At 44.0% G+C, this 259,648-nt stretch overlaps 2 protein-coding genes across 3 annotated transcripts; both read left to right on the top strand.

Annotated features, from left to right (window-relative positions):
- Window positions 1–34,634: 34,634 nt before the first annotated feature.
- On the top strand, window positions 34,635–164,516 carry WWC3 (WWC family member 3). Its single transcript, XM_049873116.1, has 23 exons — window positions 34,635–34,918; window positions 73,384–73,493; window positions 77,190–77,393; window positions 86,283–86,359; window positions 88,154–88,233; window positions 104,308–104,437; window positions 107,258–107,407; window positions 112,410–112,483; window positions 130,174–130,416; window positions 133,822–133,911; window positions 134,898–135,463; window positions 141,321–141,441; window positions 142,273–142,347; window positions 143,192–143,278; window positions 146,325–146,517; window positions 147,681–147,848; window positions 149,002–149,153; window positions 150,722–150,887; window positions 153,597–153,761; window positions 156,456–156,548; window positions 159,393–159,620; window positions 160,146–160,273; window positions 161,724–164,516. Exons 1-23 carry the CDS (start codon window positions 34,650–34,652, stop codon window positions 161,788–161,790), a joined length of 3,636 nt encoding a protein of 1,211 aa, XP_049729073.1. The 5' UTR covers window positions 34,635–34,649; the 3' UTR covers window positions 161,791–164,516.
- Window positions 164,517–178,520: 14,004 nt separating this feature from the next.
- On the top strand, window positions 178,521–252,754 carry CLCN4 (chloride voltage-gated channel 4). Of its 2 annotated transcripts, XR_007515975.1 has the most exons (14): window positions 178,521–178,697; window positions 180,351–180,611; window positions 204,296–204,450; window positions 206,328–206,427; window positions 210,193–210,380; window positions 213,504–213,626; window positions 218,127–218,333; window positions 218,434–218,514; window positions 219,937–220,482; window positions 224,082–224,268; window positions 225,801–226,199; window positions 232,398–232,614; window positions 243,477–250,056; window positions 250,930–252,754. XR_007515975.1 is itself a non-coding variant. In XM_049873122.1 (13 exons), the coding sequence occupies exons 3-13, from the start codon at window positions 204,307–204,309 to the stop codon at window positions 243,565–243,567; spliced, it is 2,283 nt and encodes a 760-aa protein (XP_049729079.1). In that variant the 5' UTR covers window positions 178,521–178,697; window positions 180,351–180,611; window positions 204,296–204,306; the 3' UTR covers window positions 243,568–252,754. The 2 variants fall into 2 exon arrangements, 1 of the variants encoding a protein (XP_049729079.1); XM_049873122.1 differs by having other exon boundaries at window positions 243,477–252,754.
- Window positions 252,755–259,648: the final 6,894 nt, after the last annotated feature.

Raw genomic sequence — 259,648 nt, 5'->3', positions numbered from 1 at the left:
CGAACATCTGCCTGCAGTTCCTTCCTTCCTCCCCCTGCCCAGGAGAAGGTGGAGGTAGAGTGACTGCACGAACATCCACCCACTGTCCTGCCTTTACTATCCATACTTCCCCCCAACCAGCAAGAGGCGAAGAGCACACCCCCACTTGCCCGCTACACCCATCACATCGGCTGCTTTCCCTGCGTGGAGAGCACCATTCCCCACTCCTGTGCCACAGAACCAAAGACAAACAGAGGCCAAAGCCTGACCAACGCATCCTCAGCTACCCCACAACACCAGTAAATAGAGACCTGAGCTCTTACACCTACCTACCACTCCACTCGCCCAAAGACAGGTAGGGAGTGTTCCAGCATGGCCAGTCTAAGAACCAGAGCACCACTCCAGCCACTCCTTCCAGGAGTCATCAAAACAAAACAAAAAAACAGGGCACAGCAAACAATTACACAAATAAAAAATAAATGCAGTAACCCCTCAAAGTCCCAGAGACAATAGCAAACCACCTGAAGAAGGAGAGCAAGTAGCCCCAGCAAGTGATCAGAATAAAGAACCAGAAATCCTCCCTGAGGAAGAAAAGGTAATGGAGCTTCCTGGTAAGGAATTAAAAAGGGTCCCAGAGGAATCCAGGAAAACACAGACAAAACACTAGAAGGATTCAGGAAAACAATACAAGAACAAAATGACAAAATAAATTCACAGTTAGAAACCATACAGAAATAGCAACTAGAAATACAGAATCTTAACAATAAAATTTCAGAAATTGACAATTGAATAGAAAATCATAGGAGTGGAATTGAAACAATGGAAGACAGTTTCAGTGGAATAGAAGACCAATCCCTTGATACTAATCTGTTTGAGGAACAATAAAAAAAAAAACAATGAAGACTAAGAGTTATATGGGACACCATCAAGAGGAATAACTTCCATGTGATCAGAATCCCAGAAGGAGAGGAGTCAACAAAAACTACAGAGAAATGTTGAGGATATGCTGACAGAAAACTTCCCTAGTACCATGAAGATGAGAAGATAACCATACAAGAAACACAATGAACCCCATACAGGATAGACCCAAAAAGAAGAGCACCGAGGCATGTCATAATCAAACACTACAAAACCAAAGAAGACAAAGAAAGAACCCTGAAAGCAGATTGGGAAAAACAAAAGATCACCTACAAAGGGGCACTGATAACACTAAGTTCTGATTACTGGGCAGAAACCCTACAGGCAAGAAGGCAATGGGATAACATACATAAAACAATGAAAGAAAAAAAAACTGCCAACCAAGAATTATATATCAGTAGAATTATCCCTCAAATATGATGATGAAATTAGGACATTTCCAGATAAACAGAAATAAAAGGAATTTATAAAAACCAGACTAACTTTACAAGTAATATTACAGGAAGTCCTTCAGACAGAAAACTAACAACACACCAGACAACAACCTGAGACTAAAGCACATGACAACATCAGATAGATTTCAACACAGATGAAGAACTCTCAAAAATAAAGCTAAAAGGCAGAAAACAGGGAACCACAGACGTCAATCTGTAACTGATGACCACTTCAAAACATAAAGGGGGAATAAAGAGTATAGGTTTACAACTTCCATATGGAGAGGAAGTCAAGGTGGAAGATAAATTTCAGGGTAACCACAAAGAAAGTTAACGAACCTACTCATCGGAATATAACGGAAGAAAATCATAAAGATTCAGTACGCACAAAACCAAAAACAAAGGAAATGAAAAGATAAGTCATAAAAAAAAATGACAGCAATAAACTCATACCAATTGATAATCACACTGAATGTAAATGGCATAAATGCACCAGTAAAGAGACAGAGAGTGGCAAAATGGATAAAAAAAACACAACCCATCAATATCTTGTCTGCAAGAGACACACTTTAGAAACAAAGATATAAATAAACTAAAACTTAAAGGACTTAAAAAGATACATCAAGCAAACAATAACCAAAAAAAGAGCATGAGTGGCAATATTAATCTCTGATAAAATAGAGTTTAAAGCAAAATCCACTATAAAAGACAAGTAAGGACATTATATAATCATTAGAAAGTCAATCCACCTAGAGGACGTAACCATAATAAATATATACACACACAACAACAGAGCTCCAAAATACATAAAACAAACTCTTACAGCTCTGAAAAGAGAAATAGACACTTCCACAATAATACTGGGAGACTTTAACACACCACTGTCGGTGAAGAACAGAATAACGAAAGAAACTCAACAAGAACACCAAAACCAAAAAAAATCCATGGTTGTTGAGTCGATTCTGACTCATAGTGACCTTATAAGGTCACTATCAGTTGGATGATAGCAAAGATACAGAAGGCCTAAACACCACAATCAACCAACTTGACCTCATAGACATATACAGAGCACTTCACAACAGCGACAAAGTACACATTCTTCTCCAATGCTCATGGATCATTCTCTAGAATAGACAACATTTTAGAACACAAAGCAAGACTCAATAAATTAAAAAAATCAAAATAATACAAAGCATCTTCTCTCATCATAATGCTTTAAAAGTAGAAATCAGTAACAGGAAGAGCAAGGGAAAAAAATCTAATAAATGGAAACTGAATGACACCCTGCTTAAAAACTACTGGGCAATAGAAGAAATCAAAGATAGAATTAAAAATTTCTTAGAATCAAATGAGAATGAAAACACAACATACCAAAACTTTTAGGACACAGCAAAAGCAGTGCTCAGAGGTCAATTTATAAAAATAAATGCACACACCAAAAAAAGAAGAAAGGACAAAAATCAAGATATTATCCCTACAACTCCAACAGTTAGAAAGAGAGCAGGAAAAGATGCCCAGTCACCACAAGAAATGAAATACTAAAAATTAGAGCAGAGATAAGTGAAATAGAGAACAGAAAAACAATAGAGTCAACAAGACTAAACGATGAAAATAACCCAAATAAGAAATGAGGATGGGTGACGTTACAACAGAACCAACTGAAACAAAAAGGATCACAACAGAAGAACACTATGAAAAATTGTACTCCAACAAATTTGAAAACCTAGAGGAAACGAACAAATTTCTAGAAACACACCACCTACCTAAACTAACACAAACTGAGGTAGAAAGTTTGAACAGATCCATAACAAAAGAAGAAATTGAAGGGGTTGTAAAAAAATTCCCAACAACAACAACAACAAAAAAACCCGGCCCGGATGGCTTCAATGAAGAAGTCTACCAAACATTCAAAGATGAGCTGACACCGATTTTACTCAAACTATTCCAGAACATAGAAAAGGAAAAATACTACCAAATTCATTCTATGAAGCAAGTGTAACCCTAATACCAAAGCCAGGCAAAGACATTGCTAAAAAACAAAAAACAAAACTACAGACCAATATCCCTCAGGAATAAACATGCAAAATTCTTCAACAAAATTCTAAGCAATACAATTCCACAGCAAATCAAAAAAAAAAAAACAACATCATGACCAAGTGAGATTCATACCAGGCATGCAAGCCTGGTTCAACAGAAGATCAACGTAATCCACCAGGTAAATAAAACAAAGGAAAAAAATCACATGATCATATCAATTGATGCACAAAAGGCATTTAATAAAGTCCAACAGCCATTCCTGATAAAAGTTCTCAGCAAAATAGGAATAGAAGAGAAATTCCTCAACATAATAAATGGAATTCATACAAAACCAACAGCCAACATATTACCCTCAACAGAGATAATCTGAAAGCATTCCCCTTGAGAACAGGAACCAGACAAAGACGCCCTTTATCACCACTTATTCAACATTGTATTGGAAGTCCTAGTGAGAGCAATAAGGCAAGAAAAGGAAATAAGGGGCACCCACATTGGTAAGGAAGAAGTAGAACTATCTCTATTTGCAGATGTTATGATCCTGTTGTTAGGTGCCATTGAGTTGATTCCGAGCCATAGCGACCCTATGTAAAGTAGAATGAAACACTGCCTGGTCCCGCACATCCTCACAATCCTTTCTATGTTTGAGCCCATTGTTGCAGCCATTGTGTCAGTCCATCTCATTGAGGGTCTTACTCTCTTTCAATGACCCTCAAATTTACCAAGCATGATGTCCTTCTCTAGGGACTGGTCCCTCCTGATAACATGTCGAAAATATGTAAGACGAAGTCTCTCCATCCAAGCTTCTAAGGAACATTCTGGCTGTACTTCTTCCAAGACAGATTTGTTCATTCTTGGCAATCCATGGTATATTCAATATTCTTCTCCAACACTACAATTCAAAGGCGTCAACTCTTCTTCGGTCTTCCTTATTCCTTGTCCAGCTTTCACATGCATATGATGCAATTGAAAACACCATGGCTTGGGTCAGGTGCACCTTAGTCTTTAATGTGACATCTCTGCTTTTCAACACTTTAAAGAGGTTTTTTTGCAGCATATTTGCCCGATGCAACGCATCTTTTGATTTGTTGACTGCTGCTTCCCTGGCTGTTGATTGTGGATCCAAGTAAAATGAAATCCTTGACAACTTCAATCTTTTCTCCACTTATCATGATGTTGCTCATTGGTCCAGTTGTGAGGATTTTTGTTTTCTTTATGTTGAGGTACAATCCATACTGAAGGCTGTGGTCTTTGATCTTCATTAGTAAGTGCTTCAAGTCCTCTTCACTTTCAGCAAGCAAGGTTGTGTCATCTGCATAATGCAGGCTATTAATGATTCTTCCTCCAATCCTGATGCCACGTTCTTCTTTATATAGTCCAGCTTCTCAGATTATTTGCTCAGCATACAGATTGAATAGGTATGGTGAAAGGATACAACCCTGACGCACACCTTTCCTGAGTTTAAGCCACGCAGTATTCCCTTCTTCTGTTCAAACAACTGCCTCTTGATCTATGTACAGGTTCCTCATGACCACAATTAAGTGTTCTGGAATTCCCAGTCTTTGCAATGTTATCCATAATTTGTTATAATCCACACAGTTAAATGCCTTTACATAGTCAATAAAATACAGGTAAACATCTTTCTGGTCGTCTCTGCTTTCAGCCAGGATCCATCTGACATAGCAATGATATTCCTGGTTCCACGTCCTCTTCTAAATCCAGCTTGAATTTCTGGCAGGTCCCAGTCTATGTACAGCTGCAACCAATGTGAATGATCTTCAACAGAATTTTTCTTGAGTGTGATATTAATGATATTGTTTGATAATTTCCACATTCTTTTGGATCATTCTTTGGAATGGGTACAAATACGGATCTCTTTCAGCTGGTTGGCCTGGGAGCTGTCATCCAAATTTCTTGGCATAGACGAGCAAGCACCTGCAGTTCTGCATCTGTTTGTTGAAACATCTCAATTGGTATTCCATCAATTCCTGGAGCCTTGTTTTTCGCCAGTGTCTTCAGTGCAGCTTGGACTTCTTCCTTTAATACCACCGGTTCTTGGTCATATGCTACCTCCTGAAATAGTTGAACGTCGACCAATTCTTTTTGGTACAGTTACTCTGTATTCCTTCTGTGCTCTTTTCATGCTTCCTGCTTTGTTCAATATTTTGCCCACAGAACCCTTCAGTATTGAAACTTGAGGCTTGAATTTTTTCTTCAGTTCTTTCAGCTTGAGAAATGCCGAGCATGTTCTTCTCTTTTGATTTTCTTATTCCAGGTCTTTGCACATTTCATTATAACACTTTACTTTTGTCTTCTCAAGCCATTCTTTGAAATCTTCTGATTAGTTCTTTTACTTCATCATTTCTTCTTTTCACTTTAGTTGCTGTACATTCAAGAGCAAGTTTCAGATTCTCTTCTGACATCCATTTTGAATCTTCCTGTCTTTTTAATGACCTTTTGCTTTCTTTACGTATCATGTCATTGATGTCATTTCACAACTTGTCTGGTCTTCACTCATTAGTGTTCAATGCATCAAATCTATTCTTGAAATGGTCTCTAAATTCAGGTGGGATATACTCAAGGTCGCACTTTGACTCTCATGGACTTGTTCTCATTTTCTTCAACTTCAACTTGCATATGAGCAATTGATGGTCTGTTCCACAGTCAGCCCCTGGTCTTGTTCTGACTGATGATATTGAGCTTTTCCATCATCTGTTTCCACAGATGTAGTCAATTTGATTCGTGTTTATTCCATTTGGTGAGATCCACGTGTACAGTCGCCATTTATGTTGTTGAAAAAGGGTATTTGCGATGAAGAAGTCCCTGGTCTTGCAAAATTCTATCATGTGATCTCCGGGATCATTTCTATCTCCAAGGCCATGTTTTCCAACTACCGACCCTTCTTTGTTTCCAACTTTTGCATTCCAATCACCAGTAATTGTCAATGCATCTTGATTGCATGTTTGATCAATTTCAGACTGCAGAAGTTGGTAAAAATCTTCAGTTTCTTCATCTTTGGCCTTAGTGGTTGGTGCATAAATTTGAATAATAGTCATATTAACTGGTCTTAGTTGTAGGTGTATGAATATTATCCTATCACTGACAGCGTTGTATTTCAAGATAGATCTTGAAATGTTCTTTTTGACGATAAATGCAATGCCATTCATCTTCTATTTGTCATTCCCAGCATAAAAATGTCCAATTCAAAATGGACAATACTACTCCATTTCAGCTCACTAATGCCTAGAATATTGATTGTTATGCATTCCATTTCATTTTTAATGATTTCCAGTTTTCCTAGCTTCATACCTTTTAGATTCCATGTTCCTATTATTAATGGATTTTTGCAGCGTTTCTTCTCATTATGATTGCTGGCTCATCAGCAACTAAAGATCTTGAAAGCTTGACTCCATCCGAGTCATTAAGGTCGACTCTACTTAAGGAGGCAGCTCTTCCTCAGTAGTATTTTGAGTGCTTTCCAACCTGAGGAACTCATCTTCTGGCACTTTATCAGAAAATGCTCTGCTTCTATTCATTAGGTTTTAACTGGCTTTTTTTTTTTTTTTCAGAATTAGACCACCAGGTCCTTCTTCTAGTCTATCTTAGTCTGGAAGTTCAGCTGAAACCTGTCCACTGTGGGTGACCCTGCTGGTATTTGGAAATACCACTGGCACAGCTTCCAGCATCACAGCTACATGCAAGCCACCAAAGTACAACAAACTGACAGACGCGTAGGGAGATCAGTCAAATATAGGAGATCAAATGAGCAATACCTCCCCCAAAACAAAAACAAACGTTAGGGGACCCTAGAGGCTGAAGACACCTAATTAATTAGCACTCCACCAGTTATCAGGCTACTTTAGTCACCTCCCCAACCATGTCACTGACTTCCCTCAAATCATTTTGCAGACTCTCTAGAGAGCCCCAGATGAATTCAGATCTAATCGGCTTAGAATGGTTAGACATGCACAGAACAGAAAGAGATGTCTGGCAGAAGACCCTGGGCTGCCACGCAAGCTCAATAATGCAAGAGAACTTATGTTAAGGAACCAAAAGACTCATGCCAAGGAGCCAGAGTCACCAGAAATACCTCACTGGCAGTAGTTGAGCCCATTTCAAAAGTGGAGGGTCCATCAGCTACTTCCATGCCAAGTTTTAGCCCCACCTCAAGATAAATAATCAGTAGAAACTATGAATAGTTAAAACTTCCTGATCCTGCCTACTGTTTTCCTCCACCCTTAAATGAGTATAAGTATAAATTGTAAATTGCTCTTGCAGACTGGGGAACACAATCTGAGGTTGATACCTCTGAGTTCCTACTTGCTAGCCTGTGAAATTAACTCTTCCTCTCAAAACCAGTGTCTGAGAGTTTGGCTTCTTGCACACTGGACATGGACCCATTGGTCTGGTTTCACAAGAAGGTGGGAAGGGACAGGAAAACTAGAAGAATGGAACCTGGGAACCCAGGGTGGACAGGGAAAGGGGGAGAGTGCTGACACAATATGGGGATTGCAACCAATGTCATAAAACAATTTATGTATAAATTTTTGAATGTGAAACAAATTTGTGCTGTAAGCTTTTACCTATAGCACAATCGAAAAAAAAAAAAAAAGAAACCAATAATGTTTACCAGTATTGAATCGAAAAATTAACAACAGACATCTTACTTTGATTTTAAGGCTTATCCATGAAACCAAATATTAACCATAAAAAATCTAACCCAAAATGCAAAGCCTGCCAGAAACTGCTCTATAGCAATGTAAATTTGTCTTATCCTGCTAGAAAAGAATAGTGAACAAACCATTACATCCCAATTTAAACCTCAAAAAAAGTCTCTTGGCTGCTGGTGGGTGGAGGGCCAAATTATGAGCAGCCAGGCCAGAAGTAACCTCATATCAGTGGATCTCAGCAAAGAGAGGAAGGCAGGATTCAATCAATCACATTAAGGTTATCCAGTGCTTGCCCTTCTATATTTCTCCCTCTTCTCTTTATAAGCTCCATTATACCTAGCTTCTTCCAGCCATTTGCTTTTTCTGGAATTCAAATGGCCTCTGTACATGCATATGGAATAACTGCTTAGAGTAAATTTTATGTTCAAATTCCAGTGTTTTGATTATTTTTAACACCAGATAAAATCCACCCAAGCTCAGGAACCCTGCTCAGCCATCCATAGTCAGTTTAGAGCCTATAAGGCAATATGATTTAAATTGTGTTCTTCCAGAAGACTTGGGTTTCTGTTCTTGCATAACCTGAGTCACATTTTCTGCCCTTGTCACATTCTCTCCCATTTACAGGATTGTGTGCGTGTGCGTTGTACCTGCATGTGAGTGTGATTTTACTCTTTGCACTAGACTACAAATCAAAAGGTTGGTGGTTGGAACCCACCAGTGGTGTAACAGAAGAAGGGCCTGGTGATCTGCTTCTTTGATAATTAAAGACATCAAAACACTATGGAGCATAGTTCAACTATGTAACACATGGGGGCCCCATGAGTCGGAATCAACTCAACGGGAAAGCGCCAACTGAGTTACATTCCTTATAAGAGACAAGCTTAAGTCTATGCCAATTTAGGTAGGGAGCATTGATGGCGAGTCTAAACAACCCCATCCGTGGGCACTAGGTGTGGAGGAAGTGCTGAGCTCTGATTGGTTGAACTCCACTGTGGTTGCCTTGTGCCCAATGTTAGTGGGAGGCACACATTCTCTGGGCCCCATGGAGCAGTACTGTCAGCATTGGCGTTTAAAACGGGGAATCTCTGGGCTTACCCCCAACCTACTGAATCCAAATCTGCTTTTTAACAAGCTCCCCAGGTGAGCCCTATGCACATGCAATTTAATTGGTCTAGTGCTTTTTCTACCATAATTTTATTCTTGATTATTTACTTCAGCTGGAGTTAATTTTAGTGCAATCGCTTTTCTGGAACAGGAAAACAAAATATTCCTTCTTTATGACTGCTGTGTGTGGGGGGAGATAAATCACAAGTTTTATGTAGTGTAGTAAAGTTCTATGGGGGGGGAAAAAAAGACATATTGGCCCAGACAAGAGAGCAGGTCACAGCAATCACTGTGGCTCTGATGTGGTATTGCTCGAGTTTAACGTTCAACAGGAAGCATGGTAGCATTTGTTTTCAATAAGAAGTTGATGATTTCCAATTCAATTAAGTAGATAAATTGTCTCTGTTGTTATTGGGTGCCATCGAGTCAATTTCAACTCATAGTAAACTCATGTGACAGAGTAGTCCTGCTCTGGTTTTCTGGTGAGACAGAACCCCCATAGTGCTGTATTCTTTACCTGGCTTCCTCCCCTCCAGTGTTGTATTGCAAAATCATTTCCTTTGCTGCCAGCCTCCCCCAGCCCCAGCTTTGCATTTGAATGTGCTTTTGCTTGGAGGTTATATGTAAACCCCATTGCACCTGCCTAGTATGATTAAGAATGTTGCTGACACAATGGCAACTGGACTAAATCAAAAGCAAAGAAGTTTCCTGAATACAACCGAATACTTTGAAGGCCAGAGTAGCTGGGACAGGAGTCTGGGGACCATAGTTTCAGGAGACATCTAGGTCAATTGACATAAGAAAATGTATCATGAAAACATTCTGCCTGCCACTTTGGTGAGTGGCGCCTGGGGTCTTAAACGCCAGCAAGGGGCCATCTAAGCTGCATCAATTGGTCTCAACTCACCCGGAGCAAAGGAGAATGAAGAACGCCAAAGATAAAAGGTAAATATGACCTCAAGAGACAGAAAGGGCCACATAAACCAGAAAATATATCAGACTGAGACCAGAAGAACTAGATGGTGCCTGGCTACCACCAATGACTGCCCTGAAAACACAACAGTGAATCCCTGATGCAGCAGGAGAACAGTGGGATCCAGAGCTCAAATTCTCATAAAAAGACCAGACTGAATGGTCTGACTGAGACTGGAGGGACCCTGGAAGACATGGCCCCCGGAATCTCTCTTAACCCAGAAGTAAAACCATTCCCGAAGCCAAGTCTTCAGACAAAGATTAGACTGGACTACAAGACATAAAATGAAGAGTTTGCTTCTTGGTTCAAGTAGATACATGAGACTAAATGGGCTGCTCCTCTCCGAAGGTGAGATAGGAAAGCAGAAAGGGACAGGAGCTGGTTGAAAGAAATCTGGGGTGGAAAGGAGGAGTGTGCTGTCACTTTATAGAGAAAGCAACCAGGGTCACATAACAATGTGTGTACAAATTTTTGCATGAGAAACTAACTTGAGCTGTAAACTTTCACTTAAAGCACAATAAAAAAAAAAAAGTACCTTAGGGCAATTAAAAAAAATGTTGCTGATGTAACTTATATGAACTCTCTACTTGTAAACCCCTTTGAAAGTAACCTGCCTGCCTGAGCTTGGCCAGCAACCTTGGCAGCAGTGAGCACTGACTGACTCAATTTCCTTGTACAATGAAATAAAGGTGCCATTTTGTTCTCCCGCTTCGGTCTTTTGTTTATTGGCCAATATGAGTCATGCCGAGTAAGAACCTTGAGTTTCCACCCGGCAACAGAGGCACTGGTTTGGGGTTCATATTTAAAAACACTATAACTGAGTGTACAGGAAGTAATTTGGAATTTCAGTGACTACTTTGGGAAAATGAACTTTCATTTGTGTTGTCTCTTCTTTGGGGAACTTTGCCAGATATTTGTCAAAAAGTCTAATATTCCTCCATCTGAGGCTTTGGCAAGTTAATAAGTTTTATCTAGAAACTTTTTTTTTTTCCTGTTGAATTGAGTCAATCTTACCAAAAATTGCTGTATACATATCCTTGTTTTGTGTGGTATTGTTCAGTGAGTTTATGTGATCATTCTGTTTCCTTTTGTTCTGAGAGGTTGCTTCTGGTCTAGAGCGTTGTTTCTAAGTTTCTGTCTTGTGTCAGGTCGGAGGCTATGGCTGAAAATTGCTGTTTTTTTTTTTTTTTTTGTAAGGCTTAAGCTAGACATTATATGAAATGTGTTTTATTTAAAGAAAAAGGATAATTTTGTCTTAAAAACTAACACTTCGAGAGTATGAAAAAAAATTGTTAAAGGGCTTTGTTATTTACTGGGTAGATAAAAGGTTGTGATAAAGAGAAAGCAAAACTGCTTTCCAAGGGAATAATAAAAGAGAAAGAAATTAGTTATCTTTTGCCTTTCAAAATCCCTAGATCCATTTAAGCATATGTAAATAAATTGGGATGAACCCCCCCCACCCCTAGCCAAGAATTGATGGATTCTTATACAAAATTGCTAAAGAGCTTTGATATTTACTGGGTTGATGTTGTTGTCATTATGCCCTCGAGTCCGTTCCAACTCATAGCGACCCTATGCACAAAGGAACGAAACACTGCCCAGTCCTGCGCCTTCCTTACAATCGTTGTTATGCTTGAGCTCATTGTTGCAGCCACGGTGTCAATCCACCTCCTTGGTCTTCCTCTTTTCCGCTGACCCTGTACTCTGCCAAGCATGATGTCCTTCTCCAGGGACTGATCCCTCCTGACAACATGTCCAAAGTATGTAAGACACAGTCTCGCCATCCTTGCCTCTAAGGAGCATTCTGGCTGTACTTCTTCTAAGACAGATTTGTTCGTTCTTTTGGCAGTCCATGGTATATTCAATATTCTTCGCCAGTGCCACAATTCAAAGGCATCAACTCTTCTTCGGTCTTCCTTATTCATTGTCCAGCTTTCGCATGCATATTATGCGATTGAAAATACCATGGCTTGGGTCAGGTGCACCTTAGTCTTCAAGGTGATATCTTTGCTCTTCAACACTTTAAAGAGGTCCTTTGCAGCAAATGTACCCAATGCAATGCGTCTTTTGATTTCTTGACTGCTGCTTCCATGGGTGTTGATTGTGGATCCAAGTAAAATGAAACCCTTGACAACTTCAATCTTTTCTCCATTTATCATGATGTTGCTCATCTGTCCAGTTGTGAGGATTTTTGTTTTCTTCATGTTGAGGTGCAATCCGTACTGAAGGCTCTTGTTTTTGATCTTCATTAGTAAGTGCTTCAAGTCCTCTTCACTTTCAGCAAGCAAGGTTGTGCCATCTGCATAATGCAGGTTGTTGAGCCTTCCTCCAATCCTGATGCCCCATTCTTCTTCATATGGGCCAGCTTCTCGGATTATTTCCTCAGCATACAGATTGAATACCTGTTGCAGTATGGTGAAAGAATATAACCCTGGTGGACACCTTTCCTGACTTTAAACCAATCAGTATCCCCTTGTTCTGTCCGAACAGCTGCCTCTTGATCTATGTAAAGGTTCCTCATGAGCACAATTAAGTGTTCTGGAATTCCCATTATTTGCATTGTTATCCATAATTTGTTATGATCCACACCGTTGAATGCCTTTTGAGTGTCTTCCAACCTGGGGGCTCACCTTCCTGCACTATATTAGACAATGTTCTGCTGCTATTCATAAGGTTTTCACTGGCTGATGCTTTTCAGAAGTAGACTGCCGGGTCCTTCTTCCTAGTCTGTCTTAGTCTGGAAGCTCAGCTGAAACCTGTCCACCATGGGTGACCCTGCTGGTATCCGAACACCAGTGGCATAGCTTCCAGCATCACAGCAACACAGCATGTCTGTCTGAACTGACAGACATGTGGCAGACTGGGTTGACAGCCTTTCAAGATACCTTGATTAATTTAAACATATGTAAATGAATCAGAATGGCCTAATCTTGTCTTCTATATCCATACCAAGGGACTGGTCAGTTGAACAGGAACTTTGTGATTTCTAAAGCCAGTTGACAAAATCTTTAAGGGTTAAAATTAGATTGGGAAAATATGAGAAATAGTAAAAGTTGAGTGAAGACTTAGAATGTTTAACAGACTTTCAACAACAGTTGTATGTTTTATGGTATATAGGCTTAAAATAATTTCTAAGACCTTTTAGGCAACTTATTGATGTTAAATTGAGTTAGTAGATAATTGTCGTAATTTAAGCTTATGTATTTTTGCTTTTTATGCCACAAGAGAAAGGAGATATATCTGTGTATATTTGGGTCTGCTAATGAGTATGTTCATTTTTGCCATTTAAAGGGATGCAACATAAGATGTATGCAACAAACACAATGCTGAAGAGGTTTATTAAAAAGAAATTTCTTTGATATGGTCAAAAGTTATATCTGTCTGACTAAAGTTTCATGGCTTAATTTATGAGATTTTTTAAAGCTTTAACATTAAATAAAATATAAAACAGAGAATTGGGTTTCTCGCTGTTAAAATAACAAAATTTTCTTTGATTTCTGAGTTGAAGGGTTAATCTTTGTGTAAACTGCCTCGAAGGCAGAAGTTCGGCCTCTCATTAGAATAAGATTCCTGAGCCAAAAACCAAGCCAAATGGGTTTTAGAAAAAAAGCCAAGTTTTTTTTACTTTACCGTTATAGGTCACTCTGAAGCAAAAGTTAAAAGTTTAACTTTTGTCTCAGAGTGACCTATAATAAAATCCTGCCAACTCTGAAACTTCACGGAAAGCTACACACACACAATTTTTTTATAAAGGAAAAGCGCTAAAAAGTTCTATATAATAAATGACATGGAAAAAAGTTCTATATAATAAATGACATGGAAGGTGTTGTCAAAATCAAGAAAAATGCCTGATTCTCTTTGGGTTAAGATTTATATGTTAGTATTTCCTCTTGTGTTTTTGCCTAATATTAGACAGCAAACAGATAATATTATGTCATAATTTTATTATTATTTCTTGATTGCTAACTTGGTTGCAACTTTATCAAAGCCAATGGTTTGATTGAGAATTCACATCATTTACCTTTAAATTTTTCTTTTTTTAAATTTTTATTGTGTTTTAAGTGAAAGTTTACAAATCAAGTCAGTCTCTCATATAAAAATTTATGTACACCTTGCTATATACTCCTAGTTTCTCTCCCCTTAGTGAGACAGCACTCTCCTTCTCTCCACCCTCTATTTCAGTGTCCATTCATCCAGCTTCTGTCCCTCTTCTGGTTTCTCATCTCCCCTCCAGACAGGAGCTGCCCACATAGTCTCATGTGTCTACTTGATCTGAGACGCCCACTCCTCACCAGTATCATTTTCTATCTTATAGTCCAGTACAATCCCTGTCTGAAGAGTTGGCTTTGGCAATGGTTCCAGTCTTGGGTTAACAGAAGGTCTGGGGACCCTGACCTCTGGGGTCCTTCTAGTCTCAGTCAGACCATTAAATCTGGTCTTTTTACAAGAATTTGAAGTCTGCATCCCACTGCTCTCCTGCTCCTTCAGGGGTTCTCTGTTGTGTACCCTTTCAGGACAGTCATCGGTTGTTGCCGGGCACCATCTAGTTCTTCTGGTGTCTGGCTGATGTAGTCTCTGATTTTTGTGGCCCTTTCTGTCTCTTGGGCTCATAATTACCTTGTGTCCCTGGTGTTCTTCATTCTCCTTTGGTCTATGTGGGTTGAGACCAATTGATGCATCTTAGGTGGCTGCTTGCTAGCATTTAAGAGCCCAGACGCCACTCTCCAAAGTGGGATGCAGAATGTTTTTTCAATAGATTGTATTATGCCAATTGCCCTAGATGTCTCCTGAAACCATGGTCCCCAGCTCCCCCCCCCGCCCCGGCCTTTGAAGGGTTCAGTTTATTCAGGAAACTTCTTTGCTTGTGGTTTAGTCCAGTTGTGCTGACCTCTCCTGTATTGTGTTGTGTTTCCCTTCACCTAAAATAGTCCGTGTCTACGATCTAATTAGTGAATATCCCTCTCCCTCCCTCCCTCCCTCCTCACTCTTGTAACCATCAAAGAATATTTTCTTCTCTGTTTAAACTATTTCTTGAGTTCTCATACTAGTGGTCTCATGCAATATTTGTCCTTTTGCAACTGACTAATTTCACTCAGCATAATGCCTTCCAGGGAAACCACGGTGGCGAAGTGGTTAAGTGCTACGGCTGCTAACCAACAGGTCAGAAGTTCAAATCTACCAGGCTCTCCTTGGAAACTCTATGGGGCAGTTCTACTCTGTCCTATAGGGTCACTATGAGTCGGAATCGACTCGACAGCAGTGGGTTTGGTTTTTGGTTTTAATGCCTTCCAGATTCCTCCATGTTATGAAATGTTTCACAGATTCATCATTGTTCTTTACCGATGTGTAGTATTCCATTGTGTGAATATACCATAATTTATCCATTCATCCGTTGACGGGCATCTTGGTTGCTTCCATCTTTTACTATTGTAAACACTGCTGCAAGGAACATGAGTGTGCATAGATCTATTTGTGTAAAGGCTCTTATTTCTCTAGGATATATTCCAAGGAGTAGGATTGCTGGATCGTATGGTAGTTCTATTTCTAGCTTTTTAAGGAAGCGCCAAATCGATTTCCAAAGTGGTTGTACCATTTTACATTCCCACCAGCAGTGTATAAGTGTTCCAGTCTCTCCACAACCTCTCCAACATTTATTATTTTGTGTTTTTTGGATTAATGTCAGCCTTGTTGGAGTGAGATGGAATCTCCTTGTAGTTTTGATTTGCATTTCTCAAATGGCTAATGGTCGTGAACATTTCTTCATGTATCTGTTCGCCACCTGAATGTCTTCTTTAGTGAAGTGCCTGTTCTTATCCTTTGCACGTTTTTTAATTGGGTTATTTGTCTTTTTGCAGTTGAGTTTTTGCAGTATCATATAGATTTTAGAGATCAGGCGCTGATCGGAAATGTCATAGCTAGAAACTTTTTCCCAATCTGTAGGTAATGTTTTTACTCTTTTGGTGAAGTCTTTGGATGAACATAGGTATTTGATTTTTAGGAGCTCCCAGTTATCTGGTTTTTCTTCTGCATTATTAGTAATGTTTTGCATACTGTTTATGCCATGTATTAGGACTCTTAACGTTGTTCTTTATTTTTTCTTCCATGATCTCTATTGTTTCAGATTTTATATTTAGGTCTTTGATCCATTTTGAGTTCGTTTTTGTGCATGGTGTGAGGTATGGGTCTTGTTTCATTTTTTTGCAGATGGATATCCAGTTATGCCAGTTTAACCATTTGTTAGAGACTGTTTTTTCCCCTTTTAACTGACTTTGGGCTTTTTAAAATTTTCTTTTATTACTATTCACATATTTAAAGATTTGATATAAAAAAAAAAGATTTGATAGTCTTGGTATATTCTTGGTATACCCTGACTTGGTATATCCTGGTATTATGTCTCAAGATTATTATGTATTATATCTGAAGCTCTTTAAAAATAGTTAGTGGTTATACTTAGAGATATTTTTATCTAAAGTTTTTGTTTGTTTTTTAGCTGATTTTATTTGGCCTTTATGTTATGCTTGTAATTAATTTCTATCAGGTCTTTCACTATTAAAAGTATTATTTTCATAAATTAATCATGGCTGTATTAAGTTTTCTCATCTGCAGATAAGTTTTTACTTTGCTGATTTTCTGAAAACATTTGACCAGAATATCTCAACAAAAAAGGTGGACTATATTAGACTTATGAAAAGGACTGTGACTAGAGGCAATCAAGATTTCCACAACTCTTACGCAGAAGCTGGCTGTGGCTGATTCAAAATCATGTGAAACAGAAATTAACTACAGTAAGTGCTGACTGACTCCATTTCCTTGTACAATGAAATAAAGCTGCCTTTTCTTCCACCTCGGTCTCTGGTTTATTGGCCAATACCAGTCATGCTGAGTAAAGAACCTGAGGTTTCCACCTGGTAATATTTTGGTGTAATCTTTATGGAAGCAGATAGCCAGGTCTTTCTCCAGCAGAGCTGCTAGTTATGTTTGAACCTTCAACATTAGGTTATCAGCCAAGTGCTTAAACATTGCTCCATTATCTTTAATTATCAATATGTAAAAAGCAATCTGGATTTTAGAAATGGCTCTTCTCCAATCATGACACGTTCTCCTTTTTGTCCGCAAGAAGGCAGCATAAGCCCATGTATTAGCAAAAATCACTGGAAAGTATTGTGTTTGAAGTTGTGCTGCCATCTTGTGGAGAAATAGGAGAATGCTTCATGAGTGGAGATGAACTCTGTGATTTTCTGTTCAAGGTGCCTGGTGGTGCAGTGGTTAAGTGGGTGGTTCCAACTCACCAGCTGCTCCTCAGGAGGGAGGACCTGGTGATCTGCTCCCTCAAAGATTACAGCCCTCTGGAGCAGTTCTTCTTTGTCACGTTGGGTCATTATGAGTTGAAATTGACTCATTGGCACACAACAGCAGCCAACAATTGATTGCTCACTTTATTTTGAGTTACTTGCACAAATGAATTATTCATTACATGATTTACTTCTCTGATAAAAATGACTATATATTCATTATAAAAATTGGTATAGAGGAGAAAACGCAAGTCGCCTATGGTCACACCACTCAGAGGCAGATGAGGTTACCAAGTTGGTGTTTATGTTCACTTTTCTAGATGATAGGTATGGGAAAGAGGAGGAATCTCCATATTTTAAAAGAAAATATGTCCCCACTATAAATTGTTTTCTCATCTCCCTTTCACATCAAATTGGAACAGGCTGCTCAGCCATATCTTGAATAGAACCTGCACCATTTTTCCCTTCCCTCGTCTGTCTCTAAAAGTTAAAAATTAACCAGTGTTCCCCTTAGGACCATGGAAAAACAAGTGGTATCGATCTAATTCCATCAGACCAGGCAATGCACCCATCTTGTGAACAGGAGCCAGGATGGTGCCAGTCACCCCCTGGGCTGATGAGATAATGACAGAAAAAGTCAACATGTCTGAGACGTGACCACCGTGACCACATAGAAGGAGAACAGACATTCCACAAGTCCCTAAAACCCATGTCCCCTTTCCTATAAAACCTCCAGCTGGCCTCCAGTTTGGGGAGGCAGGTTTAGGAAGAGATTATTCCCCTCTGTTTCATATATATCGATATATAATAAAGCTCTTGCTACCCACCTCACCCCTGTCTCAAGAATTGGCTGTTTGCAGCAGGTGACTGTAACTCATGAAACTGCGGTAACAAAATTATCTTGAGCATTTTCCCCGTATCCCTACACATTCTTTGATATTATGAGTTTTGAAGGCTACATGGTGTTCCATCCTGTGGACACATTATAACTTGTTTAGCAGGTATGAATTGGTCATTTACACTGTTTTACCTGTCTTTAAATCATAATGATTTCACATATAAAAACTCTACAGACAAAAAATAAATCAGACTCCCAATTAATTACTACTCAACTTTGATACATGTTAATTTTTTATCATCTTTGCTTCAGTTCTGTTTGTGAAATAAAAGTTTACATGGAAATTTGAAGTACCTATCTACAATTTTTTTTTATCTACAATTAATTGCTATCCTTTTATCCCAAAGGCAAGCTTAAATCTGAACTTGGTGTTATTCTTCCTATCCTTGATCTCACACTTTAACTACAAAAAGATGTATTCATAAACAGCACAGTATTGTTCTGTGGTTTTAAATTCTAGACATAAATGTAACCACAAGTGCATATCCTTTATTCACTTAATGTTATCATTTTGGGATTTACCCATGTTGCTATAGCTATGGTTTGTTTTAAAGGCTGTAAGATATCATACTTTATAAATGTAACCTAATGTGACTGGTGATTCATACTGCCAACGTTTTGATTAGCAGCCGAATGCTTAACCACTGTGCCACCAGGGCTCCCACCACCTCTAATCCCACTGGAAATTGGGTCAGAACCCCTAGAGAGATTCCTTGGAGTCTAGAGGTCTTTGTCAGCAGATAGAAGGGTCATTTACATAACTTAGGAGTCCTGCAAGTGCAAAGGCCCTTAGAGCTGGAGATGACAGTACTCTCAAGAGAGTAAAAGAAATGAGAAATGCAGTCAAGTGGTCAATGTTTTCATCCACTTCAGTCCCACAAATGTTCACTGTGCATCCAAGAATCAATAATGTGTACAACTTAAAGCTCAGCATCAGGGGCCTCAAGACCTTCTCCCATGAATTATGGAGTCCTGGGACAGCAATTGTTAGTAGAGTTCAAGTGTGCCACCAGGGTCACTGACAAGAACCAAATCAGGTTCCCCCCAAATCTTGGGTGGAGAAGACAGCTTGGTTGCCGAGAAGGTAACCATCATTTGTGATAGGGATGCAACTTTCAACTCCAGGAGGATTTAGCCAAAGCACAAAAGCCTTACAGAGAACCAAAATGGAAGTATTCATATTTTGGGTGAAGAAGGAATGTATGCATGTTTGATATTTTGTACATAAGCAAAGTTGAAAAGAATTTGACTGCTAAGAATAATAGCTTTGAAAATCACTGTAAAATGTGTAAAATGTAAAATGTGTAACTGAGTAATTTTATGATTTATTTAGTAAGTTTATGATTTTTGTGGAAAATTTATTTTATGTACAGTATTAGAACATTTCGAGAGAACTTAAGTTTTACTATATTGGTGAGTTTCATTTATTAGACCTGGAAGAGTTATTTACGTACCTGGGAAGGTGCTTGTTAAGTCAGACCACTGAAGTGATTCAAACAGGAACTTAGTACAGTACGCCAAGAGATTTAATGGTCTTTAGAGTGTACGATGGGGTTTCATTAATAAGATTTGCAAATGGGAGCAAGTACTTTCCACCAAACTCACTGCCTTCTAGTCGATTCTGACTCATAGCAACCCCATAAGACAGAGTGGAACTGCCCCATAGGGTTTCCAAAGCTATGATCTTTATGGAAGCTGACTGCCACATCTTTCTCCTGTGGAGTAGCTGGTGGTTTTGAACCGCTGACCTTTCAGATAGCAGCTGAAATCTTTAACCACTTCATAACCAGGGCTCCTTACCCAGCCCTTAAAAAAAAATAATCAACAGTTTGAAGGACTGTATAATGTCCAAATAAGCATGCTTACACACACACACACACACACAGACACACAGACACACACACATCACAAATCTATCTGTACAACCCTACGTCAATGTTGTTGTTAAGTGTCGTCTAGTCAGTTCTGACTCTTAGGGACACTATGTACAACAGAACAAAACACTGCTTGGTCCTGTGCCATCCTCACAATCCTTGCTATGTTTGAGCCCATTGTTGCAGCCACTGTGTCAATCCATCTCATTGAGGGTCTTCCACTTTTTCCCTGACTTTACCAAGCATGATGTCCTTCTATAGGGACTGGTCCCTCCTGACAACATGTTCAACGTATGTGAGATGAAGTCTTGCCATCCTTGCTTCTAAGGAACATTCTGGCTGTACTTCCAAGACAGATTTGTTCGTTCTTCTGGCAGTCCATGATATATTCAATATTCTTAGCCAACACCATAATTCAAATGTGTCAGTTCTTCTTCAGTCTTCCTTATTCATTGTCCAGCTTTCACATGTATATGAGGCGATTGAAAACACCATGGCTTGGGTTAGGAGCACCTTAGTCCTTAATGTGACATCTTTGCTTTTTAACACTTTAAAGAGGTCTTTTGCAGCAGTTCTGCCCAGTGCAATACATCGTTTGATTTCTTGACCACTGCTTCCATGAGCGTTAATTGTGGATCCAAGTAAAATGAAACCCTTGACAACTTCAATATTTTCTCCGTTTATCATGATGTTGCTCATTGGTCCAGTTGTGAGGATTTTTGTTTTCTTCATGTTGTGGTGCAATCCATACTGAAGGCTGTGGTCTTTGATCTTCATTAGTAAGTGCTTCAAGTCCTCTTCACTTTCAGCAAGCAAGGTTGTGTCATCTGCATAACCCAGGTTGTTAATGAATCTTCCACCAATCCTGATGCCATGTTCTTCTTCATGTAGTCCAGCTTCTCAAATTATTTGCTCAGCATATCGACTGAATAAGTATGGTGAAAAGATACAACCCCTAACAAACACCTTTCATGATTTCAAACCACGCAGTATCCCCTTGTTCTGTTTGAATAATTGCCTCTCAGTCTATGTACAGGCTTCTCATGAGCACAATTAAATGTTCTGGAATTCCCTTTCTTTGCAATGTTATCCATAATTTGTTATGATCCACACAGTTGAATACTTTTTCATAGTCAATAAAATGCAGGTAAACATCTTTCTGGTATTCTCTACTTTCAGCCAAGATCCATCTGACGTCAGCTATGATACCCCTGGTTTCTCATCCTCTTCTGAATCCAGCCTGTTTTCTGGCAGTTCCCTGTCGATGTACTGCTGCAACCGCTTTTGAATGAGCTTCAGCAAAATTTTACTTGCGTGTGATATTAATGATATTGTTCAATGATTTCCACATTCTGTTGTGTCACCTTTTTTTAGAATGGGCACAAATATGGATCTCTTCTAGTCAGTTGTCCAGGTAGCAGTCTTCCAAATTTCTTGGCATAGACGAGGCAGAGTTACCAAGTATTGCATCCATGTGTTGAAACATCTCAATTAGTATTCTATAAATTCCCAGAGCCTTGTTTTTTGCCAATGCCTTCAGTGCATCTTAGACTTCTTCCTTCAGTACCATCGGTTCTTCATAATATGCTGCCTCCTAAAATGGTTGAACACCTACCAATTCCTTTTGATACTGTGAATCTGTGCATTCCTTCCATCTTCTTTTGAAGTTTCCTGCGTCGTTCAATATTTTGCCCATAAACAACAACAAAAAAAGCTGTTGCCATTGAGTTGATTCCGACTCATATTTTGCTCATAGAATTCTTTAATATTGCAACTTGAGGCTTGAACTTTTTCTTCAGTTCTCTCACCTGAGAAATGTGGAGCGTGTTCTTCTCTTTTGGTTTTTCTATCTCTGGGTCTTTGCACATTTCATTATAATACTTCGTCTTCTCGAGTCACCCTTTGATAGCTTCTTTTCAGCTCTTTTATTTCATCATTTCTTCCATTTGCTTTAGCTACTCTATGTTCAAGAGCAAATTTCAGAAAAGACCGTTTTGGTCTTTTTTCTCTTTCCTGTCTTTTTAAAGACCTTTTGTTTTCTTCAGGTATGATGTCCTTGATGTCATCAAACAACTCATCTGGTCTTTGATCGTTAGTGGTCAATGCATCAAATCTATTCTTGAGATGGTCTCTAAATTCAGGTGGAATATACTCAAGGTCATAATTTGGCTCTCGTGGACTTGTTTTGATTTTCTTCAGCTTCAATTTGAACTTGTGTATGAGCAATTGATGGTCTGTTCCACAGTCGGCCCCTGGCCTTGTTCTGACTGATGGTACTGAGCTTCTCCAATGTCTCTTTCTACACATGTAGTCAATTTGATTCCTGTGTATTCCATCTGACAAGGTCCATGCGTATAGTTGCCGTTTATATTGTTGAAAAAGTGTATTTGCAATGAAGAAGTTGTTGCTCTTATGAAATTCTATCATGTGATCTCTGGTGTCGTTTCTATCACTAAGGCCACATTTTCCAACTACTGATCCTTCTTTGTTTCCAACTTTTGCATTCCAATCACCAGTAATTATCAATGCATCTTGATTGCATGCTTGATCATTTTCTGACTGCAGAAGTTGGTAAAAATTTTCAATTTCCTCTTCTTTGGCATTAGTGGTTGATGGGTAAATCTGAATAATAGTCGTATTAACTGGTCTTCCCTGTAGGAGTATGGGTATTATCTTATCATTGACAGTGTCGTACTTCAGGATAGATCTTGAAGTGTTCTTTTTGATGATGAGTGCAATGCCATTCCTCTTCTATTTGTCATGCCTGGCATAGCAGACCATATGATTATCTGATTCAAAATAGCAAATACCAGTCCATTTCATCTCACTAATGCCTAGGATATTGATCTTTATGTATTCCATTTCATTTTTGTCAACTTCTAATTTTCCTAGGTTCATACTTTGTACATTCCACATTCCGATTGTGAGTTTTGCCACATCAGCAAATGAAGGTCTCGAAAGCTCGACTCCATCCGTGTCATTAAGTTCAACTCTACTTTGAGGAGGCAGCTTTTCCTTAATCATGTTTTGAGTCCCTTCCAACCTGAGGGGCTTATTTTCCAGCAGTATAACATACAACATTCCTTGCTATTCATAAGCTTTTCACTGACCAATTTTTTTAGAAGTAGGTTGTCATGCCCTTCTTCCTAGTCTGTCTTAGCCTGGAAGCTCTGCTGAAACCTGTCCACCATGGGTAACCCTGCTGGTATTCGAGATACAACCCTATGTCAATAATATGATCGAATACCAGTAATGTTTACCAGATGAATTCCACCAAAACTCAGGAACCCTGCTCAGTCTTCCAGAGCCTGCTGAGAGCTGATAAGTTCTGGTAGGATTCAAATTGCGTTCCTCAAAAGACTTGTTCCTGTTCTTGCATAACTGAATCAAAATTTCTGCCCTTGTCACCTTCTCTCCCATTTACGGATTTGTGTGCGCACCAGTTTACCCACACACGTGTGTGATTGGTTGCCATCTTTGCACTTGACTACTAACCTAAATGTTGGCAGTTCCAACTCACCCAACAACACACCATGAGAAAGGCCTGTCAATCTACTTCCATAAAGATTACGGCCAAGAAAACTTTGTGAAGCAGAGTTTTATTCTGTATCACATGGGGTCTCTATGAGTTGGAATTGACAGCAGAGTTAACCAACTGATTTAGATTCCTTATAAAAGACAATCTTAAGGCTATGCCAATTTAGGTAGGGAGCATTAATGGTAGGTTCAGTATGTGGGCAAGAAGTACTGAGTTCTGATTGTTTGAATTCCACGGTGGTTGCCCTGGGACCAACGTTAGTAGGAGGCACGCATTTTCTGGGCCCCACGGAGCAGTACCAACAGCATCAGCATTCAACATGGGAATCTCCGGGCTTACCCCCGACCTACAGAATCCAAATCTGCTTTTTAACAAGCTCCCCGGGTGAGTCCTATGCACATGCAATTTAAGAAGCATTGGTCTAGTGGTTTTTCTACCATAATTTTATGCTTGATTATTTACTTCAGCTGGAGTTCATTTTAGTGCAATCACTTTTCTTGAGCAGGGAAAACAAAATATTCCTTCTTTATTAGCCCATGCATGTAGTAAGACAAATCATAAGTTTTTATGTAGTGCGGTAAAGTTTTGTGAAAAAAACAGAAGACACATTGGTGCGGACAAGAGTGCAGGTCACAGCAATGGCGGTGGCTCTGATGTGCTGTTGCTTGAGTTTAATGTTCAACAGGGATCATGGCAGCATTTATTTGTTTTCAATAAAAAGTTGACAATTTCCAATTCAATTACGTTGATAAATTGTCTCTGTTGTTGTCGTTCTGTGCCATCGAGTCAATTTCAACTCAGAGTGATGCCATGTGACATAGCAGAACTGCTCCATAGGGTTTCCTAGACTATAATCTTTACAGAAGGAGCCCTGATGGTGCCGTGGTTAAGTGCTCAGCTGCTAACCGAGCCTGTTCAAGCCCACCAGCTGTTTCTCGGGAGAAAGATGTGACATTCCGCTTTTCTAAGGATTTACAGCCTTGGAAACCCTAAGGGTCAGTTCTACTCTGTCCTTACTGGGTTGCTGTGAGTTGGAATCCACTCCAGGGCAATGGGTTTAAGTTTTTTGGTTTAACCTTTAGGGAAGCAGAACTCCAGGTCTTTCCCCCATGAAGCTGCTAGGTAGATTCGAACTGCCGACCTTTCTTTTAGCAGCCTGTCGCTTACCCATTGTGCCACCATTTTAATTATCAATAGGTAAAATACACGTTTTTAAATAAATTACTCCTCTCCATTCATGAGCCATTCTCCCATTTCCTCACCAGAGGGCAGCATAAGCACGTATAATAGCAAAAAACTCCACTGCCGTCGAGTCTATTCCAACCCATAGCGACCCTACAGGACAGAGTGGAACTGCACCGTAGAGTTTCCAAGGAGCGCCTGGTGGATTCGAACCGCCGACCTCTTGGTTAGCCGTAGCACTTAACCACTACGACACCAGGGTTTCCGGCATAATAGCAAATGTAGCCTCATTTTGTCTGAAATTATGATGCCATCCTTTAGAGAAAAAGGAGAATGCTTCACGAATGGAGACGAACGCTGCTATTTTCTGCTCATGAAGCCCTGGTGGTGCAATGGTTAAGTGGGCGTTTCCAACCCACCAGATGCACTGAAGGAGAAAAGACCTGGATTTCTGTTCTTCTCTACGGTTGCTGGAAACTCTGGTGGTGTAGTGGTTAAGAGTTATGGCTGCTAACCAAAAAGGTCGGCAGTTCAAATCTGCCAGGCACTACTTGAAAACCATGTGGGGCAGTTCTTACTCTGTTCTATAGGGTGGCTATAGAATTGACTCGACGACAACGCATTTGGTTTTTTGGTTTATAGGGTGTTGTTGTGGTTAGGTGCTGTTTAGTCTATTCCAAGTCATAGCAATCCCACGTACACCAGAAGGAAACACTGCCTGGTCCTCCACCATCCTCACCATCATTGCTATGATTGAGCTCATTGTTGCAGCCACTGTGTCTACCCATCTTGCTTAGAGTTTTCCTCTTTTTCGTTGACCCTCTGCTTTACCAAGCATAATGTCATTTTCCGGGGACTGGTCCCTCCTGATAACATGTTCAAAGTACGTGAGACAAAGTCTCGCCATCCTTGCTTCTAAGGACCATTCTGGCTGTACTTCTTTCAAGACAGATTTGTTTATTCTTCTGGTGGTCCATGTTATATTCAATATTCTTCGTCAACACCATAATTCAAAGGCATCAATTCTTCAATCTTCCTGATTCATTGTCCAGCTTTTGCATGTATATGAGGTGTATAGTCACCATTTATGTTGTTGAGAAAAGGTATTTGCAATGCAGAAGTCATTGGTCTTGCAAAATTCTGTCATGTGACCTCTGGGGTCATTTCTACCACCAAGGCGACATTTTCCAACTACTGACACTTCTTCTTTGTTTCCAACTTTCGCATTCCAATCGCCAGTAATTATCAATGAGCCTTCATTTCATGTTTGATCGATTTCAGACTGCAGCAGCTGGTAAAAGCTTCTATTTCTTCATCTTTGGCCCTAGTGGTTGGTGCGTAAATTTGAATTATAGTTGTATTAACTGGTCTTCCTTGTAGGCGTATGGATATTATCCTATCACTGACAGCATTGTACTGCAGGATAGATCTTGAAACGTTCTTTTTGGTGATGAATGCAACACCATTCCTCTTCGAGTTGTCACTCCCAGCACAGTAGACTATATGATTGTCCGATTCAAAATGGCCAATATCAGTCCATTTCAGCTCACTAATGCCTAGGATATGGATGTTTATGCGTTCCATTTCATATTTGACAATTTCCAATTTTCCTAGATTCATACTTCGTACATTCCAGGTTCCAATTATTAATGGGTGTTTGCAGCTGTTTCTTCTCATTTTGAGTCATGCCACATCAGCAAACGAAGGTCCCGAAAGCTTTACTCCATCCATGTCATTAAGGTCGATGCTACTTCGAGGAGGCAGCTCTTCTCTAGTCATCTTTTGAGTACCTTCCAACCTGGGGAGCTCATCTTCATAAGGTTTTCACTGGCTAATTTTTTTCAGAAGTAGACTGCCAGGTCCTTCTTCCTAGTCTGTCTTAGCCTGGAAGCTCCGCTGAAACGTGTCCACCAAGGGTGACCCTGCTGGTGTTTGAGATACAGGTGGCAAAGCTTCCAATATCACAGCAACACGTAAGCCACTGCAGTATGACAGACTGACAGACACATGGTAGAGTGTAGGAGTTTGCAACTCTTAAATGATGAACAAACCTCCCTTGATTGGGAGGTTAGGTAAGGAAAACACTACCCAGACAGCTCTTTGAATCAATATTGTAGGTTTTTTTTTTTTTTAAGAAGCCGAAAAACAAAAAAACCCTTTGCTGTCAAGTTGAGTCTGACTCATAATGACCCTATAGGACAGAGTAGACCTGCCTCATAGGGTTTCCAAAGAACGCTTGGTGGATTCAAACTGTTGACCTTTTGGTTAGCAGCTGTACCTCTTAATCACTATGCCACTAGGATTTCCTTAAAAGCCTACACACACACCCCCCCATATCTTCCTTTCTCCGTAGTGTAATACAGTGCTTCTCAAACAAATGTGTCTGTGCCAGGGCATTCCAGTAAGATCTCGAGGGATGTTGCTGATGTTACTGGTAACCCGGCCACACTTTAAGCAGCAAGAGTGGTAGAAATAGACAAGTTGGAAAGTCAGGTGGGTTGGCTGGGTTTCAATCTCAGGGCTGATGCTGGTTAGCACTGGCAGGATCACACAGGGCAATAACGTAAATGATCTGAGCCTTGTTTCCCCACTGTAAAGTATGCTGTTGTTGTGTGATGACGAGGCCACTCCGACTCATAGTGACCCCACGTGACAGAGTGACAGAGTAGAACTGTCTCCTAGGGTTTCCTAGTCCATAGTCTTTGCAGGAGCAGATCGCCAGGTCTTTTCTCCTGTGTAGTGGCTGGTGGGTTCAAACCACCAACCTTTCAGTTAGCAGTTGAACACTTAACCATTTTGCCACCAGAGATACTTCATAAAGCCTACGTAGTGTGAATGTTATCATAAGTTACATGTACATTACAGGTTTTCTGAGCCTTGGTTCTGTTGACATTTGGGGCTAGATCATTCTTTGGCGGGGGGGGGGGGGGCTGTCCTGTGCATTGTAGGATGTATAGTGGCATCCCTGGTCTCTACCTACTAGATGCTAATAGCCCGTCTCCCGTCTGTAGCTGTGACAGCTAGAACGGTCTCCAGACATGGGCAAATGTCTCCTGGGGGGACACAATGGCTCTGTTTGAGAACCACTGATATATAACAGCCATCTCAGTGTAGTTGCTTCAGGATCAAATGAGGAAGGCCACCTGTGTTCAGAAACTGTTCCACTGATGTTACAAAAAAGACATTTATCATGCTAGTGTCACCAAATGAAACAGCAACTCTTAATGACCCAACAAACAAACAAAAAAACCCAAACCTGTTGCCATTGAGTTGACTCTGACTCATGGCAACTCCACGTGACAGAGTAGAACTGGCCTCCATGGGGTTTTCTTGGCTGTAATCTTTACAGAAGCTTATTTATCACCAGGCCTTTCTTCCACAGTGCTGTTGGGTGGGTTCGAACCACCAACTTTTTCATTAGTAGTTGAGCGCAAACCGTTTGTGCCACTCAGGGACGTTCTCACTGACCCGGAGACTGCTTGCTTCTGTGTCTGATAAGTTGTCCTTCTTGGTTCTGGAAGCCTGAGACTTCCCAGCTGCTCTGCCTGGCTCATGTAAGAGTCTGTTTTTCCAAATACACAAGGGACCAGACTCGTAATCCTGAACAGGCGAGAATTCAGCAATGAGGAAGTGTCTCGTAGAATGCTGGCTCACAGCACATGCATCTTCCTCAAATTATGGTTTGCCTGGAATACATTTTAAATTGGCTTGTTAGCGTTTTTTTTTTTTTTTTTTTTTAACATAATCCATGGGTTGGGAAGGAAAAGAAATCAAAATGTAGGGTTGGGAGGGGCAGCCCGGAGAGGAAGGAAGTGGGTGGCTACGAAAGTTCTAAGTTTGGGTGAGAAATAGGTCTAAAATTAAAAAAAAAATTCTGGGTTTTAATAACCTATTCTCCCAAGTTGAAATGGAGTCAGCCTAAAGCACATCTGGCATGAAGGGACTCTAAGGCTGCTGCTTGGTGATGATCTCCCCCACAACAAGCAGAATAAAGCACCACAAAGGAATCGAACCCAGACTGCCTGGTTTATCCACAGAGTGGACTATTCCGGAATACCCTGCGTCTCTTTGGAGTGAAAGGTTAGGAAAAGAGGAGAGAAAAACCATCTCAAACTGGACTCATCTACACAAACCATGGAAATCCCATGTCCACAAAGCCCTCCCAGGCTACTGTCCACACGCAAAGCCTCAACAACGACTTTCCTGGTTACAAGTCAAGTAAGTGTCTAAAACCACATACACAAAGCCATGAAATAAAACATCAATAAATCACCCTGCACCTTCTACATTCCAATACTTGCCAGAGGTCTTCACTTAGGGGCCTTTGCAATCCCCCTTCCTTGGCTGTACCTAAACCAGCAAGACAGGAATTAACAAGAACACCATCTTCTAAACTCCTTGTGGATTTGCATTATTTAAATGTCTGGGAAGCACCCACAATTGAAGAATGATTCCAGCATTTAAAGCCCGCCAGACAATGAACCATTTCTTATCCAGCCCCAGTGCGGCCCATTTCCGGTTTCCTCCAAGCACAATGTGTAGAATTACCCAATGTGTCACTTCCTAGAACATTCGATTGTTTATAAGAGGTAGGCAAGACTTCTCAGGCAGTATTTATTTTTCTCATTTTAGACACGATGATTGCAGCCTTCACAGTGTTCACTTTTCCAGAAGCTTCTCAAATATCGAATATGTGTGGACTCAATTGTGTCCCTTCCTTTTTCAAAGTTATGCTCTGGGGGAAGGGGGCGGAAAGAGCAAGACAATGTACAAATCATCAAACTCTTTGCTTGATAGTCTGGTGTGCAATACAAGAAGTGTGTTCGCTTCCTCCCTAATGATCATTCTGAAGAAAATATTCTGCAAGTTGCTTTTTAAAAGCTTGGGGAAAGGGGATTTCCCCGGGGGGCTGAGAGGAGGAGAACAAAAGTATCAGCATCTCCTTTACTCGGAGTTGAAGTGGATTTTTCCTGAGCTGTTTTTCCATCCCAAATCTTGGTGGGAGGATGGGTCGCTGCAAATGCTGGGACTTTTATTGTTGGCAGGGCTGCGGTTTGAATCCAGAGGGGATAAAGAAGGCATAATTGTCCATTCAGTTAAGACTAAAAACGCTGGACCCTGCAGGGTTTTGTGTGTGCACGTGGTTTTTATTCCACTGCGGAAAGCCCCCACTGTAAGAAAGGCTGGCCTTCTACTCCTTGACAATTCACAAACACAGACATGACTTCCCGGATGGATGGCCAAGAGGGGAGTCTGAGGCCCTTCACCGCCCTGCCAACTTGTTTTCATCCCAACTCCATCAGAGGGTCCTTCAGGACAACCCACAGATGCCTGGGGCAAATGTTCCACGTTAAAAAAGGACGAATGGTGGAATAAACAGCCTCGGTGACCCCAGCTCTGCCTACTTCCTCTTCTGGGTCTGCTCACTTTACGCAGACAAATGCAACGAGGCTGCTTCTATGTTCTGAGTCAGAGTCATCCAGAGGCAGGTGGGTGGGCATGAAGATAAAGCTTTTGCAGTGAGGGGCTCCAATCTGTCTTTACTGGCATGCCATCCCTCACTCATTTCTCCTCTATTAATGTGCAAATGGAGGCAGTTATGGTCCAGTGGTAGAATTCTCACCTTCCATACAGGAGACACCGTTCAAGTCCCAGCCAACGTGCTCCATGCACAGCCACCACCAGTCTGTCAGCGGAGGCTTGTGTATTGCTGTGATGCTGAACACGTTTCAGGGGGGCTTCCAGTCTAAGACAGACTAGGAAGAAAGGCCTAGATATCTACTTCTGAAAATCAGCCAGTGAAAACCCTATGGATCACAATGGTCTAATCCACAAGTGATCATGAGGATGGCACAGGACCAGGCAGCGTGTCATTCCATTGTGCATGGGGTTGCCATGAGTGGGAGGCCGCCTCAATGGCAGCTAACAACAACAACAACGACTAAATGAAATTCTCGGAATACCTGTAAATGCTGTTCGGATGACTGAATGAGTATTTGCTAAGTGCTCTGAACAAGAGTCTGACATGTGGGGACTATCTTAGGTCAGGTGCCCCAGACACAGAGCCCGAGATGGAGATTCTCACAGAAACGATTGACTGGGACCTGCTTACAGGAGTCTGGGAGGTGGGCTAGGGCAGCGGTGCCGTCAAGTCTATTCCAACTCATAGCGACCCCATGTGACAGAGTAGAACTGCCCCATAGGGTTTTCTTGGCTGTAATCTTTATGCAAGCAGTCCAGCCCCACCTGATTCCACGGGGAGCTCTGAAGCTGAAGTCAAACCAGAGTCTGTTCCACCCCAGCAACTAGGCTGGGCAGAATCCGTCATGGGGATTGGTGCCTTCTCTCAGATTTCTCCTGTCGCCTAAGGGTAATCTTTGGGGAGAGCTGCTCAGCAGGCAAGTGGATCTGGGTGGGGCCTGTCGACGTCGGCTCGATCTACCAGCATTGATGACAGCAGCAGCACCTGGCTGGTAGTAAGACTCAGAACTCAGCTTCCTCCCCCAAGTCCGTCCCTTTGGTCTCAGAAAGCTCTCCTGAGTTCCAAACTTGAGTGACTCATATACAAATCACTGTTGTATTAGAATTGCCTATGTTTTGTTTGTCCCCAGATGGGGGGCACAGACTCTCTCCTGCTCGTTATAGCATCACAGCACTGCATACAGTAGGTCCTTCACCATAGATGCTGCTGTCAGTCTAAATAGGTAGACCAGATGTTCTGTCTTCCTCAGTAAGAGGCCAAAGCTTATCTCTAGTTTCTATTGGCTGATGTAGCTTTCCTCATTCCTTACTTTTTTTTCCCTTCAATTTGCTATTTGGAGCCCAGGTGGTGTACAGGCTTAGAGACTGGCTTGCTAACTAAAAGGTCGGCAGTTCAAATCCGCCAGCGGCTCCTTGGAAACCCTATGGGGCAGCTCCACCCTGCCTGTAGGGTCACTATGAGTTAGAATTGACTCGACGGCAACGGGTTCGTTTTTGTATGGTAAAAAATATATATCATAAAATTTGACATTTTAACCATTTTTAAGTGAGTAATTCAGTGGCATTAATTGTATTCACAATGCTGTGTAACTATTACCACTAGTTATTTCCAAAACCTTTTCATCACCCCAAACAGAAACTCTTATCCCTTAAGCAATAACTTTCCCCCTCCCCCTCCCCCGTCCCTGGTAACACTAGTTTCTGTCTCTATGCTATTTGCCTGTTTGAGATATTTCTTATAAGTGAGATCATACAATATTTGTCCTTTTGTGTCTGACATCTTTCACTCAGTATAGTATTTCTAGGTTCATCCATGTCGTACCATGTATTAGGACTTCATTTCTCTTTATAGCTGAGTAGTGTTCCATTGTGTGCATATACCATGTTATCTGTGGATGGACATGGTTGTTTCCACCTTTTTGCTATTGTGAATAATGCTGCAATGACCATTGGTGTACATCTACTATATCTGTTTGACTACCCCATACTGTTTGTGTGTGTGTGTGTGTTTTTTCTTTATCTTGCCTTCTCCTTCTATGGGAGTCCATTGGTGGTGCAAACGGTTAACGTGCTCAGCTGCTAACCGAAAGGTAGGTTCAAGTCCACCCAGAGGTGCTTTAGAAGAAAGGCCTGGCCATCTACTTCTGAAAAATCAGCCATTGAAAACCCCGTGAAGCACAGTTCTACTCTGACACACATAGGACCACCATGAGTTGGACTGACTTGATGGCAACAGGTATAGGGTTCTCCTTCTCCAAGTGTGTGTGTGTTTTCTCTCTGTCCACCTGTATCTTCTGTTAAAAAACAAACAAACAAACAAACAAAAAAGCCCTCAAGCCACTGCCGTGGAGTCGATTCTGACTCATAGCGACTCTATAGAAGAGAGTAGAACTGCCCCATAGGGTTTGCAAGGCTGTCATCTTTACAGAAGCAGGGAGAGCAGCTGGTGAGTTCCAACTGCTGACCTTTGGGTTAGCAGCTGAGCGCTTAACCACTGTACCACCAGGGCTCCTGTCAGTGTTCAACTAACAGGATTTCACTGGTGGAATTTCTGGCATAAAACATCTGGGTGGAGGCACATACTTTGAAAGCAAGGAAGTTTCTCTGTTGTGGTGGGAGGTGGAAGAGGAAAGACCTCGAAGTCTCTATACCTTCACGTTTTTCTTTTTAAAACTTTTCCCCTTATAAAACTATTATCATTTTACAAAAAAAACTGGAAGGTAAAAAATTAAAAGAAAAAATAATCCCACCAGAGGAATGCAAACTCCTGTGACCATTTTGCGACATTTTTTTTTCCGAGTCTTTCCCGTATGTACATGGCTTTGAGCCACTGTTGCAGTTTTTACTGGATATTTTTGTGTCGGTGGTCCAGTGGTTAAGTGCTAAGTATTTCTAAAAAAAAGCCTCCCTGATACCTTCCTGCATTTCCTGGCATAAGTCTTGCAGCTGGGGGTCTGGAGCCACAAGTAGCTGGGGAATTTGGAGTAGACAGAGTTCAGTCCTTGGCGTCTTCAGTCTCCTTAGCGCTGAGATGCAAGCGGAAAGTCAATTACCATCAAGGTTTGATATTTTAGGAGTCGATCTGGCTTCCTCCCAGCAGTCTCTGCTCAAACTGCGGGATCCTACGGATTGGGAGATGGAAGAGCTCAGGAAGGGTCGGGGGGCCTGGGCCAAGGTGGGTTAAGCCCTTCGGGGACTCTCCTGGCGGGGACGCTAGGTGGCCACCGGCCCGGCTCCCCGCTGCCAGGTGTGTCCTCCCTGGCGCACCCGAGAGGAGTGGCTGCGGGTTCCTCCTTCAGCTTCCGAACCCCGCCCCTCCACCCCTCTGAGAATTTCCCCTTCTTCTTGGGACCAGTTGGGGTACCCGGGAGTCCCAGGGCGCAGCCCCGGCCCGGGTGGGCAGAGGGGCGGACCTCAGGCTTCTAGGGCCGAAGTGAGCTCCCCCACCCCGGGCATTGTTTGGGCCCCCGGAGTCAGCCCCAGGCCGGCTGCGCTGCAGCCAGGGTGGGGCGCCATCCTCCCAGTCCTCCTTCCTCTGCGCGACGGACGCGTCGGCGCCCATCCTGGCCCCCGAGCGAGAGGCCTGCGGAGGTGGTGCCGCAGGAGGGGAGAGGAAGGAGCGCGCGGGGGAGGAGGAAAAGAGAAGGCGGAGCGCGCGGGGGAGGAGGGCAGGAGGAGGAGGAGCAGCGGGCGGAGGAGGAGCGGGAGGAGGAAAAAGGTGCCGGGGTGGAGGAGCAGCGGGCGGTGGGAGGAGAAGCAGTGCTCGGAAGATGGGAAGGAAGGGTAGCAGCGGGAAGAGGGAGGAGCGCGCGTGGGAGGAGGAGGGGCAGCGCGGGGCAGGGGGCGGGGCGGCGGGGGGCGGGAGGAGGAGCTGGCGGAGGGAGGAGGAGCCGTCGCGGGGCAGGGGGCGGGGTGGGGCGGGGCGGGGCGGGGCCCGCTCCAGCCCCCGCCCCCGCCGCGGCTAGGAGGGAAGATGGCCGGGCGCGCCGCGGGCACTGAGAGGCCGCCGGCTGTGGCAGCGGCGGTGGCAGCGGCTTCGGGGCTGTGACTCAAGTGGCAGCGGCAGCGGCAGCGGCGGCGGCGGCAGCGGCGACGACCCGGGAGGAGCGGCGAGCGGGCAGGCGGCGGCGCCGGTGCGCGGCGCCGGGCGGAGGATGCGCCGGGCGCGGCGGGCGGCTCCCCGCGGCCGCCCCCGCGCCCCGGGCGCAGAGCCTTAGGCTGGCGGAGGAGGCGGCGGGCGCGGGGCGGTCGGGCGGCGGGGCGCGGGCGGTCATGCCGTGGCTGACCGGCCAGCGGCGGCGGTGGCGCGGCCCGCGTCCGCGCGCGGCCACCCGGGATCCGCCCCCGCGCGAGTCGCAGCAGCCCGCGTCCCCCGCTGCCGCGCCCGCTGTGCCCCCCGCGTCCCCGCCGCCGCCCCGGGGCCGGGACAGCGCTGAGCTGCCGTTGCCGGCCGGCTGGGAGGAGGCGCGCGACTACGACGGCCGCGTCTTCTACATCGACCACAACACGCGCCAGACGTCGTGGATCGATCCCCGCGACCGGTAAGGGCCACCACACTGGGAGCCAGGGCGAGAGTCCGACGCCCCTCCTGGGCCGGGACTTGCCAGGACTCTCCTGAGTCCGGGCAACGACGAGCTTCTCTCTCGCAGCCGGGACTCTCCAGGGGCCACCCGAGTAGGGGCGCGGATGGGGGCGCCCCATCACCTGGGCCCAGAGAGAGGGTCGAGGACCCCAGGAGGCGACCCGCCCCCGGGGTCCATGGCCTTGAGCCCCCGGGTCGCGGAGCAGCGGCCTCCTCCCTCTGACTCGGTTCCCTCACGTCACCCGCTGTCCGGCGCCGGGGAGCTGGGCGCCTGGAATTTCCTCCGCCGGGCTGACGGATGGCTCGCTTTTCCTCTTTCTGTGGGGCCTCGCCCATCCCTGCCCCGGGCCTCTGTGGCCCGCTGGCCCGGCAGGCGACCCCAGCCGCTAAGCTGCCACCTGGGAGCACAGACGTCGCGCCCCGCATCGGGATGTGGGTTCCTTGTCGGGCAGGGTCAGCCTTTTCCATCCAGAGCTTGACGCCAGACGAGGCACTTCAGGGATTCCCACCCATTTGGAGTTGGGAGAGCCTGTTCCCAAACTCTGCGGAGTTGCTGTTCAGCTCCTTAAAAATCAAGCGAGTTCACATGCCGTTTGAAATACCCCGGCGGACGGCGGCCAGCATGGGAGATGATTAGACCCAGATGGTTTCGGAAGAAACGAAAAACAAAAGTGGTCTTTCAGGTCTCTTTTTGTGGCAGATATGCATAGGGCACGAAGTTGCCTGATTATTCGTATAAGTAAATCCAATCGCGGAAACACTATTAGATTTCACTTAAGTTCGTTCAGTGAAGTTTTCTCTTCATTTTTTGCTCAGTTGTCCACTGGTTTCAAGGGTTCGTCTACATTCTTTGTGGAATTGTGTTGAACCCCAGTGTTTCCACTGGTCATCTGATATCTTGTCCTATCTAGAGTAACTTCACCCTGGGCCTGAGTGCCAAAAAGGAAACGCTGCCGGCTTTCCAGTGATTTCGACTTCTGAAAGGGCCCAGTGTGGTGACATTGTGCCTGCTTCCTCCTGCCCACGCAGGAAAGGCAGCGCCACATGGCACGGGTGTTTTAAAATAAACGTTTGAGGAGGGAAACTGCTGAATTGTTTGATGATTTCTCTGGGCTCAGCTAGGGGAAAAACCAAACCAAACCAAAGGATCGTGATTTCCTAACATTCTCTCTGAACATGGCTGAGCTCTGGGCTCAGAAACATCTCTAAATCGTAATACACTTTTATGGGTTCAAAAAATGCTTAGTGTCAAGTTATTTTGAAAATCAGGTGAGATCATATTGTAATTTTAACCAAAAGTTAGCCCCACAGCTGTTTGATCAAGCCTGGGATAGTTCTGGACTTGGTAGAGCTATTCAGAATCGGGGGCCCTTCGTGCTGTCTGTATGTTACAGACCCAACAACTGGAAAATGAACCAATTAAAAGACTGTTTTGCTTAAAAAAGGCTAAAGCTTGTTTTATGAGGGTAATAGAAAACAGTTGTGGTCATATTGGAGCGGGGATACCGAATGAAAAAAAGAAACGTAAGAATTTCTGTTTCGAGGTACAACCAGTGACCTAGGTGAACAGATACTAGAGAGATCAAGTTGTAGAAACATCGTTCCCCTGTAGTTCTTCCACAGTTCCTATGTTCCTCTTTCCCCAAATCTGCTTGTGTTATTCAACGTTTTTTGCTTTCTGCAGACATCTCTTACAGGTTTTTAAAAAGCACCATTTCTAATGCTAAACATGTCGATGGAGTGGGCAAAAGTGAATGTTTTACATTTTTTGTAAAGTAAAAACATGTGTATACTTTCAGAGACAATGTTTTTATAGTGAGTGAAAATTCAGCAGGGGACAGCTTGAACTTCAGCTCCCAGAATACCTTGCCCGAAATATGTATGGAATGTTCAGCAAGCCACAAACATTTCAGTGGAGTTGGCTGAAGGCTGTAATAGTCGTCTCTGCAGCTCCATCACAACAGAACATTGCCGATTTTTATGGGTGACCAGTTATTCTTTAAGGTTGTTATTAGTTTTTATTACGTGGGCAGAGCTGTGCTTCCAAGCACAATGTTTTCTCCCGTGTGCATCTGATACTCTTAAAACCTTTTTTGACTCATGTTCAGTTCTCACAACCAGGAACTGGTGTTCAAGAAATGAGCCAGTGGACCCCTGAAACTATTGCCCTGAGATAATCTTTAAACCTTAAACCAAAAATATCCCGCGAAGCCTTCTTTAAACCAAGCAGTAGTTTAGCTTAACTAGTAAAAAAATGTTTGCCTTGAGCATTATGCTCTTTTAAGGTCTATGTGGGATCAAATTGACAAAAGCAACTTGAAAGATTAGATAGGAGACTTAAGAGGTGGTGAGTTTATGTTAATGGGGGAGGAACAACTCAGGAAAGGAGGGTAAGAATGGTTGTACAACCTGAAGAATGTACTCAGCGTCACTGAGTCGTATATGTAGAAACTGTTGAATTGGTGTATGTCCTGCTGTGTATGTTCTCAGCAACAACAAAATAAGTGAAAAAAAAGAAATGAAAAGATGGGAAAGAAGGCCAGTAAATAATAGCTTTTCTTAAGTACTATAAATGAAATTGTGGAGGAATAAGTAAATGCAGTAAGTTAGGTGGAAATTGTTGTGGATTAGATATATCATTTCCTATGTGAGTTAAGGAAACCCTGGTGGTGTAGTGGTTAAGTGCTGCAGCTGCTAACCAATTCGAATCCACCAGGCACTCCTTGAAAACCCTATGGGGCAGTTCTACTCTGTCCTATAGTGTTTCTATGAGTTGGTATTGACTCGATGGCAGCAGGTTTTTTTTTTTTTTTTGGTAGGTGACTTAACAAAAACTCTAAGAGCATTAAAATATGCTCTGTGAGCAGAGTAAGTGAGGGCCAAGGATTGTAAACAAAATCTCTTGGAAGTTTTATAGTAATTCCATTCAGTGTTGTGTTTAACAACATTCAATATTGCCAGCTCAGGGAGGGCTGGTGATTTATTGCGACTAGTTTCTTTTTAAAGTTATAGCAAATAGCATGCAAGCCTAAGGATACATCTTTACAGCTGTGGCTAAAATCTCAGTATTTTGGAAACAGAATTTTAAATTTTGATTACAAGCCCACCTTAGGTTTAAATTCAGTGTTTCTCTAAACCAGTACTGTGCATATAAATTTCATAGTTCATTTGCTGGGAATCATACCCGAAAACTTTGCTAAAAAATATAAAGTGAATTTATCATTTCTATGGTAACTCAGAGGACAATCACCACCTTACAGAATTTTACCCAAAATTATTTACCATTTGGGCAGAAAATTTGGGAAAAGCATTTTTCCCTCTTTGGAAGAATTTAAGGAGCCCTAGTGGTGCAGTGGTGCAGTGGTTAAAGCACTCGGCTGCTAACCAGAAAGATAGGTGATTTGAACCCACCAGCCACCTCCTGGTAGAAAGATGTGGCAGTCTGCTTCCATAATGATTAAACCAGACCAACCAATCCAGCTGCCATCAAGTGGATTCGGACTCATAGCGACCCTATAGGACAGGGAGAACTGCCCCAATAGGATTTCCAAGGAGTGGCTGGTGAATTCGAACTGCTAACCTTTTGGTTAGCAGCCAAGTGCTTAACTGCTGCACCACCAGGGCAGCCTTGTAAACCCTATGGGGCAGTTCTGCTCTGTCCTGTAGGGCCCCTATGAGTCAGAATCAACCCTGAGGGAAGAATTTGGTATTTATATGTACACTTCCTGCAGAGTGGTTTTGGTATTATTCTGTAGATTGACCTAGTGGTTGAAACTTAATGTTGGCTGATATCACATTTGAGATCAAAGCAGTGTGTAGATAATCATGCTGATGGTAGAAGACCAAGATTATATCATAGTATATGTTTTTAAGAGACATATTTGTATACAAGACAGGATTTGACCTGTGCTACCTGGAGGAGTCTGTGGTATATTAAGTCCTTTGAACAGGCTTTCACTTTAAGGAGAAAACAATCCATGGTTCTGGAATTTGCCAGGTTAGAGCCCCACGTACAGAATCAGATGGCATCATCCCTACCTTTTTGGAGCCTTTATTATTAATTTATAGGAGGATTTCTATATTTATCCCACAGACTATTTCTGGATTATATAAACTGCCCTGGCTGGGCTTTCTGATAAGCAAATAACAGCCTCTCCATTTTTTAGCCTTTCAGTTTGTAGATAGTGTTTGTATGAGCATGGGGAAGCATCTTGCTTTTAAGGCCCTATGTGGCCAGCTCCTGGAAGAATCATCTCTTGCTTCCATTTAGATTGTCAACAACCACTTCTTGTCTAATATCTTTTTTTTTTTTTTTAAAGAAAAGTGAATGGAAAAGTCATTTAGTTCCAAAAATAGTTCCCGGATGTTTGGAAACTTCTAAGTTCCTTTTTCTCCCCTTTCACTCTGGTTTTGGAAGGGGAAATAATGTGTATTACCTTCTCTGGTAGCTTCGACTTCAGGAACCCTTGGGTCAAGTGACATGTTCAAGGTCACCTGGTGAGCCTGGCATGGGCTTCTTGACCTCTAGCTTAGGTCTTTTTTCCAATGTCGACTGCCTTTCCAGTAAATTCAGTAAAATTAATCAGATAGAATAAAAGTGAAGTTAAATTCTGCTGAGTTCAGTTATCTACATTTAAATCAAATAAAGCAAAGAAATATTTACGGAGACTCTTGGCCTCCTGTGTGTTGGGACAGTGTATGGAGACCACGAACTATGTAAAACCATTTGCCTGGGAGATGGGACACAGTATATATAAAAAGAAGACAGTGATAGTCTCAAGGTATCCCACGATTCATTCAGTTCCTCAGGTGGTGTTTGCGTCTGAGAAAAGGGTGAGGGGCTCACTTGAGGCTGGGGTGCTCTTTATCTTTGTCCACCTTTCTCCCAGGTTGAGGGTTTCTTGTGCTTTTCCAGTGCTGGTGACTAAAGGGGACAAGTGCCTGGAGGTGGAGAAGAAGAAGGTGAGAAAAATGCTGGACATGAGGACGTGCTGGGTGGGTTCGGAACAAATCAGGAATTGGTCAATGTAACTGACCCAGAGTTGTCACGTAAAGGGCGTAAGACTTGGGCCAGACCATGCATAACTTAAAGACCTCCGCAAGCTTTGGAGTTAGAGGAGCTAGCGTTGTCTTGTTCAAACTCCTCATTTGGCACTTGAGGGCCACAGCCAAGGGACTTGAGCTGGAGTACCCCCAGTAGGTGGAAGGGCAGGCACATGAGCTGGGTCCTTCTGACCCCCAATCCAGTGCTCTTTCTGGCACATCACCCAACTGCCCAATCCCCACCCATTTTTAAACATCCTACATCTTTTCGTTCATTCAACAACTGGTTATTTGTTGTGCAACTGGGAGGACTTAAGCACTCTTCCAGGGCTTGGCGCTCCAGTGATGAGCAAAACCAAACAGGCCCCTGGCTCCATGGGGCTGACACCTGTGCTCTCAGAGGCCTTCTTCCCTGAGGCCTTGCCATGCCACCCCTGTCCACCGGTTTCTCCCTCCTAGGGTCCCCTTGGTTCTATGATTCTTGTTGTTAGTTGCTGTCGAGTCAAGTCATGGTGACCCCATGTGTGCAGAGTAGAACTGCTCCATAGGGTTTTCAAGGCTGTGACCTTCCGGAAGCAGATTGCCAGTCCTGTCTCCTGAGGTGCCTCTGGGTAGGTTTGAACCACCAGCCTTTTGGCTAGTAGTTGAGCGCATAATCAGTTGCACCACCCATGGACTTCTGTGATTATAGCAGGAGTTGTTATTTAGGTATTTGTGTGATACTTTCATCAAAAGCCCACAAAAGTTATACAGAGTGTAGGCGGAAGGGTGATGAAACTGATGCTAAGGGAAATTGACTTAGTTGCCTCAGTTCACCCAGCAAATGAGGGGCAGAATCTGTCTGACTCCAGTGCTGGAGCCCCTGTTCACTACCTTGGCTAGGTGACTGTGTTTTTCCCTTTGCACTTTGTGGGACTCAGGCAGCTGTGTTTTCTCCACTCCTCTGAAGATGTCGGTGTACAGCCACAGGTGAGACCCATTTTGTGCAGAGGCTAGCAGAAAAGTGGCACAGGAGGTGCTGGTGTTTTACCACATTGGAGCCGGAAATTTTAACATTGATAGATGATGTCTGTGCATTCATTTCTCTCTGCACATTGAGCAATGACCACCGTTTGTCTTTTCTAAGAAGTAGACCCTGCTCTTGTCCTGTGGACCAGCTGGATAGACCTGTGGTAGGAACCTGGCTGCCATGTAGCTAGCTGTGCATCCTTGGGCAAGTTTCCTAACCTCTCTGAGCGTCAGTTTCCTTGCATGTAAACAGGGAACAGTAAGGGGCTGCAGTGATGGTTCAGTGAAGTAAAGGAGGCACAGTGTGGGGTCTGTGTTCGGCGTGTCACCAGCACCAGGCAAAATGAAGCTTATAATTCTTTACTATTATAAGCATCGCAGTGGAGTGTGGTTGGAAAGCTGCTGGTCAGGAAGAGAGAAGCGGAAGCTCAGTGGGCTGGCCGTCCACACTCATGTGCAAGTGTAGAATAGGACGGGCATGCTTGCCTATGGAGTACAGGCATAACCTTTTGTGTAACAAGCCAGGAGAGGAGAAGTATGTTGCAGTTTGTCTAGATGCATAAAATTCCTGGAGCCCTGGTAGTGCAATGGTTAAGCACTTGGGTGCTAACTGAAAAGTTGGCAGTTTGAACTCACCCAGTAGTTCCGCAGGAGAAAGACCTGGTGATCTGTTTCTGTAAAGATTACAGCCTAGAAAACCCTACGGGGCATTTCTACTCTGTTACTTAGGGTCGCTATGAGTTGGAATCTACTCGATGGCATCCAACAACAGTGAAGTTCCTTAAAGATACATATGAAACTAGTAACAATGGCTACTTGTCTTGGGGTGGTGGGGGTAGGAACTATGAAGATGGGGTCACAGGCGTGGGAGAGACTTTTCACTTCATATCATCTTATCCCTTTTGCTTTAAAAAAATTATGGTGGTTAAATATATAGATAAAAATTTGCCATTTTAACCATTTTCAAATACGCAATTCAGTGACATTAATTACATTCACCATGTTGTGCTGCCATTACCACCATCTGTTTCCAAAAGTTTTACATCACCCTAAACAAAGCCACAATACCCCTTCCTTTGGTTTTTTGAACCAGGTGTATATATTGACTTATCACAGAATTAAATGGAAAAAATTAAGCATAGAATCAGAGGATAGGATTATAGATATGAATTTAAGAACCCCTTCCTCGTCTTCCGTCTTCTCCCACTCCTCCCTTCTCATTTCCCCTCCGCCATCATTCCCTGTGTGTAGATTTATATGGCAAATTTATGTTTGCCTAACTTGAACCAAAAAAAAAAAAAAAAAAAAAAAAAAAAAAAAAATTTTTTTTTTTTTTTTTTTTTTTAACTTGAACCCAGCACATTAAGGTCTCGGTTACACTCCTGTTGATCACAATGATCCAACTCAATAAACTGTAACAATGTTGATATTAGGTGGATATTTTCGGCTCTCTGTAACTTTTGGAATTTCAACATTGTCCTAAATAGCTGTTTTATTCTCAAAAAAAAAAAAAAAGAACCCAAACCTGTTGCCATCCAGTCCATTCCAACTCATAGCGACCCTTTCAGACAGAGTAGAACTGCCCCATAGGGTGTCTGAGGTTGTAAACCTTTACTGAAGCAGACTACCTCATCTTTCTCCCACGGAGCGGCTGGTGGGTTCGAACTGCCAAACTTTCGGTTAGCAGCCCAGTGCTTAACCACTGCACCACCAAGGCTCCTTATTTTATTGCATAAAAATAAAAAAAAAATTTTTTGACTGCCTACAAATTGCTCATCCTGTCTTTTTTGAAAATTATCTCTTATCCTTTTTTCCTGGGCCTCTGTTAATTTTTGAGAAGCATCAGTTATGTAGGAACAGATGGTTATTCTTAGCTGGCTTGTGTGAACCCCATGAGGGTTTGACGTGGGGAAGTTTAGAGCTGTTTGGCCCAGGATGACTGGCACACTGTGCCCTGAAGGTCAGGGAAGAGGCCAGGGTCATGTCCCTCTGGGGACATTGCCTGGCATTCAGAGACTAATACATGGATGCCTTTGGTTATACCCCAACCTCCTTTATCACGTTCTCTCTGCTTCTGTCCTGAAATACTTACTTTTCCTTGCCTCTCATGCAAACTGACCTGTTTCTAAGAGCAAATGAACGTGCTTAAAGAGGAGGTGATGCTGTGCTGATGTTGGGTCCCTCTGATGCCAGTAATCCTCATTGATGGGGCCTAACCATGCACTTCATGTGATGGACCAACCAACTGATGTGGCCAAAGCAGGAAGGACTTATTAAAAAGTGATTGTTCAGAAGTACTAGATAGTGTCCGGGTACCATTGCTGATATTTTGATCAGAGATTCTATAGAAGAATCCTGGTCAAAGGTAGGAAGAATGCAGAACAGAATTTCATACTCTCAATGGAATCCAGACTTTCTGGAGCCGTTGAGGCTCGATGAATCACTGAAACTATTGCCCTGACATAATCTTTAAACCAAAACTATCCCCCGAAGTCTTCTTGAATGAAAAAACAGTTTAACTTAATAAGTAAGGTCTGTCTGCCTCAAGCATTGTTCTTTTAAAGAATTTTCTATGTGAGATCACATTGACAAAAGCAACTTGAAAGGTTAGATAAGAAGCTTAGGGGCAGTGAGTTTCAGCCAATGATAGTGAAGCAATTTGGAGAAGGATGATGAGAATGTTTGCTCAACTTGAAGAATGTAACCCATGTCACTGAGTTGTACATGTAGAAATTATTGAAATGGTGTTATGACTGTGTATATTTTCACCCCCCAAAAATTAATTCTTTGATGTCCTGTGATCCAAGAGCTTGCTGATTGAGTTGTCTCTTTGCATTCCACAAAACATCCAAAAAGATATCTTAAAAAAATGTGTTTTATTGACTATGCAAAGGCATTTGACTGTGTGGATTGTAACAAATTATGGATAACATTGGGAAGAATGGGAATTCCGAGACACTTAATTGTGCTCATGAGGAACCTGTACATAGACCAAGAGGCAGTTGTTCAGACAGAACAAGGGGATACTGTATGGTTTAAAGTCAGGAAACATGTGCGTCAGGGTTCTATCCTTTCACCATACTCATTCAATCTGTATGCTGAGCAAACAAGCTGAGAAGCTGGACTATATGAAGAAGAGCGGGGCATCGGGATTGGAGGAAGACTCATTAACAACCTGCGTTATGCCGATGACACAACCTTGCTTGCTGAAAGTGACGAGGACTTGAAGCACTTACTGATGAAGATCAAAGACCACATCCTTCAGAATGGATTGCACCTCAACATAAAGAAAACCAAAATTCTCACGATTGGACCAGTGAGCAACATGATAAATAGAGAAAAGATTGAAATTGTCAAGGATTTCATTTTACTTAGATCCACAATCAACAGCCGTGGAAGCAGAAGTCAGGAAATGAAAAGGTGTATTGCATTGGGCAAATCTGGTGCAAAAGACCTCTTTAAAGTGTTAAAAAGCAAAGATGTCACTTTGAGAACTAAGGTATGCCTGACGCAAGCCGTGGTATTTTCATTTGCCTCGTATGCATGCGAAAGCTGGACAGTGAATAAGGAAGACTGAAGAAATATTGATGCCTTTGTCCCACTTTGGTGAGTGGTGTCTGGGGTCTTAAAAGCTTGTGAGTGACCACCTAAGATGCATCAGTTGGTCCCATCTCACTTGGAGCAAAGGAGAATGAAGGAAAGCAAAGACGCAAGAAAAATATTAGCCCGAGAGACTAAAGGACCACATAAACCAGAAACTGCACCAGCCGGAGACCAGAAGAACTAGATGGTGCCCAGCTACCACCAGTGACTGCACTGACAGGGAGCACAACAAAGAGTCCTGGACAGAGCGGAAGAAGAGTGTGGAGCAGAGCTCAAATTCACATAAAAAGGCCAGACTTAATGGTCTGACAGAGACTGGAGGAACCGTTGAAACTATGGCGCCCAGACGCTCTGTTATCCCAGAACTGAAGCCATTCCCGAAGCCCGCTCTTCAAAGATTAGACGGGACTATAAAACAAAAAATAATACACGTGAGGAGTGTGCTTCTTAGTTCAATCAGATTCACGAAACCAAATGGGCAGCTCCTGTCCAGAGGCAGGAAGGAACAGGAGCTGGTTGAATGGACACAGGGAACTTGAGGTGGAAAGGGGGGGGGGGAGTGTGCTGTTACATTGTGGGGATTGCAACTAATGGCATGAAACAATATGTGTATAAATTTTTGTGTGAGAAATTGAGCTATAAACTTTCACCTAAAGCCCGATAAAAAAAATTGATGCCTTTGAATTAATGGTGTTGGCGAAGAATATTGAACTGCCAGAATACCATGAACTGGCAGAAGAACAAACAAATCTGTCTTGGAAGAAGTACAGTCAGAAAGCTCCTTAGAAGCGAGAGTGGTGACTTCGTCTTGCGTACTTTGCACATGTTATCAGGAGGGACTAGTCCCTGGAGAAGGACACCATGCTTAATAGAGGCTCAGTGAAAAAGAGGAAGACACAGTGGCTGTAACAGTGGGCTCAAGCATGACAGTGACTGTGAGGATAACGCAGGACCAGGCAGCGTTTCGTTTTGTTGTACATAGTGTCTGTCGCTATGAGTCGGAACTGAGTTGACGGCACCTAACAACCAAACAAGTCTGCTTTATGTAAGAAGGCAGGGAAATGTCCACTTTTAGAAAGGTTTTCATTAAGAAATACACAGTTTGAAGGCTGAAGATTTGAGGTACAAAAATGTTTAACTCTTGGGAAAATTGAGTAATTGAGACTCTCCCATTCTTCTGTGCCACCAGGTTAGTGAGGCCCCAGTAGTTAGTTATGCAAGATGGAACCGTTGGTGGAGGCAGGTGAAGGGTGCCTGGACCCCCCTGTACGTGTCTTTATAACTTCCTGTAAATCTATAATTTTATAATTTCAAAATTAAAAGTTTAATAAAAAAGGAAGGAAGAGTATAAAGTTATTTACAGTTAAAATGAAATTAACCTTCTTCCCTATAACTCACTAGTGAACTATATCAGCATGCAGTACCCAAGATATTGGCTCTCAGCTATGGGTGGGTGGGGGTGTTGGTGTGATTTGCCCCCAAGGGACATTTGGTGATGTCTGGAGACATTTTGGGTTATCAAAATTGGTTTTCTGGAGACATTTTTGTTGTCAACTCAAAAGTCAGTAGAAATGGGGCTTGGAGGCCCGGGCTGCTGCCAAACATCCTACAATGCACTGGCCAACCCCTACCACAGAGAATGGCCCATTCCCAGTAGTGCTAAGGTTGAGCCACTGTGTCTCAGCCAGTCATAGAGTATCGAGCCTGCAATTGGCTGAGGTTGGAGCACGTTGCCCAGGCATGTCCATGAGCTGTGAGGGGAGACCTGAGACAGGCATGGCTCCTTGCGCTGAAAGACCTCCCTGGAAGGAACTCCCCCTTTCTCTAGTTGATGTCCTGTCTCCTTGTAAACCTGGAGCTGGGCAGCCATGCTGCTGTTGCAAAAACCACAAGGGAGCTGGCTGAGAAGCTGACTGCGGCAGAGAGGAAAGAAAGACCCTGTGTCCGACCCAGTGGGTGGATGGATGAATTTAGGCTCTGGAGCTGGCTGCCCTCAGCACTTTTTCTTCTGTGAAACAGTAACACCTCCTTGTCCTTTAAAAGAGTCCCTGGGTGGTGGTGCAAATGGTGAACACACCTGGCTGCTAACTAGAGGCTGGAGGTTTGAGTCTGTCCAGAGGTGCCTTGGAAGAAAGGCTTGGCAATCTACTTCCAAAAAATCAGTCATTGAAGACCCTATGAGACACAGTTGTACTTGGACACACATGGGGTCACCAGGAGTTGGGAGTTGACTCGATGCCCACTGGTTTGTCCCTTAAAAGTCAGTTGATTTGCTACTTGCAGCCAGCAACGCCATCCTCACTCATTTCTTTTATCCCATGTTGCCCGGTAGTTTTCATAATTGGCATTCCTATTAGAGATGAAAACTTCCACTGAGTGGCTCTACCGTTGTTTCTGAAATAGTTCCTTATTTTGGACCATTTAGGTTGCCTCCGGGTGTTTATGATCATAAATACTATAATTATAATACTGTTTACGTGTAATTATCTTCTCTATAGCAGTTTTTTCACCTTTGCCTTAGGAGATATTTCTAGGCAGGGGATGAATGCAACCCAAGGGCGAGCATTTGTTTGTTTTAAAAAACTTTTACTTTGGAATAGTTTTGGAGTTACAGAAAAGTTGCAAAGATAGAACAGTTTCCCCTGTTCTCACCATCTTATGTCATCTCAGTATGTTTGTCAAAACTAAGAGACCTGCTTTGATACATTGCGTTTCATTGAACTCCAGACTTTCTTTAGATTTCATGTTTTTTTTTCCCACTAATGTTCTTTTTCTTATCCAGTGGTTTTAGAACTATTACATAAATTGCTGATATTTGTATGCTTCAACTTAATATTCATACGTTTTTCCTACATCTTTATTTTGGGGGTATTTATTTATTCTTACATTTGACAAACTTCTAAGACTTTGTCTGAGGCCTCGTGTAATACAGTGCTGTGATTCAAACACATTTTGGAATCATGAATCCTAAGAAAATCTGATACGAGGTAGGAATTCTGTGTTCAGGAAAATGCACAAGCTCATGGAAGCTTGCATTTGCTTTCCAGAGGTTTATAGACCTCTTGGAGCTTATTTACGCCTCCTAGAATAACGGGGACTTGGTTTGAAATGGGCAGACACTCCAGAGATGCATGCCACACATGCTGTAAGTATGGGCAAACGAATGAATAATGGGTGCATGCTTATACGTTTGCTGTAACTACCCTAGGTACAGCGTGTAGCATCCACTGAACAGTGATTCATGGAGAACCTTCCATGCTTCCTCTAACTCTTCTCCAGCCTCATAGCCAACCCAGCATTAAACTGTGATGTGCAGTCACGTGATACAATCTCATGTACTGGGTAGATCTCACATGAAAAGTAAAGCTATGCCAGCTGCCATTACTGAACATTTTGATTGAAGAGTCTATAGAAGAATCCTCACCAAAATGGGGAACATGTGGAACAGAATTTCAAATTTGCATGAAATCCAGACTTTCAGGAGCCAGTGAGACTGAATGAACCCTGAAATGACTGACCTGAGATAATCTTTAAACCTTAAACTAAAAATATCCCCTGAAGTTTTTTTTAAAGCAAACAATAGTTTAGATTAATTAGTAATGTCTGCCTTGAGCATTGTGCTCTTTTAAAGAGCTTTCTATATGGCATCAAATTGACAAAAGCAATTTGAAAGGTCTGATACGAACCTCAGGGGGCAGTGAATTTATGTTAATGGGGGAGGAACAATTCGGAAAAGGAGGGCGAGAATGGTTGCACAACTTGACTATAATCAGTGTAACTGAATTGTACATGTAGAAAATCTTGAATTGGTGTGTGTTCTGCTCTGTATATTTTTAACAACAACAAAAAATTATATAAAAAAGTGAAACTATATGAACCTCAGAAACACAGTGCTAATAGAGAAAAGCAGACATAAAAGACCACCAGTTTTATAATTCAGTTTATACAAAATGCTCAGAACAGGTACATTTTTAGAGACAGTTGATATTAGTGATTACCTGGGGCTAAAGGTGGGAACGAGGAGTGACTGTTAATGGGATAAGGGAACTTATTGAGGTGCTGGAAATGTTGTAAAACTGGATTGTGGTAATGGCTGCTGAGCTCGGTAAATTTACTAAAAATCATTGAATCATACACTTACCCACAATTGGTGACCTTTAGTGTGTATAGATTCTACCTCAAATAAAGTTGTTAAATTAAGAAAAAAAAAACATAAAGCTGCTTTTAAATTCAACAGTTACCTTGACTTTATAGTTGAAGAGAACAGGCTGTTTAGATTAGCCTTGGCAGCCTCTAACCCGGCAGAAGGCCTTTGGGCTTCTCGAAAAGTCCATACAATTGCCAGGAAAACTTGCCAAGAAGCCACATGTTGCATTGCCCAAGAGCTTGGCCAATTGAAAGGGGAGATTACTACCGGGTAACAACCTGGTAATCATTACTAGATTCAAAATATAGTTGATTTTCACTAAGGCAACTAATTTTTCATTTGGAGTAATATACCTCTTAGGATGACTCACTAGTATTGCTGTTTGTTGTAGTAAAGTTGAACTAATATCTGGTTAGTCTTTTAGTTTCTGGTTGGATTCTTCCCTGCTCTTGAGTCCTGTCCCCAGAGTCCTTGCAGGATTGGGGCTGTTACGGATTCAATTGTGTCCCCCCAAAATATGTGATGTAAATCCTGATCCCTATACCTGCTATACCTGCAGTTATAATCTCATTTGGGAATGGGTTTTTTGTTACGTTAATGAGATAGTATTCATATAGGGTATGTTGTAAATCAATCTCTTTTGAGATATACAAGGGATTAAACAAGCAAGCAGAGATGGGGGAAGACAGATGCCATGCCACGTGAAGATTGCCGAGGAGCCAAGAAATAAGCTGAAGAGGAAAGGACCTTCCCTCAGAACTGACAGAGAAAGAAAGCCTTCCCCAAGAGCCGGTACCCTGAATTCGGACTTCTAGACTCCTAAACTGTGAGAAAATAAATTTTTGTTTGTTAAAGCCATATACTTGTGGTATTTCTGTTATAGCAGCACCAGATAACGAAGACAAGGCCTAAACAGTTCTGCCAAAATGGCTGTCACCAGTGCAGTGTTTGAATCAGCACAGATGAGCTGAGGTCCCTCGTGTTCTGTTTCACAGCTTTGCTGATTCCATGGAACAGGAAGTGCAGTGCCGTGGATGTTTCATTCTTGCTGTTTAAGCACTTGGGCGGCATACTTACAGACCACAGCTTTAGAGAACATTGATTCATGCCTTTTTTAAAAATTGTGGTAAATGTAGGGTGCATTGGTTCAGTGGTGGAATTCTTGACTTCCATGTGTGAGACCCAGGTTCGATTCCCGGCCAGTGCACCTCGTGCACAGCCACTACCTGTCTGTCAGTGGAGGCTTGCGTGTGGCCATGATGCTGAACAGGTTTCAGCAGAGCTTCTAGACTAAGAGTAGGAAGAAAGCTCTGGCAATCTGCTCCCAAAAACCAACAAGTGACAACCCCGTGGATCACAACAGCCCGATCTGCAGCTGATCGCAGGGATGGTGTAGGACCCGGCCGTAGTCCGTGCTGTTGTTCAGGGGTTGACATCAGTTGAGGGCTGACTTGATGTCAGCTAACAATAACAACAACAACAAATATAGCAAAACATTCGCCATTTCAACATTTTTTTTATTAAAACATTTTTATTCATTATTTTTTAAAATAATTTTTATTGCGCTTGAAGTGAAAGTTTACAAATCAAGTCAGTCTCTCACATACAAACTTATATACATCTTACTCCGTACTCCCATTTACTTTCCCCCTGATGAGTCAGCTCGCTCCCTCCTTCCAGTCTCTCCTTTCATGACCATTTTGCCAGTTTCTAACCCCCTCTACCCTCCCATCTCCCCTCTAGACAGGAGATGCCAACACAGTCTCAAGTGTCCACCTGATACAAGTAGCTCACTCTTCATCAGCATCTCTCTCAAACCCATTGTCCAGTCCCTTCCATGTCTGATGAGTTCGCTTCGGGAATGGTTCCTTTCCTGGGCCAACAGAAGGTTTGGGGACCATGACCGCCGGGAGTCCTCTAGTCTCAGTCAGACCATTAAGTCTGGTCTTTTTATGAGAATTTGGGGTCTGCATCCCACTGATCTCCTGCTCCCTCAGGGGTTCTCTATTGTGCTCCCTGTCAGGGCAGTCATCAGTTGTGGCCGGGCACCATCTAGTTCTTCTGGTCTCAGGATGATGTAAGTCTCTAGTTCATGGGGCCCTTTCTGTCTCTTGGGCTCATAATTACCTTGTGACCTTGGTGTTCTTCATTCTTCTTTGATCCAGGTGGGTTGAGACCAATTGATGCATCTTAGATGGCCGCTTGTTAGCATTTAAGACCCCAGATGCCACACTTCAAAGTGGGATGCAGAATGTTTTCTTAATAGAATTTACTTTGCCAATTGACTTAGATGTCCCCTGAAGCCATGGTCCCCAAACCCCCGCCCTTGCTTCGCTGACCTTTGAAGCATTCAGTTTATCTGGGAAACTTCTTTGCTTTTGGTCCAGTCCAGTTGAGCTGACCTTCCCTGTATTGAGTATTGTCCTTCCCTTCACCTAAAGTAGTTCTTATCTATTATCTAATCAGTAAATAACCCTCTCCCACCCTCCTTCCTTCCCCTCTCTCGTAACCGCAAAAGAATGTGTTCTTCTCAGTTTAAACTATTTCTCAAGATCTTATAATAGTGGTCTTATACAACATTTGTCCTTTTGCCTCTGACTGATTTCACTCAGCATAATGCCTTCCAGGTTCCTCCGTGTTGTGAAATGTTTCACAGGTTCATCATTGTTCTTTATCGATGCATAGTATTCCATTGTGTGAATATACCATAATTTATTTATCCATTCATCTGTTGATGGACACCTTGGTTGCTTCCACCTTTTTGCTATTGCAAACAGTGCTGCAATAAACATGGGTGTGCATATATCTGTTCGTGTAAAGGCTCTTATTTCTCTAGGATGTGTTCCGAAGAGTGAGATTTCTGGGTTGTATGGTAGTTCTATTTATAACTTTTTAAGGCGATGCCAGATCGATTTCCAAAGTGGTTGTACCATTTTACGTTCCTACCAGCAGTGTATAAGAGTTTGAATCTCTCCACAGCCTCTCCAACATTTATTATTTTGTGTTTTTTGGATTAATGCCAGCCTTGTTGGAGTGAGATGGAATCTCATCTTAGTTTTAATTTGCATTTCTGTAATGGCTAATGATCGAGAGCATTTTCTCATGTATCTGTTAGCCACCTGAATATCTTCTTTAGTGAAGTGCATGTTCATATCCTTTGTCCAATTTTTAATTGGGTTATTTGTCTTTTTGTGGTTGAGTTTTAACAGAATCATATAGATTTTAGAGATCAGGTGCTGGTCGGAGATGTCATAGCTGAAAATTTTTTCCCAGTCTGTAGGTGGTCTTTTTACTCTTTTGGTGAAGTCTTTAGATGAGCCTAGGTGTTTGATTTTTAGGAGCTCCAAGTTATCTAGTTTTTCTTCTGCGTTCGTTATCATGTTTTCTATACTGTTTATGCCATGTATTAGGGCTCCTAAGGTTGTCCCTATTTTTTCTTCCATGATCTTTATCGTTTTAGTCTTTATGTTTAGGTCATTGATCCATCTGGAGTTAGTTTTTGTGCATGGTGTGAGGTATGGGTCCTGTTTCATTTTTTTGCAAATGGATATCCAGTTATGCCAGCACCATTTGTTAAAAAGACTGTCTTTTCCCCAGTTAACTGACACTGGGCGTTTGTCAAATATCAGCTGCTCATATGTAGATGGATTTATATCTGGGTTCTCAATTCTGTTCCATTGGTCTATGTGCCTGCTGCATTTCAACATTTTTTACATGTACAATCTGGTGATGTTAATTACGTGCAGTATGTTATGCAACCATCACCACTATCCATTTCCAGATTTTCCCATCATCCTTAAAGATTGATAGATGCTTTTTGAATGCCCATGTAATGCTATAGATTCTTGTGTTTAGAAACTGATATCTTATTATTACTTTTTTTTATAGAGAGTGGCGAGTAATTGTTTCCTCATGGGTTAGTAGTTTGGGATCTAAAATGATAGGGCTCAAGCCCATGGTGGCCAGCTCTATAGAGCTTGTGCATTTTCCTTCCAGGAGAACGTTATGAGTCTTCTTCAGAAGCACTCTGGTACCATTGTGTTTGCCTTAGAGATAGTGATTCTGAAAGCATTCCCACTAAATCATTCTGTGATTTATCTAGCCTAGGCTGGCCCAAGATTGTCATCTTGTTAATGTCAGTATCAAAAGCCAAGACACCAGAAACCACTCCCCCCATATCATAAACCTCCAAAATGTCCCCATAAATGGCATATTGAGAAAAATGTCAAGGATTAACAAGAATATCATCTTGCCTTTAGAAGTAGTTATGGGAGGACAGAGTAACATTTGCATTTTATGTGCCACCATCTTGCCCAGAACCAAGGATTCCTGTTTGAACAGCTCCCAGCACTCAGCTCTGCCTTGGGGCTTTAGACATAATTACTTTCAATTTTTAAACAAGAACACAAGTACTTATTATGCTTTTAAAGTTATTAGTAGAGAGAATTGTTTTTGTTATGGCATTTACCACCTAGCCACTTTTAAAATATGGATCGCTATAAAGTTTTATGTAAACATATAACTGATAAAACACTTGTTTCTCATGACTCATTGTGAATGTCACAGCGCTAAAGTTAGGGCCAGCTCAGTAAATATTTGAAAGAATCCAAAGTCTGCATTTCCTTCAGATGGACCCATGTAAAGTAGAGAAAAATGATCACTTTCTTTTCATCTATTTTAAGGGTGGTTGGTAGTGTCCTGGAGCCCTGATGATGCAGCGGTTAAGAACTATGGCTGCTGACGAAAAGGTCAGCAGTTCGAACTCACCAGCCACTCCTTTTAAACCCTCTGGAGCAGCTCTGCTCTGTCCTATAGGGTTGCTATGAGTCAGAATTGATTTTTGTTCTAACCAGTGAGCAGTCCTATCTGGCCAGTCCTCAGCTTGCCTGCCCTCCTCCCCCCTTCCCCACCCCAGGGCTTGGGAGGACTTAGGTTTGTGCAGTGGCAGGAGCATCAGCAGAAAGAAGGGACGCAGGGCTCAGCCATGGGTGCTCCCTTCCCTGTTTGCAAGGTTCAACAGATGATGCCAGGGGCTTCCTAATGGTGGTGGTTTTTTTTTTTAATTATGGTTAAAAAAATATATATATCTCAATCATAAAATTTACAGTTGTAACCATTTTTAGGTGTACAGTTCAGTGATTAAAATTATAATCACCGTGTTGTACAACCATCTCCAGTATTTATTTCTAAAACTATTTCATCCCCACAAACAGAAACTCAATACTCCTTCAGCAATAACTCTCCATTCCCTCCTCCCGCTACCCCGTGGTGACCACTAATATATTTTCGTCTCTATGCGCTTTCCTGTTCCAGATATTTCGTATTAGTGGGGTCTTAAAATATTTGTCTTTTCGTGTCTGAGTTATTTCACTCAGCATAATGTTTTCAAGGTCCATCCATGTTGTAGCATGTATCAAGACTTCATTTCTCTTCATGGCTGAGTAATAGTCCACTGTATGTCTGCGGAGTCCCTGGCTGATGCAAACGGTTGAGGTTAACTTGCTTCGCTGCTAACCAAAAGGCTGGAGAATTGAGTCCACCCAGAGGTACCTCAGAAGAAAAGCCTGTAGATCTACATCCGAAAAATTAGCCACTGAAAACCCTGTGGAGCACAGTTCTACTCTGACACACATAGATAGGGTTGCCCCGGGTCAGAATTGATTTGGTGGCAACTGGTTTTGCATGGATGTACCACATTTTAAGTTTATCCATTCATCTGCTGATGGACACCAGGGTTTATCCCGCCTTTTGACTATCGCGAATAGTAGTGCAGTGAACATTGGTGCACAAATATCTGTCTTAGTCCCAGCTTTCAGTTCTTTTGGATATATACCCAGGAGTAGAGTTGCTGGGTCCTATGGTAATTCTATGTTTAGCCTTTTGAGGAACTGCCAAACTGTTTTCCACAGCAGCTGCACCAGTTTACGTTCCCACTAGCAATGCACGAAGGATCCAATTTCTCCACTTCCTCATCAACACTTATTATCTTCCATGTTTTTGATTATAGCCTTTTTTTTAGTGGGTGTGAAGTGGCATCTCATTGTGGTTTTGATTTGCATCTCCCTGGTGACTAATGATGTTGAGCATCTTTTCATGTGCTTGTTTCTGAATGGTGGTTTTCAAGATTGGAGGAACCTTTGGAGAGGGGCCCGAGTGTGTCCTCCGAAGAACTAATGATAATCTACCATGAACAACTGACCTTGGGTGCATTTGGCTCCAGATGTTGGCCAGATTAAGAATTTGCTGAGCTCCCTGGGGCCTGCACGTACGTCTCAGTCCGAGTTCTTGAGAGGGTTGCTCTAGACAATTATAGCCTTCCAGATGCCTTCAGGGTCCAGAAAGTGCAGTCCAAGTGGTGGGGGCATGAGAGGAGGGAATACTGGAGGTCGTGTGCTTAGGGCGATGTGCACTGGCTTGCTTCCACGAAGTATAGAATGTCAAAGAATTGTTAATGTTGCAGAAATTTATTATGCTCCTTCAGGTAGGAAACTTTAGCTTGTTTCCAGTTCTAAAGGAGAATTTAAAGGAGCATTTTAATCTGATTAGCTTTTATCTCTGCTAGAACTTGCCCAGGTAGATCCTTAGCCACAGTGCTGGCACATAGTAGGTACTCAGTAAGTTATACCAGTTGCCATCGAGTTGACTTCAGCTCATGGCGACCCCATGTGTACAGAGTAGAACTGTGTTCCATAGGGTTTTCATTGGCAGATTTTTCGCAAGTAGGTCTCCAGGCCTTTCTTCTGAGGTATCTCTCAGTGGACTTGAACCTCTAGCCTTTTGATTAGCAGCTGAGCCCGTTAACCATTTACACCACCCAGGGATTATAGTAATTACACCAAATGAAACCAAACCCGTTGCCGTCAAGTCAGTTCCAACTCATAGGGACCCTGGGCCAACACATTTTATTCTCAGGTGGACACAGAATTAAAAAAAAAAAATTAAAGCGTGTTTTTTGTTCTGGTTTGTAATCACTTGTTTGGTTGTGTTTGAGTATTTTTTTTATCGTGGTAGAAATATATATAACACAGCATTCGCCAAATCAACATTTTTTATATGTACAGTTCAGTGAGACTGATTACATTAATCATGGTTGTACAGCCATCAAGTGTGGTTGTTTTTTAAATTAAACTTTTTTTTTTGAGTGATTGTGGATTCACATGCAGTTGTAAGAAATACTACAGAGAGGTCCCAGGTACCCTTCACCCAGTTTCCCCCAGTGGAATCATCTTGGACGGGTATAGCAACAATGTCACAACTACTTGTCTGTTCTACATTTGTATAATTTGTCATTTCAAGAGTGTTACATAAATGGACACATACAGTATGAACCTTTTGAAAAGGCTTTTCCACTGAGCATAATTCCCAGAGAGCTATCCAAATTCTTGTCAATGTCAGTAGATTGTTCCTTCTTATTGTTGAGTAGTAGTCCACGGTATGGATGTACCACAGTTTGTCTAACCATTCACCTGTTGAAGGGCATTTGTGTTTTTCTGCTTTTTGTCTGTTACAGAAAAGCCACTAAGAACAATCAAGTACTGGCTTTTGTATGAACGTAAGTCTTCATATCTTTGGGATAAATGCCCAAGACTGCAATTGCTGGATCATGTGTGGTAGTTGCATGTTCAGTTTTACGAGAAACTGCCACTTTTCTAGAACGGGCATACCACCTTATATTCCACCAGCAATGGATGAGTGATCCGGTTTCCCTCATCCTTGCCAGAATTTGGTGTTGTCATTATTTTTTTTTATTTTAGCCATTCTGCTGTATAGTGATGTCTCATTGTGGTTTTAATTTACATCTCCCTCATAGCTAATGAAGGAAACCCTGGTGTGGCGTAGTGGGAGTTTGAATCCACCAGGTGCTCCTTGGAAACCCTATGGGCCGTTCTACTTTGTTCTATAGAGACTATGGCAATGGGTTTTTTTTTTTTTGAATAGCTAGTGAAAGGAGCTCCGGTGGCCCAACAGTTAAGTATGCTCAGCTGCTTACCAAAAGGTTGCCAGTTCAAACCTACCCAGCAGTTCCACGGGAGAAAGACCTGGCAATCTGCTTCTGTAAAGATTCCCACCCCCACTGCTGATGAGTCGATTCTGACTCATAGCGACCCCATAGGATTTCCAAGGCAGTAGATCTTTATGGGAGCAGACTGCCACATCTTTCTCCCACGGAGCCGCTGGTGGTTTTGAATCATTGACCTTTCGATTTGCAGTCAATTGCTTTAACCTCTGGGCTACCAGGGCTCCTATCCACAGAGATTATAGCTTAGAAAACTCTAGGGGACCGTCCTACTCTGTCACCTGGGGTCTCTATGAGTTAGAAGTCAACTTGATGGCACCTGACAACAATAACAATAGCTGATGGTATTGAACATCTTCAAATGTGCTTATTTGCGACCTGTATATCCTCTTCCGTAAAATGCCTCTTCCTGTCTTTTGCCCATTTTCCAATTGGATTGTTCTTTTTTTGTTTATTGTTGAGTTTTGAGAATTCTTTATATATCCTCCATACTAGTCCTCTGTTGGATGTGGTTTGCATATATATTCTCCTAGTCCTTAGTGTTTCATCCTCTTACCAGGGTCTTTTACAGAGCAAAAAACCTAAATGCTGATCATGCCCAATTTATCATCCTGCTTTTGGTGTCAAGTTTAAGGATAATTTGCTTAGCCGTCAATCCTGCAGATTTTCTCCTGTGTTCTTTTTTAAAGGTTTGCTAGGTTTGTGTTTTACATTGAAGTCCATGATCCATTTTGGGTTATTTTTGGATGAGGTGTGAGACTTAGGTCAGGGTTCATTTTGGGGGCAGTGGATGTCCAATTGCTCCAGCACCATTTGTTGCAAAACAATCCTTTCCTCCACTGAGTTGCTTTTGCACCTTTGCCAAAAATCAGTTGGGCATATTTCTGGGTGTATAATTTACTTTGAAGAGAAGGGGAAGTGTTTTTTGTAAAAGCATGAATTGGAAAGGCAAACCCTGGGTTCAGTGAGCCCAATAGCTGGGTGCTCTTGGGCAAATCACTTACCCTCTTTGACCTCAATTTTCTTTTTGTTAAAATGAGATGAATAGAGTCTTTCTGAGATACCTTTGGAGTCCCTGGGTGATGCAAACAGTAAAGCACTCGACTACTAGCTGAAAGGTTGGTGGTTCAGACCCACCCAGGGGCGCCTTGGAAGACAGGCCTGGCGATCTGTTTTTGAAAGGTCACACACAGCCTTAAAACCCTGTGGAGCAGTTCTCTGCATATATGGGGTTGCTGTGAGTCAGAATCATCTTGATGGCAACTGACAACAACAATAACAAGATCCCTTCAGTTCCAGCCCCTCAACTGTTAGCAAGGAGCTCCTGGGCCCATGCGGGGCTGGCAGCATGGGCGGCAGGAGGCTTGCTGCTGAGCTGGCTCTTGGGCTACGGACCGCTCTGTCTTCCAGCTGTTTTGAATCAAATGTCCTTGCCCACCCTCCTGCTCTGAAGACTTTTTAATGATTCTGTGACTTGATATTAGGCACAACGACAGAGTCCCTGTATCAGTGGCCATTATTTGGGGGTGACTTCCTCCATTACAGGCAGTCCTGGGTTCTGCCTGCTACCTGTTCCCACACCAGTGTGCCGGCCCCTGCCAGGGAGGCTGTGGTCAAGGCACCAGGTGACCTGTCTCCTGCTTCCTTAGAGAGTAGTGTGGGCACCCAGCAGGATAGGAATGGGTGCACCCGGAAGAACCCACAGTCAGCGCCTTCTAATATCACTTAGAAGGGGAACTCTCAGGGGACTAGAAATGAGCTGAGATGATTCAAAGTGGTCACTCATATTCCTGGTACTGTTTTGATAAGTATGCACCTGAGATGCTGTGTGTCACCTCCCTCTCGGCAGTGTCTTGGGGAATGTATTCCTAAGGATGTCAAGGAATTGGTCCTGGTCCTGCTCCCTCGCCCAGCACTAGTTCAGACCTCACTGCATCCCACCCGCCCTTGGTCAGTGGCCACCCTCCCGCCATCCCCTCTGCTCACTCTCCCTGCTGTTCACTTTCTCTGCAGCCAGAGGGATCTTTCAAAAAAGCAAATCTGATGGCGGCATGCCAGCTTTGCATTCCTTGGTGGCTTCGTGCCACCTGCACACCACTGGTACACCTTGGTTCTTGATCATATGGCCCTTCCCCTTCCCCTTCGGTCACGCCCATTCTCCCGTCCATGACCGGGCGAGGGCAGGTCTCCAGGCCATCTGGGACCGGCCCGTCTCTGCCCAGGTGCCCTCCGCTCCTGCCCTTTCCTCCCCAGCCAGGCTAGAAGCCTCTGTCCACGGTGCTCCTCGGGGGTCCTGGGTCCACTGCTGTTGAGACCAGCGCTTGCTGCCCCGAGCTGTGGGCATCCACCTGGACTTTCTTTCCGCGGGTGCTGAGCTTTGGGAACCAGGTTCCTGAAAGTGAAGCTCCTGAACTAGCAGCATTTGACATCTGTCTGAGGGCAGCATTTTCTAAGGAGGAGATGGATAGCTTGTTTCAGATTGTCAAGGAGTTCCAAGACCTGCAAAGAACTGCTATCCTTGAGAATTTACTCTTCCCTGCACCCTTTGCTTTCCTGGCCATATTTAGTTTATGTTTTTTTGGTGACTGAATGTTTCAGATGTTTTGACATTTCTCCCTTGTGCATTTGTTCCTGGGTTCAGCTGGTGATATATTCAAAGATGCTGACTGAAAGGTTGGAGGTTGATATCCACCTAGAGGCGCCTCGGAAGAAAGGCCTGGTGACCTACTTCCCCCAAATCAGCCATTAAAAACCCTTTGCGGGGGAACCCTTCGGAGCGCAGTTTTACTCTGAAACACATGGGTCTACTCGGTGGCAACTGGTAATTAATGCAAAAAATTTTGGATGCGTGATAAAATCTGTTTGCATTTTCTCTTAGAAGACTGTGGAGGATTCTCTAAACTGAACCACAATAGAAAGGGGAGAACTTGAACTTGGCAGTGTTTGCAAAGCTGAAATCGAGAGGGTGGGACCCAGAGGACCGCTGTGTGCCTCTCGAGGTCTGAATGGACAGTGGAGAGTGGTCCCGAGGCCCTGTGGGCGCAGGCTGCATCTCCCTCTGTGCTGCCATTTCTAAAGAATGTTATCGTCCTGCCTCTTCTCTCCTAGGCCGGCGCGCTTTCCCTCTCCCATTCTAGTCAAGGCTTTTTCCGTCAATTGTTACTATTTCTTTTTCTTTTCCAAATCCTTCCTTAAAACCTCCTTTTTTAATTTGGAAATGTTCCTTTGTGCCTGTTATATTTAGTGGTAAATTAGGAACTGAAATGTTATAACATGGAATTTGATTTTGATTTTTAACAGACTGCGTTAAGACCTTCACGTAGCACTTTGGCAATGTTAAAAGTAAAAAGCTGGATGATAACTTTCCTAGCTGTATTCTCAGCAGAGTAGTCATCAACAGATTTGCTAGGAAGGTATGGGAGGTAAACAAGAGTTCGTAAGTGGAGCAGGGTGTTTATTACGCTCATCCTTCCAGCGGTAACAGAGTATCTTTATTTCTAGTGTTTTTCTCAGGGGTTGCGGGTCCTCAGATTCAGATCTTGGACCCTTTTGTTTTTGCTTTGAATCCCTTTGTCGAGTGCAGTGGGGAAGTGGAGGGAGCTATGGTTATGAGTGGAGGTGTCACAGTCTTGAATCCTGGCACCTGCGTCCTGATTTTGCTACTTCTTACATGTGTGTCCCTGAACACGGTTTCCTCCTATGTAAAGCTGTGTGATAATTAAATGAGATGCTCCCTGTTTGACTGAGTGAAATGCCTGGCTTTACTGTGGGTCTGGTGAGTCAGCCATACACTTAGTTGATCTCACTCGTCACCCCTAAGCATTAAGCTCTTTTGTGCCTATGTGATGGGATGCATCCATGTGTAGCTGTGTCCTGGGGCATTACCTTCCGAGTACTGCTGGTTGTTACCAAAGTAAGGAAGTTATTTTACATCAGACGCACAACCCAAACAAGAGCTTCATGGTATAGCAGTTACCACACTAGCCTTACAAGGTGCAATCTGCTCTAATATTTTCTATTAAAAAAAAATGAGGGACCAACTCAGTCGATTTCACTCCTCACTAATGGATTGTGACTATAGTATGTTGTCGTTGTGAGTTGCTGTTGAGCCCACTCCAACTCCTGGCGACCCCATGTACAACAGAATGAGATATTGCCTGATTCTGTGCTATCTTCATGATCGTTGATGTGCTCAAGTCCATTGTGGCGGCCCCTGTATATTCCGAGTGCCTTCAGCCTCGGGGACTCATCTCCCAGCACTATACCAGACAGTGTTCTGTTATGATCCGTAGGATTTTCATTGGCTAATTTTTGGAACTAGATCACCAGGCCTTTTTTTCTAGTCTTACTCTGCAAGTTCTGCTGAAACCACCATGAATGACCCTGCTGGTATTTGAAATACTGATGGCATAGCTTCCAGCATCATAGCAACACACAAGTCACCGCAGTAGGATGACCTGACAGATGGTTGGTGGAATGCATCTAACAGCTTTATATGAGCTAGAGAGCAGGGAAGGTAGCGATAGCACCTGCGTCCTCTAATTTTTTTTCTTCTCTGTGGTATCTTATATGATTTGAGTCCTGAAACTGTTTCTTCCCACTGTGAATGAAGTACTTAGTAGAGTCTCAGTATGCACGTATATATTTTTAAACAGCTTTATTGAGGTATAATTTATATACCATAAAGTTCTGCACACATTGATAAAATGTACCAAAAAAAAAAAAAAAACACCCAAAGCCCATGCCGTCGAGTCGATTCCGACTCATAGCAACCCTATAGGACAGAGTAGAACTGCCCCATAGAGTTTCCAAGGAGTGCCTGGCGGATTTGAACTGCCGACCCTTAGGTTAGCAGCCGTAGCACGTAACCACCATGCCACCAGGGTTTCCGATAAAATGTACAGGTTGATGAATTTTAGTAAATGTCTACAGTTGTGCAGCCTTCACCACAGTTCACTTTTAGAGCATTTCCATTGCTCCCCACCGTTCCCTGTCCCACTCCAACCCCTGATGACCACTGGCCTGCCTTCTGTCTCTGTGAGTATTTCGAAATGCCCGCATTTTTGGTTCTTCTGGGAAAAGGCATGTTTCAGAAATCAGACTCTCCCTGGTGTTGTCATGTCCCCCCCTCCCCCCGGGATGAATGAACTGCAGTGGCTGGAGTTCCTCCTGCTGGCCCCTCAGCTAGGCCTGGAGCCAGTGAGGAGGATCCATTGGGAGGGGCTGGGTCCTGGGGGCTGATCTGCATGTATGTGGGGTGGGGTAGGGGTTTGCAAGGCAGCTGCACAAGGGAGGCCCAGAGCTGACTCGGGGTCTCCAGTTGGGGCCCCTAGCCTGCCCTGGCTCCCATCCCTTAGTGCTGCGCAGCCAGGATGTCATTCCTAGGCGACAAGCCCCTGTTTCCGATGGCATTGGTAACCGATCCTGAGCACCTGTTCCCCTGGCCCCTGAGGAGAAAGTGCTGCATCCGGCACCTCGCAGGCAGCCTGTGCCTGTCACTCGCCCATCCAGGCACTCAAGCGCAAACCCGCACACCTGCCCACCAGCCTCCTCAGTCGGGATCAGCCCTGTGTACCAAAGGCTCGCTAGCCACGAGACCTGTGTCTGGGTGGCAGGTGCCATCCCTCATTGGCCAAGGGAGGTGGGTGTGCCCCGGCTGCGCAGCGGAGCACCTTGTGGGGCATGTAGCTCCGTGGGGTCAGGGCAGAGTTGGATGAGGTGGTGTTCTTTCCCTGAAGGAACAAACACCAGGGCAGATGCCACACGGACAAATAACCGCGTTCCACCTGTAGTTTTAGTAAATGTTGCAGGAGAAGGTGTTGAGGCTGGCTACAGAAAAGAAAGCTTCTTGCTTCCTGCTGAGATAGTTGGGGCTGGACAGGAGGAATCTGGATAACATTTTGGAAAGAAGGTCAGGGTCTGAGCAGGAAGGGGGTGGGTGGGAAGCGTGGCAGAAGGAAGAAGAATCCAAATTTGGGAATGGCAGTTCCCGCAGCTGGGGTGGGGGTGCTAACGGTTCCCACATGAGGTATTGTGGTCTTAGAAACCTGCTTCTTTCAAAATCCCACCGAGGGCTTGTGGAGGACGGCTCCTCAGGCCAGATGTTTCTAAAGGGGCCTCAGCCTCTGCCGGGTGGCTCTGGCAGTGATCACTCATAGAATCAAATGATGACAGACCCAGATGAGACCCCAGTGCTATGCCATGCCCTGCAGTAGCCACAGCCACATGGGATGATGGACGATGGAGCCAGAAGTGTAAATAAAACAAACCTCGGCTTTCAAAGACTTCCTACCAAACAAAAGAATGTAAAATATCTTGTTTCTAATTTGTTATGTTTATTACAGTTGAAATGATAATGTTTTGGAGATATGGGGTTAAATAAAATATATTATTCAAATTAATATCACCTACTTGTTTTTTTTACTTTTTTAAGTGTGGTGACTAGAGGATTTAGAATGATGTATGGGCGCTCATGGTATTTCTGTTGACCAGCGCTGCCCTAGGGAATTCTTTGGACCAGCTAGGCTAAAGTCTGTGTATTACTCTAAATTTTATCGCTAGAGCATATATATGGAGGTGAAGAAAGTATTTTCGTGTCCTCTCAAGACTCTGCACTGGATGGACTTGATGAGAAATTCCTTTTCTGGGTGGCTTTCAGATCAGGGGACCCTTGCTGGGTGGTGGTGTTTCAGATGGGTAAAGGCCCCTGGGCACCCCACTAGTTGTGGTTTCCTTTGGGTGATAGACTTGCACTGGGCCTGAGGTTTGCTTTCTTAACTTTGTGTTCTAGCACCTGAATCGCTGGCTTTTAAACTGTTTCTTTTGTACAGTATTATGCTGCTAAATTTGAAAAATAATGATATTCTCCCTGTGTTTAGGAAAAAAAAAATAACGTGGAAGGAAAACACGCATTTATGGGATATGTAGTAAGTTCCAGAAGCCTTTAATTGGTCACAGCGTTACTCCTCATCATCTCCATAGTAAAGATGAGAAAACTGAGGCACAGCAAGGCTGAGTCAGTAGCCCAAGCGCACCCTCACTGCTTGTTGTGGTTAGCTGCTGTCAAGTCAGTCCCCAACTCATGGTGGCCTCATGTACAACAGAACGAAACACTGCCATGATGGGCTGCAGATCAGACCCTTGTGATCAATGGGGTTTTCATTGGCTGATTTTCAGAAATAGATCACCAGGCTTCTCTTCCTAGTCCTTCTTAGTCTGGAAACTCCACTGAAACCTGTTCAGCATCCTAGCAACGTGCAGGCCTCCACTGACAAGACGGGTGGTGGCTGCACATGAGGTGCATTGGCTGGGAATCGAACCCAGGTCTCCTGCATGGGAGGTGGGAATTCTCCCACTGACACACGAATGCCTCATGCATCTTCACTAATAAGTACTTAAAGTGTAGTTCCCCAATTTTGTGTTTTTCCCGTAGGAGTTGTAAAAGTTATTGCTATCTATGCCTGTTGTCAGTATGATTCAACAAAAATGGATACTGAGGGACTATAGATGTATTAATTATGAAATCACTTGTTTGTGGTGTGTTTTGGGTACTCTGACTACTGTTGCACCAGTGCCTGAACAAGTTTGAGAACCGCTAGAATTATGAGGGAAGTCAAGCCCTGGGAAGGTTGCCGGTCTTCTTAAATGCCTCCTGGAACTGGTTTGTCTTAGGATAGTTTCTTCTTTACGGAGAATAGAATATCTTGCCAAGATCTTGCTTGCCTCTTTGTCTGCGGTGGACACTCCCTTCCTGGTGGACGGGCCCAAGTCAGGAAGTCACGTTTCGGATCAGAAGTTGGTGTGGCCAGTAGAGAATCGGAACGAAAGGATAGGGGAGGTCTTCACAGCTGTTTCATCAAGCTTGTCTGACGAATCGCCTTTCTCCTTCTAAGGATATGTGGTTCAAAAAACGGAGCGTCCTGTAGCGCCCTGGCCTCCCCAATCCTATTTTTCTTAAAATCTAGACCTTGTTGATCTCAGTTGAATTTGAAAGGCCCTTTTCCTTCTCCATTCTGTCCTTTTCCAATGTTTTCTTGACTTAATTGGTTCCATTCTGGTTTTTATATGATATCAGTTTCTGAAATTGGCCTGATAAATTTATCAAACACTTCAGTGGAGGCCTGTTGTGCTCTAGAGCCCTGGCTTAAAAAGATGAGTTAGAGGCAACAGCATTCTTTCTTTCAAGGCACTCAGGCTAATAGGGGAGGTAGCCATGTAAAATAATAATTATGCTACAAAGCGATAAGGGCTGTCCAAAATAGAAATATGGGCAATGGTCCTTCTAACCCCTTTCTTCTAACACTCCATGGTGGGGAACTCAAACCATCCAGCCCTTTCCAATTAAACATGCAATCTAAGTAAAAATAGTGTGGCAACTGACCACGCCCTTCCAATCAGATTGACCCATGCTAATCCATTCTCTACACGGAGATTCATTTTTACAGTATGCGATATGGCTCAGATGGTATCTGATCCTTCTCATTGTTCATCACAGAGCCCACTGGACTTTGCGTTGTCTTGGCTGTTGTATGCGTTTGGCTAACTTGATATGACTCAGTAAAGACACTCAAATCATTAAATGGGATGGAAATAATCAGACTTTTCATGGCTTCCAGTCATTTCCCACTTTGTCCGGATCTCCAAGTGTGCTAGCTAGCTAACTGCTGTAACAGCTCCAAAATCTGAGTAGCTTGACAGAATAGAGGTTTCTCATTCATGTCAGTTCAATATGGGTCATGGGGGTGGGGGAGGGGCTTCTAAGACACTCAATCCACATAGTCATTCAAGGACTCAGGCTCCTTCTAAGGTGTGATTTGCCCAACTTCTAGGACTTTGTAGTCCTCCACTGAATCCTCTGCTTTAGGCCAACAGGCAAGGGAAGAGAGAAGGCCTGGAGGAGCCTGCAAGAAGTTTACGAGACAGGCCTGGAAGTGGTGTATGTTCCTTCTGCCCACTTTCCACTGGCTAGAACCCAGTCACGATGCCCCACCCAACTGCAGGGAGGCTGAGAAGTGTGATCTTTTCATGTGTCCAAGAGGCAAATGAAGCAGGGGTTTGGTGGACACATAACATCGTTACTGTTCCTGGGAGGGACACAGTAAGTTCGAAAAGTCTCAGTAAGATATGGACCTGATTGAGGAAAACAGGAGAGAGGTAAAACTTGTTGATACTGAAGCAGCAAGACTGACCAAGTGGTGTGCCTCTGGTTTTTTCAGACTGAAGACTTTGAGACTGGAGTGAACCTCTATTGCCAAGGTTCCTGCAAATGCAGTTTTGTGCTACTTGGGGAAAGGAGTTCATCCGCGTCTGATTCTCTCTGGTTGTTTGTCTTGTGGACTTACTGCTGTTAAGAAAACCTCTTTCTTTCTTTGCAGTGTGTTTGAAGAGCCGTTTCCGCTTCAGATTAGTCTGGGAATTTGTCCGTGAACTGCGACGGTTAGCTTTGTGTTGGAGACAATGAAAAGACTGATAATGTATAATTTTTTTCTTTTTTATTCTGAAGAAGACAGCATTTTAATGCAGAAATCCCAAATGTTATTTAAGAATGATTGATTCTAAGGCTTGATCCCTAATGATCGAGCCACACACGTGATGTTAATACATGGAAATGCCAGTTACGATGGTTATTAGCCCCAGTTCTAGGTGTGATTGATTATTCTTGACCCAGAACTCCAGAATTGGGACTTGATGCAAATGCCACCTCAATTTGTATGTGTATTCTAAATATCCAAGGACGCTGTGTACATTTTCTTTTTATTTATTTTTAAATTTTAATTATTTTGCTGTTGTTGAGAATATACACAGCAAAACATACACCTGTTAAACAGTTTCTACATGTACCATTTATTGACATTGATTATATTCTTTGATTTATGCATCTATTCTCACCTCCTTTTCTGAGTTGTTGTTCCTCTATTAACATAAATTCACTGCCCCCTAAAGTTTCTATCTAATCTGTTGAGTTGCTGTTGTCAGTTTGATCCCATATAGGTAGTTCTTAAAAGAGCACAATGCTCAAGGCAGACATTTTTAGTAGTTAAGCGAAACTGTTGTTTGGTTTTAAGAAGACTTCAGGGGATATTTTTGGTTTAAGGTTTAAAGATTATCTCAGGGCAATAGTTTCGGGGGTTCATGCAGCCTGAATGGATTCAAAATGTCTGGAGTCCATGAGAATTTGAAATTCTGTTCTGTATTTCCCCCCTTTTGATCAGGGTTCTACTACAGAATCTTTGAGGAAAACATTCAGTCATGGTAGCCAGGCACCATCCCGTTCTTCTGGTCTCATGGCAAAGGAGGCATTTGTTTATGGAGGCAATTAGCCACATACTCCATTTACTCCTCTTATCCCTGGCTGTTGTAAAGAATTTCATTTTACTTGGATTCACAATTAATGCCCGTGGAAGCAGCAGTCAAGAAATCAAATGACATATTGCTTTGGGCAAATCTACTGCAAAAGATCTCTTTAAAGTGTTAAAAAGCAAAGATGTCACTTTGAGGGCTAAGGTGTGCCTGACCCAAGCCATGGTGTTTTCAGTTGCCTCGTATGCATGTGAAAGCCGGACAATGAGTAAGGAAAACAGAAGAATTGATGCCTTTGAATTATGGTGTTGGCGAGGAATATTGAATATACCATGGACTGCCAGAAGATTGAAGAAGTACAGCCAGAATGGTCATTAGAAGCAAGGATGGCAAGACTTCGCTTTGGATATGTTATCAAGAGGGACCAGTCCCTGCAGAAGGACATCATGTTTGGTATAAAGTAGAGGGTCAGTGAAAAAGAGGAAGACCCTTGATGAGATGGATTGACACAGTGACTGCAACAATGGGCTCAAGCATAAAAACGATTGTGAGGATGGTGCAGGACCAGGCAGTGTTTTCATTCTCTTGTACATAGGGTCACTGTGAGTTGGAACCAACCCGACAGTACCTAACAACAACAACAACAGCAACATGTCTGGCTGTACTTCTTTGTTGCAGTGTACATTTTCAGTGATTATTCAGAGTGACTTTTTGAGACTAATGTGGCAGTTTTGTGGTACATTTACTAGTATTCTAAACTTTGACAGAGAAATGAGGGATCTGTCTAAAAGAGCTTGTCAACTTTGTTTTGGGGGGAAGGGGTGTGACTGACATCTCTGGGAATCTGATGAAAGTTTTGGACTGTGCTCATGAATTTTTTTGTACGGTTTCAGGGAATTTGGGGACCCACTCACTGCTAAGTGAGAACCTCCTGCCCTGGGGTGTACATGCTAAGCCACTGAATGCCTGGAGAAACTAGCACAGCACACAGGGTATAATTCACCAGCTTAGTAACCACAAACGGGCTGAGTGCCCAAGATCCTGTGGGCTTTGAACTTCACACTGTGAGCCAGGTTATGGTAGAAAAGGTGAAGGAAGTCATTATAATTTCTTGAGGACTGGTTTGGAACTGTGTTGAGATTAATAGTATCCTCTCTGAATAGCCTATTACAAACAAGCATGAATTGGAAATATAAAGATGAACTTGTTCCAGGAGACTGGAAAGTGTAGTCCAAACTCCAAAGAATGACAGTGGCCTCCATTTGATAAAGAAATTGTCTTAAGAATTGGGTTTATACTTTTCTCTCTACTCCCACTTTCTGCAACCCACCTCTGTATTTTTCTGCAATTTGGTTAGGTGGTTTCTACATTTCAGCCCGTTTAGCCTTGGCTGGGAAGGAGGGTGTGGCCATACCTAGTCCAGAATGCTTTCCTTTGGAACTGAGAGCCTCACTGTGCAAGTCCATTTATCCATGTTTTAATTTTTTAAACAAGAGGTGCATAGATGTTAAACTTACTGGCTGGATCTCAGGCCAGCCTTTCTTTTGGGGGAGGTGGAAGGGAGTGGCAGAAAACTTGCATGGCTTTACCCCTGTACCAAGGACAAATGGCAATGCGGCTGGGCAATCTGATCAGTGTTGGAACTAACTAAAGAAGGGGGTAAGCACCCTGGTCAAAGAAATAGGACCTTCGAACAAAATGCATTATTATTGTTTTTAGCTTGACTTTCATTGAAACTATTTTAGTTGGCGTTCAGCATTTGAACTAGTAAAAGAAAATATAACAAAAATCAATTAAATTTACAAAAATAGAAAATGTTCTTCCTAGTTAAATTTTAATCCCAGGTTTGGGTGAGGTCCCATATTTTTAATCAGTGCCGAAACAGCTTTGGGCATTGTGAGGTAGGACTAGGAGTAACAGCAGTATCAGTAGTGTCACCGAACCTGTCTAACTTCACGGGGGATAATGCTAATCAAGATCAGCCCGAGGCTGATTCCTATGAAGTGGAGGTCAGACATACCTCCACTCTCCAACCTTTTACCAATTCTGACACCAGCTGTCCTCCCCACGGCACTCTCTCTTTCTCTGCTGGGTTCCATAATCCGTTGCAATGGCCACACAGAACTCACAGACCATACTTACAGTTAAGTGGTTTATTAAGAAAGTAATATTACAACTCAGGATCAACAAGCTATGACTCAGGATCAGGGAGCATGTAGGCAAGCAAAGTCTCCCTTCTTCAGTGCAGGACAGTTCTCTCAGCTCCTCTTAGTCATGCGTGCTTCCTCTCAGCCCCCTGAAGACAGGCTTTGGCCCTGCTGCCTATCGCTACTGGCTCTGCTGCTGGGCCCCTTCCAGGCCTGTCTTAGTTTTAGCTGTCTTCAGTGTTACAGCCCTTGACTAGTGTTTTAGCTTATTTAAGAGGTTCCTTGCCTCCTCTCACTCCCTGCTTCTTTCTTCCTTCTGCTGCTTTTCCTGCTGCTTTCTCTCTGACAGAACCTCTGTGGGGGGTTGCTTGCATATGTATATGACTCCTTGTCAATTTCAAGGCATGGCCCCTCCCAGTGGGGGGGGGCACAAACTGACCAATCCCCTCTTGGTAGGCCACAGACACTTCATTTGGATAGTAGGCTCAGCTGGACTACAACTCACCTCATTTGCATCGTCTATTGACCAATCCCTGAAAGGTACATATGAATTACAGGGTAGGTTGCAGCGCAGGACCAGATAAAAAATATCAAACCAAGTTGTTTACACCTTACCCAGGAAATATCAATCAACCTGGACAAAGGTATTAAACCCGAGGTTAGGGGGAAAAAGATCTCAAGCTGCTTTTCCAAAGAACCAAGGGAAAGGGCCACTTAAAGGAACTCATTTCATCATAGACATACCTGAATTCATAGCGTTATACTTTCACCCATGAAGAAATATTCCTTGAAATATACACCATTGTTGTTGAGTCAATTCCTACTCATAGCAACCCTGTAGGACAGAGTAGAACTGCCCGTAGGATTTCCGAGGCTGTAATCTTTTCGAAGCAGACTACCACATCTTTCTCCTGTGGAGTGGCTGGTGATTTTGAACTACCAACCTTTTGGTAGGCAGCCGAGTGCTTAACCACTGTACCACCAGGGCTCCTTGAAATATATACTACTACGGGCAGTCCCTGGGTTATGAATGAGATCCGTTCCTAAATCTGTCTTTAAGTTGAATTTGTAGGTAAATCAGAACAGGTACCAAAACCAAACCCAGTGCCGTCGAGTCGGTTCTGACTCATAGCGACCCTATAGGACAGAGTAGAACTGCCCCATAGAGTTTCCAAGGAGCGCCTGGCGGATTCCAACTGCCGACCCTTATGGTTAGCAGCCGTAGCACTTAACCACTACGCCACCAGGGTTTCCAGAACAGGTACATACGGTTCTTATTTAGCCTCAGTTAGTTAAATGTTTGTCTTAGTATATAGTATATATTTTACCTTTCTATGCCTATGAAACGCTTAAGAAATACTTCCAAATTGCACAGTGTTTTCATGAGTATTGCAAACTAGTACATGTGTTCGTTATTACGAACCGTTGTATCTAACTCAAATTTTAAACGTATAGGCTTTATGGCAGTCTGTTCTTAAGCACGAATTGTCCATAAATCAGACGTTCGTAACCCAGGGACTGCCATGTGCTTAAAAAGGAGTCCCTGAGTGGCGCAAACGGTTACGTGTTAGACTACTAGCTGGTTAAGCACTTGACTACTAGGCAAAAGGTTGGTGGTTCTAACCTCCCCAGAGGTGTCTTGGAAGACAGGCCTGGTGATCTGCTTCTGAAAAGTCAGCCTTGAGAACCCTGTGGAGCAGTTCTACTCTGCACACACGGGGTCACCATGAGTCGGAATCACCTTAACAGCAACTAACAACAAAAACAACTTAAAATTCCCTTACAAGTTGACCATCTGAAAGGGAGGTAGAAGTGAGGGTAGGACATTACCGAATATGCCTATCATGGAGAACTCGGTTATTATAAGCCTGGTAGAAATCTGTGCAAGAAGAATTAAGATTTACCTTCAAGTGGTTATTATTATTGTTGTTAGGTGCCATTGAGTCGGTTCCAACTCAGGGACCCAGCGTATGACAGAAACGCTGCCCAATCCTGTGCCATCCTTAGAATCGTTGCTGGGTTTGAGGCCGTCGTTGTAGCCACTGTGTCAGTCCATCTCGTTGTAGTGGTAGCTGTGCCAATTCACCATCTCACATTTTATGTGTGAATTGGGCTTTTCTTTAACTGCCAATTTTGGAAAAGTTGCTTTCCAGAAAAGAGTCAATGCAAATTTTACGTTTGAGAAATTGCACAATAAGATGGCCTTGGAATTCATGTTATTGCTTTTATTTCAGATGGCACCTTCTGTGCCAGTTTCTCGGGTACCCTGGCTTGTGCCTTTTTTCACCAAATAGACAAGGACTTGGAGGAGTCTTTTTGAATTGTCTTCTCTACTCCTTAGAGTTGGATGTGGAGATGGCAACTTACTCTTCACTTGCTGATGGACCGATTGATTGAGGCTAAATAAAAAAAAACCCAAACCCATTGCTGTCGAGTCGATTCCGATTCATAGCAACCCTATAGGACAGAGTAGAACTGCCCCATAGGGTTTCCAAGGAGCAGCTGGTAGATTCGAACTGCTGACCTTTTGGTTAGTGGCCAAACACTTAACCACGACACCACAGGGCTCTTGATTGAGTCTAGAGACATTAATCTCCTTTAATTTTACTCCAAGTACTGTATTGAGCCTTCGGAGTCCCTGAGTGGTGTAAATGGTTACCATGCTTGGTGCATTTTTCGCTAGGCTTATATGCATGAACCTAGAAGCAGAAATGTAGTCAAGACTCAGTGTAGGTTAAAGTAGGATTGTTTTTGCTGTGGTTTGGTGCCCATTCAGGACCTTGCTCATGCAAACACCCTGCCATTATTTGCTTGAGTTGGAACCCTGTCACTGTCACATCATTCCTGCATGTGATCGTGCAGATTGGGACAGGTAGCATGCGTGTTGTAGGCAAATCTTGTGATACCATGGTTTTTTGAGTGCATCGTGTTTGGGAGAATGTCTGTGGTGTGTTTGAATTCACCTTCCATATCTTTGTTTTTATATTGACTCTTAACTTGGGAAAAATGTTTAAAATAAAGGCACATTAATATCAGTGTCTTTCTGATGGTGTTTTATCAACTTCTAAATGTCCTTTGAAGAGAGCCCTATTATAGACCCAGTTTGGGGAATTCACATATTCAAAATTCATATGGGTCTCATGGGTTTTGGCTGCGATCCTGGTGTCTCACTTTCTTGGGGTCGGGAACTTGAACAGGACAGGAGTCCTAATTGGATGTGGGAGGGTTGGGTTAGTGAAATTTAGGTTATAGGATTCCCATGCATACCAGTCAGTGTGTTATTATAGAGGCCGGCAAATAGATAGCTGCCTACTTGCAGACAATTCTAGGTGTGTCCGGCTTTCTACAACAGCTGTGTGCCTAAAACTGTCTTGTCAATCAACATGACCCCGGGGGAGGGGGGCGGAGCAGGAGTCTCTACTTAAAAAAATCCATTTGAAAATCCCTGACTCCATCCCTTGCCTCAATCTAAGACTTCCAGAATCAGATTTGAGAGAGGTGTGGAGACAACACGCTTTCGTTGCTTGCTTTTCCCTAGAACACCGAAAGAAAGGACCATTTGAAAGTTTTGATCTGGACTGTATAAAGAATACAGAAAGTATTTAGTAGGCATCGTATTGTGTTGTTACCTTGCTTCACTTTTGTATTTGGCCAGTGGTTAATGTTTAATTCATTAAATTATGATCAGTAGCAGATGTAAATCTTGCAAATGCCTTTTATATAGATTGAAGCTGGTGTTCATGTGTAATGTGTGGAAATTGAAAGCTAGGGGGAGGGGGTCTGTGTCTCAGGTAAGAGAACAAAACGCAGCTCCTCTCCTATTGTTCTGGACGAGCTACATTCCATTGCCCCACAGTCATTAAACAGACTCTTTGGAAAAGACGCTTGTTTTACCTGTTTTGTTAGTAACTGTCAGTACCCATTTTCACTGATATTTAAAGTTGCACTTTGGGATATTAATGCTTTTCCATGTGAAGGTACTAATATGCTTATTGATTATTGTTTGAGCAAAGCCTGTGAAGTAATTTTCCAACTAAATGGAGCAAAAGCAGTCAATTGGATACTCTAATATATAATTTTGTATTAAAACCGAATTCTAAAGTCCATTTGGCAAATTTATGTGACATCGACCTGACCTTCAAATTTGTTTTCATTTGCAGGATAACAAAGCCATTGACCTTTGCCGATTGTGTTGGGGACGAACTTCCTTTAGGATGGGAAACCGTATATGACAAACAAATTGGAATTTATTACATGGACCACATAAATAGTGAGTAAAAAAAAAATAGAGAGTAGAGTGCCGTATTTTCGTTATTATACGTGAACAGATTTTCATGTTAGATCTCAAAGATTCTAAAAAGTTTTTGCAGTGCTAAACAATTGTTACTGCCTGATGAAGTATTAGACTGGCCTTTAGAAATGTAATCTGAAGTTTTCATGAGCTGAGTTCTTTAGAAAGTGAAGCAGTTATGTAGATGCACCTTGCATGTGTTTTGCTGAGGTCTGCATGTAATATGTTTTATAGAGGGTTTTAATATCTAATATAAGGAATAAATTTCCCAAGCAGCCTGGGAACAGAAGTACACGTCATCATGAGAAGCTTGTTTATTGCAAAATGGAACTTAAAAGTTCTTGAAACAATAAATGCCCAATGACTTCCCTTAACTTCGTTTTGTCTTATACATTTAATTTTAACTTTAATGCCTGATACCTTTTTGATCTTTGTGAAAGGAATAAATGGTTTAAATACCACAGCTAAAATAATGGGTCTTTGACCATGCCAGTCTCTTTGTGGAACTGTCTAGAACAGTGGTTCTCAACTGGGGGTGATTTTGCTCCCCCCAGGAGGTCATTTGACGATGTGTGGAGGCATTTTCGGTTGTCTAGGGGTGTGGGACACTACTGGCATCTAGTGGGCAGAGGCCAGGGATGCTGCTAAACACCCTACAATGCCCAGGACAGCCCCCACAGCAAAGAATGACCTTGCATCAAATGCCAATAGTGTCAAGGGTAAGAGCCTGCTCCCAGAGTCTCCATTTCATTCTAGATCAGTTCTCCACTCCTCACACGTGGCCTTCTGCCTTCCTTGGTCCCGGGTACAAGCTGGGGATCCATTTCTCTCTCAGATTCACACTTTGTCACACTCTCCTGTTTGTATTCTAGTCCCCCTCAGTGTTTCTGTCATTGTCATTTTTATTACCGGGACTGCTGCCTGTGAGATAAAGACATGAAGCCTGGCTTCCCCTTGGCTGAGTTCTTTCCTTCAGTTTATTGAGTGCGGGGAGGCTGGAGGGCCCTGAAGATAGATAGTGCCCTCCATGTGAGTGACTTAGGAAGAAGAGCTCTCCTTACTCTGGGCTCGCGGCCTCTCTTTTCCCCTTAGTGTGATCCACCCCAGGTTGGTGTCTTCAGGGCCGATTCCTGCGTGGCTGCCAACCTCCCGAGTTCAGTGTGTGGAAACCTGAATTGGGAGTCCTTTTCCTGTCCCTGTTCTCAGGGCAGGGGAGTGACTGATACATGACATTCAGCTTGCGCTCAATTACAGTTGTCATTTAAAGACTATGCAGTGGTGACTGGAGATGGGGATAAGTGGTGTCCCAGCCTGTAGCTCTCCCAGGTGGCAAGAGGGTTTCTAGATGGTTTTACTACTCCCTGAACAGGGCGAGGTGCTTGACAGAAAAGAAGTTGAGAGGCTCCAGCTGAGGGCCAGCCCTCCCGTGGCCCCCCAGCTGACGTGGCTGCCGCCATGTGTGTGAGTGTGAGTCAGGCTGTCTGGGCTTGGCACTCCGCTAGCTGCTTCACCCGTGGGGCTGCCCCGTGGGGCTGCTACAGATCAGCCTTGGTACACTGCAGTGTGACTTCATCAGCAGGCTCCATCCTTCCCGACCTGGTGCCATGTCTCCCAGCAGCGTAGGCATTTGCTTTACGCAATCCTTCTAGACAAGCTTGCCTGCCACTGTCGAGGCCCAGGACCGTGCAGGCTCTCCTGACCCAAACCCGATGTGCTCATTCTTCAATATCCCTCTTCTCCCGGTTTCCCTTGCTCACTCCCTGCTCACCCCCTGAGTCACAGCAAGCATGGGTGGAACGCTGCTCGTTGCCTGCCACTCAGTTTAGGCCCTGAGGATACAGGGAATGAAACCCAGCCTCCGCCCTCATGGAGATGCCACTCTAGATGGGGCCAGGAACCCTAATGTTGAATCATCACCAGGGACTGGCTTCTGCCACTGTGAGTGTAATGGAAGGACCCAGCCTTGAGGGTGGAAGTCTGCAGTCGTACCACCTCATCCCAGAAAGTAAATTAGTGGTTACCAGGGGCTGGAGGGAGAAGGAATAGGGGAGTTATGCTTAAGGGATAAGATTTTCTGCTTGGGGTGATGAACAAGGTTTGGAAATAGATAGTGGTAATGGTTGTACAACGTGGTGAATGTCCCTGTATTGTACAGTTAAAAGTGGGTACAATGGCAAATTTTATGTTACACAGTAAAACCTGTGAAAGCCAGAACCTGTGTAAGGCAGAAAGCTGTCAGAGAAGGAAAACCCAAATATTTTCTACTAATAGAGAGTGACAGAAAATCGGTAAGCTGTACCCTGTCAAAGGCGAAAAACTGGCAAGACCTGGAAAAACAAGGCAATCCCATCGAGTTCCTGCTTTCACAGGTTTCACTGTATATATTTTAGCTCAATAAATTAAAAAAAAAAAAAAGAGGTGCCTTCACAATGAGTCTTGAAAGATGCAAAGATTTCCTGGTGGGCAGAAGGGGACAGAGCAGCGTAGATGAATCAACCAGGCATGTTCAGGGACTTAGGAAATGTTCAGTCTGTTTAGAGGATGACAGTGGGGAAAAGGACAGAAAATCGAGATGAAGCTGGCAAGTCAGTTTGGGGATTCTGTGTCATGCTAAGGCGATTGGACTTTGTGCTTTAAGAATTTCAAGCAGACTTAGGAAGGGAAGTTTAGTGAGTTCCCTGAGGGTGGATTGTGGTGGAAGAGGCAGAAAGCCTGTTTATTCCTGGAAGGAGAGCATCAGGTCCTGATTAAACTAAGGAGAGATGGAGAGAAGGGTAGGTAGTTCATCATTATCATACCAAGGGACAGGAATCACCAATTCTTGATGACCCATAGAATATTCCGGGTGAAGGAAAGGAGCAGGAGTTATTGGAGGATGAGTCCCAGTTGGTTCCCAGGTTGGGAAGGTGGGTAGATCCAGGTGATGCTGAAGGAGAAGTAGATGTTTGTTATTGTTGTGGTTGGTTGACTTTGTTTTGTTTTTGGTAGTGGAAGGGCAAAGGATAAGAATGAGCTCTGCTTTGCACTAATAACTCAGAATTACTTTGGGTCCATCCAGATGGAACTGTGTCTAGGAAGCAGTCGGAAATAAAAATTGGAATTCAGGAGAGAGGTTGGAGCAAAAGATAGGCATGAGCCCTTAAGAGAGCCACTGGAGTAAGAAAGAAGAGCGGAAGAAGGGAATTTATGGGTAGGAGGAGACAAGGAAGTCAGCGAAGAGTGAGAAAATGCTGCTTGGTCTCTCATGGAGATGAAAGAACAGGAGAGCAAGCCAAGTCAAGTGGCAGTAGAGTTTATAGCTTCCTGCATGAAGGAAGTCCATAAGAAGAAGGTTGTAAATATCTATTAGTTTGACAGTTACGAGCTCATTTGGGCTCATCTACTCCAACGTTTATTTATACTGTGGTCATTATCTGTGGGAAATTGTCTTGTATTGTCTTCCCCACTCCAATGGACTATTTCGTATCTGCCTTGTTGAGTTTTCTTCTTGACTCAACTGTGGATATATAGATAGAAGGTGTTCCACACTTTACAAAGGTTCATTATGTAGAATCTTGCAGAATGCACATCCTGGTAGTTAAATTTCATATTGACTAGTAGCATAACTACATGGCTGTTTGTCAGCCTAAAGATTTTTCTTGTAAGCCACTTGTGTTCTTACCCTTTGGATTTCAGAGCTCACTCAGATTGAGGATCCCCGAGAACAGTGGAGACGAGAGCAAGAACGGATGTTGAAGGAATATTTAATTGTAGCCCAGGAGGCTCTCAATGCCAAGAAAGAAATATACCAGATTAAGCAGCAACGGTTTGAGCTGGCCCAGGAGGAGTACCAGCAGCTGCACAAGATGTGTGAGGATGACTGCCGCTCGTACGCCAGCTGTGAGTTGACCTGTCCCCTGCAATTAACACTCATGACCTTATGAGCCATCTCTCTGCTAGGTTACCTGTAAACTCCAAAGTTCACTTGGGCAAGATGGTTTCATATTGAGTCTAATTGCATGCTTTTAGGTAATCACTACTGTGCCCTGGAATCAGATGGTCATCTGGTAGCCATTCAGTTAGCAAACATTTGGCAAGTACTCGGCTGCTAACCAAAAGGTTGGTAGTTCAAACGGGAGAAAGATGTGGCAGTCTGCTTCTATAAAGATTACAGCCTTGGAAACCTTATGGGGCAGTTCTGCTCTGTCCTCTAGGGTCACTGTGAGTTGGTATCAACTGGACCGCAACAGGTTTTGGTTTTTTTGGTGCCCAGGTGCTGAGATGTGGTGACCAAGAAAGGAAAGGCCCCTGGCCTCCTGGAGCTTATATTCAGATGGGGAGACAGAAAATAAACAAGTTCGAGGTGGTGATGTGCAACAGCCTGGGGTCTCATGAGTGTCAGTGTTGAGGAGCCTGTTGCTGGGAGATGGCTGCAGCTCATCCTGCCTGTCTGGGGCGATTCCTTGGAAAATCCATGCAATGGTCTCTTTAATCCTGGATAGAAAGATTGAGGAGCCTTCTAGTGTGTCAAGCACCTGTCTCTTCCTAGAGTCCTTTATCGGGCGTTAGGAGGAGGAGCTCGGGGTAACTCAGAGAATTGGGAGGATCTTTTTCTGCCCAGAAGTAAGATGGACACACACTGATGTCCTCAAAAGGAACCCTTCTTTCATTTAGGAGGCTGCACAGGGTGGGCTCCCATTTCATTAGTTCTCAGCAGCTGCTTAGGGCTGGGAGGCAGTTTATTTGGTTACTGACACAGTTGGTCCCTACTTGAGCCCAGTCCATGCTGGCAGAGTTGGCGCACCTAACAGCCCGTCACAGGGTGCATGGCCATAACTGTCCTGGAGACTAGTCAGCTTGTGGAGAATGTATGAAGTTGGTATACTAAGTTCTGTTGAATAAAAACCCAAGTCTGTTTGAGACATGAAGGAACTCACCTGTTGACTTGGCAATCCTAACATGCCCATCAGGTTTCATTGCTCAATCTGCTAGAAGACTCTGTAGATACCATCACTGTTTCCTCTTGTGAAGGTAGCCTTGGAGGCCAGTTTGGGCCTGCTTGTTTTCATGAAAGGGCTGGAGAGGCCAGTGAATCTTGCTGGGGGCCTATCAGCTGATCAGGGAAAAGACTATGAATGGAATCCCAGAGTTAATCCAAGTGGTTTATCAAGCTGTTCCTATCCCTGGGGTTTCAACTGAACTCTTTCAATTCACCATTTAACCTGAACTACGAATTAAAAAAAAAAAAGCCTACTACACGACTCAAATGAATTATTTCTTGCCATGAGATAAAATTAAAGACGGGGATCCTGTTGGCTTGAATCATTGTCATCTAACAGATGTCTCATCAGCCATGGCATAGGTGCTGGGCCCTGGTAGGAGCAGTGGTAGCAGTATCCATAGCACATCTGTCATCCAGCCAGCCACACAGGTCTCATGCAGCCCAGAGCTCTCTCGCTGTTAGTCATCTCAGGCAGGGAGGCGTCCCTTTCCAGATGCTGGGAACAGAATACAATTTGGACTTATTTCATATTACTCTTCTTCATTGATAATGACTCCAAGTGAAAGGAGCCCATATTCAACGAGCTAGGTATTTTATATGCGTTGTTAGGATTGCAACATTATGAAGTATGTGCTGTTACCTTCACTGTACACATGAGAAATTGAATATCAGAGAGGCCAAATGACTTCTTCAAGGTTAAAAAAACAAAAATGGTTGCCATTGTGTTGATTCTGACCCCATGTATTTCAGAATAGAACTGTGTTCCATAGGGCTTTCAGTGACCGAGTTTTCAGAAGTAGATCACCAAGCCTTTCCTCTGAGGTGCCTCTGGATGGATTTGAACCGCCAATTCTTTGGTTAATAGCTGAGCGCTTAACTGTTTGCACCACCCAGGAACTCCTCTTCAAGGTTACATACCCAGTAAATGGCAGAACTTGGATTTGTCACCTGATTTTCAAATTACCTGGAAGTAAAGACCAGTTATAAATTGGCAAGTAGTCTGCCATATTTTGTAATATGAATAGTGCCAAGTGGACGGCAGAACACTTACTACTTCTTGAGGTTTCTTGTGGCCCAGGACAGGATTAATTACCATTTATTTTTGACCAATATTTGTTTTGTGCCTGGTATCGGCCTAAGGAGCCCTGGTGGTAACAATGATTAAAGCTCTCGACTGTTAACCAGGAGGTTGGCGGTTCGAACCCATCAGGCCCTCCGTGGGAGAAAGATGTGGCAGTCTGTTTCTGTAAAGATTTACAGCCTTGGAAACCCTGTGGGGTAGTTCTGCTCTGTCCTGTAGGGTTGCTATGAATCAGAATCGACTTGATGCAATGGGTTGGGTATTGGTATATACTAAATATTGGGGACACGATTTATCCCCAATGGTAGGGAAAAATGAGGTAATGATGGTGAACAGAGGAATTAACTAGAACACACATTTCATTTTCTTTTTCTTTTTTTAGTATTTTATTTTATTTTTGGTAAATATATATACAGCAAAACCCACACCCATTCAACAGTTTCTAGATACAATGACCAGTGACATAGGTTACATTCTTCACATTGTGTCAACATTCTTATTATTTCTGTTCTAGTAGTTTCACTTCCATTGACTTAAACTTCCTGCCTCCACCCCCCCGCCCCATCTATGTTTTAAAATAGCTGTTGTCCCTTTGATCTTACATAATTTTTTTTTTTAAAGAACGTAATACTCAAGGGTGACAATCTTTACTTTTTGAGCTAAACTGTTACTTAGTTTAAAGGTGACTGACTTCAGGGAATAATTTCAAGTTATGGCTTGAAGAGTAACTCAGGGTAATAGTCTCGGGACTCCTCCAGCCTCAATATGTCCAGTAAGTCTGGATTCTTGAAGAATTTGAAGTTCTGTGGAACAGCCATTTCTAATGTTGGAGCAGAAGGGTGTGAGGAAGGAGGGAGGAAGGCAACTGCGTTTTACCAACATCCTTCACAGATTCCCCCCCTCCGCCCCCAGCTATGTCAGCAAACTATGGGCCAAATCTTGTCTACCACTATTGTTTGTAAATAAAGCTTTTTTGGAACACAGCCACGCTCATTCATTGACCTGTTGTCTGTGGTAGCTATCCCACGGAGGTAGCAGTCAGTAAATCAAATGATGTAGTACATTGGGCAGATTTGCTGCAAAAGACCTCCTTAAAGTGTTAAAAAGCAAAGATGTCATTTTGAGGACTAAGGTGTACCTGACCCAAGCCATAGTATTTTCCGTAGCCTCATGTGCCTGTCAAAGCTGAACAATGAGTAAGGAAAACCAAAGAAGAATTGATGCCTTTGAATTATGGTGTTGGTGAAGAATATTGAGTATAACATGGACCACCAGAAGAACAAACAAATCTGTCTTGTAAGAAGTACAGCCAGAACGCTCCTTGGAAGTGAAGATGGTGAGATTTTGCCTCATGTACTTTGGACATGTTATCAGGAGGGACCAGTCTCTGGAGAAGGACATCATGCTTGGTAAAGTAGAGGGTCAGTGAAAGAGAGGAAGGCCTTCAATGAGATGGATTGACACAGTGGCTGCAACGATGGGCTCCAGCGTAGCAACAATTGTGAGGATGGCACAGGACCAGGCAGTGTTTTGTTCCGTTGTACATAGGGTTGCTGTGAGTCGGAACTGACTAGACAGTACCTAACAACAACATGGCAGCTATAATGACAGAGTTCAGGAGTTGAGTCAGAGACCTTATGGCCCACAAAGGCTAAAATATTTACTCTCTGGCCCTTTATTGAAAAAGTTTGCTTACCCCTGGCCTACACCGGCATCTTGACCCGCAGTTGTCAACCTTGGCTGCAGTTAGAATTTCCTAAAGGCTTTAAAAAATACAGCTGCCCAGGCCCCATACCAAGAGATTTCGACTTAATTGATCTTGGTTGGGTCTAAGCATGGTACTTTTTTTTTTTTTTTTTAAAGCTTTCCAGGTGCTTCTCAGGGTTGAGATCCACCAGTCTAGGTTGACTGTTAATGTTCCTTCTAGCAGCAGAAATATGACTTTGTTTGTTACCGTGGTTCCTAGGAGCTACCAAGAGCCTGTACCACAAGTCTACACTAAAAGTCTCCTTGGGTGGCTGGGAGTCTGCCTTATCCCTGGTGAGAAAGTGCTGACCTGCCCTGAATTCTCATCTTAGGTGGTGATGAAGTTCTGCCTTATCAGTCTTCAGTGTTGCCAGTGTTCTTTCTGAAGCTACAAGCCCATCCCACCAAGACTATCTTCCACTGGTTCTTTGTTAAAGGGTTTCTCATCTGCTCTCTGGGTTAGGTTAACGGCCACAGTTTGGATATTCAGCTTTTGTTTGCATTGACCCAGCATGTTGGAGCAAGTAGGAGAAAAATAGATCATGCTGCATTTTTCATGCGTAATAGCTGGCAACCCTTACTGTTGCACATGTTTACCAAGAGATAATCCCCTAGTCTGTTCTAGAGAGAGAGTTCTTGGTTAGGGTTTGGTGGCATCTTGCATTACTTCTGTAGAACACCTGCGAGTGGGCTTATTTGGTTCTTTTGAGCCTTTGCTCAAAGCCTATGCCTTTAAAAAAGAAGTGTCACCCCCTCCTTTGTTAGCCTCAGGCTCCTTACATTTGTACCTTTGTCCCTGCTTTGATAATTAGTACCTGTTAGCGGGGAACCTGTCAGGGCTTGCTGTACTTTCTCCCAGAATCCTCTCTCCTCCCTTGAGCAACCCCTATAGTGCTGGTCCCTGAGGCACACACCTGGTCCTGCGGGCCCAGCCGCCGGAGAGGCCATTCTTGGAGGACTGCTGGTTTTTTAAAGCAGGTCATCTCCTGGGATGCCCTCGGGTACCCGCAGCACAGAGGAGGCATGTGTGTCAGAGGGAGAGGGAGAGAGGGGAAGAGAGAGATGTATGCACGCATTTTCCCTTTCAGTGACTGGTAAAATAGAAACCCAAGATAAGTGCTGGGGTTTCCAGCATTTTGAATGCTGAATAAATAGGCCAAGTACACCTACTCGGAGATGGGCATTGGGGAGCTGGACGGACATTCCTCCTCGTGTTGGAAAGCCTAGTCCGATGAAAGGATATTGAGGGGGCTGACCCCCAGGAGCCTGAGTTCTGGGCATAGTCCCTCTGTGACTGATGGTGTAGTGACTTCAAGTCACTACAAAACTCAGTCTTTTAATTCATAAAATGGGAAAATACAATCTTTGCTCCTCTTTCACCAAGACTTTTTCTATTTTATGAGAATAGATAAGTGTGAAAGACATCCTGTAATAGCAAGGTATAGTATTTTACAATGTTATCATCCAGCTAAGCTGTAACTTTGTTATTATATCTTCCAAAACAATATATGCCTGAGCAGATTCCTTAGGCTATTTGATAGCTCCACTCACTGAACTCTTAAAGAGAGAAGAAAGCTTCAGAGGCAAAAGTCTGGTCTCTATCGTAAACCAGAGACTGAAGACATGCCTTAACAGAGAAAGAGAGGCAAAAGTCTGGTCTCTGTCGTAAACCAGAGACTGAAGACATGCCTTAACAGAGAAAGTGATTTCTTTTTATAAATATTGTGGCGTGTATGCTGTTAAAAATGGGTTCCAGAGTCCCTGAGCTATTCCTTAGACTCCATAAAATGTTACGTTAGTCTTACTGGCAGATAGAAAGAATTGAGAGTTTGTATTTTTAAATGGAATTATAATGTTGAAAGCTATGCCATTGTTCACAAATATCCTTAGCATTTGAAGGTTAAATATATTCACTGTCTTAGGTATTTGAATTCCCTCCCCACCCACAAGTCCTGGAATTTTATAGTTTTGGGAACTGTACCAAAGATAACTTGAATGGTATCAGTACAAGTAAAACCCATTCTATCGTTTAGGATGGTTTCAGCTGTAGCAGAAGAGATTGAGCCCTACTGACCCAGATAATAAGGAATCCACTGTCACATAACAAAAGCCTCTGGAGGGAGGGTGGGTTTTCCTATTAGTGGATTCAGTGGCTTAGTGATACCAGTGGCTTATCAGACTCCTCTTCTAGACTGGGGTATACTCTGGGTCTCCTGGGGGAGAGGTGGACACTGGGCAATATCAGGATTCTCTTAGGAAGGAGAAATGGGGGAAAGTTTGCTGTGTAGATGACCACATTATCTACTACACCTCTCGAGTGCATTTTAAGTCTCTGTTAACATTCCCTGTGAAATTGCACAGACAGAAAGAGTTTTGTTGTAAGAATTTCAGATAATTGTTATTAATGTTTAACATTGCCATTAACCTTGTTGAAATTTGGGGTTACTTTCTATCCTTAATGGGAAAGAGCCGTTTTCTTCTTCAGCTGCAAGTTGACAGGTTTACACATATGCAAGCAACATGCAGGAGTTTAATGTGGAGGTTTGTTTAAATGATTTCCTTTTTTAAAGGGCGTTGTGTGAGGTGTTGCTTTTGTTACTGATCCTGATAAATGGAAGCAAAGAGTCTGGCAAGATGGAAGTCGTAGGATTTGAAAGTAGACATTCTGGTCTAAGAAAAAATTCTATTTTAAAAAATTTTACCCCATGCCTTTGAGAGATCACAGTTCTAAATATAAGAAACTTTGAGATAAAGTTGGCAAATATTTAGTTCCTCCAGATAGTTCTTTCTAATAGATTCTGTTGCTTGCAATTCTGAATAATGGGGGCTTAAATAACGAAATGTTTCATAGAAGAGTTTTTAAAATAGGAGGCATCCAAACCGGTCAAATTAACTTTGGATTCGGTTCTAACTGAGGCTATTAAATAATGCTGCTATGTAAGTGACTTGATGGCTCTGTGTATGAGACTCCTTTCCAGTATAAAGTCAGGGAGTGATTTCGAATTGATTTCTGGTTGTTGGCACCTAAGTTATCGGAATGAAAGTCAGCCTTTGGTATGCAGATCAAAGAAGTAAAAGAAAGGAGGCTGGTGCTGCAGATGGGCCTTTTGAGCAGGTGGGTTGTAATGATGAAAGCATCCAGGAGGCAGATCACTCCAGTATGCTGTGATTCCCCAGTGAAGAAGGAGCCCTGCACCAGCCAAGACAGACAAAGCAAGCCAAGCTGCTGCCCTACAAAAGCTGATGGTTGCAGAAGGGGAAGGAGACAGCAATATCAAGGAAAAAAACAAGGCAGAGAGACGAATGAGGTGATAGAAACTAGGAACAGCCACTAGCTGGCCCAGCTGCTGTAACATCGGAAAAGGATCGCAGCTCTTCTGGACGGACAGAAGCGTGTGAACAGCTCTGTGTGTTTGTTGCACCCTTAGGTCGTAGCTATTTATAATAACGATGCTGTGTCTGTCAAAAGGGTTTCAGTCCTGGTCGCTACACTGTGATGTGCTTTAGCTAGACATCCATCAAAAACAAGCCATTAGAACCAGATTTTGCATGCTACAGTTCAATTTGCGTGGAGAAAACAACTTGAGGGGAATAGCTTGTTCTCAAGCCTGCCAGATATGGACACGTTACTGTCAAGTTGTCTTTTTTTATTTTATAAAATTTTAATTTATTTTCTTATTCCAAAAATGGTTCATGTGGAGACTTTGTTGTTGTTGTTAGGTGCCTGTCTTAGTCACCTAGAGCTGCTGTAACAGAAATTCCACAAGTGAATGGCTTTAACAAAGAGAAATTTATTTTCTCACAGTCTAGTAGTTTTTTTTTTAGTAGGCTAGAAGTCCAAATTCCGGGCATCAGCTCCAGGCGAAGGCTTTCTTTCTCTCTCTGTGGGCTCTGAAGGAAGATCCTTGTCATCAATCTTCCTCCTGGATTAGGAGCTTTTCCGAGTAGGAACCCTGGGTCCAAAGGACATGCTCTGCTCCAGGCACTGCTTTCTTGGTAGTATGAGGTGCCCCCTCTCTGCTTGCTTCCCTTTCCTTTTATCTCTTGTAAGATAACAGGTGGTGCAGGCCACACTCCAGGGAAACCCCCTTTAGATTGGATCAGGGATGTGACCTTAGTAAGGGTGTTACAATCCCACCCTAATCCTCTTTAACATAAAAATATAATCACAAAATGGAGGACAACCACACAACACTGGGAATCATGGCCTAACCAAGTTGACACATATTTTGGGGGACACAATCCAATCCATGACAATGCTGTCGAGTCGATTCCGACTCATAGCAACTCTGTGTACAACAGAACAAAACACTGCTGGGCCCTGCACCATCTCACAATCGTTTTTATGTTTGAGTCTGTTGTTATAGCCACTGTGTCAGTCTGTCTCATTGAGGGTCTTCCTCTTTTTCGCATACTTTACCAAGCATGATGCCCTGCTCCAGGAACTGGTTCTTCCTGATAACATGTCCGAAGTTCTTGTGTATATGTGATTTTTAAACCTAGTAGTTATGTAGTAAGGAGCCCTGGTGGCACAATGAGTAAGCACTCGGCTGCTAACCGAAAGGTCAGCAGTTCAAACCCACCTACCGGTTCTGTGGGAGAAAGACCTGGTGATCTGCTTCCGTAAAAGATTGAAGCCTTGGAAACCTCATGGGGCAGGTCTGCTCTGTCATGTAGGGTTACTATGAATCAGAGTTGACTCAGTGGCACACAACAACTGTTGTACAACAGAAATAAACAGAGTTTTGATTTACCTATAGCCATATATTTTATTATGCAAAAATCAGCCATCAGGAAAATTTCAGGTTGTGAAATGTTAATTCTTTAGGAACCAGTGCTAGCTTGTAAGCCTGAGACTTAGAATTAATATTTTAATATGGTGACTCTGAAGTTCCTGTCTGTATGCATTTCTTTATTTTAAAGGATCCCTTATAAAATCAAATATTTCCCTTCTGTTTAGCCTTCTCTGGATATTCAGCAAATACAAAGTATGACCCACACCAAATTAAAGCAGAAATCGCAAGTCGTCGGGATAGGGTGAGTAAAACAAGTGTTTTCACAACAAGAAGTACCATGCGTATTTTATGTAGCATCATCTCTCATGGTTCATTTAGTGGTGGCTAGTTTTTTTTTTTTTTAGTTTAGTGTTCACTTAGTGTGTTTTAGATTAAATAGATTATTATTACATTTTGTTTTAGTCTCTACTTTTTTTCCAATAGGAGGGAAAAAGTTTCATTTTAAAACCTTAGTTCATATAACAAAAAATAAGCTTGGTTCCTCAGAGTGTTTAGAGGGGCTAGACTCACTCCTGTTTGGGGAGATTTGGTGATATCAAGGCCTGATCTCAGAAGGCTGCATTCTTTTTTTGTGTGTGCGTGTGAAAATACACACAGCAAAACCGGCTCCCATTCTACAGTTTTTAGACATAATGATCAGTGACATTGGTTACATTCTTCACATTGTGTCAACATCTCATTATTTCTGTTCTAGTTGTTTTGCTTCCATTTACCTAATCTCCCTGCCCCCCGGCCTTCTCATTTATGCTTTAAAATAGCTGTTGACCCCTTGGTCTTATACATTTTTTGAATGCAATACTCAAGGGTGGCAATCTCTATTCTTTGGGCTAAACTGTTACTTAGTTTAAAGGTGACTTCAGGGGATAGTTTCAGTTTAAGGTTTGAAGAGCAACTCAGGGCCATACTCTCAGGGACTCCTCCAGCCTCAGTAGGTCCAGTAAGTTTAGATTCTTTAAGAGTTTGAAGTTTCTGGCCCACATTTTTTTACCATTTTTATTAGTATTCCTCTATTGTGTCCCTGATCAGGACATGCGGTAGTGGCAGCCAGACACCATCTTCTGGTTTCAGGGTGGAGAAAGCAGTGGTTCATGTAGACAATTAGTCTTATAGTCCAGTTCCTACTCTGATTCTTGGGTTTCCTTCTTTCACTTTTGTGCCAGATGAATAAAGACCAAGAATTGTATCTTACGTGGCCTCTTGTAAGCTTTTAAGACCCCAGACACTACTTCCCATACTGGGAGGTAGAACATAGATTTCAAGAAAAATATTATGCTAGCTGACTGGATTGTCCCACAAGACCACTACCCTAAGAGAGGGCTGCATTCTTGTATTACCAGAATGCCAACCTTGATCTTTGGCAGCCTTAGCATCTGCCATTCCTCCCGTGGCTGATGTATTCTTTGAGGGATTGTTCCTGCAAAGGCTTTGACTAGAAGGGTTTGAATTCCTTGTATGTCACCTTGGTCAATCCCAAAGTGTCTTGGACAGGGGACAGTTTGCACAGGAGACCCTAAACTGGGGTCTGTCTTTTAATGCACGGGTTCTTAAATTTAACACCTGGGGAGCTTGTCAAAAGTGTAGGCTCTCAGGCCTACGCCTATGAATTAAAGTAGGCCTGAGTGGGTCCCAGAATCGGTTTAAATAAACACTCTAGGCAATTGAGTTACAGGTGGTCAGAGATCACACTTCTAGAAACAGTGTTTAATATGTGCTCTCTATGAGTAGTAGTTGAAGTAAAGATGAAAAAAGTATTACCTGTTTGCTAAATGTAATGTGCAAATCAATACCTTGAAAAAGAAAATAGTTGTTAGTTCTCCATTTGGGTAGGAACCTGTCAGTGATCCCGGATTTTTGTATATAAGCAAGGCATTTCTTCTAGATTGGCTGTTTTATGTGCACGTGAATGGAAGTTTGTGGAGAAAATACATGATCCATGAAATTGCAAGTGAGTCAGGAACTTAAATGAGAATGTTAGTAACTAGAAATAATTTTTCACAGCTTGTTTTTGGAAAACAAAATGTAATTTTTTCTTTAGCTTTCCAGATTAAAACGAGAGCTGACCCAGATGAAGCAAGAACTGCAATACAAAGAAAAGGGAGTGGAGACCCTGCAAGAGTGAGTTGCCTGCATCCACAGAAGGGAGAATTTTCCTGTGATTTCATTTTGTGCTGACCTATTTGTTGCCTGGACATGTGTCCTAAAGCTTCATGGGCATTTTGCTTTTATGCTTTGATATATATGCTCATCATTTCCAGCTATCTTGAGGGTAACTTCGGAGGAACCAGCTACTAGATGGTTTGATTAGTCTTTCATCCCTATACCCAGGTCGGACGACCAATTTGCATGTCAGGACCGCCACGGACCTCCACCAGAGTTTCCTCTGGCTTTGCCCTGCCCAGGCATAGTTCACCATCTTTCGGGTCCTAACACGTATGCTCATGCTCTATTTCCCCAGTGCAGTGGACGAGACGGGCTGGTGGTGAGCATTGGCATCGGACCCCTTAACCCAGCGTTTGGGTCATCCCACAGCGCCAGTTCTGCTTACCAAAAGTGGCCTGCTAGGCACTTGCATTCCATGCCCGGCTCCACACCAGCGAGCTGGGCTTCTTACCCATATAAAGTTTGAGAATAGGTTGAGATCGTTTCGGTCCCAAGACCTGTAATCATTTGCTTTACCGGATAAAACTGGGTGTGTTCGACCATGCAAGAGGTCCAGCTTAGAATCTCTATTTTACTTGAAGATACTCAGTTCTTTTAAATCAAGATACTTGGGAAATGAAACCCTTATATATGTTTGCACATTCTTTATAGCTGCACTGTCAACACAAACGTGGCTGTTTAAATTTCTTTTTTTTTTTCGGTTTTGTTCTCTAAAATTTTAATGTCTTAATTAAAATTTAAATTCAATTAAAATTTAAAATTTAGTTCCCAAGTCTCAGTAGCTGTACCTCAAGTACTCAAGTCAGTAGCCACATGTGGTGACTGCGGCGTTTCTCAACCTTGGCACTATTGACATTTTGGGCTGAATAACTCTTGCTGTAGGGGGCCGTCCTGTGTGTTGTAGGATATTATCCACTAGATGCCAGTAACAGTCGCCCTTCACCCTCCGACTTGTGACAGCCTAAAATGTTTGCAGAAAGGGCCAAATGTCCCCAGAGGGCACAGTCATCTCTGGTTTAGAATCCCTGGGCTAGTGGCTCCTGCAGTGGATGGCACAGATCATAGAACATTTCCGTTGTCATGGAAGGTTCTATTGGACAGTGCTGGGCTATATAGCTCTACCTCCAGTTTACCTATTTATAATTAGGACTTTATCCCTACTAAGAGTTGGGGGCGAATTTCTTGCAATTCATGAGCTGTATAGCTCAGCAAATGTAATGAACAAAAGTAAGTATTTTGCAAATGGTGGTATTGTTGATCTGAAGGAATTCATTTTCTTAAGAAAGGGTGTGGCATGCCTGTTGATTGAGAGTCATTCTGTCTCAATTCAGAGCCTCGCTTCACTTCCTGAACTTGGACAATGCTTCACACTTCTTGTGCCTGCTTTTCTCTTCTGTAAATGGTAATTAAAAAAAAAAAAAAAAAACCCCAAACCAAACCTGTTGCCGTCGAGTCAGTTCCAACTCGTAGTGACCCTACAGGACAGAGTAGAACTGCCCCATAATGTTTCCAAGGCTGTCATCTTTACAGAAGCAGACTGCCACATCTTTTCTCCGGCAGAGCCGCTGGTAGGTTCAAACTGCACCTCCAGCCTTTCGGTTAGCAGCTGAGCACTTAACCACTGCACCACCAGGGCTCCTGTTGGTGGTGATAATTGTACTAAATTGTCTGGAGGGCGGCACCAGTGCCTGGCACACAGTAAGTGGTGGGAGTCAGTATTGTTACTGTTATCCATAAACGGGATGGAATTCTGCTGCTCTGCATTCCGTGGACAGACTCAAGTCACAGTGTGTCAAATGTGACAGCAGTATTGTGCCTTCTAGGGAGGGAATGAGTGCATATGAGTGTTTGACTAGCATTGTCTGGGTTCTGTAACTTTATTCCTTACATGAGAGCAGCCTCCAGACACTGAGGGATGCCCATCAGGATGTTTCCATGTAAGGTGTGGCAGTGCCATTCTGGGTCCCCTATGCTAACTGGGTGGATAAGAAATAAGCAGAAACAAATCAGTTTGACGGTCCTCAGAAGTGACTAGTACTGACTAGCTGAGTTCGAGGTTTATTTACTGATTTCATTGGGCCCCACCGTAGTGTTCTCTTGTTCACAGGGAGAGTCAGGATTCCACAGTGTCTACAGGTTTTGTTTGTTGTCGTTGTTGGCTGCTATCGAGTCAGCCCCCAACTCACGGCAACTCCCTGCAATGAAATGCTCCTCAGTCCTGCACTGTCCCCATGATGAGTTGCAGATCAGACCGCTGTGATCCATAGGGTTTTCATTGGCTGATTTTCAGAAGTAGATTGCCAAGCCTTTCTTCCCAATCCGTCTTGGTCTGGAAGCTTCACTGACACCTGTTCAGCATCATGGCAACAGGCAAGCCCCCACTGACAGATCAGTGGGGGCTGTGCATGAGGCGCACTGGTCAGAAATTGAACCCAAGTCTCTTGCATGAAAGGTGAGAATTCTACCACTGAATCGCTGCTGTCTCACCTGTAGATCGTACATAATTTTAGTGCCAGGCATCCCATGTGCTAGAGGTTGCAGCTAATTTAATCCTTGCTCGCAGAAGTGCTCAGGAAGTGGATCAGGGTTTAGGGTGGTTTAGGAGCAGTCTAAGGCTGCACAGGACCCCATGCCACAGAGGGGAGCCAAGCCTGGTGCCTTTCGCTTCTAGAGATGGGTTTTGTCATGGGCTTGTGGGGTTAGTGGCTGCTCCTTTGCTTAGGGGCCATCATTCTCTCTCCATTGTCCTCATTTGAAGACAAAGGTGGTATTCCCAAGTCAGTTTCAGACTGATGTAGAAAAGAAACTGCAGAGTGCTCAGATGACTCAGAAAGCCTCCTTCCCCATGGAATGGCCAGGAAGGCATTCGTCTCTTTTAGTTGCAATAGTGTCAAGGATGGGAAGGGCAGCCGCCCTGCTCCAGGGTAATGAAGTGGGAAGCAGAAGCTAGTGCTGGGCGAGTGTGAAGTTTACACTGGCAGCCAGAGCGGAGTGTGGGTTGTGCTCCTGGCAAAGCAAGGGGCTAGTGCTCTTGGTCTTCTTTTGCTACTTTCATTAGCAAGATCCCACGTTTGGGAGCAGTGACTGTGAATTTGGCCCTTTGCAAGGGGAGTATCCTCCTGCCTGCTGGAGCTCATGGAGCAGCCTCCCCTGAGAAGGGCACGGGGTAAGGTTCTGGACCTGGCCTTGGTCCTGAGGGACCCACACCCAGCAGTACGAACCCTATGGGGCATGGAGGTTTTCCAGACTGAGCAGACGCCAGACCATTGCTTAATCTACACATTGCCTTGGTTCCATTGAAAGTTGTATTTTCTCTCCATCAAACATTGCATTTTCCCTGTGCGTGGTTGCTTTATTCTGTTATGCAACCTCACAGGAAGGAGAGAACACACACTGACACACTGCTCTTAAAATTCTTTAAAAGTGAAAAATAATCTGTTAACCTTCCTTTGAGTTACACAGGCAATGAGACTAAAATTATTTTTCTGGTGTCGAAGATAGGACTTTTACATTTGGACCTAATGATGCAAATTTAGATTATTGAGAATTTTTAAAAACAGGTTTTAGGCATTGAAAATGTGATCCCCCCCCCCCGCCCCGCAGTCCTACCATAAAATCCTGACTAGAAGCACATAATAGATGAGCTCTTGGACATCAACGGACTTCTCTGATTTTATTATGAACATCAATTTAAGGCAAAGGCCCAGATTTTCCTCCAGAAATTTTTCTGCTGTTCTTGCTTCCCAGAATATCCAGTGTATTTTTTCCCAGAGCACCTCACCAGGAGTTTGGCTGCTTATAACGTTTTAAGCTCAACTTGTTTATCTTGGTGAGCTTTCCTGGCTAGCAAGGGATCCCTCATTCTGCTTGGGTCCAAGTGAGGAAAAAAGAACCTTTTGTATTTTTTTTTTAAATCTGTATATGTTATGAATTTTTATAGAGGAGAGCTGGTCATGGACACATATTCTGGATTATGATAGAATATGCACACGCATGCATGTCTGTAGCTAAACTTCAAATTTCACTGTAAAATATATATGTAATGAAAAATTGCCATCTAAACCTTTGTAAATGTTTTTGTTAATATTTTTCCATTTTAACCATTTTTAAATGTATACAGTTCAGTGACATTCATTACATTCATCATGTTGTACAACCATCACCGCTATCCATTTCCAAAAGTTTTCCATCATCCAAACAGAAACCTCCCCGTTTCCCTGGCCCCCAGGCCCTGGTGACCACCAACCTACTTTGGTCTCTTTGCATTTGCCTGTTCTAGATCCTTCATATAAGTGGGATCATACCACATTTGCCCTTTCGTGTCTGAGTGATTTCACTCTCTAGCTAAACTTTTAATTGTGGAAAGTGTCAAACTTATATGAAGGCAGAGAGAATAGTATAATGAAAGCCTCGTGTACCCTTCACTTCACTTCAACGATGAACAACATGTGGCCTGTCTAGTTTTGTCTCTCAACCCTCCCAACACCCATGTTCCCACTGCCTTATTTTGAAGCAAATCCCAGAGTGATTGTTAATTCAGAAACATATCTCCTAAAATTATGGACTCTTTTCAAAGCCGTAACGGTAATACCCTTCCCATGCTTACCAGCCAGCCAGCCAGCCGGCCGGTCCCTTCCGACTCACGGCAGCCCCATGCGTGTCAGAACTGTGCTCCGTGGGGTCTCCAGTGGCTGCTTTTTCATAAGTAGATCACCAGACCTTTGTTTTGAGGCGCCTCTGGATGAGCTGGAAACCCCAGCCTTTTGGTGAGCAACCAGGCGTGTTACTGGTTGCACCACCCAGGGACTCCAGCATACTCCGCAGTAAGTCCTTAATATCCTCATCTCCCCGGGGAATTTTCACATTTTCTAGGTTTGTTTGAATCAAGATTCAAATGCAAATGTATACATTGCAGTTGGTTGATATGTCTTTCCATATGCACTTTTCCATCCTTTTTTGTTTTTAACTCAATTTGTTGAGGAAACTAATTTGCTTGTTCTGTAGAATTTTCCAGGAGCCCTGGCAGCGCAGTGGTTCAGTGCTTGGCTGCTAATCAAAAGGTTGGCAGTTGGAACACAAAAGCTGCTCCATGGGAGAAAGATGTGACAGTCTGCTTCCATAAAGATTGCAGCCTTAGAAACCCTATGGGGAAGTTCAGCTCTGTCCTACAGGGTCACTGTGACTTGGAATCCACTCAACGGCAACGGGGTTGGTTTTGGGGTTTGGTAGGATTTCCCTCATGGTGGATTTTGCTGCTTGAATCTGCCTGGTACCATTTAACATGTTCCCCTGTCTCCTGTTATTTATGCAAACTGGAGTGATTAGTTCCAGAGGCTTGATCTGATTCAAGCTTGTTTTTTTTTTTCCCTTGGCAAGAATATTTTACAGGTGGGAGTGTGTTACTTCCATCAGGAGGACATTACTGTTCGGTTATTTCTTTTGTGATGAGAATCTTCTCAGGGACTTCCAGCACTGTCAGCCTGATGCATCTATTTATAACTTTTCCCATTAGTGGTTCACCTAAGGTTTTGCATGCGTATCTTTCAGGATAAGCTTCTGAAAGTGGGATTGCCAGATTAAAAGGGCAAATGCATTTGTGGTATTGTTAGATAGTATCAGATTTCCCCCTGTGGGGGTATTATCAAAGTTCTCCAGAAAAACGGGAGAGAAAGAGATAGACCAAAAAACCAAACCTGCTGCTGTCAAGTTGATTCTGACTCATAGTGACCCTATAGGACAGAGTAGCACTGCCACATAGGGTTTCCAAGGAGCGGTTGGTGGACTTGAACTGCTGACCTTTTGGTTAGCAGCCTTAACGTTTAACCGCTGCACCACCAGGTCTTCAGATAAATAGATACTGATTTTAAGGAACTGACTCCTGTGGTTGTGGGGGCTGGCAAGTCTAAAATTTATAGGACAGGCAACAGGCTGGAAACTCAGGTAAGATTTCTCTGTTATCGTCTTGAGCCAGAATGCTTCTCCTTTGGGAAGCCTCAGCTTTTGCTCTTAAGGCCTTCAAATGATTGGAGGAGGCCCATCTACATTATCAGGGGTAGTCTACTTAACTTAAAGTCAACTGATTGTAGATGTTAACCACAGCTACAAAATACCTTCACAGTAACATCTAGACTAGTCTTTGACCAAGCAGCTGGTCACCACAACCCAGCCAAGCTGACAGATAAAGTTCACCATCACAAGGGTTGACATTTTTCATTCCTACCACCGAGAGAAGAGTGTTTCCATTTCCCCAGCTTTGCCAACAGAGTGTGTTGTCAAGCTGTTGAGTTTTGGACAGTCTGTAGAGGAGAAGTAGTATCTCAGGGTAGTTTTGATTTGCGTTTCTCTTGCTGCCCTTTGTAAAAGTTCTCAGGATATGTGTGTGGTGTGTGTGTGTATATATATATGCTTTATGAATACTTGATGAAACTGTTTTTGAAAACACAACAAGGAGCGACACAATGAATAATGAAAGTCTTCAGAAAAATTGGACTATTCTTTGCCAGTGGAATATCTACTGGACTCTCCTGACCCAAAGTTTTGGAAGCTTGTTTTGTAAAATTATTTTAATGTAACTTGTTACTTGTAGCCAGAGGCAAAGGAGGAAGAATCAGAACAATGATGTACGCAAATGGGTGATCCATGAGGTGCACCAATTGGGTGCGAGGAGACTTTCCTCTCTAGTTCTCACCTCTTGATCTAGAATGTACCTGGCTTTAGATTCTGAGTTGTCCTGCAGTCAGGAAGTTCCTTTGACATTGCCGAACCCTGAGTTCCCCAGGCTTACCTGACACCGAAGCCCTTCTTCGCCACGTGCCTACGACGTCCGTGAGCACGGACGCAGTTGCAGCGGTGAAAGACATTCTAGGCAAACACCGCCCTGACCCCCTTTTTCCCTCATACGTCGTCCAGGGTGTGATGTCTCTGCACCTGCAACCTGATCCCTTTGCGCAGCTTCCACCGCGACTGCTGTTCTCACGTGGTAGCCACAGGGATGCTTTGAAAATATATCCTCTGCTGTGCGCCTATGGCTCTCTCTCTCACACAGAAAAAAATTCAGACTCAGGCTGACTGGGCTCCCAGTCCCAACCTCATCTCCCACTGGTTTCCCCCTCACTCACCCACGCCAACCCCATTGGCCTCCCTGCTGGCTGGCCATCGTACCCGGCACCTTCCTGCCTTTCGCATGGGTACTTGTAGTTTCCTGTGCCCGGAATGTTCTTTCCCCCAAATTCCTGCACGCCTGTTCCCTCCCTTCCCGTAGGTCTCTGGTCAGATGACATCTTGCCAAGATTCTTGCTTAACCACCCTATCTAAAGAAGCCCTCTTTATCGTACTCTGCCCCCTACTCCATTTTCCTTAAAACATCTCTCCCATCGGACCTAATAGATTATTATTGTTTTTTTAGAACAGTTTTAGGTTTATAGAAATATTGTACAGAAAGAACAGGTTTCCTGTATATCCCTATCCCCACTGCACAGTTTCTTCTGGTATTAACACCTTGCATTCCTGAGGTACATTTGTTAAAATTGATGAACCAATATCGATACATTATTATTAACTAGAGTCCATAGTGGAAACCCTGGTGGCGTAGTGGTTAAGTTCTATGGCTGCTAACCAAGAGGTCAGCAGTTCAGATCCGCCAGGTGCTCCTTGGAAACTCTATGGGGCAGTTCTACTCTGTTCTATAGGGTCGCTATGAGTCGGAATCGACTTGACGGCAGTGGGTTTGGTTTTGGTTTAGAGTCCATAGTTGACATTAAGCTTCACTCTTTGTGCTGTAGAGTCCTGTGGGTTTTGACAAATGCCTAAGGTCACGTGTTCACCATTACAGTATCATGCAGAAGAGTTTCACTGCCCTAAAAATGTCCTGGGCTCCCCCTGCTCACCCCTCCTTCTCCCCTTTTTGTTTCCCGCCCTGTGAGGCTCTCAGGAGGTCTCTGTAGATCAGCCTCATAGCCTTCTTAGCAGCCAGTGTGCCTCATGCCCAGCCCCCACCCGTCTGTCAGTGGAGGTTTGTGTGTTGCTAGGATGCTGAACAGGTTTCAGCAGAGCTTCCAGACTAAGATGGACTAGGAAGAAAGGCCTGGTGATCTCCTTCCGAAAACCAGCCAAAGAAAACCTTATGGATATGACAGTATGATCTGCAGATGATCACGAGAATGGTGCAGGAGCAAACAGTGTTTTGTTCCATTGTGCGTGGGGTTGTCATGCGTCGAGGGCTGACTTGGTGGCAACTAACAATAGTCTTCTTAACTGCCCTCTAGCGTTTCCTTCTCTTCTAAAATCTGTCTTATATTTTGTATTGTGACCTTATGTTTTTATAAGTCCTATTATCACTGCTGTTCAAATCACAGAAAGAGCGCTCACCACATGTTCCAATAACCAGCTTCCATGAGGTGCTGTTTTAACCATAGGGCAAGCCACTTTGCTTCGAACCTTTTAATTACTTGATTAACTTCCCTATGGGGGTGGTGTGAATGAAGTTAAAGTAACCATTCGTTTCCTTAAATAACAGCGGCTATACACTGCTGAGCATTTGATCCTAGAATGAGGCGTTATTAAATACCGGAAGTGTTTTCTGTCTGAGGGGATTTAGTCATTTCAGAAGAGAATGCGATTGTTCACAGTTAGAGCAGGCTTCGATTGAACAGTGTCCCATTACATAGCACATAAGGTACAGTCCATGCGAAAATGCTGGCAAGACTCAGATAACAGTAAAGCCTACAAAAATGGGGGTGGAAACAGCAAGAGCAGTGTACCTGCTGTGGGACCTGCTGTTGATCGAAGGCCTGCCAGAAGTTCTCAGAGGCTCAGTCAAGGTCCCCCGCCAGAGCTGGTGATGTAGAAGGCAGAAGCTGTGACAAAACTTCACATTCATTTGGGTTCTAATCTGTGGTATTAATGTGCACTCTATTTCGAGGCCTGGGAGGCTTTTTCAGCAAGATGTGGGGTTAAGAAGTCGTTCTGTTTTACTCTTACTTTTCCAGTACAGTTCTCTCAACATCTTAAGTTGAACACCACCTATGGAAACTTTAGGGGAGGGAAAGGTTGGTGATAAATGTCTCTGAAATGCCTTTCAGCTATTATACTATGTTCATCATTTGAAGATGAAGCTTCACTTTCTTTTTTTTTTTCAGCCCATTTCTTTCAAAAGCCAACTTTGGGACAAAATTTGGTTATGTGGATAGTCTTTTGCTTTGACACAAATGTGGATTTGGAGGCCTTTACTTTAAGGGAATTGCTCACCCACCCATGAAGTGGATGAGTGCTGGCGTGAGGAAGCCTCAGCTGTGAATGTCACTGTACTTCTTACTGGTTGTGTGACCTTGAGCAAGTCACTTAATCTCCCTAAAGCTTAGTAGCAAAATATAGAGGGTTGAAAAGGAAACACGAGCTATGTCTGCACACCAATTTTTGTCTGTTTTTATGTTTTTTTTTAATATCTTATGTCTTTATTAGTACTGGCTTTTATTCTGTAATTTTATTTGAGATGTGAGCACTGTCTTGGGCCCTTAATTAAAATTAAAATAAGACAATTCTTTGGTAGCCACACATGTTGTGATTTTCTACATGAATTTGAGTACAATGATATTTTAGAAAATCCTGAGAAATTAAGCATGCCGTCTGAATTTGACTAAACTTCAGTTGTATAGGACTTTTAAAGAAGAGAGAACTCTCAAATAAGTGAGTTTTACAGATGTGAAGGAAGAGAGGTTACCTTTCCTTTGAAGTTTTTTTTAGATGAAGATTTATTACAATTGAAAAATGGCCATGGTTTGAGTTGTATGAAACGTACTTTGCACATATGAAAACCTATGAGCCAAGTTTGCCTAGCTTCTGCAGGGGTGTGATTGGTGACACTCTCAGCAGTGTGCATACATAGTAGGAAGAAGCATTGCGCACACTGATCAGATGCAAGTTTTCGAGTTGGGAGATGTGCAGTTGGATCTTGGGCTCCTTAGTTAGTCTCTCCGAGCCTCAATGTATTCATTATAAAGGCTAAGATGATTATATTTATCTCTAAGGTGGTTGAGAGGATTAAAAGAGAGAACAAATATAAAACACGTAATAAGACTCAGTCACCTTACCAGGTGATAGATCTAGCTATTTTTATATACTAGTTCTTGATGGTATGTCAGAGCTATCTAGAGCTTTGAGACTGTGTTATATCATGGCTTTTACACTTAAAAAAAGGAAAGATTTTTTGAGATGTAATTCACTTACCACACAATTCACCCATATCAAGTGTACAATTCAGTCGTCACAGATACATGCGACCATCACCACAGTCAATTTTAGAACATTTCCATCACTTAAAAAAGGAGCCTCACAACTTTAACTATCACTCCTCCCATTTCCTCATCCCCCAATGCCCTAAACCAAAACCAAACCCATTGCCCTTGAGTTGATTCTGACTCCTAGCGACCCTATAGGACAGAGTAGAACTGCCCCATAGGGTTGCAAGGAGCGGCTGGTGCATTCGAACTGCCAGCCTTTTGATTAGCAGCCATAGTTCTTAACCACTGGGCCACCAGGGCTCCTAGGCAACCACTAATCTACTTCGTGTCTCTATAGATTTCCATATTCTGGACATTTCTTTTGAATAGAATTATACAATATGTGGCCCTTTGTTATTGGCTGCTTTCACTCAGGGTAATGTTTTCGAGGTTCAAGCATGCTGTAACAAGGGTCAAGCGGGCTGTAACATGAATCGGTTTTTCATTCTTTTTTATGGCTGAACAGCATTCCACTGTATGGATAAACCACATTGTGTTTATCTGTTCATCACTTGATGGACATTTGAGTTGGTTCTGCCTTTTGGCTATTATAAATAATGCTGCTATAAACATCCATTTGCTCCTTTTTTTAACAGTGGAATCTTTTTCACTGTTGCTCCCTATAAACAACAGCTTATATGGAACTGGAATATATAAGACTGAGCAAAGAGGAGCTACTCGTTGAAGCAGGGGTGAGGGTTTCTGAGCCCCCTTAGCTACTCCTGTCTCCCCACTCCAGGACACCCTCACAACAGGGGAAAAACAACTGTTGGAGTCCAGTCTTCTTATTTTTTCAGATAAGACTTAGCTCTTCTTCAAGGTCTCAGAGCCACATGCAGTGAGCCACAATCAGTACCCAGGCCCCTTCCCTCGTGGTCAGTTTCTGTTCTTACGACTGCTCTGCCGTGTCTACTGATGGACTCAATTCCAGGGACTGCTGATCCTGCTCCTGTCGGAAATTGGGCCTTGTTTTCCTTTGTGTGGCAGCCATTCCCATCCTATAATTCAGTGCCTTGAGAGGCTGCTGGGTCCCTTCCAAGATTTCCTGATGGCCACACTGTCAGGATTTATAGCTCCTAAAAGCTGTAAGTAAATCATGTTTAAGTATAAAACCGAGCTGACATGGTTAGAGTCTCATATTGCAGCCTTAACAATGGGTATGTGTCCGTAACCTATATGGATATTCGATTAGCATTTATTTCCAGGCACTTGAAAAAAATTTATTTAATGTGGTAGAGCTTCATCGCTCTCTGTGGGTATTAGTGCAGTGTGGGGATTTATTTGCTGTAGTTCTGATGTAGGAGAAGCAGGTAGAACCGGTTAGCAGAGGTGCTAGAGAACAACCCGATTTTTCTGACTTCGGACTTGCTGTCTGGAAATAGGGTAATAACCCTCTTCGACAGACTTCATTAGATTCGATGTGTTGTGGTTCGTGAACCACATGTGGTTCATTTAATTTCCAATTAAAAATGCATATATCGGAAGGCCCCTTTATCAGAAGATGAATACAAGGAGCCATTATTACGTAAATGAGTCTAGATTTTCCGTGAGAGAAAAGTTGGGCCACTTTGTTGGCAGATTTAGTGCTGTGAGATGTACGGCCTTGTATTTCTGCCTTGCGTCAGAGACTCTTCGCTTTCCGTTCTCCATAGAGTGTCTAAAATGGAAAAACACATGGGCTTTCCCTGTGCTTTGTGTGTTCTGCCGTCATATGTCTTGGCGTTTCTGGTATCCCTGTAAGACAAACCGCACTCTACAGGGGCCTCCCCCCAGCCCGCACTCCCCAACTGGAGATGGAATGCAAAAGTTTCATCTCTGTTTCTGGTGTTGCTTTGTCTGTGAACAATTTAGTGCAGAAATGGTTCTCTGTCACAAGTCTTTCTACTGTCGATTCAGAGGATATTTAGAAATGTGTAGAGGACGTGTGAGTTTAATTTAGTTGTTGTTGTTAGCTGCCATTGAGTCGGCCCCTGACTCGTGGTGACCCCATGTGCAATGCGATCGGACCATTGTGATCCATAGGGTTTTCATTGGCTGATTTTCAGAAGCAGGTCACCAGCCCTTTCTTCCTAGTCCATCTTAGTCTGGAAGCTCTGTTGAAACCTGTTCAGCATCATGGCGACAGGCAAGCCTCCACTGACATGTGGGTGGTGTCCTCACATGAGGTGCATTGGCCCAGAATGGAACCTGAGTCTCCCAAAAGGAAGGCAGGAATTTTACCACTGAGCCACCACTGCCCTGTCCGTTTCATTATGACAGTTATATAGCGTCCATCCGCTAATAATTAGTATGAAAACAGGCTCCAGCCTAGTGGTTCTAGGACCTGGTTGATGAATTAACAAATCTTCTAGTTCCATCTGTAGGGGGACCCAGGACACTGTATTTTTTTTTTTTAACTTCACAGATGGTTTTGGTTGTCAGCTAGGTTTGGGAACCCCATCCTAAGCCTGGTACCTTCACAAAGTCACCAAGACTCCTGGGTGTTGAGACTTCTTCAGGTGACAGTTAATTTGCATCAGAGCTAAGCCCTGACTTCTGGGTCTGTTCCCTTTCCATTATACCTGTTGGCCGTATAGCATGCCCTGCATAACATTGTGGGTCAGAAAGTAAAAGGCCTCTCGTGGGTATCGCAGTTGACCTGTAGGCCTGTGTAAGGCAACAGCAGTGAGTGATAAAGCCAGTCATTGTGGTGGAAGTGGGGCCGGTTTTGAGGGACAATATAAAAGAATTTTCAAAATGTATAAAGGATTAATATTCCTACTGTGCCACTGTCCCTGTCCTTGCTATGGCTACCACTTTTTAACAGCCATCACTATGTGCCATCACTATGCTAAGTGCCATCACTATGCTAAGAGCATTTTATATTCGATGGCTAAATCTCACGATGCCCCTCAGGGTGCTGTGAAGTATTAAAGCTTACCACCTTGATCTTTCAGATGAACTCTTTTGTGAAGGTGCCAACTCTGGGCTTTCATGAGAGCAGAGAGAAAGGAAAAAAAAGTGTCCACATCCCAGACTTTTCTTCTTTCTCTCTTAGTTTATCTTGCTGCACCAAACACTCTTATGCTTAAGAATACATGTACTTTTAAAAAAGTTATTTATTTTTTGTTATTGTTGAGAATATACACCAATCCGACAATTTCTACATGTATAGTTCAGTGACATTGATTACATCCTTCAAGTTGTGCGACTATGCTTACCTCCTTTTCCGAATTAATACACGTACTGTTTGATAAAGTTGTGTAAGTCAAGAATTCTGCTTTGTAGGAACAATCAAGGAAATATGTGTCTTAGAAACTTAAGACTCTGTACACTTGAAGCATTCTGGGCATGCTCAGAAGAGCAGGTGGTATTTGGATTTAGGGGTGTTGCCACTTGATGTTTGGGGTCCAGTGGTATGCTCGTATCCACTGTCTGCATGAAAGTGCTCAGGACTCTTTCCATAAACATTTTATTTGTACCTGATGGGCAACAGCCATGCTGTCTAACTCTAGTGCCCTTATTCCCAAGGAGCGAATGGGTTCCTGCTGCTTGTTTTATTTGCCCTTCTCCTATTTCAAGGGTGCCGATTATTCAAATACCTCTCGTGCCAAGTTTTGTTGTGAGTTGTGATATATGCTGCAGGGAATTTGTTAATGATAGAGAAGGACTGGAGTTGGTAAATCATTGACTTTTCCTACCATAAATGAGTAGATTCAACGTTACCCTGATAATGACAATCACCGCAAACATTATACACCTGGCATCCTGCCCAATGAGCCCTTCCCTTGCTTTTCCTCATTAAGTTTCTCACCTACCCTAGAAGAGAAATATTTTTAGCACCTCCATTTACACATAAGGAAACAGGTGTAAAGAGGTGGAGTAGCCTGCCCAAGGTCCCATCGCTACTGAATGGTAGTGCTGGAATGTGGCACATATTCGCTGGCACGCTAGGATGTTTTTGTGAGTGAAAAGTAGAGAACTTTGGGTTGGTAGTCAAGGATCCAGCTTTTCAGGATAACACGGGGAAAACATTTAGAACCAGAACCCATGTTACGGTAGATTTGGAACCTAGAACATAAGCTAAGTACTTTCCAGAAGAGGAGTTTGTTCCATTTCTAGAGCAAAGTTTTACAACTTCTTTAGCCCTGAGGGCTACCAAGGCTCAAGACTTAGATGTGATTTGAAAAAGGATAGGCTACAGAAAGACTGTCTGCTCTTTGAAACCAGAGCCAAGTCTTGTTTTGTACAGTGTTCTGCCCCTACCACACAGAACCAGGCCTGGCATGCGCAAGTGTTGAATGGATACATGGATGTTTGAGTAGACAGACAGACAGACAGACAGACATTTGAATGGAAGGATGGGTATTTGGATGGATGGATGGATGGATGGAGGGAGGGAGGAAGGAAGGATATTTAGAAGGATAAATACATTCATGTGTGGATGGATGGATGGGAGGATATTTGGATGGATGGATGTTTGGAGGGATGCACTGATGGATGCATGGATGAATGGAAATAAGGAAGGAAAGAAGGATGAATGAAGGATGGATGGATGGGAGGGAGGGAGGGAGGGAGGAAGGAAGGATATTTAGAAGGATAAATACATTCATGCATGGATGGATGGATGGGAGGATATTTGGACCGAGGGATGCACTGATGGATGCATGGATGAATGGAAATAAGGAAGGAAAGAAGGATGGATGGATGGTTGGGAGGGAGGAAGGGAGGGAGGAAGGAAGGAAGGATATTTAGAAGGATAAATACATTCATGCATGGATGGATGGATGGGAGGATATTTGGACCGAGGGATGCACTGATGGACGCATGGATGAATGGAAATAAGGAAGGAAAGAAGGATGACGGATGGATGGATGGAAGGAAGGAAGGAAGCACGGAAGGATGGAAGGAAGGAAGGAAGCACGGAAGGATGGATGGATGGATATATGGAAGGATGGATGGATATATGGAAGGATGGATGGAAGCATGGAAGGAAGGAAGGAAACATGGAAGGATGGATGGATGGATGGATGGATGGATGGATGGATGGATGGATGGATGGATGGATGGATGGATGGATGGATGGATGGATGGATGGATGGATGGATGGGTGGGTGGATGGATGGATGGATGGATGGATGGATGGATATATGGAAGGATGGATGGATATATGGAAGGATGGATGGATGCATGGATAGATAGATATTTGAATGGAAGGAAAGAATTGAGAAGGCGGGTAGGAGAGAGTAATAAATGAGAACCAGAGTTAAATAAGAGAGATAAATAGAGAAGACAGAATTTTCCAACTTTTGCTAAAGGCACCATTATTGAAAGTTCTTTACTTTCTGCTGTTTCCCATGTATTTTCCTTGCACATAGATCTCATTTGTATGTCTATTATGCATTTTTGACCACTAACCTAGATGCTGAGGATGAACAAATAAGACACAGTCCTACTCTCAGGGAGTTTACAATCTTGGGAAATTACTAAAGCCAATTATCTCATTGCTTTATCGTTAGTAGAGAACATGGGCATTCTCACTGTAGTATTCTCACCTGCGTAGGATTCTCATGGAGCAAAGGAAGTTGTCCACCCAGCAGAGTTGCATTTCTTTGCATTTACCACAAGGAAGGAAGGTTTTATGGCGATCTGTCTTTCTCTTTGCCAAAACGTTGTTTTTAATGGTCTTACCTTTCTGTGAAGCTTTTTTGGCTTGTTTAATGAAATCTTAGGATCTCATGTGGAATGACTCTTATTTTTCTTTCTTAACCAGGATTGACCGTAAGATGTCAAGTGCTCACACCAACTATAAGCTGGACGAGGCACAGGCCATCATGAATGAGCTCCGGACCATCAAGAAAGCCATTTGTACAGGCGAGAAGGAGAGGCGGGATCTGATGCAGGTGAGAGGCAGGGATGCAGCTGCTCCTCAGAGCCACTGTCTAGTCATCTGGCTTGTCTAAAAAAATATAATATTTTCATATATCTATATATTGTAAAAGAGCCCTGATGGCGCAGACGGTTAGGAGCTCAACTGCTAACTGAAAGTCCAGTGGTTTGAACCCACCCAGCGGCTCTGCAGGAGAAAGACCTGGCAATGTGCTCCCATAAAAACTACAGCCAAGAAAACCCTATGGGGCAGTTCTCCTCTGTCACATGGGGTCTCTATGAGTCAGAATCCACTCGATGCACACAACAACAGCAACAAACAGCAACTCAACATATATATGTATATGTAAAATATGTTTTAAAATAGGTATGTTAGCTGCCTAGGGCTGCCATAACAAAGAATCACAAGCCAGATGGTTTAGAACAATGAGAATATATTCTCTCACAATTCTGGAGGCCAGAAGTCCAAAGTCAAGGTGTCAGCAGGGCCATGCTCTCTCTAAAGGCTCTAGGGAAGAATCTTCCCTTGCCTTTTCTAGCTTCTGGTGGTTGCTGGCAATCCTGGCATTCCTCGGCTTATAGACATATCACCGCTATCTCTGCCTCCGTTGCCACGTGGCTTTCTCCCTGTGTCTCAATTCATTCTTCTTAGAAGGGCACCAGTCACTGGATTGAGGGCCCACCTAATCCAGTATGGCCATACCTTAATTACTTTTGCACAGGCCCTATTTCTAAATAAGGTCACATTTACAGGTACCGGAGGTTAGAACCTGAGCATATCTTTTTGGGGGGCACAGTTCAACCGACAGCAGTAGATAATACATTCACATTCTTCAACAATCAAAATAATGGAAAAGGTGTGTGATAAGAAGTCTTCCTGTCCACCCTGTTCTAACTACTTTGATTGATTGATTGAGCACCCGTCCCATTTTTGCACAGACACACAGAAATAGGAATGCGTGTTCAGCTGCCCTCCCACACAACTTGGGACTTTGCACACTGCCCTACACTCACTCATGTGACCACACTGTCCCCTTCCTTTTCCCATATGTGTACACAAGGAGCTGCTTCATTCCTTTGATGTGGCCGCCTGGTGTTCCACCATGTGGATGTTTTTAAATTACATAGCCGGGAGTATTGAGCTCTTGCAGTTTTGCAAGTGAGCGCATGCTGGTCTTTCTGCTTGACGTTGAAATGCATTCAGGTGCTTCTTTTTCCGTCACCACACTAAATGAATCCCTAGTGCCTGGAAGGCCTGTGTCTAGATTCTGTGGAATGTACGACGTGCCAGCTCAGACTCAAAGGCCAAATGAGACAGGCGCACAAATAATGACTGGGTTTGGTGGTGTTTCCTGAAGCCAAGGCAGTGGGCTGATTGCTTCAAGTCACTTGGTGCATGTTAAAAATGCAGATTACAAGGCTCCGCCCCAGGCCTACTGAATTAGATAGAGCCTTGGAAGACAGAACCCCAAAATCCATATGTACAAATAACCTCTCCGGGTCATGATAAGTGAATGATGACTTATTAGAGTTTCTTGAAGCAATAGTGACAACAGGAACAGCTGCTGTTTCTGAGGCCTCCGTGTGGGCTGCAGTCGAACGTCCATTCTCTATATAAGGCAAGCCCAAGCCCTGATGTGGCCCAGGGTCTCTCCTGGTGGGGACACAGAGGTGTCCCCCTGGACAATCAAGCAGGGCGCCCTGCCCTGGCCTCTCTAAGGCCACAATGTACAGGGCTGGGATAAGCCAACCTGTTGCCTTGCTTGGGTTCCCCGCCATGGAGGCAGGAGATAGAATTTCTGGAAGACGCTTCAGGCCCCAGCATCTTCTTGGAAGTCTCTGTGTTCGAGAAGCTCCAGGGAGAGGCACAGGCAAAGTTCTCTTCCATTAAAATTAAATAATTCCTTTTGTCTTTCTTATCCTAACTCAACACTGTTAACCCATGGCAAGACGACTACATACAGCCAGGTAGTCTAGAGCCAGCTACATGAGTCATTCTGCACCTGGCTGCTCTGATTCTTGTGTTTGTAGTAATGTCTCTTTCTGCCATTTCTTCAAAAGTCTGAAGAAATGGTAGAAAATCTGATTTCCACACCGAATTGTTCCAGTGCCAGAATACATACTTACTCTAACTTTTCACAAATTAACATCATATGGGAGTCCCTGGGTAGTACAGATGGTTGATGCACTTGGCTGCTAACCAGACGGTTGGCGGTTCAAGTCCACCCACAAGCACCTTGGAAGAAGGGCCTGCTGATTAGCCATTGAAAACCCCATTGGAGCACAGATCTACCCTGACACACACGGGGTCGCCATGAGTTGGAATTAACTCCACAGCAACTGATTGCGCACTCGTAAGAGATTACTTTTGACCGTGTAGAATTATGACTTAAAAACCAGGTTATGGAAATAGGCAAGCATCATCTGAGAGATGTTTTCGTCCTCTGTGTGGTTTATCTATTAAGATCTCGAGCGGGTATTAATCTTTCTCAGACTCATTCACTCATAGAGAGTTTCGTATTGAATTGCTCATGTTTTTCTTTAGGAAATATGAAGGTTTAAAAAATAGTGAAAACGGTCCCACAATTGTTCTCTGTATATAGAGTCCCACGTTGCCAGGATGACTCAGTCTCTATCTCATTTAAATGACGAAGAATCTTCTTAAAGGAGCATGTGGTGAAAAACATTTCTTTTGAATGTAATGATGGGGGCCAGAGTGGGAAAAATCTCTCGTAATCAAGTAGCAGACCTAGAAGCAAAGCAGAAAGGCTCCTCCTAAGGGGAGGATCAGCACTGACATCTCTATTCAAATCTCTTGTCTCATTCTATTCCAGAGCCTGGCTAAGCTTACCGATGGCTTCAAGAATAGCTTCTCTCTTACCGACTCTCTACAAGATTTTCCTCCCAATCCGGGCGTGCTTGTCGATTCCTGTTTACCTCAACAGTTCTGTGATGCTGGGTCTCAGACTGATATCATTGGAGAGGTATACTTTCCCGGGGAAAAGAACGAGGGTGCTGAAAGAGAAGAGGGTGGCTTTTGTGTTCCCATCACTCGTTTTGTTTAATTTTCCATTTTCACGTCAGAATTATTTTGGCTTTGGTGCAGTTCAGTTTGAAGAGAAAATAACTGTGTCTCACATCCAGCTGAGAAGGCTCAATGGCATGGGAGGCAGTTGAACTGCTTAGTGCCTCTAACCTTGTGATTTGGATGCTTACAAATGGCAGAATCCTTTTGAAACTTGAGTTTAAATGTTTTCTTGACAGACATATGACTTTTTTGAGTACAGGTTGGCAAACTATTTCTGTAGAGGATCAGATAGTAAATATTTTTGGCTTTGTGGGCCATGTGGTCTCTGTCGAAACTACTTAACTCTGCCGCAGTACTGCAAAAGTAGCCACAGATGATACGTAAATGAATGTCTGTGGCTGTGTGCCAATAAAACTTTATTTACAAAAACAAGTGATCAGCCCGTGCGGAGTTGGCTGGCTTCAACCAGTGATTCCTAAAGGCTTTTTGTAGCTGAGCCACCCTAGAATTATATTCAAATGCTGTTTCTTATTCCTCTAACAGAATGTCAGGAAATTGAATTAAAATTAATTTTGTGTGAGACTTGGAAGGATTCTATAATGCCGCTTTTGTTAATTTGCAAAGCCTTAAGTTAGACAGAAAAACAAGGTTGGCAATCACTATTTGAAGTAGGGTGGTGAATATTTACAGACACTGCTGTCGTAATGTCAGTGAGGGGACTTTCACATTCATTTGCTACCACATGGAAAAGCAGTTTGGACTGTTTCTTTTTTTTTTTTTTAGGGCTTATTAAGATGAGGTATCAATGGAATGCAGAAGACAAAAAAAAAAGACAACAGAAAAAATATGGAACACTCAGGGTTTTAAATAATTAGCCAATTTAAAGTTTTGTCAGTAGTGCCTCTTCGAGGTGCATAATATAATAAATAATGACTCTTTATGTCTTGGATTTTCTGGAACAGTCCCAATTTCAATTTTCTCCTTATTGTTCTCAAAAGTATACTTGTGACCATGTGTCTCCTTTGGTTTAAAGAATATGGTCACCATCTTTAACCCAGAGAAAGAAGAATCTCTAAGTCAGAAATGCCCAGCCTTTTGCCTAAAGATTTCAGAGCGAGGGAAGGAAAGAAGTACAAGAGTCATTGAATTCCTTAAGTAATTCATTGCTTCTTATCATATGGTTAAGGTCCCTGGGTAGCGCAAACAATTTGTGCTCAACTACTAACCTAAAGGTTGGCAGTTTGAACCCACCCAGTGGTGCCACAGAGTAAAGGCCTGGTGATCACCTTCCATAAAGATTACAACCAAGAAAACCCCATGGAGCAGTTCTACCCTGTAACACATGGGGTCACCATGAGTCGGAATTGGCTTGACGGCAACTGGAGTTTTTTGGGGAGTTTATCATAAGATTAGAATTAGAATTGAGATACTCTTAACTAGTTTGTGAGAAACAGGTAAGCTTGAAGGCTTCCTAATGATTTAGGTAGGATGTTCTAAAAATGTTCACTGGGCAGTGGCTGGTTATGCTGTTGTAATAATGCTAGTAGTACACTGTCATTGCTTATAAGCCTATGTAGTGTACGGGGGCTGGCATTGGGCTGACAGCTTTCTGGCTGCCAACAAAATTAAACATTTTTCCCACCTGTTTTAGAGGTGAAGAGACCAAGGTGTAAGGTTACCTAATATCAGATAGCTAGGGAAAAGCAGATCTGGGTTTGAATCTACTTCGCTGACCCCTAAACCCCTGTACTTTCTACTCCATTTTGTTACTGTAGAAAAATGTAGCAAAGGCTACAACTTAGTGTATTAGTTAGCTATTACTGCATAACAAATTATCTTAAAACCTACCTAGTAGCTTAATACAGTACACTTTTATTATCTCACATTTTTATGGGTCAGGAGTCTGAGCTGGCTCCCCTGCTTCAGGGTCTCTCACAAGGCTGCAGTCAAGGTGCCAGGGCTAAGCTCTCACCCAAAGGCTTGACTGAGGAAGGATCCACTCCCAAGCTCACATGACTGTGTTCAGGATTCAGTTCCTCACAGGTTGTTGGGCTGAGGACCTCAGTTCCTTGCCATGTGGACCTCTCCAACGGGGCAGCTTGCTGCATCAAAGCTTGCAAACTGAGAAGGCTGTTAGCAAGATGGGAGGCCCAGTCTTTTGTAACCTACTCACGGCAATGACTTTCTATCACCTTTGCTGTATTCCCTTGGTTAAAGTCAAGTCACTAGGCCCAGCCCACTCTCAAGTGGAAGGGATTGTACAATACCAGGTCTGGTCTGCCTGTCACACTTGGTTAATGCTTCAAGTCAGTGGGTAGGTATTCGTGTATATCATACACGCTTTTTGAGACCAGGGATTTGCAACCACAGATTTGTAGGCAATATAGGCAAACCTTGGAATTTAGCAGTTGGGGTACATGATGTTGGCGTGTGAGGCAGGAGCCTATTGAATGGTTTTGGCTGTAGGCTTCTTCTTTTTTGACTAAGACATCCATTTTATTCTCAAAGAAGAGTGCTAAAACGAAGCTTAGAGGTCTATGCTTAGAAGTGTATTGGGCTTGATGAAGTTGACTGAGGGGTCTCTAGTAAAGATGGTGATGAGGTGACAAGTAGCTCATCCCCACCGCAGGTAGTTTCCAGAAGGTGATGCTGCGGCCTAAATATGTTTCTGCTGAGGAGATTGTGGAGGGGGACGTCAGCTGAAACTGTGCAAATGTATAGAACTGTGGCTTATCTCAGGGGGTATGTTTAGTCCCTCGAAAGGCACTTGTTGATCTTGTCATTCAAGGCAGTAAAGGTATAAAGAAATTCCTCATCAGCATGTAGCAAAGCTCCTGTCAATAAATTCATCACTGATCATTCAAGTAGGATATTTTCAAATACTTGTTGGTATGAGGTTACTAAAACAACCTAAATGCCAATCAGCAGATGGATGAACCAAATGTGGCCTATATTACTCAGCCATATAGCGTGATGACGCTCTGATATATGCCATAACATGGATGAACCTTGAAAACGTGATGCTGAGTGAAGTCAGTCAGACACAAAAGGACAAATGTATGATCCCACTTACATGAAATATCTAGAATAGGCAAGTGTATAAGAACCGAAGTTTATTGGTGGTTACCATGGGCTAGATGGAGGGAGTGGGGGAGGAGGGCTCATTGTTTAGAAGACACTGAACTTCAGGTAACGGTGATGGAAAAATTTGGAAATGGATAGTGATGATGGTTGCACAACATGATGAACATAATTAATGTCACTGAATTGTACATGTGAAGAGTGTTGAAATGGCAAGTGTTTTGTTCTGTATACATTTACCACAATAAAAAATTAAAAAAAAAGACTTAGTGGTTCTGATATATGGTCTAGGAAGGTCAGATCCACCAATGGAGCCAGTTGATTGAAAATACATTTGTAGGCTATTCCCAGGAATGAAGGAAGAAGTAACCAAGATGAGCTACATTTATCCTGCAAACAAGTCCTTTTGGTTTTGTATGGGATTTGGTTCACTTCCATGTTATTGGTATGAAAAATATTTAAGTACAGCTACTGGTTGTGTTGTGATTTCAAGTCCTGGATGATTCTCCCCAACGCCAGGCATTTCCATACCATGGTCCCTTCCCTTTTACCTTTCATTGTGTAATACACCATGTGACCTCGGAAGGAGTCCTGTAGCCCACACCTCACACAGCTAGTCTGTCTTCTTCAGATCTTGTGCCTTCTGAGTGGAACATCATTGTGTTAGATGTATTGAGGACCTGGAGGCAATGGGATTAAGCTTTTTGCCTTTGTATCAACTTTTACTAAGTGATTCTCTATTTTCTTTTTTGTTTTTATTGAGGTGAAATCCACATAACATAAACGTAACCATTAACCAGGTTAAAGTGTACAATTCAGTGGCATTTTAGTACAGTGTTTTGAAACCACTACCTTCATCTAGTTCCAGAACATTCTTATCACCCTCAAGGGATACCACAGACCCATTAAACAATCACTCCCCATTCCCTACAACCCCTAGCCCTAAACCGAAACCAAACCCATTGCCATCGAGTCGATCGATTCTGACTAATAGCAACCCTATATAGGACAGAGTAGAACTGCCCCATAGGGTTTCCAAGGAGTGGCTGGTGGATTTGAACTGCCGACCTTTTAGTTTGCAGCCGTAGCTCTTAACCACTGCACTACCAGGGCTCCTGTTTCATACAAATGGAGTAATAAACTTTGTGGCCTTTTAGGTCTGGCTTCTTCCGCTCAGCATAATGTTTTTGACATTCACCCACACTGTATCCCTATCTCTTTTAAATCTTCTTTTGTTGTTGTTGCTTGGAATTACACAATGGAGGAATATACTTCCACTATAAAAAAAAAAAAATTCACAACTTTGGAGAAAGCAAAAGTATTCCAACCCCACCAGCTAGAGGTCTCTGCAGAGTATTATTTAGTGAGTTTCCTTCTAGACCTTTTCCAAATTGAAAGAAAAGAAGGTTCTCCATTGTTGCTGATTGTTGAAATGAATTTTCTATTTTGAAAATATGTTTTTTTATAATTTACTGTGGATACATATATCAAAACATTTGCCATTTAAACACTTCTTAAGTGTATAGCTCAGTAACAGTAATTCCATTCACCATGTTGTTAAACCATCACCATTGTCCATTTCTAAAAGTTTTCCATAATCCCAAACAGAAACTCCGTAGCCCTGAAGCAATAATTTGCCATTCCTCCCATTCCTCCTCCGTTCCACCCGCCCCTGGTAACTACTCGTAAACTTTGGTCTCTAGACACTTGCCTATTTTAAAAATTTCATATAAATGAGGTCATACAATATTTGTCCCTTTATGTCTGACCTATCTCACTCAGCATCATGTTTTCAAGATTCATCATGTTGTATTAAAAATATGTTTTTAATATGTTTTCCTTCTTTTTTTTTTTTTTTTTGCTTCTGTTCCTGAAAGTTTGTCTTTGATGATAAAACAAGACTTGTAGACCGAGTCCGACTTAACTGGCAGTATGAAGAAGCCAGAAAGAGGTAAGAAGCTTTTTTTTAAATCTTGCCTTCTGCTTAACGTCCTTTTCCCCATGGAAGGAGGTTTAGCAGAGTTCCAACGTGTGATTGTCCACAATTTTATCAGAGAGCAATGTCTGATATAATACAAAATAATGGATCTTCATTTATATTTGGCTTCTTGATACGTATGATAGAATTTCAAGTGCATTTAAAATGTGACATTTTCAATATTGCAAAATGGTTATAAAGACTTACTAAGAATAGATGTTTTTGGCTTTCCTTATCCTCCCAGCTAGTTCAGAACGCCTTCTCTTCCTCCCTCCCTCCCTCCTCCTTTCCCTCCTTCCATCTTTCCAGTAGACAGCATCAGTCCCTCAGACCAGCTTTAGCTAAACCATGTTTTCTTTTATGTATGTGACTCCTAACTCTATAGATTAATGGAAAAACCCGTATATCTTGGTTTAAAAGACATTTTCACAAGTACTGGGTCAACAGGTGATAGCAGAATCTATTCTATTTCATTTTGGTAGAAAGCGTTTAAATGCAGTCATTTATATTCGACATAATTTGCCTTCTGAAAATCAAGACTTGGCTGCGTTTATGAATTCTTATTTCTCCTTCCTTCCTTCTCTTCCTCCTGTCTGACCCATAGGTCATGAGCAGAACTGGGAGGTGGTGTGTTCCTTACATGGCCAAGATTTTTAGCGGGTCATGTTTCTTCTCCTGGGCCTTTTTGTTGTTGTTGTTAGTTGCTGTTGAGTCGATTCCAACTTATGGCAACCCCATATGTACACAGTAGAACTGTGCTCCCTAGGATGTTCAAGGCTATAACCTTTTGGAAGTAGATTGCCAGGCTTGTCTTCCGGGGCACCTCTGGGAAGGTCCAAACCACCGACCTTTCGACTAGTAGTTGAGCACTTAACTGTTTGCACCAGCCAGGGTCCATCCTCCTGGGCCTAAGGCCCCATTTTCAACATCATGAGTCTTCCCTGGCTTTCATGTCCTCTTTTTAGAGACTTTCTCTCTTTTGTACCCTCTGGAAAGAGTCTTAAAACCAAATTATTTTAAAATATGTCCTTCTGAAAACTAGGAAGCATATTTTTTGTTTAACGCTTCTTTAGTCCCAAATGAAATACTATCTTGGGATGAAGGGAGAGCAGAAGGCCAGGCAGACTGAGGGAAGGAAATCTTTTCTGGAAAGCTAAAATGGTTGGGCCTGCTCAGTATAGTGGATCTTTCATGAGTGTCTGGAAATCTACTTTGCTGGCTTTTTAGAAAATGTAAGAATAGCAACAAAAGCAGATCATATGACTCCCTGCTGCAGGGCAAACTAACTACGAAGGGGCCTTCTGTGTGCAGGGGGGTTTTATAGCCATTCCTCCTTGCTTATTATGATGTCCTGGGCGTTAAATGTCCCCATGGAATGCTGCAAAGTTCCTTCAGCCGGGCTGGCTATCTCTGTGGTCACATTCTTCACTTATCACGCATTCCTCCACTCTAGCTTGCTGGCGTTTGTGAGTGGCTATTGTCTCCTCTGAGCAGTCCTCTGCTCATTCTTGTGTCTTTCTACTGAAACTGTGCCGTGTGGGTGCTGGAATTTGCTGTGCTGTATTAAAACACAGAAAATGGATCATTGCTCCACTGGAACATAATGGTTGCATATTTTGCTGTGACATTTACCAAACATAGCAAGTGAGTTCTTTGTTTCCTAGAGGTGGTGTTCAGAGGATATATTTGTGAAAAGGGTAAAGTATTTAAGAAAAGTATTCAGGGGCGACCACTGCCCTTCATTAGAATCTTTGAAAAAGTATTATTTCTAGATCGGTGGAACCTTCTTAGGAAACATGCTACAGCTGGCACAGAGGAGGGTCATATCCCAGCATTTCAACCTTTGGGACAGCAAGGGTTTCTCAGAAACACCTTCCAGGGCTGCAGCGGTACCATTTAAAAAGCAGAGATGCGTTTTAAAGCCATCCTGGGTCAGTTTACACAAGTACCTGTCCTTTTCCCACCAGTACAGTGGTTCAGAACGTGGGAAGAGAGAGATTTTACCCCCCAGGGGGAACTTTCCCATGTCTGGAGACATTTTTAATTGTCAGAACTGGGGGTGTGTGCTACTGGCATCTATCGGACAGAGACTGGGGGTGCTGTTAAACATCCTGCAATACATGGGAAAGCCCCACAGCAAAGAATGATCTGGCCCCAAATGTCGATAGCACTGAGTTTGGGAAACCCTGGCTAAGAGTGAGTGAGAAATACCAGGGAGCTTGGGGTTGCCCGATTTGCTCCTTAAACCTACACATGAATCGGAATTAATTCTATAGCAACTATTTTTTTCTGGTCTTATTCTGATAATTTTTTTTTCTGTTAAAATGTGTCTCTCCTATGAAATAATGGTGATAGTTGATGTTTGTTGTTTTTTTGAAGTCTTTACTTGGCAGTATAAAAAGTTGGCAGCTCAAGCCCAGCCTCCCCCTCCTTGTTAAATTGACCCAAGGGAAGTGTAACACAGATGACGCTCTCCCCGGAATTAAAGGAGGAGACATTCCCCTAGGGTTGCATTACAGTTGAGGATCATTTAGGAGATGCTTATCGATTTTTGACAATTAAGTTGGTGCTTTCAGTGGACTTTAAGCTCGTATAAAATGTCCCTGCAGCATTCCTGTGGGCAAAGTTCTTAACCAGTTGACCTCCATTCTTGAAGTCACTGACTGCAGCCCCTTTGGATTACTCAATTTGTCCCTCTGGGCTCTGCTCCCCTAATGTGGTGGCTGGGAGTGTCTCCACTCCCCTAACCAAACCAGCTGCTGTCATCAACCCTGACTCATGGTGCCCCATGTATGTCAGAGTAGAACTGTGCCCCATGGGGTTTTCAGTGACTGATTTTTTAGAAGTAGATCACCAGTCCCTTCTTCCGAGGTGCCTCTGGGCGGACCGAACCTCCAGCCTTTTGGTTAGCAGCTGAGTGCATTAACCGTGTGCACCATCCAGACAATCCTTGGAGTAATTATATTCTGCCTTTAATCACTCCACATTGTTTCTTATACTCAAGGCCTGACTTGTAAGTGCCTGCCTTATAAGCCACTGGCTCGTGCCTGGAGGTCCTATAATCTCCAGCTACACCTGGCATGGAGCTAGACCGTCTACACCTGTAACATTGTCAGGAAGCACTTACATTTCCACCCCCTGGGTGAACAGAAGGAAACCCTGGTGGCATAGTGGTTAAGTGCTATAGCTGCTAACCAAGAAGTCAGCAGTTCAAATCCACCAGGGGCTCCTTGGAAACTCTATGGGGCAGTACTACTCCATTCTATAGGGTCACTGTGAGTCAGAATTGACTCGATGGCAGTGGGTTTTTTGGGGCAAACAGACATGTTGAAAGTTAGGGAGGATTAATATCATCAGGCCTTATGAGCAGAGACTTGGCCAGCACTGGGTGTTGTTTCGGACTGCCTCTAAATGAGGCACACAAGTAGAGCGATATCAACTTGGGATGCAAGCAGTGGCAACCAGTTCTTTGGCAAGAGCTAAATCTAGAGCAGACATAAACACTCAGGACCTGAATAATGAGGAGCACAGTCAAAGCACAGTGACTTCGAGGCTCTGTACATCGACTCTCCAGTCAACCTCCCTGATGGAGCTGGGACACCTCCATGATCTCCCGTGAGCAGCATGGGAGAAGGTGTCCCTTGGACAGGAAAGCATCATGTACCCATTCACTTGCCAAAGCATTAAAAAGAATGCCATCGCTTTAAATAGCCGTGTTGGCAAAGAATAATGTATCCTTTCTGGGTCTTTTATTCTGAGGATCGTGAATGCCATGTGGCCTTGCCTTTTGCCCTGCTAGATCTTTGTTCTTTTACTGCCATTATTCAGTATTCTTGGGGTTTTTATTCTACCTCCTCATGCTTGGATGTCAGTCTCCTGGCTGTTATGTCTGAGAGCGTTCCATCCTGCAAAGTTAGCTTCCCTACCCTCTACAGAGCTGCCTGTGCGTTGCCACTTTTAAACTAGGGAACAGTTGATGCATTGATGCATTCTAGAGAAGTCTTTAATGCCATATCTAGATTGGAGGTTGTTTTTAAGAGGTAGGAAATTGTCAAAGCACAGAGTTCTGGACAATGAGGGGGATCCTATGTATTTGAACTAAAAGGAGGTTTGTGGAAGTAGACCTCATAATTTCAAGTGGTGCTTTGATTTCTAGAGAATTCCATGACCAAACTAGCATTATCATAGTAACCAGTTTTGTGTTTTCAACTACGGCTTGTGTGAAATGTGCCAAAAATGACTACTTCTTTCCTGGAAGATAACATAGGGACAAAACTAGGGGACCTAATTTTGGGCATAAATAGTTTATCAAACACAACTGAAAATGTAGAAACACAACACAAGAGATAAATTAGATAACTGAGATCTCCTAAGAATTAAATACTTCAGCTCATCAAAAGACTTTACCAAATGAATAAAACCTACAGACTGGGAAAAAAATCTTTAGCAGTGACATATCTGATAAGAATCTAATCTCTAAAATATATAGAAAACTTCAACAACTCAAAAACAAAAAGACAAACAATCCAATCCAAAAAATGGGCCAAGGACATGAACAGATGTTTCACCGAAGAGGACATTCAGGCAGCTAAGAAACCCATGAAAAGATGCTTGTGATCATTAGCCATAGGTAGATGCATATCAAAACTACAAAGAGATACCATCTCATCCCTGCAAAAATGACACTGATCAAAAAAACAGAAAACAGCAAATGCTGGCGACATGGTGAGATTGGAACCCTTACACACTGCTAGTAGGATTGTAAAATGGTACAACCACTGTGAAAAATGGTATGGTGCTTCCTCAAAAAGCTAGAAATAGAAATACCTTATCATCCAGCAAACCCACACCTAGGTATATATCCTGGAGATATAAGAGCAGTGACATCAATAGGCATATGCACCTCTGTGTTCATAGCAGCATTATTCACAATAGCAAAAAGATGGAAACAACCTAAGTGCCCATCAATGGATGGGTGGATAAACAAATTATGGTACATATATACAATGGAACGCTATGCAATTATTAAAGGGTAACGAGTTTGCAAAACATAATGTGGATGAATCTGGAAGATGTTATGCTGAGTAAAATAAGTCAATCAAAAAAGGATGAATATCGTATGGTCTCACTTTAATAAAAAGCCAAGAATAGATAAACACACAGAAAACAACATTCTTTGATGGTTACCAGGGATGGGAGGGGAAGAGAGGAGAAATTGCTTTCTAGATAGTAAACACTTGTTATTTTTGTTGATGGGAAAGGCGATACCCAGTATGGGTCAAGTCTGTACAACTTGACCAAGGCAAATGAAGACACTAAGAAGTACGCAAGAATAAGGGACAGTTTTAATAAATGCTATTACACATACAATTTTGCAACAACAGTAGTAACAACCAAAAGATATGAGTTTGGTTACATAGGTATATATGTATATATGTATGCATATATGTGTATAGGAAGGCATATGTGAGTACATGCATGTGCAGGTATAGGAGTGTCTGTAGGCATATGTATATACATTTTTTAATATGCTGGATATATATTCATTTATGTAATAAAACAGGGGAGCACCGTTACAGAGACTTCCTAGACATATCCATACACCTCGTGGGATTGGTTTACTGGTTTAAAAGGCTTAGGATCATAGTCTTGTGGGACAACTCAGTCAATTGCATAACGTAGTTCATAAAGATAATGTTCTACAGTTTGATGAATAGCATATGGGGTCTTAAAAGCTTGCGAGTGGCTATCTAAGATACAACTATTGATCTCTATTCATCTGGAGCAGAAGAGAATGAAGGAAACCAGAGACTCAAAGAAGAAACTTGTCCACAGAACTAATAGCCTACATGAACCATGGCTTCTTCTAGCCTGAGACCAGAAGAGCTAGGTGGCACCTGGTGTAAGAACAAAATTAAATTTCTTACAGATTTCAGACTTGCTGGAAGCTCTGAGAGCAGTAGTCCACAAATCATTACCCCAACTTACCTTAACCTTACGTGATGGTTATGGTTGTGTGTCAACTTGGGTGGGCCATGATTCTTAGTGGATTGGCGGTTGTGTAATAATGTAGTTTTTCATCCATGATGTGATTTGTTGTGATCAGCCAATCAGTTGTAAGGGCTATTTCCTTGGGGGTGTGGCCTGCATCCAACAAATGTATGGACATTCTGGCAAAGCTCATTTGCGTGCTGTGGATTCTGATCTGGCTGGTCGTCATCTGACCTCTGGTTCTTGGGACTTGAGCCGGCTGACTGCCATATTGCCTGCTGATCTTGGAATTCATCAGCGTCCGCAGCCTGTGAACCAGCAACCTGCTCTCTTACCTGCCGACCTTGGATTCATCACCCTCTGCAGTCTGTTAGCCAGCAGCATGTGTCTTACTGCTGATCTTGGGTTCATCAGCCGCTGCAGCTACATGAGTTAGGAGAAGTCTCCAGTCTGAGGCCTGACCCATGGACTTGAGACTTACCAGCCTCTACAACCACGTGAGCCATTTCCTTGAGATAAACCTGTGTGTGTGTGTGTGTGTGTGTATGCGTCACTTGTTCTGATTGTCTGGAGAACCCAGCCCTTACTCCACTTGTCAGGGATCCAGTGTTGGAGTGCTGCCAGTCATAAGGATGAGTTTTCTAAATTGGTTTTCAAGTCTGACTAGTCTTAAAGGTGCTGATAACTCTGCCTTCAGTAGTAAAGAGGGTGCTGCTAATCCATGGTGTAAGGTGGCAATATAATACACAAAATATCATGCACCAGTAGATCGAGTATTGGTGAGAAAAAAGGCTCTGGGTGATCACATGTTTGAAACTGTTCTGCAGTTTTGTCAGAATGAGAAATATGGGGAAGCTGGTTGATTGATCCTACTTTCGCTAGACAAAGTGGTGAAAGAAAGAGATGAGCTCAGGGCTTCAGAGTCACAGCTCATGCACTGCATAAGAGACCTCAGAGTTGCCACTTGTACCCTGAAAGAAAGCCTTATTTCTTGTAGTAACAGAGCTGATATTGCCAAAAACCAAACCCAGAGTCGTATAAGACTGGCTGAATTACAATGCCAACTGAATTCCCAACATAGAATGGTGGCTGAAGTTAAAGTGAGGGCATTGATTGGGAAGAAATGGGATCTCGAAACTTGGGATGGAGACATATGGGCAGGTAATCAGGAAGCTGGGGACCTTGAGCCCCTAAAGTCCGTTGAATCACTACTGCCAACAGGAACCAGCCTTCTCTTTCCCATCTGAACATATTACTCCATCTTTGTCTGCTAAGCTATCTTCCCCAGTAAAACCATTATTCCCTCCACCCCCATCTGATGAGATTAACCCAGGTGTGTCTGAAGAGTTTTTGTCTGAACTATTGCCTGGGGTAGCATCTGAGTCATTCCCTGGGGCATCACCTAGGGTCATGCCTTACAAGACGTTGCTGAATATTCTCAGGACCCACCCCTACCACCCATTTTTTCTTCTAGAACTATAACTAGACTTAAGTCCCAGTGAGACCCAAAAGATGAAGTACAAAGTATGACCCAGGAGGAGGTATGATACACTCCAAAAGAACGATTTGGAATGGCTATTAAGTGTGTGGGATAATGGTGCAAGGAACATAAAATTGGATCAGTCTGAGTTTATTGATATGGGCCCATTAAGCACAGATTGTTCATTAAGTATTTCAGCTTGAGAGGTTAGGAGAGGGTCTAATAGTTTATTTGGTTGGTTTGCTGGAGCATGAATTACACAGTGACCCACACAAAATCAAGTTGAAGTACCAGACCTGCCTTGGTATACTGTAGAAGGTATTCAAAGGCTTAGGGAAATTGGCATGTTAAAGTGCATTTATCAGGTTAGACCCACAGACCTACACATGGGGTGCCCAGAGGACACACCTTTTGCTACAATGGTGAGGAACAAATTTGTCAAGGGAGCCCAGCATCCTTGAAGACTACTGTGATTGCCATTTTATGTTAGTCAAATTTGACAGTGGGAACTGACCTAACTGAATTAAGACACCTAACTACAATGGTCCTGATTGGACCCCATGGTGGTAGTGGCCAAGTGGCAGCACTCAATTTGACAAAGACAAGGTGGGCATGGTTACCATAATGGACAGCAGAGTCAAAGCCATAATCAGAGTAGTCTGACTTATATGGACTTATGGCATTAGCTACTTAGTCATGGTGTCCCTAGTAGGGAAAGAGTTGGGAAATTTACTAAATAATTACTTGATCTGTACAAGTGGAAGAATTCTAGGTCAAGTAAATGGTAGTCTAACTCAAATCACCAGAATAGTCACAGCCCCTCAATTCCTAGACTTGAGCCAGTTTACAGACCTACAACCCCTTGAATGAAGGGTAGGCCGGATCCTCTTGAGGAAGGACCCCACTACACTGCCAAAAATTTAAACTGTTAAATTTTTCTCCCAGCCCACCCCAAAGGGATCTATGGCCTTTTACGAGAATGACTGTTCACTGGGGAAAAGGAAATAATCAGACTTTCAGGGATTACTGGATACTGGCTCTGAGCTGACACTAATTCCAGGGGACTCAAAACATCACTGTGGCCCACCAGTCAGAGCGGAGGCATATGTAGGACAGGTTATTAATGGAGTCTTAGCTCAGGTTCATCTCACAATGGGTCCAGTGGGTCTCTGAACCCATCCTGCAGTGATTTCCCCAGTTCCAGAATGCATAATTGAAATAGATATACTCAGGAACTGGCAGCGCTCCAACACTGGATCCCTGACAAGTGGAGTAAGGGCTATTATGGTAGGAAAAGTCAAGTTGGAAGCCATTAAGAACTGTCCCTACCTAGGAAAATAGTAAACCAAAAGCAATACAGCATTTCTAGAGGGATTGCAGAGTTTACTGCCACCATCAAGGACTTGAAGGATCCAGGGGTGGTAATTCCCTCCACGTTCCCATTCAACTCGCCTATTTGGCCTGTGCAAAAAAAAAATAGATGGATCTGGGAGAACAACAGTCGATTGTCACAAACTTAACCAGGTGGTGACTCCAGTTGCAACTGATGTTCCAGGTGTGGTTTCACTGCTTGAACAAATTAATACATCTCTTGTTACCTGGTATGCAGCTGTTGATCTGGTCAATGCCTTTTTCTCGTTTCCAGTTTTGAAGGAACACTAAAAGTAGTTTGTCTCCAACTGGCAAGGCCAGCAATACACCTTCACTGTCCTACCTCAGAAATACATCAACTTTCCAGCCCTTGATCTTCTTTCCCTTCCATAAGACATCACACTGGTCCATAACATTGATGACATTATGCTGATTGGACCTATTAAGGAAGAAATGTCAACGACTTTGGACTTATTGGTAAAACATTTGTATGCAAAAAACTTGTTGCTGTTGGGTCGATTCCAACTTACAGTGACCCTATAGGACAGAGTAGAACTGCCCCATAGGGTTTCCAAGGAGCAGCTGGTGGATTTGAACTGCAGACTTTTGGGTTAGCAGCCAAATGTTTAACCACTGTGCCACCAGGGCCCCATTTTTGTATGCTAGAAGGTGGGAAATAAACCCCACAAAAATTCAGGTGCCTTCTACCTCAGTGAAATTTCTAGGTGCCTAGTGGTAAAAAAAAAAAAAATTTTTTTAGTTAGTGGTGTGGGACATATTGGGGTATTCCTTCTAAAGTGAAGGATAAGTTGTTACATCTGGCCCCTCCTACAACTGAAAAGAAGGTACAACACCTGGTAGGTCTCTTTGGATTTTGGAGGCAACATATCCTTCATTCGAGTATGCTACTCTGGCCTATTTATCAAGTGACTTGAAAAGTTGCTAGTTTTGAGTGGGGCCCACAACAAGAAAAGGCTCTGCAACAGGTTCAGGCTGCCATGGAAGCTGCTCTGCCACTTTGGCCATATGATCCGACTGATCCAATGGTTCTTAAAAGTGTCAGTGGCAGATAGAGACGCTGTTTGGAGTCTTTGGCAGGCCTCTATTGGTGAATCACAGCACGGACCCTTAGGATTTTGGAGCAAAGCCCTTCCATCCTCTTCAGAGTAACTACTCTCCTTTTGAGAAACAGCTCTTGGCTTATTACTGGGCCTTAGCGGAGACTGAACACTTGACCGTGGAACACCAAGTCACCATGCAGCCTGAGCTGCCCATCACGAACTGGGTGTTGTCTGACCCACAGAGCCATAAAGTTGGATGTGCACAGTAGCACTCCATCATTGAATGGAAGTGGTATATACGAGATCGGGCCCTAGCAGGACCTGTAGGCACAAGTAAGTTGCATGAGGAAGTAGCCCAAATGCCCATGGTCTCCACTCCTGTCATATTACCTGCACTTTCCCAGTCTGCACCTGTGTCCTCATGGGTTGGTCCTTATGATCAATTGACTGAGGAAGAGAAAATTCGTGCCTGACTTACAGATAGTTCTGCGTGATATACAGGCACCACTAGAAAGTGGACAGTGGCAGCACTGTAGCCCCCTTGTGGACCTCCTTGAAGGACAGTGGTGAAGGGAAACCCTCCCAATGGGCAGAACTTGGAGCAGTGCACATGTTTGTTTACTTTGCTTAGGAGAAATGGCCAGATGTGTGATTATATACTGATTCGTGGGCTGTATTCAGTGATTTGGCTGGATGGTCAGGGACTTGGAATGAACATGATTGGAAAATTGCAGACGAGGTATGGGGAAGAAGTATGTGGATAGACCTCTCTGAATGGGCCAAAGAAGTGAACATATTTGTGTCTCATGTGAATGCTCACCCCAAGGGTGACCTCGGCAGAGGAGGATTTTAACAGTCAGGTGGTTAGGATGACACATTCTGTGGAAACCAGTCATTCTCTTTCCCTGCCACTCCTGTCATTGCTCAATGGACTCATGAACAGTGTGGCCATGGTGGCAGGGATGGAGGTTGTACATGGGTTCAGCAACATGGACTTCCACTCACCAAGGCCTGCTTGGCTACAGCCGCTGCTGAATGCCCAATCTGCCAGCAGCAAAGACCAACACTGAGTCCCCAGTATGGTACCATTCCTTGAGGTGATCAGCCAGCAGTTTGGTGGCAGGTTGATCACATTGAACTGCTTCCATCATGGAAAGGGCAGCATTTCATCCCTACTGGGATAGACATTTACTTTGGATATGGATTTACTTTCCCAGCACACAATGCCTCTGCCAAAACTACCATCCGTGGACTCAGAATGCCTTATCCAGTCACAGTATCCCACACAGCATCGCCTCGGATCAAGGGACTCCCTTCACAGCAAATGAAGTGCGGCAGTGGACCCATGCTCATGGAATTCACTGGTCTTATCATGTTCCCCATCATCCTGAAGCAGCTGGCTTGATAGAACGATGGGATGGCCTTCTAAGGACACAATTACGGTGGCAGCACTTTGCAGGGTTGGGGCAGTGTTCTCCAGGAGACTGTATATCCTCTAAACCAGTGTCCAACATATCTTGCTGTTTCTCCCATAACCAGGATTCACAGTTCCAGGAATCGGGATGGAGATGGGAGTGGTGCCACTCCCAATTACCCCTAGTGACCAGTTTGCAAGATTTTTGCTTCCTCTCCCCATAACCCTATGTTCTGTGGGTCTAGAGGTCTTAGTTCCAAAGGGAGGAATGCTCTACCTGGAGACAAAACACGAATTCCATTGAACTGGAACAAAATTCAAATTCCTAAAAAAGGCCAGACTTATAGGACCAGTAGAGACTAGAGAACTCCCAGAGACTATCACTCTAAGATACCCTTGAACTTGGAATTAAAGCCACTCCCAGAGGTCACCTTTCAGGGAAATAGTAGATTTGCTTATAAAATAAAGAATATCATGTGCTCCCTTAAACAAGCAGCTGTATCAGACCAAGCGGTCAACATTTGCCTAAAAAGCTTGAGAAGGCAAGGAGGGGCAGGGACACTAGATCAATGGAAACAACAAACAGAATGGAAATCATGAGAATGCTGACACATTGTGAAAATTGTAACCAGTGTCGCGGAACATTTGTATAAAAATTGTTAAATGGGAGCCTAATTTGCTGTGTACACTTTCACCTAAAACACAATAGAATATATGTTTTTTTAAAAAATGGCTGCTTCTCCCTTTCCTTCCAGGAACATCTGTTTAGATTTCAAAAGCAGGCCTCAGGATAGGGAGATTTCAAATGATCGGTTTAAAAGTTTTGGATGTTTTTTGAAAAGCCAAGTTGGAAGAACAAATCTTCTTGAGCCGCTCCAGATAATGCAGATGGCTCCTTTCTTACCTGAGAGCACATGTCCCAGAACTGTGCAGACTGCGGCTGTTTCCATAGAGACGCTCCCAGTCCAGATAGGAACAAAACATTCGATTGGTCCAGTTTCTCTGCCTTAGTGTTTATTGCCAGGATCGGTCCTGCTGCTCATCTGTTGCCAGCAACCAGCGTAGTATATGCTTCCAGTCAGATTTGATCAGTCACCTGGACATTCTATTCATTTCTTTGTGTATCAAGTTTTCTTGGGGGGGGGCTGTTATGAACTGAAGTGTGCTCCCCCCATAATATATTGAAGGCCTAACCCCTGTGCCTATGAATGTGATCCTGCTTGAAATAGGGTCTTTCTTTGCAGGTGTTATAGGTTATTTTAAAGAGGTCATATCGGAATAGAGTGGTTCCTAATCCTAATCCCTTCTGAGTGGTGGTTTGTGAAAGGGAAGACCAGGCATGGAAACAGAGTCACAGGGGGAAGAGAGTCTTGTGAAGATGAATCTACAAGCCAAGGAATGTCAAGAGATGCCTGGGGCTACCAGAGCCGAGAGAGATAAGAAGGAAAGATCTTCCTCTAGAACTTTCAGAGAACACAGGACCCTGCCAATGCACTGAATTCTACTTCTAGACTCCAGAATCGTGAGGCAATGAATTTCTGTTCTTATAAGCCACCCACTTTGTGGTATTTTGTCATAGAAGCCCTAGGAAACTAAGACAGGGGCTCAGATACCAGAAAGTGTCCTCTCTGTAACTGATTCCTAGAGCTGTCGTAACAAAGTACCACACACTGGGCAGCTGGTAAGAACAGAAGTTTATGGTCTCACAATTCTGGAGGCTACACGTCCAGATCAAATGATCGGGGTGTTAGCTGTGTTGACTTCTGGAGCCCTGAGGGAGAATCTGTCCCTTGCCTCTTCCTGCATTCTGGTGACGGCTGGTGATCCAATCTCTGCCCCCACCTTCACTTGGCCATCTTCCCTTTGTGTCTCTTTGCCTCTTTTATAAGGACACCACTCATATTGAATTAGGACCCATCCTACTCCAGTATGACTTCATGTTAATCTAACTGATAACATCTTCAAAGACCCTATTTCCAAACAAGGTCACTGTTCACAGTTATGGGATTAGGATTTAAGCATATCTTTCTGAGAGAGACAATTCAGACACAATTCAATCCATAATGCCATCGCAGACCCATCTGACCCATTCCGGTTAAGATCAAGATGCCTGTAGACTTTGTTTTTTATTGAAAAAAAAAAAAAAAAAAGGCCTGCATGTTCAGAGGGGAGAAGATGTGAGGCGGGCGCAGCTGAGGACGGGGTGTGAGATTGGTGTATTACTAGATCCTTCTAACGCTGCAAACTCTAAATGCAGATTTCTGTAATTCTACCATGGACTCAAGAGCTGTGAGGAAAGGGCGCTGGTTTGGGAGTTCATCGCTCCATCTAACTAACTTTGGCCACAGCTGAGCTTTTCTTGAGCCTTTGCTTTTCAAAAAAAAATTGTTTTTTAATTTTTTAGAGCAGCTTTAGGTTGACAGAAAAGTTGCACAGAAAGTACAGAGAGTTCCCATTTACCCCTCCCCTGCACAGAGCGTCTCCCGTTATTAACACTTTGCATTCCTGTGGTACATTCATTATAGTTGATAAACTGATTTGTTGATACATTACAGTTAACTCAAGTTCATAGTTAGACTTTGCTTTTCATTTAAATGGATATTAAAAGGAAAGAAAGAAAGAAGACTAAGGAGAACAAGCAGAAGAAGTATCAAATCTGTAGCTGTCGCTGAAATCTGAAGGCACAAGGCACTGAGCCAGGGCCAAGTTCTGGAACCTGGCCTGGGGCTCCTTGCACCTCATCGTCATCAGGTGGACTGTGGGCTGCCTGGAGTTCTGCTCGCCCTTTCAGAAGGCAGCAGCATTTTAGAAACATGAGAAATTACATAATGAACTTCGTATTTTAGGTACAAATTCAAATAACTGGAGCTTACTCTCACACATAAGGTTACCATGAGTCTGAGCTGACTGGACTGACACTAACAACAGAAACTCTTGATATGTAAAATAATACTGTTTGTAATATTAAAGGTATATTTTATTTTAGGGAAATGCCACTCACATTTCAGATTGCCAGGTGAGGTGTTCAAGTGGTTTCTGCGGCATAAACGCAGGTTTCCATTCATGGTTTACTAGGGCCTGGGTTGTAACAGAAACGGTGTTTAGGCAAAAACAGTAGGGGAAAAAATTTTCACACTTTACTTCTTCCACGTTAGACCTGTTCAGGGAATGGAATTTGGAAATCATATAATAAATATGAAACCCGAATGCTTGATTGAGGGTCCACTTTCTTTCTTCACTCTCCAGGACCCAGGGGTGTATATTTGAAAGCTTTTAAAGGCATTTGTGAAAGCTTATAGGCCATAAAATGTATTGCCTATCAAATATAAGAATCAATAAAGAATATAGTTGACTTGTGGGAAAAAGAAAACTTGGCAGTTTTAAACTGCTCTCTCTTCTCTTTAAAAATGAACTTGGAGAATTTTTTGGAGGGGGCAGAGGGCAAGCTTTAATCATGACCTTGCTTTACTTCCGTGTTTTTAATTTCACTGAAATGGAATTTCAGGGAAACGTTTTTCTGGAAAGTATTTTTCCTTTCATGCCCAGAAATGGGGAGGAAGCCTCTGGCAGAAGTGAGGCTCCATCGTGCAGATGAGCTGTTTGGTGTGGATGTACACGTGGGTGCATCATAGCTCTGCACATCTGTGCTTAGCTATAGGTGGAAAATCTGTTTTCTTTAAGTATACCAGGCACACGGAGATGGCCCTTTTCCAGGCCAGCAGTGAGTTAGACCAGGAATACTGTTGTAACAGCAAAGCTGCCTCGTCTATCCCATGGCAAAAACAAAAGATAACCCACGATTGCTGTCAACTCAGCTCCAACCCATGGTGACCCGTGTGTGTCAGGGTAGAACTGTGCTCCACAGGGTTTTCAGCAGCTGATTTTTCAGAAGTAGATCAGCAGGCCTTTCTTCCAAGGCACCTCTGGGTGGACTTGAACTGACAACCTTTCGTTTAGCAGCCAAGCACATTAGCACACCACCCAGGTATTCCAATCCCATGGGAAATGTATGAGAAATCCTTGAAGGACTTGTTCTAGTTCTTTTGATTTCCAGTACAGACAGACACATGTGCTTCTTTTGACCTGGCTGAGGGCAGGCCCCAAATGTCCACATCGGAAGCCCTTTGATCGGCCCTGTAAGGGTGAGGACGCAGAGGAAGACATTGTACTTTCTTTTTTTGTAGTTTCTGATATATACCAGTATTCTTCTAGATTCACATATAGCTGGAAAATGAGCATGCAAACATTTGCGTTATTGAGAAATTTTATTACAAAAAAAAGCACTGTTCTTAAGCCTAGCAATGCTTGCCTGGTGTTCAGCACAGCCAAAACAACTTTCCAGATGGGTTGCATGAAGTCAACGTCATCCCAGTTTTGTTTTTGCTGGAGAGGTCATCCCTCACCATACGTCCTTTCATATTTGTCCTTCGACCTGTGGAAAGTTACAGTCCACTCTTCACTTTTGGCTGTTGTACTATTTTTTCTATGCCAGCAGTGGGTAGGCCTTTTGAAATTTGCCCTTTACCTCTCCTTCCTCCTGGAATTCATTTCCCTCCCTCATTCTTTTTTCTGATAGTGGATAGTGCTTGAGATTTTCCTGGAAAGGGTGTGATTATCTAGGATTGGATCACCGCCATGCATAGCAGCTTGAATCCTTGCAGAATGGCAGCTAACTAACCTAGAGCTGGCTGACTCAAAGGGAGTCTTAATCTCCTCACACGGTCAACCTTCCTTTACATACCATCAATTTAAAAGGACCTCAGAAAACTCAAAAGGAGCGCTTTTTCAAGTGGGTCTGTTGGTAACATATGACTTTCTGTGAATCAGATACATTGATTTAAAAAAGTAAGAGGACACAATGATTTTGCTCCTTGGTGTTCACGTCTTTCATATTTATTCCTTACCTTTGACTTGTCCCGATCTGTAGTAGAAGGCCCCAGAAATTTCATTGTGTATAACGTCTGACTTAGCACTAATTTATTTATGGGTCACTTTTGGGTGTATTTTCCTTGGGCCTCAGTTATATGGCTGCCATAAAATTTAATTACACTAATTAGACACAGGTGGATGCCTCAGCCCAGTTGGATCCGTAGCCCTGTCCAGCTGCCTCTGCTGTTAGTGAGTTCAGTGACACCATTTTCCAACACGTTTTCGGGAAATTAGTTTTAAGTTAGACAAGAACGTGTCTAATGTGGCTACTGGTGTGAAACCAGTTTCTTTACCTTCTCAGGGCATCAAACTTGAGTAAAATTCGTACTTATTTTTCACTTATAACATGTATACCCTTTTCTTTTCATAACTGTGGCTTTTCCTGATTGCCTCAGTACTCGCAGAGGGAGTCAGGCCCAGTCCTCCAGCCAGGCTGGTGATTCCCTGTGCTCACGGCTAGTTCAGGCAGAGCCTGACTTAGGCAGGGCTGGCCCAAGGTTGTCATAGATGGGCCAGCTTCAGTCGGTTAGCAGTGTCTGCGGGGAGCACGGTGTTGACAAGGAGTCTGAAGTCTGGACCCAGTGGGCAGGCTGGCAGCCTTGATTAGCAACATGCATCCTGAGCCCACTCACCCTGCATTTGCCGTTCCCTCGTAAGTGGAGACCATCATGTCAGTGCCTGACGCACATCCCCAGAGCTCTGAGGCCAATGGGCACCTCCAAGCCAGGCCGGGCCGTAGGGGAGTCAGCTCCTTGCCTAGAGCAGCGGGTCTCAGACTTGAGTGGACATCCAAGTCCCCTGGGCAGAGTGCTTGGGATTTCATATGTGGTTGAGGTCTGTGGTGCAGGGAGCTGCACCCAGAGCCAGGAGGTGCGCAGCCCTTGGCTTCCGAGCTCGTGCAGTCAGAAGCACAGGTGAAGGGTGCATTTCCCTCCTGCTGTTGTCTCAAGGCGAGTGTTACCAGTGAGGCACAGCAGTGAGGACAGAAAGCCAGAAGCCTCTCTGGTGGGCCCAGCACAGTGATTAGCTCCTGATGAGGGTGGGGTGGGAGGAGAGAGCACCTCCGTCCTGCTCGCAGCCGTATCATGGAGGAGGGCATCTATCTGAGCCAGCACAGAGTACTGGGTGTGTGGAGGACTGCCACCTTGGGTTCACATCTTTGAAGCACACGGGTTGAAGTATGATTATTGTCCCAGCTGCTCATCAACCAGGGGAATTTATGCAAAGGACTCAAGCCCCATTTTTATGACCCATTGTCTCCAAACCCTTTGTTTTTATCATGTAGCGTTTACTCAGGGTGGTTATTTCAACATTTATTTACCAAGTAGGTTTACAGAGCCAGAGTGAAGAAGCCGAGAGTGGGCTCTGGTCGGTGGTCTGGTGAGTTGACTGATTTGTCCCATTCTCTCTCTTCCAGAGTCTCCAATATCCAGCAGCAGCTGGCCCAGCTTGATAACGAGTCCTGGCCCGGAATGGCTGAGGCTGACAGGGACCGGCTCCAGCTTGTCAAAGAGAAGGAAGCCTTGCTTCAGGAGCTTCAGCTTATCCCTCAGCAGAGGAGGTCGGAGGAAGACGTGGCACGGCTGGAGGAGGAGAAGAGACGCCTGGAGGAGGAGATCCAGCGAGCCCGCGCCACGTCTGTGCAGGGCGCCACAGAAAGGTGGGTCATTCTGGACAGCTCCAGGGCAGGCAGGGACATGCCTGCCAGGGGGGAACCCGCTTAAAAATGAGCTTAGAGAGCTTCCATATGGCTTTAGAACTTTTTTGATTGTCATCAGAGCAGCTACTACCTGCGGCGTTTCCTTACTAAGTGGTGGGAAGGCAGAAGGTGGCGAGGAATGTGTGCATCTGAACCTCCTGCTGAGAAGTGGGAGCTGACTGAGAAGGAGCGAGGACATACAGGATCACCCACCACTTAACCCACGCCCCTTCCTGGTGTAGATACTCTGAGCTTTTGCCCAGTTTTTGCCGGACAGCGCCCTCTAAAGGCTTGGTGTCATTGTAGTATCCCTCGACATCGCCAGTGGAGACAGCTGGCGGTACAGCTCTAGAACAGGGTGGCTCTGTTGCTAATGGGAAGGAAGATTCTTCATTCCTGACATCGCCAGTGTTACGAAAATCTGCCCTGTTACTTTGATCTCCGCCTTGCTTTTCTGGCTGGGAAAGCATGTTCTTTCTTTGGCAGTAGGAAGCTTGCAGCCTATGTCGGGCCGGTTTCCGAACGCGCCTCCCCTTGCTTGATCTTTGGACTCTTGCACAGCGTGGGAAACATGGAACCGACCCAGCGTCTTTTGTCCTCTTGGCGCTGAATTGTTGGGTCTTTCATCTAGTGCCATGGCTCCTGGCTCCCATTTGCTGGGCGTGATCACTAACTTGGTAGAAGCGGGGTCTGCTTTCCATATTGAGGCATTGTCAGAAGCTTATCTGTAGCCATCTGCTGAGCTTTGTAGAGTTCCTTCCCCCTTTATCAGTTAATATACTGGCTCCTTCAAATTCAGCTTATTATCGTGATTATAAGCTGTGTCTATGGGGGCAGTCAGTGATGATTCAGTAGTAGAATTCTTGCCTTCCATGTGGGACACTCGGGTTCCATTCCCAGCCAGTGCACCTCATGTACAGATACCACCTGTCTGTCAGTGGAAGCTTGGTTGTTGCTATGATGCTGAACAGGTTTCAGCAGAGCTTCCAGACTAAGATGAACTAGGAAGAAAGGCTTGGCGATTGACTTCCAAAAATCAGCCTGTGAAAACTCTGTGGATCACAATGATCTGGGGATGGCAAAGGACCAGGCAGTGTTCCATTCCATTGTGCATGAGGTCACCATGAGCCGGGATGACTCAGTGGCAGCTAACAGCAGCAAACTGTATCTATACGAGTGTTATCTATGTAGAATTTAGTAGTCACCTGTGTGACCCTGCCAGTGCTAACCAGCGTCAGCCCTGAGATTGAAACCCAGCCTTCCCACCTGACTTTCTAACCTCTATTTCTACTACTCTTGCTGCTTAAAGTGTGGCTGCTGGCCAGCAACATCAGCATCACCCCTCGAGGTCTTGCTGGAGTGCCCTGCCACAGGCACACTTGTTTGAGAAGCACTGTATTACACCACAGAGAAGGGAAGATATGGGGGGTATAGGCTTCTTGAGGAAACCCTGGGGGTGTCGTGGTTAAGTGCCACGGCTGCTGACCAAAAGTTCAGCAGTTCGAATCCAACAGGCGCTCCTTGGAAACCCTATAGGACAGTTCTGCTCTGTTCTGTAGGGTCACTACGAGTCAGAATCGACTCGATGGCAATGGGTTTGGTTTTTTTTTTTTAATTAGTTTATCCTTATAGATGCCCTTATAACTATTATTTAATCAAATTGTATGATGTTCTTCCTTATTCATTGATGGTTATTTATCCTTGGATCTTCCTTGTCAGTGTTTATGGTAGACGGGTCTGTGTCACAGCATTAGTGATTAATGTCAGTGTCGGAGGGAAGCAGTGGTGTTTCAGAGCCCAGTTCATAGTAACAGGCAGAGTGAATTTTATTTTTGTTAAATGATGAGTCCATATTTTGCTTTCAGTCACAATTCATACACATCCACCCAATATATTAGACTTTAATCTTTTCATCATCTGTTAGCTTATTTTTATACTCCTTTTCATAGCAGTGGTTCTTAATATTCTTTGGAGTTTATTCCTTTGAAGTAAGAACACAAGGCTGTCTACTTTTGGTTTGGGCCCTGGCCAGTGTTTTGCCAGGAAATGGTCTGTATCCCTGTATTAGTTTCCTCGGCTGCCATAACAAAGTACCACCAACTTGGGTGGCTTATAGGAACAGAAATGTGTTCTTTCACAGTTCTGAAGGCCAGAAGTCCTAAATTAGGGTGTTGGCCATGTTGGTTCCTTCCGAGGGCTCTGAAGGAGAATCTGTTCCATGGCTCTCTCCTAGTTCCTAGTGATGGCTGACAATCCTTGGTGTTCCTGGCTTGTGGATGCATCTTCCAATGGCTACCGACTCTCATTCTCTGTGTTTTACAAGGGCACCACTCAGATTAGGACCCACCCTACTCCAGTATGACTTCATGTTAACCAAACATCTTCAGAGACTCTGTTTCCAAACACAGTCACATTCACAGGTCAGGGGTTAGGACTTCAATGTATCTTTTTGGGGGGCCACAATTCAATCTGTTACAATCCCTTTTTCTTTTTAGTTGGAAAAACGTGTACAGAAGTTAGGCAAATATTTAAGATTCCTGTTTTTATAGAACCAATCAACTAGAAATCACAGCAGCTTGAATCGCAGATAGGTTTGGGGCCTTTCAGTAATTGATGATACGGCTTTATGTGAATGTCCCCACCCCTATTTGGTAAGGAATCCACCTTTTTAGGCATTGACAACTTTCAGAATAACCAGCAAGAAATTAGATGTGGCTCACTCCCTCTGTTTTTGAAATGCACCGGCTCAGTAGAATGACAGGTGTGACGTCTTGAATAGACGTCGGTAGTTTGTTCTCAAAAAATTTTCAATGAGGATAAAACAATCTGAAAATAAGTCATGATTGATTAATCAAAGATAATCTAAAATCAGTGTGCCACATGTATAAGTGAGCATATGTGTGTGCGTGCGGGTGCGGACACGCGCACGTGTAATACATGTAAATGGAAAGAGACAGAAGGAATGGCTGGATTTGGTAGTGGGCTGGAGATCTTGCCATGTTTACTCAAGAGTGGAGCCAATTTTCGGTAAGAACTCGGTTTCAATTCTGTTAATTTTGTATTTGAGATCGTAGAATTCGGATTGGGTTGGACTTTATGCAAAAGTGTTAAGAAGAACATTGACAGGTTTCTTCTGGGCGTACGTAAATTCCAGGCAACAGGTCACTTTTAGAGACTGGCTGCTGTTTGCTGTAGGATGTGCTCTGCTGAGGTCACCCCAGCCCTGGAATTCTCTGCGAATTAAGAGAGCGCCTGTGGTTGGAAAGGTGCGGTACTGACAGTGGGGAATTGACAGGTGAATTTCTTGTTATAAAAATATACGTGCTCTCTTTGAAATCCACCAGCTTGCTGTTTTCTTACCTGTAGGATTCTACTTCAGGAGAAAAGAAATTGTCTACTTATGCAGCTTGAAGAAGCTACCCGCCTAAAGTCCTATCTTCAGTCCCAGCTAAAGAGGTTGGTTACTTTAAAAGAAAAGGTGATACTTTATTATTGTGTTAAAATGGTGTTTCCATGAACTTCGTAATTCCCTTTCGCTTAGATTTTCTCCCCTTGAAACTTGGAACCTGAGGTGGTATAAATGCAGAATGGAAAAGTGGATGGCTGAGTGGTATTTTCTCCGATGACCCACTAATACATGATTCACTGACTATGAGGAGAATTGAATTCAGAATAACTAGTCTGAAGTCACATTTATCTCAGCATTTTTATAATCTAACTCACAGCTTCGGAAGTGTCTGTATCTATTCACATAATATGTACGTGTACATTTTTATTTTGAGATTTTTTTAAAAAAGGATATGAATATTTTAAAAATAAATGAGGTTGGGATGCTCAATAACAGCTCATGTCTTTAAGCACTTACTCTGTTGAGAAGTATGACATTAAGGGATTTGTTTGTCTTAGTTTCTCAGTTATTCTGCCTAACAGTATCATCAGGTAGGAACGGTTATTACCCCAGTCCTGGTGACAAAATGGGAGGCTCAGAGAGGTTAACTGACTTGACCTAGCGTACTCAGCTTGTATAGCCTGGACTTGAACTCGACACTCATGCTTCGGAGTCCTTGATTTTAACCCCTGCTCTATACTGACAGGAGCCCTCGTGATGCAGTGTTTGGCTGCTAACCAAAAGGTCAGCAGTTTGAATCCACCAGCCCTTCCTGGGAAACCCTATGGGGCAGTTCTACTCTGTCCTATAGGGTCGCTATGAGTCGGAATCGACTCGATGGCAATGAGTTTTTTTTTTTTTCTATACTGACATTGAAAAGAAACAAGGGAAATATTAATGAGGGTACATTAACATACGCATAGGGGTTTTAAAAATCCTCCAGCTAATGGGAGCCTGAGGCTGGATTTTCTTCCCTCATGGAATAGACTAGAAGCTCTTGACACGGGCCTCTGGGCTGGTTTGCTCAGAGCATGGCCTACCTATCTCGTTTCAGCCTGTCCGCCAGCACCCTGACAGTGTCTTCAGGGAGCAGCCGTGGCTCGCTGGCCTCTAGCCGGGGCTCGCTGGCCTCCAGCCGGGGCTCTTTGAGCTCCATCAGCTTCACTGACATCTACGGCCTGCCACAGTATGAGAAACCCGATGCCGACAGCAGCCAGCTTTTGCGCTTCGACCTAATTCCCTTTGACTCCCTGGGACGAGATGCCCCTTTCTCCGATTCCCCAGGCCCCTCTGGTTTCAACAAGCCAAGGCGGTCCCTGGACACACCCCAGTCCCTGGCTTCCCTCTCCTCTCGCTCCTCTCTGTCTTCCCTGTCTCCCCCAAGCTCACCTCTGGATACACCCTTCCTCTCGGCCTCGAGGGACTCTCCTTTGGCCCAGATGGCGGATGGCTTTGAGGTGTCAGGCTTGGGTGCACTAGACAGACTGCGAGCCCAAGCATCTGCTCTGGGAGATGAAGAGCTGCAGGGAACAGTGTCCCTTCAGCCACACGGATTCCCCGGCGATGGGGAAGGATCACGTGATCGAGGACCCCAACTGGCCTGCGCTCCTGCAGGTGGAAGTAAGTATCAATAAGTCATGTGGGTTTTCACAGTCCTGGGAAGAAAGATTTAAAATTCAGGGAAGAAAATGTGTGCAATTGCATTGACGCTGGCTGGCGTTTCTGTTACATCGTGAGCATTAAATTTAGGAAAATAGATAGGATTAGAAAGAGTACAAACCTGCACTAGTCCTAGTCCGCGTAGTTTCATTGTGGGGCTTTCAGCATGTGGAAAGATAATGTCAATTGGCAAAGTAATCTTTTCCGCATATTTGGCTTGTTGTCAGAAAGTACTTAATTGTTGGAAATGCGCTAAGAACCACATAGTATTCCACATTCAGGGGATGATAAAGATGTAATAGGCCCTTAATGAGCTCTGCAGGGTGTGTGCCAAGATGGAACATTCTGTGTGTGCCCATTGAAGACCAGCATGCGGGCTGGGGTCTGGTTGTAGCTGAGCAGAAATCTCTACATCCTTTTCAACTGGGAGCAATATTACCACCACCCCTCCCAACCTCGAGGACATTAGGCAATGTCTGGAGACATTTTTGGTTATCACATCTGGGTGCAGGGAGGATGCTACTGGCCAGAGATCCTGCTAAATATCCTACAATGCACGGGACAGCCCCTCACAGCGAAGAGTGAGCCAATCCAATGTCAGTAGTGCCAACGCTGAAAAAACCTGGTAACCTACTGTGGAGTAGTTTAACACAAAGGGTCAAAATAAAACTTGGATGGAAAACCAGTTTGGTGTAGTGGAAACCACTTTGGACTAGCAGTTTGGAGACCTGGGTTCTGTTCCCTGCCCTGTTGACTAGCTAGCTCTGTGACCTTGAGCTTGAGGTATTCCTTCACTCATCCAAGTCTTGGCTTCCCCATCTTTGAACAAGGTCCCTTGTGTTGATCACCATCCTTTTACCTGCGAATTACATATATGCTAGGAGTCCCTGTTAACACCTGGATATTTAATGAGAGACCTGACGTGTTCTGAGGCAACACCAGGCTTTTCTAGCTCTGTTACTTGCCATCTTCCTCTCTGTGTTTGCAAACACATCTTTCATGTCCCCAGATACACTGGTTCTGTAATTCACATATCCTGGGATGCTTCGTTCACTGAGTTCTGCTTCATAGGCGCAGGTTCTTTGCTCCATGTTTTCGTCTTTCATTTAAAACAGGAAATGCACGCCAAGGACTGGGTTGTACATCCATCATCACTTAAGTTAATTTTCCTCTTACCCTTTTTTTTCCCCTCTTACGCCAACTTTGGAAAACCTGGTGGCGTAGTGGTTAAGAGCTACGGCTGTTAACCAAGAGGTCAGCCTTTCGAATCCACCAGGCACCCCTTGGAAACCCTATGGGGTAGTGCCACCCTGTCCTTTAGGGTTGCTATGAGTCGGAATTGACTCAACAGCAACGGGTTTGGTTTTGGTTTTATGCCAGCTTTTCTGTAAAGGTTGAGCTACGAGAGTATCAATTTAGTATGGCCATCAGAAAATCAAGACAAGGAAAAAGGGATGCTTTGGGCCAGAGGAAAGACAGGGTGTGAGGGAGAAGAACTGACTTAATTTCTGATCATGAATTTCTTGATCTTCCCCTTCCCATTCTGTGGCAGACTCCATAATGGGCCAAATGGCTTAGGCCCGGAGGTATTTGCTTATGCTACGTTTTGATACTGCCACCTGGTGGTAGACTCCTCATGCCATTGTCAGTTGTGTCCTTTTTATAAACTTGAAATGATTGACTCAGGTAACGGGTCCTGTTGGGCACTCCCAGAGGGCTGGGTTGGGTAACAAGCTTCAGGCGTGGATACAGGGTGACTTCTTGCCTCCCTTGGTGCTTGCAGGAACACCGGAGCCCAGAATTATTGAAGCTTTGTAAAGTCTAAGAGGGTCTTAGTGCTCATCACACCACCCCTTCAGCTTTATTGTTGCCCAAGGTCAAATAGTTCCCTCCAACTTTTCAGTCTTGCCAGGGATGACACTGTTGCCATGTGACCCCAAGCAAGTTTCTGCCACATTTTAACCAAACCAACTGCCGTCGAGTTGACTCTGACTGATGGCAGCCCCATGTGTGTCAGAGCAGAACTGTGCTCCGTAGGGTTTTCAAGTGGCAGGTTTTTTGGATGTAGATCACCAGGCCTTTCTTCTGAGGCACCTCTGGGGGGACTCAAGCCTCCGACCTTTTTGGTTAGCAGCAAGGCACGTTAACCATTTGCATCACACCAGAGAGCATATCACATTCAGTAAGAGAAAATTCAAACCTTGACCAAACTTATAAGGCAAGAACGTTGAATGATTTCTTCCATTGTGTGGTCAATCAGTGTGGGGGGAAGGAAGGAAGGCCAAGCGGGAAAATTGACCATAGTCTTTTTTTTTTTTTGTACACTTTTGTCTTCCCTGGATTTTAAAAGTCAGATGTGTCATGATTTTGAAATACTTCTCTATTTTCATCTACCCATTAGTATTTGCTAATCTAAATCTGTAAAAACCTTGACTTTTCTTGTCTGTTTGTTGACATTTTTATTATATTCTCTGTTTAAAATTATTGGCTTCAATTCTGCAGTTTTTTCACTTTGTGCTTTTTTTTTTTTAATCTTGTTTCTCATGCGGCACGACAGAAACGTTCACCGTAAGTGACCTTGGAATTGCCGTTCACCTTTGTTGGTTAGGCTGTGAATGCATCTTTGTGTAGTGGATAAACTTCTTTCTTATGGCCAAGATGTGGCCAAGGGGAGCATATCTTATAGCTCTACTGTGCTGTAGCTTATCGATTGTTGTTATTGTTATTGTTCTTTCTACATTAATATTCATGCTGGCTACTAAAGTTGTATGAGAACTTTTCTAAAAGCTTTAACTGTTTCCTTTATGTATTTTTTTCCCAGAATTTCATGGCTTTCATTATTTTAACAAACCATCTGATAACTTTGCTCACAATGTGATTTCCATTGTATTTTCTTCCTTTTTTTCAAGCACTGTTGATGTCCTCAGGTCTTAGTGTTGGTCTGTCTGTATGTCTGTCTATCTTTAATGATGAATAGGGTCAGAGATCTTGAAAACGTGTGTTGGGAGGAGTATCTATTCCTTGCTTCCTTCGCATTGCTCCCCAGGGCCAGCCTGGCTGCACTGAAACCTAAGATTGGAGTCTGGGTGTGTAGTGTGGTTTCCATGAGTACCTTTTGCTCATCCCAGGCAACGGTTGGAAGTATCCTTGAGTCACCTCCTGCTCCAAGGTGCTCTGTGAGCTCGGTGACTGAGCCTGGGCTCATTGAAGATTAAGTCCTTACTTTCCTCTATTTCTTCATCAACTTGCCATTGTGATGATGAGAGAGAAATGGCCTCCGAGTTCCACCATCTGGTGAACTGAAGCTGCTTAGGCTTTGCCCCATTGTTATTTCCAAAAACAAAACGAAACAAAACCAGCTGCCAGCAAGTCAACTCCGAGTCATTGTGGCCCCATGTATGCAGAGTGCTCCATAGGGTAAATAAACCAGGCTTTTCTTCCAAGGTGCCTCTGCGTGGACTTGAACCACCAACCTTTCGGTTAGCAGGCAAGCACGTTAACTGTTTGTACCATCCAGGGACTTCATTATTCTCTTGTTGTTGTTAGGCGCCGCCAAGTAAGTTTCAACTCATAATGACCCAATAGGACAGAGTAGAACTGCCCCATAGGGTTTCCAAGGAGCGGCTGGTGGCTTTGAACTACCCACTTTTTGGTTAGCAACCAAGCTCTTAACATTATTCTCTTAGAGGAATGTAAAGCTCTGTCTAGGAACTGTGACCAGTTTCAGGGCTGGGAATGGAAACACTGATCAGTTTTGTTTGCTGGGCATCAGTGCAGCCAACTGGTACATTCTGTTTGCAATTCACGACCAGTGGTTTGTGTCCTTTGCACGTGGCTGGGTTGAAGAAAAGAGCTGGACTTAGGAGGTCTGACCTACAGTTGGAGCCCCAGGGCATCTGGGCAGCCCAAAAGGGCGCCAGCTTCTCATTCCTGGCTGACCAGGGGAGGAGGCAGTCACTGCTGGGCTTTCCTCCCGGCGTTGCATAGCAGAAGGTTAACATTTTATCTCTAAGTGAAACTGTGAGACCAAATGGCACAACCCCATCCTATTGTTTGTTTTGTGCAGTGTTTAATGTGATGCTTGTATTTAATTGGTGTGAATAATAATTTGGTTGAAAAGAGGGCTGGTTGTAGGCTTGGCCATTCCCCTCAATTTAGGGATCACGCACAGATGTCAAGGTTTTCCATTTAGAGGGCTTAAATAGCCTAAGGAAAGTACGGAGGTACCAGGGGGATGTGTATTATGGCCAAAGGGCATCATGATCACATTTCTAAGCTGAATATTTGATTCTATTTTCTAAGCAAGCACTCCTCTCTATAAAATGGCTGAGACTCCTCCATACACATTCATGTTTAGCATAGGAAGATAATACCCATGTTTTTACTAGAAGGATCTGGATCATAGGAATGAAAGGGTAGAAAAAGTTGATGAAATGCTAAAAGGAAAAATGTCGGCGCTTATCATTGGCTCTTGATTAAAGTAGATATGAAACGTCCATGTAAGCTGCCTAGTAATGGTAGTGTTGTCACCCCAGGAAGCAGTTCTGGAGGAGAGTCTGGCCCCAGGGCTGCTAGGGGTGATACTGCAATCTGAAGCCCCCCAACCTTTTCCCTGTGGCCACAGGTCTCGAAAGTGTTTTCAAAGGCCTTCTCTCTAGAAGTGGATGATCTGTGCTTGACTGTATCCTGTGACTTGAGGGCCACTGAATTTTGTTAGGACTTATTTGGATCATTAAAATTTTTTTTTCTGATTATAAAAGCAGTGTATGTTTATTATATAAAATATGGGCAATACCAAACAGCATAAAAAAGAAAATGCAAAATAGCCACGTTCCACTCACCAGAGGGAGCAACTGCCCTTAACCATTTGAGGACATCTCTCTCGGCCTTTTGGTTCTGCCAGTCTATCTTGAAGTGTGTTGTGAAGGGGCTTCCCACCAACATTAAGGAAGTGAAAAGATACTTATGATTCCAAGTGTCTTAGGCTGGGTTCTAGAGAAACAAAACCAGTGAAGCATATATGTGTATATGTATATATATATAGAGAGAGAGAGAGGTTTATCTCAAGGACGTGGCTTATATGGTTGTAGAGGCTAGCAAGCCCCAAGTCCATGGGTCAAGCACCAGGCTGGAGGCCTCTCCTGACTCATGTAGCTGCAGGAGCTGATGAACCTAAGATTGGCAGGTCAGATGGCAGGCTGCTGGCTCATGGACTGTGGAGGCTGAAAAATCCAAGATCGGCAGGTAAGGTGGCAGACTGCTAGCTCACAGGCTGCAGAGGCTAACGCATCCCAAGATCAGCAGGCAGAACTGCAGGCCACAGGCTCAAGTCCCGAGAACCAGAGGTCAGATAATGACAAGCTGGGTGCAGGATCCAGAGCGAGCAAGAGCCAGTGAGCTTTGCCAGAACGTCCACATATATTGGATGCAAGCCACACCACTGAAGAAACCCTTTACAACTGATTGGCTGATCACGTCAGATCACATCATAGAGGTGATTACATTATATCACAAAATGGAGGATAACTATATCATTACGTAATTGGCAAATGGCATCATTACTGCCAAACTACATAATTACATAGCTGCCAAACCACTGAGAATCGTGGCCTACCCAAGTTAATTTGTAATCTTAACCACCACACCAAGTGTCTTTGCAAAGAATTTAAAGAGCTTTTAAAGAAGTAGGCTAAAGTGCATTTCTTCAGTTTTTCAATATTAAAAAAGATTGGGTGCAGTGTATTTAGAAATATGCCCATACCTAAAATGGTGAGTCTCTGGAACACTTGGTAACTTCTTATGTGTCTTTTATTTATAGCAGTGACTCTTCGAGAAGACAGCACCAAGAGGTTGGAGAGGAGAGCGCGCCGTGTCTCTGCGTGCCTCTCGGATTATTCGCTAGCCAGCGACAGCGGGGTGTTTGAACCTTTAACCAAAAGGTCAGAAGCCGATCTTATTAGTTCCCTCACCCTGGCCAGGCTTTCTACACTGTTACTGTTAAGTATTGAACCAAAAGGACACATACTAAGTCTTGTACATATTGAGACTTTGTTAATCTGTCTGGGAGCAGAATGTTTAATAAGCTTGTTTCAACCATGGCAGATTGGACTTTAGAAACTTGAAAAGAGAGCTCTGTTCGATTCTGTGCAGTGTTTGGAGACTAGCTCAGGTTTGTAGTTTTAGGAAAATTTCCTTTCTCTCTGCCCTTGGTAGGTACAAGACCCAGTAGAGCTGGAAAAGGAGAATCAGTGTACAAGAGACCTGCTTTTCTAGAAAGGACGTTAATTAGAAATGAATCTCCTCCCTCCCTCTCTTCCAGAGCTCTAGGAATCATTTTGCAATGACAAAACAGCTTTTGGGATTTTGTGCTTTATTTTGATTAGATATTTTTGACGTCATTTGTTTCTTTGGACATTGGTAAATCTCAGGTATCTGTAAGACATTTCACTTACTGCAAACTTTTTAAAAGTTGTTTGGAACTGCACCCCGAATATCACATGTGATTTTGAAAGGAATGCAAAGTTATTTTCTAAAAAAAAAAGAGAAAGAAAACAGTTTGCCAGCAGGTTACCCAATAAGCTATGTCATGGGTCACGGATCCAGGCACCTGTTGTACTCTTTCAGACATGTAGTGAGTTTACTTTTATGGCAGTTTAATAAGGCCCTTCTAAGTAAGACAAGAACACTCTTAACATGAGAGCAGTTCACCAAAATCTGCATTAGTCGCTGCCGCTTGGCATAAACCTGGGTGAATTTCCGCTCGCGCGTAGGAATGAAGATGCTGAGGAGGCTGTATACAGCGAGGCTTGCAGTAATGGAGAGCCCCAGATCCACGTGGGATTTTTGTGAGTACAGAAGACTCCTTCCCTGTTGGTCTCAAAGGTAATCTGTAGATTGAAGTCCTCCTTGCTGGGGTCCATCTTTATATGCCCAGCAATTCACACCTCCGTGGAGGGGCAGCCCTGAGTGCTGCCCCCATCCTTGATACTCCCAGGACTGCTGCAGCTGGTCTTCGGCGAGAGGGCAGAGGTGGTGGTAAGGAACAGTGGTGGACCAGCCACCCCCGTGCCATCTTTCAGCACTGAGATCCAAAGCTAGAACTGTTACCTCATGCTGCAGGGGGTTAGGTGGCTGTAGTGCCACGGGTACCAAAAGCCTCCAGAGAAGTTGGACTCTTTGGGGGAAATGATCACACATTTCTGCTGGGAGTGGATTCCATTCACGACAACACAGATAATGAGGCCCTTCCCCACATCCCCAGAGCAGGTCACCAGGTAATTTGCAACAGGACACATTTGACTTTCTAATTACAGTCTCAGGAAAGGCCATAACCAGTGATAGCCACACTAGCAAGGCACAGTTCTATGCCGACAGTTTTCTTTTGTTCACTCTTGTTGTCCAGTTCAGGGTTTCTCTCCCTCAACACTGCTGACATTTGGGGCCAGATCATTCTGTGATGTAGGCTGTCGTGTGTGCTGTAGGGCGCTGAGCAGCACCTCTGGCCTCTACCCGCTAGATGCCAGCAGCACCCCTCCTCCCCAGCTTTGGCAACCAAAATATCTCCAGGCTTCTCCAGTGTCCCCTGGAAGGCATAATCACCCCCTTTGGAGGGCCACTGCTTAGTTCGATCCAGAGGATTTCTCCACCATGGGGGATTTGCCATTGGTGAACTAGTGTTTCCTTTTCTAGGCGCGATAACAGCAACGAATGTCTTCTCGTAAACGTGCTCCAGCTGAAGAACTTTGCTGGGCTGGGTGTGAAAGAAGACTGCAAAATGTAAGCTCAGGGCTGGACCGTGTTCCCCAGAGAATGGGGGTGTGCACAGCTGATGGTGGCCTCTCTCAGGCTCTTGTTAGACAATACAGCCCACTGGCCTGTTCTACTTGTCAATTTTGCAAGTAAAAAGACAATTTTGCACCTGAATTTGCGGTAAAACACCAAGGATGGTCCATTTGCAGCCTAAAGGATTGTAAATTTTAAAAAGTCTAGTGTATAATTTTGGACAGACCCAGGCTAGTTCTGTGCTGCAAGACAGCAAGGACTGCTCCATCGGCAGCATTTGGGCTTAAGATACCCTTCCTGGGCCCAGAGCTGGGTTGGTGCTGATGGAGCCACACTCTGTCTCTGAGTTCCTATGATGTGTGTTAAAAGGCCTCTGGCTGACTCCACAGCAAAAAGTCAAACAACCCAATTGAAAAATGGGCAAAGGACTTGAATAGACATTTTGCCAAAGAAGATATACAAATGGCCAAGAAGCACACGATAAGTTGTTCAGTATCTTTAGTCATTAAAAAAAAAAAAATTTTTTTTAGGAAAATGCAAATCAAAACCACAATGAGATACCACTTCTCACCCACTAAGATTGCTATGATCAGAGAAACAGAAAATAACAAATGTTGGTGAGGATGTGGAGAGATTGGAACCCTCATCCACTGGTGGGGGTGGTGGCTGTTGTTGTTAGGTGCTGTCGAGTCACTCCTGACTCATAGCGACCCTGTGTACCACAGAACGAAACACTGCCTGGTCGTGCGCCACGCTCACAGGCTGGTTACGCTTGAGCCCATTGTTGCAGCCACTGTGTTAATCCTTCTTGTTGGGGGTCTTCCACTTTTCTGCTGACCCCGTACTTTACTAAGCATGATACCCTTCCTCACGGACTGATCCCTCCTGCTAACGTGACCAAAGTATGTGACACGCAGTCTCTCCATCCTTGCTTCCAAGGAGCATTTTGGTTGTACTTCTTCCAAGACAGATTTGTTCGTTCTTTTGGCACTCCATGGTATATTCGGCATTCTTCACCAACACCACAATTCAAAGGTGTCAGTTCTCCTTCCGTCTTATTCATTGTCCAGCTTTCACATGCATATGATGCGATTGAAAATACCATGGTTGGGTCAGGTGCACCTTAGTCTTCGAGGTGACTTCCCTGCTTTTCAATACTTAAGAGAGGTCCTTTGCAGCAGATTTGCCCAGTGCAACGCATCTTTTGATTTCTTGACTGCTGCTTCCATGGCTGTTGATTGTGGATCCAAGTAAAATGAAATCCTTGACAACTTCAATCTTTTCTCCGTTTAACACGATGTTGCTCATCTGTCCAGTTGTGAGGATTTTTGTTTTCTTCATGTTGAGGTATAATCCATACTGAAGGCTGTAGTCTTTGATCTTCATCAGTAAATGCTTCAAGTCCTCTTCCCTTTCAGCAAGCAAGGTTGTGTCAGATATACATAACGCAGGTTGTTAATGAGTCTTCCTCTAATCTGTTGCTTGGTGGGAATGTAAAATGGTGCAGTCCCTGGAACATACTATGGCAGTTCTTCAAAAGGTTAAACATAGAATTTCCATATTACTCAAGCAGTTACACTTCTAGGTATATACCCATATATATCTGAGGAAGAACTCAGGTACTTGTACACCAATGCTCATCGAAGCATTATTCACAGTAGCGAAAAAGTGGAAACAACCCAAGTGCCCATCAACAGAGGAATAGATAAACAAAATGTGGATATCCACACAATGGATTATTATTCAGCCATAAAGAGAAATGAAATTTTAATAAATGCTACGACATAGATGAATCTCAAAAACATACTAAGTGAAATAAGTCAGACTTAAGGGTCACATATTGTATGTTTCCTCTTACATGGTATCTAAAAACTGAACTAAACTCTTTGCTGTTGAGTCAATTCTGACTCATGACATACTTGGAATAGGCAAATGCGTAGAGACAGAAAGTTACAGGGGCTGGGGGAGGAGGAAATGAGGGGAGTGAGTTTCTGTTTGGGATGATGAAAACTTCTGGAAACAGGTAATGGTGATGGCTGCCCAATATGATGAATGTAATCAATGCCACTGAATCATATGCTAAAAAATGGTTAAAACGGCAGATTTTATGTACATATACGTTACCACACACACACGCACAGAGGCCTCTGGCTGGAATTAGGGCGTCCTTGACTCAACGGCAATGGGTTTTTTTTTTTTTTTTAGTCTGAGGGGAGGAGAAAAAGATACCCATGTGACCAGTCGGGAGGTACTGGGTGACTTTGGCCTTGTTATGGGAGCCCTAATTCTGAGCTCCATGACTCTGGATGGGGGCCTGATGGAAGGTCCGCTCACCCAGGTGTGTGACCACACCTGTAATGGTCAGTTGAAGTTTAAGGGTGGACCTCCCCTCCCAAGAGTCTTCTTTATAAACTTGAGTTCTAAAGACCTTGGATGCAGCTTGGTTTTAAGCGGCTGAGGATTCACCCTGGAATTTTGCTCACTCTAAAAAAAAAAAAAAAAAAAATTTTTTTTTTTAATGCTGTCCTATCACAGTCTTCACGACTGATAGAGCTCCGCCCGTGGGCAGAGGGCCGTGCTGGGGCCCCAAACGGCAGGATGCACGGCACAGTTGGTGCCTCCATCAGGTGAACAGACCGGGGGGGGGGCGTCAGGCGGACTCAACTCACAACACACACACACACACGAGAGTGCGGAGCCTGAAGAGAGCCAAGGGGGCCACAGAAAGATCGGAACAGACAGTTTCCCACAAAGACGATGAAAAGCAGAACCCCTGAATCTATCAAAATTCTTAATTACTGACTTTTAAGTCATCTTTCTTTTTTGCAACTGATTTTTTTTCTCTGATTTCCAGAGTCACTTCCATCTCTTTGGACCTTCTCTTAGCTGAGAAAAGGGCCTTTTCCAAAAGACTTTGAAATTTGATTCACAGGCATCCAAAGAGGGAAAGATATAGGTGCACGTATGTGTGTGGCCCATGCATTTTGTCAGTCAGGTCTAGCAAGAAGTGTTACCTGCTGTTGCCTCCCTCTCATTGCAGACACGTCCGCGTCTACTTGCCACCACTCGACTCGGGCACGCCCAACACCTATTGCTCTAAGGCTCTGGAATTCCAGGCCCCGCTGGTATTTAATGAAGTTTTCAGAATTCCTGTGCATTCAAGCATGTTGACATTGAAGTCCCTTCAATTATATGTGTGTTCTGTGAATCATCAGCTGCAGGAAGAACTGCTGGTACAGCTCTCCTTCCCTTCTTTGTCTTTGGGTTGGTCTTGTCTTTCTAGCTTTCTTTTTTTTTTTCTCTCTTTCTGCCTTTCTACCTTTGTCTTTCTGTGTTTCTTTCTCTTTCATTCTTTCTTCATTTCTCTTTTTCCCTCCTTTTCTTCCCATTCTCCTCCCTTCCTCTTTCTCCCTCCCTCCTTTCCTCTTTTTTCCCTTGCTTTCTTCCTCCCTCTCGCCCTTCCTTTTTCTTCTCTTCCTCCCTTTTTCCTTTGGTGGGTTGCTTAGAAATTATAATGATGTTAAGTGGTCTCTCTAACTGGGAATATAGAAATGGAAGATAATACCCTTTATCTAGTCTGGTGTTTCATACTTTAAATATATCATCTCAATTCATACTGCAGCCCTCCCCCATGAGATGGCATCAGTTTTATTTAAAATGGATTCATTTTCAGTTGAGGGAACTAAGTAGGGTTGACAGATTTAGCAAATAGAAATATTGAGCACCCAGTTAAATTTGAATTTCAAATAAAAAATAGATAATTTTTTTAGTATAAGTATATGCCATGTAATATTTGGGACATACTTATACAAAAATAAAAAAAAATTCATTGTGTATTTGAAACTCAGATTTAACTGGATGCCCTGTGTTTTCTCCGGCAACCCTAGAACTCGGACACCGAGGGATTCAGCAGGTTGTCCCCAGGCCCACACAACCATTCCATGCCCACGCCAGGATTCAGAAGCCAAGGTGGTTTCTTCCAAAAGCCCCAGATATTGTTCCCTTGGTCATGCCACCTCAGCAGCAGAATTAGGGAGTTCAGAGCAGAGTTCACCTGGTCCTATTTTATTTCAAACATTCCAGAGAGAGCCAGTGGCTCACCAAGGGGTAGAGCCCTAACCTCAGCCCAGCACCCCAGGTCCCCCATTGTCTGCCCCTGTTCCCGCTCCAGCACAGAACTGTTCCTGATCGAGCTGACCAAGAACAAAGCAACCCAGAGCCACCCTCGTTAGTGTCCTCCTCAGTCACTTTCATTTTATTGCCCCCTCCCCTTTTATAGGAATTTTGTATTTTAGATTTTGGTTAAGATTGAAAGATGAACTTGTTATTTAAAAGACTTCAGTGTTGAGGGGAACTCATTCAATGCCTGTTCTGTCTTCCTTTAACATCCTTGCAGGGCATTGCACAGATTAACTTGGCCGACTATGAAAGTTCCAGTGAAATGCAGCTGCGCTGGTATCCCGTCCAGGTCTTCACCAGCTCCGAGCCGCAGAGGACCAGGGAGAATGAGCGTATGGAAGAACGCCTTGCACAGGAGCCTGCACACTCTATCCTCGGGAAGACAGTACGTTTCTCTGCTTTCAGGAGCCTGTCACTACTGCTTCCCTGGCTTTGAGACAGACAGTCACTAGGGGAAATAGTTTCTAAGAAGCACCTATTTAGACTTAAAGTCTTAGGATGTAATAGAGATAACGAAGTAGGGTTTCTAGGAAAATAATAAAAATGGAACATGTTTGTGAATTTGCCTACTCATCAAAATCAATACTGGCAGCACTTTCGCAGTCAGTTGGGAACAGTGTGCAGAGTAGGGAAAAAGTTGAGTTGCCCAATGTGTGCATTCCCAGTTGAAGTTGAGAAGGCAACACTCTGCCTTCTTGTTTCAGCTCTCATGCTGTCAACAAGTGTCCTTTTCACAGTCTGTTTAGTGCCATGTTTTTTGCATTTTTCTTGGTGAGTTCGCTGTTTAAAATGGCCCCCAAGTGCAGTGCTGAAGTGCTTTCTGGCATTCCTAAGAGCAAGAAGGCTGTGATTGCTTTATAGAGAAATCCCTGTGTTAGATAAACTTCATTCAGGCGTGAGTTACAGTGCTGTTGGCTGTGAGTTCAGTGGTAGTGAACCAACCATATATACTAGTAAGGTGTCTTTAAACAGAAGCATATATAAAACAAGGTTAGGTATTGATTGGTTGACGAAGATGTTGCAACCAAAAGCTCGCAGGAACCTAACCCTTTATCTCCTCTAGGAACAAGGATTCAGTATTCACTAATTCAGTGTTGCGGAGACTTTCTAGAACGTACTGTGAATAATGAGACTCAACTATCAGCATATGGCAATTTCATGATAATGTGTTTTTTAATAATTTGTTTTATTTCTTTTGTTGTCGTTGAAACTATACATAGCAGAACATACACCAGTTTAACAATTTCTGTTTGTGCAATTCATTGGCATTGAGGCCATTCTTCATCATGGTTATGTTTTTAATGCCAGTGTGTTCATGAGCACAAGTGACTTACAGTTGGTTATTTTTAAATTTGAGCCCTCTAAGAAAAGGCCAAGCTGATGTGCTCTTGACGGTGGGGGTGAGTTCGACCCCTGAAGAGCAATTGAAGATGGTGATAAATGCAGTGGGATGGTCCAGTTACTGTATGATGGTGGCTGCCCAGCTCTGCCACAACAGGCTGCTAACATTGGTTCTCCTGCATCCACTTTCTCTGCAGGATGCAGTCACAGCGCTGCTGGCGAGAACCACAGCGCAGCTGCAGGCCGTGGAGAGGGAGCTGGCTGAGGAGAGGGTGAAGCTCGAGTGCACCGAGGAGGAGATCCTCCAGGCCGAGCGGCAGGAAGGCCAGGCAGAGGCCGTGCCTGACAGGTAGACGCGGGTGGTGTCTCCTCAGAGGCCGTGCCCTACAGGTAGATGCGGGTGGCCTCTCCTCAGAGGTGTGCCTGACAGGTAGATGCGGGTGGTGTCTCCTCAGAGGCTGTGCCCTGCAGGTAGATGCGGGTGGTATCTCCTCAGAGGCCGTGCCCTACAGGTAGATGTGGGTGGTGTCTCCTCAGAGGCGTGCCTGACAGGTAGATGTGGGTGGCCTCTCCTCAGAAGCATGCCTGATAGGTAGATGCGGGTGGTGTCTCCTCGGAGGCCGTGCCCCACAGGTAGATGCGGGTGGCCTCTCCTCAGAGGCGTGCCTGACAGGTAGATGTGGGTGGTATCTCCTCGGAGGCTATGCCTGACAGGTAGATGCGGGTGGCGTCTCCTCGCTGTCTGCCTTGGTCCTCCTCCAGACAAAGGAGTGTGCACACTATTTCATCAGAAAGCTCTCTAAAAATGTGCCTGTGGAAACACTCCTCAGGCCAGTTTACCCTGCTTCCTTGGGAACAAGGCGGCCTGCGTATTAGTCAGACGTGGCTCCACCCCAAGAGCTCTGTCTCTGGGGGCAAGTTGCGTCTCTCGTCCAGGCCTCTGGAGAATGGGCCGGGCGATTCTTCAGTACCATTACCCTCTCAGGTAATGTTATACTGCCCTGGACAAGGATAATACCTCAGAATCTACGCCCTCTCCACTCTTCACCTTTTCCTTTTATTCCGGAATCTCTCATAAAGATGGGCTGTTGAGGGACTCCACCCTGCCAAGGTTGAGTAAAATAAGTCCCTTTATGGTTTTTCTTTAAACAGCTTTATTGAGATACAATTCACATACTGTACAATTCACCCATTTAAAGTAAATAGTTCAGTGATTTTTAGTGTATTCAAAGTTAAACAACCGTCTCCACGGTCAATTTTAGAACATTTTCATCACCCCAAAAAGAAACCCTGTGCCCATTAGCAGGCACTCCCTGTTTTCCCCCCAGCCCTAGACAACCACTAGTCTACTTTGTGTCTTTATGGATTTGTCTGTTCTAGCCACTTCATGTGAATGGAATCATACACTGTCCCTTTAAGTTTTACCAGAAGCAGACCTGTGTGAAATAGATGAAGGATTCAGATGGAAAAGCACCTCTAGTGAACTGGTTTCTGTCTAATCATCTCTGTGGGCACTTTCATATTGCTACTTCCACATTTTTCCACATAGAGTGCCATATTTCCAAAGCTTCCTGCTTTTTCCTAGTGTCTTTCCCTGAATTTATATTATAGAGGAGTTTGTCTTGGGGAGAAAAAGGGCATGGTAGAGGTGGAGGGTTCAAGGGTGGGGATGACCAGAAGCTGGGAGGGCTTGGATGAGGGACAGACAGACCCTCTTAGTGAAAGACCTAGTAGAGTTGTCTTCCCTAGAAAACATGAAAAACCTTTGACTTTATGAGAAAAGCAGTGTCTGTAATCATTAGAAGCAAGGTAGTTTTGTGTGCACCTCTGCTGCTGTCTGAAAGCAACAGTGAAATGAAGTCCTTGTCATGAACGTTTTATGAGTTTTTTTTTTTTTTGCAATGTCCTACCTTTTAGGAGTTGGCAAGCTGATTCAGTTGATAGTGGGTGCAGCAACTGCACCCAGACCAGCCCCCTATACCCAGAGCCCTGTTGCATTGGTGTCGAATCCATCCACGGACACACATTTGCTGGCCAGGCAGATCCTTACAGCCCCAAGCAACTTCAGCCCCCACCACGTAAGGTAAGTAGAAAACATCAAGGGAGTTTACTTAGACTCCTGACGTTTTGTGATACAACACTTGGCAGAACCCTGGTGGGAAAGTGGTGGTGTGTCCTCAAAGCCTCCATCATGAAACATTAGGGAATTGGCTAATAAGATGAACTAAAAGGAAATGGAAGCTGATACACACACACACAGGAGTAGGACCATGTGGCTTGCCTACAGACATACCCAGTGACATTGCTATGAATAAGTATTGGTATGAAATGGACAGTGCTGTTGGATTAGGGGGTGGTAGTTAAGATGGTATTTTATTGAGCTTGGAGGAAAAAAGTAAATGGCCTAATATTTGTAAAGTGCTTACAGCTGGCACAGCAGTTACTATAGAAATAATGATCAACTTTAAATTAAAAGGAAAGACTAAAAAAGGTAAATTTTTACTTCTTCATGTGCCATTTTATGATGATCCATTCACATCTTGAGGAACAAATAAGGTTTGAACGTTTCATGGGTCCCAAAGGTTGTGGACGCATGTAGTTACTTTTTTTTCCCTTTGTGACATTAAGAACAGTGAAGTGTCCTTTTCCCCTCTGTTCATCTCATCTTAGTTGTGGTCATCACCATATCTCAATGAAGAGCTCTTTCGTGTTTGCAGTGACAAACGTCTAAGGAACCCAGTGAGCTTGAAGACACTGTGTCAGTGCTCTATTGAAACTTTGATTCCCAAACTGTTCAACTCCTCAAAACATTTTACAATCATGCCCCCTGCCCTCACCCTGAAACACAAATGCTGAGGTAAATAAAAGCCACACCCTTGGCAGCTTTCCAGGCTGCATTAAAGTGTATCAGATCATGGGTAATTTTGGGGGGCCAGTCTGCCGCTAATTGCTCTCGTTCTACTTTCTAAGAGCTTTAAAAGCATTGGCCCAAATCAGAGCGAGTGGCCATGGGAGGCTAGTTCGATGTGCCCTCCACCTCCAACTTTGAATTTCTACAAATTTCAAACCTGTGGAAAAGTTGCTAGAATAATACAGTGAATACCCATATACCCTATACCTGTTGTTGTTGTTGGGTGCTGTCAAGTTGATTCTGACTCCCAGTGACCCTATAGCGACCCTATAAGCCAGAGTAGAACTGCCCCGTAGGGTTTTCTAGGCTGTAATCTTTACAGGAGCGGATTGCCAGATCATTTCTACTGAGGAGCTGCTGATGGGTTCAAACTGCCGACCTTTCTGTTAGCAGCTAAGTGCTTAATCATTGTGCCACCAGGCTCCTTACACTTCACCTAGAGTCCCCAATTGTTAATACTTTCCCACATCTACACTCTCTCTTTCTGTGTGTACGTACTAGGCCTTTATGATGCAACAATGAACAAAACAAATGGAAACCCCTGCCCTCGGGCGAGACAGGTAATAGCAATAGCCATGATACATCAGTAAAATGTAGTAATGTTTTAGATAGTCAAACTAGGTAATGGAGAATAAGATCGTAGGTAAGCAGGGTTTATGTTTTTAGAAAGAGTGGTCTTGGAAGGCCTCACTGAGAAGGTGAATTTGGACTGGAGACCTGAAGGAAGGAAGTAAGAAAGCCTGGTACAGGTCTGGAGAAGTGCATTTGGGGATAGGAAACAGCCAGTGCCCAGATGCTGACGTGGGAGGGGCCTGGTGTGGTGAGAGAACAGTGAGGAAGCCAGTGTGGCAAGAGGGGAATGAATGGAGGAGTCTCTGGAGCTGAGGGCAGAGGGAATGAAGGGGCCAGATCACAGGGCTCACTCTGGCATTTTCTCTGAGAAGCTGGTTCTGAGCCCAGGGGTAACATGATCTGACTTCAATTTTAACAATCTTCCTGGTGGCTGTGTTGAGGACAGATGGAAGGGGAAGTCTGCATGGATTCAGGAAGACCAGTGAGGAGGCTATTGCAGTAGTCCAGGCAGGAGGTGATGATGACATGGGTGAAGTGGTCAAAATCTGCCTAATTTTGAACATAGAGTCAACAGAATTTACTTTCAGATCAGCTGTGGGGTATGAGACAAAGAGTGGAGACCAGGATGACACTTAAGATTTTTGGTTGGAAGGAGCAAATGGAAAGTGGAGGTACCTATGGAGGAGGAAGTATGGGTGGAATATCAGAAACGCCGTTTTGGACACATCAAATGTGAAACGCTTCTTAGATATCCAAGTGCAAATAACAAGGAGACTGTTATTTAGTGATGGTATTAGTTTCCTAGGGCTGCTGTGACAAGGTACTACAAACTGGGTAGCTTGTAAGAGCAGAGATTTAGTTCTGGAGGCTAGGAGTCTGAAATTAGGGTATCAGCCATGTTGATTCCTTCCAAAGGCTCTGAAGGAGAATCTGTTCCACGCCTTTCTCAGCTTCTGGTGATAGCCACCAATCCTTGGTGTTTCTTGGCTTTTACACACACCACTGCAATCTCCGCCTTTGTCATTACATGGCCGTCCTTCCCGTGTCTCTGTGTCTCTCCATCTTTTTTTATAAGGATACCACTTAGATTAGATTAGGACCCACCCTACTCCAGTTTGACCTCATGTTAATGGATAATGTCTTCAAAGGCCTTATTTCCAAACAGGGTCACATTCACAGGTACTGGGCATTAGGACTTCAGTGTACCCTTTTGGGTGGGCACAATTCAATCCATAACAGTGACTGAGTTAATTTTATGGCTTGTATTATTATAGGAAAATTAATGGTAATAAATGAATTAATCTCTAGGTCGATAAGGAAACCAACACAGAAGATCTCTTCCCAGAAGAAGTTGCAAATCTTCCAAAAGAGAGGGCCAGCCGCAGAGCCCGTGGGTCTCCTTTTGTGCGGAGTAGCACAATCGTCCGTTCACAGACATTCTCACCTGGAGCACGAAGCCAATATGTTTGCAGAGTAAGTTGGAATTTCTTTGCCACCTATTTGAAACTTCTTTTTCTCCCCCCCCTCTTTTTTTTGTACTAGCTATGCTGAAAAATGTCCATATCAGCACCAGCAATACCAATCAATGACCACCATGTATGTGTGGATTTGAGATAGGTGGTGTGGTGTCACCCCATTTCCCCATATTCATGTGCATATCTAGCTCTGGTTGTCTGCAGGATTATACATTTCCCCCAGGTTTTCAGTGTTGTATATTCTCCAACTCGTGGTCAGGAAGCCGGGTAAATCATTTCTACATCAAATTAAGGAGTAGCAAGTCAAAACAGGGCATATCTTGAATTGGGTTGAGATCAGGGAAGTAAGGTCACTCTGTGTAATTAGAAGTTCTAGAGTGGAGCCCTAGCAGTGGGTAGCCAGGGTGGAATGTAGCCTCAAAGACTGAAGACACTGAGGATATGGGCTATGGAGTCACCCACATGTCAATTCACACTCCACAGGTGATGGTAGGAGATACTTGGTGGTCCTCAACCTTGGCTGCACTTTACAGTCAAATAATGTTGAGGGGCTTCAAAAAATACTGATGCCTGGGTCCTATCCCCAGAGATTTGCAATTGGTCACGGGTGGGACCTAAGTATCAGAACACTCAGAAGCTGTCAGATGATTCTAGTGTGTTGGCAGGGTTGAGAACCCTGTGCCAGGTGGAAAAGAAGACCCAACCCAGTGTAGTCATTGAACACAGGACACCGTGGTGGAGGTTGGCAGATAGTAGTAGTGTGACAATGACAGCATGGACTTCGGAAGAGGAGAGGTTTTTAAGGATAAATGTTCATGACACAGTGGCCTGGAGGGGGCCATTTGAATGGAAGAGAACTTTGACCCTTCCTGCTCTGCTGAATTCAGGTTGTTAAAGAAGGCACCTTCTCTTGAAGAGGGTTGCCAAGGATCTGGCTCCATTAGGGCCAAGCCAAAATTATCTCATCTGAGAGAATAAGACCCTCATATCCTCGAAGGAAACATTGGTAATTGTGGTTTGAAAGTCCCCAAGACCATTCTGAGGTTCAGTAATTCCCTAGAAAAGATCCACAGAACTCAGAAAACCCATTATACTCATGATTCTGGTTCATTACAACAAAAGGATACAAATTAAAATTAGTAATACAAGAGGCAAGTAAGGCAGTGTCTAGGAGACACCAGGCCCCAGCTTCTAGGTGTCCTCTCCCAGTGGAATCTGTACAGCCCTTGTTTCTCTCAGCAGTGATGTGTGACAACACACACAAAGTATTGCCAACCAGGGAAGCTCCCCTGAACCATGGTTCCCAGGATTTTTACTGGGGTTTAGTTATGCAGGCATGGCTGACTGCCTGCAGGCTTGACCTTAGTCTCTAGCCCTCCAGAGGTCCAGCTGATACTACCTGACTCAAAGATCTCCACTGTAAATCCCATTGTGGGCACAGACTATCTGGCATAGCCCAAGGCCTCTGCCATGAATCCCATTGTTGACATAGACTATCTGGCATGGCCCAAGGCCCCGAGGTAAATGAAGACACTGTTATCAGGCAGGGCATTTGAAGGGCTTAGAGGTTACCTCCCAGGGGCTGGGCAAGGGCCAAACATTTTTTTGGGCAAGGTTGATCGTTTACTGCACAGGAGTGAACCTCAGAGGGTTTGGTTGGCCAAAATTGCTACTCAGCCATGTTTGGGAGACCTACTGCTGGTCTCCCCACAGAACTGAACTCTTCCAGATTGTGGCTGCTCTGAGACGCGCTTGGTCCAGGAAACACAGGGTTGGGTCCCAGTACTCTACCCCATCACACTTTGAAAGCCATCCTCTAAGGAAGGGAGAGCAGATAACTGCCGACCCACCGAGGAGCAGACTCAAGTCTGCATATTGAGAAAAACAGGGAGAGAATCCTTTACTTGCTCCAGAGAAAGCCTCCCCCTCCTGTGGTATGTTCTAGGCTCAAAGTAAAAGCGTGCATTCACTGGCAGTGCTTTTAGAGAGCGTGTTGTTCCCTGTCTGTGGGATGGTCGTGCGGTATTTAGTCAGCCGTGCCACTGCATTTCCTGAGCGTTCGGGGTTCATTGCCACGGAACGTAAGGAAATGAAGGCGAGGACTTTGGCTTTCACACAGATGCACATTGATCCTGAAGTGAGAAATCCACCACCAAATGAAATACATAATGTCTTGGCTCCTATCAAGAAGGCATTATTTATTTTTCTTTTTCAAATCAGACCTTTTCCTTTGACTGGCAGAGCAGGGGTAGTGATGTTGGCTTGTCCTACTCATGGGAATGAGTCTGTTCTTTGGAAAGCCATTTTTATTCCAACTCTTGCCAAAGCCTGAAACGCAGCAAATAAGAGTGATGAATAAGAAGGGAAAGCACCGAGGACAGAGCTGGCTTTCATGAGCGTCCTCCGTAATATCAAATCGCAGTTGGCATTTCTAGGACCGAAATGCTACTGATGAAGTTAGCCTGATGAACAGGGAGGAGAGCCAGAGTGGGCTTTTTGTCTGTTTGTTTTCTTTTAATTGGAACTCTTGTGTAGGTTATATTTGAAATGAAACTCAAAGACTTGTTAAAAGCACCCAACATCATAAAGACATCTTAGGACCTTTAGGACCTTTGAAACGAAATGATCCGATTCAGAGGACACACGAGAGCATGAATATTGAGTTTCTGAACATCATTCTTTTTTGGTGCAGCTTTATCGTAGTGACAGCGACAGTTCAACACTGCCACGGAAGTCACCCTTTGTCCGAAACACTCTGGAAAGACGAACCCTCCGCTATAAGCAGGTGTGTATCGCATAAACGGATAACGGGTCTGCATTTTTCCTGGTAGTTATTTTTACAGACCATAAAAGGTAATACTAATTAAAAGGTAGTATTTTTATTTTCTTGTTTACTTCATAGATATAGTCTTTGAAAGCATATATAATGTCATAATGTTACCAAATATTTCTTAATTTCTGAACATAATATTATGATATAAGGTAGTTCGTGATCTTTACATTTTTAAATACAGTTATGCACCGCATAACGTCCGTTTGGGCAATGTCCAGCTGCATATATGTCCCTGGTGCCATAAGGTTATATGGAGAAATCACACTGGCTCTCCGACCTCCCGTGTGAGCCTTGAGTGTAGGCCAACAAACAAATCACTTAGCAACGTGCCGTGGGCAGTTTGCGTGCATTGCATTTGTTATTCCAATTGCCTGCCTGTGTTGCTCCGCAATTGTTTGTTGGCCTATGCACCCACAATTCAGAACGGGGAGCCCACTGACTTCGAGAGCCCGTGTGAGCGCTAAGATCAAATATGCTGTAAACACACCACTGATTTCCCCGTATAATGTTACGGGAGCACAGATGTATATGCAGTTGGACGTTGCCTGAACAGACATTCTGTGGTGCCTGACTGTATGGTTTTTGTACAACATCTAAATCACATAACATCCTATTTTACCGAATGTATCGTGGATGTTAAGTGATATATGCCTGTATAATAAATTAATAGACAATTAACCATTTTTATATAATAGAAAATCATTTTTGACAGGAGAGTGTGTATATATATATATATATCGTATTTTTATGCAAATAACGCGCGCACTCTACGTTTATTGGCCGACCGTGCCCTCTCCCTGCAAGGTAATTTTGTATGTGCTCTATGCCAGCTTTTTTTTAAACGGCAACACATAAGAAAAAATTGGCATAGCATGCTTTCACTTAAGACAATACCATGCCGGAGTGGGGTGGGGTGGGGGCACAGTTGGCAAACAAAAGTAGAACACATGCATTATTTGAGTAAAAATACAGTAGCGTAAAAATTTTGAGTATTTCAACATGTAACGTTCTTCTCATAGGCCTAGCTTCTGGTTTTCATTTCCTTTAATCTTTCATTTCCCCCACATCATGCCGGTTTACAAAATTTTGCCACTTTTAGTTTGTGCGCTAGTGCTTCCCTGTGTTTCTAGGCAAAGATCCTTTTGAATGGAAAAAACAAAATCCCCAGATTTCCATAGGGTAGTTGTACTTGGAGAAGCTGTTGACTGAGCATTAAAAGAAAATATATAATTCAGCTACAAAAGTATTTCTCAACAGAAACACTATTGACGTTTTGGACTGGGTAGTTCTTTGTTGGGGGCTGGGGACTATTTAGCAGCATCCATGGCCCCCACCCACTAGATGCTAGTAACACTCCTCACACCCCGCCCCCAAGTTGTGATAACGCAGAATGTCTCCAGCCATTTAAGTTTTATTCTGAAATAATTATAGATTCACAGAAAGGTACAAAAATAAAGCAGAGAGGACCCAGGTACCCTTTACCCAGTCCCTCCCAATGGCATCACCTTATATAACTGACGCAATAGCAAAGCTGGGAAACTGACGTTAGTACGACCACAGAGCTTATTCAGAGTTCATCAGTTTTACACCCACTCGTTTGTGGGTGTGGATAGTTGTGTACAATTTTATCACACGTGGAGATTTGTGTAACTGGTGCCGCAGTCAAGACACAGAACTATCCCATGGCCTCGACCCTTGTGCTACCTCACAGAGTCACTCTGGAGTTCATTTTTTTGGACGCCTTTCTTTTCTTTTTTTTAATTGCAGTAAATATGTATCTCCAGGCATTTTTGCCAGTGCCCCTTGGTGGGCAAAATCACCCTTGCTTGAGAACCCCTGAGCTGCTGTGAGTTCAGCAGTGCTTTTAAATGAATTTGCATTTACTCAGTTGCAACATATACTTGCATTTAAATTGTGGGTATGTGTGCAAAATAGTATTATGTGGGTATGAAAAGCATATACTGATTCAGTCCACAGAAAATGTTGCTACCATCCCCAGGGCTGTGTTTCCCATTGAGTGGGAACCGCTGCTCTAAACCCCGCATACAAAAGTCTGTTCTTATCTTAGGACTCTTTTGAATGCAGAATATTTGCTTCCATGAGGCTTATATTGGGAGGAAAGTTTTTGGCAACTTGCTTGTGTGTGATTTATTTAAACAACAAAACACTCATACCATTTGTAATACACTTTTCCTCCCATTCAGTAGACCGTTAAGATCTTTCCATGTCAGTATATATATTTTAACTTTCTACAGTGACCACATTTTATGCTGGTCTTGCAGTTTAATCAATTTCCTGCAGTTATATATTTAGGTAGGTTTTTTTTTCTGTCATAAGCCTTAGTCGGACAGCTTTTGCATGTCTACAGTTGTGCTTTCGGGCGCGAGTCTGAAACAAAATTCCTGAACCAAGGAAAATGCACATTTTCAGCTTTTAATATATTGTCAAATAGGGCTTCAGAAAGATTGAACCCATTTTAATCCTCCCAGCCCCATAAAAGAGGGCCTGTTTCTTCACACTTTTGTGAGCGCATAGATCATCGTTAAAGAAAACAATTTGCAGTTACTATCCTTGATATTGAACTAGAGATTTATATTAATCTTGACAAAATCTGTATATTTTAACATTGGGCCATGCTTAAAGAAATGCGTCCACCATAACTGTGCTTCACCTATCTCCTATTACTTATGAAAGAACCTTCTGGAAGGCCAGAGCTTGCCAGCTGTGTTGCATTGCAGCAAGTGTGCTGCATGCCTGTTGTGGGCTGTGTGTGCTCATAGCTGCTGTCCCCTGCAGTCCTGTAGGACTTCCCTGGCTGAACTCATGGCCCGCACCTCCCTCGACCTGGAGCTGGATCTCCAGGCATCAAGAACGAGGCAGAGGCAGCTGAATGAGGAGATCTGCACCCTTAGAGAACTGAGGCAACGGTTAGAAGATGCCCAGCTCCGAGGCCAGACTGACCTACCCCACTGGGTGCTTCGGGATGAGCGATTCCGGAACTTGCTGAAGGAAGCAGAGAGGCAGGTGAGAGGGGCTGGGCCTGCTTCAGCTTTCCATTGGTGTCCCAGGTGCTGACTGACCGATGGCAGTTAAGACCCTAGCTATAGATGAACTTAAGTTCTGAGGTAAGCGTCTCAGTTATCTTAAGGAGCCCAGTTTTCCCTCTCCGTGGGCCAGGAGGGTAGGGAGGAAGGGCCTAACGTTTGAGATGGCACCAAATAGATCTTGAGGCTTTGGCACTTCTGTGAGGGGGGCTGAAGGGAAGGACCCAAGGGGCGAGGGAGCAAGAGCTTCAGATCCTCCTGCAGGTGTCCTCATTCCCTCCCCACCACCCCCCGTGGTGGGAATGTTCTGGGCCCCCTGTAGCCAAGTCATGACTCCTTCTGTGAAGAAGTCCCCTGACGGAATAGATCAGGAAGTGCTTTCTCTCCTCCATGTCATAGTGTGGTTAGTTCCTTCCTGGTCTCCAAAGATGGGAGTGGATACATTCATTCTTCCTTAAAAATAAAAATGAAAAATTACCTTATTAATCAAATGTTGCTGTTACAGACAAGACAGACCAAACTTGAACACCATCAAGAGCAAGCAGCTGAGAAGATGCTGAAGAAAGCCTCCAAAGAAATCTACCAGCTGCGAGGGCAAAACCACAAACAGCCCATCCAAGTGCAGACCTTTAGGTACAGAAACGGGGAGACTGTGCTGGGCCTCACTTATGCTGAATTCTTTTGACTATAATACTTTGTTATTATAAAAAGTAACATAAGTATCTTAAAAAAAAACAAGAAGTCAAGAACAAAAAAGGAATCAACTGTAACCTGTGTCCCACAACTATGAACATTTTGATGTTTTCTTCTGATCTTTTGTCCTATGTACTACTCTTTTGTGCAAACCCTGGCCACGTAGTGGTTAAGAGCTACAGCTGCTAACCAAAAGGTCAGCCGTTCGAATCCATCAGGCGCTCCTTGAAAATCGTATGGGGCAGTTCTACTCTGTCCTGTAGGGTTGCTATGAGTCGGAATCCACTCGACGGCAACGGGTTTGGGTTTTTTTTTTCCCCCTACTGTACAGTAATATTTTATCAAGTAGATATTGTTTCCTTAACTGCTCTATTTTATAATATGCTGCTTCTTTCCAAATGTTTGCCGTTGTAAATAACACAGCGATTTATGTGTATATGTGCCACGTTTGCTTTTTGAGTAACTTTTGACTGAGGCATGATATACGTACAGCAAAGTATGCGTTTCACATGTATATAGTTCACAAACCAAACATTGCAAAAATTGAAACATTATCAGCATCCCCACGCACATGAGTAATATGTTTTTGTTTTTTATATAAGGGAAATGCAGAGTTAAACGTATACTCTTGTGTGCTGGCTTTTTTAAAATTAAGGTGAAGTTCACATAACCTAAAGGTAACTGTTTTAAAGTGAACAATTCAGTGGTGTTTAGGACACTCACAGTGTGTTGAGTAACCAGTCACCTTGATTTAGCTCGAGAACATTTTCATTACCCCAAAAGGAAATCCCATGCCCATTGGCAGTCGATCTGTTTCCCCCAATCCCCAGCCCCTGGCAACCACTAAACTATATTCTGTCTCTATGGATTTGCTGATTCTGGAATCACACAATATATGATCTTTTGTGAATGGCTTCTTTCACTCAGCGTAGTGTTTTCAAGGTTCATCAACACTGTAGCGTGAATCAGTACTGGATTTCTTTTTACGGCCAGATAATTTGTGCCTGACGTGAAGCTTTACTTTTTGTAAACCCTGAAGTTTCACGTCCCCGTCATAAAGTACTATAACTGTCTTCCTTCGATTATGATTTTGAACTCCTTCATTTGTGCATTTTCCATTTATTCATTCATTTATTAAACAAATATTTACTGAGCGCCTACGATATACCAGGCACTCTTCTCAGCACCGGAGGTAATCCATGCCCTGCCCTCGCGGGGGCATCAGAACTTAGGCTCAGATTTTGAGAATTGTATACACACCAGATGTATTGTGAGGCTTCAAATTCTATTTGTTCTCTGAATAAGAAGAGCCATGATTGATGTGAAATCCTCATGCCAGCTCTCAAAATCTTTTGATCACCTTCTAACCTGTCATTCTTTCTGATCCCAGGGAGAAGATAGCATTTTTTACCAGATCAAGGATCAACGTACTTCCTCTGCCAGCTGATGACGTTTGATATAGTGCCTTGTACACATGAAGTATTTATCTGCCTGTTCTGTTTCCATGAAGTTCTTATACTAGCTAAATTTATCTTTAAAATGTTTGTGCAAAGCTATTAATACACACATTTTGTTAAAAAAAAAAACAAAAAAACTAAACAAAAAAACGAAAAAAAACCCCACAGATATGTATACATATATATTTTATAATAGTGACGGCAACAGGGCTTGGTTTTTCCTTGTTGTGAAATTGACATCTCTGAAGACATGTTATTTTATAAACATCAGCTACCATGTTAAGAGTGTACAGTTTTCCGCTGTTGTATTTGACTTAAAGGCTGGAAGACAGAAACGAAGTGAGTGCAGGCAAATTCACTGTATCGTAATTTATTTATAGTACTTTTTTTCCTTGAAGGAAAATACTGACTTTAAGATATATTTTAAGACTGAAATTTTGTTCTTCAGTATGTGTCACGCAGTAGAACGGAGCTTGGGGGCCGACTTGGTTTCTGACACCTGAAACGCCAGCACGATGTGCTGAGTTCGTCCCTCGGGTCATTTTTGCCCATGTGCATTCATCATGTATATTGTACGCTTTCACGCTCTGTATGTTATGTTCCAGTACCAGCAGCCATGTTGTAATCGTTATCTAAATGCCATGTATGCATTGCAGAGCTCAGCCTCTTATTTGTGCTGGGCACTAACAACTTCTCCTTTCTGTGTTGCCTGATGCATCTTCCTGAGCTTCCCATGAGTCTGGAGCGGGCGCCAGAGTTTTTTGCCTACCCGTCCACATGGGCTGTCCACCGCGACCCCGCTCCTCACACGATGCCCAGCCCACCTTTTTGAGTCTGCACTATCTCATTGCAACAGACTCGGAAGGTGGCAGAGGAACACACGTTTTCAGTGAAACCATTGATGAATAGAGCACTTCAAACACAGACACAGCAACTTTTGAAGATGCTTTATTTATGGGGAAATTTGTGAGTAACTAGAATTTTCCAATCAGTCATTTATAGGAGAGTATTGGATTTAAATCTGAATGCAAATCCAAATGCTCCCCCTATACTGGAATCTACCCACTATTTCTCAAGAACTCTTAAAATTAGCTCATGAGTAAAAAAAAAATTTTATGTAATAAAAATATATCATCATTCTTTTAAAATGCTAAGTGATAGAAATATTTTCTCCGATACATATTTATTATATCTGAAATGAACTCCCCTTTAGGAGGCGTGGATGAGAAGACGAGGTGGAGCACATAAATTGTAAAAGCAAACACAACTCTCTCTTCCTGTATCTTGCTTTCCCTCCCTTTGGAAATGTCCTTTTTAATCAGGGTCTCTCTTGTCTTGTTAGTGTGTAACCTCCCCCCTTGTGTAACCAGCCTTCCTTTTTACATTTATTAAAAATAAATTTTGTAAAAGCATTTCATTGACACACGACCTATCACGGACAATGGAATTTGTCAGTGGTGGTAAGACTGAAAACTATGCTTGTCACTATTGTCATCTCTTGCTATATATTCCTGGCTCTAGTTTCGCTTTTTTTTTTTTTTTTTTGCATTTATTTGATTTGATTTGGCCAATTTTTTTGTATGCATACCCACAACAGAGGTAAAGACAAACTCATCAAGCATCAGTTCTTAACCAGAATTGCCAGTCAACAGACAGCGTTGCTGAGCAGTGAAGACAATGGCAGGAGCTCTCTATATCCCCCCAGTGGTTGACACTTTAAACAGATTTTAAGAATGTCTGTTGCTGGACTCTAGAGTGTGCAGAAGGCTAGTCAGCTATGTTTCAGGAACATGGCTCACTTGATGAGTTTCCTGCACAAATTGCCTGTGTTCTTCCTTATAGCCACTGCCACATACAGCTCTTTCTACGGGGGTTGAGGCAACTTTTCTGCCAACCCATATTAAGTAGCAATAGGGGGAAAACCCACTGTGCCAAGTGTTTTTAAATAAATTTCACTGCCCCAGTTTATGCAGACTTCTGTTTGCAGTGCCCCCCCCCCCATACCTACCCAAGGGTTTTGTTTTGTTTTGTTTAATCCCACCTTTATCCCACAAAAAAACAATACAGTCCATACTCTGGTATCAATCCAATGAGTTTGTGTGTTTGCCGCCTTTTTGTTTTACCTCTGCCCTGCATGTGTTGGCTTTTGTAGCTGAACGGGACCATAGAAAGGAAAGAAAACTAAGAGAAATGAAGGAAGACAGAGGTGTTCACCGTCCATGCTGAAAAGGGCAGATGGTCAGTGTTATGGGCTGGGCCAAGCAAGCAGGAGGGCATGAAGCACCCTAATTTGCTTCTTATTCATGGCTTGATTTTGCAACTTAGGACTGCAAACCCCCCCACCCCAAGAATATCCCACATGTCAGAAAAGAGAAGTTTTATCGTCCTAAGGATTTTTTTCATCTTATGTTTAAATTTGGTCATAAGCTGTGCTTTCTGATGAGAAAAATTCTGCCATGTTTTAGCTGCAATTCTAGTCAAGAAATTACCAGAATCCTGCCACTAAAGTTCTTTCAAAACAGCACTATGCGTAAAAGGGAATTTGGTTTTCACTTCATCTGATCACTGATTTCTCCAGCTTTGATTGGTAACCGCTGAAATCAAGAATTCTTCTGTTGTGGGAAAATGTTATAATCAGTATTCATCTCTTTGTTTTTGTCACTGTTCTCTCTAATTGTGTCATTTGTATTGTTTGAAAGTATTTCTTCTATAAAATTAAACTAACCTGCCTTAAGAACAGAGTGGACTTGTGTTTTGTTATTTAATTATGGAGGCTTTTATATATATGTAAGTATTTATTTTTTTTAATATAAAAATAGAGGGAATAATAAAATGAACCCCCATGGGCCTCTCACCCCACTTCAACATAGATGAGTCACAGCTAATCTTGTTTCGTCTACACCACCATCCGCTTCCTCCTCGCCAGTCCCGTACACCGTGTCATTTAATCTGTAAAGAATTCAGTAGGTATTGCCAAAAGGAAGGGACTAAGAAACACAATACTCCACTGGCCTTTTGTGTCAGGCTCCTTTCACGTTTCATCCATTTTGTAGCATGTATCTCAGTACTTCATTCTATTGCATAGGTATACATTTTATTAATCCGTCAGCCGATGGCCATATGGATTGCTTCCACTTTTTGCTTATCATAAATAATGCCACTATGAACATTCGTGTATAAGTTCTTATGCAGAAGTTATGTTTTTGTTTCTCTTGAATATATATCTAGGATTGGAATTGCTGCATCACGTGGTAAGTCTAGGTTTTACTTTTTGTACAACTGCCAGACCGTTCCAAAGCAGCTGTACCATTTTGCATTCCCACCAGCAGTGTATAAAGGCTCCCATTTTTCCACATCCTTGGCAACACTTATCTTTTTTTATTATAGCCATCCTAATGGGTGTGAGGAAATCCCGGTGGTATAGCTTTTAAGAACTACGGCTGCTAACCAAAAGGCCGGCAGTTCAGATCCACCAGGCGCTCCTTGGAAACTCTATGGAGCAGTTCTACTCTGTCCTTTAGGGTCGCTGTGAGTCAGAATCGACTAGACAGCAACGGGTTTGGTTTGGGTTTTAATGGGTGTGAAGGAGCCTGGGTGTTGCAAGTGGTTTGTGACCAGCTGCTAATCTAAAGGTTGTCAATTTGAACCCGCCCAGCAGCTTCTTGGGAAAAAAGGCTTGGTGAACTGCTTCCATAAAGATTATAGCCAAGAAAACCCCATGGAGCAGTTCTACTCTGTAACACATGGAGTCCCCAAGAGTCCGAATCAACTTGACAGCAATGGGTTTTCCTTAACAGGTGTGAAGTGGTATCTCGTTGCAGTTACGTCTGTGTTTTTTAATTTACAGAATCTAGATATTTCCCTCCATCCCACCCCGCCTCCGAACACGTACACCCTTGTAATTTGTTGTAGAAACAAGGTTATGTGTCACAGTCCAGACTGCTGGTTGTATATCTCTGTGGCGTGGTTTAACATGGTCCTCTGATCTTTGTTGCTGTTTAAGAGTATTAATACCAACACTACCACCAACAATACAACAACGGAAAACGGTTTGAAATTTTCGTTGAACTTATTTTAGTCCTTAAGGTATATATCACCAGGAGCATGCAGTCAAATTACTGTGTTTTAAAGGAACTTGAAATATTTCCTTTCTGTGTGGTTAAGCTACCAATCAGATACATTTCTCTTATCTTGGATTTTTTTAAATTGGTGTTTTAAATTGAATTTGGCTTTATAATTATGTAAAATAGTGACATGATGCCAAAGACAAATATACCAAAGTGTATTCAAAGGAGTCTAGGTTTTTTTTTTTTTTTTTTTTTGTCCTGCTACGGTATTCCCTCCCCTTAGAAGTGGCCATTTAAAAAAATACTGATTTTCCTTGTGTTGTTTATTTCTAATATAGGCAAGTATATAAATATAAGTGTGTGTATGTACAAATATAAGCACATATATGTGTGTACAAATGTATACACATATACATACATGTAAATATATGTGCATATACACACACATATGCAAATATGTACACATCTGTATTTGTATTCACTCTGCTTTCTTGGATAAATGGTAGCACATTAAACACACTTTTCTCCACCTTGCTTTTTTCATTTAAAAAATATCCCAGAGAATATAAACTGGTGCAACTGCTGTGAAAAAACAGTTTGGCAGTTCCTCAAAAAGTTAAACATAGAACTACACTACTGGGCATATACCCAAGAGACTTGAAAGCAGAAACTCAAACAGACGATTGTTCACCAGTGGTCTTTGCAGCACGATTCACTATAGCCAAAAAGTGGAAACAACCCAGTGTCCCATCAACAGATGAATGGACAAACAAAATGTGGTCTCTCCACACAATGGAATATCATTCAGCCATAAAGAGAAATGAAGTTCTGATACATGCTATGACATGGATGAACCTTGAAAACATGCTTACTGGAATAAGTCAGACAGGCAGATATTACATGATCCCACATATATGAAATGTCTAGAATAGGCAAATGTGTAGAGACCAAAGTTTGTTAGTGGTTGCCAGAGGCAGATGGGAGGGGGAAATGGTGGTGTAAAAAAAATTGGAAATGGCCAGTGGTGATGGTAACACAACATGATGAATGTCACATAAAACTGATGGAAATGGCAACTGTTTTGTTATATATATAAACATATATATATCCCTCCGCCCCCAGACCACCAGCCAGTGGTATATGTAGATATTCTTCATTCCTTTTTATTTTGGACACTCAGTTAATGGATCTTCCATAGTTCATTCAACCACTTCATGGTTGCTTCTAGTCTTCGGCTCATAATGAGCCCTGGTGGGACAATGGTTAAACGCTTGGCTGCTAACTGAAAAATTGGTGACTTGAGCCCACCCAGCAGCTCTTCGGAAGAACTGTCGATCTGCTCCTGAAAAGGTTACAGCCTAGGAAACCCAGTGGGGCAGTTCTTCTCAGTCACATGCCATTGCTATGAGTCGGAATCCATGGCACCCAAAACAACAGGAAGGAAAAGCTTCTGCAGACATCTTTTCATAATTTCCTCAGGGTTTCTGTGGGATAAGTGGGACCTCTGGGTCGAAGACTGAATACACACAGTTTTGCTCAGCATCACCACCTTTCTTTGCTAAGTGGTACACCATCTTGCATTCTCACCAACAATGTGTGCGTTGGTTTCCCCACACCCTCACTCACTTTGCCACTGAGGAGGCGAGAAAGTATTTCAGCATAGTCTTACCTTGTGCTTTTCTTACGAGCTAGGTTGCTTTAACTATAGAGGCTTGTTGGTATGTTTGAATATCTGCTAGAACTAGCCTTTCTTCTTTTTCAATGTTTTCCTGACTATTCTTGCCTTTTTATCCTTCCAAATGAATTTTATAATCAACTTGTCTAGCTGGCGGTGTGGGGAGGGGTGGGAACTGATGATATCTTTATTGGGCAGTACAGTTCAGGGAGAACTGCCATCTTTATGATGGTAAATCTTCTTATCCAAGATGTATTATGTCTTTCCGTTTGTTCAAGTCTAATTTTGTGTCTTTCAGGAATGGAATGTTTTACTGTTCTACTCGTGTATATTTTGGATATTTCTTGATAGGTTTATGCCTAATGATTTTATTTTCTGTCTTTACCTGTATAAAGACAGAAAATTACACATACACACAAGGCTATTGCAAAAGTTAGCGAACTATGAAGTTAGGGGGACAGTCTACAAGTCCACCCTGATCTCTGACACACATTGCAAGTTCAAGTGGGTCCCAAAACCACTCTCAGGTTCAATAATTCACTAGAAGGATTCACAGAACTCGGTGAAAACTGTTACACTCACGATTATGGTTTATTACAGCAAAAGGATACAGATTAAAATCTGCCAAAGGAAGAAGCATATAGGGCAGTGCCTTGAATTCCTAGGGCTGCCATAAAAGAGACAAACAAGCAAAACCAACAAAGTGGGTGGCTTTGAAGAACAGGAATTTATTATTTTTTAAATATTTTATTGCGTTTTTGGTGAAAGTTTATAACAGAAACGTAGGTTTTCATTTAACGATTTCCATACATATTGTTCATTGACATTGGTTACATTCATCACAATATATCAGCATTCTTGTTATTTCCATTTTGGTTGAAGAACAAGAATTGTTGTCTCACAGTTCTGGAGGCTAGAAGTTTGAACCCAGGGCATCGGCGCTAGGGAAGCCCTTGTCTCTTCCAGCTTCTGGTAGCCCTGGGCATTTCTTAGTGTTCCTTGGCTTGTTAGATGCATCTTCACACGGCATCTCTCTTTCCCTGTGTGACTTTGTCTCCATGTCTGTTCTCTCCTTTTATAAGAAAGACACCACTCAGAAGGAATGAGGACACATCCTACTCAGATATGACCTCGTTAACTTGATCACATCTTCAAAGAAAGACCTTATATCCCAACAAGATCACATTCCCAGGTACAGGGGTTAGGACTTCAGCTTATCTTTTTGAGGGACACAGTTCAATCCACAACAGGGAGAGTCCTGGAGGGCACCAAAAGCAGAGCTTCCACTCGTCTTCTCCCCATGGAGTCAGGACGGTGTTCCTCTCCTGGTACTGATGTGTAAAAATACCCAGAGTTTGCCAACCAAGGAAGCTCACCCAAGCCTTGGTGCTCAGAGTTTTTATTGGGGCTCGATTACATCCTGCCCACGTGGCTGACCTTTAGTCCCCAGCCCCTTTCGGAGATAGAACTGATACCAAATGGCCAAAGGCCCTGTTGTAGAGAAAAACTTAAACACTGTTTCTAAGTAAAACAGGTTTATTAAGGCTTTAAAACAATTGCAACTGAGGAACTGCGTACCGCATTGAAAATGGAACCAGTTACTCCAGGGCGGTTTTGTTGGACAAATATTCTTAGGGGGTAAAAAGAGGAATCAAACCATAGGGAGGGCAATGACAGGAAAGTCAAGACTATTGTAATAATCACACTTTAATTGGTTACTGCTTATTAATAATTATAGTTAGTAATTACAGATAGTTTCACAAGATGCTTAGCTCATGGTCACAAGATGCTTACGTGTATTTTCTTTGTCTACCTTGCAAAAATACCTTGTTAGCAACACACAGACAGCACTCTTCCTGAGTACGTGTATTTTGAGGAGTGCAGATGTTCACTTGGTCAAGACCCCTCGGGGCATATAGTTTCACACCCTGGTTTTGACCACTGAGGAAAAACATGTTTTCCTCAAAAATATAGCTGTTAGTCTAGAAATCCAGATTAAATTAGATCGCATGGTCAGCATATTATGCCTCTGTCTCACTGAGTGCACTCAAAGTCGTCTTTTCCTGAGACAGACCCCATCATAAATCACACTGTTAGACTGACCGGTGGCCAAGACCCCCAGCAAACAAAGACATTCCTATCAGGCATTACATTCCAAGAGCCTGGAGGTCACCTCCCAGTGGCTGAGGGCAAAGACCAGGCCTCTCTTTGGGCAAGGTCAATTCTTTACTGCACAGCTATTTATCTTTTTTTCTGACCGTAGTGAAAAATTAGTGATCCCCATTGAGTAAGATGTTGATGTTGGGGAGTGGAGGAATGAATCTCAATTTTTCTCTCTCCTCAAACACACACACACACATTTATTATGTGAAGGATGCATCCATCAATTCCTATTTTACTGAGTGTTTTTAATATGAATAGGTGTAAGATTTTTTCATATTCGTTTTCTGCATCTATTGATCCCAATGATCAGATGATTTTTCTCTGGGGGAAAAAAAAAACACTGCTGTGGAGTCAATTCCGACTCATACCGACCTCATAGGGTTTCTAAGGCTGTAAATTCTTTTTGGAAGCAGACTGCTATATCTTTCATCTTTCTCCCTCAGGGGGCTGGGTTTTTTTTTTTTTTAAGTAATTTTTATTGTGCTTTAGGTGAAAGTTTACAAATCAGGTAAGTCTCTCATACAAAAATTTGCATATACCTTGCTATACACTCCTAATTGCTCTCCCTCTAATGAGACAGCACAGTTCTTCCCTCCACTCTCTCTCTTCGTGTCCATTTGGGTAGCTTCTGGCCCCCTCTGCCTTCTCATCTCCCCTCCAGACAGGAGATGCCAACATAGTCTGATGTGTCTACTTGATCCAAGAAGCTCTTTCCTCACCAGTATCATTTTCCGTCCCATATTCCAGTCCAATCCACGTCTGAAGAGTTGGCTTTGGGAATGGTTCCCGTCTTGGGCTAACAGAAGGTCTGGGGACCATGGCCTCCAGGGTCCTTCTAGTCCCAGTCTGACCATTAAGTCCGGTCTTTTTACGAGAATTTGGGGTCTGCATCCCACTGCTCCCCTGCTCCCTCAGGGCTTCTCTGCTGTGTTCCCTGTCAGGGCAGTCATAGGTTGTGGCCAGGTACCATCTAGTTCTTCTGGTCTCAGGCTGATGTAGTCTCTGGTTTATGTGGTCCTTTCTGTCTCTTAGGCTCATAATTACCTTGTGTCTTTGGTGTTCTTCATTCTTCCTTGCTCCAGGTGGGTTGAGACCAATGGATGCATCTTAGATGGCAGCTTGCTAGCATTTAAGCCCCCAGACGCCACTCTCCAAAGTGAGGTGCAGTTGTTTTCTTAATAGATTTTATTATGCCAATTGACAGATGTCCCCTGAAACCATGGTCCCCAAACCCAGGGGCCTGGTTTTTTTAAGCCACCGACTTTTCCGTTAGCAGTCCAGTGCTTCGACCACTGCACCACCATTATATTAATGGACTTTCTAATAGAGAACTACTCTTGCTTTTATAAAATAAACTCCATTTGGTCTTGATATATATTTTTAATGTGCTTTGGATTCGGTTTGCTAGTGTTTTATTTACAATTTTTACATCTATTTACTAATTTTTTTTTAGTGCAATTTTTGCCAGGTTGGGGATCAATGCTGTACTCCATAAAACAAACACGGACATTTTTCTTCTTTTTCTTGGCTCGAAGAGATAAGTTGGGGAGACTTCAGTTGTCAAACCATCTGGACCTGCTCTGTGCTCTTTTCACCACGGAGCTCTTTTCTCTATTTCTTCTGTGGAAATTGGTTATTTTAGACTTCTTTTGAGGTAAATTGTATTTTTCTTAAAATTTACCCACTTCATCAATGTTCTCAAATTTATTCATATAGAACTGTACAGCTTAATTGCTTTTGTAATTTGGTAACCATCATTTTGATGGTTCTTTTCCTCTTGACATTTCCAACTTTGTGTCCTTGTGCTTTTTCTCTGGATTTTCTTTGATAAGGCTAGGTATCGGATTATCTATGTACTTAATTTTCTGCCTTTCCTTTTTTTTTTTTTTTTTAAGAGAATCACCTTTGGGTTTTAGTTATCAGTTCTACAGTTTTTCTGTTTTATAACTCATGAAATACTGCTTTTATTTTTATTGATCCCACTTTCTGTCTTCTCATGGCTTAGTTATCCTTTTGGTAGTTGTTTGAGTTGCATGTGTTTATTTTAAAATTTATTTTATTAAACCAACTTAGTGTTATAAATTTTTCTCCGTCGATGGATATGTTGAGTTTCCATTATCATTATTTCTAAGAAATTCTGTAATTTCACTTTGCATTTCCCCTTTGATTGAAGAGGTGCTTATTAGCATGTCTTTTTTTTTAATTTCCAGATGTAAAGGCCTTTACAAATTTTTGTTATTAATTTATAGTTTCACTGCAATATGGTCAGAAAATGCTGCTTATGTTTTTACTCTTTGAAATTTATTGAGATTTCCTTTGCGCCCTAAGATACAGTTTTTAAGTATGTTCCATGAGAAGGCACCTTCTCTATAATTAGGGTTCAGAGTTCCTTCCTTTTCTCCCTTTCTCTCTTCTCTTCCTTCTTTCCTTTCCCCTCTCCCTACCTCCGACCTTTTCTTTTTGTATTTCCTAAGCTGGGCAAAAATCAAGATATCAGCAGGGCTGTGTTCCTTCTGGAGTCTCTAGAGGTGAATCCATTTCCTTGCCTTTTCTAGCTTCTAGAGGCCACTCATTGGGTCGTGGCCCCTTCCTCCATCTTTGATGCCAGCAGAATAACATCTTCAAATCTCTGTCTCTGATCTCTGCTTCCATCGTCACATATCCTTCTCTAACTCTGACCCTCTAGCCTCCCTCTTATAAGGACCGTTGTGATGACATTGGACTCACCCTGATTACCCAGGATCATCTCCCATCTCAAGGTCCTTAGCTTAATCACACCTGCCAAGTCCCCTTTGCCATGTAAGGTCACATATTCACAGGTTCTGGCAGCCCTGGTGGCGCAGTGATTAAGATCTCGGCAGCTAACCAAAAGGTCAGCAGTTTGGATCTACCAGCTGCTCCTTGGGAACCCTATGGGGTAGTTCTACTCTATCCTATAGGGTCGTTATATGAGTCGGAATCGACTCGACAGCAATGGGTTTGTTTTTGGGGGATTAGGAGATGAGTACCTTTGAGGGATCATTATTCAGCCTACCACAAAGGCACTCACCCTTGAAAGGCCTGTCCCTTGATTCTGGTAAAGATGCACTCTTGCCACGCATTTCAATTTTTGCTTTGGAGCAAATGATCACTGGCTCCCCTCTCCTTTTGGGTTAAGATCTGTAGGCCCCTGGTGAAGTCCAACGGCAGAAGCTGCACATTTTTGGCATTTAGAAGCATCCTAGCTAAGACTCGTGGCTCGAAGCACACAGCCTCCTGGAATCTGTGCTTTTCCTCTTTCCCACCACCAGACACTCTTGCCAGATTGCTTTTTCCTGCCCTGCAATTATCGGCAGAATCCCATGGGTAATAAAAGTAAATTGTTTTATTGCAATGGAAATAGTTTAAAAGACATGCTCTGCAGTGCTGGCTGGTAGAACTTTCTGCAATGATGGAAATGTTCTATATCTGCTCTAAAATACTGTTGCCACTAGCCGCATGTGGCTAGTGTGACTGAGGAACTGAATTTTACGTTTAGTTTAATTTAAATCATTTTAAATGTTAATAGCCACTCACTGCTGGTAGCTACCATATTGGAACGGTGCAATTTCCAATCTAAAGCTAAGTGCACATTCACAGGCACACATTTGTACTTGTGTTTCAGGCTCCAGTAAGGCTCCGTAAGGCACTGCCTACTCTTCCCAGATCATCACTTAAGGCTCACAATATCCCCAAGTGGGGAATACTATTATTACTACTAAACCAAACCAAACAAAAACTCAAACTGCTTGACCATCAAGTCAATTCCGACTCATAGTGACCCTACAGGACGGAATAGAACTGCCCCATGGGATTTCCAAGGCTGTAATCTTTACGGAAGCAGACTGCCACATCGTTTTCCAACAGAGCGGCTGGTGGGTTCGAACTGCCGACATTTCGGTCAGCAGCCAAAAGCTTAACCACTGCGCCACCAGGGCCCCTGTTCCCAGTTTTACAGAAGGGAAAATTGATGTTTGCAGAAGCTTGACAAAATGGCACAGATAGAAACAGCCACTTAATACTTTAAGATGGTGTGTGATTCAAGGTGCTGAATTGTGGTTGAGAACACGGGGGGACAATTTTAGTTCTAAGGTAACTAGCATTGTGTCCCTGAGAGGGCTACATCCTGAGCTTTCACAGACTGGTAGACCCTCTCTCCCTCCAGGAGCACAGGGGTTAGTGTGAGCAAATGGTTTGAGTATAAGCTGGCATGTGCTGTGCAGAGGATGTCAGGGAGCTATGGCTGGACGGAGGGTTGGAGGGGACAGGTAGGGATGACCCCAGAGGGAGAAGCCAAGGCCCTGTGTGTAGGACCTGGCCAGACGGAAGGGTGCTCCGCTGGGAGAGCAGAAGATGACATCAGGACTGTCCCCACCAGTGTGGCCCCGGCAGGGCACTACATGGCTCCCTTTGAGCACCTGCAAAATGGGATCATAACATTATACCTGCCCTATACCTCTCAGAATGCTGCCGTGAGATTAAAACGTTACGGAGGTAGACGGGCTCTGAACTGGGACATTGGCTGCATCAACATGAGGCAGCTTGTATATATCCTGTTCTTGAACATGAAATGTATTTGCAAGATTCACAATCCAAAGTCTATGAAAGTTCGTCTTTGACCCAAATAATAAACCCCGTAAAAACCCGTTGCTATCGAGTTGATTCCGGTCCATAGCGAGCCTATAGGACAGAGTAGAACTGCCCCATACGGTTTCCAAAGAGAGGCTGGTGGATTCGAACTGCTGACCTTTTGGTTAGCAGCCATAGCTCTTAACCACTGTGCCACCACGGCTCCTACCCAAATAATAGTTTAGCCTAATTAGAAAAGAATGCCTGCATTAAGCATTATGCTCTTTTAGAGAATTATTGATATGTGATCAAATGGACAACAGCAATTCGAAAGGATAGATGAGAAGCTTAGGGGGCCAGTGAGTTTGTGTTAATGATGATGAAAGAGTTTGGAAAAGGTTGTCGAGAAAGGTGGCACAACCTGAGGTATGTAACCAACGTCACTGAATTCTACCTGTAGAAATCGTCGAAGTGGTGTATGTTTTGTTGTGTATATTTTCACCAAAAAAAAGGTCTATGACAGTTACAAGGAGCCCTGGTGGCACAGTGGTTAAAGTGCTCAGCTGGTAACTGAAAAGTCAGGGGTTTGAACCCACTCACCAGCCGCTCCATGGGAGAAAGATTTGGCAGTCTGCTTCTGTAAAGATTTACAGCCTTGGAAACCCTATGGGGCAGTTCTACTCTGTCCTGTAGGGTAGCTATGAGTCAGAATCCACTCAACGGCAGTAGGTCATGAAAGTGACACTGGGGAAAATCTCCTTGCCATTTCTGTGCCCCAGCCACCCACTCTCCTTCCCGGTAATAACCACCATTAGCAGTTTTGTGTATCTTTTCAGAGGCAGTGTACGCAATTATACTTCTCATGTACCAGCAGTGTGACACTGTGGAGCAGAGCTTCCAACACATTATACAACGGGGAGCTCTAAAAATGGTTTGGAAAGGGAATATTTTGGGTATGAAATTATACTTTATAAGTGATTCTAAACCAGCCTTTCTCAACCTCGGCATTATTAACATTTGGGGGGCTGATGATTCTTTGCTGTGGGGACTGTCCTGCATACTGTATTTAGCAGAATCCCTGGCCCCTGCCCACTAGATGCCAGTAGCACCCCTTTCCCGGTTGTAACAACCAAAAATGTCCCCAGATATTGCCAAATATCCCCTTTTCCCCCTGTTGAGAACCACCATTATGAACCCCGTGTGAAGTTTGTGTGAAAGAGGCAGATAATCAAAAGGAAAAAATTTAAAAGATTCACAGTGATAAAAAAGTAGAAATCTGGGAAGAAAACAGAAGGAGCCGGCACGGAGAAATGAAAGCTCAAAGGGTATTCTATAACTAATTGAAAAACCTTGTCAGGAAGAACGGTAATGGCTCATTTTCTGTCTCCACACAGAGCAGAATAAGTAGTGGATTTAAATGAGAGAGAGATTGAGAGTGGACATATGGATGTTAAACATTAACACCCGTTACTGAATGAAATCTTTTCTGAAGATTTGTATGAGCAGAATAATCTAAGGTGGCTAGCAGCTGTTCTCTCAGGGCTTTGGCCTTAACCAGTAGCCAGTTGCTGTGGATTGGTTCTGACTCCCGGCGACTTCATGTGCGTCGGAGTAGAACTGTGCTCCACAGGGTTTTCAACAGCTGATTTTTTGGAAGTCGATCACCATTGCCAGGCCTTTCTTCCCAGGGGCCTCCAACCTTTCGATTAGCAGCTGAGTGCGTTAACAGTTTGCACCACCCAGGGGTTTCTTTGGACTTAAGGTGCCTACTAATTCTAAAACTGGATAATCATCTAGTAATGAAATGTACATTAAAAAATTAGCCAAAATATTTTATTCCATGATCACGCCTACCAAAGTTCTTTTAGGAAAACAACCGATAAAGTTTTTCTTGCTACAAAAGTAATGCATGTTAATGGTAGAAAAATTAGCAAATATAGCTAAGCTAAAAAGATGAAAAATGTAAAAACACCCTTGATCCCACTAACTGGTGAAATGCCAGGATTGAGACTTAGTGTATTCACTTCCAAATTATATTCTATGCTCTTATGTAGTGGTATACATGTAGCTATAAATAAATTACACCCACATATAAAAATGGGACTGATAGCCAACTCATCCAGGAGCTGCTTGGCCATTAGCAAACAAAGTCATAGCAATGGGTGTGGCTCAGTTGGGAGCTGCTCAGACCAAATGGAACCTGCCCCCTCCTGTCCATTGTCCTCAAAGTGCTGGGTGTGGCTCAGGCCAGTCAAACCCAGTTTACTAGCCCACATGCCAAAGAAAAGAAAAGAAATGCAATTTGTCTTACTGTACCTGTGCACCATGGTAAGCTATGTAGTCCATAATGTCTGTGTGTACTTCCTTATGAGAGACGATATAAAAGGTTCTACCTCCCTTTGTTCAGGTACTTGATTTGAGGTATACACCTCCTTGCTCCTTGCCTGCGTGCTTGCAATAAACCCGCTTTCTCTCTCCTCACCTCGGTGTGTCTTTATTGACGAGAAGCCACATAGAGCTGCTTTGGGTAACAGGATCACTCAGTATATATTTTGGCACTTGCTTTTTTTGTTTAGTACACTGGGAATGTCTTTACACATCACTAAGTTGTTGTTAGCTGCCCTGTAGTTGGAACCCTGGTGGAGCAGTGGTTAAGTGCTCGGCTGCTAAACCTGGAAGGGTCGGTGGTTCAAATTCCCCAGGGAAAAAGATGTGATGGTGTGCTTCTGTAAAATCCCCCGCCCCCAATTGCAGTGGAGTCGATTCTGATTCATAATGACCCTATAGGACAGAGTAGAACTGCCCCATAGGGTTTCCAAGGCTGTAATTTTTCTGGAAGCAGACTGCCACATCTTTCTCCCCTGAGGCAGCTGGCGGGTTCCAACCACTGAGCTTTCGGTTAGCAGCCAAGTGCTTAACTACTGCGCTACAAGGGCTTTCTGCCTAGGAAACCCTATGTGGTAGTTCTACTCTGCCCAATACGGTGGCTATGAGTCAGAATTGACTTGACAGCAAAGGGTGGATTTTGGGTCCTCTTGTTGGCGATCCGTGCACACCGAAAGGAAACACCAGCACCTAGTCTACCATCCCCACAGTCGGTTTCTGATTGAACTGTTGTGATCTGTAGGGATTTCACTAAATGAAAGAATTAAAATTAATTTGTCAATAAAACCAAACACATCGCTGTCAAGTTGATTCTGACTCATAGTGACCATGTAAGACAGCATAGAACTGCCCCATGGGGGTTTCCAAGGGGCAGCTGGTAGATCCGAACTGCCAACCTTTTGGTTAGCAGCCGAGCTCTTAACCACTATACCACCAGGGCTGCAAATGTAAGTATTAAATGGACCTATAAGATCGCTATGAGTTGGAATTGACTTGATGGCAATGTTTTTTTTTTTTTGGTTAAATATCAAATAAATTTTAATTCTTCCATGGTATAGATGGCTTATCATTTACCACACCCTGTTTTTGGAGATTTAACTCGCTTCCAGTGCTTCGGTATCATAAATAACATTGCAGCAAACCTTCCTTAGTTAATTCTTTGCACACCCTAAATTCCCCCGCTCCCCCCAGGGCAAATTCCTAGACAGAAAGTCACTGAGCAAAAGGTACCTACAGCTGTTGTGCCCATTTGTAATGAGTGGAACTATTCGCTTCATACTTGGAAGGCTTTTGGTTGGAATTGCTAAATGGATCACCATATCAATTTACATTCTCATGGGTTAGGTGTTTTTTTTTTTTTTTTTTTTTTTTTTGTTCTTTTTTTTAAATCTTTGCCAAACTGACAATTAGATAGCTGGGGGTGGAGGGCGTTGGAAGAGTTCTTGGATTCTCTTACACTTGGCATGGCCGGCTTTAGGTCTGTTCTGAGTTAAGTCTGTTTGCTCTACTGCTTTTTACAATTGAGCAAGCACCTGAAAGGAGAAGGTGAAACTAACCGATTGCAAAAAAAATAAATAACCTCCCCGGAGAAGGAAGGGGCCCGCATATTAGTCATTTCAGCCAGTCCTTTTCTGAGCACAGGAGAGTATTTGGTATTAATCCCTCCCCAATCGACTCCTGGAACTCCTGTCACCGTCAGAGGGGCGGGCCGTGCTGTGTCAGGGCCGCTGGCTTCTCTCTGAACACGATTGCACCAAGCAGAGTAGGCGGACAAGCCTGGCACCCCGCCTTGGGGGCCTCGGGAGCCAAGAGGTGACCGAGCCGGCTGGGCAGGGCTTGAGTGGCTGCGCGGCGCACGTGACGCTCCCCGCATGTCTTGGGGCCTCTGGGCGACGGGAGCTGAAATCAACATTTGCCTCTGGCAGGAAAATGAGCCTGTCAGGTTCCGTCTGTATCAGCCCCTCAACCCAAAGGCGCAGAGGCTTTCCGTAGCGTTTTAACTGTCTGGCTCAGGAATCTGAAAGCCAAAGGTAAGTTATTTACCATTCAGAAGGACAAACGAGAGGGGTGACCTAGAAAGTCACACTGCCACTTTGTTGATTTTTAAAAGCTGCTGTTGAAAATAATAGATCATTGTGAGAGGCCAGGGCCGTATTTACCTCCAAATTAGCGATTGGCCTTCTGAACAGAAATTTGGTTAATCTGGAGGGAATGGGGGTCAAAGGGCCAGCGTTAAATATAAGCCAGAAAACCAAACCCATTGCAGTCGAGTGAATTCCGACTCATTGCGACACTGTAGGACAGAGGAGAACTGCCCCCAAACAGGGTAACCTACACTGTAATCTTTACGGAAGCAGACGGCCACATCTTTCTCCTGCAGAGCAGCTGGTGGGTTCAAACCGCTGCCTTTCGGTTAGCAGGCGAGCGCTTAACCGCTGCACCACCAGGGCTCCCTCAGGGTTAAATATAGAAGGATAGGAAAGCTGCTGGAATAAATAGCAAGTAAACGAACTCCTGCCTGCTTGAAAAACAATTGATTTCACATCTCTTTAGAGGGTGTGAGCAAAGGGAATGTTAAAATTGGGATCTAAGTAGAGATAAAAGTCATGTATATGAAACTGGAATACAGTGAAAACAGCAAAACACCTTCTGCTTTTGTTCTTGATCATTTCAAAAGCATTTCTGTGGTTTGACCAAGGAAAAATTCTTATGTTCACTGCTTAAGTTTGAAATAGGCTCTGTCAAATTTAAGAAATGATCACTGTTGGAATTGTCTTAGGCTTTCGATTATGAATGTGAATTGTTGACATTCTACATATCTTCTATATTAGTAAGATGACTCAGTTCAGAATGTGGTAAAAATGAGAAAATCTGAAATAATGAGTTACTGTGAATTGACTCCTAGAGGTTTGAGAGATTAAATGCCTTGCTAGGAGATTTAATAAAACAAACGCGAAAGAATACAAGCACGCTTGTACCAGGGGCGGATTAACCAGTAAGCAAGGTATGCATGGGCTTATGGTAAGCAAGGAACGCCACGGGTTTGTGTTTATTTACTAATCTCTAGTGTACAATTTCACGTAGCTGATGTGGTGAAACCTGTGGGAAATCCTGCGCTACAGACTCGTAAGTAAGCTCAAGTAAACCCGGCGTACCTGGCTTTTGGGAAATCCGTCCCTGGCTCCTACCATAGTCCTTTATTTTACATAATCAAATGTTCAAGAAAGTAGAGTATGTGTTGTCGCTGTTGTTTTCTTCTGGCAAATCCAGATTAATAGGGAAAGTTAGCTATTGCAAGTAATTCATAGTATTACCATCAGTGCAGTTCGTATAATATTCTATAATGAATATGCTTCAAATGAAAGTATTTGCTGATTCCAAACGTTGAACATTTATGCAAAGTATGTGCATGAACCCTATATTTTAAGTGTCATTTTGATTTGCACAAAAATACATTTATTTCTGCATGGCATTTGATAAATGAGGCACTCTTAAATTTTGGTGGCAGCATACACGACAGATAAATGATTTTTTTTTTTTTAACTAAAACACGGAACGGTGTTTCTTTTTATTACCAATCCCCTTCTTGCTAGTGCTTTCGAAATCCTATTACATGCATGGAGCCTGTAGTAATCTAGGTTTCTCATTCTTGTGCTGTTTGTTTTCCATGATCCTTTGTGCAGGGCAAGGCAAGGCAAGCTGCACACACCAAGCAAACGCCCCGACGGGAGCCCACGCGGGGCTTTGCCGGTCACTCGCTCCTTGGCTCCAGGGACCTGTAGGGTCTTCTCCCCCATCCCAACTTCCCCGCCGCCCGCAGACGTCACGTGGCGCGCCGACCCCGCCTCCCGGTGACGTCAGCGCGCTCCTGCCGTCGCGTCGGAGAAAGGATGCTCTAGGTTGCGGTCCAGGTGGGCGGCCGGCTGCGCGATGCGGCAGTGCAGGTAAGCGGCGTCCTCCCGGCCCGTGGGCCTGCAGCCGGCCGGTGCCGCCCAGAGCGAGCGGGGTCTCTGGCTGCTGCGGCTCCGCTGCCCATAGCCCACAGCCGCCTGCTGCTGCCACCGCCCGCACCAGGCGGGGGTGGCGCATGGCAGGCCCACGCGTGACTTGGGTCCCCGCGTGCCCCTCCCTGGGAAGTGAGCGGAGGCCAGGCAGCCAGACAGGGGCCTCTTGCTCAGTAGGAAAACCATCTGGCATGATGACAATACATGCATTATAAGGGGAGAGAGAGGCTTTTAAAAGGTGCCTGTCAACTGGGTTCCAACTGTTATTGTGTTTCTTAAATAATGACACATTTACCAATTCTCCTAATAGTGGCTTGCCGTTGGTCGTTGGCCTCATTTTTTTGCAGGGGAGTGGAAACTTCTTGGGTAGCAATTTAAGAGCTAGATGTGCAACCTGAATTGGTTTGCATTATTTTGCAAGATGCTAGCATTTATAAGAGATGTCAAAATGGATTTTTTTCCCCTTCCAAGTGTTTTAAGTCGATTGAAAAATACCAGGAGCCAATAAAATAAAATAAGATGCAGCCTCCAGAAATAACACACGAGTGTAAGAGAAAGTGAATCGGCTACGTCTTTAAGAGCAAAATGGTCTTTAGAGGGGGCGGCTGGTGCAGAGGACACCAAAACCCCAAGAATTCCCGGCGCTGTTCTTTTGGATTCCCTTGCTGAATAATTAGCTTGCTGAAAGAGGGGCTTGGTGACTCAGCGGCAGATGGAGGGGGTCAGGTGACTTTTCAGTTCTAGCATGGCAGGAGGTGGGATTCAAATGGATTCTCCAGAGGGCTCTGACCTGTGTTTACATTCTTTTCTCTGGTTCAAAAGGAAACCGTTCCACGATGCTCGTGGGCGCCCTTACGATTAAATATTAAAATATTCTTTCATGTAAAATGTGACTCCACTGGAAACTGTGGGGTCTGTATACTGGATTGGAACTCACCCCCATTAAATAATGGGACCCACCAGCAACTTTGGGGCACAGCTGTCAAGCAGTTTTACTTTAATCGATCATTGAAGAATGCATTTTTTCCCCAAGCATTGGGTGCACCCTGGTGTGTTGCCACAGTAATTTGGTCCTTGATAGCCATTTTCTCCCTTTGGTTCTGGTTGGCTGCAAGCATTAAGAGCCCTGCCTGCTAACCCTCCTACTCCCCCAGCCCAACTTTAGAGCAAGGCGGAGACCTGTATTCTCCTCCTGGCTCTGCAGCTGTGCGCCCGTGGATAAGTTCACTTTGTATCTGTGGGCATCCTCAAGCACGGAAATGATTTAGAGCAGGGTTTCTCAGCGTCTGCGATACTGACATTTGGGCTGGATCATTCTCTGTGGTGGGGGCTGTCTTGGGTTCTGTAGGATGTTGAGCAGCATACCTAGCCTCTACCCACTTGATGGCAGTAGCCCCTCTCTCCCCTCTAGTTATGACAACCAGATGTGTCTCCAGACATTGGCAAATGTCCCCTGGGGGTAAAATCCACCCCGCCCCCAGGTTGAGAACCTCTGGGCTAGATGTTCCTCTGGCTCCAACATTCTATAATTCATTTTTCAATGATTTGTTTGATGCTGAGCCTGTGGTCAGAAATCCAGTTCCCTTTAGTAATGTTGTATGTATTGGAAAATACAATGTAAAGGCCTTTTTATGCTGTGGTTTTCCAGATAGCTTATGTTGAAAAGAGGAGGGCTGTCTGTATATATGCAAGTTATAGCTGGGAAGCTGGCTCGGCAGGAAGGAGAGTGTTAGGGAAAGAAAAAAAGCGCTAGACACAAGTTGTGAGGAGACCTGGCTGGGGAGGTCACTGTCTATATTAACACTGCACCTGGGATATGACCTAACAGCTGAGAGTCCACTTCTTTATCTATAACAGCGGGCATAACAGTGCCCACTTGGGGGTGTTGTAAGGATTAAATGAGCTAACATCTGGCGATGGTGCTGAGTGTGGCAAGGCTAAGATGGAGGTGATGTGCACAATCACTAAGACAAACAAAGCAGCTCACTTACCCCAAACAGGAACACCCCCTCAAGGCACTGGTGGCCACACACTTTAAGCACTGGTACAGGACTGGCTTTGATGCTTACTGGGGTGATTGTGGCTGCATCACTTCACTTGCAGTATCACACATCGCGTAACTTCTGGAAAACTCTACTGCACCCTCACGAGAGAATGGGAGTGGGGGAAAGAAATACCAATTTAATATTGTTATAAGAATAGTTTTGACATTTGAAAGGATCTTGGGGGCTCCAAAGAGTCTCCAGACCCCACTTTGAGAACCATGCTCTAGATCAATAATTTACTTTTAAATGGTTCGGTTAAATGGGGGAGAGAAAAAGAGATGAGGCAGATACGCCAAATAAGAACGATTGTTGAATCCGACTGGTGGTGTTCATTGGACTCTTCTTGATCTTGTTCTGTGTGTTTGAAAATGTTTGCAATAAAAAGTTAACAACAACAACAACAGAAACGATAGAAAAGAGATGAAGATTCCCTGGACCCCTCAGGCAGGGATTCTGATCCATAAGGGACTGGGGTGAGGCCCCGGGGGCCCTGGGTGGTGCAAATGGTTAATGTGCTCAACTGCTAACCAAAGGTTAGAGGTCAGAGTGCACCCAGAGGTGCCTTGGAAGAAAGGCCTGCTGATCTATTTCTGAAAAATCAGCTATTTGAAAACCCTGTGGAGCATAATTCCACTGTAACACACACGAGACCACCGTGAGCTGGAGCCGACTTGATGGCCACTGGTGGGTGCTGGGGTGAGGTCCGGCGGGGGGGGGGGCGGCATTGTTAAGCTTGCTCCAGGTGCCCTGATCATCTGGGCCTGTGGCCCCACCTTGAGACTCTGCTCCAGAGGTCTCCACCTATGCCGGCCTGAAGGGGTTCAGCGGAGATGGAGCTCTGTTTTCCCGCTCGCCCTCCTCGTCGGCTCCGGTGTGTTGGCTGCAGGGAGGGTCTTGTTATCAAACTTTTGCTTAACCGCATTTTCTGTGGGTGGCTAGAGATAAACTCTCCTTTTTAAGGGCAGGGATAGGTTTCCTTTATAGGTCTTGATGAATATTTTTAATCATTTGTTTTTCATTGAAATGGTAGCACGTGGTGTACACAGTGACATTTTGGAGCAGTATCAGGTTCTACAAAGAAAAGGAAGTCTCCTTCCCATTCCTGACCCCTTAATTCCCCTCCCCAAAGGCAGCCACTGATAAGTTTCTGATAGATTTTTTCAGAAAATGCCTGTGCACATACAGCCATCTATAGAATGTGTGTGTCACTTTACTCAGATAGAACTTACAGAGCGTGCAATGCATGGATCTTATTCGGTTGGTTTTGACAAATCAAGACAAAGAGCATTACCGGTGCCCAGAATTCCGTCTTGCCCTCCTTTAGCCAAACTCTCTGGGAAGGTATAACCAGGGTTCTGATTTTTTTTTTTTTGTACTTTAGATGAAGGTTTACAGAACAGATTAGTTTCTCATCAGTTAGTACACACGTTATTCTAGGACATTGGTTAACAACCCCATGACATGGCAATTCTCTCCCTTTTCAACCCTGGGTTCTGTATTACCAGCTTTCCTGTTCCCTCCTACCTTCCAGTCCCTGCTCCAGGGCTGGTGTGCCCCTTTAGTCTTGTTTTGTTCCATGGGAATGTTCAATCTTTGGTTGAAGGGTGAACCTCAGGAGTGACCTCATTACTGAGCTGAAAGGGTGTCCGGGGGCCATACTCTCAGGGTTTCTCCAGTCTCTGTCAGGCCAGCAAGTCTAGTCTTTCTTTTTGAGTTAGAATTTTCTTCTACATTTTTCTCCAGCTCTGTCCAGAACTCTCTATTGTGATCCCTGTCAGAGCAGTCAGTGGCGGTAGCTGGGCACCATTTAGTTGTACTGGACTCAGTCTGGTGGAGGCCATGTTTGATGTGGTCCATTAGTCCTTTGGACTGATCTTTCCCTTGTATCTTTAGTTTTCTTCATTCTTCCTTGCTCCTGAAGGGGTGAGACCAGTGGAGTATCCTAGATGGCTGCTCACAGGCTTTTTTAAGACCCCAGATGCTACTCACCAAAGTAGAATGTAGAACATATTCTTTATAAACTCTGTTATGCCAGTTGAGCTAGATGTTCCCTGAAACCATGGTCCCCACAGCTCTCAGCCCAGCAATTTGATCCCTCAGGGAGTTTGGATGTGTCTATGGAGCTACCATGGCCTTGCCTTGTACAGGTTGTGCTGGCTTCCCCAGTACCGTGTACTGTCTTACCCTTCACAGGGTTCTCATTTCTATTAGCACAGTTTACCTTTGCCTGCTCTTGAGCTTCATATAAATGGAATCATACAGCATGTACGCTTTTATTTCTGACTTATTTCCCTCAGCGTGATTTTGAGATCCATCCGTGTCGTTGCATGTAGTGGTAGTTCATTCCATTTTCACATAAATGGCACTTTTAGAGAAAAAAATGGGCGCACTCATACAGGTTCTCTTCGTACTGTTGTTTGGAGACCATTTTATGTCAGCGCACTCACAGCATATTCCATTGTGTGAACGGTATGGTAGTTTATTTAACCAATCCCCTACTGATGGACATTTGGGTTAGTTGATCCTTTGTAATCGCTAATAATACTATTATTCAAATGTGAAAACTCTAAAGAGGAGCAGATTCTCCTGGGTTAATGAAATGAATGGGTTTGGAAGTGAGCTTTCTTGTTGCTCCTTGAGCCTACCCACGCTTTCCTGTTGCAGGGTCTCTGAACCTCCTGTTCTCTGCCCTTGCCTCACATGCTGACCTGCCCCAGGTCATTCATATTCCCGTGTCACCTTCAAGTGGCCTTCCCTCGTCACCCCACCCTGGCCTTCACCTGCCACTCTTGCATTTCCTCCAGAATATGTTTCACTCTGCAGTTAGAAAGCTCACTGAAGCCATTGCTTGATATCGGACTAGACTTTGTGTGGTTCTTGAGAGCGGTTCGGGCTGCTGGTTGAATTGAATTGAAGTGGGAGAACAGAACCTTCCCTGCTGGAGGTGACTTTCGTCCTTAAGGGGAGAGTCCTGAGGGGCTGGGCTCAGGCCCCTAACCCACGCCAAGGAAGACTCAGCGGCAAAAGCAAGGGTCCTGACAGGAGGGCTGTGAGGTGGCGCCCTCTGATGATAGTGTCAGGCTTTCTTCCATCTTCAGCAGTTTGGAGGCCCAGGGTAGGTTTTGGGGTTTGGCTAAAGTGAGAATTGCACACAAATGCTTCATTTTGCTTCTTCCCTCGGGAACTCTGTTCCCTCTCCTGGTAGGCAGGGGCCTGCTGACTCATTTCTCGTGGCTGACATCGTTTCCCTTACTTCTGCTTGCTGTGGCGATTTTTATGAGTTCTTTCTATGGGTTGACTGTGTTTCTCAGCCTCTTGGTTCTTAATTTACCTTCTGTTTTTTATTTGGCTAAATGGGAAACTTATTTCCCCTCCCCTCCCCCCAATTTAACCCATGAAGGCATTGGTTGGATTAAAAGGGCTTTGTGGTAAGCAGATAGGAGGTCCAACCACAACGATGACAGATGAGTTATTTTTCTTTTTTGCTTAGTCATGCTTTCCACCAGTGCTGCTTTCCTCCAAAATTTACGAATTGACTGAAATTTCAGACCTCACCTTGGTAACACAGTTAGAAAATGGTTAAGCCACCCACAGCCATGCGCAGAGGCGGATTATCCATTAAGCAAGGTAAGCACATCTTTGATGTGGTGAAGCCCATGTGAAATTGTTCACTACAGATTAGTAAGTAAGCACAAATAAGCCGGTACTTACCTTGCTTATTGGGTCATCTGCCTCCGTGTGCACATGGCAGCCTTGTTCCCCAGAAAGAGCTCATCAAGGCTACGTTGAATGCCTGCTTTTATTTAACGTTTACAAAGTTGCTAGTCATAAATTTCTATTTACTTTTTTTTTTTTAAATCCATGAGGGGGTGTACCTCATGTAAGCAGAAAATAGATTGTTGTGGAGAAAGGCTTGTGAGCAAATGGAAGGCCAGAGTCTGAGGAGGTCCCAGGAGAGGAAGGGAAATGGAGCAGCCTTCCCCACAGGATTGACTTCGGCTGCATTTTCAGAGGTCTGTGAGCCTTCACCCACCCGGGAGGTTAGAGGGTAACTGGGCGTACCCCTTAATCGAGTTATTTCTACACAGTTTAGGGAAGAAAATGGCTGACAGTGTCCTCTCACTGGAAACTGCCTCTCACCAAAGCAGGTAGCTCTTCGGGCCTGAGATGACTGAGGCCTGCTTGGCTGTCGTCTGAGGAAGGGCCCTTAGGGAGCCAACTGACCGGGCTGGAATCTGGCTCCCCACTTACTATCTGTGTGGCTTGGGCACGTGACTTAACCTCTCCTTGTGCCTCAGTTTGTTAATTGCCTGTTATGTGGGGCTGAGGGTGACAGTGCTTAATTCATAGGGTGTTCAGGAGGCTTAAATGACATGTTCCATGTCAGTTGGTTAGGATGATGCCCAGCGCATGGTGAGCCTTATACAAAGTTGTTGTAATTGTTATTATTATTATCTATTATTATGGGAAGAGAGTCTCTGGGGAAATTCTAAATCATTGGCTCTTGGCAGCAGGAACACAGAGACCTCAATGCCACCCCTCCACTCCCAGGATATGGGAACACTGAGTCCATTGTGTCACCCGAGGCCACACACAGTCGGCCTCATCTCCTTTCCAGCACGCAGACTGTGTTCCAAAATGTGACAAATAATTGCTTGGCCCTGGGGCCATAGGAACCATTCCATGGGGTGGAGGGGGGCATGGTTCCACACCAGCTCCCCATGCTGTGTAAGCCAGACTGTAGTTGGAGGAGCACCAGAGAGTGCTGGGGGGCCGGGAGGTGGGCCAAGGAGGAAGGAGGAGGAGGAAACAGGAAGTGTGCCTCCCCCATTTCTGTGTTGGGCGTTGGCTCCAGGCAAAACTTTGAAACAGGCAAAGTTTAGTTCTCTTTCTGCACATTCTTTTTTCTTTTTTGTGTGCCTTTTCTTGTCTTTTTATATAAGTGAGGTCATACAATATTTGTCCTTTTGTGACTGATTTATTTCACTCAGCATAATGTCTTCCAGCTCCATCCATATTATAGCAAGTATCAAGAGTTCATTTCTCCTATGGGCTGACTAGTATTCCATTGTATGTATGTACCACATTTTGTTTATTCATTTACCAGTTAATGGGCATTTAGGTTGTTTCCACCTTTTGGCTATTGTAAATAGCCTATACATTCTTTACGAAACCCTGGTGGCGTAGTGGTTAAGTGCTATGGCTGCTAACCAAAAGCTCTGCAGTTCGAATCCACCAGGCGCTCCTTGGAAACTCTACAGGGCAGTTCTACTCTCTCCTATAGGGTCACTATGAGTCAGAATCAATTCGACGGCAGTGGGTTTGGTTTTGGTTATACATTCTCTTGCTCTGAACTTCCCTTAAGATTCTTGTTTAGTCGTGTGGTCCTTGGCCCTTCACCAGGTGGCCAGCAGGGGGCTTTTCTCACCTTCAGTGTCTCCCTGTCTTCTATCTGGGGAGCCCAGCTTGGTGCCTGGAGGATGAATTGGAAGAGGGAAACGAATCATGGCCCCTAACCACACTAAAGATGTCTTCATTTTAAAAAGTGAGACTTCATTATCTCAAATGAGTTTGAAATTGCTGGGGTTTCAAGCAGGGTAAAAAAGTGAGTTGCAAAGTTTTGACTGGTATGGGAGCTGGCCTCCAAGATGTCCCTGATAATCCTGCCTCCTAGTATTCATGCCCATGTGTAGTCCTCTCCCACAGTGAATCCCTCAGGGCTAACTGTGTCACCAATAAGGTAGTGTGGAGGCAACGGTGTGTGACTTCCAAGCTAGGTTATAAGAGACTTTATTGCTTCTGCCTTGTTCCGTGGGATCACTTGCTCTGGAGGAAGCCAACTGCCATGTTAGGAGGACACTCCAGCAGTCCTGTGGAGACGCCAGCGTGGGGAGGAACAGGCCTCTGCCAACAGCCAGCCCCAGCTCGCCAGTCGTGTGAGCGAGCCACCTTGGAAATGGATCCTCCAGCCCCAGTCTAGCCTTCAGATGGCTGCAATCCCAGCCAATATCCTGACTACAACCTCATGAGAGACCTTGAGCAGATGCCAATTGTACCTAAGGACCTCCTTACAAGCACCATAGTGATTCAGATGTGCAAGCTACACTTTTAAAAATTGTGAAATATAGCAAACATGCCAAAAGGTACATAAAGCCTAAATGTACAGCTTAATGAATTATCAAACACCTGTGTCACTGTGACCCAGGTCTGGACATAGAATGCTGCTGGCATCTTATGTCCCTTTCCCGTCACTGTTCCCTCCTTCCCAGAGAAAACTGCTGCCCCAACTCTATTGTGTTTACCTCTCTGCTTTTCTTTATATTTTTACCACTGCATTATGCATTCCCTAACATCACAGATCCTTCCGCCTGTCTGTGAACATTATATAAATGGATCATGCAGTGTATATTCTATTATGTCTTGATTCTTTTATATTCTATGTTTAAGAGTTATCCATTGTGAAAGCACAGACTCAAAGAAGAAACTCGTCTACAGGATTAATAGTCTACAGGAACCATGGCCTCATCTACCCTGAGACCAGAAGAACCAAGTAGTTCCCAGATGCCACTACCACCTGTTCTAATCAGGGCCACAATAGATGGATCCTGAGAGAATGGAAGAAAAATGTGGAACAGAATCTGAATTCAAGAAAAAAAAAAACAGACCTACTGGACTGGTTGAAACTGGAGGTCTTCCCAAGACCATTGCCCTGAGATACTCTTCAAACCTTGAACCAAAACTAACCCCTGAGGTCATCTTGTAGATAATGAATATCACCTGTAAGTACTGTGCTTCTTTAAAAAATTACCTATATGAAACCAAATGGTCAACAAGTACTTTAAATCAAAGATGAGAATGTAAGGGGACAGGGAAACTAGATTAATGGAAATGGAACAACCAGAACAGGAAGAATGAGAATGTTCACTCATTGTGAAGAATGTAATCAATATTACTGAACAACTTGTGTAGAAATTGTTGAATGGGAACCTAAACTGTTGTGTAAACCTTCACTGAAAATACAATAAAATATTATATTAAAAAAATCATCCTTGCAAGCACGTTTTGAGAAGTGCTTGAGTCAAAGGGTGGTTAAGAGGAGAAGCCATTGAAGGTGACAGGGATGGGCACTGGTGTGGGAGGGAATCACTCTTGCATCCCTCAGAAAGGGAGCAGTGGAGTTAAGAGGTTCTATTGAGAAAACTAACACAAACTGATGTTGAAAAACCTGAAGAGACCCATAACAAGAGAAGAGATTGAAAAGGTAATAATAATAATAAAAAAACTCCCAACAACAACAACAACAAAACCCTCACCCAGATGGCTTCACTGGAGAATTCTACCAAATATTCAGAGAAGAGCTTACACCAGTACTAATCAAACTATTTCAGAACATAGAAAAGGAAAGCATACTTACTTCCTAATCCATCCTGTGAAGCCAGCATAATGCTGATACCAAAACCAGGCAAAGACACCACAAAAAAAGAAAATTACAGACCAATATCTCTCATGAATATACATACAAAAATTCTCAACAAAATTCTAGCCAACAGAATTCAGCATCATATGAAAAAAGTAGTACATCATGACCAAGTGGGATTCATACCAGGTATGCAATGGTTCAACATTAGAAAATCAGTCAACGTAATCCCCCACATAAAGAAAATAAAAGAATCACATGATCATCTCAATCAACACAGAAAAGGTATTCAACAAAGTCCAGCACCCATTCATGATAAAAACACTCAATAAAATAGGTATAGAAGGAAAATTCCTCAACATAATAAAGGGCATCTATGCAAAATGAACAGCCAACATCATTCTTAATGGAGAGAGGCTGAAAATATTTCCCTTGAGAACAGGAACAAGACAAGGATGCCCTTTATCACCACTCCTATTTAACATTGTGCTGGAAGTCCTAGCTACAGCAATAAGGCAAGAAAAAGAAATAAAGGGCATCCAAATTGGTAACGAAGAAGTAAAACTGTCCCTATTTGTGGATGATATTATACTATATATAGGAAACATAAAAGACTCCATGAGAAAACTACTGGAACTAATAGAAAGGTTCAGCAGAGTAGCAGGATACAAGATAAACATACAAAAATCGGTTGGATTCCTATATAACAATAAGAAGAATGCCAAAAAGGCCCCTAAAAAGTTGAAATACTTAGGAATAAATCTAACCAGGGATGTAAAAGGCCTAGAAAAAGAAAACTACAAAACACTACTGCAAGAAACCGAAAGAGATCTACATAAATGGAAAAACATACCATGCTCATGGATAGGTAGACTCAACATTGTGAAAATGTCAATTCTACCCAAAGCAATCTACAAATACAATGCAATCCCGATCCAAATACCAACAGCATTCTTTAAAGAGATGGAAAAACTAATCATTAACTTTATATGGAAAGAGAAGAAGCCCTGGATAAATAAAGCACTACTGGAGAAGAATAAAGTAGGAGGACTCACACTACCTGACCTCAGAACCTACTATACAGCTACAGTAGTCAAAACAGCGTGACACTGGTACAACGACAGATATATTGACCAGTGGAACAGAATTGAGAACCCAGATGTAAATCCATCCAACTATAGTCACCTGATCTTCAACAAAGGCCCAAAGTCCATCAGATGGGAAAAAGATAGTCTTTTTAACAAATGGTGCTGGCAACACTGGTTGTCCATCTGCAAAAAATGAAACAGGACCCACACCTCACACCATACACAAAAACTAATTCAAAATGGATCGAAGACCTAAATATAAAACCAAAAACTATAAAGATCATAGAAGAAAAATGGGATCAACAACAGAGGCCCTAATACATGGCATTAACAGGATACAAACCATAACTAACAACACACAAACTCCAGAAAATAAGCTAGATAACTGGAATCTTCTAAAAATTAGACACTTATGCTCATCAAAAGACTTCACCAAAAGAGTAAAAAGAGAACCTACAGACTGGGAAAAAATTTTTTTTGCTATGGCAAATCCAACAAAGTTCTAATCTCTAAAATCTACAGGAAAATCCAACACCTCTACAACAAAAAGACAAATAATCCAATTAAAAAATGAGCAAAGGAAATGAAAAGACAATTCCCCAAAGAAGACCTTGAAGTGGCTAACAGACACATGAGGAAATGCTCACGATCACTAGCCATTAGAGAAATGCCCATCAAAACCACAAGGAGATACCATCTCACCCTGGCATTACTGGCATGAATCAAAAAAACAGAAAGTAACAAATGTTGGAGAGGCTGCACGGAGATTGGAACTCTTATGCACTGCTGGTGGGAATGCAAAATGGTAGAGCCATTTTGGAGAACTATATGGCACTTCCTTAGAAAGCTAGAAATACCATATGATCCAGCATCCCCATTCCTAGGAATATGACCTAGAGAAATAAGAGCTGTCACACGAATAGACATATGCACACCCATGTTCATTGCAGCGTTGTTCACAATAGCAAAAAGTTGGATACAACCTAAATGCCCATTAGCAGGTGAATGGATAAACAAACTATGGTACATACACACAATGGAGTACTACGCAACAATAAAGAACAATGATGAATCTGGGAAGCATCTCACAACATGGATGAATCTGAAGAGTAGTATGCTGAATGAAATAAGGCAGTCACAAAAGAACAAATATTGTATGAGACCACTACTATAAAAACTCATGAAAAGGTTTACACACAAAAAGAAACACTCTTTGAAGACAGAAAGGACCACATGAACCAGCGACTACATCATCCTGAGACCAGAAGAACTAGATGGTGCCCGGCTACAACCGATGACTGCCCTAACAGGGAACACAACAGAGAACCCCTGAGGGAGCAGGAGAGCAGTGGGATGCAGACCCCAAGTTCTCATAAGACCAGACTTAATGGTCTGACTGAGACTAGAAGGACCCCGGTGGTCATGGCCCCCAGACCTTCTGTTGGCCAAGGACAGGAACCATTCCCAAAGCCAACTCTACAGACATGGATTGGACTGGACAATGGGTTGGAGAGGGATGCTGGTGAGGAGTGAGCTTCTTGGATCAGGTGGACACTTGAGACTATGTTGGCATCTCCTGCCTGGAGGGGAGATGAGAGGATGGAGGGGGTTAGAAGCTGGCGAAATGGACATGAAAAGAGAGAGTAGGGGGAGAGAGCAGGCTGTCTCATTAGGGGAAGAGTAATTGGGAGTGTGTAGCAGGGTGTACATGGGTTGTTGTGTGAGAGACTGACTTGATTTGTAAACTTTCACTTAAAGCACAATAAAAATTATTTTTAAAAAATAGGCTTAAAAAACACTCTTTGATGATTACGAGGGAGGGGAAGGATAAGGATGGAAAAACACTAAACAGACAATAGATGAGTGGTAACTTTGATGAAGGATAAGACAGTATACAATACTGGGGAAATCAGTACAACTTGCCCAAGGCAAGGTCATGTAGACACATCCAAACTCCCTGAGGGATCGAATTGCTGGGCTGAGGGCTGTGGGGACCATGGTCTCGGGGAACATCTAGCTTAATTGGCCTAACATAGTTTATAAAGAAATTGTTCTACATTCTACTTTGGTGAGTAGTGTCTGGGATCTTAAAAGCTTATGAGTGGCCATCTAAGATACTCTACTGGTCTCATCTCATCGGGAACAAGAGAGAATGGGGAAAACCAAAGACACAAGGGAAAGATTAGTCCAAAGGACTAATGGACCACAACCACCACAGCCTCCCCCAGACTGAGTCCAGCACAACTAGATGGTGCCCGGCTGCTACCACTGACTGCTCTGACAGGGATCACAATAGAGGGTCCTGGACAGAGCTGGAGAAAAACGTAGAACAAAATTCTAACTCAAAAAGAAAGACCAGACTTACTGGCCTGACAGAGACTGGAGAAACCCTGAGAGTATGGCCCCTGGACATCCTTTTAGCTCAGTAATGAAGTCACTCCCGAGGTTCACCCTTCATCCAAAGATTAGACAGGCCCATAAAACAAAATGAGACTAAAGGGGCACACCAGCCCAGGGGCAAGGACTAGAAGGCAGGAGGGAACAGGAAAGCTGATAATGGGGAACCCAAGGTTGAGAAGGGAGAGTGTTGACATGTCGTGGGGTTGTTAACCAATGTCATTAAACAATACGTGTACTAACTGTTTAATGAGAAGCTAGTTTGTTCTGTAAAGTTTCATCTAAAGTACAATAATAATCATAATAAAAGGGCTCTGGTGACTCAAGTTAAGAGTTCGGGCAAAAGGTCCAAAGTCCGAGGGAGGGATGGCAGGTGAGGTAGGCTGGGTAGGAGGAGTTGTCCAGCCTTTTATTTGCTGTGAGGAGTTTGCCCTTCAGTCTGACAAGGGTGGAAGGTGGGAGGTACATGCTGGAACGAGCTGGAGAAAGGAGGCGGCCCATCTCTGTTGCAGAGAACTGATGGATGGAATTTTGTCCTGGAATGGCACGATCTTCTCTGGCATGAATGGGAATAGTGAACTACTGGGTGCCCCAGGCAGAAGGGGCTGCTTGCAACGTGCCCTCTGGTGGCCAGGTGGTGCAATGACACACCCCTGCAACCAGGGCCTGTGGCCTGGTGGCCTTTCAAGGAAGAGCCAGCCCTAAAGAGCTGGCAGTCAGCAGACACCAGCACCAGAGCTCAGTGCTCTGTGTTATCCAGGTTGCAAGAAAAGGGACTTCCTAAAGTCTGCTGTAATTAATCGTTGGAGCTTCTGGGAAATCTGTAAGAAATGAAGGTTTGGGAATATTCTTTCTTGAGGTGCCATCTAACCAGAGCCTGGGTCTGAATGTGAGGTTTTCGGGTCCTTTCCTCCGGCTGTGTGGTTCTGGAACCAATGTGTCTTTCACCATGTCTTGTAAGCAGTATTGGTAACCTCTAGCTCTGATGATCTTGACCACTTTGTAAAGCTCTGGTATGGTCATGCTTTTATTCATGAGCCAAGGGCTTCTGGAATCTTGTAGCATTGGAATAGCTAATTAGGTGGAGATACTTTTCTGATTAGAGAATATGATGGCGATCTCAGTGTGTGTGTTTAGGCGCTACCTTTTCATTTTGCAAAGCTTCAGGTGGAATAGTTGCCATTGTTGTGTGCTGTGGAGCTGATTCCAACTCACAGCGACCCTATGGGACAGAACAGAACTGCTGCTCCATAGGGTTTCCAAGGCTGTAATCTTTACAGGAGCAAATTGCCAGGTCTTTTCTCCCATGGAGCAGCTGATGGGTTTTAACCGTCAACCTTTCGGTTAGCAGCCGAGCTCTTAACCACTGTGCCACGAGGGCTCCTTGAAGTGTTGCTAGTAAGGTCCTTTAGTTGAATTTTCCAGGTCTCAGTTCCTTCCAACTCTAAAATCCTGTGAGGATGGACCATGACTTTGTACTTGTCACACACACACACACACACACACACACACACACACACACACAAAACCATTGCTGTTGAGTTGATTCCAACTCATAGCGACCCTATACGACAGAGTAGAACTGCCCCATAGGGTTTCTGAGGAGTGCCTGGTGGATTCAAACTGCCAACTTTTTGGTTAGCAGCTGAATGCTAAACCACTGCACCACCAGGGCTCCAGCTGTACTTGTCACAGTGGGTCGGAATTATTTGCTTGCTGAATCGTGTTAGAAGATGAGACCTGTAGACATGCTGACAGCTCTAGTGCCTCAGACAGGGTCCTGGCAGGTAGCAGGTGCCCAGTACATGTTTGTGGTATAAACGGGCGATTGGTAAACTATGGCCCACAGGCCAAATTTGGCTGGCTGCTTGTTTTTGTAAATAAAGTTTTATTGGCACACAACCACACCCATTTGTTTACATACTGTATATTGCTGCTGTATGCTACAACAGCAGAGTAGTTGACAGAGAGCATATGGCCCACAAAGTCTAAAATATTTTCCACCTGGCCTTTTATGGGAAATGTTTATTGACCCTGGATGTCAGTTAAATTGCTGCAAGGGGACAGGAAGGAGAAAGCTTGTTGGAAATGCTCATGAGACCAGCAAGAGATTTCTTGGCAGTGTCTCCCATGCCCGTGCTGGTGGAGGAATCTGCTGGCAGTTAGCACCTGTGATGACTGGCCTTCCTTGCTGATTGGAGACTTTTAATTTTTTAATCGGAGGTCTGACTTTTCTTTCCTTCTGCCCAAGTCACCTGGAGATTAGCTAATACAGCAAGTTGGCAAATAAGATGATACGGCCTCATTTGGGAGAGGAATGCCAGCATAAAAATTGTCATGTTCTATGGACCTAGGCCACAGGTAGGCAGAGAGGGGAGACAGGTCTTCAACACCGGCGTTTTAAGGGTGGGTATAAAAAATGATGGCAGCATGATTCCAAATGGCTCCAAATGGGAAACACCTCAAATGTCCATCCGTAATAGAATGGATAAATACGTTGTGGTTTAGTCCCACAACTGAATATTATAGAGCTGGGGTTAGGAAACTACAACCTGTGGGCCAAATTTAGCCTGCAGTCTGCTTCTGTAAGGTTCATGAGCTAAAAGTGGTTTTTATGTTTTTTTCGTGATTGGGGGAAAAAAGAAAACTAAAGAATATTATTACTTTTTGATATGTGAAAATTATATGAAATTCAAATTTCAGTGTCCATAAAGTTTTACGGGCACATAGCCACAGTCATTCATTTACATATTGTCTGGCTGCACTCACACTACAATGGCAGAGTAGTCCCGACAGAGATCATATGACTGGAAAAGCCTCAGATATTTACTATTTGGTAATTAACAGAAAAAGTTTGCTAACATCGTTATAGAGCAAAGAGAATGAAAAAATGATAATCACACTCAACATGTATGGATCTTATAATCAATGTGGAGCAAAAAAAGGCGGAAACAACAGAAATCAGTTAGGTAACGTTCAAAAGCTGGCAAAAGTAATCTGTGGTGTGAGAAGATGGTGGTTGCCCTTGGGGGTGGGGAGGGACTAAGGGGACACAAGAAGACTTCCGGGGGCTGGTCACATTCTGTTCCTTGTTCCAGGTGCTGGTCACGTGGGTGAGTTCCCTTAGCGAAAATTCATGGAGCTGTATGCACACTTATGATTTGTGTGTTATTATGTTTTCATGTGCATTTTTATGTTTACTTCAATAAAAAACTTGTTAATTGCTGTTGAGTTGGCTCTGACTTATGGTGACTCCATGTACAACAGAAGGAAATGTTGCCTGGTCCTGTGTCATCCTCAGTATCGTTGGTGTACTGTGACAATATTCTGGTATCGGACCATATTTTGTCATGATCCATAGGGTTTTCATTGGCTAATTTTTGGAAGTAGATCATCAGGCCTTTCTTTCTAGTTTCTTTTAGTCTAGAAGCTCTGCTGAAACCTGTTTCCTGCTGGTATTTGAAGTACTGGTGGCATAGCTTCTAGCATCATAGCAACACACAAGCCACCACACTACGTCAAGCTGACATAGGGGTAAAGAGCTGACATAGGGGTAGTGGAATAAAAACTTATTTAAGAAAAATTATTTAAGTCTAGAACTTCCTCAAAAGGTTAAAAATAGAGTTATTATATGACTCTGCAATTCTACTCTTAGGTGTCTTCCCAAGAGAACTGAAAACATATGTTTATAGAAAAACGTGTACATGAATGTTTACACCAGCATTATTTATAATAGCCAAAAAGTGGAAATAGCCCAAATGTCCATCAGCGATGAATGGATAAATAAAATGGGTCTTTCTATACAATGGAATATTATTCAGTAATAAAAAGGAATGAAATACTGATACATGCTGCAATTGGATGAATCTTGAAAACGCTGTGCTAAGTGAAAGAAGCCAGACACAAAAGACCACATATTGTCTGAGTCCATTTATATGAAATGTCCAGAATGGGCAAATCCATAGAGACTGAAAGTAGATTAGTGGTTGCTTGGGGTTATGGAAGGGAAAATGGGAGTGACTGCTAATGAGTATGGGGTTTCTTTTAGTGGGGTTGAAAATGTTCTGGATTTGCATAGTGGTAATAGTTGTACCCAAAAACCAAACCCACTGCCATGGAGTTGATTCCGACTCATAGTGACCCTATAGGACAGAGAATAACTGCCCCATAGGGTTTCCAAGGAGTGCCTGGTAGATGTGAACTGCTGACCTTGCTGGTAATGAGACTCCACTGCTTACCTGTAGCTTTCTTTTTATGTATATTTGTCAAGTCTCTTCTGGGCTACATTTTTTGATCTCCACTTCTATGTGTTAGAGCAATAATGGTCATGGAGGTCACAATAGCATTTTATTTTATTGTGGTAAAATATATATATAGCAAAAATTTTGCCATCTTAACCATTTTTAAGTGTACGATTCAATGACATTACCATATTTTTATGCAAATAATGTGTTATATGGTTTTTTTGCCAACTGCCTCCTGTGTTGGGGGCAGGGGGAGGGTGAGGTTGGCAAAAAACATATAACACGTGTTATTTGCATAAAAATATAGTAATTACATTCACCCATTCACCATGTTGTACAATTATCTCCACTATCTATTGCCACAAGTTTTTCTCACCCCAAACAGAAACTCAGTACTTATTAAGCAATAACTCCTCCATTCCCCCTCCCCCCAACCCTAACTCCTGGTAAACACAAATCTGCTTTTTGTTTCTATGCATTTGCTGTTCTAGATATTTCATAAAAGTGGGATCATAACAATACCTGTCCTTTTGTGACTGACTTATTACCTGTGTTTTATTGACTATGCAAAGGCATTCGACTGTGTGGATCATAACAAACTATGGATAACACTGAGAAGAATGGGAATTCCAGAACACTTAATTGTGCTCATGAGGAACCTTTACATAGATCAAGAGGCAGTAGTTTGGACAGAACAAGGGGATACTGATTGGTTTAAAGTCAGGAAAGGTGTGTGTCAGGGTTGTATTCTTTCACCATACCTATTTAATCTGTATGCTGAACAAATAATACGAGAAGCTGGACTATATGAAGAAGAACGGGGCATCAGGATTGGAGGAAGGCTCATTAACAACCTGTGTTACACAGATGACACAACCTTGCTTGCTGAAAGTGAAGAGGACTTGAAGCACTTACTGAATAAGATCAAAGACCACAGCCTTCAGTATGGATTACACCTCAACATAAAGAAAACAAAAATCCTCACAACTGAACCAATGAGCAACATCATGATAAACGGAGAAAAGATTGAAGTTGTCAAGGATTTCGTTTTACTTGGATCCACAATCAACAGCCATGGGAGCAGCAGTCAAGAAATCAAAAGACGCATCGCATTGGGCAAATCTGCTGCAAAGGACCTCTTCAAAGTGTCAAAGAGGAAAGATGTCACCCTGAAGACTAAGGTGCGCCTGACCCAAGCCATGGTATTTTCAATCACATCATATGCATGGGAAAGCTGGACAATGAATAAGGAAGACCGAAGAAGAGTTGATGCCTTTGAATTGTGGTGTTGGCGAAGAATATTGAATATACCATGGACTGCCAAAAGAACAAACACATCTGTCTTGGAAGAAGTACAGCCAGAATGCTCCTTAGAGGCAAGGATGGCGAGACTGCATCTTACATACTTTGGACATGTTGTCAGGAGGGATCAGTCCTTAGAGAAGGACATCATGCTTGGCAGAGTACAGGGTCAGCAGAAAAGAGGAAGACCCTCAACGAGGTGGACTGACACAGTGGCTGCAACAATGAGCTCAAGGATAACAACGATTTAAGAATGGCGCAGGACCGGGCAGTGTTTCGTTCTGTTGTGCATAGGGTCGCTATGAGTCGGAACTGACTCGACGACACCTAACAACAACAACAACATCCATGTTGTAGCATGTATCAGGACTTCATTCCTCTTTCTGGCTGAATAATATCCATTGTATGGATAGACCACATTTTGTTTATCCACTCCTCTGTCGATGGACATCTGGGATCTTTCCACCTAGAATAGGGGTTGTTCTTGCAATCAGTCCACCACATAGATCAGGGGCTGGCAAACTTTTTCTGTAAAGGACCAGATAGTAAACATTTTTGGCTTTGTGGGCCATATGGTCTTTGTTGTAACTACTCAGCTCTGCATGAAAGCAGCCATAGATAGCAAGTCAAGAAGTGGGCATGGCTGTGTGCTGGTAAAAACTTTATTTACACAACCAGGCGCTAGGCTGGATTTAGCCCAGGGGCCACAGTGTGCTGACCCCTGACCTAGATGATCAAGAATAAGTAGGAGTCCTGTATCCAGGCTCTAGGATGCTGTCGTGCCTTGAAACCATGGTCTTGAGGCCAGAGCAGAGGTATCTTCTGCCAGCAGAAGTGCTGTAGTTGGAGAGAAGAAATAGAATGAGGTGAGAGGAGTGAGGGCTTCTCTCAGAGGTGCAAATGGCGGATCACATTCATGTGGGGTGGTTCCTTTTGCTATATTGAACTTGCTGGAATGAAGTTTATTTCTCAGCTAACAAGCCTGCAGAGTTCATGCCCCATTCCTCCCCTGTCTGGCTGGATTCTAGTCCCTCACTGTTATGAATTGAATTGTGTCCCCCCAGAATATGTGTTGGAATCCCAATCCCTGTACCTGTGGTTTTGGGAATAGGATTTTCTTTGTTATGTTAATGAGACCATATCAGTGTAGGGTGTGTCTTAATCCAGTCACTTTTGAAATATAAAAGGAGCAGATTAGGCACAGGAGCAATTAAACAGAAATGGGGGAAGTTAGGTGCCACGTGGAGATCTCCCAGGAGCTAGAGAAGCTGAGACAAGGATTTTCCCCCAGAGTGGACAGAGAGAGAGCTTTCTCCTAGAGCTGGCACCCTGAATACGGACTTCCGGCCTCCTGAACTGTGAGAAAATGAATTTCTGTTTGTTAGCGCTGCCCACTTGTGGTATTTCTGTTATGGCAAACCAAAAACCAAACCCATTGCCGTCGAGTTGATTCTAAATCCTAGTGACCCCCATAGGGTTTCCAAGGAGTGGCTAGTGGATTCAAACTGCTGACTTTTTGGTTAGCAGCCAAGCACTTAACCACTGTACCACCCAGGGCTCCTCTGTTAACAGCAGCACTAGGAAGCTAAGACACTCATCCATCCACCTCTCCCACGTGGACCCCTGAGAGAGTCCTTTGGATTTTTCTGCCCTGGATGCCCTCTTGCTGCACTTCTCCTGTCTCCTAACATCACCCTCAGAAGTGATGTCACCACCTCCTCCTTGAGCCCCAGGGAAGCCTCCCAGAGCTCTGTAGATTGGGTCAAGTTTGTTTTCCTCTATCCATTGTGTCTAGTTGTCGTGACCATACTCCATCAGAGTTTAAACATGTAGTTGTTCTTTGGGCTGACTTTGTTTCAAGCATGACCGCCTGGACTAGCTGCTTGATAGTGATTTGGTTAAATTTCAGTTACTATGAATGCCTTTTTAATAAAATGTCCAAGTCTCTGTTATTCTTCTATATGCTGGTTTCCCAATGGGGATCAGCATCGGAGATTTTCTCTCCCACATGTAATGAGAGCCCATTACCAATCTTTGCTTTCTAGTTTCATTCCTTCCCGTCTATCCTTGGTTGCTACTGACCTATGCAATGATGCCTCCCTGGGTACTCATCAAGGGGTATAGTTTTTGAGCTGGCACGGCTCAAGCCTCAAGCTGTAAGGGCATTTTAAAGTTTTAAAGCAGCCGAGTTGCGCAGAAGGTCAGTAAATCAATCACAATGGCCATTTCATTGCTTGTAAGGTGATTACCCTACCTGGGCCTTAGGAATGTTTCAATTTGATTCAAACACAGTTTCAGCAGGCCTCGGTTGAGCCCTTCTCATATAAAAATACATAAGAACAATGAGAGAAGTCCACACTTAAATATTTTTACAACCACCCTTCAACTCTTCAGTCATCGATCCCAGCACTTTTGGGGTCCTCCCCCCATAATTCCAATTTCCATGCTCTTTGCCAAAGTGATTTTTATTTTGCGCTTATTCCAGCCTCTTGTTTTTGTAGTTGTTTGTTAACTGTAGGCTTGCATGTGATGAGCCTGAGTCCTGCCACCAAGCATTATCTGCATCTCAGGTTAGCTCCTCTGTGATTTGTACATTGGGCTCTGATGGCAGTATCGCTTGTGGGGGTTCACTTGTGGTTGGTTCCCGGGCCAGGGAGCCGGACGAGTAGAAGTGGAATTGCCTTAGGCAGCAGAGGGAAGACCCCCTCCACTGCGCCATGCCTGGTAGCAGGAGGTCCCCCTTTTAAAAATTTTATTGTGGTGAAATATATTTAATAAAACATTTACCATTTCAACTATTTTTAAGTGTATGATTTAGTGACTTAAATGAAATTCACCATGTCGTGCAACTCTCACAGCTATTTATTTCCAAAACTTTTCCATCACCCCAAACAGAAACTCAGTACCTCTTAAGTAATAACTCCCCTCAGCCCCTGGTAACCACTAATGAACTTTGGTCCAGGGCTTCAAACAGGTTCTTTCTAGTTTGAACTCCTGCTGAGAATTTGCATTTCCACCCCAGATATACTGAATCAGAATCTACAGTTTAACAAGATCCCCAGGTGATTCTTATGTATAATAAGATTTGAGAACCACTGCTCTCCTGATGGTTCTCAGGACTGGTTCCTAACCAGCAGTATTAGCATTGCCTGGGAACTTGTTAGAGATGCAAATTCTCAGCAGAGGTTCCAACTGGATGGAACCGGTTCGAAGGCCTGCTTTGAGCCCTAAGCATTTGCCTATTCTAGATATTTCATGTAAGTGAATAGTTGCCCTTTGTGTCTGACTTACTTCATTCAGCATGATGTTTTCAAGGTTCATCCATGTGGTAACATATATCAGGGCTTCATTTCTCTTTATGGCTGAATAATATTCCATTGTATGAATAGACCACATTTTGTTTACCCATTCATCTGTTAATGGTCATTTGGGTTGTCTCACCTTTTGGCTGCTGTGAATAGTGCTGCAAGGAACTTATGGTGAACAAGTGTCTTCTTGAGTCCCTGCTTTCAAGTTTTTTGGGTAATACCTTAGAAGTGTAATTTCTGGGTCATATGATAATTCAATATTGAACTTTTCGAGGAACCACCAAACTGTTTTCCGTGTTGGCTGCTCCATTTTACAATTCCACCAGCAATGGATGAAGGTTCCAATTTCGCCACATCCTCGCCAACATTACTGTTTTTGTAGTAGCCATCCTAGTGGGGGTGAAGTGGTATCTCACTGTGGTTTTGATTTGCATTTCCTTAATGACTAATGATGTTGAGCAACTTTTCAAGTGCTTTTTGGTCATTTGTATACCTTCTTTGGAGAAACAGCTATTCAAGTTCTTTGCACATTTTTAAATTGGGTTGTTTGTCTTTTTGTTCTTGAGTTGTAGGAGTTCTTTATATATTCTGGACATTAAGTTAAACCCTTATCAGATGGTTTTCCTGGTCTGTAGGTTGTCTCTTTACTTTCTTCATAAAGTCCTTTGGTGCACAAATGTTTTGAATTTTGATGAAGTCCAATTTGTCTGTGTTTTTTTCTTTTGTTGCTTGTGCTTTTGGTGTCACGTCTAACGATCCATTTTCATAAACAAGGCCCCGAAACATTGCTCCTATGGTTTCTTCAAAGAGTTTTGTGATTATGGTTCTTAATTGGTCGTTGGTCCATTTTGGGTTAATGTTCATACATGACGTGAAGTACGGGTCCCGCTTCATCCTTTTGCATGTGGATATCAGTTGATTTTTTTATCAGTTGTCCCAGCACCATTTGTTGAAAAGACTATTCTTTTTTCATTGGATGGACTTAGTGGGAAATCAGTTGGATTAAAACAACTTTTTAATTGTTTTATTGTGGTAAAAACATACAAAACAAAACATTTGCCAGTTCAACCTTTTTTACATGTTTAATTCAGTGACATTAGTTATGTTCATCTTGCTGTGCAGCCATCCCCACTATCCATTTTAAAATGATTTCACCACCTTTAGATGTATGGCCTTTTAACTGTATTTTAAGAACAATTGAAAACGAGCGTCTGCACCCAGGGCCCCTTCCCCAGGGCAGTGTGCTGCCAGCCTCGACTGGCTCTTGGCTCATGGCTCATGGCTCATGGCTCATGGCTCATGGCTCATGGCTCATGGCTCATGGCTCATGGCTCATGGCTCATGGCTCATGGCTCATGGCTCACGGCAGGCTGCATGTTTCCCTTGCCCATCTTTGCAGCGGCCTCCCTGATGTAGAGGAACACTTTAATCTGCAGATTGCTTTGGTTGCGACATGCTAACTCAAGCCTTGCCAGCATTTTCCCTCTCCTTGGGGTGTACGTTTTTTAACATCCATGATGACAACCACGTGGCCTGCCTCCTGAGTGGTCCGCTCGATCTTCTGGGAACCAATGATTGATTTGGTTACACAGTTGCATGGGTTTTGAGTGGTATGGCCCAACCTCATTCACCCTTCCACCCTCTGATTTTTATGCCTTGCTTTGGCAAAGTGTGAGGCTTTTCAGAAATATCTATGTCCCATTATGAGAGAGGCCCATGCTGACATTTTTTCTTATGTCAGAAAATACAGCATGTGGATCATGTTCTGTTGTGTCCGTGTGGACATCTTGCTTCCTTTGACAACCACTGGTTATCCTTTCCAGGTGGGATTAGTATGGTCAATGCTGGTGCAATGAGTGGCTCTGGGAACCTGATGGATTTTCTCGACGAGCCATTCCCTGATGTGGGAACATATGAGGACTTTCACACCATTGACTGGTTACGGGAGAAGTCACGGGACACTGACCGACACAGAAAGGTATGTGGTGTCCATCGAGGACATCTTGAAAGGGATCCTTTCAAATGGCTGCACCCCAGTTTTCATTCAACAGCATGCTTTCCTTCAACAGTTATTGAGGGAGGTGTAGGCTTATGTGTCACGCACTGGGCTAGATTCTAAAGAAGAGAAGGGCAAGCGGGAGATGCAGAGCTATGAACAATACCAGGCACTCTGAGTAGGAGGCCATAAGATAGATGGAAAGTGGTATAGAGGACAAGGAGGGACTCTGAAACCAGAAAAATCTGGGGCCACAACTTGCCCATGACTCCTTAGGCTGGATGACTTTGGGAGTGCCATTTCTGGGCCTCATTTTCTCACTTGTAAAGATAGAGGTAATTATACCCAAAGATTAAATGAGATGCATGTTTGTGAAATTAGAGATTCCAGTACCTGACCTTGAGTTGGCAGTCAGTATATATATATTTTTTTATTAACTTTTATTAAGCTTCAAGTGAACGTTTACAAATCCAATCAGTCTGTCACATATAAGTTTATACACATCTTACTCCGTACTCCCACTTGCTCTCCCCCTTTTGAGTCAGCCCTTTCAGTCTCTCCTTTCATGACAATTTTGCCAGCTTCCCTCTCTCTCTATCCTCCCATCCCCCCTCCAGACAAGAGATGCCAACACACGCTCCAGTGTCCACCTGATATAATTAGCTCACTCTTCATCAGCGTCTCTCTCCCACCCGCTGACCAGTCCCTTTCATGTCTGATGAGTTGTCTTCGGGGATGGTTCCTGTCCTGTGCCAACAGAAGGTCTGGGGAGCATGGCCGCCGGGATTCCTCTAGTCTCAGTCAGACCATTAAGTATGGTCTTTTTATGAGAATTTGGGGTCTGCATCCCACTGAACTCCTGTTCCCTCAGGAGTTCTCTGTTGTGCTCCCTGTCAGGGCAGTCATCGATTGTGGCCGGGCACCAACTAGTTCTTCTGGTCTCAGGATGATGTAGGTCTCTGGTTCATGTGGCCCTTTCTGTCTCTTGGGCTCTTAGTTGTCGTGTGACCTTGTTGTTCTTCATTTTCCTTTGCTCCAGCTGGGTTGAGACCAATTGATGCATCTTAGATGGCCACTTGTTAACATTTAAGACCCCAGACGCCACATTTCAAAGTGGGATGCAGAATGTTTTCATAATAGAATTATTTTGCCAATTGACTTAGAAGTCCCCTTAAACCATGGTCCCCAAACCCCCGCCCTTGCTCCGCTGACCTTTGAAGCATTCAGTTTATCCTGGAAACTTCTTTGCTTTTAGTCCAGTCCAGTTGAGCTGACCTTCCATGTATTGAGTGTTGTCCTTCCCTTCACCTAAAGCAGTTCTAATCTGGGAGTCAGTATATTTTAATGGGCCACAGTAAAGTTATGTTTCAAGTGCTAGGGATCACAGGAGGGGCCAGCAGAGGGTGACATTTTAGTTGGGGGTTGAATCATGTCTAAGAGTTTGCTAGGAAGAGAAAGGGGAAAGGATTCTAAGCATCAGAAGTGGCCCTGTTTAAGTCACAGAGGTATGAAAGAACATGGTGCCTTGGGGCAGTATCATGGAGCTTCGAGAGTCTGGTGGAGAATTCTTGGAAGAGGGGAGTAGAGATATGCCTGGAAGCAGGGGCGATGGGGCCACACTGGGAACGACCAAGTAGGTCACAGAGAGGAGTTTGTGTTTTATCCTGAAGGCCATAGAATACAATAAAGATGTATTGCAAAGGGAGAAAACAGGAAACTCCGATGTTAATTGAGGAGAAAGAGGAAGGTCGGACTGAAGGCAGTGCAGTAAGGATGGAGAAAGGGAAGATCATTTCAGGGAAGGAAGCATAAATCGGAAAACGTGTTCAGACTGACCACTATATCTGCTTTGTTTCTAGATAACCAGCAAAAGCAAGGAGTCCATATGGGAGTTCATCAAGAGTCTGCTGGATGCCTGGTCAGGATGGGTTGTGATGCTGCTCATCGGCTTGCTGGCAGGTACGTGGTAGGGTATGCAGTACTCCCATGGCCAAAGCTGGGTATGCCCGACCCCGAAGCACCAACTGGCAGGGGTGAAATTCAGAATACGGAGTGTTTCCCTTTTACCCCATCCAAGGGAGTTGTTACTGGAAATATCTAAGAGCAAAATACATGACCATATATTTAATATCTCATCCATAATGCAGGCCTGCAGCATGGCCCCACGCCCAGTCATGTGGAGAGCTATAATTATAGAGATGGCTGGCCCTTTCTACCCAGTACAAGGGTTTCTTACCATACTTGATTTTATTGGAAGTACACATTTTACATTCTGTAGTACTAGTTTATGAAGAAGGTAACACAATATAGGGAATTTTGGTTCACCAATGCTAAGCCACCATACAGGATTGACTTTTACCAATACTGGCAGGCTCTAGAATGAATCATAACCATCCTAAAAAATACTGCTCAAAATAGTGCTGGACAGCCACAGGATCTGAGGTAGTCCCAGGGGAGGTATCTCCAGCCAATACATTGTTCTGATTCTCAGGAACTGTGCATCTTTTGTTTTTATAATCCAAACTCCGTATTTACGAGCAATAGGTGTTTCTAGAATGAATGGATGAAAATCTGGACGGGAAACCTGCTGTAATATCAAAACACATGAGCTTTTCATGCAAATTGTTTCTTGAAACACATATCTGTATAAGAGGATGTGAAGGTTATTGTTTAGGAAAGAACATACAAGCCTGCTCAGGAGATCCCCTTAATAAAAACTCTTAAATATACCAGCATAATAGTCACAGTTAGAGAATCGATCAGGGACTGCATTGTAAATCAGGCAGAAAAGTAAGTGCTGTAAGAAGGATAGCACTAATGGGGCACAGATGTAAATTTTGTGATTACAGAGGATTGAAATTTCTGGGCAATCATTGATTTATTCTGTATACAATTATAGGAGGGGCTTGATGGCCAGGGAAGGGCTCTGTCCCCCTTGGCATGGCATAAAGAGCCAACAGGAATGCTGGGAAGGGGAACGCTTCCCAACTAGTCATAGCAGCCACCATCCATTTCTCTGATTTGGTCCTTCCTTCCCCAGTGGATTTCCCAGTATATAACGGCAGCCATGGGGGAGGAAGACTAGACTTCATAGATCCACGGCTTTTTACCACCAGTTTTGCTTGACTGCTTCTATGAGAGGTTTGAAGGTAGATGAGGTGGGAGTGTGCTGTGAATTTTGATGTCCTCATTTAGAATAGATATGTTAAATCTTGAGTGTATCACTATCCCTAGCTCCCAGGAAGGAGGAAGAAATAGGGAGAATGAAGAAACTTGGATTCTAGCTGGAGTAACCAGTGCAGCCTAGCTGCATGGATCCATCTCAGAGCCTGGATTTTCACCAGCTGGCTTCCAGTCTCAACCAGATTTCTGTCATTTGGTTCAGGAGGAATCACCTGGGGAACTGAAAAAAAAAAATAGTGCCGTTGGCTCCACAGCAGACCAATTAAACAGTAGCTGGGGGATGGCCTGACCTGGGGGGCTTTAAAAAGCCCCCTTCTAGGGGATTGTACTGGAGAAAAGGGGCGAGACTACTGGAGAAAGGAGAGTCCGTGGAGTACAAGGAGGAAGGCAAGAAAGGAATGATATTGAAAACAGGGTTGAAGTGGTTTTTGCCATATTTTTTTTTATTGTGGTAAAATATATGTAACAAAGTTTGCCATTTTAACTATTTCTTAAGTGTAGAATTCAGTGGCAGTAATGACATTCACCATGTTGTGCAACCAGCACCGTTATGCATTTCCAAAACTTTTTCTTTATTCCAAACAGAAAATGTCCCCGTTACGCCATAACTCCCCTTTTTCCATAAGTGTTCTTTTGGTCTGGATGTACCTTGAAGGGAGAATCGGGGAGCTCTGCTCCATTCATTTCCCTTTTCCCCAGGGAAAGGACCCAGGGGTTCCACTGCCTGGCCTGTTGCCCCCACGGTGCCACTTTGGCTGTTATGTTTTGACTCCCACGACAAGAACCCAGGAGCATTTCCTACAGGGTGTTTACCAGGAAGCCACCACTGGATGTCACTGTTGTACCACAAAACAAAACAGAGGCCCGTAGCCGTCAGCGCTAGAATCCACAGTAAAGACAGCAGATGGCGCAATAGGATAAGGAATGAATGAGCAGGCTGCACCCGCATTTGGGGCGATCAGCGGTCTTGCTCCGTCTATCTGCAGGACCCCTATCCCCCTGACCTTCTTCAGGTCTTTGTTCAAATGTCATCTTCCATTTGAGGCCTTCCCTCACAAAACATGTTAACATTGTCCCAGGCGGTCAATGCCACTGAATGGGAATGGCGGAGGGACACCTGATGTATTGCCTTTTGAGCCCACTACATGGCGCCACTCACACTCAGTGTGTCCAGTGCTGGACTGAATGGTCCTCTGCGCAGCTGAGAGGAGAACCCCACCATCCAGGCACTTGCCCAGATGACAACAGTGGATGCTTCTCCTCCAGGCCATCGCTACGGCCTGGCAATTCTGATTTTTCCCTGGACTCTCTTGACTCACTTCGCTTCCCTCCTCCACCACAGCTATGGCCCTTCAAACCATCATGGTGGAATCCTTCCAGGCCTGAAAGCTGCCAGAACCTTCTCTCTGGCCTCCTTGCCTCCAGTCTTGTCTCAGTCCAGTAGGTTCTCCACATTGTAGCCAGTCTTTCAGAAATAGTAGGGAAGAGAGAAGATGATGGTTGGAGGGCAGAGTGGAACTGAGAGGCTTTTATGGAATTATTTCTAAAATGGGGGTGATGAGAGCATGTTTAAATGCTGACAGGAAGAAGCTTTCAGAGAGGGAGAGGTTGAGGATCCAGGAGAAGGAAGGAGGAGCTACTAGAACCAGATTGGGCGAGGGGTGCCATCCAGGGCAGAGGTGGGACATGAGCCCTAGAAATGGGGCTGGCAGCTTTTTCTGAAAGGACGGGAGGAGGAAGGGGTGAGCGCCCTTGTGGGTATGTGGGCATGATGCGGGCTGGGAGTTGACACTATCATGAGGACCAGTAAAACTTGGTAAAATTAAGTAGCCTGAAAGCACTCCCTGCCTTCATAAAAGGCTAGAACAGGTTATTCTGGAAAGACCCAAAGTAGCCATCTGTGGCCTACTGAGCACTATTTTATCCCACTTCTGTTTGGCTTTTCAGGTAGTTATTTGCAGAGCCACAAGCCCTTACTTGTAGTTCAGAAAATTCCAGAAAGCTCTAATAAACAAGTTTTTCCCCAAGTTTTGTTGCCATTTAGTAACATAATGGCAAAACCTTAAATGACATGAAGCTGTTATGGTTGTTATACCTCCACTTTGTTGGAATTGTCGTGTTTCTCTGCAGGAATATCAATGTGTGTGATCCCTGGGTTCTGCCCCAGATTATGTCATTCATTGGTATATGTAACCTATTTTCAAAATCTGCAAAGGGATGAGTTCCGAAAGCCACTCAGCCCGGTGCTTTCTGATAAGAGTGTAGACCTGTGTGTCTCTCTCTTCAACCTGATTTTAAGCCACTGGAGGGCCACACACTGTTGGCTTCTGTATCCCTCACTGGGCTGGCCACTGCCTTGCCCACACCATGGATGAATGTGTGATGATGACGATGAATCAGGATGCATCCTAGGTTAGTGGTGGCTCCATGGTGTGCACTTCTGGGCATCCTTACTGACTTGCTCCCGTATTGGCCTGGTGTTGTGCGTGCCCCTGGCATCATGGAGTGGTTCCTCTGAGTGGCTGGTGCTGCTTCTTCCAGGAACCTTGGCTGGGGTGATTGACCTCGCTGTCGACTGGATGACAGACCTGAAGGAGGGTGTCTGCCTGTCAGCCTTCTGGTACAGCCATGAACAGTGCTGCTGGACTTCCAATGAGACCACTTTTGAGGACAGGGACAAGTGTCCCTTGTGGAAGAAATGGTCGGAGCTGCTGGTAAATCAGTCGGAGGTGAGTGTCTGGGCAGGGTCACGGCTCGGTGGTTTCACAATGTCTGTGATTTCACTCTCAAGTGTCTGTTCTCATGATAGTCCATGGCTTAAAACTAGTGTGACTTGTTTTTCTCTAGCTCTAATGCAACCACTCAAACATCAGTTGGAAACCCATCCCCATTGTTTCATGTGTACTATATATATGTATTTTTAAAGCCTTGCATTTGGCTTTGTTTTTCTTACTGAGGTGGTTTGTTGATCATGCTGAAGAAATAGGACTGATTTTTATGCCTTCTAATTGAGGAGACAAGTCACCTTTATTTTTTTTAAATAGCAGCTTTATTGAGATTTCATTCACATACCATACCATTTACTCATTTAAAGTGTACAGCTCAGTGGTTTTTAGTATATTTACAAAGTTGTATTACCATTGCCACTACCTAATTTTACAAAATTTTTATCATCCCTAAAAGAAACCTCATACCCCTTAGCAGTCACTCCCCATCCTCCAGCCCCAGGCAATCACTAATCTACTTTCTGACTCCATGGATTTGTCTTTTCTGGAAATTTCATATAAATGGAATCATACAGTATATAGTCTTTAGTGTTTGGCCTCTTTGACGTTGCATAATGTTTTCAAGGCTCATCTGTGTCGTAGCATGTATCATATGTCATTTGTTTTTATGGCCAAATACTTATTCCATTATATGATTATACCACATTTTGTTAATTCATTCATCAGTTGATGGACATTTGGGTTGTTTCCACTTTTTGACTATCATGAATAATACTGCTTTTAACGTCTGTGTACAAGTTTTTGTGTGGATGTATATTTTCATTTTTCTTGGGTATAAACCTAGGAGTGGAATTCCTGGGTCATATGGAGCCCTGGTGGCGCAGTGGTTAAGAGCTTGGCTGCTAACCAAAAGGACATCAGTTTGAAACCGCCAGCTGCCCCTTAGAAACCTTATGGGGCAGTTCTAATCTGTCCTATAGGGTTGCTATGAGTTGGAACCGACTCAACCGCATATAACAACAATGATGGTAACTGTTTATAATCTTTTGAGGAACTGCCAAACTCTGGCTGCACGGTGGCTGCACCATTTTACCTTCCCACCAGCAATGGATGAGGGTTCTGACTTCTCCACATCCTCGTCACTTTTTATTACCTGTTTTTGATTATAGCTATCCTAGTGAGTGTGAAGTTGTATCTCATTGTAGTTTATCTTTCAATGCATGTTATAAGTGTGCTAAAGATGTTTCTAGGCTTTCTATGATGAGAATGTCCCAGGGATGGAAGGTATGGTGGTGAACTGGAATCTTGCTTTCATGGATCTTAAAGTTTCAGATCTTTATAAAAACCTTAGCTCAGGAAAAGAGTTAATTTCTAACCAAATTCAGTTGCTACCATAATGACTATTAGCCATTGAACAATCAGAAACCCAGGTGAAGGGGAGGTAGGTTGCCAGGAGTCGTATTAGGGGTAATGTGAGGGCTGTTCCAGCTAGAGCTGTTGTTGGAAGGTATATTAACTATTACTATGTCTCTCTCTCCCGCTCCCCGCCGCTGCCGCCCCCCGATTGACTTACCACAGCTGAAGACATTTGGAATGCCCTTTGCCATTTTGCTAAACCTCTTTCTCAGTGGAATTAAAAATTAATTCCTTCAGATGTCTGAAGTAGACAGGGATCTTGAAATCTCACACGTTCTCAGTGCTCTCCATTACTTCCAAAAATAAATTCTCTCCTCGAGTTGATGGGAGAGTGGGCAGGCGGGATTGGCCAGGCACCATATTTTCTTTCTTCACTCCTCCTAGCAATCTGTGTTTTGCGGCAATATGGCCGTCTATCTTTTCAGCCTTTTTTAAGATTTATACTCTGGTTCAAAGAATTATTGTTAGCAAGAGCGAGAAGTTATTTTTAGTCTCCAAAAAAGTCCATCTTGAAGTGGGTGAAAGCTATCCCTCAGTCCGATTTCTCAACACTTAGGGTGTGAATATATGTGCTTGGAAAGGCCAGAGCAGTCTCCTGGACCGGGCTTATGCATTTCTACAGGCACACACATGTGGCCATGGCCTGCCTCATAAGTGACCTCTCCTTCCTCCCCCTCACTGAATCATCCAGATGGCAAGAAGCTGAGGCCCAGAGAAATGTGGTCCCCCCCACAGACCAGGTGAAAGACCATGGACTGGGGGTTCAGTCTAGAAAATGTTCTCCACACAGCAGATAATTTGGGATACACGGTCCAGTGAATTATTCTGAAGGAGATGATGGGAGTTTTTTTTTCCCTCTAACAGTGCCTCTCAAACGCTGCCTGCATCAGAATTCCCTGGAGGGCTTGTTCAAACACATTTTGCCAGACCCCATCTCCAGAGTTCCTGATTCCACAGGCTGGGGGTGGGGCCTGAGAATCCTATCTTTCCCAAGCTCCCAGGTGATGCTGAGGCTGTGGGTCCGTACCCCACTGTGAGTGGCAATAACAAACAAACAAAAAAACAACCAAACCCAGTGCTGTTGAGTCGATTCCGACTCATAGCGACCCTATGGGACAGAGTAGAACTGCCCCATAGAGTTTCCAAGGAGCGCCTGGTGGATTCGAACTGCTGACCCTTTGGTTAGCAGCCATAGCACTTAACCACTACGCCACCAGGGTTTCGAAAAAAAAAAAAGAAGAGTTTAGAGTACTCTAAAATACAGTTCCGACACTTCATCACTGGCGGTGCGGGTGCTTGCTGTGGCCGCAAAAGCCAAGAGAGACCCGTCCACTGCAGATGAGACAAAACAAATCCTCCAGGGTCTTGAAGGCAGGCTTTTCTGTGTCACACCTTTCATTAACTCTTGTGCAAGTGGCAATTAAAACCCAATGTTATTCACGGTTTCCATTACAGTGGAGATTTTGCCCTGTGGAAGGGCTGTGTAAACAGCTCCTAGAGAAATAAAACACCGGGCGCTGTGTTTGTGTGTGCTGCCCGTGGCAATAGCAACAGCTGATAACACCACCGGGGCCTTTGTGTTTCTCTGGGAGGGGACAGAACTGCCCAGTCCCGCCCAGGCAGCTGCTCTCACCGGGAGGGCAGGGCTGGGTATGCCGTGCAGGTCCGCCAGGGCTCACATGTCCTTCTTGTTTTGTGTCTCTCATGTAGGGTGCCAGTGCTTACATTCTGAATTACTTAATGTACATCCTGTGGGCATTGCTCTTTGCATTTTTGGCCGTCTCCCTGGTGCGAGTATTTGCGCCCTACGCCTGTGGCTCAGGCATACCGGAGGTGAGTGTGGCTTCTTGTCTTTTGTACCAATAATAAGAAGAGCAGATACTCCTGTAGCACTTGTGTGCTAAGCACAGTTCCAAGCATTTCACATAGAAAACCAGACCGAACCAGTTGCTGCCGATTCCCACGCATGGCGACCCCATGTGTGTCAGAGTAGAACTGTGCTCCAAAGGGTTTCAGTGGCTGATTTTTCAGAAGTAGATGGCCAGGACTTTCTTCTGAGGCACCTCTGGGTGGACTTGAACCGCTAACATTTCGGTTAACAGTCGAGCACGTTAACTGTTTGTACCCCCCTCCCAGGGACTCTGTTTGATATATGTCAACTCATTTCATCCTCACAGTGAGCTAATAAGGTCAGTACTGTTATTCTGCATTTGCTAGGCAAGGTAACTGAAGCACAGAGAGGTTAAGTCACCTGCCCAAGGTCACCAAGCTGGTATGCTGGGAGTTGAACCCAGCAGTCTGGCTTTAGGCTTTGGAATCTTAACCGCTGTGCTCTGTTGCTGCTCAGACTCAGATGATGAAAGCCTTGTCTTTGCAAATCAGGCATGAGTCTTAAAGCCTGTGGGATCGGAGTTCATTAACCACATGCATCAGGTGGCTCAGGAATAACTTGTCAGTGCACGTGGCATGTCATGTGACAAGAGGCCGGAGGGGGATTGGGTGCGGAGAAAGTTTCCTGATGAGTCTACTCCCTTGCTACGCTTTGCTCTTGTAATGACAAGGTAATGGCAATCTTGAAAACACCGGCTTCCCTGTGCAGCGCACGCACTGCAGACGTCATCCTGTGAGTTTTGAGTTCTCATTACTGGTTTTCAGCGCTTCCATGTAACCAAAGTGTGAGCGAAATGACCTCACTGATCAAGGGGAATGCCTGAAACCCACCTTTCAACCTGGGAGGATCTGCCTGGTGAAATGACAGTAATTGAGCTTATTTCCAGGAAGCCCAGACAGGGAACATTTTAGGCAGAAATAATTTTTGGAGTTCTCTTATTATCTATCATGGAGGCAGTTCAGTTCCCCTTTCATGTTGGTGCTTCAGCAATGCCCAGAGGCCACAGAGAGGCTCACTGTGAGTATGCAGATGTGACTGGGGACCCCTTGGCTGCTGGTGCCCAGCCCTTTGGGAGTGCCCTCCAGCACTGACCTGGGCTCAGCCATGTGGCTGGCTTCCATGCATTGGGGCTTGTCCTCTTGCTGCTCTTGGGGCCTGAGACCATCTTATGAAGAAACCCAGGCTAGCCTGCTGGAGGATGGGCAGTCCCATGGAGAGAGGCCCCAGTCCTCCCAGCCGCATCATCCATGGTCTCCAGATGTGTGAACAAGCCCAGGCAGGAACAGCCAAGCCCGGCCCAAACTGGAAGGATCACTCGCCCAGTTGATCCTGGCCTGAACTGCTGACTCGCAGAATCATGACCTAAATAAACCCAGTTCATCCTCATTATTCATGGATTCCGTGTTCTCGAATTCACCTATTCACTAAAAATACTCCTGGTCATTCACAGATATGTGCACGCACAGAGTGGCAAAACATTCCCGGCTGAGGCTGAACAAGGCTGGTTCGGTTTTCACTAATTCGGTATTTGAGGGCACTTTCTAAGACATAACTACCACAAATAATGAGAATAGACGATAGTTGTCGGTTTATGCCACTGCATTTTGGCGTAGTTTGTTATGTAGCTAAAGCTAACTGATTCACGTGGTAATGGCAAAATTAGCACAACTTGGGCAAAGCCACCGCGTTGTTGAAAAATATTTAATGGAAATATTGGAGAGTCAGCTGAGCAAATGACACTGTGGAATTCTTTTTTTTTCTAAGAAGATGGAAGGCATAGTGTTAAAGTTGGAAGGTGATGCTAATAAGTAAAAGAACACTTGCCTGGATCTTGGTAGATTGGAAGAACAAAGCTAAGGAAACTTGCATAGGTATCTTTGAAATGAAATGGTTAGTATGGAATCTTGTGACTGGGATAAAGAGAGGTCCAGGGCAGAAAGGAGATTTAGCATCAAAACCCAGAGGAAAGTGTAATAAGGTCCCTAAACTAAAAGATCAAAGACCAGATACACGAAGAATCTCCCGGGAAGGAAGTCTCACAAAACTGGAATCTGCATATCACTACATTTGGTTATCTGGCACCAGGCACACTATCGAAAAGAAAACATCACCAAGAAAAGATGGAAGATGAAAGAATTAGCCTGGATCCCGGCAGCTCTAAAAGCAAAGCACTACTGAGGCTCTTTTCTTCCAACTGTACATTTGCATGTGAGAAATTTTATTTGCAGAGAATTCCACAGAGGGAAGAGAGGGACTGAAAAAACCAGACCTTCTCATCTCTAAGGCTCTTTCCCTAATGCAAAGGAGAAAGAGTTGAAAAGGACAAAAAAAGGGATGCCTGGGAAAAGCTAAAGTAATGGTCTTTCCCGATTTGTACAGTGCTTCTTGATACAAGGTCACTATGTGTCGGAATTGACTCCATGGCAATGGGTTTTCTTGCTATAAAGCACATTTAAAAGCAACAGTCGTGGTTTCCTGGCCTTGGGAATTTGGAGCTGAACTGGGCAATGGTGTCTTCTTTCTACTTGTGCTTGTGTTATCAGTGGAACCACGATCAGCTGTGGAAGAAATCAGGTCTCTCAGAACGTGCTTTGAGTTGATGTTACAGAACATTAATGATCGTACAAATATATTCTCAGAGAAGATTCTGGTTTTAAAGTTAACACCATGAAGTCACAAATCCGCTGCAATACACCGAGTTAAAGCCCTGCTGGGCCAGTCTCTATTAATTCAAATTAAAGCAAGTGATTGGATTTTGGCATCTACTGGGAATGAATTTGCCTTCCCAGCTCCTAATTTGATCACGACAATTTTATAAAATCATTTCAGAGAATTACAAAATGCCTATTACGTTGTTCTATTCACCACATGTCACGGCTGGCAAAGACTTGGGTAATTTAGATGCTTGTAATTTTCTAAATGGTATTATGCTTTTCAACTGTACCCTGGGGTCTATATCCACATTAACTAACTGACAAAAAATTATAGATAATTTTATTCGTGGCAACAAAAAAGGGCAGGATTGTGGCAGGCATAATAAAACATTCCTTAAATAAAGGGACCTGAGATCCCCAGAGCACAGGTTCAGTTAGACTAACTACCACTAGTTAAAGCCTAGATGAACCACTGCTCATTTTTCTGCCATTAGTTAAAGGCTAAAGAAATACCATCTGGCTGTATAGCTAGAGCCACAACCTGTCTGTCCGTGTATCGTACTGTGTGGCTTGCATGCTGCTGTGACGCTGGAAGCTATGCCACCACTATTCCAAATACCAGCAGGGTCACCCATGGTGGAATGGTTTCAGAGGAGCTTCCAGGCTAATACAGACTAGGAAGAAAGGCCTGGTGATCTACTTCTGAAAATTAGAATGGTTTCAGAGGAGCTTCCAGGCTAATACAGACTAGGAAGAAAGGCCTGGCGATCTACTTCTGAAAATTAGCCAATGAAAACCTTATGGATCACAACAGAATATTGTCCAACTGGACTCAGACATGCCAACGATCATGAATATGACACAGGACTAGCCAACATTTTGTTCTGACATACATGGAATCACCACGAGTTGGAGCCAGCTTGATGGCAGCTAACGATAACTAGCAGCATGCATCATGTTCTTATAGGAAGGATGTCATTGAGTTCTGGGAATCAGGACATGCACACACAGACACACACACACTCTCTCTCTCTCTGGCTTTCTCTCTTTCTCTCCTTGAATTAAGAAAACAGATTTCCATCAATAACTCCTGAAATGAAAATGGTTGCATTTGGTGCACGGGCTGTAGTTTGCTGACCCCTGATGTAAAGTATTTGACATTTTGCTCGATATCTCTTTGTATTGGACATCTTTCAACAGTCAGAAGTTAACAGTTAAAAGGTATATATCCTTTCTCAGTACAACAAAGGGTAGCGTGAACAGAATAAAATGCCTTAAATGAAATGAGACCTTGGTAATTACTTCTTCAGTCTTTATGATGTCTTAGTATTCTAGGAATTCTTAAGGTTTACCACTCATTCCATCTTTTAAAGATTTCTGTTAATAAAACATAAAATCATAAGTTAAGAAAATAAAAATCTTGTTAACATAGAATGATATAAAATTATAGCAAAATAAACTAAAGTAGCCTCTCCTGAAGTGGTTGATACACTCCCTGCTGACTAAAAGGTTGGCAGTTCAAATCCACCCAGAGGCACCTAGAAAGAAAGGCCTGGTGATCTATTTCTGAAAACCCAGCCATTGGAAACCCTGCAGGGCACAGTTCTGCTCTGACACACATGGGGCCACCAGGAGTAGGACTCTGGATGACCGCTGGATTCAGGTTTTTGTTTGCATATGATTTAGTGCATCTAAGCTGTAAAAATGTGTTTCTGAGGAATTAGTTATGTTTCTAGCCATGGGATTGAAGCAGCTGACTCATGCTTCCTTCTCCATCCTCTGTTTCAGATAAAGACCATTTTGAGCGGCTTTATTATCAGGGGCTATCTGGGCAAGTGGACTCTGCTCATCAAGACCGTCACCTTGGTGCTGGTGGTGTCCTCTGGCCTGAGTCTTGGCAAGGAAGGGCCCTTGGTGCACGTGGCTTGTTGCTGTGGCAACTTCTTCAGCAGCCTTTTCTCCAAGTACAGCAAGAACGAGGGCAAGAGGCGCGAGGTGAGCCGCCTCAGCTTCCACCCACCGCCCCTTGCCAGTCCTGCCTGCTCGTTCTTTTCAGGAAAGGACACAGGCTTACATGGAACGGTTTGCTTTGTAGGTACTTTCAGCTGCCGCCGCTGCTGGAGTCTCTGTGGCCTTTGGAGCCCCAATTGGAGGTGTGCTTTTCAGCCTGGAGGAGGTGAGAGTGGCTGCTGAGGGGATTCCTGGGGGGGTTTGCTTTTTTTGTTGTTGTTAATAACACATTTGCCAATTTTGTTTTATTAACACATTTGCCAACTCACCACTTTTCAGGTGTACAATTTAGTGATACGTTAATCATTTGCAACCATCACCCATAATTGTTGCCAAATTTCCCATCACCGTCAACACTCACCTTCCTAAGCAGTGACTCCCTCTGTGCCCCCCCACCACCCCAGTCACCACTAATAAACTTCAGTCTCTATACATTTGCCCGTTCTTGTTTCATAAAAGTGAGATCATGCAATATTTGTCCTGTTGTGATTGACTTGTTTCCCTCAGCATCATAGTTTCAAGGTTCATCTGTGTCGTAGCGTGTACCAGGACTTCATTTCTGCTTATTGATGAGTGATAGTCCGTTGTGTGGATGGGCAATGTTTTGTTTATCCATTCATCCACTGATGGACATTTAGGTTGTTTCCACCTTTTTGGAATTCGTGGTTTTGAGGGGCAAGGAATATTTGGATGGTGGGCACAGCAGGGGGCTTCTCCTCTAACCCTTGGGGGCTTAGATTCAAAGAAGGGTCGGATGAGATCCCTGCCGATCGTCAAGGAACCACAGTGCCTGCCATTAAATATCTCTTTTTAGCGTTGTTTTAAAAGCTGCCAATATGATTTTTTGAAGATTTATGGTGTTCTCTCTTTTCCTCATAATTAATTAAGCGTTTTTGTTTTTGGCAACTCAAATGGCTTTATCCCAGGGGTTGGCAGACTTCTTCTGTAAAAGGCCGGATAATAAGTCTTTTAGGCGGGCCATGCATCTTTGTCACAACCACTTAACTCTGCGTTGTGGCACAAAGAGCAGCCATAAATGATATACAAACAAATGGGCATGGATGTGTTCCAATAAAACTTTATTTATGGACACTGAAATGTGCATTTTATATAATTTTTACATGTCACAAAATATTATTTTTTAAAAAACTATTTAAAAATATAAAAACCATTCTTAGCTCGTGGGTCGTACAAAAACATTTGGTGGGCCAGCATTGGCAGTTTGCCAGTGCCTGGTCTGTTTTGTTGGCTGTAGAATCAAATCCAGAGGCTCCTGTGCTTTTAGGAGGGTCTCTGTGCCATAAACAAAATTATGATTAAATACTTTTCATTTCTCTTTTTAAAAATAGCTTGAGCACACCTTGATTCATATCCATTTCACTTTCAACACAGTTAGAGTCCTTTAAATATTTTTGTTGATGCATTTTGGTCAGAAGTAAACCTAGATTGATGAAGTGACCCCCACCACCCTTTGGCCTTAGAGTGTGTCTTTGGTGCCGTGGCTAGCGGGTGGCTGCTGACCGTTTGGGCTGGGGCTCAGAGCACCTCCTTCTCTGGACAGAGTCTAACGTTCCGTCTGTTCCTCCAGGTCAGTTACTACTTCCCCTTGAAGACCTTGTGGAGGTCGTTTTTTGCGGCCCTAGTGGCGGCCTTCACGCTGCGATCCATCAACCCCTTTGGCAACAGCCGTCTTGTCCTCTTCTACGTGGAATATCACACCCCCTGGTACATGGCTGAACTCTTCCCCTTCATCTTGCTGGGGGTCTTTGGGGGCTTGTGGGGAACCCTCTTTATCCGCTGTAATATCGCCTGGTGCCGGAGGCGCAAAACCACCAAGCTGGGGAAGTACCCCGTGCTGGAGGTCATCGTGGTGACTGCCGTCACTGCCATCATCGCCTACCCCAACCCCTACACACGCCAGAGCACCAGCGAGCTCATTTCTGAGTTGTTCAATGACTGTGGTGCCCTTGAGTCCTCCCAGCTCTGTGACTACGTCAACGACCCCAACATGACTAGGCCTGTGGACGACATTCCCGACCGGCCGGCTGGGGTCGGGGTGTACACAGCCATGTGGCAGCTGGCCCTGGCGCTTGTCTTCAAAATTGTCATTACCATATTCACCTTTGGCATGAAGGTGAGTGAAGTGGAAGAGACGGGGGGACCTCTATCCTTCTGGGCATAGCAGTCTACTCTCCAAGATAAAACTGATGGGAGGGAAAGGGGGGCTCACCATTACTGAATTTTCTCCTGTGTCTGGCCCTTGAGATTCTTGATTTCTTTGAGTTGTCACAACAAGCCTATGAAATATGAAATAGAGATTTTAATCCCATTTTCAAGCGAGGAAGTGAAGGTTCCGAGAGCCGAAGTGGCTTGCTCAGACCCATAGCTTGTGGGGATTAGAGGCAGGAACTGAAGCCACTTGAGGACATTTCCAGGGCAGGTGGTTCACCTGTTGGCTGGGTGGGACCAGGTGGTGGGAAAGGCCCAGGTTTGGATCTGTAGACATACTTTGGCCTCAGCTGCAGCCTAGGTACTGTGCTAAGTCTAGGGATACAGACTCCAACACAATGCTGGCCTCGGAAGGGCACCGGTTCCTGGGACGGAAGGCCATGTGCAGAGCTCCCTGACCGGAGGAGGTGAGCTAAGCCTGGCTGGGCATCACACACGGGCTCCGAGCCCTCATTCTCTCCAGACAGGGAGTGCCCTGGCCCACTCTGGAGGGCAGGACACCTTTCATGATTCTCGTTACTGAAGCCAGCGAAAGGACAGTTCCTTTTTAAATTGCTGTGATTGAACACTATACTAAAATCAGTTCAGACATTTCTTCGAAACCTTTCCTACAGAGCGTTCTCTTATGGAAACTGGCATTTAGTTACTGCTTTTTTAAAAGTTGAGGTGAACTTCACATAACATATACTTAACCACTTTAAAGTGAATAATTCAGGGGCACTGAATATTTCACAATGTTATGCAGGCCACGCCTCTATCTAGTTCCAGAACATTCTCATCACCCCAAACCCTGTAGCCATTAGCAGTCACTCCCCATTTCCTTTTCTGCAGCCCCTGGTCACCACTAATAGACTTTCTGTCTCTATGTATTTGCCTATTCTGGATATTTCATGTAAGTGAAATCATGCAATATTTGTCCCTTTGTGTCTGACTTATTTCACTTCACTGCATAGAGTTTTCAAGGTTCATCCATGGTATAGAATGCAATAATACTTCATTTCTCTTAATGGCTGAATAATAATGCCATTGTGTGGATAGACCACATTTTGTTGATCTGTTCATCAGTTGATGAACATTTACATTGTTTTCACCCTTTGGCTATTGTGAATAATGCTACTATTATTGATTTTTTTTTTACAAAAATTTAATTCAAGTTGATCATACAGAGAGCTGTACAGCATGATGAATTTTCAGAGAACACACAGCTCGTGTGCCCCACTGTGCTCAGAAGCAGAATGCTACCAGCCCCCTGGAGCCCCGTGGTGTTCCATTACTATGGTTTCTTTTTAAAAAGTCTGAGCAACTGTGTACCTGAGTGTACAGTGGTCAGATGCAAACCTGAACGTTTGCTTTAAGAGCAAGGGTTGGCAGACTTTATGAACCAACTTTCTGGGCCAGCCATCGCCTAGCCAAAGGTGTTATTTTTGTGTCTGTGAAAGGTGCTAACTGCATCTTTTGGAGCTTTCTGGAGAAAGTCTATTCTTTTTTTAAAAAATGTAGTATATTTTTGTTGTTGAGAATATACACAGCAAAACATACACCATTCAACAGTTTCTACATGTACAATCTAGTGACATTGCTTATATTCTTTGAGTTGTGCAGCCATTCTCACCCTCCTTTTCTGAGTTGTTCCTCCCACATTAACATAAATTCACTGCCCCTAAGGTTCCTATCTAATCTTTCCAGTTGCTGTTGTCAATTTGACCCCATATAGGTAGTTCTTAAAAGAGTATAATGTTCAAGGCAGACCAATTTTTTTTTATTGAAAATGTTTATTAAGAGATAACGAGTCATTCAATTAATTTGTCCATTGTGTTGTTGTTAGGTGCCATCAAGTTGATTTTTGACTCATAGGGACCTCATGTGACAGAGTAGAACTGCCCCACAGGGTTTTCTAGGCTATAATCTTCTTTTTTTTTTTTTTAAATTATGCTTTAAGTGAAAGTTTACAATTCAAGTCAGTTTCTCGTAGAAAAACTTACACACACATTGTTATGTGACCCTAGTTGCTCCCCGTATAATGGGACAGCACACTCCTCCTTTCCACCCTGTATTTCCTGTGTCCATTCAACCAGCTTCTGTTCCCCTCTGCCTTCTCATCTCGCTTCTGGACAGGAGCTGTCAAGACAGGCCATTTTTACTAGTTAAGCTAAACTGTTGTTTGGTTTTAAGAAGATTTCAGGTTATATTTTCAGTTTAAGGTTTAAAGATTATGTCAGGGTAATAGTTTCAGGGGTTCATCCAATCTTCATGGCTTCAGGATGTCCTCAGTCCATGAGAATTTGAAATTCTGTTGCTTTTTCTGCCTTTCGATCAGGATTCTTCTGTGGAATCTTTGATCAAAATGTTCAGTAATGGTAGCCAGGCATGATCCAGTTCTTCTGGTGTCCTGGCAAAGGAGGCAGTTGTTCATGGAGGGAAAGTCTATTCTTAAGAGGGGACTGAGCAGCTCTGGAATAAGGCACAGCTCGGAAAGGCACAACTTCCTAAGGATTGTCCCAAGCTCTAAACATCACACATGAGGATGCAAATTTAACTTCCATAATTAGATGAAAGGCCTACTTCCATCCTCAAATTGGTGCTGTCTGGGGCAGACATAAAAGGAGCTGCCGATCAGGACCATCCCTCACATGTAATCTCAGTGAACACGGTGAGTCAGGCACGTTCCCTGCCACATGGATGACCAATCAATAAACTAAAATGTTGGTTGTTTTTGGGTGCCGTCGAGTGACTCGTAGTGACCCCATGTGACAGGATAGAACTGGCCCACTGGATTTCCCAGGCTATAATCTTCCCGAGAGCAGACCACCAGGTCTTTCTCTCAAAGAGCCACTGGCGGGTTTGAACTGCCGACTTTTTGGTTCGCAGCTGAGCACTTAACTGTTGCACCACCAGGGCTCCTTAAAATGTATTTGCATCCAGAAAAATATAAAACACGATACTACCAATACCTTTTTGTTGACATGGTCTATCTCTTTGGTGCCTCCAAGCTGACTCTAAAATGTTCAGGACACTTTTAGGAAAGTGAGCTTTGCTAGGAAGAGGAAGCTTTCTCCCTCCACTCTCTTTGAGAGGTACCAGAACCCTCACAGGCCTTCCTTTTCCATTCTCCTGCTGTGCCTTGACATTTCATTTCCAAAGGCAATCTGAATAGCATGGCAAGGGAGAGAGGAAGTGGCAAGTCTCCCAAGTGACAGGCTCACTCTGAATGTGATTTGCAGTGGGATTTATGATTCTTTAATCCACAGTGGGAAAAATGGGCTAGCATTTGAAGGCGAGGAAATAAAAGTATGGAGTGGCTTCTCCCCGCGTCACAGTAGACCTGGCTGCCACAGTGGGGAGCATCAGGGCACCTCTGCCCCGCCGGCCTGTGTGGGTGAGCTGGACCTCCTAGGAAGACGCAATGCGGTGCCAGCTTGTCAGGAGACTGTGTTTGCTGGGGTTTGTGAAGTGAGCACTGGGACCCCTTCCCTCACATCACTTTTCTCTGTGTGCCCCCTCAAGATCCCATCGGGCCTTTTCATCCCCAGCATGGCAGTGGGGGCCATGGCCGGCAGGATGGTGGGCATCGGTGTGGAGCAGCTGGCTTACCACCACCACGACTGGATCATCTTCCGGAACTGGTGCCGGCCCGGAGCAGACTGCGTCACCCCAGGGCTGTATGCAATGGTGGGAGCTGCCGCTTGCCTAGGTATAACCCCACTGGGCAGGGGGAGGGGGTGCAAGGAAAGGTGACACAGACCAGACCACAGAGGCTAGTCTGGCTTAGAGGGTGGGCAAGAACTTGAGCATGTTCATTACTCAGAAATGGCCAGGTTGTGCTGTGTAATAGGTAAGCCTCTAAATCTCAGTGGCCTAACACGCTAAAGCCTTGTTTTTGTTCATGATATACATATGTAATATCATGCAAGGCTCTTCTCCACCTAGTCATTCAGGGACCCAGGCTCATGGGGCACCACCACCATCCTATAGCCTCTAGAACAGTGGTTCTCACCCAGGGACAATTTTGTCACCTCGGGACCCGGCAGCACAGTGGTTAAGAGCTCAGACTGCTAACCAAAATGTTGGCAGTTCGAATCCACCAGCTGTTACTTGGAATCCCTATGGGCAGTTCTACCCTGTCCTGTAGGGTCACTATGAGTCAGAATTAACTTGATGGCAGCAGATTTAGGGATATTTCACAGTGTCTGGAGACATTTTTAGTTTTCACAACTGGGAGCGGGGTATGCTACTAGGATCTAGTGGGCGGAGGCTGGAGATGCTACTAAACGTCGTACAGTGCACAGGACAGCCCCCCCCACCCCTGCAAACCCACACACAGAGAATGATCTGGCCCCAAATGTCACTAGCGCCGAGGTTGAGAAACTAACCGCACTGGAGGAAGAGGGGTGGGTACTGATTCTCTTCTCCCTTTGCCTATCGAGGGACACAAGGACCCTGGTAACAAGGGTGGGTGAGTCAGCTGTATATAGTCCTGAGAGTTGCGGCCAGCTTATGGGCATCTGGAGGAGAGCCCCACGTGAGGAGTCAGAGCCTGCCCAGCCCACGGAGCAGCCACTCACCAAACAGCGCAGAGCAGGGCCCTGGGTGAATCGACAACTCGGGGTCCCTCAGTAGAGCGGTGCCACCCAGTTGGGTGTGATTTACAGCTCACTGGCAGAAGGCCAGGTCCCTGGGTGACACAAACGGTTTGCGCTCGACTGCTAACCCAAAGATTGGCAGTTCAAACCCACCCAGAGGCACCACAGAAGAAGGGCCTGGCAGTCTGCTTCTGTGTAAAGATGACAGCCAAGAAAACCCTGTGGGGCAGTTCTACTCTGTAACGCACGGGTCACTATGAGTTGGAGTCGACTTGACGGCAATGGGGTTGGATTGGGTTTGGTGGAAGGCCACCCTTTTAACAGATCCTAGTCTGTACCAGGGGGCCAGGGTGGGTGACGTTTAGGACTCTCCTCAGAGCAAGTATGTGGGGAATTTCCAGTCCCCTCTTCTGGTGGTGCAGTGGTTAAGAGCTCGGCTGTTAACCAAAAGGCCAGCAGTTTGAATCCACCAGCCACTCCTTGAAAACCCTATGGGGCAGTTCTCCTCTGTCCCGTAGGGTTGGTAGGAGTCCGAATCAACTCGACAGCAATGGGTTTGGTTTTTGGTTCCTCAGTCTCCACAGTCCATACCCTCAGGATGGTCTGCGGCTGAGCTTAGGGCTCCTCCCCTCTCCCATTGCAGGTGGAGTCACCAGGATGACAGTGTCGCTGGTGGTCATCATGTTTGAATTAACAGGTGGCCTCGAGTACATCGTGCCCCTGATGGCAGCAGCTGTGACCAGCAAGTGGGTGGCTGATGCCTTTGGGAAAGAAGGCATCTATGAGGCCCACATCCACCTAAATGGGTACCCGTTTCTGGATGTGAAGGACGAGTTCACCCACCGCACACTGGCCACCGATGTCATGCGGCCCCGGCGTGGGGAGCCGCCACTGTCGGTGCTCACCCAGGACAGCATGACTGTCGAGGACGTGGAGACGCTCATCAAGGAGACCGACTACAACGGCTTCCCAGTGGTGGTGTCCAGAGACTCCGAGCGCCTCATTGGGTTTGCTCAGAGGAGAGAACTGATCCTCGCGATAAGTGAGTAAAGAGGGGAGGGCCGTGTTTTACTGAGGGGAGGGACAGCCCCCAATTCTCTAAGAAATTAAAGAGAATGTAAAAAAGATCAGCAGCCTTGAAGGCCAGCCCTCTCAAGCATTAGTATCTATTTGTATAACCGGGGGATCCAGTTAAAATGCCAGTTCTGAGTCAGTAGGCCGGGGCGGGGCCTGAGACTCTGCATTTCTCATGAACAGTTGTTAATGCTGATGCTGCTGGTCTCCACATCTCACTGTGATCCATATCGCCTGAACCTTTCGCTTTACCATGTAGGTTATGTCCAGTTCCACCAGTTAGAGGCCCATCTGGGGTCACGAGCAGACGTTATTGTTGCTGGAAGTCAGTTCCAAGGGATTGTTTTCCCCCTCATGGTCTAGTGGAAATCGGCTGTACTGAGGGGCAGCTGTTGATTTGGGGAGGAGCTATTGATTTGGGATGAGGCCGAGGTGGGGCATTCCAAAGACAGGGGGCTTGGAGAAGCAAGCCCACAGCACCATCAGCCTGGGATGACGTGTGGGAAGGGGACAGTGGGAGGTAGGATTCCAGAGATAAGGGCTGGCGGCCAGGGGTGTGAGGGTTGTTGGGAGTTTCAGACAAGAGGAGTGGTTAGCCCCAGGGGGCTCCAGGTGGATCCTGCCCAACCTCCTAATGTTGCATGGGTGGGACCAGCATAGAATCCCTGCATCCCATTTAGGCGGAGGCCCATGACAGGGCTCGTGTGCGCTGAAGATTTGATGAGCTCTTCCAGAGTATTGGTGTAGCTTGTCAGTGGGACTCCCCGTGGGATTGCAAAATGCCCCACCGTGAACACACCTGGGCCAGATGACTGTTTATTCCTGCCCTGGGCTGCCTTTTTCTAAGGCTGTTCCTTTGAATCTACAAAACCCCTTCCCAACATTAAACAGATTTTTAAATATCTTTAAACTATCTTCAGGAGGCTTGGTGGCGCTGGCCCAGAAGGTCAGTGGTTCAAACCTACTAGCCACTGCATGGGAAAAAAGACCTGGTAATCTGTCCCCGTAAAGATTGTGATGGTGTTGTTCGGTGCCATGGAGTCCGTTCTGACTCGTGGGGACCCTGTGTATAACAGAATGAAACATTGCCCAGTCCTGCGTCATCCTCACAGTAGTAGGTATATTTGAGCCTGTTGTTGCAGCCACTGTGTCTGTCAGTCCATCTCGTTGAGGGTCTTCCTCTTTTTCGCTGACCCTCTACCAAGCATGATGTCTTTCTCCAGGGATTAGTCTGTCCTGATGACATGTCCAAAGTAAGCTAGATGAAGTCTTGCCATCCTCACTTCCGGGGAGCATTCTGGCTGTGCTTCCTACAGGACAGATTTGTTGGTTCTTCTGGTAGTCCATGGTATATTCAGTATTCTTCACCAACACCATAATTGGAAGGCATTAATACTTCTGTCAATAGTGAGGTTTTTTAAAAAGCTGTATAAGTAGGGTCGGGTTTGTTTTAAAATAATTTAATCAGCAGCCTTTAGAAAATGTATTCATGCCCTACAATCATTTAAGCAAATGTTGAAATTTAAAAATGAAAAGTAATAAATGTCAAGGCATCTATTACCTATTGTGTTGCTCCTGGCACACCTGCTAAGAGAGGGCTTACTAATTTCATTGCAACCCATTACTGTAATCAAGTGGGATGTGGTAATTGTCATCAACCGGTTAGAGAAGAATTTTCAACTTGCCAACGGAGCGTTCTTCTAGGAGCTATGTTTGGAATGTCTGGAGAGGCAACACGCGGTGTAAATAATACCTATATGCTTCCAATCAGCTGATAATAGTATAGTAGCTGCTATAGGGTTACGTGGTTTGTGGAAAGGCAAGGAGTTTTAGCTCTGAGCAATCAGGAAAGCTGTTTTCCTGATCCATGGAAATAGAAGAATCTCCATACTCTGGTTTGTGACCTGTATTTGTGGAATTATATGCCCTTTCATGAATACAGAAATAATACCATTAGCATTTAGCTGGTATCTATCCCATGCCAAATTCATTTTCAGGGGAATTGGGAGCAAACGTGAAAGTCTCTAAGATAGTTTGGACAAGAAAAAAATGGAAAATGAGATAAAGAAGGCTTTTTTGTACTCATCACGTTTAAAATTGTAACAACTGCTCACACTGAAGCCAAAACAGTTTTACTTTTTTCAAATCCATCTCTGGAATACCAACCTGTAGCCGTTGTCTTTGTCCGAGAGCAATTAGTTAGCACCACCAAGAAATATGGCCTTCTGCGCCATCACATATTAACACACAGGGCCGTTCAGGACCCTTGTTCAAATCCCTGGTCAGTGAGACTGTGCATCTCATTGCTATTTGCTAATACGAGGCTCTTTTCTGCACTCAGCACAGCCAGGCTCCTCTAGTCTTGAATTGCACAATTAAGCGAGTGAGGACTCCAAAAGGACTGCGTGGGAAGCCGCAGAGTTGATTAAAGGGATGGAACGTTAGAGTTATAGGGCAGAGTCAAGAGAACTCTCATTTTGTTCGTCCGCTGGATGGCTTAATGATGATTCTCCAGCATGTGGAAGATACAGAAAGGGATTTCCGTCCAGGTTGGAACAAGAAGAGAGGTGTCCGATCTGTAGGACAGATACTTCGGCTAGGAATGAAGGGGTTTCTGCCTGGGAGGCCACAGAGAACAGTGGTGTTGTCCGTGCCTCTCTGCTTGAGATGTTAAACATGTACGTGGAGGGACCTCACCATGCCTTACTGAACTATGACTTGTCATAAGAGAGTCTGCCTTTTTCTTTTACATAATCTTCACTTGTCTTCCATTTCATCTTTGTACTGACCACCACTGTGGTTGCTTCCACGTTAATTACATTTGCTTTAGGGAAGCATTTTTAATTAACAAAATGATAGAGTATTACATACTTAAAGGTATAACTACCCTAAAATAGGGTTTCTCAACCTCGGTACTATTGATATTTGGAGTCAGATAATTTTTTGTGTGTGGGGAGGGCTTTCCTGTGGATTGTAGGATGTTAAGCAGCACCTCTGTTTTCCACCCATTAGATGCCAGTAGCGACCCCCTTCCCCACGTGCTGACAACCAAAAATGTATCCAGACAAGACCAAATGTCCCTTGGGGGCACAATCACCCACAATTGAGAACCATTGCTCGAAAGCGATTCTAATAGTTTATCAGATGCGTGATTATTTCCAATCTTGTAAAACGTCTTGGCCTATCATAGTTTGTGAAATTCATCTTACCAGCGCTTTATTAATTATCCTCTCTGCATCTGATGTTGTGAACCTAACACTGCTAGAGAATGGAATGTCGGGTGCAATAAACTCGGCAGTTACTCATAAAAGATGCAAAGACATCCCTTTCCAGGAGCGGTGGTTACTGATCGTAGTTCTGGTAGAATATACAACAAACCTACATGAAAGACAATTTAAAACAGTTTAACTACTCAAGTTTTAAAACAGAAACTTACTGCATTTTTTTAAGCTAAAGTGATACATACTGCACGGAATATTGTGGAAATCTGAAGCAAAAAAAAACAAAAACAAATTGTGACCCACATTCTCAACATCGAAAGGAGGCCATGGTTAATATTTCAGTGGATTTCCTTTCTGTCTTGTAGATCTTTTAAAACGGACATTTCAGACTATATTCCTTGGTTTCTCTTCCAACATGGCTGCCAAGAGCTCCTGGGGTTTATGAGTCTCTGCTTTGGCAGCACTGCATCATCTTCTGGGTAGGAAGTTTATCCTTTCCTGAGCATCCATCGCGTTGCTGAGTTGGCTCCAACTCATGGTGACCCCATGTGTGCAGAGTAGAACTGTTCCACAGGGTTTTCGAGGCTGTGATCCTTCCAAAGAAGACCACCAGGCCAGTCTCCCAAGGCACCTCTGAGTGGGTTTGAACCGGCAGCCTTTCAGCTAGTAGTTGGACGCTTAACCGTTTGCTCCACCCAGGGACTCCTGGTACCATTCTAGGGACTGGGAATGCAGCAATGCCAGTAGACAGTCTCTGCCCTCTGTGAACTTACATTCTGTAGTCTTATTATGGACATTTTGGTGACTGATAAATATTTCCGGTCCAAACTGGGAGTAGATGGTTCACCCTGGTAGAGGGATGCAAAGAACTTTCTTTCTGATTCTTCTTCCACTCACCAACTTTTGGCCAATAGCTAGCACCTCCACCTTCAAAGTCTGAAGCCTTAAGTCTTTATTAGAGTTCCAAATTGGCCTATCAGAGACCTTCTGGAGAGAGCAATAGTTGCCACTTTTGGAGTAACAAGGAGCCCAGCTCAGATCTCCAGCTCTGACCCCAGCAGATCCTTATGGCCCTTACTTGGCAGTGACTTTCCTAGGAAGCACATTCCTTCCTAATGCCTCCTCCACGAAGAAATAGGCTCTGTTCCACATGGCAGGCAGAACAGACATGCTGCCATTCAGTAGACCTACTCATTCATTCATTCACTTGTTGATGTGTTGATTCGTGCATGCAATTGGCAAATATCTGTTTAGTGTCTACTGTGTGCTAGGCATTGTCCAGGCACTGGGCTTGCTCTGATGAGTAGGAGTTCGCTGAGTTAGCTGCTGTTAGAGCTTCAAATCATGTCAGTAGATTCAGAGGAAATATAAGCTTGCTATTTATTTTAACGAGTGGATCAACAGTTCACTAAATTGTGTATGGTTTTGTAAGGGGTTCAGCAAATCCATGTGATCAGTTCTAGGTTGGGGTTTGTGACCCCTCCAAGCCCGATGTTCAACCTGATTGTCGAAATGGGTGAAATTCCTATTCCATTGGATTTTTAGAGAATTAATCAGTCCAGGAAAATGGGAAAGCAAGTGTGAGTTGACTGTTGCTTCCTTGCCTTAGTGCCTAAGGACGGAAACATCTTTATTTTGGAAGGAAGTGTGCAGTGCATATCATACATCTACCTTTGAAAACATGTTGTACAGCAGTGTTGTCTGTGTCTGTGGCTTAATCACATGCCCATTTGATGTAACTCGATTTAACCTGACCCACATAATGTGTAGGCATTTGCCCAGTGGGCACTCGGTTCCTCTTTTATACAGAGACCCTTTTTTAGATGCAGCCTGACCCCAAATGCTGCCAGTTTTCCATTAGACTATTCTCGTGCAATAAATGGCCTTGGAGGAGGCAGTTAGAATTTTATTTTTGAAAGAACAATATAGGTGAATAGTCGTCTTTGAGAAGGCAAAAAAATGTCTTCTAGAAACCAGGATCCATTTTAAGGCAAGCTTCACTGTACATTTTTCCCTAACCTTTTCCCATGAACCAAAAGAAAGATTAAAATTCCAACAGAAGGAAAATCGCCTTGGAGAAATATCTTGAGACCGATGGATTTATTTCATGTGTGACTTAAAATAGCCTGGGTTTCTAGCACTGCATTAAGCTGTATTTCTAATGAGTTCCTGTTACCCTACTTTTCTTTAGCTTTCTTTCACATGGCCTTCTCTACAGGCAGAAATAGGCTAATTGTTACCATAACCGTTTTACTATCTTTCTTGAGAAATCCACAAAATGGCCCACTTTTAAGAGAGGTGATCCAAGGACGGTGGGGTGGGGGGGGGGGGAGGGGAAGAGGAGAAAAGTAGCTTTACTAGGGCTATTTCTTTGGTCCCAATAGTCATATTTGGGACTAAGCTGCGTTTCTGGGCTGTGAGCCTGGGCCAGTCTTATTGGTGCCTTGTTCCTCTCAAGATTCATAGTTCCGTTTGGGCGAGTTAGGAGTTAGTTTGTGAAAATAATGTCTTAAGGTCATTGGACAGCTAAGTGAGGTGTCTTGTCATGTCAAACTTCAGGCCACGATGAGGTGAGGGAGTCTTAGGAAAGAAAGCGTGATGGGCCCTGGGCCATTTGGGTGCCCTGGAGTCTAGGAGGGAAGCTGCAAATTCCCTCACAGGAGCCATCTTGAGTAGGCTCACCCTTCAGACTTTGGCAGGGAATGATCTGGTCCCAGCAGGGGGACCCTCACACGGCAATAAGTTAAGAGAGATTCAAATTGCATACATGTTTGGCTGAAGCCCCTCATTAAGAATGTGCGGTTTGCCCTCTGAACCCCTGTTCTGCAGGATTCTAGAATGCTGGTGGAGGGAAGACATGCAGGCGCATGTGTGGGTATGGGTGGGGGGAGTCGCTAGGAAAGGGATTCTCATGTGACTTATTGTTCCTGTCAACCCCCATCTAGAGAACGCCAGACAGAGGCAGGAGGGCATCGTGAGCAATTCCATCATGTACTTCACGGAGGAGCCCCCTGAGTTGCCGGCCAATAGCCCGCACCCCCTGAAGCTGCGGCGCATCCTGAACCTCAGCCCCTTCACGGTCACGGACCACACCCCCATGGAGACAGTGGTGGACATCTTCAGGAAGCTGGGGCTCCGGCAGTGCCTGGTGACACGGAGCGGGTGAGTGGCCGGTGTTGACAGAATGTGAGACAAAGATGGCTAAGATATGGTCCAGCCCTTGAGGAGTTTTCAGTCCACTGGGTGGACCAGTCGTTGGCAGATTATGCCAGTAAGCGTGGGGAGCACGTTGAGAAGGAAGTGGACAGGGAGCTTTGGGAAGGCAGAACAGAAGCGTCCAGTGTGGCCCTGGGATGGGGGCGAGGCTTCAGGTGGACCTGTTCCTGGGCTGACTCTGCAGGTTGAATCAAAATGGGGAGGAGCCAGAGGAGAAGAGGTTGGTGGTGGTTTTTACTACCCACACGGTACTGAGCTTGGGGGGAAGGCACAGCCAGTTCCTCTATTATGTTCTTTATAAACAACAACAACAACAACCCATTGTAGTGGAGTTGATTCCGACTCACAGAAACCTTATAGGACAGTGGAACTGCCACATGAGGTTTCCAAGGCTGTAGATCTCTGTGGAAGCAGACTGCCACTTCTTCCCCCTGTGGAGCTGCTGGTGGTTTTGAACACCGACCTTTCAGTTAGCAGCTGAGCGCTTAACCACTGCACCACCAGGGCTCCTTGTGCAGTCCTCAGAATCAATCGTTAGGTAAACACGTGTAACAAAAACCACAGTGCTGGTGGGAAAAACGGGGTTCGGTATAAAAAACGCAAACCCAGTGTCGTCGAGTCGATTCCGACTCATAGCAACCCTATAGGACAGAGTAGAACTGCCCCACAGAGTTTCCAAGGAGCACCTGGTGGATTCGAACTGCCGACCTCTTGGTTAGCAGCCGTAGCACTTAACCACTACGCCACGAGGATTTCCGGGGTTCGGTATACAACACTCCAAAACATCAGTGACACGTTAAAAAAAAAAGATAAGACCCTAATAAAAATGGTAGCACAGTTTGACACTTGTTGAATGGTTAAGAACTACATAAATGCTGTAATAAATGAGGCACTTCACCTTGAAGAAAGACCTGCAGCACGCTTGTGGACATGGGTGTTGGAAGGGCTGCAGCTTTGAGTTAGTGTGAGGGAGTGGATGGCGGGTGATCTGAGATCAGAGGGAAAGGTCTCACCCCAGATGTGGCTGGGCGTGGCTTCTAACACACCAGGGCAACTGAGTAGATTTGAGGGGGGTGTGTATGTGTGTGCGTATGTGTGTTCCGTGTTCCTTTGCCTATGCGTCAGCTGGGGGCAGCTTTCTGTGCTTAGAAATCACGCATAAGCAAATGTTAAATTTGCGTTCTGTTCAAATTGTCCTCTACTATATCAATCTGGTGGTGAAGTGGTTAAGAGCTTGGCTGCTAACCAAAAGGTCGGCAGTTCGAATCCGCCAGCCACTCCTTAGAAACCCTATGGGGCAGTTCTACTCAGTCCTATAGGGCCGCTATGAGTTGGAATTGACTCCATGGCGATGGGTTTATATCAGTCTGGGAGCCCTGGTGGCACAGCGGTTAAGAGCTCAGGCTGCTAACCAAAGAGGCTAGCAGTTTGAATCCACCAGTTGCTCCTTGGAAACCCTCTGGGGTAGTTCTACTCTGTCCTATAGGGTTGCTACGAGTTGGAATTGACTTGACAGCAACGGGTTTAGTTTTTTTGTTTTATATCAGTCTGATTGGAATATATTCACAGTTTCAAAACAAACCAGCAGTGTGGAAATCACACCAGGCCAAAGCTCATGGCAGCGCTAGCACCCCAGGGCCCTTCTTCTGGTGCAGCTGTTGTTGTTAGGTGCCCTCAGTCATTGAGGCGTGCTCAAATTCCACAGCCTTGGAGGTTCACTTAGAGGAAGGGGTTGGTTAAGGCAAGGTGGCCTGGAACCTGGGGTTTCTGCCCACTGTATTCTTTTATAGCCTGGGGGCGGGAGTTGGGTCTGGGTTGTGAAGACGTTGGGGCCCTGTATAGTTTAGGCCTTTATAGAATCCAGAAGCTTAACTATCTAACAGAGTTTACACTTCCAGAGCCAGCATACTCCGGTTCAACCCAGCAGTTTTCCACTGGTGTGATTTTGGCCCTCAGGAGATTTGGCAATGTCTGGAGACAGTTTTGGTTGGCCCAAATGAGAGGGGGTGCTATTGGCCTCTGGAGCCCTGGCGATGCAATAGTTAAGCACTCAGCTGCTAACTGAAAGGTCAGCAGTTTGAACCCACCAGCCACTCCACAGGAGAAAAGACCTAGTGTTCTGCTTCCGTAAAGATTACCAAACCGAACCTGCTATAGTTGAGTTGATGCCGACTCATAGTGACAGAGTAGAACTGCCCCATAGGGTTTTCTAAGGCTGTAATCTGGAATTGACTCGATGGCATTGGGTTGGTACTGGGAATCTTTACGAAGCTGACTGTCACTGCTGGTGGCTTTGAACCACCCAAGTTTTGGTTTGCAGCTGAGCGCTTAACCACTGTGCCACCTGGGCTCCTTCTATAAAGACTAAAACCATGAAACCAAACCCGTTGCCCGTCAAGTCAGTTCCGACTCATAGTGACCCTAAAGGACAGGGTAGAACTGCCCCATACGGTTTCTAGGGAGCACATGGTAGATTTGAACTGCTGACCTTTTGGTTAGGAGCCATAGCTCTTAACCATTACCCCACCAGGGTTTCCGTGAAGACTACAGCCTAAAAAACCCTATGAGGCAGTTCAGCTGTGTTGTATGGGGCTACTGTGAGTCAGAATCAACTCGATGGCACCCAACAACTACTGGCATCTGGTGGGCTGAGGCCAGGTAGGCTACTAGAATGCACAGGACGGCACCCTCCCTGTACCACACCCCCCCACCCCAAGCAAAGAACAATCCGGCCCTGAATACCATGGGTGCGCCGGAATAGCCAAACGAGTACTCCTTATTTGTTCGGCTTTCTTCCTGCTTTCCTGTAACGGGGCAGGTGTCTACTAGGGCTACATTTGCACAGTTACCCAGGGAACTCCTAGCCTGTAGGGCGAGTGGCCGCCTTCGTTCTGACTGCAGCTAGAGTGACATCTTGCAAGTGGTGGGCACAAGAGCTAGGGAGCCAATAAATGTGTCCTTGTCTTTGAGGCTAGAGAGATTTCTTCTGGTGACTTTTTTTTTGAAATTGTGGTAAAAATGTGTATTTCAACCATTTTTGCACCTACAATTCAGCGACATAGAAACTTTTGTCATGTTGGGCAACCGTCACCACTATCCTTTTCCAAATTGTTCCACCTTTTGCGGTGACTTTCAAAGGAGCCCCTGTTCCCCTTGAGTTGATTGCAACTTACAGCAACCCTGTAAGGCACAGTAGAACTGCCCCATTGGGTTTCCAAGGCAGTAATCTTTATGGGAGCAGACTGCCACGTCTTTCTCCCTCGGAACTGCTGGCGGGTTTGAACCACTGACCCCTCAGTTAGCAGCTGAGTGCTTAACCACTGTGCCACCAGGGCTCCTTTGAAGGAGCTCAGTGGATCTCAAACTGGAGCAGGCGTCTGAATCTTCTGGCCTGTTTGTTAAATGCAGATTACTGTGCCTCACCCCAGAGTTCCTGACCCCAAGGTCTGGGTGAGGCCCGAGAATTTGCATTTGTAACAAGTTCCCAGGGGATGCTGTTGCTGCTAGTCTGGGGACTCCGCTTTGAGAACCCCTAAGTGACACTTTGTCCTTGAATTTCCAGCACTCGAGATGCAGAGCACTGTGATCAGCTGGGTTGTCTCGAGTGTATAGCAGTTTCTCCTTTCCTTTAGAATAATGACCCCCGCTCCAGCGTCAGTTATCACTGGAGTTTCCAGCTCAGGCAGGCAACTGCCCTGAGCGCCCTGCTCACACCTCCCGGAGCCCCACGGGCTTTCCTGTGAAGAGCTGGGTGCCGAAATCGGCTGTGAATGTTTGTCAAAGCCAACAAAATCTCACCCTCTCTTGTTCTCGTCCTTTAAACAAACACAGATGCCAATAGGCTGGTGCTGGTGAGAGATCCTTGTCGGCCGGCCTTTCATCTGCTTGGCTTTCAGCCAGGCCCGGCCCCATCAGGCCAGCCTGTATTTTTTATGTGCCCCCTCCCCCTTTGCCATCCCTGCTCTAAGTGGCTTGAGGGCATGGGCTACCTGGGTGGACTGGGATCATCTGCCAGGCCCTGGGGATCTAAGGTCATCAGGAACCCAGACCAGGAACCAGAGAAGTCTTTTTCCCTAGAATGCCAGAGGCCAGAAAGCCTCGGTGACTCTGAGGGAATTTCATGAGAGTGTCCGGACAGCCGTTCTAGAAAGGAACAATGAGTGTGGGCAGTGGTGCCAGATTCTCACCAGGCCTTGCTAGGTGGTCCCCACGGGTGTGGACTGGGCAGCCATTTCAGAAGAGCCCAGGTGCTCAAATCTGAACTATGTTCTTGGTCATAGATCCAGCCATTTAGAATTCACTGGATTCGCTTGAACTGCTACCCAAAGGGACCAAAGTTCAAACACTTGATTTAAATCAAGTAGAACATTTCATGCCACTAATGAACCCTGCTGGATTTGATGGCACCTCCTTCTGGGTTGAGGTTCAGCTTTCTTTTGTGATAATTACCATTGCAGGCCAGGACACGATTTATGCAGGAGCTGAAGGCAGTTCCTGAATTCCCATTTCCCCAGTGCCGTCCTAAGCAGCTGAACCTTCAGATGTTGCAGTTAGGGAGCTCGAAGAGGAGAGTTTCGGGACTGCTTTAAGCAAACGGCTAATCTTGTATGTGTGGAGACATTTTTAGTTGTCACAACTCTGGGGGTGCTACTGACATCTAGTGGGCAGAGACCCAGGGATGCTGCTAAACATCCTACAGTGCACAGGGTGGCCCCCACCACAGAGAATGACTAGTGGATTGTCATGGAAATATCTGTCAACTTGGCTAGGTCATGATTCCGTTGTACGATTGTATGATTGTCTAGCATTTTATCTTCTGATGTGATTTCCCTATGTGTTGTAAATCCTATCACTATGATGGAATGAGATGGATTAGTGGCGGTTATACTGATGAGGTCTACAAGATTAGATAGTGTCTTAAGCCAATCTCTTTTGAGATATAAAAGAGAGGAGTGAGCAGAGAGACATGGGAACGTTATACCACCACGAAAGCAGTGCTGGGAGCAGAGCACGTCCTTTGGACCTGAGGTTCCTGTGCTGAGATGCTCCACGACCAAGGGAGACTGATGACAAGGACCTTCCTTTAGAGCCAACAGAGAGAAAGCCTTACCCTGGAGCTGGTGCCCTGAACTCAGACTTCTAGCCTACTGGACTATGAGAGAATAAACTTCCCTTTGTTAAAGCTGTGCACTTGTGGTATTTCTGTTATAGCAGCACTAGAGAACTAAGACGTGGGTGGAGACCAGGGGTGCTGCTCAACATCCTACAGTGCACAGGATGGCTCCCACCATAGAGAATGATCTGGCCTCGAATGTCACTAGTGCCATTGTTGAGCAACCCTGCAGCAAAGCCTTCTTGGACATGGCCAAGTGGAAGGAATCCTGCTGATGGAGATTGGAACTCATTTGGCGCTACCGCAGAGGAGGGGGACTCACTGGGAGTGCCAGCTGTCCTTAAACAGCGACCCCTCCCTGTGATGAAGTACCACTCCTTATGTTACTGCTTCACTGACATTAACTCGAATCGTTGGAGCTAGAACGAAATTCATCAGACCCCAGAAAGAAACCTCTTTTCCTTACCTGGGCTTTCAATTCTCCAACATGCCTCAGGTCTGGAGGCATTGGCTGGGCTTTTCTAAAGAGGCAGGGGCTTCCGGAAGCTTCTGCAACCACCAAAAAATCAAACCAAACCAGTTGCCATTGAGTTGACTTTGCTTCATGACGACCCCATGTGTGTCAGAGTAGACCTGTGCTCCTTAGGGTTTTTGATGACTGATTTTTTTGCAAGTAGATCTCCAGGCCTTTCTTCTGAGACGCCTCTGGGTGGACTCGCACCTCCAACAACTTTCTGGTTAGCAGCCAAGTGTGTAACTGTTTGCACCACCCAGGAACTTCTGCAACCATAGAGACAGGGCTATTTGGCAAGGAAATGGATAATAACACCCCTGAGAAAGTTTTTACCTCTAGTTGAATACATGCAATGGGCCCTTGCTATGACATTTGACCCCCAAGCAACTAAAACAAATCCGGAGGGAAAAAAGTTTCTAGGAGCCGCCAGCTAGGCTAAGCAATATTCCTGTGCTATGAGACCCGAGCCCTTCTTGGGCCCTGATTCCATTAGCTGGGTTCATTCTCACAGGGGGCTTTCCCTGGCGAACTGAGAGCCTATTAAGTCAAAGAACAGTGATAGTGCTTGTTCCCTTTAGGTGTGTCTCATTTCAAGATTTTAACAAACACTTTTGGAACAAGCTAGGTTTATTTCAATCAGTTCTCGATGTCTTAATACACATTTTAGAATGTCACACGGTGTAGAACAAGAAGCCTTCCAGATGTGATTGTTTTACTTCATCTGTTTAATGCAGAGGAAGTGGGACTCAGACTCCGCTTGGCAGTTTTAGTGTAACAACATCTTGTTTTATGGGGCACGTTCAGTTGTACTGTGTTTTGATAAATTTTGGAAAATTATTGAAAGTAACACATGACCATGGTTAAAGTCAAGCAGCCCTAAAAAGTGTGAATGAAAAACAGCAATCCCTGACTCTGTCCCTCTCCAGGCAACCACTTTCTCACCCCAAGTTTTTATTGTGCCATTTCCCAATTTTGCAGTAAAGTTGAACCAGTGATTCCATGAACATCCGTATATACCTTCGCTTAGATTCACCTGTTAACATTTTTCCACATTTGTTCTCTCTTTTTCTGAATCATCTGAATAAAAATCGCAGACATCATGATAATTTCCCTCTAAATATTTCAGCGTACATCTTCTAAGCCTTCTTGTTGTTTAGTTGCATTAAGTCAGCTCTGACTCAGGGCGACCTTGTGTATAACAGAAGGCAGTCTTGCCCGGTCTTGTACCATCTTCACGGTTGTTGGTATGTTTGAGTCCATGGTTATGGCTATTGTGTCAGTCCATCTCACTGAGGGTGTCCCTCACCGACTACCAAACCTGATGTCCTTCTTAAACGATATTTTATTGTGTGTTCGGTGAGGGTTTACACAGCAGTTTGAGTTCACATTCAGTAATTTCTACACAAGTTATTCAGTGACATTGGCTACATTCTTCACAATGCATGAACTTTCTCATTTCTATTCTGTTGTTCCATTTCCATTAATCTAGTTTCCCTGCCCCCTTACATTCTCATCTTTGTTTTAAAGTAATTGTCGATGGTTTGGTCTCTAGTTCTCTTGAGATTCCTTAACAGTTAAATAAATGTATATAGGTACAACCGTATCAATTTTGTGAAAGGTACCATGAGAAAACAAACAGTGACTCCTCTTGGGCTTTCCACTTCAAAGATTTCAATATATAATTTACAGTTAAAAAAATACTTTGTGACACTGGTGAGGAGCGAGCTTCTTGGATCGAGTAGACACATGAGACTGTGCGGGCAGCTACTGTCTGGAGGGGAGATGAGAAGGCAGAGGGGGTCATAAGGTGGTCGAATGGATGTGAAAATAGAGAGTGGAGAGAAGAAGTGTGCTTTCTCACTAGGGGGAGAGCAACTAGGAGTGTATAGCAAGGTGTATATTAATTTTTATATGAGAGACTGACTTGATTTGTAAGCTTTCACTTAAAGCACAATAAAAGTTAAAAAAAAGTTTTTTTATTAACTTTTATTGAGCTTCAAGTGAACGTTTACAAATCAAGTCAGACTGTCACACACAAGTTTATATACATCTTACTCCGTACTCCCACTTGCTCTCCCCCTAATGAGTCAGCCCTTTCAGTCTGTCCTTTCGTGACAATTTTGCCAGCTTCCAACTCTCTCTATCCTCCCATCCCCCCTCCAGACAGGAGATGCCAGCACAGTCTCAAGTGTCCACCTGATATCAGCATCTCTCTCCTACCCACTGTCCAGTCCCTTCCATGTCTGATGAGTTGCCTTCGGGGATGGTTCCTGTCCTGTGCCAACAGAAGGTTTGGGGACCATGCCCGCCGGGATTCCTCTAGTCTCAGTCAGACCATTAAGTCTGGTCTTTTTATGAGAATTTGGGGTCTGCATCCCACTGATCTCCTGCTCCCTCAGGGGTTCTCTGTTGTGCTCCCTGTGAGGGCAGTCATCGATTGTGGCCAGGCACCAACTAGTTCTTCTGGTCTCAGGATGATGTAGGTTTAAAAAAAGTTTTTGTTGTTGAGAATATACACAGCAAACATACACCAATTCAGCAGTTTCTACATGTACCATTCAGTGGTGTTGATGACATTCTTTGAGTTGTACAACCATTTTCACCCTCCTTTTCTGAGTTGTTTCTCCCCCATTAACATAAATTCACTGCCCCCTAAGCTTCCTATCTAATCTTTCAAGTCAGTGTTGTCAGTTTAATCCCATATAGGTAGATCTTGAAAGAGCACAATGCTCAAGGCAGACATTCTTTACTAGCTAAGCTAAACTAATGTTTGGTTTTAAGAAGACTTCAGGGTATATTTTTGGTTTAAGGTTTAAAGATTATCTCAGGGCAATAGTTTTAGGGGCTTATTGAGCCCCCATGGGTCCAGAAAGCCTAGAGTCCATGAGAATTTGAAATTCTGTTCTGCATTTGCCCCCTTTTGATCAGGGTTCTTCTATAGAATCTTTGATCAAAATGTTCAGTAATGGCAGCTGAGTACCATCCAGTTCTTCTGGTCTCGTGGCAAAGGAGGCAGTTGTTCCTGGAGGCCATTAGCCACACATTCCATATCTTCCTTCTCTTCCTGACTCTTCTCCTTCCTCTGTTGCAACCCCATGTGTGTCAGAGCAGAACTGTGCTCCATAGGGTTTCAATGGCAGATTTTTCAGAAGCGTACCTACCTGCAAATTGTTTCCATATGTGGTATGAGGAAGGGATTTAATTTTTTAACATGGATAAAGGAATTTGCCCAGCCTTGTTTACTGAATACCTAGGACTTTGAATACTTGTAGTTCTTTTTCATATTAACTCCTAATAAGAGATGAGTTTGACTAATTTGACTTTAATTAAATGAATGACAGTCTATTTAAAATTGTGTTTTTGATTTTTTTTATATATCATCACTTTATATAGGCACAAAGTAGGAATTTATCATTTTACTACCTATATTGTAAAAGGACATCATGTTTGGTAAAGCAGAGGGTCAGTGAAAATGAGGGCAACCCCCAATGAGATGGACTGATGCAGTAGCTGCAACAACAGAGTCCAGCATACCGACAGTTGTGAAGATGGCACGGGACTGTGCGATGATTTGTTCTGTTATACATGGAGTCGCCAGGATCAGAGCCGACTCGATGGCACCTAACAGCAACAACATTCCAGTGTGAGACTGCTTTGGTTTGCTACCCGCCCCCCCTTTACCTGCATATGATGAAGATATAGTAGACAGCATTTTGTAAACTGATTTGGCAGTAGAACTTCACTTTTCCCAAAGAAGTTGTTCACATCCTTTTCCCTCAAACTCCCCACTTTACCCCAGGAGGCATGACTTCTTCAAGCAGGTAGTCCTTTAAGTATTTAATAAAATCAAAGGTGAAGCGAGGGCTGCTGTGAACGGTTATACAGGTGTGTACTGCACAATGTAGCGTTTGTAAAGAGTGCTCCCTGGTGGTGTGCAATGTACAGACTAGATGGCCCTATATACGTGACCTTGGTAAGTAGCATTGTTTTTATAAGTTGAAAGTAACAATTTTGGTAGAAGAGGCAATTTACATATATGGTTGGAGCAGTGGTGTCACTATGGGGTTGAGGAGGGGTTCAGGTGTGCATGCACCCCCGACACTGTTAGAAAGGTGACACCAAAATGACCCTGGGATTTACGGCGGGGGGGGGGTGTTGTGCCATTGGGGGAGGGGCCTCCAAGGCAGTGGCGTCACTAGGGTTGGTGTCACCCGTCACCCAGTGCAGTAACTCATCACTACTCTCCCCGCCCCCCACCCTCCCCACCCTCCACCCACCAGTCAGGGTGTGGGTGGCCAGGCCAAGGCACCTGCCTTTGGGCAGAGAGGAGGGTCTCTGCCTCGGCCAATGGGAGAGGGGAAGAGATGCAGGGAGCTGTGGGGACACGGAGCTGGCAGGGGTGGGGACCTGAGGCACTGTGCCCACTGGGGGCATTTCTTCCAGCAGGCCCTGCCTACCCTGGGTGGAGGTGGGGGTGGGGCAGGGGGTGGAGTAATACCATGAGTTACTGTACTGGGTGACACCAACTGTAGTGACACCACTGGCTTGGAGGTGAATGTCAAACTTTACCCTTCTAGTAAGATAGAATTAAAAATAGAATCAATTTTTATCTTACACTTAAAATACCTTACACTTGGAATTTCTGGGGTGTGGTCAAGTTTCGACAATGATTTTCATAAGGCCTTTTTTAACTGATCATAGTCTTGAAATTTAAGAGTGTGTTAGTCATCGTAGGCTGACTGTGACAACAAACTAGATTGCGGTCTCAGTGGTTTAAGACAATAAAGGTTTATTTGTTGCTCACATCATATCCAGGGTAGATTGCAGCAGGGGTGGGCTCTGCTCCACATCGTCACTCAGGATCTAGGTCTTTACATCTGCTGGCTCTTGTGTCAATCCTCTGTGGCCTCAAAGTCTTTCACTGGCTCCTTTGTCTCTGGCTGGCAGGTGAGAAGAGAGAGAATGTGGGGCAATGCACAGGGACCTGGAGGTGGTACCCACCTCTTCCACCCGAAGACCGTTGGCCAGAGCTCACTGACTTGGCTCCAGCCAACCACAAGTGAAGCTGGGAAATGTTGCCTACCTGTGTGCCCAGGAGGAAAAGGCACTGGGTTTTAGGGATGGGCATGAGTCAGTATTGCGGGGGTGACCTCTTCTTTCTCTATGTTTTTTCTTCTCCAGGAGACTTCTTGGCATCATCACGAAAAAGGATGTTCTGAGACATATGGCCCAGATGGCAAACCAGGACCCTGAATCCATCATGTTTAATTAGCAACACGGTGGCAGTTATTTAGAGAAAAACACAGTGATAGTGTCATTCTTAAAGAAATAAACAAGCGATACATCATTATCCAAACGGAAGATCATGCACTAGGGCAGCGAAAACAAAAGCTTTGGTTGAAAGGAAGGGGAGAAGGATGAAACCTTTTTTTTAAAAACCTGTGCATCAGTGATTGGGATTTTATAGCTTTAACCCCTTCTGAGTTTCCAGCTGTGTTCTTAATGAGTTTACTAACTGCTGCGGGGGCATGTGGGTGGATGTGAATGGTGTGATTTGTACGAGGACACTGAACACAAATGCCGAATGGAGAAACCTTTCCCCCACCTGCTCAAGGCTGATATTTGTAACTTAGGAACACATGTGAAGCTTTGAGTCCAAAAAGTAAAGGGGTGCTGGGGTGTAAGCGTCCTTATTTTTTAGTTCCCGAAGTTTTGCTGCTATGTTACTGAATGATACTAAAGACATTTGCACTTTGTTGGAAAGGAAAAAGAAATTAAATTTGAACAGAGTGAAAGCTGCAAGTACACAAATGGGCCCACTCTTGACCATCACATTTCTTGCTCCTGTTCTCAGCCTATTATTTTGTTCACTCATCCGTTTCTGAACCAGCGCCAATGGCACTGGTACAATGAGTGTGAAGAATTCAGGTCTCTATGTAAGACCCGAATCTTGGGCCTGTGTGACGAACTGTTGTAGCATTTACTGCCGCACCGTATTTCCTCCTGTACAAAGGGACACATCCTCATTTTGGCAGCAGACATCCCTGATCATTGATTCACAACCCTGTTGCATTTGCTTCATTTATCTATTGCTGTTGTCTATGCATTCTTAAATATTAATCAGTCCAGCATTTTCCATGGACCATGGCCTATATGCTCCCTGCTTGCCATAAACGTGCTTTAATTTCCAAGTAGAGTATACAAGAATCAAAACAGACTACTCAGTGTTATTACTTATTTTTCCTCCCAGGTCTTATCAAATACGGCTGCAGAGAGGGTAAGGCATACGAGCTCTCAGTGGGAACTCCTCCAAATGGATTGCAAGAGAAATACTAAATTGATTCTAAATCAGTTCCATTCTCTTCTCTGTGGGATGCAAAACACCCAGCTTTAATGTATAAGTGTGCACTTTCATACTAGCAATCAAAGCACAGAAGGACAGAGTTACATTTTCGACAGCCCGTTTAAGCATTAGGCATCTCTGCATTTGAATTTAACGGTACATTCTTTTAGTCAGGACTACTGTCTTGCTGTGGGAAGGAATTTAATTATATTTTAGGTCCACCGTAGGATGATGATCATAAGATTTATCCCATTTGCAGTTTCTCTTTTAGTCTTTGTCTCTCCCTTTCTATTGAAACATCCACATCCTTTTTGATCTCATTGTCATTGAAAACCCTGTGGTGCACAGTTCCCCTCTGACACTTGTGGGGTCGCCATGACGTGGGGTCGACTCGATGGCAACTGGCAGTGGTAGTGGTGGTCATTAGATACTGATTTATTAGCTAGGTGTGCATCTGGCTGCAAATTATGAAACCTGGGGAGGCGGGCACTCCCAAACTATCGCAATATCATCCAGGATCCAGATTCCCTTTGATATTTCTTTTCCACCATCCTTACTCTTTGTTCTTTGCCTTATTGCCTCATAGTTGCAAGATGGCTGCCGCACCTCCAGATATGTCTGCTTTCTAAGCAGGAAGAGGGAGGAAAAAGGAAGTAACAGGGCGTATTATCAAGGAAGCAAAGCTTTCAGAGTGACTCTCACCTTATGCCCACTGGCTAGAATTCCATCACATGGCTCCCTGTAGCTGCATGTGAGTCTGGGAAAGGGGGCTTTTAGTTAGGCACGTGATTCTGAATGAAATCATTGTGTCACTATCATTACTTCCTGTCTTTACTCTCTTGGCCAACCCCTCCAAACACTCAACTTCTAAGCTGCCACCCAACACTTCTCTCAGATTTGACATAGAACTCCCAATCAGCATCCATTGTTTCTGCCATCTTAGCCCTAATAAAATTTTCCATTTTGGATAAAAACCTAGCTATAAGTGGGGCTCCATGAAAATACTAGTCGATGGGACAGAATATACTGATAGATTCTCTGGGTTAAAAAATTTTGTCAGATCATGCCGACAAACTATGGAAAATTTCTATAATTAATTGATTCCTTAAAAATAATATCAAATAGCCACTTCCGTGTGGAAATATCCAGTCAGCAGTAAAACATTTTATATTTGGTCCTAGAATGGAATGAAATTTGTTACCTAGTTCCTAGCACCTATGTGTTGCTTATCAGATCCTCACATGGGCGTTGTTATTAGGATTTCCACAGAATGTTTGCAAGTGGAGCTGGATTCTCCTGGACTTTGAATCTTAAAAAGCCTTCAAGATTGCTTCATGTAGTTCCTGTTTTATTCCCGCCTGGCTTTCCTGACAGTTTGCCCACAATGGGAAAGAGAGTATTAGTCATGGTCTGGCTTTATGGAATCCAGGAGGCCCTTTGTGCTGAAAAAAGTAGGTTCAAAAGGGACAAAGAGTGAAAAGATAGCCAAAGGTCACTCAACCCCCAGAATTTACTTCTACCCCAGCTGAGGCAGTGGAGGAGATGGAGGAGATAGTTTACTCTGGGCCAAGGTCCCCCGCCGGAATTTGACAGTTGTATCTGCCTCCCCAGCGTTTAGGATAGTGACGTTCAGGAATTCATGAAAACAGTTGGGAGAGTTCTTGACTTCAGTGATCCCGCCTTGTTTTCATTCGCCAGTGGAAACTCTAATGTCATAGAGTTCAGGCTCCCCTCAAGAAGCCAGGGTCAGGTGGGTGGATGAAGGTCAAGATGGGGGAGTCTTCAGTCGGGATCACCGCAGTGAGCTGCCTTCCTTGCATGAAGCCCTAACTCAGTCATGCGGCCCCCTGCCCACCGGCCCAGGGTCTCAGGGACACTCCATGGGAACGTACTGCTGCTCTGTCACTCTTTATCAAAAAGTACGGGGGTCTGGATTCTGAGAGTCTGAGCATATCCGAATGCAGAACTTCAGTCCACTTTCCCTGGTGGTGCGATGAGCCACAGGAGGAGAACTGGGACAGGTAGGCGAGATGAACAGCTTTCAGAATAATATCTTCTCTTCAGACATTTGTAGAACTTTCTGGGCTCTTTCTAAATCAGTTTTTAATGTAAAAAAACAAAATAATAAATACAAAGAGAACAAAGTTCTCTAGCGAGGCACATTAACCTATTTCTTGCCCTCTCTCTCTCTTACTAAGGAAATGTGTTGTTGGACACCAGATTTCTTCTAAGTGTTTTTGAGCACATCCCTGGGAATACAGATGTGCGCATCCACATGGCTTTTAAAGAAAAGTAAATGTGCTGGAAGTAAATCACTCTATATTCGATTTTTGCTGTTGTAGAAACAGGCAGTCTCCAAGTTCCCTGTACAGTATTTCCCACAGGCGGCTCAAAGGAGAAGACGTGTAAATAGATACGTTTTGGCCCTTAATAAGTCACAGATACTGAAAAGTTGAGAGCAGTTTGTTTCACTTAGGTGAGAAGTGGTTACTTTCAATTATTAACATAAGCAAATTTTGCCCAGAATTCACTCTCAGAGGCTGAACTGGAGCGAATGAGCAGTCCAAGGAGGCTCGTTGAATCACCACGGAATTGTACTATTATGCCTCATTTTCATTTTGCATGGCCAGTGTTTTATCACATTCAGCTTCTAACCTTCTGATTAGGGAAGGAGCCAGCCACCAAGATATTTGGGGATATAATGTCCAGGGGTGGAAACAGACCTGGCCTGCTGAGGACTGCGGGGATGCTCGGGGATTTGGTGGGAGAAGGACTATTTGAAGCCAGTTTTATTTTTCTTTTGTGGGGAGGGTAGGAACAGGCAGATCGTTCAAGACCTTGTAGGGCAAGGTTTTTGTTAGTTGCCGTTGAGTTGATTCAAGGCTGTGATCTTTCAGAAGCAGATGTCAGACCTGTCTTCCCAGGCGCCTCTGGGTAGGTTTGAACTGCCAACCTTCTGGCTAGTAGTGGAGCCACCCAAGGACTCCTTAGGGCAAGGTAAAGACTTGGAATTCAAGGGAGTGAAGTGATTTGACTTGTATTGGCAAGAGCGGAAGCTAGGAGTCTGGCTAGAAGGCTATTGCAGATAGGTGAGTGATGATGGGGGGTTGCACCAGAGAAGTTCTTAAATTCCAGATACAAGGTAGCGCTAACAGGATTTGCTGGTGGACTGGATGTTAAATGGTACAACCAAGTTGCCATTTACTAGAGTGGATAAGACTAGGTGAGCTCTGTTTTGGAAATGCTACATTAGAGATGCCTGTTGGACATTTCAGTCAGGAGTTCAGGGGAGTTGTTATGCTTGGACATAGGAATCAAACTATTAGCACATCGGTGGTATTTAAAGCCATGACTGGAAACTTCCATGGCCTAATGACAACCTAAGAGCAAAGAGAACCCACATGCCAACAGAGTGTCACTGGTGAGTTTCAGGAAGCCACATGGATGTTGGACACTGATAGGACTGCACGTGAATTCCAGCTCCATCAAGTCCCGGGGGTATGACATTGTCTAATGGATTGAACCTCTCTGAGCCTAGCTTTCCCCATCTCTGTTGAGTGAGCCACTGATTTCTACTAGCGGCATGACCATGACAGTTCAATGAGTTCATCACTGTAAAGTGCCTGGCAGGTAATGTGTCCATGCAAATGGTAGGTATTACCATCTTCTCCCATTCTGAAGCCCTCCAGTAGCTTCAGTTAGAAGGTAAGTAATCTTGTGTTGTTAAAGGCCATATTACACTTCAGTTTAATCATAAGACCCCACAAAATCAATAGAGATTGGGTTAGCCAGTTGCCTTTCTTTCCAGCACCTCCTGCAAGAATTTTTACAACAATAACAACAAAACAAAAACCCAGATCTCTCAAGGGATGTCAACAAATTTCTCACTGACTCCAAATTAATGGGAAATTATTAGAAAAGAAACAATATGGTAGAAAATCCTATTTCTCTGTAGCTTCATACTGGCTTGGAGGGCAGAAGAGCATAACTACGTATAGATACTGAATGATTACTTAGCTTAAAATTTGGAGCAAGAGGTCACAAAACACAAGAAGCTTGCTGAATTTCAGACAAAGTAAAACGCAACGCCTTCCATACTTCTAGACAGAAAAAAATCTATCCAGCATGGTGTTGATGTAGAACTAAGTCCCCTTAGGAAAACTCATGAAAGAACAGTGTTTTGTGGGCCTTGGTCGGCTATTTGCCTTCAACATGATGCAGTTAAAAGTCAGAGGGGGAGAATGAACAAACAGTGATTTGTCTGAGAGAGGACAACCCATCAGTTTTAATTCTGGGGGCTTAGCTGGAGCTAGCCGGAATGGACTTGCAAATAAGCGTCTGGGTTGTACACACTTCTTCAGGGGCTTTCTTGGAGTTGAGACAGGGCCAGAAACTTCCATCTCCGCCTGGGACAGTGCACTCGGGCTAAGCACTGAGGAGCCTGGCGTGCCTGCTGTTCCGGCTCTCCCCCAGTTCATTGGTAGTTAATTGGCTAGAAAGAAGCTACCATATGTGAAGGCAGATAGGGGGCGTCTCCTTTTGGCAGACTTCAAGCTTGCATGTCATTAAAGAAATGGTTTTTCTTTCTGAATGAGCAATAAGCAAAGAGCACCTTGTGGGGATTTCCAAACCCCTTTAGTCAGTATTTGGCTCCCAGAATGAAGGCAGCAATTTCTATGTGATTCCAGCGTTTGTTATGGAACACATATTTCAAAGATTAAACAGCCTGCCTCAATCCAAACAGATTCTGTCAGAGAAAATGAAAACACGTACATAAATTCCCGTCCCGCAGGCTGCCTAACAGGTTAGGTCCAGAGGATGCTTGCTGGCAGTAGAACACCCCTTCCTTCCATGGGGCTCCATGTTCTTCCACACGCACACTTGCTCTCTTAGGGCTCTCACCTGTTTCCAGCTGATATTAACCCAAGCAGAAATTGGAACTAGCTTCCTTTTGATGAGCAGCTTTCCTTTCTGACATTTCTCAAATGGCAGCCTGCTCCCAGAAAGACGAGGGCATTTCCAGGACTGGATGCTGGGTGGTGTACATGGTCAACAAGGAACTTTCTCTAGGGATTTGGCAAGCCCAGTTGCTCCATGGGGCAATGGTCTTCTTGTTAGCTGCTATGGAGTTGGCTCCCTACTCATGGTGAACCTGTACACACTGGAATAAAACGCTGCTTCTTCCTGTGCCATCCCCATGATCAGCTGCAGATTGGACCATTGTTATCCATGGGGTTTTCACTGGCTGATTTTTGGAAGGAGATCACCAGGCCTTTCCTCCTAGTCCATCTTAGTCTGGAAGCTCCACTGAAACCTGTTCAGCGTCACAGCAACACCCAAGCCTCCACTGACGGATCGGTGGTGACCGTGCAAGAGGTGCATTGGCCGGAAATTGAACCCAGGTTTCCTGCATGGAAGGTGAGAATTCTACCACTGAACCACCAATGTGCAGTAGTTTCAGGTAATCATTAAAGAGCTGGGGAGCAATAGCAGATCTCAATGCTTCAGGGAGGAGCCCTGATGGTGCAATGATTAAAGCGCTTAGCTGCTAACAGAAAGGTTGGTGGTTCAAACCCACCAGCCACCCCGTGGGAAAAAGATGTGGCAATCTGCTTCCATAAAGATTACAGCCTTAGAAGCCCTATGGGGCAGCTCTACTCTGTCCTATAGGGTGCCTATGAGTCAGAATGGACTCGATGGCTAAGGGTTACCGTAAATTAGCTAACTGCTAGAGGCTGGGGAAAACCAAGAAGAACAAGATGTAGCTCTTGCTCTCAATGAACTCTGAACCTAGAAAGTGGAAGCAACCATATCTCTAACTGAAATGTTGTTGGATGCCATCCAATTGATTCTGACTCATAGCGACCCCAGGTAACAAGAGTAGAACTGCCCCATAGGGTTTCCTGGGCTGTACTCTTATGGGAGGGAGCCCTGGTGGCACAGTGGTTAACTGCTCAGCTGCTAACCGAAAGGTCAGTGGTTTGAACCCACCAGCCATTCTGCAGGGGAAAGATGTGGCAATCTGCTTCTGTAAAGATTGCAGTCCTAATCTGTCACCTGGGGTTGCTATTAGTCAGAATCCGCTAGACAGTAATGTTTATTATCATTTTATGCTTCAGCGTACAGTATTTCCACAGGCTGCTGCTGGCTGTGAGTGGAAACTAGCAGCTTGGTGGCTAACTAAATTGGGAAGTCCCATCTCACTGGGGTCCCAAAGGCCAGTCCTTGGGAAGGACTGCTGTGATGGCAGGAGTGTGAAAGAACAGGGGGTCTCTTTTTGTTTCTTTCCAGAGTTTCTAGCTGGATGATCTGGGAAAAGTGGCTTAACTTGAATGGACTTCAACCACTTCATCTGTAAAGCAGGGACATTTCCTTATGTTTGTTCATCTTTGCAAGGTCCGGGGACCAGCCGCAGCAGCATCACCCTAGTGCTTGTTAGAAATGCAGAATTTCCAGCCCTACAGGTCTGCCGAGTCAGAACCCAGGCCATCTGTGTGCACATCCGAGTTTGAGAAGCTCTGTGTTAGGCAACAAAGGTCTAAATGAGATGTTCCTCCCAGTTTACTTCCAGCGCCAAGAGCCAACATTCTCCCAGATTCTCATGCTTCTAGAGGGAGAGGAAGGCATTGCCACAGGGATGGGGCTGCTGAAAAGCTTCTGCAGAAAAGCGAGGTACAGACGCTTGGTGTGAGGTCTCTAAGGCCTGTATCTGCTCAACCCCCAAACGTCCCCAGTCACAAGAGCATTTCTGCATGATGCTCTGTGTCAGGGTTTCTCAGCCGTGGCACCAATGACATGTGAGTCACGATGATTTTCTGTGGTGGGTGTGGTCCTGTGCACTGTAGGGTGTTCAGCAGCATCCCTGGTTTCTACCCACTAGATGCCAATAGCATCTCTCTCCCCACTGTGATGACCAAAAATGTCTCCAGACATTGTCCAGTGTCCCCCGGGGGGCCGAGACGCCCCCCTGCTCTCATTGTCCAGAGGGAGCACTGTGATTTACAAAGCATGGGGAAGGAGACCGTTCTTCGGTGTCATTTTGTTGAGTTTTTCATAAAGTTGGGTGAAAATCCCTAGTGTTAGGCAAAGACGAGATATAGACTTCTCACCCATCTGGTGTGTCTGCATGGTTGGGGCTCCCTAGGCCTTTTAACCAGAAGGCATCGATTTAAGGGGAGGGGGTGCCTTTGCCTCTTTCTTTCTAGAACCTAATGGTGAGCTCAGAAAGTTCATTTGTCTTATCTGGGCATAAACATCCCTCCAACTGGCGATTTAGAAACAACTGTCTTCACTTTCAACTGTCTGTGTGATCCTCCCTGCCCTCCTTCCTGTTATCTCGAACTTTCAGACCATATGCACAAACATGAATATAAATTGCTCTTTGCTTGTTACATCTCATCAGGAAGAATCCCAGCTGCTTTTTTTACTTGACTTTGAACATCTTCTGGTTTTTTTTGAAAGCTTGGCACAGGAGTTGGCAAACAATGGCCTGTGGTCTGTTTTTTGTAAATGAAGTTTTGTTGGCACGCATCCACATCCAGTTGTTTGAGTATCGTCTATGACTAAGACAGACTAGAAAGAAAGCCGTGGTGATCTACTTCTGAAAATCAGCCAACTTACTTCTGAAAATCAGCCCTGTGGATTACAATGGTCTGATCTGCAACCGATCACGGGGGTGGTGCAGGGCCAGGCAGTGTTCTGCTCTGTTATACATGAGGTCGCCGTAAGTCGGGGGCCGACTCGATGACAATTAACAGCAATAATAATGGCTGTGTTTGAGATACAATGGCAGAGTTGGGTGGTTGTGAGAGAAACAATGTGGCTTGCAAAGCCGAAAATATTTACTATCTGGCCTTTTTCAGAAAAAGTGTGCTGACTCCTGACTTAGAGTAAATTAGGGCCACCAAACTACGGAATAACCACCACGAGTAATTTAACTTTCTTCCCTACATTGGGTGGAAACTATGAAGAGATGCTTTCCAGACAGAAGCAAAGAGAGATGTGTGTGCGTTAAGTGGAACTTGTTAAGATGCTTTTCTATCCTCCAAATTTCTCCAATAGCTTAACTTGTACCAGAAATATCTGTCCCAACTTTGATATTAATAAAGGTATTGATGGCCACTGTTAGAATTTAAGTATGTTTTTTGTGAGGGAAAGTAATACTTCCCATTTGAATGGCACTTTGTAGTTTACAAAGGGATTTTATTATTAATTTGTTAAATGTATTCCTTTCGACAGTTCTGTGTGGTAAAAAATATTCTACCCATTGTTCAGAAGACAAGGCTGAGGTTCAGGGAGGTTACAGCACAGTAGAATCACCTGTGGAGCTTTTACAAACTACTAATGCCCTGGCTTCACCCCTACACTCTGCTTCAATAGATCTTGGGTGGGGTCAGGCATCAACTGTTTACAAAGTTTGCTGGGTGATTCCAGTGTGTCATTCAGACTGAGAACCCCTGAGTTCCAGGGACATGCTCAAGTTGATATAGTTAGGAGGTAGGCTGGCTGGAGTTCTACTTGGTGACCTCAAGTTCAAGGACTTTTTCCCTACAATAGTACAACCCGCCTAATCTCAAATTAGTCTCTCATTTGAATTGGTTGGTCTAAGCCACTGGTTCTCAAAGTGTGGTCCCTGGACCAGCAGCTTCATCATCACCCAGCAGTTTGTTAGAAATACAGATGTCCTGCCCCACCGTGGACCTGGTGAATGAGACAGTCTGGCAATGGGTCCATCCATCTGTGTTTGGGAATCCGGAAGAGGACAGATAAGTTTCAATGGAGAGAAGATGATAGAACACACACAGAGCCCTGAAGCAGGCACTGCCTCTGGGAAATTCGCCCTGGGTGGAGGGGCGGAATGAGTGGGAGAAGCGAAGGGGAAAAGTAAGAACCCATGGGCTGCTGGGGAAGTAAGAAGATACCAGGACGCCAAAAAAGGCTCTTGCCGGAGTCCTGCGAGGAGGATCTGCTAACTTCATTTTACTTGGGCAGCCCAGGAGGTGCTAGAAAGATCCCTGAATTCCTTTGCTGGCAAAGGCAGAAGGTTTTTGGTTTTTGAAGTTTGGTTTTTTATTTTTCTTCCCTGAATCCAGCACTTTGTAGAGATGCACATTCTTGTGTGATTAAATGCACCCCCTTCTGCTTGGAGCCAAAGTTGCATTCTTTGCTTCGAAGTCAGCCCAGGTGCTCCCTTTTAATTGTATTTTGTATTCAACTGTGCAGCCATCCCCTTCCCGGAGAGGGTTGGCCCCTAATCACTGCAGCATTTTTGCCCCTGCACCTGGGACTTCAAAGGCCCAGAAGCCAGATTGTAACCTGAGTGCCAAATTGTCTCTGAGAGGCATCACCATAGGCCTGGCTCTTCAAGGGGGAGGGACACCTCGGCGCTCCTGGGGGGTGAAAGAAGCCGGCCCTTTCCCAGGCCCCCTCCGAGCCTCCCCCGCCAAAGCACTGTCACTTCCAGTGCTTTGTCACTGCGCCAAGAAGCACGTAACTCAGTCTGCACACGGGTCGTTTGGAGTAAGAGGACAGACCCGTATGCCCGGGAAGGAATGTTTCAAGCAAAGGTTCTTGCGCCAGCTGCCAACGGGAGAAGAAAAGCAGAGGGGGAACTCCCGCTGACTGACATGTGAAAGTATAAACAAGGATCACAGGCTCCGAAAAGGGCTGCTCGGGGGTGAGACCGCATCATCTGATTCGGGTTTGGTTTTTACAGTTACTGGATCTGGAGAATGTGGCTGCAGAGCACATGCTGCCTCGCAGACAGGCGGGCAGAGTGTGCAGGGTTTAAGGCTGCACTTTGACATTGAAGTTGGACTCCAAGAGTTAACAAGAGCAGGGCCTACTTTGCACAGTAGCTTAAGTTTAAGCTCTCACAGCCCAGTCCCGGGAAGTAGATGGACTAGCTCGTGGGTCTGTTTTATTTCTTCAGCTCAAAGTGGGAACCCTGAAGGTACAAAACTGGGATTGGTTTTCTTCGTCAAAAATGTGAGTTTCTCAAGGTCAGGGAGCTGTGTCTCCCAATACCTTTTTCAGGGAGCAGTTCTAGTACCTAGTGTATTGTTGAATATACAATTGTGTGCGGTAAAGTAGAGGGCCAACAAAAATTAAGAAAACTCTCAGTGAGACAGATTGGCACAATGGCCACAACAATGGACTCAAACATACCAATGTATGAAGATGGTGCAGGACTGGGCAACATTGTACTTAAGGTTGCCATGAGTCAGAGCCAACTGGATGGCAATTAACAACAATTATATATACACACATATATAATTATTTTAATATATTTAATTATAAATTTCATTATATATAACCCAAACCCTTTGCCGTTGAGTCGATTCTGACTCATAGCGATCCCATAAGACAGAGCAGAACTGCCCCACAGCATTTCCAGGGAGTCGTCGGTGGATTTGAATAGCTGATATTTTGGTTAGCAGCTGAACTCTTAACCACGGTGCCACCAGGGCTCCTATTATACGTAGAAATTTATTAAATTTTTTTTGTGGTAAAATATATATAACAGTTTGTCATTTAAAATTTGCCATTTTAACCATTTTTAAGTGCACAATTTGGTGGCATTATGTTCACAATGTTGTGCAACCATCACCACTATTTATTTCCCAAACTTTTTCATCCCCCCAAGCAGAATCATTATATATTTTTGAAGAACAGAGAAATGCTGAGAGCCTGTTCCTTAGCTGGGACATTTTAGAATAAATCAGGAAAATGATCCTGGCAAAGTTTTCTGGAAGTATGGGGCATTCCCCCCAAAAGAGAGCCATCTGCCTTTGTGGAAAATGTCACATAAAACAGTCTGTGTCAAAAGAAAACGGGAATCAACTTTGTGTTTCATGGCCTGAGGGAGGCTGCTAAGTTGAGAGACGCTGAGCTTCCAAAGAATGAATATGAAAGTGGCGTCTGAAGAGGCTCAGAGCTCCGGTGTATCTTTGATCAAACAACCTGCAAAGAAGTGTGGCAGGCTCTAAAATGCCGAGGAGAGTAACCACTCAGGAAACCCACGCCAGTGACTTTACTCAACATGTCACATCAAAGGGGAAAAACGCCCCACTGAATGGAAAGTTCTTTTGGTGTTCAATGTCGAGAGAGAATAGAAATGAGATTAAATTTCAATATTTCTGGATTTGGTTAATAGAGTCTCTCTTTCAAATATAAGAACTTTATGTTGCCGTATTCTGTTGACTTAGTAGAAAAATAGCCAAAAGATGCATACAATAAGCAGGTTTGCAGGGGCATAAAAATATGACTACAGAGAGAGAAGGCATTATAATCTTTACAGAAGTGGTTCAAAACTTATTTTTAGCTGTGACAGCCAAGATGGCTGCAGTTCACCAGCAGAAATATCCCCACGGGTGAACCTCAGATTCTTAGGCAAGTCCCAGGACACCGTTTGCAATTTGGTTCCTTTTTCTGGGATTCAAGGAAGCTAAAGCAAAATGCTGGGGAATGATGTTGGAGGAAGACGACTAACCCAATCCTTTGCCACTGAGTCAATTCTGACTCACAGCGACCCTACAAGACAGAGTAGAACTGCCCCATAGGGTTTCCAAGGCTGTAAATCTTTAGGAAGCAGACTGCCACATCTTTCTCCCACAAAGTGGCTGGTGGATTTGAACCACCGATCTTTTGGTTAGCAGCTGAGTGCTTTAACCGCTGTGCCACCAGGGCTCCTTACAAGGAATAGCCATAGTAATTTATATTTTCTGTAAATAGGAAAAATATGCAAGCCTGAGTACTTCGTATTATTAACAAATCACAGAGCCGCACTTCGCAGTTTTCCACGCAGAGTTGCATTGGCGAAGGTCTCCTGTTGTACTTCAGGGGTTGCAAAGGCTCATGGTGGCCCCATCTTATACCCAGATTTCATTCTTCCTTAAATCTCCCCAGTAAGATGGAAGACACTGCAAGTATTTCTTTTATGTTCCCCCTCGTTGCCCGGGCCAGAACACTCTGATCCCTTACTTTCTGTTCTTCCTTTCTCTCCCCTCTTCTCCAAGGACCTGGTTCCATCCCACTATCTCTCGTACGCACCATTTAGCAAATTTCAATTCCATCTTCCCTCCAGTCTGTGCCAGCCACCCACCTGGTGTTATAGATTGTGTCCCCTGAAAAGATATGTTGATGTGCTAACCCCCAGTACTGTGAATGTGACTTTGGAAATAAGGTCTTTCAAGATGGTATCAGTTAACATGAGGTCGGACTGGACTAGGGTGGGTCCTAATTCAAAATGAGTGGTGTCCTTATAAAAGAGAAGAGACACAGAGAGACTCAGAGGGAAGACAGCCATGTGAAGACAGAAGCAGAGATTTGGAGTGATGCATCTGCAAGCCAAGATGTGCCAGGGATCACAGCCGTCACGAGAAGCTAGGAGAGGGGTGTGGAACAGTTTTTCCCCAGAGCCCTCAGAAGGAATCAACATGGCTGATACCTCTCTTGATTCCTTGCCTTCAGAAGTGTGAGGCAATACATTCCTGTCCTTATAAAGCCACCCTGTGTATGGTACTTTGTTACAGCTGCCCCAGGACACTAACATACCTTGGATTCACACATTCTTCAGAGGGAATAACTGCCAGGTAAATGAATCTCTACTTGCTAAAACCCATTCCTTCTCAGGAGTAGTGTTGATGGGCTTGTTTGTAAAACTCCAGTCTCAGCCCTGCGGGAACAGGGTCTAGAAGGATGAGGTGGAGATCTGTGTCTTGCTAAAACAGAATTGCTTTAGTTGGTACCTATCCTGGGATTATATAACACCTGCCCACCATTTTCATAGAGGTAAAGTTGAATGAAAATAAAATATTAAAGACCTTACACTTTGGCATAGGCTGGGCCTTGTTTTGCATCTGAGCTCTGCTTATTAGATGCATCTTCCTGGTTGTGTAACCTTGGACAAGTCACTTAACCTCTCTAAGATTCAGTTTCTTCATTGAATGTTGGTGTTAACTGCCATTGAGTCAGCCCCCAGAATCACGGCAACCCCATGCACAACGGAATGAAGCACTGCTGATCCAGTACCATTCTCATGATCGGTTGTAGACTGACCATTGCGATCTATAAGGTTTTCATTGACTGATATTTGGAATTAGATCGCCAGGCCTTTCTTCCTAATCTGTCTTAGTCTGGAAGGTCTGCTGAAACCTGTTCCGTATCATAGCAACACACAAGCCTCCACTGACAGATGGGTGGTGGCTGTGAATGAGGTGCATGGGCTGGGAATTGAACCCGGGTCCTGTGCATGGAAGATGAGAATTCTACCACTGAACCACCGCTGCCCCCCTAGCACTACGTCTTCATTTATAAAAGATGATAAAATTCAAACCAAACCCATTACCACTGAGTTGATTCCGACTCATAGTGACCCTATAGGGCACAGTAGAACTGCCCCATAGTGTTTCCAAAGAGCGGCTGGTGAATTTGAACTGCCGACGATTTGGTTAGCAGCCGACCTCTTTTTTTTTTTTTTAATAATTTTTATTGTGCTTCAAGTTTTTTAAGTGAAAGTTTACAAATCAAGTCAGTCTCTCACACAAAAACCCATATACACCCTGCTACATACTCCCAATTACTCTCCCCCTAATGAGACAGCCTGTTCTCTCCATCCACTCTCTCTTTTCATGTCCATTTCGCCAGCTTCTAACCCCCTCCACCCTCTCATCTCCCCTCCAGGCAGGAGATGCCAACATAGTCTCAAGTGTCCACCTGATCCAAGAAGCTCACTCCTCACCAGCATCCCTCTCCAACCCATTGTCCAGTCCAACCCATGTCCGAAGTGTTGGCTTCAGGAATGGTTCCTGTCCTGGGCCAACAGAAGATTTGGGGGCCATGACCACCGGGGTCCTTCCAGTCTCAGTCAGACCATTAAGTCTGGTCTTTTTAGGAGAATTTGGGGTCTGCATCCCACTGCTCTCCTGCTCCCTCAGGGGTTCTCTGTTGTGCTCCCTGTCAGGGCAGTCATCGGTTGTAGCCGGGCACCATATAGTTCTTCTCGTCTCAGGATGATGTAGTCCCTGGTTCAAGTGGCCCTTTCTGTCTCTTGGGCTCGTAATCGCCTTGTGTCCTTGGTGTTCTTCACTCTCCTTTGATCCAGGTGGGTTGAGACCAGTTGATGCATCTTAGATGGCTGCTTGCTAGCGTTTAAGACCCCAGACACCACCCTTCAAAGTGGGATGCAGAATGTTTTGTTAATAGATTTTATTATGCCAATTGACTTAGGTGTCCCCTGAAACCATGGTCCCCAGATCCCTGCCCCTGCTACGCTGGCCTTCGAAGCATTCAGTTTATTCAGGAAACTGCTTTTGGTTTAGTCCAATTGTGCTGACCTCCCCTGTATTGTGTGCTGTCTTTCCCTTCACCTAAAGTAGTTCTTATCTACTACCTAATTAGTGAATGCCCCCTCCCACCCTCCCTCCCTCCCTCCCCCCTCTTGTAACCACAAAAGAATGTTTTCTTCTCAGTTTAAACTATTTGTTAAGTTCTTATAATAGTGGTCTTATACAATATTTGTCCTTTTGCAACTGACTAATTTCACTCAGCATAAAGCCTTCCAGGTTCTTCCATGTTATGAAATGTTTCACAGATTCCTCACTGTTCTTTATCGATGCGTAGTATTCCATTGTGTGAATATGCCATAATTTATTTATCCATTCATCCGTGATGGGCACCTTGGTTGCTTCCATGTTTTTGCTATTGCAAACAGTGCTGCAATAAACATGGGTGTGCATAAATCTGTTGGTGTAAAGGCTCTTATTTCTCTAGGATATATTCCAAGGAGTGGGATTGCTGGATCGTACGGTAGTTCTATTTCTAGCTTTTTAAGGAAGCGCCAAATCTATTTCCAAAGTGGTTGTAGCATTTGACATTCCCACCAGCGGTGTATAAGTGTTCCAATCTCTCCACAGCCTCTCCAACATTTATTATTTTGTGTTTTTTGGATTAATGCCAGCCTTGTTGGAGTGAGATGAAATCTCATTGTAGTTTTGATCTGCATTTCTCT

This window comes from Elephas maximus, chromosome X, assembly GCF_024166365.1.
Source record: "Elephas maximus indicus isolate mEleMax1 chromosome X, mEleMax1 primary haplotype, whole genome shotgun sequence".
NCBI classification, from domain to species: Eukaryota; Metazoa; Chordata; class Mammalia; order Proboscidea; family Elephantidae; genus Elephas; species Elephas maximus.
Note: the sequence above shows the minus strand (reverse complement) of the source record. Positions and strands in the feature narration are given on the sequence as shown.

Coding starts and splice junctions, on each gene's coding strand:
- CLCN4 (XM_049873122.1), top strand. CDS start 204,307: ATGGTCAATGCTGGTGCAATGAGTGGCTCTGGGAACCTGATGGATTTT. Junction 218,334..218,433: donor ACGAGGGCAAGAGGCGCGAG/GTGAGCCGCCTC, acceptor TTTGCTTTGTAG/GTACTTTCAGCTGCCGCCGC. Junction 226,200..232,397: donor AGAACTGATCCTCGCGATAA/GTGAGTAAAGAG, acceptor ACCCCCATCTAG/AGAACGCCAGACAGAGGCAG.
- WWC3 (XM_049873116.1), top strand. CDS start 34,650: ATGCCGTGGCTGACCGGCCAGCGGCGGCGGTGGCGCGGCCCGCGTCCG. Junction 73,494..77,189: donor TTACATGGACCACATAAATA/GTGAGTAAAAAA, acceptor TTTGGATTTCAG/AGCTCACTCAGATTGAGGAT. Junction 146,518..147,680: donor AGCTGCAGGAAGAACTGCTG/GTACAGCTCTCC, acceptor ACATCCTTGCAG/GGCATTGCACAGATTAACTT.